The sequence below is a fragment of the Micromys minutus genome (genome assembly GCF_963924665.1).
Source record: "Micromys minutus genome assembly, chromosome: 17".
Lineage (NCBI taxonomy): Eukaryota > Metazoa > Chordata > Mammalia > Rodentia > Muridae > Micromys > Micromys minutus.
In genome coordinates, this window is record NC_137952.1 from 35,600,415 (window position 1) to 35,888,772 (window position 288,358).

The 288,358-nt window shown below is 43.5% G+C and overlaps 8 protein-coding genes and 3 pseudogenes across 15 annotated transcripts; 7 read left to right on the plus strand and 4 right to left on the minus strand.

Moving 5' to 3' along the window:
- Positions 1 to 1,505: 1,505 nt before the first annotated feature.
- Positions 1,506 to 33,935, plus strand: TMEM87B (transmembrane protein 87B; the record flags this gene model as incomplete). 2 transcript variants are annotated; one of them, XM_080931403.1, is made up of 19 exons in its annotated part: positions 1,506 to 1,685; positions 5,500 to 5,560; positions 6,618 to 6,712; positions 6,812 to 6,943; positions 8,426 to 8,476; positions 10,434 to 10,524; positions 10,788 to 10,849; positions 11,051 to 11,234; positions 13,519 to 13,618; positions 17,397 to 17,490; positions 19,204 to 19,289; positions 21,273 to 21,370; positions 21,452 to 21,510; positions 22,647 to 22,750; positions 25,199 to 25,272; positions 26,299 to 26,369; positions 28,647 to 28,699; positions 30,016 to 30,046; positions 31,005 to 33,935. In XM_080931403.1, the coding sequence occupies 19 exons, from the start codon at positions 1,521 to 1,523 to the stop codon at positions 31,062 to 31,064; spliced, it is 1,671 nt and encodes a 556-aa protein (XP_080787529.1). In that variant the 3' UTR covers positions 31,065 to 33,935. The 2 variants fall into 2 exon arrangements, with proteins under 2 accessions (XP_080787529.1, XP_080787528.1); XM_080931402.1 differs by lacking the exon at positions 19,204 to 19,289 and adding an exon at positions 20,758 to 20,829 and having other exon boundaries at positions 1,521 to 1,685; positions 21,262 to 21,370.
- A 9,862-nt stretch (positions 33,936 to 43,797) lies between these two features.
- On the plus strand, positions 43,798 to 78,245 carry FBLN7 (fibulin 7; the record flags this gene model as incomplete). 2 transcript variants are annotated; one of them, XM_080931141.1, is made up of 8 exons in its annotated part: positions 43,798 to 43,872; positions 58,826 to 58,985; positions 61,161 to 61,331; positions 71,620 to 71,745; positions 73,258 to 73,392; positions 74,455 to 74,592; positions 77,040 to 77,178; positions 77,386 to 78,245. In XM_080931141.1, the coding sequence occupies 8 exons, from the start codon at positions 43,798 to 43,800 to the stop codon at positions 77,756 to 77,758; spliced, it is 1,317 nt and encodes a 438-aa protein (XP_080787267.1). In that variant the 3' UTR covers positions 77,759 to 78,245. The 2 variants fall into 2 exon arrangements, with proteins under 2 accessions (XP_080787267.1, XP_080787268.1); XM_080931142.1 differs by lacking the exon at positions 73,258 to 73,392.
- Positions 55,514 to 55,877, minus strand: LOC308431610 (large ribosomal subunit protein eL31-like; annotated as a pseudogene). The gene has a single exon. The product of its transcript is annotated as a large ribosomal subunit protein eL31-like (transcript).
- Positions 78,246 to 98,406: 20,161 nt separating the features above from the next.
- ZC3H8 (zinc finger CCCH-type containing 8) lies at positions 98,407 to 114,110 on the minus strand. The gene is made up of 9 exons (XM_080931287.1): positions 113,981 to 114,110; positions 110,539 to 110,632; positions 107,124 to 107,358; positions 105,190 to 105,323; positions 103,630 to 103,752; positions 102,655 to 102,768; positions 101,726 to 101,833; positions 100,740 to 100,781; positions 98,407 to 98,822 (listed from the first exon to the last, which is right to left on the minus strand). Exons 1-8 carry the CDS (start codon positions 114,055 to 114,057, stop codon positions 100,749 to 100,751), a joined length of 918 nt encoding a protein of 305 aa, XP_080787413.1. The 5' UTR covers positions 114,058 to 114,110; the 3' UTR covers positions 98,407 to 98,822; positions 100,740 to 100,748.
- Positions 114,111 to 119,634: 5,524 nt separating this feature from the next.
- Positions 119,635 to 170,478, plus strand: ZC3H6 (zinc finger CCCH-type containing 6). The gene is made up of 12 exons (XM_080931288.1): positions 119,635 to 119,811; positions 141,059 to 141,239; positions 142,836 to 142,958; positions 147,984 to 148,251; positions 151,992 to 152,128; positions 157,677 to 157,793; positions 158,345 to 158,458; positions 162,694 to 162,801; positions 164,116 to 164,369; positions 165,965 to 166,467; positions 166,785 to 167,015; positions 167,515 to 170,478. The coding sequence occupies exons 1-12, from the start codon at positions 119,780 to 119,782 to the stop codon at positions 168,984 to 168,986; spliced, it is 3,540 nt and encodes a 1,179-aa protein (XP_080787414.1). The 5' UTR covers positions 119,635 to 119,779; the 3' UTR covers positions 168,987 to 170,478.
- On the minus strand, positions 140,175 to 140,631 carry LOC308431528 (large ribosomal subunit protein uL23-like; annotated as a pseudogene). Its single transcript has one exon. The product of its transcript is annotated as a large ribosomal subunit protein uL23-like (transcript).
- LOC308431856 (SAP domain-containing ribonucleoprotein-like) lies at positions 158,992 to 159,626 on the plus strand (annotated as a pseudogene). Its single transcript has one exon. The product of its transcript is annotated as an SAP domain-containing ribonucleoprotein-like (transcript).
- A 6,322-nt stretch (positions 170,479 to 176,800) lies between the features above and the next one.
- On the minus strand, positions 176,801 to 201,543 carry LOC308431762 (uncharacterized protein; the record flags this gene model as incomplete). Its single annotated transcript, XM_080931341.1, has 7 exons — positions 176,801 to 176,989; positions 179,836 to 179,953; positions 182,392 to 182,564; positions 184,840 to 185,001; positions 187,647 to 190,850; positions 191,835 to 192,018; positions 201,332 to 201,543. 7 exons carry the CDS (start codon positions 201,541 to 201,543, stop codon positions 176,801 to 176,803), a joined length of 4,242 nt encoding a protein of 1,413 aa, XP_080787467.1.
- Positions 201,544 to 211,476: 9,933 nt separating this feature from the next.
- On the plus strand, positions 211,477 to 238,323 carry TTL (tubulin tyrosine ligase). Its single transcript, XM_080930858.1, has 7 exons — positions 211,477 to 211,829; positions 214,310 to 214,388; positions 220,856 to 221,088; positions 224,926 to 225,061; positions 225,707 to 225,976; positions 230,977 to 231,120; positions 235,075 to 238,323. The coding sequence occupies exons 1-7, from the start codon at positions 211,673 to 211,675 to the stop codon at positions 235,187 to 235,189; spliced, it is 1,134 nt and encodes a 377-aa protein (XP_080786984.1). The 5' UTR covers positions 211,477 to 211,672; the 3' UTR covers positions 235,190 to 238,323.
- Positions 238,324 to 244,011: 5,688 nt separating this feature from the next.
- Positions 244,012 to 267,123, plus strand: POLR1B (RNA polymerase I subunit B). The gene is made up of 15 exons (XM_080931584.1): positions 244,012 to 244,230; positions 245,694 to 245,861; positions 246,301 to 246,447; positions 247,922 to 248,054; positions 251,042 to 251,178; positions 252,109 to 252,332; positions 252,928 to 253,099; positions 254,491 to 254,662; positions 255,272 to 255,553; positions 256,900 to 257,033; positions 259,110 to 259,280; positions 260,041 to 260,197; positions 263,957 to 264,153; positions 264,626 to 264,879; positions 265,963 to 267,123. Exons 1-15 carry the CDS (start codon positions 244,054 to 244,056, stop codon positions 266,843 to 266,845), a joined length of 3,408 nt encoding a protein of 1,135 aa, XP_080787710.1. The 5' UTR covers positions 244,012 to 244,053; the 3' UTR covers positions 266,846 to 267,123.
- A 3,107-nt stretch (positions 267,124 to 270,230) lies between these two features.
- On the plus strand, positions 270,231 to 274,781 carry CHCHD5 (coiled-coil-helix-coiled-coil-helix domain containing 5). Of its 3 annotated transcripts, none has more exons than XR_013975385.1 (5): positions 270,231 to 270,476; positions 270,802 to 270,942; positions 271,024 to 271,189; positions 272,330 to 272,472; positions 273,454 to 274,781. XR_013975385.1 is itself a non-coding variant. In XM_080931204.1 (5 exons), coding segments are annotated over exons 1-5 (471 nt in total). In that variant the 5' UTR covers positions 270,231 to 270,474; the 3' UTR covers positions 273,478 to 274,781. The 3 variants fall into 3 exon arrangements, 2 of the variants coding, with proteins under 2 accessions (XP_080787330.1, XP_080787331.1); XM_080931204.1 differs by having other exon boundaries at positions 272,335 to 272,472; XM_080931205.1 differs by lacking the exon at positions 272,330 to 272,472.
- Positions 274,782 to 288,358: the final 13,577 nt, after the last annotated feature.

Consider the following 288,358-nt stretch of genomic DNA (forward strand, 5'->3'; position numbering starts at 1 on the left):
TCAATTTCACCGATCTTACCCAGGCAGAGTGCTGTGGATGGAGAAGACAACAAACACAGCCTAGCTAACTCAAGGAAGCGATGCGAGCACCAATCTTCCCCGGAAATGAAATTACCCTAGAATAAGAAACATCTAATTAAAAAAAAATGACTCTTAAGAAATTTAATTACATTTTATTTATGTATTGAGTGGGAGGTATGTGGGGGTTAAAGAACAACATTCCAGAGTCTGTTCCTGGGACCATGTGAATAGTCAGGCTTGGCAGCAAGTGCCTTTAACCTCAGGACCATCTCAATATTCGAATCATTTGTTCTTCAATAAGGTAAAATCCCTGTTTAGTCTATTACTCAGAAATCTATACCTCTGTGAGATGCTTAGTGAGTAGTTAGATATAGTTCTAGCTGATTACTGGTTTCATGGTCTCTGTTAAAGAAAGGCACTCCTTGTAAGTGTGGAATGTTGCTAGCTGGGGAAGGTTTTTGAGGTGACCAGGGCGCTATTAGAACTCTCCAGAGATTCATTCTTCTTGATTTTACTGAACTTAAACGTGTTTGAAAAATAGTTAATTATTTAAAAATAAGTAAATTAGAGATATGAACAGCAACTCCTACTGAAGTTAGCAACTGTAATCTAATCGGGACTAAAAAAGACCTTCAGGAAAGATTCAAATTAATATAAAACATCAAGTTACTAGTGCCACCTACTGGTGAGACCTCACTATTGCTCTTGAAATAATTTTTCCCCCTCGCTAAAGCGAGCGTTTAGTTGGGACAAGTGTTTTGTTTTGTTTTTTGACAAGTCTTGTGCAGCTCACGCTGGTCTTACGCTTGCTACGTCGCTTAGGCTGTCTTTGAATTCCCACGATCCTCCTACCTTTACTTCCCAAGTACTGGGATCTTCATTTCTGCAAAGTTGTAATTAGAGCACCTCATTATCCTCGGGGCCCTGCTCTGCAATACTTTCTAGTTTCCCCGAAGGCCCTGCCTCTTTTTCCTCCCTCTCCCCTCCTAGTCCCTTTCCCCGCCTCCATCTTCCTACACTCAACCTTCCCCTCAAAGCGGCTTCTAGCTCCGCCCAGGTCCGGCCCTTTCAATCTTGTTGCAGTCCCGCCTCCAACTTTGGTTTCGCCTTCCCTCCTCCCGGGAAGGCCCCGCCCCTACCCCCGCCCCGCATCCATAGCCCCTCCCTAATTAAAATCCAGGCCCCGCCCCCACCGCGCGTCCTCATCTCCTCCAGCTCCGCCCCCTCCTTGGGCCGGCGGGGGTTTTTCTCCGGACTTTCATCCCTCCCCTCCACACTTCCTCCGTTCCTTTCAGGCCTGGCCCTGATACCCACATCCAGGTTCGAGTCCACTCCCTCTAACAGCGCCTACCCGCTTCAGCCCAAGAGTCTCACCCTCCGCACTCCGCCCGAGCTCTATTCCTCTCGTGGTCCCGCCCCCTTTAGGGGCGGAGCTGCGCCAGGTGCGGCCCCGGGGCGTGTCCGGGTTCCGGGAGCGCAGGTGCGGCTTCCGTGTCAAGATGGCTGCCGCCTGTCGGTCTGCAGCTTGCCTGCTTCCCGGCCTCCTCTGTCGCCTACCCGCCGGGGCCCAGCTGCTGCGCGTTGCCCTGTGTCTCCTGTGCTGGGTCCCGGCCGCTGTGGACGCAGTCCCTGAGCTCGGGCTTTGGACGAGGACGGTCAATTACGTAAGTGCTTTGTAGCGCTTCTCAGGGCCCTGGCAGTATAGCTCCGCCCGCGGACCAGTCTGGCCTTGGGCATATTCACTGTGGCTCTGTGGGACCCGCAGAGGGTCCTCTGACACGCCTCTGGAGCCTTTTGTCTAGATTGGACTCTGGGAAAGAGCGTCCCCTCCTCTGCCTGACGTAGGCTTCAGGGAAGAGCGGTACCAGTGTGTGCTTAGGACGGCTTCCCTTTCCAAACGTTCTTGCTGTTCATGAGGTTATTCACCTACCTCCCACTGTGGCCTGACATGGTGTGTCTAGATCTTTATTTATTCAGTTCAGAGCCCCAATCTCTGCATTCCCAGCGGCGTTGTTGGGACTGAACACTTTGGCTAGGTTACTGCTAAGGGGGCCACATCAAGGCCACAAGGTTTGTCTAGCCTTTCTGTGAGAGCATACATTGACTGTGCAGTACAGTCATGCATATAGTCATCTCTCCTCTCTCTTTTCTTGGGTTTCTGTATATTCCTTAGCGCTCTTATTATAGTTCAGGACTTATGCGTGTGTCTGTGGGGCGGGGTGTTGGTTTAGGAGTGTTTAAAGGGCGACTCTGGAGGCATGAGTGGATGAAAACTTCCTTAACTGGGCAGGCTATTAGAGAACTTGACGACCTGTATGGTTAAGAGATGCTGTGGGAAGAATGAAGAGACCAAATTCTGGAAAGTCTTGCAAAAGAGACAGGATATTGGGAGGCGGCATGGTCTTGAGTATCTCTAGAGTCAGATGACTCACCCAGATCTGCTTGGGGTGAGTTGAAAGAACGTCCAAGTTCTAAAGATGGCATATTTATATTTCTTCAACCAAAACTACAGAGGACCAAATGCAGGCTGCTTTCTGTTTCCTGGCTCAGTGTATCCATCTTTTTAAGATTCTTCTGAGTAGGGGCTCTGTAGTTTTTGACTGTCATATATGCTTTGGTCAGGCTGAGTTTATTTCCTGTGTAGCTCAGGCTGGTAGTGTCAGTGATCCCCCTCTTTGCAAAAACCAGATGATTATTTATTTTTTCCTTAGAATAAGTTGTCAGAATTTGTCTCTTAGAACAGGGAAATAAGACTTTCATTTATGTTATGAAAATCATCAAAAGAATAAAAGGTTCTTTTAGCTATAAAAATTAGCAAATAGTTTGAGCATCACCATATGCTATTTACTAGATTGGTCATTCCTCTTGCAATTTGAGATACAGTCCTTTCTCTCAAGGAGCTCGCACAATATCGGGGACAATACATTTATGAGTAGATATTTATGTATAGCATATAGCATGCTTGGGATATTATTCAAGCGCCATGGAGCCAGTCTAACTAATTTGTGGAGATGTGTAGTTAGTCTGAAAGATGAATACGTGTTTTTTTTTCCCTAAGGAGTGGAACAGTAGCAGCGTGGGAAGATCTTGGTGTTTGTTGAATGAAGTTCTGAAAGGTGGCGGACTAAGGTCACCATAGGTCTTCCTCACTAGACTTCAGCCTTAAACCCCAGGACTTATAGGGCTGAGAGAGATCATTCAGAAATGAGCTGAGCTCAGACAGCATGTCTCTCTTGAAATTGGTGTGACTTTCCCTCTGAGACCATTTCTAATATCACAGTGACAGATGAAAGTACTAACTCCATGGAAGTCCACCTTAGTGCCAGTGAGTACACTGAGGTTACTTTTAAGAACAAGCGTGTCCCTGGCATGGGTAAAAACCAAAAGCTATGTCTCTGACGTTTTACCAACAACTTGTAGGCAGCTACTCCACTCCAGCAGTTGTCTGTTTTTTTAACTTCTGGGAGGACCCTTGTCAGCCTTGTAAGCTTTTTGAGCTTTAGGTGTCCCTCTTCCCTCAGGAAGGAAAAGTTAAAGCCAGCTATTTTAAAGCAACTGCTATTTGGCTTCAGGTATGGAAACACTGTGGTTCCTAGGCACAGAATTGCCAAGTCTCCTTTTAAGAGAAGCTGGAAGCAAATGTTTATTATGTCACCTAACTCAGACTCTTTTGTTTATTTATATATATATATATATATATATATATATATATATATATATATATATATATATTTATAATGCTCATCATGGGTTTTGGGGTTGAGTAGACTCTGAGATCATCAGTAGTTAGTTTTAGGTGCAGACAGTTAGAGAGGCCATTACAGGGGTTTTGGCAGAACTGCTAATTATTCTGGCTGCCATTTAAGGATAGATTGAAGGCTCAGGTCTGGAGGCAGAAGAACAGCTGAGGTCAAAGCAGCCATGTTGAGGGGCTGCATCCCAGCCACGTCGGTAGGTGTGGAGAGAACTACATGTGGGAAGCATGTGCAATAACTAAGTGTGTGATGGGGGTTGGGATGGAAGTGAAGCTTGGCTGACCGGAGGGCTTCATCTTCACAGCAGATAGTAAAGACTTGGTGGGAACAGAGGAATGCGCCTGCTATTGCTGCTACTGTAGCGTGCAAGTTGAACATATCCACAGGTGTATGGGTGTGGAGGTCAGAGGAGGGATCTGAGCTGCTGAGTTTTATATTCCGGAAACTGGGAGGGGGAAAGAGTGGCCTGTCCTGTTGGAGCTCTGTAATTCCTAACCACTCTTTCATTTAGCATGGTTCCTGCCTGCAGGATTTTTATTCACGGGAAGAACTGTTTGGCTTTAATTATGATTAATGTTGTGAAGCCCAGTGGCTGCTAGAGACGACATAAAGGAGGTTTGGGGACACTGGGGAGCACACCCAAGGCCAGTAGTATATTAAGCAGATTATGTGAGTTACAGACTCCCATCCAGGAAGGAGATTTTGAGCTGGTTCTTGAGGTAAGGAGGAGCTAAGTAAGTGAAGGAAAAACAAGACAGGTGTTTACAGCTTTTAGATTGACTGCTAAGGTGAAACATTGCTGGAGAGGTGAGCAGGCTTTGACTGTGTGGGGTCTCTAGGATTTTGGACTGCTGTAAGTACAGTGAGTGGTAAACAAAAACATTTTGGAGAGAGATGTTACTTGTTGAAAGTACTTCAAGCAGCACTGACCATAGTGGCTAAACCCTTTCTGTCTCGTGTATCACCATGCCCCAACTGAGACTTTTTGAAGTCTTTTTATTCCAGACAAAGCTCACTGTGTGACCCAGGCTGGCCTTGAATTCATGATCCTTAAAAGAAGGGCTATTACTTTTTTTTAAGGTTTATTTATTTATTGTATATTAATTGTATTTAATTAATATGTATTGTATTTAAGTATACTGTCGCTGTCTTCTGACACACCAGAAGAGGGCACTAGATCCCATTACTAATGGTTGTGAGCCACCAAGTGGGTGCTGGGCTTTGAACTCAGGACCTCTGGAAAAGCAGTCAGTGCTCTTAACTGTTGAGCCATCTCTCCAGGGCTATTACTTTGATCTTTACATCAACTTGGGAATAGACACATCAGTAAGATTTTAAGCCATAGATGTGATCAATTTTATATTTTAAAGATTTTTTAAAATTTTTTGTATAGGGGTAGGGAAGAATGTGTACATGAATGCAGGTACTTGTAGAAATCAGAAGTGGGCATCATCTTTCCAGGAGCTGGAGTTGTACTATGGGTACTGGGAACTCAGGCTCTCCACAAGAGCAGTAGGCATTCTTAACCACCCAGCCATCTCTCTAGCCCCAGTTTTATGTTTTAAAATGTCCTGTCTCAAAGACTAAATATGGGGCTTTAAAATAAAATCATCTGCTCTGATAGAATCATAAGGACTAGAGTGCTGTATTTAGAAGATAAAACTGTGTTTAAAAAGTAGAGAAAGTTTTAACTAAGATTTTTCTATATTTGTTTTCACCTTAGAAATCAGGACCTTTGATATTCAGGAAAACTATGTTTAACTCTACTGAAATCAAGTTTTCTGGTAAGTATATTAATATTCAGTTTAGACATATTATAAATGAATATATTAATTTAAACAAATGTCAGATACATTAAGATGAATGTTTTTCTTTTAAACTGGTTCTAACATTTTAGAATTTTATGTCACTTAAGACTTAGTTTGCAAAAAAAACATTTTTTTTTTACTAAAATTTTGTCAGCCTTATCTGTGGGCTTGGTTTGGATTACCATCCTTTAAGATGATACTCAATGATCCTTGCCTCTGGTACTCATCATCCACCACGTTCTACAGAGTTGCTCTTAAATATTTGAGGCTATGTTATAAAAAGATGCTCTGGCTTCTCTGCCCCTTCTCTGATCTCTTGCTCTGGGGAAACCAGCTGTAGTTGCATAAGACAGTCCAATAAGAGCTTTCTCTGACTGTAGACCTAACCCTTTTCAGTCTTAATCACACCACGTAGAACATTAAGCACTTGGTGGTACTTTATGGTATTCAAACTAAAGGTCAGACTGCTTGGTCTGTTTTAACTGTATCTAGGCAATCATCCTTGGTCTGGGCTCACACTTAGACTAGACTTTGAATCTCTCCCCAGCCCCTCTTCACTTGACTAGCTACTGCTTTTTTCCAGGTAACATGCCTTAGCCCTACATCATGTCAGGTGTCCAGTGCCCCTTGACACCCCGTTCTCTCAGGCTTCTAAAAGCGCCCAGTTGTTAACTCCCCCCAACAATATAGTTCATAAAGAGGAATTGTTCTTGTTAACTACTGTGTCCTTTCATGGCACACAGCAGAGGATTCATTAAGCGTGTTTTGGATGAGTAAGTGAATAAAAGAAGCCACAGTTTAACAAACCAGGATACTTAGTTAATTCCAACACTGGACTTATATTTGAATAGTATATTAGTGTAGCTGTTAATATTTAATGAATTTACCTATCTCATTCTGCAGCGATTTAGAGAAAGTAGGTAATGTTTTACTTATGTTACTGTTAAAACAGCCAATTTCAGACAGCATTCTTGAAGGCTCAAGTTTATACTAGACTATAATTAATGTACAATGAAACTCTTTGTCTGGCCAGTGAAGTCATTCAGTTGTTCTGGACCTGTGAAGTTTACCATAGAGTGGCATTTGAAGTATCATACCTGTCACAATGAATACCCTGAGCTGGAGGAGGTAAGTGAAAACAAGTCTTTAGATATGAAGTTGGTTTTTTTCATCACCTAGGAAAAAAGGTGTAGAAGTAAATTATAACTTGAATCTTACCTTGGATAGGAGCTGTCCCAAAAACATGAACTTCATGCTGATGCAGACGTCTGTGCTTACTTCAAAAACATTGACTGTTGGACAACAAAAAGTGAAAACTTAGACTGCAGCAGTGAGTCACAGGCATTTCCTTCATTAAATGTGAGTATCTGCCTGGTTAAAAATCAGTTGTGTTAAAATCAGTTTATTTGTAGTGAATATAATAAACACCAAACTTGAATAATGGTTTGTCAGTATTTTCAGAAAGGAAAATGCTTGTCTTGGTTTTTGCATATGTGCATTAGGATATAAGAAATAAATTGGTATCCTGATGCTTTTTTTTTTTCTTTTCTTTCTTTCTTTTTTTTTTTTTTTTTTTTTTTTTTTTTTGTTTTTCCTTTCTGGAGACAGTCTCTTGTCCTGACTGACCTAGAATTCTATGTAGAAAGGTTGTCCTTGAACTCAGAGATACACCTCCTGCCTCCAGAGGCTGTGGTTAAAGGTGTGCACCATCATGCCTCTGTCTTTTTCCCTTTTCAGCCTTACAAGAGGTTTTTATGGTCTGCCCTTTCCTACTTTATCCCTCATTCTTTCTGACATCCTCAGGTTTCTGCTCCTAGCGTTCTGTCAGATGAGCTGTAATCAAGGTTACCATAACCTCTGTGTTGTTAAGGCCAGTGATCTATTACCCTTACCAAAGGTCTTGCCTTTTCGCTGGCATTTTACAACCTAAACACGCCTTCCTGTTTACGTGTTCTCTCTCCCAGAAAGTGGTGTTATAAATGTTAATAGTCATATCTGGTATCCTGGTGTTTTGGTTGGGTGAGGAGTCGACCTGACCCAGGCTAGAATTATCTAGGAAGAGGAACTACAGCTGAGAAAATGCCTCCATCTTATTGCCTGTGGACAAGTCTGTGTGGTATTTTCTTGATAATAATTAATATGGGAGGGCCATGTTCTCCATGGGAACAGTGGCATAGGACCACTGGGCAGGTGGTTGTGGTTTGTGTAAGAAACAGGCAGAGCAAGCCATGAGAAGAAGCCAGTAAGCAGTTTTCCCTTCATAACTTCAGCTTCAGTCCTGCCTCTGGATTCCTGCCCTGATTTCCCTTAGTGATAGGGTATGACCTGAGAGTTATAAAAATTAATTTTACTTCCCAGGCTGCTTCTGGTCATGGTGTTTATCACAGCAATTAGAAGTCCTAACAAAGTCACATTGGATCATGAATTGTATTATGAATTATTGTAGTTTTCTTTTTCCTGAAAATTCTAAAATGAAAATATCTTTAGTAAAATATTGAAAATTTTTCTAAACAGTTTTTAAAAAGATTTACTTATTATATTTAAGTACACTGTAGCTATCTTCAGACACACCAGAAGAGGGCATCAGATCTCATTACAGATGGTTGTGAGCCACCATGTGGTTGCTGGGAATTGAACTCAGGACCTCTGGAAGAGCAGTCTGTGCTTTTAATCACTGAGCCATCTGTGGTTGCTGGGAATTGAACTCAGGACCTCTGGAAGGGCAGTCAGTGCTCTTAACCACTGAGCCATCTCTCCAGCCCTTTATCTTAATTATTAAAAGCTACTTTTCTCTATGGAAATATGGTAATATAGAATGGTGATTGTTTTACTCTTTTCCAGAATAAAGAACTAACAAATATCAGAAACATTTCAAGCCAGGAAGGACCAATGGTAAGCCCTTTTGTCTTTAAATCCAGTAAGCACGAATTATAGTAAGATTTGGAAAATCGATCTGATGACTACTAAGGGAATAATAGTAACTAAAATTGGGGGAAAAAGGAACTATTTAAACAGTATATTTTCTTTTGTTTCTATGTATTGTAGGCATTATTTCTGCTTTTGTTTAAAAATATTTCTGAAGACTAGCTCTGCAGTTGTTTTGTGTTGTTGTTCTGTTTTGTTTTGAAATGTCAGCCATTTCTCAGTGCACAAGACAGCACAGCAGTGGGCTCCTTCCATCATCAAAGCTGCACAGTGAGAAATGGTGTAGCATTTGGGGGAATTAGTAAGAGGCAAAGACTGAGTAGGTGGTACAGAAGGTTAGGAGGAGCTATGTGCAGGACTGAATTGGGCATGGGAGAGCCTAAATTTAGCTTTTATAGAGTGGCTTTACATTCTTCCTCATTCATTCCGAATAGAAATCTAATAGGAAGACATTCACTGCAGAGGCGGGGACAGAACCTCTCTTTGTAGAGGAGTAGAGAATGAGAGGAGAGAGTGCTCACAGGTGTGGGCTGGCCATGCTGACTGCAGGACCGTTGGAAGAGTCAGTAGCATCATTGTAGGCAGTTTTTAGTGGGTTTTTTTTTTCTTTTGTTTGTTTGTTTGTTTTTTTTTTTTTTTTTTTGTTTTAATTTGTGTGTATGCTACAAGGGTATTGCATACAAATCCCTTGGAGTGGTAGTTATACGTTGTTGTGAGCCACCTGATGTCTGCTCTGGGAACTAAACTCAGGTCTTCTGAGCCATCTCCAGCACCCACCAGACAGCTTTATTTGTTAGTGGAACAGCTGGTAGCAGAGTGACCTAGGACAGCTGAATCACTTAGTCTGTGTGAGTTGGCCCTCAGCACCTGCAGGTTGAATATCCCTGAACACCACATCCATAGATAAAACAGATCAAAAACAATCAAAAGTTAATTCTGTATTGAGCACTTACAGACATTTTCCATGTCATTCCCTAAACAACATGATATAACAACTGTTTGCCTAGCATTTGCATTCTGTTAGCATTAGAAGTGATCTAGTGACGATGTGCAGACTGTGCAAATGCCTTGGCATTTTATATGAAGGACTTGAGCATTCAAGGATTTTGGTACCTTTTGGGGATGGTGCAGGTACTCATCCTGTAGAGACTGAGGAACACTTTTGTAATTATATTTTGTTTTGTGACACCATATTACTGCTGCTCACACTGGCTCAGACTCAAAGCTTCTGGCTAGTCTGACTTATTTTTGACATTATATCCCTTGTCTAACAACTCAACTTTTAAAAAACACTATTTCGTTAAAATTAAATGTTTGGTATTAGAATGGAATATGGGAATTCCATTTTTTTTTTCTTCCCCGAGATAGGTGCCTCTGTGTAGCCCTGGCTGTCCTGGAACTCTTTCTGTAGAGTAGACCAGGCTGGCCTTACAGAGGCCTCATAGTCTGCCTCTGCTTCCCAAGTGCTGGAATTAAAGACATGAGCCACTGCCACCAAGATAGGATTTCACTCTGTGGTCCTGTATAGCCTGGAACTTTGTATAGACCAGGCTGGCTTTGAACCCACAGAGGTTCACTTGCCTCTGCCTCCTGTGTGTTAGGATTAAAGATGTGTGTCACCAAGACCAACTCAGGAAAAAAAAATTGAATGATAATATTAAAGGCAGCATAGAGTGAGAATGCATAGGGTCCTGTGCAGTGTAAGTGGTAGATGACACAGAGGATGAGAACCTTTGTTCCCCTCTCTTGGGCATGGGGGAGTAGGTAAAAAAGAAAATGGCAGCAGTGTCTTCTTTCCATTGCCTGCCATTCCTTCCCTTTGTCTTATCTGTTCAGTTACTAAAACTGTTTAAGTGTGAATTATATAACTATCTCATATACTAATCTGTCTCAAAGAACAAAGATTTACTCTCTCCTATTGCAGGATGTTGTAGCCAGGACCCAGAAAGATGGCTTCCATATCTTCATTGTTTCTATTAAAACAGAGAAAACAGATGCAGTCTGGGATTTAAATGGTATAGTTAACCTCTATTCATACATTATCTGTATTCTGGTTTTTGTCATTAATGTGAATTTCTGTTTAAAGCATAACTTTCAAGGATAGATTTGTTAGTCATACATCTATTTTGAAGACCTAAAACTAATGCTTATCTTAATACTGATACACTTTTTTAATAGACAGGGAGAGATGAGCTTATGTTTAAAATGTTTTTAAAAACATGATTATTAATCAACTCCTGTATTTTTGCCTCTCTTTCTCTATTGCTGCTGTCACTAGTTTCTCTTTCTATGGTGGGGCCTCATGGGTACATCTCTGCATCAGACTGGCCTCTCATGATTGTGAGTATTTCTCCTTGTTTCCAAATGAATTTTTAAGAATTTTAAGAGTTCAGTAGTGATAATTGCTTTGTAGGTAATGCTTTGACATGCCCTCTATTTCTGCTTCCAGGGAGACTAAAAAATGAAGGGTGGGAGAATCAAGAGATGTCTACTTTCTAGAGTTAAAAGGGTCAGAGGCTAATGCTTTTTCTCTTCCTGCAGTTTTACATGGTGATGTGTATTGTTTACATATTATATGGTGTCCTCTGGCTGTTGTGGTCTGCCTGTTACTGGAAAGATATACTAAGAATCCAGTTCTGGATTGCAGCTGTGATTTTCCTAGGAATGCTTGAAAAGGCAGTTTTTTATAGTGAATACCAAAACATCAACAGCACAGGACTGTCAAGTAAGTTTTGACTGTTTCCATGAGTTGTGTGTCGTCTATTCCAGCTAGTGTGAGCGTAGCTGGAGGAAGACCCCTTTCATACATAGGTTTGCAAGTTAAGAGGATGGAAGCCAACAAGAGAATGTCAGGAGCTTGGAAGATAGCTCAGTACTGAAAGCACTTACTAAGGAAGCATGAGGACCTGAGGCAGAGCTACAATACCCACTTTAGAGCCAGGTGTGGCTGGCTGCACAAACACTTATAACCCCAGCACTGTGGGGACCCGTGGAGCTTGCTTGCTAGCAGCCTAGCTGCAGTTCAGTGAGAGACTGTCTCGGGAATAAAGTGAAATGAGGATGTCTTCTGGTGTGTAAGCATGTGCACTCTCCACCCATACACAGACGTTTTTCATCTGAGCTAGTACATGTGTTCGCTTCTTTTTTTTTTCTTCTTTGACAAAAGAAAAGAAAGGCTCATGGGCCCCAGAGAGTAAGATGAGAAGCACCGGAGTCTGTGGTATCTGTAGTCTCTCCTCTCCTCTCCTCTTCACTCTGCAGAAGCTTCATGACCAAAGGAGGCTCTACCATGGTTTGCAAAGGGCTTCCTTGAAGCTGCTTAGGCTGCTGTTACATGTTTCAGATATGTGCCCCAGGCTTGTAGAAGATAGAGTCAAACAGGCTAGAGGTTTGGTCTTAACCACATACTCTGGAAGATTTCAAAGGGGTAAAAATGTCCCTTTGAGTGCAGTTACAAATGATCTTGGCATCGATTATTAACAGACAGTAATACTAGCCAACTCTAGGGGAAAAAAACTGAATTGAAATATACATGAAACCACTTTGGACCCAAGCTGCTATTTATTGAGGCTGGTTGATGGACTCAGAAACTTTCACACTAATTTCTCTCTGTTGGAGAATGTTTGAAATTTCTGAAAATAGAAAGGCTAAAATCATATCTACAGAAGACTAAACAAAGGGCCAACAGGAAGAACTGCATAGTAGAGCTGTTCCTGCTATATATGGGCTTGTGTGTACATGCAGAGAAGTTTGCATATGTGCTCTGAGTCAGTGAAGTTCAGGGCTGGATCCCAGTGGTGGTTGACTTGCCTAGCTTACATAGCTAGGGTTAAACAGAACGTAGCTTGTCGCCTTCCTGTTGTGGAAAGGGTCTCTTACCTAGAGAGAGAAAGGGTGGTATGGACTGAAGCACAGCAAAAACCAGAGATCTGTGAAGAAATGAAGGGAATCCGAGTCCTTCATCTGAGGTGTCACCACACAGGTTAGCAAAGGACCTCTGGGCCACTGTCAGTGTGCTTGGAGAGTCCTGCAAAGGCTATGTTCTGAACAGTGTTGACTTTGCACATGATCCCTGAGTGAAGAGCAGCCACAGACCACAATAGACAAAAAAGCATGTCTGTGTTATGGTAAAACTTGACTTACAGAGAGATGCACGGACAGATTTGGGCCCTTGGCTGTAGTTTACCACTTCCTTTCCTCTGTTTACTGCTACTGACTTCCCACTGCCTACAGTGTCAAGTCTAGACTCCATAGCAGAGTCCCCAGAGCCATGAGTGCTCCTGGTCTCTGTCCTAACTCTTGTCTTGGCATCTGACATTGCACTCTACTGTATATATGCTGTGCTTTTTCCTCCTTTGTGCTTCCCAAGGGCTGTTGTATTTGCCCTTTTCTTCCCCCACGTGTCCACTTAGTCTTTAAATCCTCATTTCCAGACCAATTACATATCCCCCAGATGTGTATTAGGTTGTTCTTTCTCCTAGTCCCAGGTTACTGTGTCACATGCAGCCCTCTTGGTGCTGAGTTGTTTCTGCTTACATGCCCTGGCCAGAGTTCAAAGTCTGTGCAGACACAGATCAAGGTACCTCTTTTACTCTCACAGTCCTTAGTAGGAGCACAGTGAATACTTCCACTTCTTATTGTGGGTTAGGGTTTGAACCCAGGACCTGTCACATTTCTAGGCCAGTACTTTACTAATGTAAGTGTTCTTAAATGAATAAATGATGAAGGCACTAGAAAAAAGAGAACTCCAGAGAGCATGGTGGCTTTTAGATATTTGCTGGACATGAAGAGGGATGTAGCTGGAGGGGAGCTTTGGTAGGTTTCAGGTTGACATAAGAAAACGGCCCAATAGAGTTAGCTGATCAGACCTGGGGTGAGTCTTCAGGAGCTAGTGCCTTCCACTGAGACCCGAAGTATCACTAATGTCAGTATCATTGCACAGTAATTTTTTATAGTCTTAGAAGGCCTTTGAAAATTCACATAATCAATTTTCTTTTCTTGCTCCTCAGCCCAAGGTTTACTGATATTTGCGGAGTTGATATCTGCAGTTAAGAGGACATTGGCTCGCCTGCTTGTGATCATTGTGAGCTTGGGTTATGGAATTGTGAAGTAAGTATTGCTGTGATGGACAGCTCTTGACTCTCTAGTGCTTCAGCTCATATACACCGTAGAACCGGGGACTTGTCAGTTGCAACCTGAAGCCCCAAGGGAAAACTGCAGAAACAATGGTTTAAAAAACTTGCGTGGACTAGCCAGTTTATCTTACCTCCAATGACGCTCCTGACTGAATCTCTGTCGGTGGCCTGAGCATCCGAAGAGCTGAGATAGGCATGTGCACTTTAACTCTTGAGTGTCTGTGTCTTATTATAAAGGTGCAGCAAATCATAGTAACTGGAGACAACCAATTATTTTCCAATGGACATACCATCCTCCTTTGTCCTACAGACCACAAGGTCATGAAGTTCTGGACACTCTGTTCTAACATTAGAACCACTGAGGGTTCCATAAAAGGTCCAGAAACTGAAAGAGTGAAGGCAGGAGGATTGATCACACCATATTGAATCTTCCTTTCTTAGGACCCCATTTACCTCTATCTTGATTTCTGTTTCAACAAGCTTGCAGAAGAGGCTATGGGCTGATAGACCCACACATTGAGTAAGGGATACCTAGGTATGCAAGGAAAGTGGGAGGGCCCAACTTTCAGGGGTTCCACTTGTAATAATGATGGCAATAGCAGGGGTCAGTGCTGTCAGTCATCCAGGTGGCAGCACTGTTACTGTCTGTAATGCAGTCTGGGAGTGGGGGAGTGTGCCTAGTGTTGATCAGTGCTTGGGAGGGCTGTAGCCCACGGGAATACATACCCATGAGTGATCTCTGGTAGGTGAAGGTAGTTACCATCTGGGTCATTCCCATCTGCAGGATTCACTAGTACAGGTACAGTTGACCTACCCAGGGAATCAGGAGGGGTCATGCACTTCCAGAGTAGTCCTCCCACCTGAGACTAACCATAACACTGCGGCAAGGCACAGGCAGCTTTGGAGAGGTGAGAAGAAGGACAGTAACTTCAGCTGACCTCTTTGCACAGTAGTCCAAATGTTTGGCAGGTGTCTTAGTCAGGGTGTCTATTCCTGCACAAACATCATGATCAAGAAGGAAGTTGGGGAGGAAAGGGTTTATTCAGCTTATACTTTCATATCACTGTTCATCACCAAAGGAAGTCAGGACTGGAACTCAAGCAGGTCAGGAAGCAGGAGCTGATGCAGAGGCCATGGAGGGATGTTACTTACTGGCTTGCTTCCCCTGGCTTGCTCAGCCTGCTTTCTTATAGAACCCAGGTCTACCAGCCCAGGGATAGCACCACCCACAATGGGCTGGGCCCTCCCCCCTTGATCACGAGTTGAGAAATTGCCTTACAGCTGGATCTCATGGAGGCAGTTCCTCAACTGAGGCTCCTTTCTCTGTGATAACTCCAGCTTGTGTCAAGTTGACACAAAACCAGCCAGTACAGCAGGTGTTTTAAGTGCATGTCTAAGAATATTTTCAAATTAACATAGGATCACTGGAGAAGCAACATTGATGTTAGCTAATATAAAAATACTAGGAGAAATTTAGGAGCTCTGAAGTGTCTATGTAAAAGCAGAGGTAGAAGAATGGTACTAAGAGTGTGGCTTCAAGGATCTGCATTCCTTATGCCTTTTTGCTGATTTGCATTGTGTTTGAGAGGAGAGCACAGATGTCAGGCTCTTCATGAAGGGGAGACAGTAGTGAAGCTAAAATGAATGATGGAATTGGGTTGACTCTGGGAGCCAGCTGACTTTACAGTGTCTGGTGTTTCATTCACAAGGGCAGTAGAGACTATGGAAACTGCCATCTAAGCCCAGATGCAAACATGGAGACCAAGCTATGGCTTTGAATTACAGATCTTCCTTAACTCTCATAACTGCCACCCCTGTGGTGTAAGGAGGATTCTCACCCCCATAAAGACTAAAAGGTTTCTTTCCATTTAAGCTCCAGTTTCTCACATATCATTGGCTAATTTAACTCATATGTATCCTGGAGTTCTGGTCACTTTTGTAAAATTTTTTGTTCAACTTCACTTCTAATTGAATGGCAGGTGCATACAAACAAGGCTACGCAGGAATTAGCTACGTTGCTTACCTTTGGATGGTGCTGAGAGCCAGCTTGTGATTATTGGCTTTCTAGTAGGAGACCTTTAGTCAGTTTGCTCTGGCTAGTTCTTTCCGTTCTTAAGGCAGGAAGGTAGGCAGGATCTGAGCTTCTCAGCAGCTTAGGTTTCCTGGAGGGTTCTGTTACATATAGCATTCCCAAGGTAACAAGAGTGCTCTTTTCCCTAAATGTGTTGGGTTATTACTAACTATAAAGGTTTTTTTTCCACTAACCTGAAGGGGCCAACACCCTGATCCCCTTTTCCACACCTAACACTTAGCTCCTTACTTTAGGTTTTATTTTAACCTGACTGTCTTAGATATGTTTTCTTCCAGAAGAGGGCATCAGATTTTATTACAGATGGTTATGAGCCACCAGATGGTTGCTGGGAATTGAACTCAAGACCTCTGGAAGAACAATCAGTGCTCTTAACCACTGAGCCATCTCTCCAGTCCCTTAGATAGATTTTTCAAAGCAATTTTTTTCCTTGTAATTGCTCTGAAAAGTGGATTTTGAAAGTATTTTAAAATGTATATGCAATCAATTCTGATTTGTAGGGCCCATCTATATTCAGATTCTTAATGTAAAAGAAAATACATTTTTCCCTACTTGTTTATAAGACTCAAAAATATTTATCTTTTAAGTTTCAAGAATAAAAACTGAATTATGTTATCACCTCTGTGTTATGGTAAATATTAAAAAAGGCTGTGATTGGTTCTTGTGCCCCTCCTGTCCCCGGCTCTCTCTGACGGGTGGTTGTTCCCACGCTAGTTCTGGGGCCATGTGGAACTAACATTTTATCTCAGCGGCTCCACGCTGGCCCTCGAGTACTCTCTGACCCAGGCAGTTTGTGAGCCATTCTAACATGGCACCATGCCACACTGTACCCACTCACAGTTCCCTTGGCAGGTTGTTACCATACCAGGCCCATGCATCCCAGTTCTGTGGTGGGCTTGGTGTGTTCCACCACTGCACCTTCTCTTGAACTCAACTAAGTTGCCACATGAAGAAAAACACCACACAATAGACTCTGGTCGAATTGATGTGATATAATTTGTCCATCTAGACAGCACCAATCATCCTGTGCATACCCATCCCTTATAAAATATTCATAACAACCTGTATCTATTAGACAGAGGCGCACAGAGAGAAATATCCACATCTGCCTCCATGTTTTTCCAGTTTTTTCCCTTGCTCTGGCTCCTCCCTCTCTTTCTAAAACTTTGTTCCCACCCATCCTTCCTTCTCGTTCAATGATAGGCCTCATTTTCTCTTGTACCTGCCTTCCTGCATAAAAACCTCATCTCACACCCCTGCTCTGGGTTCAGTCACAGATCAAAGGGCTCCACTAAGATAGTGCTTTGTGTGGTTTGGAGTTAATAGAAGTTATAACCTCTGTCAGCCCCTAGAAGATGGCAGATCTCTTCCTAGGTTCACCAGCCCGTTCTCCTTACTAAGAAGTAGTACATGATTATGTTCATCCTATTGCTTGAACTTCAAATCCTCTGGCACCTTTGTGGCCAGTCTCACACTGGCACCTGTACGGTTTCAAGTCCTAGAGTGCAGACTGGGTATTCCTGGGCCTGTGATTATGTCCTGTGGAAGAGACTGCCACGTGACTAGGAGTGCCTTCTGTGTATTGACACCTCAGATTCTGCATTCAGACATTCTCTACTTAACGAATGCTCTCTCCCCCGCCTCCCCTTCTTGCTTACTCTAGGCCTCGGTTAGGAACAGTGATGCACCGGGTGATTGGACTGGGGCTGCTTTACTTGATCTTTGCAGCCATCGAAGGTGTCATGAGAGTCGTTGGGGTAAGAGCCACATTAACTCAGTCACCCTTTTTGTTGCTGTGGAATACTATCATACTTTGTCTTTTCTTTTTTCTTTGTTTTTTAAGATGAAAGTGTATGAAAAAGTCCAATCTGAGCTTTTGTTAGATGGAATAAGCTGCTTTTTTCATTCTTGGTAAAGGAAGAGCCCAACAGAGTGCTTCCTAAAATGGCCGATAGTGAAAGTGCCACTGATGATGCCCTTGGAAGTGGTATCCACAAGTGTCTGCTCATCAGGACGACTGTCATGGCCCTTACATCGTTTAAACACAGATTTATCTTTCTTAATCCTAGAAGCTTAGAAGCTGATCAGATGAGCAGGGTAGAAAGTAGATGGGCAGGAAGGGTTTATGCTCTTCACTGGGGTGAGTGCCCTCCTCTCATCAGCTCTAACTTCACTCTGACTGGTCTTGCTGTCTGGGGAGTCAGCAAGTCCCACTGCTGAAGAACCAGAGGAGGTCACGCTCAGGGAAGGCTGATCACGTGGGCAGCAGCACTTTGTCATCTGAGGAAGTGTTGGTATTTTAATCTCTCAGAACTCCGAAGGGGGAAGAAAGGCAAAACAAGCCAACAACTCTATGAAAGAAGCGTGGGTTTTTTGGAATTTCATCGAGGGCCGAGTGCTTAAGGAGCTAGTGTATTTGTCTGATCCAAATACATTTTATCCAAAGCACACTTGAATTCAGTGGGAAGGTCAGATCATTGTGCACAGAGCGGTTAATCTGTGTTGTCAGTAAGTTTACATCACATAATTTTGTTTGGCTCTTAGAGGAGAACATTTTCAACAGTACTAAAAAGCCTTATTCCAGTTGTCTTGATGCATATGCATTGTGTGTTTCAAACCTGTTCTTTTATTCTCTGAACATATTTATTCCTTTGCATAATTATGAATCCTTCCTATATACTCAATATATGTATATATGTATAATTCAGAGGAAATTAATCTTTTCTAAAAAGACTAGGAAAAATACTACCCCACATATAAACACAGTATTATACATTTTAAATTTTACATACTCAGCAGTTAGATACTGGCTATTTTGAAACAAGTGCCTAAATTATAGTTTGTCTCCCTTCCTTTGGTCTCCCACCTTCACTCTGCCTTTTTGCATGAGTGTGTCCCTTCCCTCTCAGGGGAGCTCAGGAACTAGTTTTCCTGATAGTCCCAGCTCCAGGTTTGGAGTGAAGAGGAAGGAGGTTGAAATGGCAGGTCTGGGTGAGACTGGGGCATGGCAAGTATTGTCTCTGTTTCTCTGTGACAGTGAGTCATTAATCTACTCTAAGATCCCTGCAAGTGCCCCACCCAAGACCTTTGGATTTTAAACCAAGAATACCAGAGGGGAGTGTGTGCTCGCCTTGGGGAAGCTTAACCATTGAGCTCAACCATTGAGCTAGTCATGGAGCAGCAAAATTAAGAGCTCCTGGGCAGGTGTAGAGCCTCACAATCACCTGCTTGGAGTGTAGAGCAGATTAATGATTCACAGCTATATTTCTAACATAAAATAAATTGGTAAGAAATTACATTTGTTGTTCCCAAAATAGATGATTTCTATGTGCTAAACACATTCCATCAAGGCATAAAACAGTGCAAAGGTGGAGGTAATAAAAAGCAAAATTGTTTTTCTGTGTCAGATGATACTTTTACACTGCAGTAAGACGTGTATAACTTAGGCTTTCCGTACTTTTATCTTTCAGGGCTCTAAACATTTAGCTGTTGTTTTGACTGACATTGTTTTAGCAGTTATTGACTCCATTTTTGTGTGGTTCATATCCTTTACCATGTCCTTCCAAAACAGTGGTATCATTAAAATCAGACTACTTTTTATTCATAATAATGGTGGAATGAAATTTAATTGTACATTATTGTTTTCTCAATATATGAGTTTAGTTAAAGGTAAGAAACTAATAACTCCCCAGAAAGGGATGTCTTTATTTTCTTGTGAATTTATTAAGTATGTACACCTCAGTGCACACCTCACACAGTGATGCACAGAAAGAATATTGTCTCTGTGTTTACAGAGTCCACACCAGATAGAGATGTAACTTCACTGAAGCAGCATAGCAGAAGAAATTGCCATTTTAGAGTGCTGGTCTGAGAACAGAGGCAGGAGGAAAACTGGCAGAAAAGTAAAGACTTACATGTCCCAGCTCAGTTTTGTGTGTGTGTGTGTGTGTGTGTGTGTGTGTGTGTGTGTGTGTAAATGTGGGGAATCGTGGCAGATGAGGCCATAGGGAAAGATACAATGATGTGGATGGGTCCTGTGTAGCCTCTGCAGTGGCTTCTCGGAGATACTTGTCTTCCTGTGGCAACGGGAACAGATGGGGAATAGACTCTTCTAGAGCTGGAACAGCAGAGCTGAGGTAGAGATGAGGCAATCCCTCCCTTAGCAGTACCTCTGTCCTAATGGCCTGTCCTCTGCCATTGTGCATTTAGAAAGACGCCCAGGCCGCCTCTTTTCCAAAGTGGTTTGTGCTTAAAGTTTTTGAGAAGTCAGGGAATAGATCCTTGCATTAAGCAATTGAGCTTTAGACTTCATCCTGAAAAAAATTTATAGCCAGGTGTGTTAGTACACACCTAAATCCTAGTACTTGGGAGGCAGAGGCAGGTAGATCTCTATAAAGATAATTCAAAGATAGCCAGGACTACATAGAGACTCTATCTCAAAACACACAAACAAAATATGCTGTTTTCTCTTGGAAACTTAAAGATAAGTACTTCAAAGATTTCTTCTTAAATGTCCACAGAGTGACTTACTGGGAAACACTTGGGTAGTAACTGTAATGGAAATGTCTCCTTTGGACAGCGTGGACTTTGTTACTTTCTAGTCCATTGGGGTGGGAAAGTGAGGAAAACAAGATGAAAGGTTTAATTTGCCTAGTGGTTATGAAGAAATCCAGAAATTAAATGATTCTGGATGGTATTGAGTGGAGACCGGAAGTATTGCTATGGCACTTCTTTCCTTTGAACTTGTTTGCAAAGTTTGCTATCAGCTGCTGTTCATTTTTATTACTGTAAAGTGAGAAACGGGTTTCCGGAATGGTTACAGATGACAAGCAGAAGTATACAAGCAGGGGTAGATACAAAATTGATGGTTTTGGATAATGACATTGCTGTTTTTGATTTCAATGAACCTAACACAGAAGCAGTTAATCCTGTAAGAATCTAACGTGCAGATTTAGAGCTTTTTTTATGTCCTCCCCCCCCACCCCTTTTCCTGCTTGGTTATTGTTTTTGCTGTTTTGCTGCAGGCGAATGACTCTGATCTTGTTCTTCTGGCCAGCCTGCCTCTTTCTCTCCTTGACTCGGGCTTGTGCTGGTGGATATCCTTTTTCCTACTGCAGCAGCATGCTGGGCTGGCTCTCTCCACCTTGTGGAACCTGTGCGCTTTTGTCACTGCTTTCCCTTCTGCAGGGGGTGGTGGTAGGGCGAGCCAAACTTGACCTAAACAGTGTCCTGGTAAGTAAAGGGTTAGGCAGTTTCAATTTTGCTTCTGAATTTTTAATCTCTTAGCTTTTACAGAACACTTTTGGACGATTTAACAAGAACAGATTTGTTTTTTCATTTGATATGTTTAAGGGGTATAACATGTTTGCATTTTTGTAGGATCTCACAGTAGGTCCTAATTAGTTGGATTGTGTTACTTTAGAAGCTAGTCTTGCCAGGCCTGGTGATGCACACCTTAATCCCAGCATGCTATGTTTTCTTTTAACTATACTTCACCATTTTCTGTTTTTCCTTAACTGGTTTTTCACATTTTTATAAGTTTGGCACAGACTATGAAGACTCTAAGGCTAAGAAAGAACACAGTGAAATTTTCGTTGTATAGGCATTTTACAAATACGCTCATCTTTGCTGTGCTGGGTAAGCCATCTCTGCCTCTTTCAAAAATAACTCGTTTCAGGAGTGTATGTTCTTTCATAGGTAACTTTCTCTGTCTTTCAGCTTCTATAGTGTTCATGGTGTGGACAACAAAAACCTTCAGGATTGCAAAATGCCAATCAGTAAGTAAAATCTTATGTACTTGTAAGATTTTATACTTACTTACTTAGGTGTTTTAAGATTTAATTAAATTATTGATTAGATAATTAAAGTGGTTAAATTATTAAATAAAGCGTTAAATTAGTTATTTAAATAGTTAGTTTTTAATTATACTGTTTTGTGGAATTTCAATGAGTTTAGTTTGTAAAATAATTTTATTGGGCATTTTTAAAATCTATTTTCTGTAGAATTATCTAAACTTTTGTCTGTTTTAAATAACTCTGAAGCTGGGGGTAGATCTCAGTTGGTAGGATGCTCACCTCATGAGCACAAACCCTAGGTTTAACCTCAGTGTTACATAAACTGGCAGTAGTACAAACCTTTAACTGCAACCCTCAGGAGGCAGAGGAGGCAGGAGGGTCTAAAGCTCAGAGAAACTCGAGCTGTGTTTGACCCTGTCTCACAACTATTTGAACAAATTCCTCTCAAATTTCTTATCCCTTTTCTCTGAACTTCTTTTCCTATATTTTGGAAAAGAATTTTGTACCTCTTTTTCTTTCTTTTTACCTTTTGGTGCTAGAGGTGGTACCCAGCCCTTTGCACATGCTAAGCACATGCTTTACCTCACTGAGCTATGCCCCAAGCCTGGCTTTGTACCTAAATGGGACTAAACTCCGAAGTTTGGTGTGTTGCTTTGGTGTTGCACTCAGCATTGGCTTTGGGGAGATGTCCGGTGCTAACTCTAGCTGGAAGAACACAGTTTTCACTCAGAACCTGGTTCTTGAGATCATAAGGTTGCTCACAAAGTGCATGAAAGTCTCTCTCAAGCTGCTGCAGTGTAAGAGACAATTGAAGAAAAGAAGCTGAACCTTGTGTTTTTTCTGTCTTCTCTTTAATATTATAGGCTTAAAGTACTAAATCTTAGTTTTGATATTTCCTCCCTACATCTTTCTGTTAGTCCTAAAATTTTGTGAAGAACAATATGTATGCTTTTTAGAAACGATGTTTACAACATGTTTCCTTAGACTTGTTTCATGTTTATTCACAAGGAGGGCTTGCTAGCTGGAGAGGTCTCAGTACTACCTCTGTACGGTCTGAATGGACATTTGCACATTAATCAGGAGGCTGATGCTCTTTGTTTGGGTTGTTCTTACTCTAGGACTGGATGGAGCTGTGGGTTGACGATGCATTTTGGAGCTTCCTCTTTTCCCTCATCCTTATTGTGATAATGTTCCTATGGAGGCCATCAGCAAATAACCAGAGGTAGCCCACGTGGGGAAATACAACTTGGAAGTATTTGTTGCCTATCTTCTGTAGTGTTGAAAATTGTAGGACACACATCTCACAGAAAGCATTACAAAATCCAGAATTGTTAAACACAAGACTTTTTTTCTTCAAAGGAAGAAAATTACTGACACTCATTTACCCAGAAAGCTGGAGTAGATGCCTTCCAACATCCTGGTGATCTTTTTGCTAATCTGTGGAGCCAGCTTTTAAATCCCTCAAATCCTGAGCATTGTTTACACCCTTATGAAAGAGGTCTCATGGACTTTGCATCTTCCACAGATGCTTTACTACTTTGCAGAGGAGTTTTGATGTAGCCATTGCTGAGCTCTGTTATGATGAGTGTCATATAAATACCTTAAGGTCAGACTCTGAAAGTTTTGACCCAGAGCCTACTAAAGTAGTGCTGACCAAAGTTTCATTCTTTTCCAAACACCTCACAGCAGGGAACTGCTGGCCTCCATGGTTGTAGAGACCTTGACAGAAAACACAGAGAGAGACCGTTGGGAGTCCTTTGCTTTTAAGCAGTTGTATAGTCAGTCAAGTGAGACAACAGGCATAGTGGATACAAGATAGTGAGAGAGAGGCATTAAGCAGTCCAGGAGGTGGATGATGATCCGGGAAGAGCTGAAATTTACTGTATAGCTTTAAGATTAGAGTTAGCACCCGAAAGACTAGGCTGGGAAAGAATGTACACTTGGGGAGAGTGTGGAAAAGTCATGGTACATAGAAGTCAGGACAGTGTGCTATTCATTAATATAGCAGGTGCAGTATTCTTACCACACACTTAGAAGTGCTTTTGGTTTAGTAGTTTTTCTTCAGAGTTTAGAATATTTGCATAGATTTTTACTGGCTAAGCATCTGAATCTGAGCTCTAGAATGCTCAGAGTCAGAAACTTCTAGAGTACTGGCCTGATGCTCAGATGGTATACAGTTTGGGATTCCAGATATTCAGCCTATTTTGTACTTCAGGAAAGCTGGGCAGGGACAGCAGGACCTGATCTGATGCCGCAGAGATGATTTCAGTTCAGAAAGCTGTACAGTGGTCAGCCCACTTTCTCTTGCACATTTTTCTCCAAGGAGAGAACTATTAAGTTTCTTATGTATTCTCTAGGGGAAATGAAATGAGCATACTAGGAAGTGTATTTCCTTCTGCCTTCAACGAATGGTCATATTAGGCCAGTGTGGTAGCTCAGCTGGTGAAGGCTCTTGCCTTCATGCCTGCAGATCTGAATTCATTACTGGGACCTACATGTTGGAAGTAGAGAAACAACTCCTAAAAGTTATCCTCTGACCTACAGTTGTGTGAGCACATGCATGTACATGCACACACAAATAAATCTAATAAAAATACTTTAAATGACTTGGCATGTTGGGGCACAGCTTTAATCACAAGGGGCAGAAGCAAGTTAGTCTGTGTAAGTTCAAGGCCAGCCTAGGATACATGGTAAGACCTTGTCTTTAAAGGAACTTTTTAAGAAAATAAATAATAAAGATAAAAGTAGTCACATATACTGTTCTTTTAAATATATACTTCTATCTTACACTATGGGTTGACGCATCACAGTAACCAAAGGCTGTTGAGTATTTTGTAATGTGAATGGATATGTGTGTGTGTGTGTGTACATATATATTCCAAAAATATTAGACTTTTTTATTATATTTTTGCTATTATTAACAGTGTTTTCTGGATGCTTTTGGAGGTACTTTTCTAGTGTGCTATGAGGCAAAAATGACCTTTATTTTGAAAGATATGGCCCAAAAGACCTTAGGAAAGATTGTCTTCTCAACATTGTATCACATGTGACATATTTTATATATGATGTATTTAATAATTAAAATAAAAAATTTCTAGAGGATTCTAAGATGTGTTTACTTAAATATAGACTCGTTTGGTGATGATGAAATAAAACACCAGCCCTCTAAACATAATGTTTTTTGTTTGCCTATTAACATTTTCTTTTTGAGGGCTGGAGAAATAGCTCAGTGGTTAAGGCCACTGACTGTTTAACCTCTTGTAGAAGACCTGGGTTTAGCTCTCACTGCCCATGTAGTGACTCAACCTCCTGTAACTCTGGCTCCAGAGCATCTGTTGCCCTTTTCTGGCCTCTGTAGACACCAGGCATGCAATGTGCTTATGCAGGTGACACACCCATGCACATAAATAAACCTTTACATTTCTTCCTTGCTATACTGGACAATATGTCAAAATAAATTCTGTCATCAACAGTGTTTCTGAGAAGATATTTGATCTTAATCACCTTTAATATTACTAATCAAATTAGCACCCTCTTTCATTAGGGAAAACTGTAAAATATGGTGGGCAGGGGATTAGTTATCTTAGTGCAAAAGAAACTTGGACAGTGCAGTTTTTTATATGCAATGACTGGCGGTGGTAAGGTTAAAGGCTCCTTTGTTTTTATTTAGGTATGCCTTCATGCCCTTGATAGACGACTCTGATGACGAAGTCGAGGAATTCATGGTAACATCTGAAAACTTAAGTGCGTGACGTGTGGGGTTTGTGTGTGTGTGTGTGTGTGTGTGTGTGTGTGTGTGTGTTTAATGACTATTGTACATATTTTAACAGAAAGAATCTTTGCTTGAGATGCAGGGTCACATATGACAGTGTAACGGGCAGGTCTGTGGGACTGACTAGCCAGCCAGTTCCTGAAAGAGTAATAGTAATTCATTGTCTGTTCAAAAATTTCCAAGATGTGCGTGCATGCATGTGCATTGGGGTGGTAGTGGTGAACCTAGGGGTTCACACATTCTAGGCAAATGCTCTACCACTGATCCCAAGCCCCCAAAGAAGTCTTATTTTTGGAATACAGTAAATTTTACACATTTTTAAACCCATAAACGTTAAAGTAAATTGAACTGGGGAACGTGTGTGTGCTTGAGCTCCTCCACAGGTGCATTTCAGAGCAGCGAGGTGAAAGCCTGCTTGTGATACACAGTTACCAGAACATGAGCCAGGAGGATGCTGCTCAGGTCAGGGACAGAAAGGCAGCTGCCACATGTTATTACAGATATAGAAGGCAAAATTCTAGACCTCGGGTGCAGAGATAAAAGAGGTTGAGGCAAGGGAAAAAAGCAGGGACAGTAATAGACAACCATTGCTTAAAAGGGACAGAATTCTAGTTAGGCAAGAGGACAAGGCCTAGTGGGTTATATAACAGGGTGACTCTAGTTAGTGATTCATTGTGTGTTCAAGGTAATAGCCTCATCCCCAGTGCAAAGAAATTGTCATTTTGAAGTGACCCTGCTGTGCACTGACACACTGTGTATGTATGTAGGTTGAAATACCACTGTGCCCATATAGTGTTCAGTTGTTGAATATCAATTCAGAAGTCTATTAGCTTTTCCTTTGTTTCATTCTAATTCCTAAAATGGCATATTAAGCTCCTCCCTGGCTAAAGTGTCTACTCCTAACTTGCTTTAAAAGATAATCTTTTTCTTATTAGGGTATTAAGTGTGAAATTATAATTTTCTAATCTTTTATATACCTCTGATGCTTCTCATTGTAGCTGAAGGAATAAAACTAAGAGCCTCAAAAACAGTTTCAAATGGAACAGCTAAACCTACTTCTGATAATTTTGTGAGTATCTGCATTTAGTGGAGTCTTTTTCTAGACTTGAGCATCTGTATCTGCCAGAGTCACAGATCATTCAGGGAGTTTTTTCTAAGGTGTTATTAAATCGGCTGTTTCCACACAGCTGTGCAAGTTCAGGCCCCAGCGGCTGTGCTGCGTTGTCTGCTCTCATCCGTCTGGCTGTGCTTGGCCGGCAGCCTCAGCTTCTCCAGAGCTGCTGTGTCTGAGTCCGTGGCTAGCCAGGGCTCTACCAGGCTCATCCAGACTGAGGCTTTGGCTTGGCAAAAGTCGATGGGGACTTTTAAGCATATCCAAGTCATTTCTTTTGAAGCCGCCTTAGGTACATACAGACCGTAGCCTGCTGGAAAAAGGACTTTATATGTCCCATTCACTTACCAAAGCAACAGGCCTTTTAAAGCCGTGGAAGCAGGAATAAAATGTAAAGTGTAGGGCAGGGATGAATTTTATAGACTATTTTATATATTTTTATGTATGTAAATATTTTGTTTGCATGTATGTATGTGTAACATGTTTGTGCCTGGTGCCCTCTGGACGGAGAGTCCGGAGCCTCCAGAACCAGTTATGCCTGGTTGTGAGCCACCATTTGGATGAACCCAGAGCTCACTGTGCAGATCAGACTTGCTTCGATCTGCCTGCTCTGCCTCCTGAATGCTGGGATTAAAGGCTGCACTGCCACACCTGCCTCAGATGAGCCTTCAAATACCTTCTAGGTGCTGGCTGTTCATAGATGTGATGGTGATGGTGGCTAAGAGTGAAGTGTATACACTGTTGTCTCTGCTGCCTTAGAAGAAAGGACATGTGTAAAAAAGGTCGTGTGTGGGGAAGGCCACAGGGCAGATGCTGTATGACAATACTGTTCTCCGTTGGATTTGACAAATTCTTTATTTTATTTTTGGCAATCTGTAAAATGTATTCTTTGAGTGGTTTCTTGGTAATTTAAAACCTCTAGGGATTTTTGTTTTTGTTTTTTTTCCAACCTGGTATTAGAGCTGAAGGTAGAGCGCCCTAATCTGATCAAAGTCCCCACATCAGCGTAACGCAAGTGGGAAAAGTGCTGTGAAACCTTTTCCATTTACTACATTCTCACAAATACTGTAATTTACCCTCAGCCGCTCATATAGTGTCTGAATTATAAGTGAATTTTATGTTTCAACTTGGATCCTATTTCTGTGCTCTATATCAAATGTGAAATCTCAAACACTTCTGGCCCCAAGTGTTTTCAAAGAGGAAGACTTGTTGTCTCATTAGGTATTGTCCTTTTGGTGATATATATATATATATATATATATATATATTTAAGTTTAATAGTCACAAACACATCAGAGAATTTTTACCCATTCATCTAAGCTAAGTGTTGACTTTTGTTCAGAAATTAGAGGTCTTATTTTTTATTACTAATTTCTACCTGAGAACCACTCACAGAAATGGGCTCCATTGCCTTGTCTTAGTCAGCAAAGTGCTTAGTGCTGCAACTAGACCAACCCAGGTAGCCAGGTACACAGGAAAGAAAAATTGGATTTATTTTACACTGTAATTTCTCCTTTCTAAGTGTAATAATAGAAGTAAAGTTTTATTAAAAAAGAAAAACACCTAGGTACCCCAGCTGATTGGCTTTTGGGGATGGGGTGGGGATGGGGTTGTTTGCTTGTTTGTTAGTTTTGTTTTTTTTTTAAGACAGGGCTTCTGGGCTCAAACGCCCAGAGATCCACCTGCCTCTGCCTCCTGAGTGCTGTGGTCAGAGACTCCACCTGTGCCTGGCCGGATGGCCTTTCTTGCCTCCTTTGGGAATATGAACACAAGCATAACGCTCCATTCATTTCCTTGCTGTGGTAGAGCATTGCCCATTACAGTTTTCTGTTGAAAAAAAGCACAGACTCAAACATTTTTACAATTGCCATAATGAGGGGTAGAAGCAAGAAAATCAAAATAAACCTTTGCTATTTTCCATCTTACAAATCAATTCTACATTTTTATTTTGACTTCTTGGGATACACACATACACACACACACACACACACACACACACACACACACAAAGAATAGTTATGTTCTTAGCTAAACCAAGAAACAGAAAAATCAGTAGTTTTCTGTCTATTTATGGAACATGGCACTTGGTATATGGTACCTATGCCAGGTTCCAGATAGAACAACAACAGACTCCATGCATCTGATGTAAGATTGTAAACTTATAGACATGCTGCCAGAAAGTATGTTCTCAGCTAAGATTTAGCAAAAACTAAATATAAATATTTATTTCTACAGGATGAAGATTTGAAGTGGGTGGAAGAAAATATTCCCTCTTCGTTCACAGATGTGTAAGTATCCGCTGTTCAAGTCTGGACCTCAGGCTCTAGCTTAAGGGGATTTCATTCAGTGTATTTCAGGCCCTGTGTGTGTGTGTGTGTGTGTGTGTGTGTGTATGTGTGTGTGTGTACGTGTGTGTATGTGCATATTTGAGTGTATGAGTGCACATGTGCAAGTGTGTGTGCATGGGTTTGCATGTGTGTGTATATGTTTATGTATATGTGTATATGAATGTATGTATGTAGGACCCTGGTCACTACTGCTTATAGAGCTGAACACAGCCCTGACCCCTTTCTCTGCCTTTCCCTTGTACAGCCATTTGAAGTCACCATGTTGGTGGCATACTTAACCACCAGGCTGTCTCACTAGCCTGGGCTTTGAAGGCTTCAGAAGGAGTCTACATTTTTTATTCCCATCTCTATGTGTCATGTGGGTTTTATTTTATGTGGTAGTTTTTTTTTTTTTTTTTAAATGTATTTGCTTTATTTTTCCCTTAGCTTCAAGATTCTTTATATTTCGTCCCTAAATGTTGGGACATTTAGGTGTGTTTGTGTCTGCCATAGCAGGTAAAGACACTTGCATATAACCCTCTGACTTCCACACCTGTGGTCCAGGCACACACAGCTGCTCACACATACAAAATCAAACACATCTTTAAACGGTTGTTCTCCGTAATAAACACTTTATCTTTGACAACAAGGTACTCATCTCTCCTCATTTGCATAAAAGCATGAAATGTGAGTTTTCTGGTTACATAGTAGATCATCACTCAGATACCCAGCCAGTGGTTAGAAGTCAAACAGTAGCAAAGGGTTAAGAAGTAAGTGGGTGGGGGGTGTGTGTAGTCTGCTGGCTGTCCCATGTGTGATAGACCTGCACTTGTACTGCATGTTTTTATTTAAGTTCAGATTCCTCAAGTAATTCTCTTATCTTTAGACTTAACATTTGTAAAGGAATATACCTTCTGGAAAACACACATCCTAGGTAGATGTCAATGAGGTTTTTAAATAAGTCCACTTATGGAATTGGAAGGTGGAGCACCATCAGTTCCCCAGACCCTGCCCTTCCCAGATGCCCTGCTGCCCCACAGCTCTGATTGAAGCTTCCAGAGACCTCACACTAGTGAGCCTGGGTGCTCCCTTCCAGAGACCTCACACTAGTGAGCCTGGGTGCTCCCTTCCAGAGATCTCACACTAGTGAGCCTGGGTGCTCCCTTCCAGAGACCTCACACTAGTGAGCCTGGGTGCTCCCTTAACCATTGTCCCATTTGGTTTGCATTGAGTCTTGGGCCTTGTTTGAGTGACACTGTCCTTGTCTTTTGTTTCAGAGCTCTCCCAGTGTTAGTGGACTCAGATGAGGTAAACATTCTGTTGCTTATTTCCCTAGAGCTGTTTGCATTTTCACCGTGTATTTCAGAAGCTAATTCTAAAAATGGCTTTTTTGAAGAAATTACCAACTGAGCACTTAGAAGGAGAGAGAGCCAGTTTGAAGTGTGGAGGTTGTGGGCTAAGTTTCACTGCAGGCAAAGAGGCAGGATAAAAGCTGCTTGGTGTAAATGAAGGGAAGAGGCGTTTCATGAGATTTTTCTTTGAAAGGCTTTTTAAAGGGCTTATGTGTTCATTGTTTAGTTTTTGAAAATGTGTAGATAATTTATTGGAATAGTTTCTTTCCAGCTTTACTTACTAAACATGAAATTTAAATATAGGTTTTGGGATGAAAAGTTTATTAGTTTATTATTTATATCTAGACATTTTCGGATAGCCCAAGGCAGGGCACATCTGCAATATATGGACTAAAAGAAAAACGACAAAGCGTTGGCTCGTACAGAGCAGAAGCACTTGTTAGTGGTCCGTGCACATCGTTGGCTGTAGACGATGAGAAGAGCTGGGAGGGCGATGGTTCTGAAGTAGTGTTGTTCCTTTGTAGCAGGGTGGCAGGGAGGATCTACAACCTTCAGGAATGTGCTAGAAGGCTGTTTAGTGGTGCACTGTGTTTGATATACTAAATAACTATGGATTCAGTAACATGAGACATGAGGTCTCTGTTAGCTATAGTTCTGTCTAAGCTACAGAGAACCTAAACTCATCTTCTAGGTAGAAGGAAAAGGAATCGGACCTTTCCAGCCTCTGCTGATAATTGACCTTCTGTATTAGAGAGTGGGGCTTGGGAAGCAGGAGGGGCATGGTATTTATCTGATACTTCTTAAAGTTAGGTCTATTAAAAAGATTAAATAAAATAGTGACTTGTTAGATTAGAACATTTTTATAGGTTCTAGATCTAGCACCAGCATTTGACACCTATCTCTTTTTTTGCCAGGAAATTATGACCAGATCTGAAATAGCTGAAAAAATGTTCTCTTCAGAAAAGATAATGTGATTGGGCCCCAGTGGGTCCAGTGTGCGTGGGAGCTGTCAGGTGATGGGAAAGCCTGGCTCTCGTCAAAACTGACAGCTTCGCTATGATACCTGTTTCACTTCGTTGTCTTGGAGATCTATGTACAGATGAAGAATTCAGGTGTGGGAGGGTCTGCCACCCTCAGAAAGCCATCTTTAAAACTGACTCATAAAGTCAGTTTCGTTGCCATTAAGTTGCCTGATTTGGAAACAATTTAAGAAGTGTTAAAGACGTGTTCAGATGCCTGTTAGGGGCAGCCACATGCATGCCAGGTTGTTTATCTCAGTTTTCTCTGGACAAAACACTGTAGCTGGTGTGCTGGCACACTTCTAGCCATCAAATCTCCATAAATTCAAGGCCAAGCCTGGTCTACATAGTTCTGGACAGCCAGAGAGAGCTACATAGTGAGATCCTGCCTCAACAAACAGAAACCAAAAGAGAAAAGAGAAGAATCTCTGAACATTCCTTCCCTTTGCCTTCGAGATAACATGATTCTCCTGAACGCTAACACGGTGGTGTTCATCTTTTGTAGTGATAATTTTATTCGATTTTTTACACTGAAGTGACAATATTGGAACGCAAGCATGTTCATATATTTAATCTTGCTCCTTTTGTTGGTGTACACAAAGCTCTTGTTTGTAAGTACCACCATGCACTCCACGTCACAAGAGTCTGAGCTCGGGAACACGTGTGCACAAAGAGAGACATCTTCAGGATATGTCCAAAGACTTGCAGGCCACAGGTACACGTGCTGCTGCTACTTCTGCTGTGATCCTGGCCATGTGACTCCCTACAGCACTTTATCCCAGCCCGGGGTGCACTGTTTCCTGTGAGCCCTATAAAGACTTGTGAAGTACCAGTTGGTTACACAAACATCTAACTATACCACGCATCAACATGTAATTAACCAGCTCTCAACCATATTACACCTTGTTGTTAAATTATGTTTATAAACTATGATTAAAAGTTTCTATTCTAATATTTTTGAAACATAGAATGTTCTAGACTTGAAAGGCACTTGAATGTAGAGTGATGAAAATGTGAACGTTTTGCCACTTTCGTGACCAAAGATACCAGGCTGTTGGACATGGAATGTGGTGATGACAGGCAGGGTTTGCATGCCTTCTCTCTGGAGGACTTCTGGCCTGTGGGGTCGAATACCTTGGGATAATTGGGAAAACATGAAAATGACGAGGAAGAGCACTATCCATAGCCTGTGATGATTTTCACTGTGGCACCACAAAACAAACCTTTTTCTTTGAAATGCCTACTTTCTGAGTTTATTTCCTGCGTGCTCGTTTCAAAAGGGTTGGTAGAGATATTTCTATAGTTGTGTGTTCATTTTAGGTTTGTCATAGTCCACCTTCTAACCCAGTTCTTTGAAAACTGGGGGTGTGTTGTGGGGAAGGAGCATTGCAGGGTGTCACTGCATAGCTCAGGCTGAAGTTGGACTTGTGAACCTCTTGCTAAGATTATAGTGCACCACCATGGCCCACTTCACATTTGATCTTAATACCCTGTCCTCACAGCAGGAAGCAGATGACCCTCAGCCCACATGCCTGCACCTGAGTATTTCTGCTGATAGCCAGCAGGAGCTACACACTGCAGCCAGCAGGGTGTGAGTCTGGAGCTGATAGCTGGGACAGGCTTCTGACACCACCTCAGTGGTATTTCTAAGAACCAGGAAAGACAAAGAATGCTGCCTCGGGCACAGCTCCAGGCTGAAATGAGCTCTTTCTTTCCATCCAGAGAAAGTGGACTTCCATCTAAACCCCCTTAGAAGTGTTTTTGCAAGCATGTGTGTGGTGTCTGTTGCATTTAGTGATAACTGCCAGGTGCTAATGTCCAGTGCCCTAAGGTGACTATTTCCTGGGGCCCTTCTTAGCCCCAGCATGTGTCCCTATGCTGTCACTATAGATCACAGGGACTGGGAGCTCCACCCTGGACCACCACACAGCTCCTCAGCCTCCTTCCCTGGCTGCCTCAAGTCTGCAGACAACATTGGGGGACTTTCCATGCACTCAGGTCAGTTTCTGTTCAGGATGCTGTTGGATGGGGCCTATCTTAATTGAGTGCTCTAAGGATAAGGCTACAGTGTGTTCAAGACTTCTGGTAATACAGTTCTTGTTAGATTTTGGGGGCTTATGAAGTTTGTTTGAGGTATTTTTTTCATGATTTGAATTAGGTTAATATTTAAAAATCTGCCCTCAGGGTAGTTACTATATTTCAGGAGATGGAAGTTATAAACTTGGGAGACAATAGGACACTCCCATGTATTTCCTGTTTTTTTTTTTTTTTTTCCTGTGGAGAGTGTCACCCATGTCATGGTACATCATGCTTATACTACTGCTACGATCATGTCAAGAATAACGTGAAGTGTACATACGGGGTCGACTTTATACCCTCGTGAAGGTTGGGGGCTGTTGCCCTGGCTGTCTGTGACTGGAGATGCTGCATTTTGTCTCGTTCTGATATTTGTGTCTCCGTATGATTGACAACATGCAGTAAGCAATAGCAATGCACAGCAGCAAGCCTTACATCAGAAAGGAGCTCATGTAAGAGTCTGAACATGAAACTGTATATAAGTGACAAAAACTAGATTTTTAAGGAAGTGTATGCTATAGGACAGGAACGCAATACTGTATTAAGACGCTTCTTTAGAATTAGGAAAACATTCATTTCTATGGGGAGAAAGTTTAAAGGTTAAACATAGATTGTCTATTTTAAAAACTTAAATTATAATTTGGGAGAAATTTCTTTGGGTATAGAACACAGTGATTTCAAGAACTTTTGTTTGAAATTTTGTATTTTTGTGCCTTAATATTTGTTTTTTAAATAAATTGCTTTCTGACATTTGGAGCTTGTTTCCTGGGATTATGTGTTAGTGCTGCTTCATGAAAATCTGTAGATCTGTGGGCACAGGAGATGGCAGGACATGGAATTCCTTAAGAGAGGTGTAGCTCAAAGTCAGAAAACAGTACAGACTCAGTTGTGATACAGCAGATAAAACAGGGAAGTATTTAAGCCAGGTTAACCTACATGTGCACTCCTGAGTGTGTGTGTTTGTGTGTGTGTGCACACTCGTGTGTGTGTCTCGTCAGCTCTCGGTGATGAAATGAGAGTGTCATTCATGGTGACACCATTTACTCAGTCCAGCAATGGTTAGGACCGTTGATAATGCGAGCTCCCTTGATGTCTTCAAAGATCTCTCAAAATACAGAGCCGGGGTTTTTACACACACTAAAACTAGAGACAGTGAATGGCAGCACCAGACAAAAATAGTGAATTGTGGCTTGTCCACCTCTTATGGAATGGTTGCCGCTTTTGAGTTAAAGTGAAGAATCTGTAACGAGGAGCACATACGTGAGGCGTGAACAAGGGTACATGTGAGACCTTGTTTTCCTGAGGTGCACAGCAAACTGTTGAATGGCCCCCAGCTGTGGTGCCTGTGAGGGTCAGCTACTATGTGATCACAGTTGGGGCCCAGCCCTTCAGAAAATTAAAAGTTAACCATGGTCTGGAAAGATGGCTCAGCAGTTAAGAACACTTGCTCACAACTGTTCTGAACTCTAATCCCAAGGGATCAGATGCTTTCCTCTGGCCTTAGAGTACTATACACCATGTGTATACAATGCACCTGCATGCAAGCAAAACATTCATATAATATATAGGTCTTTTTAAAAATCAGATTTAAAAAATTATCTGGGCCAGGCATAGTGGCACATACCTTTAATCCCAGCATTTGCGATGCAGAGGAAGGAGGATGTCTGTGAGTTTGAGTCCAGCCAGGCCTACTGAGTGAATTCAAGGACAGCCAGGGCTACACAGAAAATCTCTGTCTCAAAAAACAAACAAAAAACAAGAAAGCCAGCAGTTCTGGGTGGGTGAGGTAGGAGGAGCACCTTCCCTGCTCTGTATGGCTCTGGAGGACCCCACAGTTCATTTCCATCTGTAGAAGCAGGACATTGTCTGCATCCAGCCAGCCCAAAGGGCAGAACAGCCTGGAGCTTCAGAGGCTGGCTCCAGAAATGGGGGACTTGGCTTCTGGGTATACTGTCTTATAGTCATATGGCCACCCCAGTCTGCCAGCTAGTCTAGGAAGTGACATCGTATGGGCCTACCACTGCTCTAGTTCTGTAGAAGGCAACTAATTCTAGGTCATTTGGGGCAGTGGACTATGGGAGACTTGAAGCTCTGCCCCTGCTTTTCTGTGTTTTCCTAGTGTTTTCTTTAAAAGGGAAGCACACTAAAAATAAATACATAACATGATAACACCTTAAGAAAAAAAAAATATATCTCCTGGGTGTGGGGGAGCATGTCTTTGGTCTCAGCACTCCTGAGCAGAGGCAGGCGGATCTCAGTAAGTTTAAGGACAACTTGTTCTATATAGAGAGTTGTAGACCAGCCAGAATGACATAGTGAGACCCATCTCGAAAACAACAACAGCCAAGAAAATCCGTGATACCAGAGAAATGAACCAGTGTGGCCTCAGGACGCCAGGCATAAAGTGCATCCTGCTATAAGCAAGTGTAATGTGACTGCTTCAAGGTCAGGCTGGAGCTGTGGTGGGGGAACATGGAAACATCAGAGGGCAAGCCTGGGCTATTTTGGTAGCAATAACGTGGGAGGGTCGGGAGTATTTGTAGGGTTCTGGGCTTTGTTTATTGCTGTACCACCCAAGTTTCTAGGAAGCACATTACTCTAACTTCCTCCTGGGATAAAGATGAGAGTCATAGAGATTAACCAGCTTGCCGAGGGTCACCCTCCTGGTGAAGTAAAGAGGCTTAGGAGCAGGCATTGTCTGAAAGATTGTCCTCAGAGTCCTGGGGATGGGAAGTTTTGTTTACTTGCTAGGCAGATGTGAAGGTAATACAAACAGGGCCTGGTGTGCAGCCTGCATAAAACATCTGAAGTTGATAATGCGATTGAGACTGCAGTGGGGGAAGCCACAGAGACTTGGCTGAGATCACCTCCACCTGAAACATCCGAAGGCCTGTGTACTCATAATGAAAGGAAGTTACCCAGGGCAAAGTTCTCCTACCGCAGGCTAGCCTGAACCTGAATTCAGGTGAAAATAATCTTGACAGTAGTTCCTCAAAATCAGTTTATACACAGGCAAACATATCCAAATTATTCAGCAGGTGGTGCTAAATACCATTTCTGAAGAATTGTTTTCTTGCCTTTAACCAGCTAATAAATACATTTTTTGCTTACTAAATGCCTGCCAATTTGAAGATTAAAAAAAAAAACTTTAAAAAATTAAGCATGCTACATAAAAAATATTTATTTACTTTTGTAGACCGGTTTCTCTTCATAGCCCCAGAGATCCTCTGGCCTCTGCCTCCAAAGTGCTGGGATCAAAGGTATGTGCCACCAGACCTGGTCCATGCTATGGGTTTAAATGTTGACCTAAACGTTTAAGAATAGGTATGAGTTCCTAGATACAACCCTCAGTAACACACACACACGTACACACACACAAAATAATGGAGGAAGGAGTTCTAAAGGGCTGGGTAGCTGGACACAGGTGCTGCGAGGGGAGAAATGGGAAGCAGGCAGAGAGAACTGAGGGGGAAACTGGTGAGAGAGGCCAGTACAAAGGGAGAGCAGGGGTTGGGATTGCCTAGGCCCCAGTCCTCTGCCCTCAGCTCTGAGGAAGCTTTGATCTTGTTGGTCATATGGTCATGGTTGTGGTTTGTGTTTTACGACTGGATAGGACTATTGGATGCTTCTCTCCCTTGGCAGCACGCATGGCTCTAGCCAATGCTATGGAAGCTAGGCTTCAGGAAAGGGTCCCGGGTCAGTCAGGACAGTTTCAACCCCATTTAGACTCCATCTTTAAGTTCTTTGTCTGCCGTATGTGGCTTTTTCAGCAGTGGGGTCTTTTTAGGGAAGGCACCAAGGACAATGGCAGTAACCTATATTGTTTTGTGAGTCTCTTGGACTCTTCTGACCAAAAAAAAAAAAGTGTCCCATGCTTGGGTTTTCATTAGATACTCTGTGACTTTTTTTTTTCAAGTAGGAAGGGAATAAATATTATCACCTCAAGTAAGTAGTGTGGCTTCAACTAAACTCCATGTATATATATGTTAACTATACCTTAAAGATAAAATAATTTCATAGAGCTTCTCAAGACATCCTTAGTGTTATTCATCCTGACTCCTTCATCGTGTCTGGCACATTATAATTTAGGATGTCTTGTTGGCTCTGATAAATGTTTTTATTTTTATATAAATGAGGAATGAAGAGAGGTGGAGAGTCACAGTCCCTGTTGGTACCTACTCAGGTGAGATTCGGCTCAGGCATGTCTGACTCCGAGAATTACATCATCCACTAACTGAGCCCACTTCTCTGCCCCTTCTGTGGGCACTGATACTTCACTGTGGAAAGGCATTTGTGGGTTCTCAAAGCCTCTTTCCCCTTGGCAGACACTGAATGATGCTTGTTCTATAATTATGACACAATGGAATCTGGTTTTTGGTTTTGCTTTTATGTTTTAAACAAGCATTTGTTTTGTAAGATTGGAAGTGGTCCTCTGGGCATGGCCATTAGTTTCTCTGGTCTTTCCTGATGCTGTACGCAGCCAGACAATGTCCTCAGTGTTCTATACAACTGCATGGCTTGCTGACCGACACAATGTGTGAGTATCATGTAGCACCTGGCTCAGGGCCAGGCCTGGAGTTGGCACTTGATAGATATTTGTACAGTGAAGGAATCGGATGAAGTCATGGCTCTCCTGCTGAGTGATCGCCTCCCTCCTCTTGCCCTGTTATCCCTGGTCAGACCAGAATGCCAGGCTTTGTCCCCGAAGGCTTCAGAATAGCTCTTTAGAGGTTATAGTTAGAGTCATAGACAGACGCAGAGCTGTGAATATACCGACAGCAAGACTGGGTCCTGCATTGATCAGGAGAGAAGCACCATGCTGTGGACACCCTAAGGGACCATGAAGGCCCCACACGACAGCCCTGGGATCATGGTGTGATGCCAGGTGGTCAACATAGACTTCTACAGCAAATCTTTCTCTGTTAGCCAGGAGTGGTGGGGTTTCTGTAATCATTGCATGCGCTACCTTGTAAGAGCCTATCAGATAAATAAATAAATAATAAATAAACAAATAACTTACTTAAATGCTGAGGAGATGGTTCATTGAGTAAAATGCTTACCTTATAGTCATCAGGACCCGAGACTGAGCCCCAGAACCCACAGACAAAAAGCCAAGCCCTGGTAGGGTATACTTCTAATCCCAGTGTTGGTGAGGCAGAGACAGGAGGACCAACCAGTTTAGCCTATTTGGCATATCCCAGACCAATAAGAGATCCTGTGTCCAAAGAAAAAAGTGCACAATACTTTAAGAATGACACAGGAGTTTGTCTCTGATCTACACAGACAGAATATTAATAAAAATCAAAGTTCAGTGCTCCTCTTCTGTTTTTGCAGTCTTGCTTTCACCTCCCAAGCGCTGGTGTTATAGGTGAGTGCTTCCAGTGGCTTATGCAGTGCTGGGGCTAGGTGCTTCCAGTGGCTTATGCAGTGCTGGGGCTAGGTGCTTCCAGTGGCTTATGCAGTGCTGGGGCTAGGTGCTTCCAGTGGCTTATACAGTGCTGGGGCTAGGTGCTTCCAGTGGCTTATGCAGTGCTGGGGCTAGGTGCTTCCAGTGGCTTATGCAGTGCTGGGGCTAGGTGCTTCCAGTGGCTTATGCAGTGCTGGGGCTAGGTGCTTCCAGTGGCTTATGCAGTGCTGGGGCTAGGTGCTTCCAGTGGCTTATGCAGTGCTGGGGCTAGGTGCTTCCAGTGGCTTACGCAGTGCTGGGGCTAGGTGCTTCCAGTGGCTTACACAGTGCTGGGGCTAGGTGCTTCCAGTGGCTTATGCAGTGCTGGGGCTAGGTGCTTCCAGTGACTTACGAAGTGCTGGGGATCCAATTCAAGTTTCACTAACATCAGTCAAGAATTCTACCAACTGTGCTACATCCTCAGTCCCTAAAACTATTTTTTCCATTAAAAAAAAAAAAAAAATGAACTATTTGCCCTTGCCCTTAGAGGAGCAGGTGGCTGCTGTGTCACATGTGTGTCAGTAGGTGGCAGAGAGGAGAGAGGCTATGTCTATGCTGTGTTCTAACCTATGAACATGTGAATGATTAGTAGCCTAACATCCCTGAGAAGAGCAGGCCTGAGATGACCACCAGTCCAGTGCCAGGCAGGCCTGGAGACTAGAAGAACCCTGCCTGGGACCTGCTGGCCCAGATCGGGCGTGAGTTGGAGACAGATGACCCTTTCAAGGACCCACTCGGGCAAGCTAGGCAAGAAGTGCTCCCGAGATGACCACCAGACTGGTACCATGGAGCCCCAACAGAGAGCTAGCCAAAGACGACCACTAGTCCAGCACTGAGCCAGTCTGAGGAGGGCCTCATGCCTGAGATGACCCCTGCCTGGTGCCATAAGGCACACACAGGGCATCGCACCCCAGGGACCACTCCTGAGACAATCCCAGACACTCAGAGATCCTGGGCGCCAGTAAGAGGAGCAAGTAAGTGGTGGAGAGACGGAAGGGAAACAGAAACAGAAAGATGTGGGCAAGGTGAAGAACTGGAGACTCAGGCTGAGGGTAGTGAGGAACGAACAGCCTTGGTTATCAGGCACAGTAGTAAGTGCTGTTACCACAATACTGAGCCATTTTGCTGGGCCCATGGTTTATCTCAAGAACCAGCCAGCTCTGTTTCTGTTTGTTTGTTTAAAGAAAAAAACAGTTTACTTACAAACTTTAATTCAGCAAAACTCTGCGTGGGAGAAAGGTCAGTGAGGGGCTATCCACCACTGGGGTGAGTTTTAGGCCATCAGGTTTGGGGAGGGAGGCTGGTGCGAGTAACTGGGGATACCACGTGGTACAATGACCACATGGGGTCATGGCCTATGCTGCCACCGGGAACCACACCTGTCTCTGTGGCCTTGCAACAGCAGGGGTTACTGCTGAAGGCCAGGTGGTCATCCCTGGTCTGGGCTGCTGCCTGGGCGTGAGGGGGGATGTTGATGTCTGAGGGCCATTCAGAATTGCCTTATCCCTTACCTGGGTATCATGGGAGAGCTAGCCCTGGAGGTATGAGAGCAGCCCTCAGTATCTCCAGGTAATCTCCTGAACACAACAGGGAGGAAGCAAAGGGATCAGACAAGCTGATAGGCCCATGTCTAAGCCAGAGGAAAGTCCTAACTGTAGAGCGTATATTCAGAGCCACCTGCTTTTTAGATTTACTTTGTTTTATGTGTATGAGTGCTTTGCCTACACATACGTATGTGCACCATATGTGTACCAGGTACACAGGCCTTTGCACACTGGTGAACAGAGGCCAGAAAAGGATGTTGAGTTCCCTGGAACTGGAGGGAGGGATGGCTGTGAGCCACTGTGTGGGTCCTGGGAACTGAAGCCAGGTCCTCTACAAGAACAGCAAGTGCTCTAAACCGATGAGCATCGCTCCAGCCGCTGGCCACTTTTGACATATCCTTGACAAGTTTTGCTTGTGGGGTATCTGCTCTGGCTACTGCGGATCAGGATAGCTGAAGACAGAGAGAAAGGGATCGGCCAGACCTCAGAAAAGTAATTCAGACGGACCCTGAACACGAATGGGAGTCAGCCATAGGACAAAGGTCACAAATGGAAATTCTCAAATGGGGCAATAGAAAAGCAAAAGTTCCTGTTGAATTTCAGAAATGCTAGGAAAAAAGCAAAACACATCGACGAAACACAGAGGCGTTTGTGCTGTTTCTAGTAAAGCTGTCCTTAGATTCCTAAAAAAAAAGAAAAAAAAAAAGTCCTTAGATTCCTAAAAGTGAAAGGAGGATTAGGTCAAGATAGAATGTTCTGGAAGCACCCTTCTGAGAGGGACATTTGGACGGAAATCTGCATACTCCAGGCTGGTCACCAATCATGCTGAATTAGCCTACCTCGTTACTAGGACCAAATGCCTAGAGGTGAGTGAGAGAGGAAGGGCTTCTTTGGGCTCGTGGATGGAGTCCAGCACAGTGGAAAAGGCTGTAGCTCATCTGGTGTCTGCTTTCCCCTCTTCCTCAGTCCAGGCCCTCAGTCAAGGGGATGGTGCCACCCACATTCAAAGACTGTCTTCTCTCCGAATGAAACCTCTCCAGAGACACCCTTTTTGCCGAGCCTAGGAGGTGTATCTCCTAATCAACTTCAAATCCAGTCAAACTGACAAAGGAGATTAGCTCTCCCCGCCCACCCCCTCCCCCCTTGCATTGCTTCATTCTCTTCCTTTTTGAAATCCGCCATGTCTCAGCTTTATGACTGAGGAAAGGGTAAAAGAGGGAACAGAGGACTTGCTCACAACTGTCCAGCCTCTAGTGTCCAGTATGTAACCAGAACCGCTAAGAGTGTTTGGAAGTTACCATGTAAATACAGGGTAGATTACACGTCAAAATAAATAGCCACTCCAAGCAGAATGAAAGCGTTCATTCACAGGAGAGGCACGCATAGCCAGGAAACTGGTGGCTCTCTCGTAGCCAGCAGACACGTTGGAGACTGACACAGAAACCCACCATCTCTATGGGCTACCCTGGTTTGGCGGCCGTTCTTTGCTCTTTGGCTGGACAGTACCAGGCAGTGTTCTGACTGGGTCTCTCTGCAAGACTTTCAGAGCACAAGGATACAGGCTTTGCTCTGCTGCAGGGGGTGGGAGGAAACAGCTCAGTGGGAGTTGTTGGATAGCCAATGCTTGGGTGGCCGGCAGGTCCCATACCCAGTGCCCCATGCTGCTGCGTACTTTCCAGGAAACTGGCTACAGTCATATTTTGAACTTCTTCCTCAGTACGGTAGTGTTAGGAGATATGGCCTTAGAATGTTTCTAAATTAGATAACTATAGTGTCCTTACAGAAGAGGTCTCATGCTGCTGCTGGTGGCACATGCCTTTAATCCCATCACTTGGGAGGCAGAGGCGGGAGGATCTCTGGATTCAAGGGCAGCCTGGCCTATATAGAGCAAGTTCCAGAACAGCCAGGGCTACACAGAGAAACCCTATCTCAACCCTCCCTCCCCCAGAAGAAGCCTCAGAGATCTCCCTGCCTTTTCCCATAAGTGAGGATGAAGTAAGCTTCACCAGACATCAAATCTGCCAATAGATGCTTTGATCTTGACCTTCTAGCATGCAGAGCTTCAGGGCACACATTTGTATTGTTTGTAATACTGCCTCGTCTGGAGTACTTTGTTATAGTAGCTCTAATGAGCCGAGAGAGAGAGAGAGAGAGAGAGAGAGAGAGAGAGAGAGAGAGAGAGAGAGAGAGAGAGAGAGAGAAGACCCTCCGCTTGCCTTCTCATTCCCATCAAAAGCAGCTCCAGGGCAGGGGCTGTGGGCTTCAGATCCATTCCACACGTAAGAGTGAGCTAGCTTCACAAGACATCCTTGCAGGGAGAGCTAAATTAGGTTTTCCAGGGGTAGAGGCCTGAGGCATCTGGTTTACCCATAGCCTGGGGTGCAGGGACCTCAATTCCATGCCTGGCCACCCCAGTGCTGTTACCTTACCAGACTCTAGCCAGGTTCTGTAGCTGGGCCTTTACTTTAAACCCTTGGAAACAGACCGTAGACTCTTAGTCACTGAGCATGGGAGCACTATTTTTTAAAACTGGCAGAGTTGTCCAATGGGTGACTTAGATTAACTCAGAGCCTTTTAAACTTCCCGCTCTCAGTCCCTTTTCACGGAGAAATATTTCCGCAACCCCAGGAACTCAGGCACATGAATAAGTACCAATCAAACACTTACTGGTAATAAATCATAAATTTGTTTTAAAGTAATTATTTAGTATAAATATAATTTTATTCTTTATTAAAGGTGAAAGGAAATTTGGTATGTTTATTTATTTTTACATGAATTAAATTTTGGCTGAATATTTATATTGAAGAATAGAAAGCATTTTTTTGACATTTTCCCGCCAAATTGATTTGTTATAAATGTCACACGGAGCATACCACTTTACATAAATAAGTAGTACAAAGTAGCAAAAAACCTTGACTTGTACAGTAAAAAAAACCATTTCATTTCATAAGTTAGTCTGAGATCTGAGCCAAGTGTCCTAGGTGTTGAGGGGGGTGTGTCATTCCCATGATGCCCCAGGGCACCTGCCCAGTACCAGTTATGGAGACCAAGTATGCCTTGGATTCATTATATTTGGTTTTGAATTAATTTTTTGTTTCCTGCTTTTACCATTTGCTAAATTCAGTAACTCAGCTCCCATTTTTTAAGAAGATGTGGTCTAACCTGAGCCAAGTTTAAGAGGGCCATCTTTCTGCCACACTAAACCTGTCCTCTGCTGTCCTGGAGAAAGGTGTGGGCTTTGAAGTGGGACAGACCTAAGTTTGGCTCATCAATCAGCCACGTGTAGTTGGCCTAGGTCGCTCCTGGAGGACAGTGGGGACGGCGGGCAGTGGGGTAGCCCAGGGTGGGCACTGGCCACCCTTTGTCGCGAGGCGTCGCACCCGGTCTTTTCCAGAGCAGAGGCTTGGGCGCGCTCCCAGGCGCATTCCAGGCTCCGCAGCCCCTCCTCTCTCGCCTCCGCCACAGGGCTGGCGCCTCCCCGCGTAGTCGGGACAGTCTCGTGCAGGCGGCTGCGGACACTAGTGGCCTTGGTAGCTGCAAGGGACCCTCGCACCGTGGGGACTCGGGGCCGGCCAGAGAAAAGCGACCTGCCTTCCCCACCAGCCAGGCAGTGCGGGGCAAGATGGGGCCGGGCTCTCAGCGCGCGTTGGTCCTTCTCTTGCTGCTCCTCGCCAGCCCTGGAGCGCGGGCTTTCCAGGTCAGTGTCCCCGCAGCCCGTCTTGGGGTCCCGCTTCCGAAGAAGGTAGCGCCTAGGCCAGGGCATGCCACGTTCCACTCCTGTACCGGAGTTGGGACTTGGAGCGGAATCTAGGGCTAGGGTTTGGTTGATGGAGAGAGGAACGGGGTCCCCATCTGTCATCGCAGGCGACCTGGGCTGCTGCAGCCCAGGGGAGAAGTTGGCTCTACGTGGGAAGCCGGGGAAAACTGCCCCGGGACTTCTGAGACATTGGTCTTTTGTGGGTCTCAGAACACCTGGCCGTCCAACTCTGTTAGAGAATGTCCTCGCTTTCCAAACCCAACATTTACGTTTCGAACTGAAATATTCCTGCTGCCACCGAACCCTAACTATTCTCAGAAATCTTAGTGTTCTGAAGAATCCTCAGGTGGTTCTATCCTGAGTACCTGAAGCCTTAGATTTGCAATTACATTTTCTTACACTCTCTTCCTTCCTTCTTTCCTTTTCTTTCCTTTCCTTTCCTTCCCTTCCCTTTCCTTCTTCCTTCCTTCCTTCTTTCCTTTTCTTTCTTCTTTCCTTTTTTTTTTGACATTTATGTGTCCAAATCCCACTGAATTTATTTGATTGGCCAGATTTATTATTGTTGTTGTTGCTATGATTATTAACCATTGGAAACTGATCCTTAAAATTGAGAATGTAAATAAAAATGTATTTTAGAAACTCTGTATTGTCAGGTTCAGGGTCAACCTCCATCAAATGCATTTCAGCAGAGAGAGGCCCTTTACTTCTGTGACAGTCCTGATGGCGGAGCAGCCCACCAGCTTCTCCAACCATGCCGATAGCAGCATAAACAGCTGCAGGATGTGCAGGGAAATTGGGTGCTGAGTGTCAAGATCCTCGCTAGTCGTCTAGGCCTTCTATGAGACCACCCAGTCCGGAGGACGTGATAGAAACTACCTCTCTGGCTGGACTCTGACCTGGTCCTTGTCCACGCCCCGTGTCCTGTGGCTAAGCTGCTGTGTACTGGCAAGCTTGCCCTGGGGCACTGAGAAGTCCCCTGGGGTACACAGCAAGGCTTTCCAAGCCAAGAGAATTTGGTTTAGGTCAGACCGGCTCCTGTTAGTGCAGAAGGTAACGAGTGGGCGTCACAGGAAGTTGCTCAACGGCCAAATGGCAAGGACCCAGCCTGGGGCTACTGTGAGCCCACCCACCGGAGCAGTGGGATCTCCCCAGTTTTGCAGATTACAAAACCAAACCAAACCTTCATTCCATGCCCAATGCCAGAAGCACAGAAGATGCATCTCCACTGGGTTCCTCCATCCCAGGCTACAAAGGGGCAGGGCATGAGAAGAGAGAAATTCCAGAGGCCAATCAGCTCATGATATTGGGTGGGCATCTGCCACATGAGGTTGGGTGGGAAACAGTGAGGTCAGGGCAGCTGGTGAAGGTCCAGAGGCGGCACCGAGCTTGCCTCGGCTTGAACATGTTCCTGCAACACTCAAGATCCAATCCCTGCCCCGCCCTGGCCAGGCTTCTCAGTCCCTTGCTGCCCAGCATAGCCTTCTTTATCCGCAAAACACTTGTGGGTGAAACTTTGTTTCAAAGTTCTAATTAAACTGACCTTCAGCGAATGCTTGGGGCTCCCCCGTCCTCCAGCTCCAGGCTGGGCAAGCAGACAATGAACCACAAGGAAGCCCTGGTGTTACCTTCTTCCTTCTCATCTTCACATCTATGCTCTGAGAATCAGAAACTTGCTGACCCCTGCTCTACAGAGATTGCCTCTCTGCCTCTGTTTTCCTGCTCTGGCTCCCTGAAGGGCAGACCAACATTGGCCTGTGTCAGGCAGGCAGTCTCTTGGCTATGCATGACATGACCCAAGGGACTTCTAGAAATTCTGATGCCAGTCTTACCTCCAAAGGCTTTGGTTTGGTTAGTCCAGGTAGCACCTCAGGTAGGGTTAATGTCCCTAGAAAAGATGCCCGAGACCAAGAGCAATCCCGACTCTCAGAGTCACAATGTGGAGTCAGCTACAACCCAAGAAAGGTTTGGGGTCAGGGGAATTCTCAGTGGACTCAGTACGGGACTGATGTGAACCTCGAGTACCATGGTGTACCTGGAGTCTACCTGACAGTATGGACCCCAAGGGTCTCAGATCCAGTGATGAGACCTGCTGGTAAGCAGTAAGGATGGAAATTTACCCACAGGATCACCTCTTTTCATGGAGGAGATGGGTTAGGATGCGCAAGGGACTTCAGCAGCAGAAGCCAGTGGGCCTCCAAGTGGAGCCAGTGTGAGCTGCTCGGGAGCCCTATCTGGGGTTCCTCTGTGTCTGTAAATGTGCCCACTTTGCTGACCCTTGTGACACCTAAGAGTGACATTATAGGTGTGCATCAGTGTGATGAATGAATGACTTCATGCATGTGTGTGTCTGTGAATTCACAATTGTCTGCATGCGATGAAGGTGTGTGTATGTGTGCATGTGTCAGGGTATATGAGGAAATGGGTGTTAGTATGTGTGTGTGCTGGTACACATGTGTTATTTCATGTGCATATGCACGCATGGTTGTTGTCTTTGTTGTGTGGGTGCCCATGCATGTGTCAAAGTATTTGGGTATTATAGGGTAAGTATTGATGTGCTAGTGAGTATATGTCTGTGTACATATGACAGCACATAACTGTGTTTTCATGTGCACATGTGAAAGCATGGCTATGTGTAATGGTGGTGCTCTAGTTGATATGTGTTGCTGTGTCAAAACACTGCAAAACCAGCACGCACACACACACACACACACACACACACACACACACACACACACTTTTAAAACAAAGCTTTGCATAGATTTTTGCATAATATAAATCTCTTTTCTCCGGTATGAATATGTAGGAGAGGGATTGCTGAATCAAATGGAAAATGACTGCTTACTATTGCAAGGAATTTTCAAACTCTGTTTTATAGCTGCAGTGTCCCGCCTAGGAGAGACTCGGCCGCTCTGCTTCCTCACCAATAGTAACGTTACTAGGGTTTTCACCCCAAATCATCGCAATAGGTGTCTCGTGCGATCGCTGCAAGATCTGTGTTTGTTTTCCCAATGACTGGCAAATGCTGTGGGCTGTTTTCTTGGGTGCTGGTTGCTGAGTGAACAGCTGACTCAAGCGTCCATTCTCGCCATCTTCCGTTGGCTTTTGTTTGTGAAATGGAAGTCATGTGTTTAATGTGTGGGTTCACCTCGGCCTCCCCAGTTGCCTGGACTATAGTCATGAACTGCCATGCCCACAGTGCCCAATGGATTGATTTTATTCTTGTTCAGTTTGGAGCTTTTCTTTTCCTTTTCTTTTTTTCTTTTTCTTTTTCTTTCTTTCTTTTTTTTTTTTTTTTTAAAAAAAACAGATTCTAAATACAAGTGAATTAAAAATGTGTTCTCAGTTTGTAGCTTTTCATAACTGCTTTTTTCCCTTTTTCTTTCAAAGATGAGGTCTCACGTAGCCCAGGCTGGCTTCCAGCTAAGACTGGACTTAAAATCCTACCCATGACTGTGTCCACCTCCCAGGTGCTGAGGTCAGGTGTGCACAGCCACACCCCGCTGGGTGTTTTCTGCAGAACAAAGTTTAATAAAGTCCTATTCATTGGCCAGAATTTTAAGCAATTACATTTAAGAGCCTTTGGCCTAATTTCAAAGCCGAAACATTTTCCTTCTGTTTTCCTCTAAAACGTTCATAGCTTTGCACTTTTTACTATGATCCATTTTGAACTTCCTTTAATAGTGTGAGACTTGTGTGGACGGTCACAGTTTTGCACATGGGTATTAAAATATTCTAATGATATTTATGGAAATGCTACCAAGTTATCATTGAGTTGCCTTAGCAAAGCCAAGCCTCTTGTGAATATGGGATTTTCTGCATCAATCATATACTAGCTTTTATAAAAGATGTATTTATTCACTTTGTGTACACATGTGTGCATGTGTGTGCATGTGTGTGCATGTGTGAGCATGTGTGTGTGTGTATTGCCTCTTTTAGGTTCTTTTTTTTTTTCATTAAAAGTTTTAGAGTGAGGGCTGTCAGATGCTCAGCAGATAGAGGCTTGGGCTGCCAACCCTGACAATGGAACTTTGATCCTTGGTTTTAGGAGGAGAGAAGTAACTCCTAAACATTGGCCTCTGATCTCAGCCACACATGAATGGTGTGTGTAGAAAATGTGCATGTGTACAAATACACACAGAGTATATAAACAAATATAACAACATTTAAAAATTGTTTCAGAATGAGCGCTTCTTAATGTACAAAAACTCTTCGGCAGTTGTGATTGGTATTGTATTATATTTATAGATCAATTTTGGCACAAGGAGCCTTCAAATCTGTAAATACTGTATGCCTTCCCATTTGCTTAGCTATTACTTGATATTTTTTCCATCAGTTTTTTTTTTTTAAACAGAAACTTTGTTTTTGTTCAGCTTGTATCTATTTTAATCTGGGGTCATTTAGAATGCTTTTAATTGGGTTAGAGAGATGGCTCGGTGAGTTGTGTTTACTTTGCAAGTATGACGACAGAAAGTCAGACCCCAAAGTTCGCATAAATACTGGGCAGGCTTGGTGGTTTTCTGGTGGCCTCTGTACACGAGAGGCCATTTGACATTTAAATACAGAACCACCACTACTAGTTCAGAGGAGAGCAGATACCTCATGGTCCAGAAAGCACTGTGTCTACCCAGGAGGCCACTCTGTCTGTCCAAAACACTGTCTCCACAGGCAGGCACTTTCTTCCATGGGTTGCCACAGAGCCAGGGGGTCTGCTGTGGCTTACTGCCTGTCTTGTCTGAAAAAAATACTTCCAGAGTTTCCTGGTATGTTACCCTTCAGCTGAGTCTGTTATGGATGTTACCATGACGACTTCCTTTTGCTCTTTCCAATTAGCCTTCAGCCAGGACATCTCTTTGGAGGCCTGTGCATTCTGGCCCTCTACTTTGGCTTGCTGGGCTTGTGGTCCTGCCTGCTGACCTAAGGACTTGGAGACAGGGCCTGTCTGCTCTCATAAACTTTTTGAGGTCCTGCTCATGCTCCTTCTTGGTTCACCGAGTCAAAACATCTATGATTTCACTTCTTGCCTGACATGCTTTCTTGGACCTGTGTATTGGCCATTTGCCCCACTGAGCATGTCACTGCCAACACATACACTTTAACATTATGAGACGGGGTTCTGTGGCCCATGCTAGTCTCGAACTTGTAACCATCCGGCCTCAGACTTCTTTGTGATAGAATTATGATCTATGAGCGTAAAGGGGCAGCTCATGCTCTGGGAACAAAGGCAGAAGCTGAGTGAGTAGAACTGTCATATCCTTTCATATTCTCTTCCAGAAACTTCCAGGCTCTCAGTAACCCCCTACAACTTAAAATCAGGACAAGAAATCTAAATAAATGAATAAGAAAAGATATAAGATCTTATTATATAACCCTTGGTAGGCCTGGACTTCATTATGTGGACCAGCAAGCCTCTAACTAGAAGTAATCCTCCTTCCTTTGCTTACTGAGTGCTGGGATTATAGGCATGCTCAACTGGACATTTCTTTTTTATTAAGAAAAAAACAGCACCCATAATTTAACAGCACTCAAAGCCACCAGTTTCAGAAAATGGGCTGTACATACATGGGAGTCTCTATCTGTAAAGATATAGTATCCAGAGGGAGCTACTGGGCATGAGACTTGAGTAGCCTATCTTGGGCTAAGGGTGAGCAAGACAGGGAGGCAGGCAGGGATTAATGGTTGGATGGATGGATGGTTGGATGGATGGATGGATGGATGGATGGGTAGATGAATGGATGGATGGATAGATGGATGGATAGATGGATGGATGATGGATGGTAGATGGATGGATGGTTGGATGGGTAGATGGATGGATGGGTAGATGGATGGATGGATGGATGGGTAGATGAATGGATGGATGGATAGATGGATGGATGATGGATGGGTAGATGGATGGATGGATGGATGGGTAGATGAATGGATGGGTAGATGGATGGATGGGTAGATGGATGGATGGATGGATGGTTGGATGGATGGATTGTTGGATGAATGGATGAATGGATGGATGGATGGGTAGATGGATAAATGGATGGATGGATGGATAGATGGATGGATGGGTAAATGGATGGATGGGTAGATGGATGGATGGATGGATGGTTGGATGAATGGATGGATGGATGGATGGGTAGATGGATAAATGGATGGATGGATGGATAGATGGATGGATGGATAGATGGATGGATGGGTAGATGGATGGATGGTTGGATGGGTAGATGGATGGATGGTTGGATGGGTAGATGGATGGATGGATGGGTAGATGGATGGATGGGTAGATGGATGGATGGATGGATGGTTGGATGGATGGATTGTTGGATGAATGGATGAATGGATGGATGGATGGATGGGTAGATGGATAAATGGATGGATGGATGGATAGATGGATGGATGGGTAGATGGATGGATGGATGGATGGATGGTTGGATGGATGGATGGTTGGATGAATGGATGAATGGATGGATAGATGGATGGATGGATGGATGGATGGATGGATGGATGGATGGGTAGATGGATAAATGGATGGATGGATGGATAGATGGATGGATGGGTAGATGGATGGATGGATAGATGGATGGATGGTTGGATGGATGGATGGTTGGATGAATGGATGAATGGATAAATGGATGGATGGATAGATGGATGGATGGTTGGATGGATGGATGGTTGGATGAATGGATGAATGGATGGATAGATAAATGGATGGGTAGATGGATGGATGGTTGGATGGATGGATGGATGGATGGATGGATGAATGGATGGGTAGATGGATGGATGGATGGATGGATGGGTAGATGAATGGATGGGTAGATGGATAGATGGATGGATAGATGAATGGATGGGTAGATGTATGTATGTATGTATGTATGTATGTATGTATGTATGTATGGATGGATGATGGAGGGAACAGGCAGGCAGGCAGAGATGGATAGAGGGAGAGAGGGAGAGAGAAAGTGAAGGAGAAAGGGAGGAAAAAGATTAGTTGTAGAGAAGCAGAGTTATTTAGAATGTAGTGTAAAAGCATTATTAATGTATTGGTGTCACCAGACTGTGCCAGTATTACCCTAGAGCATCTGTCCCTGACAGCCTGGCTTGTCACCAGCACAGACACTGTTCCAAAAGGCAGCAGGACCCAGGTGGTATAGACCCGTGTCCTGTCCTGCTCAGCTTTTTTCCTAACTGGGTAATTTGGGTATGTTTCTGTCCCTGTGACTCAGTTTCCTTCTCTGAATAATGATGACAGCAGATGTTCCTATCTCATGGTACATGGTAAGGAGAAAATGCATAGAAGAGAAGACAGGTGGTGTGTGTTTAGCACATGTCACAGAGAGAATGGACCAGCATGGCTCACAACTTGATGAGTGGTGAAAGAGAAACAGGAGAAACCACTGTTACTGTTTCCATGACTGTTGGAGAAAACAAAAAGAAGGTTTGGGTATGAATATAAAATCCCTAACAGCCAGCAAGGGACTTCAGGCTGTGTGCATGGCTCAGTGGTAGATTCTTGCCTCCAGTGTGTGGATTCCATCCCTGCTAATACACACAGAGAGAACCTCAAAATGCCCTGTGGCTCAGGCCCTCGGAGGGAGACTCCAGCTGCAGGCTTTTGATGGTTCATTTTGTGTCAGCTTAGCTAACTCATGGCTTTCCTATATGTTGCAAGGAGAGTATTATTTAGATGCGATTAACACCACATTAGAGACTTTAATAAAAGAAATGACTCCTTGAAATGGAGTTTTTCTCCTATGCAAACATCAGAGCAAGTTCTTCCAGGCTGCCTTTGAACTAGAGGTACAATAGTGACATGGATCTTACCCCACAGTTAAGTGAGCCAGAGACACCCCCATTTCCTATCTCTCTTTCCCTTTCTTCCTCATGAGTGTGTGTATAGAAATGCAGCTCTCTCTCTTTCTCTCTCTCTCACGTGCGTACACACACACACACACATACATAGACACAGACACACACACACACACATACATAGATACAGACAGATACACACACACACATAGACACAGACAGACACACACACACATAGACACAGACACACACACACACATACATAGACACAGACAGACACACACACACATAGACACAGACAGACACACACACACACATAGACACAGACAGACACACACACACACATAGACACAGACACACACACATTCATAGACACAGACAGACACACGCACATAGACACAGAGACACACACATACGTAGACACAGACAGACAGACACACACACATAGACACAGACAGACACACACAAACACACATGACGTGTACCAAGGCTGGAGATCTGGCCCAGTGTTAAGAGCACTAGCTCCTCTGCAGAGGACCTGGGTTCAGTATCTGGTACCTATATAGTGGCTCACAGACATCTGTAACTCCCGTTCCAAGGGATGTAACTTCCTCTTCTGGCCTCCATAGGCACTGAATGCTTTTTGGAATGCAACACACATACCCACAAAACACCCACACACATCAACTTTAAAAATAAATTACTCTTAACAATAAAAATATGATATATCTCAAATATGCATGTTGTACCTTATTACAACACGCATAATATACACATCCTAGTATATTAACTACGTCTAATTTCTGTTTATTGCGTGTTGCCTGTACTTCTTTGGAGAACCCTTACTAATGACTAATGCAGGGGCTGTAGGCAGCTTTGAGGGTGACTTCTCCAACTTTCTCTGCTTATGCTAGTGTGTGCTCAGTGGAGGGGTTACAGCCCTAGACTTGATCTAAAAGTAAAGCTCTAGAGAGAATGCACACATTTTCCCATGACTCAGTGGTGAGGGCCTTGAGCCTTGGCTGAGCAAGCTCGAGTTGGCAAATGCACTCTGTCCTCTCTGAGACCTAAAGACATCAAAACATCTGTGTTTCCATTAAGAATATGCTGACGCGGCGCATAGCTGTGGCTAAGGAGGAAGCAGGGTTGAGAAGCAGTCCCTTCCAGTCCGAGGGGTCATCTGTGGTCGCCTGAGCACCAAAGCTCTTTTAGTAAGGTAACTCTTGAGGTTGTTACCACGCTAGGACATGCTGTAGAAGTCCCCTCAGCTACACACATCAAAGCCTCAAGGACCTTCCAGCCCTCACCCAACACATCTTGCTCGTGGGATTCTTGACAGTAGGTTCTGGGTCTTGACTTCACTTATCAATTCAGCCCAACAGCAAGAGACCTGGATGGGGTGGGAAGTTCTAGGCCCACTACTACATCTGGGATGAATGGTAGGTAATCTTGGAGTCACACACCATCCACAACTGTGGGCCCCTCAATCAGCTGGTGTGATCAGTGTATAAAACGTTCTTGCAGACTTGTCTCTCCTGCTTGGTTCTTAAAGAAAGGTGAACATGGCAACCGCTGAGGGGCTTTGAGCAAATACTGTGAGAGGAATAACAATGAGAGTATGAATAAGGACCCCCCAAAGAGGATGGGGGAGGTGGGATATTGGGGGGTGGGATTTGCTGGGACGTGTGCGCATGCGAGTGAGAACGCTTGCTCCTGAAAGCCGGGGAGGAGGGGACATCAGGTGTCCTGGTCCCAAACATTCTGTCAGTCATTGAACTTGGAGGGGGGGTGGGGGGGGTGGGGGGGTGGGGCCTCGCTCCAGAGATTCTCCTGTGTTCATTCCCACAACCCCAGGTTGCAGAAGCATTTGCCCATGCCTGGTTTTTTACCCGAGTGCTAGGCAACTATTCTCACCCTCTGAGCCATCTCTCTAGAACCTCGGGCTCTTTTGCGCGGTGCTCAGCAGTGATGTCACGTTCTAGAATCATCTGTGCCTGGGGAGAGCTGACGGTATAACCCCACCCCACTTTTCGTATCTGTCACTTTTGATGTCTGAGTTTGAATTGGGGGACATATTGTCTCTTTCAAGAGCGGTATGACAAGAATGAGAAACCCTAAGCCCGTCACGCCTTTAATTCCAGCCTTTGGGAGGTAGAGGCAGGTAGATCTCTGTGGGTTTTAGGCCAGCCTGGTCTACACAGTGAGTTCCACAACAGCCAGGGTTATACAGAGAAACTCTGTCTCTAAAAAAGGAAAAAAGAAAACAAATATAAACCCAGGCCTTTTTATTCCCTCAGAAATGGAGAATTTCCCTATCTTGGTTTTACCTTAAATGTTATTAAAATAAACACAGGCAATTTTTCTACAGCTTCTTGCCCAGTGGCATAACCCGGGTGTGTAGCCAGATATTTTTGCTTTGTTTTGGTTTTCATTTTTGTTTCTGTGGTGATCGGCCTAATGACCTTGCACATGTTGGTTAAGAGCTGGACCACCATTCTGTCCTTCCAGCCTCAAAAGCCAGTGACAGATACTTCAACCGAGAGGAATCTCTTCAAGAGAAAAATAAAAACCAGTCAAGAAAACAAAGCACCGAGGGGTCCCTACGAACCTATGAGACGGGGGCCCAGACAGAGTGGGTTCCTTTCTCCTTCCTGGGGTGTGGGGCTGCCCTATACCCAGTACACAGACAGCCTTGCTGAATTTTCTCTCCAGAATGGGAGGTCTATTGTGGGAGCCTAGGGTTACCTTGTACAGATGGAGTCTGGAGTCTTCCAGTGAGAGGGACTGGCCTCTTCTCATTGCCTCTGACTCTCAATGTCATGCAGGCTTGGCTCTTTCCCTCAGCAGCTCCTCGGGCGACCTCAGCAAAGGCTGCATTTGTGAAGTGGGAAATGGTCTGTCTCCATGCCTCGGGTGCTCATGTTCTGAGCGGGCAGTGGTGGTGGGTAGGAGAGCCCAGTGAAGAGAAAGGATGGGAAGAGGGGAAAGGAGCGCCTACCCCAGACTAAAGTACACAGAGGGAGGGAAGCAAAGTTGAGAACAGAACTAGACACACGCTGTGTCCACCGATGTGCAAGTAGCAGTACACCCAATGGAAGGAGGGACAGACAGAGAGTTGCATGGAATCTGGTCTGTCCAGATGATAGTGAAGATGTGTGTGTATGGGTGCCCGACTCAGACACAACACAGAGCCGGAAGTTAATGTTGGTGTCTCTTAGTTTGGATTAGTGTTGTGTTTTGAATTAGTTTTCAAGGTGGAGGCTTTCCCTGATCAAGTAAGATGGTAAACACTGTTTCAATTTTTAAATGGGGGACGTTTGGACATGATCCACTCTTCTCCAAAACTCAGGCCTCTTGAGCACTTACCCTGGCTGAACAGGGGTTCCAGTCTCATCTCCCCGTTGTCAAGTGGGCTTAGTTCTGGACTAGGGCAGCAGACTGTGAGCCTGGCTCCCACCAGCTCCATGTCCAATACTTCTGGATCAGAGCGCTGCCCAGTTAGTGGTGGCTGCTGTAAGGAGCCTCAGACATCCTGAAAGGCATTCATTAGCAAGCTCCCGTCTCTCAGCCAGCAGAATAGCACCAGAGATCTTCCTTACACTACCTGAGGCAGGTCTAGCAGGGATGGGTCAGAGAGAGCCTTTCGGCCTTCCTCATCAAGTTATCACAAACCTTTATTATTATTATTATCATCATCATCATCATCATCATCATCATCATCATCATCATCATTATTATCATCATTATTATCATTTTGGCAGTTCTGCACCTTTATTTGACATTCAGCAAGTTAGTTCTCATCCACATTGACCGTCTGTAGCTTTTTGAATGTGGTAACAGGCACATAAATTACCTATGTTTAGTGAATCCTCATCCTCATTACGTTTTCTCGACAAGCGTACTCAGATGCGATATGGAACATTCCTTATTCCCTTGGCCCAGACGGCTTTATGGAGCCTGGTGTCAGTGCGCACATCTGGAGTCTCCATCTCCTTCATGGCAAATTTCCGAATTTCTTTGAGTGGCTGAAGAGCACGCTTCCTGAAGCCCACTCCATGGATGCGCTTGTGAATGTTGATGGTGGATTCTCGGGTCACCACCTCGCTGATGGCAGAACAGCCCTTCCTCTCCATGCCACCCTTTGCAGGAACCATTCGGCCAGGCCCAATCAGGAAAAGAAGGGCGCAAGGAATTGTGGGATGGAAAGTTGCATAGCCGTACAACTTCCGGGTCACAGGGAGGTCTATCACAAACCTTCTTAGTGACCCCCGCCCACTCCCAGGTTCAGGACGGCCTGAGGCTGTTAGGTGTCACCCCAGTGAATGTCGAAGAGAAAGCCTCTAGTGTCAGTGGTCCTTAGGGTCAACACTGAGGTTAGAGAAACCTGCTGCCCCAATGGCCACAGGGCTCTCTGCCCACTTCTTGTCTTGCTTCCACTCCAGGTTCCTATGTGTTTGCCCTTCCCAGCAAAGTCTTTGGAATTGAGAACTCCTGACTTCAACACTGAGCCCTGGTGTGTCCCTTGGCCCAACAAGCTCTCTCCCAGGTGTACTGAGATGACATCTGTGTGATGACAGGGGTGCCTTCCCACTTCCTGTTTCCATTGTCCATTAAACAACTTTTTAAGCATTAAAAAGTCCACTCCAGGGGCTGGAGAGGTGGCTCAGCAGTTAAGAGCACTGACTGCTCTTCCAAATGTCCGGAGTTCAACTCCCAGCAACCACAACTATCTGTAACTGGATCCAATGCCCTCTTCTAGTATGTCTGAAGACAGCAACAGTGTATTCATATAAATAAAAATAAAATTTAAAAAAGTCCACTCCAGGGCTGTTAATTCCTAGTATAAATTCCTGAAAAAGACCTTACCATATAGAGTTAGGTGAGAGTAGATGGGGAAGCTCCTTGGGGAACATTGAAGGTCACAGGTGCCCAGACTTTGCCACTCCCACATTACATGATTTGGGTCCAATGACTTGCCTTTCAGCCTCTGTGTGACAAATAGAAGCTGCCTTCTCCACACATGGCTGCCAGCAGCTGCCGAGGCAGGGAGGCAGCAGTGTCTGAGGAAGAGAAATACGTTTTTGTAAGCGGAAGCACATCCCCAGTGGAGCTGACCCAAGCCTCAAAGACATCCGTTTCCTTTTTAGCACAGGAAGATAGGTGTGGAGCGCAGGTCTGGAGTGGTTGGCCACACAGTGCGAGGCAGGTAAGAACAGGTCACCACTTGAGTGCCCTGGACTTTGTGTGGGAAGGATGGCCAACCGTGGCGGAGGAAGTAGAAAAACAAACTTCTCTTTCCAGAAGTTGCCTTTAGAGCTATGTCTCATCAGGTCCCAGTTATGGTGGAGGCCAAGGAGCCCTGGTAGGTTCACGAATTCCAGGGGCAACTGGGAACTCAATTTTGTCAAAAGCATCCATTGAATCTAGCCCATGAGTTTAGTTATGTGTCTGGTGAACACTCAAAGGTGCCGTGGCCTGGCAGGCTCTCTGGGAGAGTGGCCCACTGTGACCACAGCAGTTCCACTGAGAGGCTGGACACATACCTCAGCTGCCCAGCTGCCTCACTGACTTTTACACATTTCTTTTAATAATAAAACTTATGCTTGGGGCTTGGGGACATAGGAAGATATGAACATCAACCTCTGGCCTCTACATATGTCCACTTGCACACACGTGGCCACATACATGAACATGAACACACTATAATGCACACAACCGATGCTCAGTGAAAAAAATAAAAGGAAACTAAACCATGATCCACACCCCTAAGAATGTGTGTGTGTCATCACAGTGTAGATGTATTGCCTTCCCCTCACCCCTGCACAGAATACAAGCCAGGTCAGACGTATGTTTTGTGACACATAGTTCCCAAATAAAGGAGAATGACCTTAGCCCAGAATTGGTTACCCAAGGCCAAGGTCCTCTCTCCTTCCTGGATATTCCTTGTTTTTGCTCCACCCCCACCCTAGCTCTTTTCTCCTTAGGATTTCTATTTCAAGTGTGTGTGCATGTGTGCACAGGCATCGGTGGAGTGGGGGCACAGTATGTGAGTGTGTAAGTGCAGACCATCTTGGGATGCAGAAGAGGGCATCAGGTCGTCTGGAGCTTACAAACAGCTGCAAGCTGCTTCTTGTGGGTGTTAAATTAAACATGGGTCCTCTGCAGAAACGGAAAGTACCCTTAACCACTGAGCCACCTCTCCCCGATGTGACGGGAAGACAACCTCTCATCATCCAGCAGGATGCCTACGTTGCTTTAAGTCAGATAGTCTTTGCCAATGTTAAGTACAATCACGATTCCCTATGTTTAAAAAGCCCCCAAACTGGCATTGACTGTATCGAATTCTTCTTTATTCTATTTTACCCTTATTTTTGTACAGTTTTAAAGGCCCAGGAAGCACCTGGCATCCCTGCCTGTCCTCTGTGCCCCACTGTTCTCTTGTTTGTCTCGTTCTTGCTTTCTTGTATGTCCAATGGTGAAAGAGAGGAAAAGTTTACCCATCCCGGAACTCAGTGTCTTAGAGTAAGGAGGAAGTTGTGTGTGTGGAGTGACAGGCCAGTCATTATAAGAAACTTTGGCTTCAAATGGTTGCTTTGCCACCCAGTCATTTAGTCACCAAGTCTGTCTTTGTTTTGTTGTGTCTAAGGGTGAAGTGGGGGCATGATGTGTGTACTTGGGCTGTCGCCTCGAGACTTAAGTGAGCAGATGCTGTTGTCCGGGTAGAGCCATGGTCCTCAACCTTCCTAATGCTGTGACCCCTTAATACAGTTCCTCATGTTGTGGTGACCCCAAATCATAAAATTCATTTTGTTGCTACTTCATAAACTGTAATTTTGCTACTGCTACAAATGCAAATATTCGATATGCAGATGGCCTTAAGCAACCTCCGTGAAAGGATTTTTCAACCCCCAAAGGGATCAAGACCCATAGGTTGGGAACCACTGAGGTAGAGTATTTAGAAGAGAGGGGTACCCTGAAGTGGCTGATCTACCAAGGTGTTTTACAGGGCACCAGGGAGTTTGAAGCCCACGGTTCAGACTTCTGCAAGCCCCGAGCATGATGGTAGGATGACATCGGCTGCAATGGTCTCTTCTCTCCCCAGAGCTGTCTCAACAAACAGCAGCTCCTCATGACCATCCGCCAGCTGCAGCAGCTGCTGAAGGGCCAGGAGACCCGCTTCACCGAAGGCATCCGAAACATGAAGAGCCGGCTGACTGCACTGCAGAACACCGTCAACAAAATGACCCCGGATGCACCTCCAGGTGGGTCCCAAATCATCAAGTGAGGGCCTAGAACCTTCCATGAAACTCTCCCCATCCAGTTTGTCCTTCATGCGTGCACATAAGTGTGCGTGTGCGCGCGCGTGTGTGTATAGGAGTGTGTGAGAGAGTGTGTGAATGTGTGTGTAGGTGTGTGTGTATGTGTGTGTATTAAGTTTACTTCTCTCTCCTACATTTGACAGTCACATATTTCCAGTTTTCTAAAATAATTTCTGTATGAGTGTCTGTATGTATGCATATGTGTGTGCATGTGCCCAAGGAGGCCAGGAGAGAGCATTGGATCCCTGGTCCTCTGCAAGAGCAGCAAGCATTCTTAGCCACTGAACCATCCCCACAGCCCTCTGGTTCCGTTTTTACCATACGTAGCTCAAGTTGCTACATAACTTGGCTTCAAACTTACTGTGCAACCAAAGATAATCTTGAACTCCTGATCCCCCCCACACACACACCGAGTCTCCCCAGCGCTGGGACTATGGTTTGCGCCCCTAGGCCTGGTTTTTGTTTTTGTTGTTTCTAGAGAGGCTCTCAACATATCGCTCAGGCTGGCATGGAAGTCACAGTCCTCCCATCACCGCCTCCCAACAGCTATGGTTTGTCACCACACCCAGCCCATTTCCTCTTGCACCTTTTATTCTAGGCTTAATAGCTACATAGGTAGCAACCTATGATCCACAAAATTGTCAAAAACACCCCTCTGCAAGCAAAGGTGCTTGTCAGCGCCCTGTCCTCTCTGGAGGGCAGAGTCAACCCTGCTTCTGGTTTTGGTCCTGTTTTATTTATAGTGCAACAGCCTGTTTTTCAGCCTGGTTTTAAGTTCACAGCCCGGAAGGCTCAGATGCTTCCCACGTCTGCCCTCTGCACAGGCACACCCCTCCACCCTGACCCACCAAGCACGCCACACTTACGATGTTTGTTATTTTCCATGAACAAGCATGGCTCTGGCTTTTCATACCTGAAAGTTCATTCTTCAGTGACTCCACCCAGTTAGGGTGGGAAGAAGGGCTTCGAGGGCAAGTCCCACTTATCTGGGGTATGATGGGGTACCCCTGTTTCCCTCCACTAACGGAGATCTCTAACACTGGAGCATGTCTTCCTGGTGACATCTTTCACACCTTCTAGGTTTAGAGGTGAGTTTCCCCTGGTCTAGGGGCTCAGGTGACAGGAAATGGTGACAACATTGGTTCCTGCACTGTAGCTTTATTTCTTTGGGCCTCCTTTGTTGTGTGAGGTACTATTTCCAGAGGAGGTTTTCATCAGAGGCTCAGTAAATCCCATTTTTTCTTTCTTTCTTTCTTTCTTTCTTTCTTTTTTTCTTTCTTTCTTTCTTCCTTTCTTTCTTTCTTTTTAAGATTTATGGTTTTTTTTTTTTTATTTAATGTATGTGGGTACACTGTAGCTGTCTTCAGACACACCAGAAGAGGGAGCCAGATCCCATTACAGATGCTTGTGAGCCACCATGTTGCTGGGAATTGAACTCAGGACCTCTAGAAGAGCAGTCAGTGCTCTTAACCACTGAGCCATCTCTCCAGCCCGCCATTTCTTTCAGTGGCTCATAGGTTTATAGAACGTACTCTGTGTGCCAAGCACTTAGCTGGGGCTGGGGCTACAGAGAGAGCACAGGCAGAAAACACTGATAATAACTTTGAAGACATGCCTGGATAGACACAGAGGCTAAGAAGAAAGCAAAGTGGGCTGGGGATGGAGATGCATGGTCGCCAAGGCGACTGGGAAGTGGTGGCATTTGAGCGAAGACCTGGAGAGCAGGCAGAAGGAGCTGGCCTGGAGGTAGGTTGAGCCTGTAAGGAGACTTTGGACACCCTGTTGGCTGGAGATAAGAGAAAGCAGAGGCAGGTAAGTGGTCATTTCTAATGATCTCTAAGTGTCTAATCTGACGCTCCGCACCTCACCTTGAGACCCTGCACACACAAGCCTCCGAGTCTCCGAGCCCCATTCTCCTCAGTTTTCACTAGGCTAAGAGCATCTTCTCCTTGTCTCCAAGAACATCGGGAGGTCTCATGAGATGTGGGATTTGGAAAGTCCAGAGCCAGGCCCAGCCTGAAACAGTCATTCAACGCACAGAGAGGTTTTATGAGTGAAGTCCAGGCTTCCATCACAGCCCGGGCCTGCGGCTCCTAATCCCTGTTCTTCTCCTTACAGTTTCCTGCCCAGCTCTGGATGCCCCTCCTAATGGCAAGAAGTTTGGAAGCAAGTACTTAGTGGAGCATGAAGTCCATTTTACCTGCAACCCTGGGTTCCAGCTGGTTGGGCCCAGCAGCGTGGTGTGTCTGGCTAATGGTACCTGGACAGGAAAACAGCCCCACTGCAGAGGTATGACCATTCTGCCCCATCTGCACCATATGACTTGAGTATGCTGGTCAAAGAGCATCCCAGAAACACCGTCTGATTATTTTTTCCAGTTGTGTGTGTGTGTGTGCCTGTCTGTGTTTATGTATAGGTGTCTATGTGTCTATGTATGTGTGTGTACATGTGTGTCTGCACACCCAACCCATTTCCACTTGCACCTTTTATTCTAGGCTTAATAGCTACATAGGTAGCAACCCATGATCCCACAAAATTGTCAAAAACACCCCTCTGCAAGCAAAGGTGCTTTTTAATGCCCTGTCCTCTCCGGAGGGCAGAGCCAACCCTGGTTTTGCTTTTGGTCCTGTTTTTATTTTTTTAGTGCAACAGTCTACATGTGTGTGTGTGAATGTGCTTCTTGTGTTTGAGTTCAGGCGAACACATGGCACAGAGGTCAAAGGATCACCTTAGGTGTCAATGTGTGCCCTCAGTATATCGGAGACAGGATCTCCTGTTATTTGCCACTGTGTACGCCAGGCTAGCTGGTCAGCAAATTTCCAGAGATTATCTCCGATTCTTATCTCATGAAGCCTGCTATGGGAAGGTTCTGTAGATCCAAACTCAGGTTTTTACACTTAAGTGGCAAACATTTCACCCACTGAGCCATTTCCCCACTCCTCTGGTTCTTCAGTTATTCCTCAGCCACAAACCAGGGGAACATGTCAGGTCTGACGAGTCTTCGTCATCATCAGCAGCGTTTTCTCTCTCTTATTTTGTTTTTTGAGGCCCAGCTGGACTAGAACTCTTTGTGTAGAGCAGGCTGTTCTAGAATTCACTGTGTAGACCAAGCTGGCCTTGAACTCAGAGATCTGCCTGCCTCTTCCTCCCGAATGCTGGGAGTAAAGGCATGTGCCACCACTGCCTGGCTTGATTTTGGTCTTTGGTCTTATAAAACCCAGGCTGCCCTTAAACTCATTATGCAGCTGGGAATGGCCTCAAAAGCCTGACCTCCCTGCCTCTACCTCCCACCTTCCAAAGGCAAAGTGTGCATCTGGGGGCCACTACACCTTGTTGGTGATTGGATCTTATCAAGACTGGTTCTTAGAAGCTGAATGTGGTGTTGCACACATTTTAAGTAATTTATTTATTTTATTTTATACGTATGGATGTTTTGCCTGTATGTACCCCTGTGCAGCATGTGCATGCAATACCTTCAGGATCCTGAAGAGGGCATCAGATCCCTTGGAGCTGCAGTTTCAGACAGTTGTTAGCAGTCATGGGTGCTGGAAATGGAACCCGGGACCTCTAGAGGAGCAACTGGTGTGCTCTTAACCACTGAGCCAGCTCTTCATCCCCAGAAAGTGAAACTTTTTTTCCCTTGGTTCTTTGAAAGAGGGTTTCTGTGTGTAGCCCAGGCTGTCCTGGAACTTGCTCTGTAGATCAGGCTGGCCTCAAAGTCACAGAGATCCTCCTACCTCTGCCTCCCAAATGCTGGGATTCAAGATGTACATCTGGGCAGTGCTGGCACATACCTTTAATCCCAGCACTCAGGAAGCAGGGGCAGGCAGATGTCTAAATTAGAGGCCAGCCTGATCTGAGGAATGAGTTTCAGGAACGCCAGGGCTGTACACACAAAACCTGTCTTGAAAGAAGATCGGCTCTAAGTTGGGTTTACTAACTCTCAACTATAATCCTGGCACTTAGGAGGCTGAACTGGGTGGGCTGCTTAGATTATTCTAGACTACAGAGGAAGGTCCTGCTTCAACAACTTAAATTTAAAATAAATGGATCTTATCAATGTCAGGTCTTGGGTTTGCCTCAGCTACAAGGAACTAGAAGACGGGACAGCTGCTCTGCCCTGGAGCTGCTGTCTGCTTAGTAGAGTCTTCGGAAGAAGAAAGTCCTTACCTGTCCTTTGGGTCTAGGCTGGGACTTGGTATGGACAGCCTCGGGAGAGGTCAGCATGAGACTAAAAGGTTTCTCTGTGCTGGGCTTGAGGACAGAACTGTTTGACAGAGAAAAGTGAGGCTTGGCACATGTAACGTATTGCTTTCCAAAAGCCTTTAGACCACAGTTTAAAATAATTCATGGCTATTAGTCATTTTTAGGCATCCATGGGACATCTTCCGTGATTTTAGCTAGGGCTAAAGGGAGCATAAATCTTACACAAATGCAAGAGCAGTGTGAGAGGGGACTGAGCTCATTTGAAATAGGGCCTCTTTATATTGTGCAGGCTGGTCTCAAATCCTCAGTGGGTACTAGGAATCGAACCAACAGCCTCGTGCATGCTAGACCAGAGCTCTGCTACTATGTTACAGTCGATAGCCCTGAGCACTTAGACCTTGAAAACTAAGAGACCTCAGAAAGCACAGCCCCTCTTCAGAAGACTGACAGGAGGAGCCAAGACATACAGCAGCATTCAAGAGTCCCGTGTCTTTCCTGTCTCCTGGAAGGAATGATGGCACAAGGGTTGATTACAGGCGTGAGCTCTCAGACATCATCAGGAACCATCTAGGCAATGAATCTGAACCATGCAAACACACCAGGGAAATGCCAGTGCCTGGTCTTCACCCTGACTCTGAAGGAGTTCCATCCCATTAGACACCTCGTGGATGATCAAGGTGCCACCAGAGGTGTGAACACAAGGGGTTTTCTTTGCATTGCTTTGAGCACTTATAGTCTAAACCTACAGGCTTAGTTGCAGACCCCTGGTAGGTTCTTTCTGTGTCCACTTGGCACCTTCAGGTCTTATTCACGTGGCTGCCTGTGGCCTGACCTGCCTGCCTGTGTTCTGTAGCCTGGACCCCCACATTCAGGTCTCTTACCCTGTGATGGTGTCTTTGTGGTCCACCATGACAGGGCTGGCATGGTCTTCACCTTTTCCCACCTTGTCCCTGGACTGAGTGTCTATGTATCTGTGCGGGAAGTCAGCACTTTTGACTGGAAACCTGAGTCCAAGCCCTGGAACCTACATCGTAGATGGAGAGAACCAACTCCTGGAGATGCTTTCCTCTGACCTTTACAAGCATGCCTGCTAACACACACACACACACACACACACACACACACACACACACAAAGACACACAGAGACAAATAAATGTGTGTTTGTTTGTTTTCTGAGAGGCTGGAGAGAAGCCCAGCAGTTAAGATCTCTCACTTCCTGCCCTTGCATAGGACCTGGGTTCAGTCCTCACATCCCCCCAGTTACTGAGTTTAGATCCCCAGAATCCACATAAGAGTCATACACAGAGGTGTATGCTGGTAACCCCAGCACTGGAGAAGGGAGGGACAGGTTTCAGGAGATCCAACACCCTTTTCTGGTCTCCACAGACAGTGCACACACATGATACACAGACACACACTCAGGCACACACATATATATAACATAAGTGAATAGTTTCTTTCAAAATATTAGGTGATAAAGGACACACAGAACAAAGGCAAAGAGGTATAAGACACCGTGGACCTTTTTTCCCCTCTGGTCAACTCTGTCATATGTATGTATGTATGTATGTATGTATGTATAAATGTTTTTCGTGGTAGATAAGTGAATTCAAAGTTCTTGATATTGAAGTAGCTAGAACCATGAAATAGATAAAGTAATAAAGTAGTTGATAGTGAAGGTGTAAGGACTCGAGTGGAGTTCCATGGCTCTAGAGCGACTTGTCTAACTATAGACGGTCACTGAGATGGGCAGCGTTGGGACATGGCCAGTGTCTGAGTGGCTGCCTCAGGCTAAGCTATGTTATGCTTTATTTGTGAGTTGGTTAGAATAAAGTGATTATGTTTTTTATTAAAAATAATGTTTAAAATGGGATCTTGGATATTTTCCCTGGACGCTTCCCCTGTACTGATGGGACAAAACACTTGTACGTTACAACCCGCTGAGTCAGCATGCTGCTAGGCTCGGCCTCTCCCAGGCTGGCATCCTGTGCCTGCACTGACACCCATGGATGCTGTCTTCAGCCAGAGCCCAACAGAAATGCTGGATGGCTGCTCTTGGACCTTTTCAGGGGACAGTGACAGTCTTGATGAGACTCAGTGTTGCTGGGGTTGTCAGGGTCACATCCTGAGCGCGGGCAGTCTTTACAGCCAACATTTGCCCACCCATCCTTGTAGGCCAACCAAACAGACAAGTCACAGTGAAAAACAGGTTTGTTCATTGTAGCCACACTGCAGAGGGGGACAGAAAAAGGTACAGTGACCACCTCACCACGTCTGTCTCTTGGGTCCCGACATGAACTTGACATTTAAATAGAGAGCAAGAGGTTTGCATAACTGAGCCGCCAAGCCGCTGCCAAGGTGTGGCACAGCCCACTGTCTTTCCATAGTCTCTCCTGGGAAGGTGATGTGACAGGTTGTCAGCCTGTGTGAACCCGTGGGTCTGGAGAGATGACTCAGTGGGTGAAGTGCTCACTTTGCAAGCATGAAGACCTGAGCTTTGAGCCCCACCTAAAAGGAGGGTGTGGTGGTGTGTGCCTGTAACCCCAGCACTGGGAAGTAGAGGGGCAGGTGGGCCACCAGAGCCTGCTGATCAGCTAGTCTAGCTAAACTGATGAACTCTGAGTTTTCAAAAACTAAGGTGGAGGGACTGGAAAGATTGCTCCGTGGTTAAGAGCACTTGCTGCTCTTCTAGAAGACCTGGTTTGATTCCCAGCACCCACATGGTACCTTCGACTGTCTATGTAACTCCAGTTCCAGGGGGTCCAAGGCTCTAATTCTGGAAACAATGGCACTACAGACACACATGATACACAGACAAAACACCATTCACACAAAGTAAACTAAACAGGAATGTGACAGAGAGTACATTCAGTGTTGACCTTTGGTCTCCATTCTGATATGCAATACCACTCCCCACATATACATTAACATATATACATGTATAACACACACACCACACACATACAACAAAGGACTATCTGCACTCTCTTCCTGGGAGACAGGTTCCTCTGGCTAGCATCAAACTTAAGCTTTTTCCTTCCCCCTAGGATAAAATCCTGGGAGAATTCCAATTACTGATGTCCACTGTCTCAGTACTATGACAGCCAAAGGGGTGGGGGTGGCAATTACAGATGTCTTCAGAACATCCCTCCTGCCAAGAAAGTTCCATTAGGCCAGGGCTGGGCAATCTCATGACCATCATTAGAACTGCCCCAGCAGCTGCTGAGTGTGCCCAGTTCAATATCCACATCAGCAGTTCTGTGGCTGTGTGTTGTGACCACTGGGGACAATAATCTTAATTACAGCTGTTTACTTCAAGACACAAAATGTCAGTGCCAGTGAAACTCTTGGCAACATTGTAATAACTGGCCAGGACCCACTGTTCAGTCAACTGATTGGAAAGAGAATGACAAACCCTACTTGGCGGAGAAAGTAAATTATATATAAGGACACTATTAAAGATGCAGTGGGCATCAGAGCTCCGGAAGGCCAGTGGAAAGCAGACATTTGGCTTCCTGAGTTTCCCTTTTCTCTCTGTGAAGGGCAGGAATTGTTTGTTTGTTTGTTTGTTTTTGTTGTTGTTCCTTCTGAGACAGAACCTCATGTAACCTAGGTTGACTTTCAACTCAGTAAGTAGCCAAGAATGACCTTGAACTTCTGATTCTCTGGCCTCTACAATTACACTGAGTTTCTGTGGTCCTACAGAATAAACCCTAAGCTGTTACATGGCAGGCAAGCACTCTGTCAACTGAGTTGGCGTCAGCCCACAGACAAGTATTTTAGGGTGTGCAGTTTTCTGAGCTGGAGAAGTCATAGCCCTTCATTTTGATCCTTTGGCCCCAGGGGCAACCAAAGGAAGTGTTTGAGAAGTAAAACCCTTTGTTGTTTTCTACCATCTTGAGGCACTTTCCCACAGGGGTCATTCATCTGCTTTACTAGGTGATGAAACTGCCAATCATTTTAAACATTTTTTTTTCATTAAGAAAAGGAATCAGGTCAGGTGTGGTGGTGCACATCATTAATCCCAGTACAGGAACAGGCAGATTTCTATGAGGGCAGCCTGGTCTACAGAGTGAGTTCCAGGATAGCCTGAGGTACGTAGTAATACAGAGACCTTATCTTAGTGAAGAAGAAGAAGGAAGGAGGAGGAAGAGAAGATTCCTCTGTAGTGTGGGGGAGATGGCTCAGAGGTCGAGAGAGCACTGGCTGCTCTGGTTCAGTTCCTAGTACCTACAGGGAGGCTCACAACCATCTGTAATTCCAGCTTCAGGAGATCCAGACACTGTACACAGGTGGTGCCTACAAATACATGCAGGCAAGACATCCATACACGTAAAATAAAAATAAACTTTAAAATTAACATATAAAAATGTAGAAGAAAGATCTTATGAACCAAAACTTTTGTAATTTTGACAAAGTTAACTCCTTAATGTCACAAAATATCTAATTATAATAAGAATTTCCCCATTTTCTTATATATTTTTTAACATTATTTGCACTGGAGCCCAGTTTACTACCATATTTTTACCTGGTTGTCCTGTCTCTTACATCTTGGGGAATGTCCCTTGGGTCCTCCTACTGAGGTTCTTTGGTTGATTGTTCAAGAAAAATTCAGGGCTAGTTCTCTAAGCTCACACACTTTTTGAAACAATCTGTTAGAGGGCAGCTTGATTGGGTGCAAAATACTCCCTTCACCTTTAACTCTCTTGATTCTCTTAGATATTTCACATCTGTTCACAGCTGTGGACTACCACACCCAGTTTTAGGCAGTGCTGACTGAGGACCAAGCCCAGATCCTGATGCATGCTAGGCAAGGATTCTACCAACTAAGCCACACCCTTAACCAGGACCTTCAATAGGAAACCTTAGTTCCAGGGAGAGTCTGCCCAATGATCTCCAAAAGTTTCCTGCCAAAGCTGTCAAACTGAACCCAAGTCGAACACAAAGAAAGCCAAGTGCAAATAAGATATGATTGTTCATATAAAAAGGCTATTGAAAGGGTGTAAGGATTGGCTCTGCAGTCCAGAGCACCTATTTATCCTTCAGAGGACCTAGATTTGACTCCCAGAACCCATATGGCAGCTCACAGCTAACACCAGTCCCTGGGGATCTTTCTCGTTTTTCTGGTGAATTGCATTCATGGGGCGCATATACATATATACAGGCAAAGAAAACACTCAAACACATCAGGTCCTAAAATAAACCAAAAAGGATGTTTAGTGTCATTAAGACAGAGCTGAGGAGGTAGGAGGTTGTTTTTGGTACTGGAAAAATAAGGGGAGAGGAAATTTTAGAGGCACGAAGCTGCTGAAGGCACACCAGGAAACTTCATACATGAGAGAAGGGGGGGGGGGCTCCTGTAAAATCCCATGCAAGCTGATGTACAAAATCAAGAATTAAAGATAGAAGCTGAGCGTGATGGTGTATGCCTTTGATCCCAGCACTGGGGAGGCAGAGACAGGCAGATCTCTATGAATTGAGGCCAGCCTGGTCTACAAAGCAAGACCAAGACAGCCAGGGCTCTGTTGCACAAAGAAACTAGGTCTTAAAATACCAGCCAATCAAACAAAATAAACAAACAAAAGTGTGTGTGTGTGTGTGTGTGTGTGTGTGTGAGAGAGAGAGAGAGAGAGAGAGAGAGAGAGAGAGAGAGAGAGAGAGAGAGAGAGAGAGAGAGAGAGATGGGGGGATGTTTTCATGGACAACAAAGAATTGCCAGAAATTACTCACGAAACAGAAAACAAACAAAAAGGGAAAAAAGGAAGCCAATATTTAATAACAAGCCAGCAAAACTTTTTAAAATATAAAGAAAGCAAACCAATGCCCAGGCTAGGAAGATGGCTCAGCAGGGAAAGGCACCAAGCCTGCTGATGGAGCCCTACAACTCACATGGTAGCTGGAAAGACAGGACTTTGAAAGTCTTTCTCCAGCCCCTCTACTCCTGACACGTATGTGTCCCCCACCCCCCAAAAAACACATTAAAATAAAGGTAAAAGAAAAATATTTCAAACAGCAACATACATAGAAGTGAGAAACAAAGTCACTGAGATAACGGAAAATGTGAAACGAGACACAGAGCCCAGAAACAAAGTAGAACAAAAAAGAAAAAGGGGTCATGTGGATGAAGCTGGAGTGGTACACGCTTGTCTGGTGTGCATGAGGCCCCGAGTTCAGTGTCCAGTCACATAAGCCAGGCATGATAGTGCTTGTCTATAACCCTAGAACTCAAGAGACAGAGATAAAGGTTATCCTCGGCTACATATCAAGTTCAAGGCCAGCCTGGGCTACTTGAGACCCTGTCACACACACACACACACATATTCACACACATATACACATGCATACATATATGCATGCATACTTTATTTTTTTAAAAGAAAAAGAGTGTACATATAACAATTTACTTTCACAGCGCAATAAGCACTCACGAGATGGGAGATGGAAACATGGCTGTGCCCAGGCCTTGGTTTGCCAGCCTTTCTCTGCCACTGCCATTGTCCTCTTCAAGTCAAAATGGAATGCCACAGCCTGGGACACGTGTGACTGTGATGATAGCTATCCTTCAGTTAGGATATAGCACTTGCCAGCCTGGGCGCCCGGCCCTTGAGTCTCTCTGACTACTCATCAAGATAAGAAGTGCTGGATGTCAGTCCGGAGCTTGGGAAGAAATGGATATGCTGGGGCACCTGCTCACATCTCTAGCATGCCGATGTCACATCAGCCCCTCCTGAAGGGTCCGGGTGTAAGGCCGCTCTGGAGTCTCCCAAGGTCATATAGGGGCTGTAGGCATGCTGAGAACAAGCCGAGGGAGCTAAATGCTCCCACTTTCTGGTTTCTTTCCATGCCTTCATGGTTTATTGATCTGCCCATTTCAGAGGGGGCAGTGGGCAAAGATAGGGCTGGACCTTGAAAGACCTCGGAATACTGACCTCAGGGAGCCATTTATGTGTGATGCAGCCGCAGACGCATTCCTGGAAATTGATCATCCGAAAATAAGCTGGCTGAAGAAGCTTGTCACCAGACTGAGGTTCCGGAGCAAGGGAAATGGCTCCTTCCCTGGCATAAACAGTGTTTGGACAGCCTGAATCCTTCTGGATGAAATAGAAACTTTGAAATAGTCGCAAGCAGTCTTGAGGGAAGCAAAGTTCCCTTCCAACTGGCCCAGAGTGAGGCTCTGGTTCTCACTGAAAGTGAAGCACCTGCTTCTGGGACACACACAGAAAGGTCACTGTTGGGCCAGAAAGGGGGTGTTCTCAGGTTTCCCTCCCAGACACTGCAGTTAAATCAGAACGATGACAGAGCTTCTCCTGGGTGGAGATGGCTTTTGTATGCATGGGTTTAAATGGGGCTTGGGACATTCATAACAATGAAGGTTTTACAAAATTATCTTTTCCAAAGTAAGACATCTTATAAATATGTTGTAGAAAGGGCTATACACGAGGAACAAATGGACAAATAAAACATGCATGAGCCAAACAGAGAAAAGCCAAACACTCTACCCAGTGGTTTCCTTGTGGGAACAGTACTGAGGATTTGAACCCAGGGCCTTGATCTCAAGTGCTCAACTGCCAAGCTACCCAGTGCTGAGAAAAAAAAAAAAATACTGAACTTTATAATTCATATTCTCTCTGTGTTTGTCTCTCTGTCTCTGTCTCTCTCCTTTTTAATATCTTGGAATTTAGCTCCTGTTTGAAAGATAATCCAGGGCCAGGGATGTGGCTCAGTTGGTAAAATAAGCCTAAGGCCCTGGGTTCTATCCCAGGAAGAAAAGTGGGCGTGGCCATACACACCTGTTAATCCTAGCACTCAGGAGGTGGAAGCAGGCAGGTCCTAAATTCAGTGTCATCTTTGGCTGTACAGAGAGGGAGTTCAAGGCCAACCTGGGATCCACCTTGGAAGATTTGAAGAGCAGAAGGACCTCACTCATAGGCAGATGTCAACACTTGGCAACAGCTGTGGTTATTACAGCCTCATAAGTCATAGCACCATGTTTCCTCATAGAGCACGGCAGTGTTCTGTCCTGCACACAGGGCCTGGGTGGACACAGTGTAAGGCAGGTACTAGAGAAGCAATGGTCTGCCTTTCAGCCTGTCAGTCACCTTGAAGTCCCCACAGGTAGAGGGAGTGACAAGTAGAGAGATAGAAAGCTGGGGTGGTGACAGTGTAGTGGTACATGTCTATACTCAGGAGACTGAGGCAGGAGGATCTCAAATGAGGGTGCCAACCTGAGCATCATAATGAGGCCTAGTTTCAAAACCAAACAAGAACCAAGCCAGACAGGAAGCTGGAGTGGCCCTACAACGTAAGGAAACCTCCATTGTTAGTTTTAGCACTAGAACCTACAATCATGTGTTGGCATCTTTTCCTAGATATCAGTGAATGCTCCAGCCAGCCTTGTCACAATGGTGGGACATGTGTGGAAGGTGTCAACCAGTACAGATGTATCTGTCCTCCAGGAAAAACTGGGAACCGCTGTCAGCATCAGACCCAGGCTGGTATGTGGCCACTGTGGGACTTGGTGAGGACGCTCCCTTGGGGATGGTGAGGATGCTGGTCATAGTCACCAAAGGCAGATGTGGCAGGAACTCTGTGCCTTTTGTAGACTTGAGCTTTTCCTCCCTAGTTCCCAACCAAAGGCTGATCTGCAAACCCTTTCAGCTCCTTCAGTCCTTTCTTTAGCACCTTCATTGGGGTCCCCATGTTCTGATGGTTAGCTGCAAGCATGCTCAGCTGTTTCTGTGTGACTCTGGCAGAGCCCCCAAGGAGGCATCTATATCTGGCTCCTGCCAGTAAGTACTTCTTGGTATCAGCAATAGTGCTTGGGTTTGGTGGCTGCATATGGGGTGGATGCCCAGGTGAGGTAGACTCTGACTCTTTTCTTCAATCCCTGCTCCTCTATTTGACCTTGTATTTCCTCCCATGAGCGTTTTGTTCTCCCTTCTAAGAAGGACTGAGGCATCCACATTTTGGTCTTCCTTCTTTTTGAGCTTCATAAGGTCTGTGAATTTTTTCTTGGATATTCAGAGCTTTCTGGGGCTAGTATCTGTTTATCAGTGAGTGCATACCATGTGTGTTCTTTTGTGATTGGGTTACTTCACGCAAGATGATAGTTTCTAGTTCCATCCGTTTGCCTAGGAATTTCATAAAGTCAGTGTTTCTAATAGCTGAGTAGTACTCCACTGTGTAAATGTACCACAATTTCTGTATCCATTCCTCTGCTGAAGGACATCTGGGTTCTTTCCAGCTCCTGGCTATTATAAACAAGGCTGCTATGAACATGGTGGAGCACGAGTCTTTGTGATATGTTGGAGTGTCTTTTGGGTATATCCCCAGGAGTGAAATAGCTGGGTCCTCAGGTAGTACTATAGGCAATTAATTGTCTGAGGAACCTCCAGACTGATTTCCAGAGTGACTGTACCAGTTTACAATCCCACCAACAGTGGGATTCTTTCTTCACATCTTCATCAGCATCTGCTGTCATCTGAGTTTTTGATCTTAGCTTTAGATCTTAGTTTTTGACTGCTGTGAGGTTGTTTATTTTTATTGTGGTTAGGAAACTAACTTTGAGCTTTAGAAAGATGTGAAAACTGTAGTAATAAAACAACTATGTTGAAGAAATTGAAGAAGCCACAAGCTTATACACACACACACACACACACACACACACACACACACACACAAACGGGGGTGGGAGGGGAGGGAGGGAAGGAGAGAGAGAGAGAAAGAGAGAGAGAAGAAAAAGTGGAGGGTCAGAGTTTTAAACTCTAATGTTCACTGCATTTTGGGCATTGTACAAGATTCTTAAAATGAATCTCAGTCAGACTTGACAATGCAGTATGCCTGGCTGTCCCGCCTTTACATTCCAATCTCGTGGGTCTTTTGGTTTAGGTTAATCCCTTGACATTCCACCCCTGCTGCAGAGTACCCCCTGAGAGACGAGTGGGGGGGGGGCGCGTGGCAGGTGCCTGGGTTGGGCGCTGAGCTCTCTCCCCCCCCACCCCCCGCAGCGGTCGCCGATGTCGCCGGAGACCCCGCCTTCAGCCGCGCGCCCCGCTGCGCGCAGATGGAGCGGGAACAGCACTGCAGCTGCGAGGTGGGATTCCACCTGAGCCGCACCGCGGGCGGCCACAGCGTCTGCCAGGGTAGGCTCGGGCTGCGGGGGAGAGGGACCACGCGCGTGGGAGGAGACCCGAGTCGAGGGGCGGAGCGCGGGGGTGGGACCATAGGGACTTTCTGGGCGTGGTCTCAATGAGACCCGTGATCTGCCTTTTAGGTAAAGGTTGCCAGGATGATCGAAATGGACAGGTAGATGTCAGGGTCTTCTCTTCCTACGGTTGGGCTGTAGGGTGCACCAGGACCCTGAGACGGTATAGACTACAGATGCAGTATTGGGGTTATGCACTCGTCCAGTCCCATCACCGTTTAAACCTGGAGTGATACAGATGTAATCCCAACACTTAGAGGAGATGGAGACAGGAGGACCAGAAGTTCAAGGTCACCTTCTGCTACTTATGGAGTAGGGAAAGAAGAAAAAAGGCAGGAGTGACAGGCTTGTCCTCTGACATAGCCTGCAGCTACATCACCCAAGAGCAGACCTTTGCCCTGTCACCCACATCCCCACCACCACCACCACCACTACCAGACCTCTGGCAAAACCCCTTTTAGTTTGTGGCAAGAGAAAAGCTCAGATTACTTATAGCAGCCAGGGCCATGGATGTAGGCAACAGCCTGCGACTAATTCCCTGGTCTCCTCTCAGTTTAGCTGACTGTAGAGCAGTTCCGCCCTGAGATCTGGTCAGTTGATGCTAAGAAGCTCATTTCACAGCATCAGAAATAAAACACTCCCCACCCCCTTTTAAAGAGGCATCTCAATATACAGGCCAGGCTGGCCTCAGATGGAGACCCCTGCTTCAGCCTCTCAGATGCTGAGATCACAGATCTGCAGCACCCCATGGGCTGCAGGGTTCTCTCTCTGTTTCTCCACAGCTAGAGATGATGAGATCGAAGATAGGTGTCTGAATCTGGTTCTAGTCTCTGAGCCCGGTACCTGACACGATCGCCTGTGTAGAGTTTCCCACTTACACTGAGGTGTTCCTAGAGCTAGGAGAGGGGTCTTCTCAATGCTGTGTCCGGCCACAGCTGCCAACAAATCTAGTTGATGGAGGCTGTGTAGCTCCTGGAATCATGGGCACTTTTGTCCCCAGATGTGAATGAGTGTGAGATCTACGGGCAGGAAGGACGCCCCCGGCTCTGCATGCATGCCTGTGTGAACACCCCTGGCTCCTACCGATGTACCTGCCCGAGTGGATACCGGATCCTGGCCGACGGGAAGAGCTGTGAGGGTGAGTGAGACTGTGTAGAGGCAGGTGGCCATGAGGCTAGAGGTCACCCTCCACACCTGGTCCCCCGCTGCTGCTGTGACCCCTGCTCCCATTCCTGATTCCCATTCAAGAAGGTTAAGAGAATCAAAAACCTGGGTATGTGTTTGATCTTGAAAGCAAAGTTAACAAATGGTGCTTCCAAAAGTCAGGCTACAGAGTCTACACAAATGGGTTGGTCGATCACCCAGTGACTCCTGATCCCATTTGAGTGACATTTCTGGGTAAGATCACTTGCTGTGATTCAGCCAGGCCTGAACCCACAGGCCAGGAAGCCAGCCAGACTCCACTTGATTAGAATCTAAAGGGACCTAGGAGGTTTCATGGCCCTGTGTGTCCACGCACTAGTGCCCTTTCACAGGAAAGGTACTTCACAGGTGCTGTGCACCTCAGCATGGCTTGGCTCCGTAGCCATGACCATGTGAGGTGGCTATCTGAGGACAGCAGAGAAGCAGAGCCACCAGGCCTGACTAGCTATGACTGGAAGGGTTCATTTATCCCTAGAACTGCACCCAGGCTAAAAGAGAGACCACGGCTGCTCAGGCCTCCATTTGCCAAACTCTACCGTAAACAAGAGGGCCTGGGAGCCAAAAGGCCTGGGAGCCTGGGCAGATATTCCAGGCCAGTCAGTCTCCCGGAGTGGACTAGAGGGTGGGTTGTAGGTTAGAAAACAAACAAACAAAAACCAAAACACCTGGCTCAGGTCCTACCTCAGTACTACATACCCATGTGGCTCCCCAGAAAACAGGGCTGAAATTTATCTCTTTCTAATTATGGTTCAGACAGGCACCATTATCAGCAAGGAATGTCTCCAGGCAAAGTGGGAGTAGAAAGTAGCAAGGAGCAGCTGAAAGCTGTGGTCACCATCCTCACCATCAAACTAACCCAGCAGACCCTGGGCACAGTAAAAGGAGGCCTCCTTTTACCACACCATCTCTGAAGACAAATGCTGTCTTAGGGTTTCATTGCTGAAAAGAGACACCATGACCACGGCAACTCTTACTAAGGAAGTATTAAAGAGAGAGATGGCTCCTTAGTGACATCTTGTTGGACTCCAGTGTTAGTGTCAGAGGAGTGGGCAGCTGGCGACTAGAATGAGATGTTTAGATAGCCATCCTCATACCTACCCATCTACACTTCCACCCATCCGCCCATCCACCCATCCATCCATCCATCAACCACTCACCCACCCACCCATCCACCCACCCATCCACCCATCTATCCACCCACCCACCCATCTACCCATCTATCCACCCACCCACCCATCCACCCATCTATCCACCCACCCACCCATCCACCCATCTATCCACCCACCCACCCACCCATCCACCCATCCACCCATTTGTCTACCTTCCACCCATCTATTCACCCACTTGTCTACCTACCCACCCATCCACCCATTCACCCACCCACCCATCTACCTTCCACTCATCCACCCATTCAACCACCACCCACCCATCCATCCACTCATCCACCCATCCACCTACCAACTGCTATTCCCACATCATCCGTTTCACAGCATCCATATATGAACCCCTATTTGGATTACTTGGGCTTGGGAAGAGACACCCTCTAGCTGTGTCAAATGATTGGATGTTTGTAAAGGGCAATGAGTAGAGATGTCTGCTTTCAGTAGGGAATGAGATTAAGGAGGCAGGCTTTCCTAAAGGTTTGAATCTGAGTGTGAGAACAACCATGGGCAAGGAGACGCAAGAGCACTTGGGGTGGAGAAGGAAGCAGGTGACTGGTAAGACACATTTGGTCCTAGCAGAACCCCTGTTACTTGTCACAACCAAGGAGAGAAGGCAGCATCCCAGGAAGGGGGATTCCACCATTGTCCTATAGAACTTCTGAAGGAACTTGATTCCAGATGTTGAAAGAAATTGGAGGGCTGGAGAGATGGCTCAGTGGAGAGAAGATCTCTGCTCTTCCAGAGGTCCTGAGTCCAATTCCCAGCAACCGCATGGTGGCTCACAACCATCTGTAATGGTATCCAATGTCCTCTTCTGGTGTGTCTGAAGACAGTTGCAGTGTACTCACATAAAATAAATAATGTTTTTTTAAAAAAGAAAGAAAGAAAACAGAATTCCTGACAAAGTTCTTGCCTTGAGGGGGCAGATCCGTGGTACTTATAGCCTAATACCTAGCAGAAACCAGTGAGCTCTAGGCTCTGTGACAATGTGGAGAAGTGACTGAGGAACACACCCAAATGTCACCCTCTGGTCTCTGCACACATGCACACTTACATGCATGTCTACTGCGCCTGATACACACAGAGTAAGGGTTGGGCATTTGGAAAATTCACCCCCCTCGGAGTCTCCCACTCCATTGCCTATCAGAGTTTCAAGTGGTTCTACAATCCAGGAAAGTCAGGAAGATTCACAGCTTTCCTTGTATCTCCCGAAATACAGATGTTGATGAGTGTGCGGGCCCACAGCACCTGTGCCCACGGGGAACCACTTGCATCAACACTGGAGGAGGTTTCCAGTGTGTCAACCCTGAGTGTCCTGAGGGCAGCGGCAATATAAGCTACGTGAAGACATCTCCCTTGTGAGTAGATATATCCAGGGCTGCCCACGGCATGGAGGATGGGAAGATGCCTCTCTGAGCTTCCATTTCCCATTTAACTACCAGCTCACATGAAATACAGACATTTTGTTCTCCAAAAGAGATGCCAGAGTCTCTTCAGGAGGGTAGGTAGGGCAGCCCCTCTTGAGTTCTCTCAAGTCTGACTCTCTCCATTTTCCTCTGCTCCAGCCAGTGTGAGAGGAACCCTTGTCCCATGGACAGCAAGCCATGTCGTCACCTGCCCAAGACAATATCCTTCCATTACCTCGCTCTCCCTTCCAACTTGAAGACACCCATCACGCTCTTCCGCATGGCTACAGCCTCGATTCCTGGCCATCCTGGGCCCAACAGCCTGCGCTTTGGGATCGTGGGTGGGAACAGCCGTGGCCACTTCGTAATGCAGCGCTCAGACCGACAGACAGGAGAGCTCATCCTTATACAGACCCTAGAAGGGCCTCAGACTCTGGAAGTAGATGTTGACATGTCAGAATACCTGGAACGCTCCTTCCAGGCCAACCATGTGTCCAAGGTCACCATCTTTGTGTCTCCCTATGACTTCTAAGGATGCCATGGGAGTTGGAAGGCTGGGGTTTGAAAGATGGGCTGAATTCTCTTCCCCAAGGACACACTATGGGCAAGAGCTGTGATGGTCATTTCTTCTCTCTGTCATGTTCCCACCTATGTTGCCTGCTCACTCAGGTTTCTAGAGCAATGCTGTGTTCTGACCCAGGGGCTGGCACAGAAGGGAAGCCACAAACAAATGCTGGTTCCACAATCGCACTACTTTTGTTTTCTGCATTAAGCCCTGCCCCTATCCCTTTAGGAGATAGCACAGAATTTCAAAATGCTATGTGAATGACCATGTGAGTTTGAACCAGCTGAGGTGGGGAAGAAGCTCATGGTGTGTGCTTGAGACAATAGCCAACAGTTCTGCATTGAGGTCACCAAGCCTTTTCCGACTGAGCATGTTCTAGCTCCGTGGATGGTCTAATGCCCCTGTTAGCATGATATTTTACCCTGTGACGTTCTCTTCAGCAAGCTATAGGGGAGCCTAGTAACCCCAAGTGGGTCCTTCTAGACCAAGGAGTCAACATTAAATCATGGATTTTTGTCAGAGTTTCTTCACTTGAGGAAAAAAAAATATGTCTCAAAAACATGACCTAGTTTTATGGCCGTGGAAATAGAGTCTGTTCTCTCTGCCCATGTGACTTCTCCCTAAGTGTGCGAGCACCTTCTAGGAAGGGACAGTCCTCTTTCTGCCCAGCTTGGACATGGGGGATGGAGAGAGTAAGAGAGGCGATGTGTAAGATTGCTCCAAGAATTTCAGTATGGGTTGGTCACATGGGAGACTGGTCAAGATGGCATCTGGCCATGGAATGTTTAGGAGAATACTCAAATTGTCTTTCATTTCATTCTTTAGTTGGAAGAACCAAGAGTTGATGTCTCTCAATGAATGAGTCAGGAAAACTCTGTCTAGAACTGAGAACCAGGTGGGACCATTCCAGTTAAAACTTAAAAGCTAGATGTGTTGAGAGGAGTTTCAACATCCAAATACATGCTAATCTACCAGAACATTGCTTTGTGTATATTTTACTTTAAAATTTATTTCTAGAGGATGGGACAGGGAGACTGAGTTTGAAGGCAGCATGGATGACACAGTAAGACTATGTTTCGAACAAGATGGAGAAGAGGGCTAGAGCTGTAGTCGGAGACTGAGTTTGAAGGCAGCATGGATGACACAGTAAGACTATGTTTCGAACAAGACAGAGAAGAGGGCTAGAGCTGTAGTCCAGTGGGAAGAGTTATTGTCAGGATGCACAAAGCCCCAAGTTCATTTCCTTGCACTGCATAGAGTGGACTGTGGTTGTACATTTCTCAGCTGCACAGCCAGTTTTAGAGTTTGTATCTGGCCTCTTTTGTGAGACAGAGACTGAGAGTCCTCCCAACTCCAGCTGCAGATCTGCCTCTCCAGACTGTTACGTGACTTGTCAAGACAAGTTCCAGAACCTTGTGTCTCTAGACCAGCAGTTCCCAACCTGTGTGTCCACACCCCTTTGTGGGGGTCGAATGATTCTTTCACCAGGATCACCTAAGACCTTCGAAAAACACAGATACGCACATTATGACTCATAACTAGCAAAATTACAGCCATGAAGTAGCAATGAAAATAATGTTATGGTTGGGGGGGTTCACCACAGCATGAGGAACTGTGTTAAAAGCTGGAAGCATTGGGAAGGTTAAGAAACACTTTTCTAGATGGTGACATGATGTATGATATTGACGCTGGTGTCCAGCAGGCCCTATGGTAAGTCGTATTTTTCTCCATCAAAGTCAACATCCAAGCTGCCTCTCACTTAGCAAATCACTCAGCTTCGGTCTCTATGGTACCAAAGTCTGATTGCTTCAGACTCTGTCGTGTGGACTATACTTAGGACCTTCCTCCTGGTCTCTCTATGTCCAAGTCAGCTTCCTGTTACTGTAGCAAAATAGCTGTGACCTTCCACTCATGAGGAGAAAGAGCTTATTTTTTTTTCTTCACAGATAACAGTTTATGATCCGCTGGCTCTCTTGTTTTGGAGCCATGCTAAGGTGACTGACAGGAATCACAGCAAAGCCTGATCACCTCATGGCTGGGAGTAAAGAGCCTAGAAGACCTTGTCTCATACACATCTTTTGGGGTAATACAGATCCAAGCACTGCAAATGCACAACCTGGAATAGTATAGCAAACCCTTTGCGTCATCATCAGCCCCAACCATCAACACCCGCCAATCACCTACTCCCACTCCTCCACATGAAGGAGGTCCTAGACATGATACCATCCGTATTTCATCATGTGTTTCTACAGCATTTCTCTAAAGCATGACCTCAACATTAGCCACATTCAACATCTACAACATTGCTAGTGGGGCCTGCACGATGGCTCAGCAGGTGAGTGATAGTTATTAGGTCTAGCAACCTGACTTCAATCTCCAGGAACTCCATGGCTGGAGGACAAGAATCACCTCCTATAAGTTGTCCTCTGACCCCCACATATATACTGTGGCACACTCTCCTTCCTGTACATATACATATGAATAAATAAATAAACAACTAAATAGTATAATTAAAAAACAGAAAATTGATTATGATGATTCCTCACTACCTCCAGCCATAAAGTCATTGTTTAAATTTCTCTTGAGTGACTTGGGTATTTTTATTGCTGGAATTAGGTCACGTGGTATAATCTATGGATAAGTTTTAATGTGTAGTTCCATAAGTTTTTATGGATCTTTGCATTTCAGCATATATCAGATAACCTGGAGGTTTGTTAGAGGGTAGATAGAATATCAGATTTTTTTTTTTGAGAGAGAGTGTTTCTCTGTGTATCCCTGGTTCTCCTAGAACTAGCTCTGTAGATCAGGCTGGCCTCGAACTTGGAGACCCATATGCCTCTGCCTCCTGAGTGTTAGATTTAAAGGGGTGGACCACCACTGACTACCTTTGGATTGTTTATTCTTGTAGAATTTCTCACACTCTGGGTTTTCTATGTAATCTTTTAATGTGCTTCTCTGTCCTCTCTCTGTCATCCCCCCCCCCCCCAATCTCTCTCTGTCTCTCTCTCATATGCATCTGTAGATCTATTCAGAGATTAATGAGATTTGGATTGGCTTTGTTCTGAAGACTACTTTATTGATAGTGATGAGTTCCTAGCCTCCTTCCCCCCTCTGTCTCTCTGTCTCTGTCTCTCTGTCTCTGTCTCTCTCTCTCTCTCTCTGTCTCTCTCTCTCTCTCTCTCTCTCTCTCTCTCTCTCTCTCTCTCTCTCTCTCTCTCGTTTCATTTGAGGCTAGAGATATGACTTAGCAGTTAGAAACATTTGTTGCCTTTGCAGAGGACCTTGGTTCAGTTCCTAGAACCCATATGGCAGCAACTTCTGTAATTCTAGTTCCAAGGGATCCAACCCCCTCTTCTAATCTCCTCAGGCACTAGGCATACATGTGGTTCACACGCTTGCATGCAAGCCACACACACACACACACACACACACACACACACACACAATGTAAAACACTTTTTTAAAAGAATTTATTTAGGTTGGGTGTGGTGGCGCACATCTTTAGTCCCAGCACTCAGGAGGCAGCAGTTCGAGACCAGCCTGGCTTACACAGTGAGTTCTAGGGTAGCCATGGATACAGAGAAGGACTCTGTTTCTAAACAAAGCAAGAATAATTTTACGTCTTGGAAAATATCTCCCAGAAAAGCACCACCAGTCCTGCTAGTTACATTCCTTTTCTCATGGCTTGTTTTTTGTTTGTGTGTTGTTTACTTTTTTTGTTGTCCTAATGTGTGCTGTCACCAAGCATGAGTGTTGTGTGCTCTGTTTGCTTTTTCAGATCACTTGAAGTAATTCTTCGTCACTATGGCTCAGACTACAGTCAGAACAGCTGTAATTCACCTTGCTACAATTTTTAAATATTTTTTACTCATTTATTTATTTATCTGTTCCTGAGGGAGTGGTGTGTGGCACAGCATAACTGTGGAGAACACCTTGTGGGACTTGGTTCCATCCTTCCACTACGTAGTGGTTTTAGAGGTCAGACTCAGGTCACCAGCCTTGGCAGCAAGTGCCTCTGCCCCCTGAGACATCTCGATGGCCCAAAACTTTTAGCCCTTGTTTGTGGGTTTTGTTTGTTTTTTAGTTTAATTAAATTTAACGTGTGTGTGTGTGTGTGTGTGTGTGTATGTTATCCTTACAGGCACATCTGTATGCCACGAGTGTGCCCAGTGCCCACAGAAGCCCGATCTCGCTATTTCTTTCTTTTTAATAGCCATTTTTTTCCTTTTGTCTTTCCACTTAATATAGCGGGACTGGAGAGATGGCACCAAAATTTTGAGCACTGGCTGCTTTTAAGGAAGTTGTGGATTAGATTCCCAGAAGCACACACGGTGGCTCACAACTGTCTGTAACCCCAGTTCCAGGAGATCCAGCACCCTTTTTTGTGGTACACAGGCATACAAATAGACACACCGCCCATATACACGAAATAAAACAATACTAATATTATTAATATTAATATAAATAAAATTTAAAGTCAGATAATATAACTCAATGAAAGCTGATAGCTGATATTCAATGTGTCCTTTGATCTTTTATCAAAAATAATATTGGTTATGACTCTGCACAGCCATATTCCATAACGACTCTCTACTGTGAGAATTTTCCAGAATTTTCCATGGCTTATTCATCAAGTCCCTTGGGTATGACAGCTAAGGTATCTCCAATCCTTTGCCACTGGAAATGTTACATCAGTGTGTAGCATATTTCTGACTTTGTGTCTTAGATGGCAATGTTCCCTTCGCAAGACACAGGCAACCCTCCACCCCTCCCCTGCGAAAGGCTCTGCATGAAAGCCCCATTCCTGAACTAAGGAGGGCCCCAGCAACACCATTTTCACATCTGCTCACTGAGTAGACCCTGCTTTGGAAACAAAGGCGGGCTCGAGTGGAGGGCTATCCTACAGCCAGCCCATCTGGACCTCTGAGTAGCAGTCAACAGGCACCAGGAAGAAGGGAGCAGCCAGCCAGATTATGAACTATAGAGCAATGAGAAATTAAGTAGAATTTTGGATGAGGTTTTTTTTTTTAAATCACTTTATTTTTAAACTGTAACATGTCCAACAGTAGAAAACACAAAGGAAACTTTGCCAAATCTCAAAATGCCATCCCAGGGCCACAGTCAACCTGACAGGTTTATGGTCTGAGGTTGGATTGGAATGCGAAGCTTCCCATCAGCCACTGACCCAGCTTTGCCAAGCTCTCACCGCAGGGCTGGAAAGATGAACCCCTCAGACTGGACTTGTTCATACAGACACTGCTGGATGTCATCAACCATGTAGAAACTGCATAGACAGCCTGCATATCCACCAAGGACTGGGTCCTGCTCTGGTCATTGGAGATCCAATGGATGACAAGACCACTGGGTTCTGACCTACTGGAGCTTACAGTTAGCACTACAGTGCATGCAGAGACAATAGACGTATACAACTAAAGAGGGACAGGGGCTGCAAAAATTAAAAAAGCCATATAAGATGGCTCACACCTTTAATCCTAGCTCCTGGGAAACCTAGACAGGGTAATGTCACATGTTCAAGGTCAGCCTGGTTCATATAAGTGAGTGCTATGCTAGCCTGGACCACATATAAGACCCTATCACAAAAACAAGAATAACAATTACAAAAAAAAAGAGTAAGAAAATATTACTTTTTCCTAAACCTGCTTCAGCCTTGACTATTCCAACAAACATCAACAGAGCTTTCTATAAATAAGTAAATTAAAACAGTAGAAGAGAGCTGCGAGCATTCAGTAAATGTATACATGCTATATGTAAATACTGCATATCATCCATGCAACCCAAATGTCGCAGACACAGATCATATGGTGACAGTTGGATCACACATCCAGTGTGTTTGGAATTATGGCTCAAAAATCTCTTGCAGGCACAAAGCAGGGTGTAAAACCAGGCCTGTGTGGTCACATCGAGTTCATAAGCACCACGGAAAGGCATTTTGTCTGGATATAGAAAACAATGATGCTAACCAAGGAAGCAGGGGAAATGTACTATGTAAGCTTTGTCTCAGTCAGTTCAAGGCCAGCCTGATCTATAGACCAAGTTCCAGGTCAGCCAGGGCTACACCTTTACTCGAAAAATAAACAAAAAGCCTCTATAAGATCAGTCTGTAGTCAAACTTGTAAAGCATTTTCTTAATTAGTGATTGATTAGAGGGACCAGCCCATTGTGTGTGGTGCCATTCCTGGGCTGGTGGTCCTGGGTTCTATAAAAAAGCAGGCTGAGCAAGCCACGAGGAGCAAGCCAGTAAGCAACACCCCTCCATGGCTTCTGCATCAGCTCCTGCTTCTGGGTCTCTGCCCTGCCTTAATTCCTGACCTGGCTTCCTTCAGTGATGAATTACTATGTGGAAGTGTAAGCTGAATAAACCCTTTCTCCCTGTGCTTTTGGTTAAGGTATTTCAGCATAGTAATAGATAGTTCATAAAACTGATGTGCAAATCAAACATATAAGTCATAAAGAAACATTTTAAGACAACCACTTGATGTTCATGTAATTTACCATCTATTGAAAACTAAAGCAAGTCTGCATAGTAATGAGATGAATGTGCTGAAAACCCAATGTTGCAGAAAATAAAAGTATCTTCAGTGTTTCTCAGAGTTGACTATTTTGATTTTTGTAAGCATCAATGTTGAGAATGCCACTTCATACAAATACATAGTACAGGGTGACAGACAAGTATATTTAGGGCCATTTCAGAAATTATTGGCGATGCTATTCTAACCCCAAGTCATATTATATTTAATACTCCAAAAAAACAAAACTCAAGTTAGTTTTAAAATAAAAATTCACCCAGGAGATGATTCACCCAGGACTCACCACCCAGGCAAGACAACCTGAATTTGGATTCCAAGAAACCAACATAAATACCAGGTGGGCATAAAAACATATCTGTGATTTCAGCCTTGGAAGAGATAACTGGCTAGCAAAACTGGGGTTATAGTTTCTTCCTGTGTTAAACCACCCTGACCAAAGCAATGGTCAGGATTTATTTGGCTTTCATTTTCAGCCCAAGACCCATCATTTAGAGAAGTCAGAGCAGGAACTCAAACAGGGACTTGAAGCGGAAACCGTGGAAGAATTCTGCTTGCTGGTTTATTTTGGCTCATGCTTAACTAGCTCTTTTACAGCCCAGGGCTACCTGACCAGCTGCCATCCACAGTAGGCTAAGCCCTCCTGTGTCAGGTAACCATGGAGACAATCCATACAGACATGCTCACAGGCTCCTCTGATGTGAGCAGTCCTTCAATTGACTCTAGACTGCGTCAAGTTGATGAATAAAGCTAAGTAGGACATATTGGCAAATTGGGCTTGATTGAAAGTCCCTGCCTTAATGAGTAAGGTGGTAGATCAAGCAAGGATGACTCCCAACATCAATCTCGAGCCTCCACATGTACACATACATGGGCACCAACACATACATATGGTCCCACACCTACAAAAATGTGTACAGAGATATATACCACACAAATGAAAAAGGGGGAAAAATAAAAAAAATAATAAAATCAAGCATTCTAGCACAATCCAATCTAAAGATGTACTATGTTGATGTTTTTATGCTAAGAAACCAGGATAGGAAAATATTAAAGGACTTTCTTTCCATAATTAAATCATTATGTTTCTGTGAGGGCAGGAAGTTGTAAAATGACTATAGTCCATAACATTACATATAAATGGTCTCAAATTTGTGCCATGGCATTTTGGGCAACAGCCAGTGCTGTTTTGTGGTGTGCCTCTATGTGCAGGGCAAAGCATGCCCATTGTGTGTTCAGAACCAACTCGCATGAATGAGTCCTGCCAGAAACACCTAGGAATCATTAGTTGTACGACCACAGGGGGTCAGCACCTAGTAGAAGAAGCCTAGAGCTAAGAGCCTTGGGATAGGTGTCCACCTGCTGTAATACTACTTCCTGAGGTGGGAAGACTCCGAGCTTGCAGCTCTGGTTGCCTAAGGGTTAGTTGGTCACTCTTGTGGTTGGTTTGACTCAGTTCAGTCAAAGGCAGACCTACCAAAAGAGATCTACTCTTGGGGTCTCCATGTGACTTAGCTCTTTCAGAGCATGGTGGCCTCAGAATAATTGGACTTCGGACACTATGACTCAGAAGGGACGTTTCCTGGAAGGGTCACAGACAGTTCATGGAGAAGTTGGCCTTGAAATGGTTCTTTTTAGAGTGAATATGATGAGAAACACAGGCCAAGTCCTTCTGATATAAGGATTTGCAACATGACCTAGCAGACTGCCAGTGTTAGCAGAGTCATGGGAATGGAGCTGACTCACAAACATGAGAGCCTGGTTGATGCCAAGTAAGTTTGGGCTGATGAGTGAGACCCTCTCTTAATGAAAACTAAGACCTTGGCCATCTAGTTCCTTATCTCAAGGAAGTTTCTCAGGGACCCTATCGGAGAAAAATGGCTCTATCATATGCCAGAACTCACAGCCACCATTGGTACAATTGCATAATAAGTAGGTTGACTTTCTGTCTCTCTATTCATTGGACACACACTCCGTGTTCAATAAGAATCGCTCTGTCTTCCTAGAAGCAGTAAGATCTTGGAGTGAACCCCCAAATTCTTGCACTGATTAGTGACCCAGCCCCTGCTGATCTCCTGGGTCTCAGACTGGTCCATTGTTCACAATGCGGTTTGTGTGCCCCTGACTGGCAAGCATCTTCCTGTTTCTAGGCCTTTGTATCTGCTGCTTCTTCCCTTAGATCCCCACTGGACTGAGGTTCAAAGTCTACTCAGAGAAAGCTCTCCAGCTGTCCTTGCCAGAGCTGCCCAGCCTTCCAGGCTTTCTCGATCATTCGATCATTTATCTTTTAAGAAGAAATTTTTAGGGTTAAGAATTTTAGTTACTTTAATAAGGGTTCAACCTTCCCTCTAGCCCACTACTAACCAGAGGTAAAAGGTTATTAGGATATGAGGGAAGTGACCTGTTTATAAATAGTTCTTAGAGGTAATCCCAACCTTTATTGTTCTCAGTCCAGTCTACTAGTAAACACCAAACACAAACCAGTGGCTTCAGACCAGTCCACTAGGCAGACACCACACACGAATCAGCAAGGAAGTTCAATCCAGAAGAAATTGTGAGGTTCACCAACCAGCCCAAGTACTTCTGCAGAATACTGTCTAACACACACATAGCCTGGGATTCAATCCCCACACAAGAGAAAAAAAGTGTGTGTGATGAAATTTAACTGGGCATGGTAGCCCACATTTGTAATTCTAGTGCTTAGGAATGAGTTGCCATGAGTTTGAAGCCAGCCTGTATTACAAAATGAGTTCTGGTTATCCTGGGCTACATAATGAAACCTTATCTCCAAGAAAATCCAACCAACCCAAAAAACCCAAAGCACTTATCTCTACTTGAAATTATCATAAATAAAACCTTCTCTACCTTCTGGGGCTGCCCATTCTGTATTCACTTTCCTTTTCTATATTCATTTTTTAAAAAAGGTTATTCATTTACATTATGTATATGAGTAGCTATCTTCAAACACACCAGAAGAGGGCATTAGATCCCATTAAAGATGTTTGTGAATCACCACGTGGTTGCTGGGACTTGAACTCAGGACCCATGGAAGAGCAGTCAGTACTCTTAATCACTGAGCCATCTCTCCAGCCCTTTTTCTACATTCTTAAAGAAAGTATTTGCTTCACACTATCTTCTTTCCTTTTTCTTGCTGTGTTACCTGCCCCTCCACCAATTTGTATGCTGAAGTTGTAATCCTCAGCACACCAGAATGTGATTATATGATGTGATGGTGTCTTAAGTCATTGGAGAAGGTGTTAATCTAATACATCTGCTGCTCATGTAAGGGACTAGAACTTGAACACACACTCAGGGGAGACTGTATATAGATCTAATGAGCCAGATATAAGCCAAAGAGAGGTCTCACAAGAAACTGCCTATAGAGATGATAGCCTAGGCTCCAGAACTATAAAAGAATAACTTTCCGGTTCATCATTATTGTCATTATTAATTACAAAACAAGGTCTCACTGCATAGCTCTGGCTAACCTCAAACTCACTATATAGCACAAGTTGACCTCAAAACCACTGAAATCCACCTTCCTCTGTTTCCCAAGTGTTGGAATTAAAGGTGTGCATCAACATGCTTGATTCAGTTTTTTGTTGCTGCTGTTTTAAAGATAGTGTGTGTGTGTGTGTGTGTGTGTGTGTGTGTGTGTGTGTTTGTATACCTGTGAAATCAAAATATCAAATCTCCCGGAGGTGAGGTGGAATAACAGGTAGACATGAGCTGCCTGACATGGGTGCTGGAAACTGAATTCCAATCTTCTGAAAGAGCAGTAAGTGTTTTCTCTTGGGCTGGAAAAGTGGATCAGTGGTTAAGAGCACTGACTGCTCTCCCAGGGGTTTCAAGTTCAATTCCCAGCAACCACAAGGTGGCTCACAACCATCCGCAATGGGATCAGATGCCCTTTTCTGGGGAGTCTGAAGACATCAACAGTGTATTCATATGCATTAAATGGGTAGATAAGTCTTAAAAAATTTTCAAAACAAAACAAAAAGTGTTCTCTCTTCAGCCCTGATCTTTCTATTGCTTAGCTCCTTGGGTCTATGGTACTTTGTGATGACAGCTATAGCTAACATATGTTTATCATTTCAGCCTCTGTCTCAAAGGAAGAAGACAACTCACCTCCCACTGTTCATACACCAGGCAGAAATATAATGAGTCATTAGCAACAATACCTCAGGCTAGAGCAGCTAGGAGTGAAGGACATTCCTCCTAGACAACTGCTATATCTCTTCAGGGACAGGCTTGGGCTAACTGAAGAACTATTTGTATCATAGCTTGTATATTTAAATGGATGCTCTGCTTCCATGTATGTCTGTATACCACATGGGTGCCCACAGCAGCTAGAAGGTGTCAGATTCGTTGGAACTGGAGTGACAGACAGTTGTGAGCCCATGTGGGTTCACATGAACTCTGGTTCTCTGAAAAAGCAGCCATTTCTCCAGCTGTTGGAAGCAGTTTGTACTGCACCCAAAGATGGTGCCGGCTTCCCACCGATGACTTAGCAAACAGAGCCATTGTCCAGCCCGAGAGATGTAGTGCGCATGTGCCACAGACATCACAGCCTGCTCTCGGGGCATACTAATGAGATACTGGAGGGTGCACCAATCAGGTAGCAACACGAGTCTCCTGGGCATATATAAACAGTGCATTTTCCTTCCACGTGGTCCCCTGCTCAGAGTGCTGTACAATAAAGGTTGTTCGCAGAAGAATCCTGTTGTCGCATGCCATTCCTGCCAGCGGGACGTGGGGCGCTCGACATCCAGCCCCTAAAGGAGTTTCCTTTCTGAATGGCCTTTGTCTTTTCTACCTTTGAGAGGAGCTATCTCATCATAGTTGCAGCTGGAAGCCATCTTTTTTTTGGCAACAAAGGAAGTCTAGAAAAGACAAAATGTTCTAGTGAGTAGCACCAAGAAAGTGGAGATGGGTTCCCAGCAGGAATGGACCCGGAATCCTTTCTCCTCTGGACTCCCAGCTATGTGAGATGATATGGAATGGACAGGGTTTCATATGGAGACCTCATCAAAGTCAAAAGCATCCTTACAGATGGAACCCACTGGAATGCTAGCCCCTACACCTGCCTGCACCATGGATAGGATGATGGATTGGCCACAAAAGAAAAGTTTGTATTTGTAGCTGGCAGTAGGGAATCTGGCCACTTCTGGATCTAATGGTGGGCTGGCCTTCCTGCCCCTGTGTGGTTGGATGTAGTGAGTGAAGGAGAGGTTCAGTGCCTTGAAGATGCTGGGACCCCCAGAGTGCTCACTCTCCTCTTTCATATTGGAACTGGTCCCCAACAGGTCAACTTCCAGAGTTATGCAGATTCACGCAGGGATGGGCATGTTTGTTAAGTCGACTACAGGTACTTGAGCATTGCTATCCAGACAAAAATGGAGGAAATGAACTAAGATGCCTCCTACCACTGACAGAAAGATCACACCATGAGACACAGAAAGTACCCAATTCCTTCTACCTGCATTATAGTTTTTTTTCTTCTTCCTTTAAATTGTAAAACTGGAGCTAGAATGAATTTGAGAAGGTTCTTAAGATCAAGCCCTAGCTTTATCCCAAAGCTTGCCTGGAGGCCATAATAGGCTTGTGCTGAGAGCCAAAGTATCCTACCTAGTGCCATGTTTAGTCCAGATGCCGGACAACACTCTAGTGGACTTCACTTGGAAGCAGGCCTACAGACATAACCAGTTAAAATGAAGTCATCCCACACGGCGGCAGACCCTTAATGCGGTGACTGGTGTTTAAGAGAAAACAGACACAAGGCAGTGAGAGAGATGATGGTCAGATTGGGATTATGCCATGTTAGCCACGCAATACGGAGGACTGCTGGAAACATGCAGAAGCCAGGAAGAAACAAGACAGGATTCTTCCCCGAAGTCTTCAGAGGGAGCACTGCCCTGCTGACTGCTTTCAGGATCACAGCCTTCAGGACTACGAAAGAATAGATTCCTGTTATGGTGGGTGGCCCAGTCTGTGCAACCCAAGTACTTTCTTGGTACTGGTGTTGCTAGGATACTAACCCCAGATCCTCTGCAAACACCAGCCGAGCTGGGGAGGCTCATCCCCATCCTAGGAAACACTGGGTACCACCAATGGCTACCTACATACAACAGCTCTCTACAGTGTCCCTTCCAACTAAGTCATCCTTTTCTTTGCCAAGAATGTGGGAAAAGACGGTGACTTTATTAGTGTGACTGCTGTTAAATTTAGTCAGAGAGGCAAGCCATTTGCCGAGAGTTCAGAGTAGGACATTCATCAGGCCAGTTTCAAACATCACTGAAAGAGACATTGACTAATTTTATATTACTAATGACATAATCCTGCTTACTTCAACAGTAAAAGTTGAAACAAGGGGGCTCCATCATCAGATTTCACAAAGAGATTCACTGAGTTCAGGAATAGGAAGGAATCTAGGTTTTTAATCACAACCCTAAATTAGCCTACAGCCCAGCTTCTCAAACTGCCGTATTGTAGGTTTGCTGGAAACTTCATGCAGCTTTGGGTTGGGACACACAGTCATGCATTTGGCACTGTGCAGGTTTTCCCACCACACTGAGCCCACAAACGATGCCGGAAATACCTGAGCTAAGACAAGGCCAATGTATTTTCTTAAGTTTCCAAGTTTTCTGCTCTCCTAGAAACATCATGGAAACACAACATAAGATGCTTTTAATATGCAATGTTTTCCTATTTACCATTTCTCTGATTACACATATTAAATTATTGTGTTTTTAGATTGCATTGTGCTAGAATGTTTGACTTTAAACACTATTGCTTGAGTTGCTCACTTGAGTCTCATAAGACAAATAATCAGTGAATTGTGGCTTGGGATTAGTAAAAAGAAATTTCAACTATTTCTGAAATGGCCCCAAGCATATTTCTGCTCTTTTGTATTACATTGCATGAATTAAACACATTAGTGATGAACTGAGTCACCAAATGTGCTGGTTTTGTATTAAGAAAAGAAATTACTATCCCCTCATCCTCGGCCCCTTACCCCTCACTTTACTCCCCCACCCTCACCACCCCCTACCCCTGAAATGGGCAAAAAGATACCTTGGTGGCGTTGCTGTTCTTATATCATTCTGGGGTCGAGCAGATGGCAGGCAGTCTGTCCCCTCAAGTGAGCTGGCCCTTCCTCTCACCAGATGTAGTACTTGAGAGAGCAGACCTGCACCTTGCCTGGGTGGCATAGTAGGGCTGTCCTTGTTGAAGGGACAGAGGAAAGCCAGCCCCCAAGGACAGAGTGAGGGAGAGCTGGCCTTGCCCTTCATCTGGCACGAGGCAGTGTGGGTGCAGGGGTGATGCCCTCTCCCTCCACTGTGGTAGCCAGGAGAGCTGACCCTGCCCTCTCGCTGGCTGCAGCACTGGGCTGGGAGGAGTGGGCCCTGAACCTGGCAACACAGTAGAACTTGCCTGATGGCAATGCCACCAGTGAGCCAGCCCCAAGGGTTTGAGAGAAGGAGAGCTGGCCCAGCCCCTCACTGGCTGCAGCACTTAGGAGAGTGGGACCCAGACCTTGACTGGGTAGCATAGTGGAGCTGGCTCTGGAGGTGTGGGTACGTGTGAGCTGACATTGGATGGGCCAGCTGAGCGGTAATGGAGGGCTCAGCCTGGTGGTGCGGACAAAGGAGCTGGCAGGGTGACCAGCTCACCTATTACCCGGCCCCAGATCTGGGGCTCTGATTGGCCCACCCTAAAATCTATATCACCCATAAATGTCTGGGATGTGTAAAAGCTCCAGTTCTGCTGTTCCAAAGCTGCAGGATCTCCTTGTCACAGGGCAGCAACAGGATAACCCAAAGGAGTTCCAATGAGAATCCAATATTGATGGTGTTCTAGAAGCCAAAGATCTCAAACCAGACCAATGACTCACTGAAATGAACATTTTCAAGTGAAGATGTGTGGACAGAGGGGTATACTGTGGGACACACTATGACACACCGCAGCTTCCACAATGAGATGTTTCTATGCCTTTGTGTGTGTGTCCATATGTACATGTGTTTTCCATTAAGGGACTTTATATTTATTGAACAACACAGAAAACATCTCATGGGGTAAAAATGAGATATTTTACCAAAATCTCAAACAGAGTTTTATAAGGGATTAAGTCACTGACCCCCAACTGACTCAGACAACAAATAGTATTACAAACTTCATTGTGTACCATGCCACATGTAAATATTGTGTTCAACATTAGGGTGGATATTCAGTTTATAAAGTTGCTTTCAACCTCTATTGTTGCCACTTTCTGCAGATGGGTGTTAGAGCACAGGTGCATCACAGATGGATGTTACAGCACAGGTGCATCACAAATGTGTGTCAGAATACAGGTGCATCACAGTTGGGTGTCAGAGCACAGCTGCATCACAGGTGTGTGTCAGAGCACAAATGTATCATATTTGGGTGTCAGAGCACAGGTGCATCACAAATGTGTGTCAGAGCACAGGTGCATCACAGTTGGGTGTCAGAGCACAGCTGCATCACAGGTGTGTGTCAGAGCACAAGTGTATCATATTTGGGTGTCAGAGCACAGGTACATCACATTTGGGTGTCAGCACAAGTGCATCACATTTGGGTGTCAGAGCACAGCTGCATCACAGATGGGTGTTGAACACAGGTGCATCACAGATGTGTGTTAGAGCACAGCTGCATTACTCTGGATCAGGGCATAGAAGAGTATGCAATGTAAGATTACAGCTATGCATTAGCTTAGGCTGCAAACGTTAATTACATGGAAAATCCAAGGTGAGTAAGGTTACATTGTTCTCTTAAAAGCAAGTTAAACAGGGTGAGTACACAGTAGGATAGCAGCCTCAAGTCTTATGTGACTTCAAGATGTATTATTAACTATAACTGTGAGGTCCAGCAAAAGTTCTCTTAGAATGTAAGGCATTTTTAAAAATCTCATTGTATCACCATATTACATATTTATGTGAACTGAAGTGGCATTTTCAGTATGGATGGTGATCAGATCAAAATATTAATCAACACTGAAAACTGTGAAAGATGACTTATGTCCTACTCTGTCAAGTAGTCAACCAATACCTAATTCTTGTTATATATGTGCATGTACATGTTTATGTGTATGTACATGTGTGTGATTAACACTGACTATCTTCCTTAATTACATTCCACTTCTTTATTGAGACTTGGTGGTAAACAAGTGCAGGACACCCTATGCTTTCCCAGCACTGGGATAACACAGGTGCATTCCACTATACCTGGCTTATACACAGGTGCATTCTGCCACACCTGGCTTATACACAGGTGCATTCTGCCACACCTGGCTTATATATAGGTGCTGGGGGTAAAATCCAGGCCCTCACACTAGCCATGCAAGCACTTTTCTGACTGAGCCTTCTTCCCAGATCCAATGTCTAATTCTTTATGTAAAAATAAACATATGCATTCATTTTATAGTATGTAAAATTGCTTTCATCTTTAATAAATTATAGATGTACGCATGTGTCAAAGAAAATTCTAAGATTTGTTGTTGGTTTGGTTTTTTTATTTGTTTGTTTTTAGTTATATGTGTGTCTGGGGGGGTGCACATGACATCATAAGGTTGATTTTGCTATAAAAGAGAGATTGCATATAGGGTGGAATTGAGAGCATCTTAACAGGAAGAAGTTAAAGATACTAACAGGGTATTTGAGGGTGGTCTTGGAAGAAAAAAGCCAGAGTTCCAAACTAGAAGGCTGTTGGAGGAGTCAGTGATGTTTGGTTGGCTCTGGGTCAGGTGAGTGTGTGCTTATGAGGTTTGTACTTCTCTTGCTCTGAACAGGCACTGTCTATGGGCATTGTGAGCCCTAGAACAGTGTGCTTTGAAGAACTGTGGCTTCTAATTCAATTCTTAGTTTTCCTCAGCAGCCTCGCTTCTGGTGATCTCTTCTCTCTACCGTGAGGCGAGTGTAGCAAATGAGAGAGCTGAAGAAACTGAGTAGTGGCCTTGCTACCTCATATTGTCTCCCACCAGCACAATGTGTTTAGGGGAGAGCCTCGTGCAGGGATGCCAGAGAGCACCATGCGGGGCCTTCTCAGGTGTGAGGGAGACCACCCTGGGAGCACTGAAGGTCCCACCCTATATGTGCTCCTTCACTAATTGACCTCTCCATGGCAAGGTTTGAACATTACAGACAAATATTTTTATTCTTTCATATTAAAAAAAATGAATATTTTTTATAGTGGAAAGAAAACCCCTTAAAGATACTTAACATTTTCTTGACTCAATGAATACTGAAGTCATACCTTCTCTGGGCCTCTTGAAGGGAATGCAGTCTTGAATGGAGTACACAGCTTTGTTGTCCCTCCTATTCCAGAATATCAAACAGGGCCATTTAACGCAGGGTCCCAGTGGGGTGGAGTGTGAGGAGCAGCTTTGTCTGCTCCACAGACAGTGAGAAACTCAGTGGCACAGCAGACGTGGCTGAGGCCTCAGAGACAGGGGTGTGGCTCAGTAACAAGGTCCGAGAGCACCAAACACGAGATGCCTGTTTATCCAGCTTCCATGCAGCTCCCACATGGCAGTTCCCCTTAGGTGCAGTCTTCTTTTTATAATGTATCCAGGTGTTTTGCCTGTGTGTAGGACTGTGCCATTGGATCCCATGGAACTAGGGTTACAGACAGTTCGAGTTGCCATGTAGGTGCTGGGACTCTAACCTGGGTCCTTTGGAATGACAGCCAGTGATATTCTTAATCACAGAATCATCTCCCCAGACTCCACAGTTATGGAATTCTTCCTAAGATTTAACAAGGCCATGGCTTCATCTTCCCAGCTGAGTATCTTCCCAGGTTTCTCTTTCAGAAAACCGTCCATTGCCTTGGTCTCTGGTGCAGAATGTCTGCGCATCATATTCTAAAAGGATGCTTTTTGCCTGCTGGTCCTTTTTCCTTGTTCATATTTAGCTGTGGGGTGCATTCCAAGGAGTACAACTTTCTAGAACTCCTGGAAGCAAGAACTACTGGGAGCCAGGGAGCCTGGACAAGCTTGTTTCCTGAGGGGCTGCTCACCTCATCCCGTCACCGTTGAAACACAGAACCCTTCACAACTGCATAAGGATAGGCATTCAGTCTCAGCGACAATAAGGAATTCACAGCGACCAAGCTTTCCTTCTCCGTGAACTGCAGTGACTGTTTTAATGTACATTTGGCTAAACTTAGGGTCATTTCTGTTGATTCTAGGTTTACCTAGCTGAGTTCAGCTACATGAGAAAGTTTAAATTGGCTTGCAATCTGGAGACATATGGGAGACTGGAAAGAGCTGGTGTGTCAGCAGACACAGGTCTGGAATCAGAGACTCATTCAGAAAGTCCAAGATTAAGGTCTAGTGTGTATTAATATATGAAAAATCTACTTGCCAAGCAATACAACCCAAGAAATACATATAGAATATTTTTGCATAGGATAGATCTAGGATGTAAAGTATATGTTTATTTAAGAATCATGGGGATTTTAAGACCATTTCTTACTTACAGAGTCTCTTTAAGAGATAATTTTAAAATCTTGGAGCAAAGTATAAAGATCTGAAAGACACAGAAGACAAGAGCTTCCTGCCAACAGTCAAATGCACGCTGGTAACAGTTTACTGTCTCCTGCTTCGGTGTGGGATCGTATTCTTCAGAAAGATGAGCCTAGCTATGCCAGGCAAGGAAGGAGGCTTCTGAGATTAAAGTGTTGAGTATAGCACACAATCAGTCTTCATCCAGAAACATACACTTACACACGCGTGCGCGCGCGCACACACACACACACACACACACACACACACGCATACACATCCATTTCCTTTTCTATTTATTGTATATACATATGTTTTATATATAAACATGTTTATAAACCAGATGTCATCACAGACATCTGAATTTTCTGGTAAGGTCAGATAATACTGAAAAATGAATGAGGCCTTCTATTTCTGGAATGGTAAAAAGGGGGGTTTATAAAACTCTGACTCGTCTTTGAAAGTTTGAGAACCGGTAAAGTGATCAAAATAGTTTTCCAGAATCCTGAAAATGAGCTAATAGCTTTTAAGAATTTGGAGAAAATAGGCTGGAGAGATGGCTCAGTGGCTAAGAGCACCGACTACATTTCTAGAGGTCCTGAGTTCAATTCCCAGCAACCATGTGGTGGCTCACAACCATCTGTAATGGGATCTGATGCTCTCTTCTGGTGTGTCTGAAGACAGCCACAGCACAAATAAATCTTATTTTAAAAAAGAAGAATTTGGAGAGAATGCATTCATGCAAAACAGATGAACTTTGATGAAACGTCTCATATATACTCTAACTCCCCCAAATCCAGCACTTGCTCAGCTATTTTATTTTATTTTATTTTATTACATATATGGGTGTTTGGGCCATCATATGTGTGCTTAATACCCAGAGAAGCCATTGGATACCATGGAACTGTTGTGAGTCACCACGTAGATGAAAACCTTAACTGCTGAGCTTCTCTGTAGCCTTAGACTACTAATTCTCAATGAACCCGTTCTTCTATGATTATGGTTGTAATGATCAGACTTCTCATAGAACACTGTAAAAACCAGACAGATGGGTGTACCTTGATCCAGGCAGATACAACACAGTGAAGGCATGGCTGAAAGGCTACATTAGGAAACAATTCCCTCTCAGGAACATGGTTAGCTGTGGGCAAGGCCAACAGAACAGACTAATTTGGAAGTGGCACAAAGACTAGTGTGAGCATACAGGGCGTATTTCAGACGGTGTCTCTGCCGAACTGACTGAAACAAAGTTAAGAGGTTTCACTGATATGCTTACTTCTTCAAAAGACCTCACTGAAAAGTGAGACAATGACAAACTTCTACTTGACTTCAGCTCCTATAAGCTCTTCTTGCCTTAAGTTAACCATTGGATGGCTCATCTTGAACTACTTCAAGTTTAAAATGATCTTCAGAGAAAATGTAACAATGCTCCTTTGCACAATTTTATTACATAAGAGTTCTCTAACAAATCCTTCGAAAGTGCCAGGTGCCTTCTGCAATTTTTATCTAGCAGCTTCTACTGCAGTCTGGTCATGGCCTTTAGCCACAGCCACGGGGGAGATTAATAGACACACCAGGCAGCTACGGGGCTCTGAACAGAGGCTTACCCTCAGACAACCTCCTGAGCTTCTAGGGATCTAGTATGATATCCTCCTTTCTTAGGTCTGATTGTTGGAGCATGAACAATTTACTTTTGATTTGGTAAGCTCCAATTACAACCAAAATAATCTAGGTTCATATTTCCAACACGATTCAGTGGGGTGCTATTTTTCCTAATAAAACAACAGTGTCATGGTATATTTAGAATCTTATCTAAATTTGGAAAATACTGTTATATGCTGTGTTCAAGACATCCTGAAACATTTATTATGTTTTTTTAAGATTTTGGGGGGTAGAATAGGGGTTATTCCGGAGGAAAAACTGGGAAAGGGGATAACATTTGAAATGTAAATAAAATATTTTTAAAAATCATTTTATGTATATGAGTGCTCTATCTACACATATAACTGCAGGCCAGAAGAGGGCATCAGATCCCAGTATAGATGGCTGTAAGAACAATGTGGTTGCTGGGAATTGAACTCAGGACCTCTGGAAGAGCAGATAGTGCTCTTAACTACTGAGCCATATCTCCAGTTTTTGATCACTGTTTATAAGTCAATGAGAAAGACATTCTTTAAAAAATATTATTTGTGTATGTGTTGCACATACATGTGAGTGCAGAAATACGTGTGTGATGACATACATGTAGAGGTCAGAGGACAGGTTTCTGAAGCTAGTTCCTTCCTTCTACCATGACATCTGGGGATCAAACTGCAGTCAAACTTGCACAGCCCACACTTTTACCCACTGAATACATCTCTCACCAGCCCAAGGTAAATACAAAGGTTAAGAGCATCAAGTATGAAAAGACCATACAAGAGATATTATCACACTTTATTTATAACAGTAATAATTAGAAACAAATATCCACCAGGAAACTGTTTTTTTTTTTTTTTTTTTTTTTTTTTTAAAAAAAAAAGATCATAGAACCACGTTCTATGCTAAACCATAAAGTGGAACTCTGAATTATTGTTAAAAACATTGTGCAAAGTATTTAATGACATGTAGGTGTGACTGATTTATTACCCCACTGTCCCCCAGCAGTTCTGCCATCATCCTTCCTAGTAGTTCTCCCATCCTCACGTAACCCCTCTCTGCCGATTTTGTGCTTGCTCAATCGTAACTCTCAACTGGAAGACACTTCTGCAACCTGGCGCTCCACAGCCCCGCTCTTCAGCATGCACGTGCTCCCTCCTGTCCAGTGCAGGATCATCCCCTCGATGAGCACTAGATCCGCCACTGTGCGTGTGAACGGGAGCTGCACACGACCACGACACAGGAAGGTGCATTAACTGAGGAACCTTATGAACTATTCCAAACCACCCGTCTTCAAAAGTCCTGATCAGGAGTCAATTTGTCCTCTACATGCCTGCAGAAGAAAACAAATGTATCAGCTTGTGAAAATTACCAACGTGATCACCTCTACCCCTCAGAAACATTAATGCAGCAGAAGAAAACAAAATTCAAAATGAGTTAAGTATTCTTCCTGGGGAAAATGGAAGGAACACCTTGAATTTAAATACAAAATATAAAGCAAAACTAAACACAAATCCAGAAAACACAGAAAAGATAAAATGACATAAAGAACAAACCCCAAACTATATTACACCTTTAATCCCAGTACTTGGGGGCAAAAGCAGGGGGATCTATGTGAGTTCTAGGCCAGCCTAGTCTACACAGCCAGTGCCAGGACAGCCAGGACTACAGAGAAAGACTCCACCTCAACCAAAAAAGGAAAAAAAAAAAAAAAAAAATACTATATTGGGCTGGAGAGATGGCTCAGAGGTTAAGAGCACTGACTATTCTTCCAGAGGTCCTGAGTTCAATTCCCAGCATCCACATGATGGCTCACCATCATCTGTACTGAGATCTGATGCCCTCTTCTGGTGTATTTGAAGATGGAGACAGTGTACTCATATAAATAAAATATATATCTTTAAAAAAATACTATATTAACAACAATAGAGTTGAATGGAAATACAACAACTCCTTTATGATCATACTTCAAAGTTCACAGATATAGAGGCTGATGAGTTGGCTCAGCAATGAAAAATCCTTGTTCTTGACTGAGGACGCAGGCTTGCTTCCTACCAACACTGCAGTTCACAACCACACGTAACTCCAGTTCCAGAGGATCTAACATCCTCCTCTGCCCTCTGTGGGCATCAGGCCTGACTGTGGTACAGACATACATTCAAGGAAAACACTTATGCACATTATAAGCAATGCAAAGCGCACAGATATGAAGATAATATTGTTAAGCTGTCACTACTACCAAAGTAATCCACATGCTCAATGGAATCACTGACATTACCATGGGAAAGGGAAGTTTCCTAAAAACTGATATACAGCATCTAAGATCCTGAATATCAAACCAACACTGGAAGACAATAAAGCATGGCAAGACCTGCCTCAAAAAAAAAAAAAAAAAAAAAAAAAAGAAAGACAGTCTACTAAATGGGGACAGATCTGAAATGCTTCACATTTATCACAAAGGAATATTTGAAGCAATGAAAAAGGACAGACAGGTGAATAAAACCTTGGAAAAGACAGTACACCGTATTACACTAACAAGGAACTTGAAGGGCGGATAGATGCCATTTTTACATCCACAAAGTTAAGAGAAAAGCCAAGTACAAAGTATTAACTAGGTTGGAACAGAAATTCTGTAGCTTACAGGAATATACAGTGTTACAAAACACTTCTACTCCCTGGTACAGACCCTGAGTAACTGCTGCAAATTAATACCAAGAAACATTTATAAAGAATTACAGTAAGAGTGTGCATTCAAAAAAGTGAAACTAATTTCAATCTCCATTACTGACACCTAATTATGATACAGTCATAGAATAAAACATTACATAAGGGTAGGTGTGATACTCCACATCTTTAATCCCAGCACTAGGGGGCAAAAACAGGTGGATCTCTGTGAATTCAATGCCAGCAAGTTCCATGCAGAGCAGCCAGCACTACAAAGAGAGATCCTATTCAAAAAACAGACAAAACTAAAGAAAGAATTAAAACACACACACACACACACACACACACACACACACACGGCAGGCAACACCCCCCTAAAAACACCAACAATAACAACAAAAAAAAAAAAAAACAAAAACACAAAAACCACATGACAGGCAAACCCAGACAGAGAAGCAACATATGTACATAATTTTATTGAGGAAAGAAGGGAAAATTACTTTGATATAGAGACAGAAAAACCTCTATTAAGGCTTTTATCCCAATTTCAAGAGATGATTCAAAGAATTAATGTTATCACTTTTACCTTTTTAGTCTATTTACAGGACTTCTTGTCAGGATCCAAAACCTAATACAGAAAAAAGAAACAATATAAAACCCTGTGTGATTTTTTTATTCATTAATACCTACTGGGTACACTGTCCTATCTTATACTTCTTTAAAATGGCTCAAAGAACATCCAACCTAACAGTATTTGGTATTACAAAAAGAAATAAAAAACAAATTTCTCATAAATAAGTATTTGGTTGATTTGTGGTTCCACGGACCTTCCCTCTTTAGAGAGGAATCCCTGCCGAGACACACCTGACTTTCTCATTTCTCTATGCTCAGGGACCTTGGCCACAGGTGACTTTAGGAGAATTTTTTATTTTTACATCTACTTAAATCTAATTTCGGAGAGAGTACTCTCAAGTAATCCATGGGAATAGAATACCAATAACTGTACCTTCACAATAACCTTTCTCATAGACTCAGAACTTCTGAAGACAAGATATCTAACCAGTCTTCAACTTAACTTAAATGTCAGTCATACTCTTGACTTCCCTTCTGCGCTGACATATGTCTCTATTTGCTTTGTCTTGATTGAAAATAGGTATTAAAAGTTGCTAACTAGAGTGAAGAGATGGCCCAGTGATCTGAGTTTGTTCCTAGGGACCCGCATCAGGAGAGAAGCAACCCCCAGAGTCTCTTCTGCCCCAGCCTACACACACACACACACACACACACACACACACACACACACACACACAGACACATATACACAAGTACAAATTTTAAATTGCTGATTTTATTGAGGAGGTTAAGACCATTCTAATTTATACTATCAATGAACATTAATCTTTCTTTCAGCAACAATAAAAATAAAAGTAACTGCTAAACCTAAGTAAACTTAAATTATCATACACTAGCCCACAAGGCTCTCTTCTTAAAGAAAAGTATCTTTTTCAAAAGTCATCCTCTGTCCAAATATGCTGTTTTTACAAAGAAGAACAAGATTACCACTGTACTTACTTTAGCCAATAGTTCCTGTGTTTCGGCAGTCAGCGGGGCATGAGAAAAATTACAGTGATCGCCCTGATAACACTTTGTTCCTGTGTGATAAAACTTGCAAGGGTATTCATGTAGCAAAGTGTTAAGGAAAATAATTTTATCCAACTGCAATGATTCGTTACTAACAACTATTCCCTCTAAATCTTTCCTACCAGTAGAATCAATGAATTTTCTATTTAAAATATGAGACAATAAAAGGTCTCCTGTCAGAAAGACAATCAGTTTTTCTGTCACATATAGTCTCATAATGGGCCACAGGTAAGTTTCACTCACAGATGAAAGGAATGTATTTTAATTACCTTGAGACGTGGTTATTATAAAATGTTCTTTGAGAATGGGGTGAAGTAAACTCAATGACAGCAGCGGGTATTACAGATCTGGTTCCTCTATGTATTAGGTTTGTTAAAGTGGAACCAATCCATATGCCATTATTATCTAGGAAGTGCAGAGTTAAATCTGAGACTTCTATAGTGTATGATTATAGAGAAACAATCTCTGTGTGCCCGATGGTGTTATCACCGTAAATGCTTCTATTTCATGATTTCATAACAAGTATGGCCATTAGAACTAAGGCTACCCTCAGGTTTAGGGAACCTAAAATATCTCTGCTTTTCTATATGAATACAGATCAAATCAGACTCTATCACAGCAGAAATTACATTTTCCTGCATCTGACCAATTCCCTTAAACCTTGCACTACCCATCAAGAGCAGTCCAGACCTATACTTTAAGAGATTTTTCTGAAAGATCCATTTAAAATCGTATACAATATAATCACTCTGATACCCAGCTGAGCTTAAATGAACACCTTTGTTAAAGCTGCAATTGTAGTTTAAAAAGTCCACATCTTTCATGCTGTATGACGAGTTCAGAGTCCTGTGGTAAAGGATATTATGTAAATACAGGCAGTTCTCTCCTTTGGCACAGTATCCTTGTACATAATACTTACACATTTCCTTTTTCTTCTCTATCTCTGCATCGTGATCAAACTTGCACTGGTCTCCCTGGTGTAGGAATAAGTAAAGTTATATCTCACAATTAGACCTTTGCGACTTAACTCTTTTTTTCCTCTCTCTCTTACAACTTTATTTTTAAAAAAGAGGAATACATATACAGATTTTTAAAGGCATTCTGGCATAACACTATATGAATATATTTTGTCAGTACTTAATTCTTTTAGAGGTTTGATAGTATGCATTGAAATCCCACTAGTTACCATAAGCATAAAGTACATGTAGGAGAGAACGTAACATGGAAACAGTTTTCTTGGTGAGTATAGATTAAGTATAATGAACTTTGGATACCAAAAATTGCTACAAGGCTATATTTGTAGCTCTTGGATTATTAGTGATTTAAGGTCCAGGTGTGCCACACTCTGAGAAGGTACTATACATTTTTTTTCCTAAGAAGGACTGAGGCTTTCTTTCTTTCTTTTTTTTTTTTTTTTTTTTTGGCCTTTGTTTTTCTTGAGCTTCATATGGCCTGTGAGTTGTTTCTGGGGTGTTGAGAGCTTTCTGGGGTTAGAATCCAATTATCAGTGACTGCATATTATGTCTGTTGCAACTTAACTCTTACTAAACTTCAAATGAGCAAGTCCAGTAAGAATCCTAACTAGCTAGGATCTAAGTACATGATTTAGTCTGTTGAACTTCTAAAAACGTTTTATTTTTCACATAAAGCATTTTTAATAAATGACCTTTTAAAACATAAAGCACTTCGCTAATTTTCAAACTAAACTTTTTCCAAGAGCAAAGTGCTTTTAAGCCTCCCAGGTATGTTTCAAGACTGTCACACAGAGACAGCAGCTCAAGAACACAGCTGCCATAACTACACTGTAGTGTGTTTTTGCTTACACACTCTCATACCTTAATACACTTCCTTTCAAGGAAGTATTTGCAAACTTGCTTCCCTTTACGTTCCACCGTGTGCTGGTTGATAAAACCTTGACTCATCCTCACGCGCGGCTGCTTCTCTTCAGGTTCGTTAGCCTATGATACAAAAATAAATAAATAGTAAGAGAAAGAGAAAATTATTTCACTGTTTTACAAACTGTTTTAAACTACGTTTGCTACATTAGAATGTCTCTCTACTAGCTGCACATGGTGACTGTCTCAGCATTCCAAGGCTGAAGCGGAGTTCAAGTTCAAGGCCAGCCTGGGCTATACAGTAAGACCCTGGCTCAAAAGAGTGTCTCTTCTAAAAGGGCCTTCAAGAGTTGAACTTTGGTACATCTGTTTATGAATGAATACTCATCAATTTCAGCAGCATTCAAGCACTGAATACCAGCACTGATAAAACTTGGTTATCTTATTGCATTTGTCCTTATTTTGTAAAAACAAATACAAGAAGACTTAAAAAATGAAAACATATTGCTTGTGATAAAAAGAATCTAAAATAGAAAGAGCTTCAGAATTATGGAAACAAAGCTGGGAATCAAAATTAACAAGAAGCAGTGGAACATCTCTAGCTCCAATGATACATTTTTATAGTTTAATATTGAAAAAGAAATAAAATCTTAAAATCTATTTTGGCACTTTAGAAACAAAAACTATTTTTAATGTGCTAACTTGTGACGGAGCTTAGACCATCTGCATGCCTAAGAAGTAAATATGGTTTTAGCAATATGGTAAGTGTAATTAAGGAGCTAATGTGCTTCCTAATCACATGCTTTGCAAGAATATCAAGTTATTAATTTATTAAGACCATAAAAGTCTCAGTTCAAATCTTTGGTTTTAAATGATTCTGCCATGAGAGTCTAAGACAGATTTAAAACTTGCTTTTCATATAGAAGGGCTGTCAATTCTGCATGAAGAATCATTTGAGTTAACACTAAGTCACGGAAGAGAGGTTAGGAAACGAAGTTCAGCCCTGGCTCGGCTGTGTGGGACAGTCAACCATCTGAGCTCTAGGTTCAGATTCTCTACTTGTAAAATATAGGAAAAGGGACTGCTTTTATATAAGTTTATTTCAATCTTTAATATTTGGTATCCCCGCCCCTTTTGATATGGGATCTCACTGTTACCCAGGAGAGTCTTGAACTCCTACTTCCATTCCCAGGCAGTTAGAACCACTAGGCATCCACAACCATGCTCAGGTAACACTTGGTATTTCTAATATTTAGCCTCCCCGAACCATTGACTCTGTGTCTAAGCTGAATGAAAAGCCTGCCATTCAGTTTAAAAGTCTTCAGAGACCAAAGGGCTGCTGCACTAGTAATTGTGGGAAATCACAGAGGCTGGAAATGGGTGCCGGCAGCCAGTGTAAGAGGGAAGGAAGCAGTGGGAGAAGGAAGACCAGAGTCGACGGCAGGTACAGGTCTCCACAGACCCTGCTATGTGGGATGTTCCCACATCACTGAGCACTCCCTAAAGCTGAAGTGAGATATAAACACCCTGAAGGTATCCTCCTACAGACAGCTCTGGTACCTTTTGTTGGAAGCCACTGTTCTTCGGCAAGGCACTTGACCCTTTGTTCCCAGGGCCAGGCCACTTTCGCTTCGTTTTCTTCTGCTTAACTTTCTTGTGACCAGCTTTACACTTTTTATTTTTTTGTTTGGCAGCTAAAAACAAGCAAGTTCATTTTTTAAAATAGCATAAAGGTATGATATCAGTTTAACCTTCAGAAATATGCCTTATAGTAATAGAGGGAAACTGAAGCTCCGTGAAGGAAAGCTGGTGTAACAACAGTGCCCTGACTTTCTAGGAGCTTTGCTATTATGAAGGGGAAAAATAGAGAGAGAGAGAGAGAGAATTCTAACATCCCAATTTCAAATACATTGTTTTTGAAAGGAAGTGTTAGATGAGAGACAAAAGCAAAAGAATTATTTATATCAATCTTGCAAGCCACAGGCCAGAATATTTTGAAGAGATCAGTAACTGACTGATGTAATTAGAATCACCACAGTTTTACAAGAGAAAAGAACTACAGAGATTTAGGATCTCATATAGTATAGATTTTTTTTTCCTTGAAAATATGCATACAGCTGCGGATGGTGGTGCATACTTGCATGCTGTCTAGCTTTTTGTCAACTTGACATGAACTATAATAATCTGCAAAGAGGCACCTCGGTGGTAAGATAACTCCATCAGACAGCCTGCAGACACGTTTGTAGGGCACGTTCTAGGTTAATGACTGGTGTGGAAGGCCCAGCTTACTGTGGGTGATGCCACCCTGCACAGGTGGACCTGCATGGTTTAAGAAAGCAGGCTGAGAAAGCCATGGGGAGCAAGGCAGTGGGCAGCATCCCTCCATGCTCTCTGCCTCGTTTCTTGCTGTGGCTTCTTTCAGTGATGGACCGTTTATTACTCAGAAGGATATAACATGATGCCATCCCTCTCCTCCTCCTCCTCAAGTTGCTGTCATGGTATTTTATCACAGCAATGTACAGCAAACTAGGACAACTGTAAGCCCAGCACTGAGGACGTTGAGGTTGGAGGGTCAGGAGTTCACAGCTAACTTCAGGTACACAGCAAGATTTAGACTACCTGGGCTAGATGAGATCCCATCTCAACATATCACAACCCCTGCCAAAAAAAAAGAAAAAGAAAGAAAAAGAGAAAACATTCCATACACACTAAGTATACCTACAGATGTACTTTGAATAGAAGAAACACTTGCAGGAAAACACAACAAAAATAAATGAAAAGCATTAAGAATCTCATTTATATCACCCCTTTAATTCCAGAACTCAGGAGGCAGAGTCAGGAGGATCTCCGAGTTCGAGGCCAGCCTGGTCTAAAAAGCAAGTTCCAAGACAGGTAGGGCTACACAGAAAAACCTACTCTCAGGGGGGGGGGGGGGGGGAGAAAAGAAAAGAATCGAATGTCACGTGCCTCCATTATCTGTGGCCAAATCCCATTTTAGCAACTTAAAATAATGCATTTTCAATTAAAAATTTTCAAATTAAAAAAAAGTTTAAAGAAATACATTTCTATACTAGGGACATGGTTCTGTGGTGGCATACTTCCTTAATACATAGGAGGCCTGGGTGATCCATCCCCAGCGCTTAAAAATATATGGACACAGCACAGGCAATCATGCAGTCAGTAAAGGGTCATATGAACAGGCACAGCTTATCTTTCACAAATGCAGAAGCCAGGGATTCAGACTTCTGATAGACAGTCTTTGAAAACTCACTACCAGCTGCCCAGTGTCTTCTAGAAAATGAGCATTTATATATATCAAGCAACCAAGTCTCGGGCTGTGTCTCACATCAAGCAAGCTCGTATGTGACATAAAGAACGGAAGTCACCTTCTCATCCTAAGATAAAGATCAGGGGATAAAACACTTGTGCAGATACAGACAACCACGGCAACTTCCGCAGATGGGACTTCAGAGATAGAACAGTGCAGCGCTTACTCTGCTCGGAAGCTTCTGCTCCTGCTTTCTTCACAGATTCCTCAGGAGGCACTGAGGACTGAGCCATGTTTGCCTTTTCTTTGGCTTGTATGTACTGTTGAAGCTCTTTGTCAAAATTGTCTTCTGACTCCTGAGCACATGTCTCATCATCGCTGTATGGTTCATAGTCCTTACTTCTTGACTGTCTACGTGGCAAACTCTTTGGTGATGTTGCAGCGCTTCCAAGGTGCTTGAACTAAGTAAAGATAAAAACTGAAATTTCAAAACTTAAGATATATAAGGAATAATGGCCATTAATTGATCATTGCTGCATTTGTATGATGGATACATGGTTTCATATAGCATTCTCTACACTCTTTTTTAAACACCTTAAGTTTTTGCAAAATTGAAAATGGTCTGGAGAAATGACTAAGTGGTCAGGAGCACATAGTACTACTCTTCCAGAGGACTCAGTTCCCAGTACCATGTCCAACACCTGTAAGTCCAGCTCCAGAAGAACCTGATGCTTCTAGCCTAGAAAAGCAAACCAGCACTCAAGTGCACACACACATGCACACAACTTAAAACATAGTATAAAATTTAAAACACACACACAAAAAACAACCAACCAACCACAAGGAGGCCAAGGAAGAAGGCTCGATTAGACAACTGTCTCCCATGCAGGCATGAGAATAAAAGCTGGGTGTGGTGGCCTCACAGGTGTTCCTAGGAGACAGAACTAGGTGAATGAAAGACAGACAGATCACTGGAGTTCACATCAGTGCACTCAAGGTTCAGAGAGAGACCTGTCTCAAAGTAGAGAACAATCAAGAGACACCCAGCATCAACCTCTGGCCTCTACACGTATGCATATACATGTACATGTATGTATACACACACATACACTGAAAACAAAATTTAAAACAAATCAACTACAATGACTTATTTACCTTCAATGATAATTTGAAGAAAGATTGTGAATTTGCACAAATGTATTTACATGTCTGTAATCTCAATACGAGCGAAGGCAGGAAGATCCAAAGTTCAAGGTGAGGCTCAATTACACAGCTCAAGGCCAACCTGAATTACACAAAATCCTGTCTTAAAAATATTTCTGTAAGCTTTGGTTACTAAGATGTCTGTACTTAGCAGCATGGGTATATTAATTATATAATTATGATAAAATACATATAATGCATTTTAGACATAAAGTTGTTTTGTTTTTTTCATTTTACCAAGACAGGCTCTTGCCATAAAGCTCACCCTAGCCTAAAACTCAGAGCAGGCCTCCCACCCCAACCTCTATAGGAGGAACCACTGCAGCCCTTCCCTTTAGCCACCTGGCTTTATAAAGTAAGCTTTACTGGAAACCACTCGTGCCCATTTTTTTATAACTGTTTCTGCTGTGCTTAGTTGTAACAAGACTACAGCCCACAAAGTCATCAGGTCTACTAAAATGCTTTACAAAGAAGCTGGTCTCCTCCTATCACCAGACTGTGGTGAGGTATAACAGATGTAAGGCTGAAAAGAAAAACTATGGGACACTTGAGGGTTCTGTACACAAAGAGCTTGTCTTACAAGTACAGGACTCGAGTTTAAGCTGTAGAACCCAGGACATAAGAGACAGGAGAATTCTTGGAGCTCACCTGCTAGCAAGACTAGCTCACTTGGTGAGTTCCAGGTAAGAGACACTATCTCAATAAATAATTACACACACACACACACACACACACACACACACCAGACACCAGACACAAAATAAGGTGAATAACAAAAACCCCATAGATTTAAACCTCATCGAAGGAATAGATGTGAAAATCCAGAAGGAAAGATGTGACCAGGTTAAGTAACAGTAAGATTCTGAAAATACAGCTGCAAATGGGGCAAGACTGAGATGTCATGGCATCTTCCTCAGGTGAAGCAACAGCGTCTCTCTCATCCACAGTGTGGGAATAAAAACTACACAAGGGCAACACTGCTCATGAGGGAAGACGCTGCGGCTCCTCTCCCCGGGGGACACAGAGCGCATGTGCAGGATGCAAGTGGAAGAAGTGAGAGCAGTGCTGAAGAAAGCAAGCCCAGAGCCTCCTGACAATCAGACGTCCTGTGTTCAGATAATGACTACTGAGCTGCAACAGAAATGAGGGAGCACACGCTAGATTTAACAATTTTAAACTGTATCCTTAGGGATGACCACACAAGCAGCAAGACTGTAAAGAGCAAGGAAGCGATCAGTAAACGAGTTAGAGCTGCTCATGTCAGGGCTAACAGTAATACTTTGTCTTGACTTGCAGAGCTTACCTGAGTATCCTAAGTTAGTCCTAACCCTACAGATATTTGTATTAGTGACCGAAGAGCCTGGGTTCAAGCAACTCTGCTTGGGGATAACCTGGGTGTCCATCTCTTCATATAACCTTCTTGGAAATTAAGATTTAAGATGCTACCTGCCTATCTGCTGGGGCATAATACAGAGATTATGAACTGCAGGCATGAAGGAGTGAGGCCTGTGGGACTACACCTGTGGGATAATAAACTGCAGTTTCTGGATGTGAGTCTCAGTTCTTTTCCATGGCATCTACACGTGCAAAGGCAGTACTGATGTGGTAGCTCAGAGCCTTTTCAGGATATGAAGGTGCGCCACCTGAATCATCTCTCCTGCATCTTTTTATAAAGCCAATTTGTGCCTTACAAGATTCACTGACAATATGAACATATTCTTATGAAATAAGTTAATATTTACAGCCTCCCCAAAAATCTTTACAAAGAACGAGGAGCAGTTATTGACTTTGTGATGGGCTGAACTCGAGTCTCCCCTGACTCTAAGTTCTTATGCATATGCCTTAATCCATTTCAGAGTACAGCCTATTTGGAAATCAGGCCATGGCAGATGAGGTGAAGATGTTTACCAGAGTCATGGAAAAACCAAAAAGCATCAGAGAGGTCTGGAACAGATCTTTCCTCACACATCCCAGAAAGAACAGCCCTGCCAACACCTTGCTCTCAGACTCAATTCCAGCCCAAGAACTGCAGGATCATGTATTTGCGTTGTTCTGACTGCCATGTTGTGTATGGCAGCCCCAACTCACTAATCTGGGTTTTCAGTCAGTAATCACTAAGGCTGATTGAGCTAGTGAATCAGACCTTAAATTTTACATCTAAGTTGACAGGAAAGAAGCTTTCAAAGAGTATATAGTCCATTTCAGGAGCAGGAAAACTGATCTTGTTACAATACTGGCAATATTCTCCAGACAATACAATATTCTCCATCTGATGGTGTGAGGAGTTCATGTTGAAAGACAAGCAAGTCACTGAAAGATGACTGAGTTTCCCTGACGTAAGTCACCAGGCCCTGCATCTGAACACAGAGGGACAAACAGGACCCCTCACGCTCTCACAGCCACCCAGCCGTCTGTTCGACAGGCCAGCCGAACCGTACCTTCTTGGGAATTTGCTCACAGTTCCGCTTTACTTTCCATTTGACTTTCTCTCTGGGTGCTTCTTCAACTTCAGGACCACCTATTTCATCAACTCTGCAGCAAAAATACCAAATAACACAAAAGGGTTTATTGTACAGCATTAAAAGTCATCACTCGGGTTGTCTTAAATCTGAAATTCAAAGTCTACTCTGAAGACTCTGTAACAATAACATAATAAAAACAGCACCGTGGGCCAGGTATGATGGTGCTGTCCAGTAATCCCAACACCCAGGAAGCAGAGGCCAGCGGATCTCTCTGTGACTTCAAGGCCAGGATAGCATAGTATAACACAGCAAGTTCTAGGCCAGCCAGAGCTACACAGTGAGACTGTCTCAAGATAACAATGATGTTGACCAATAGATGTTAATATGTTTGTGAATAACCTGTAAAACTGAAACTCAGTATTATACAATCTCAATGCTTAAGAAGTAGCGTGTACATACATCACCAGTCATTCTTAGTCCAGTCACTCAATACATGCTAAGTATTCACCACACGCCAGGCTGTGGCTCATGTCACGAGGTACATCACGGAAAAGAACGGGCTGTTCCCCTGCCTTCTGAGAGCTTCCTATCTTCTTGGGAGAAAATTAATACAGGTACACATATAAGGAACACTTAAGTTAGATTTGGGGTTTTCGAAACAAAAGATATGGAAGAGGAGTGTAAAAGAGAAGGGTGTGTCAGGTGCAACGCAGGATGCCTTCAGAGGTTAGAAGACACACAAGCAAACGTGAAGATGAAGAACTCAGGCATGAGAGGTTGACCGTACACAGATACTGTATGAGGTGACTCCTGAGCAGTCTAACATGGTGGTTCTCAACCTGTGGGTCTTTGGGGGGGGGTTGGATGACCCTTTCATAGGGGTCACATATCAGAAATGTACATTATAATTCATAAGAGCAGCAAAATTAGTTATAAAGTAGCAACAACAATAGTTTATTGTTGAGGGTCACCACAACATGAGGAACTGTAGTAAAGGTTCCCAGAACTAGGAAGGTTGAGAACCGCTGTTCTAGCAGAACTCAAAATAAACCCAAGATGAAGGGATAGGAAATATCAGTTGGGAGGGCTGTGCCTTAAACCACGGGCTGTGATTCTACCGTCCCCATCTACTTCTACTAGGAACCGTGATCCTCAGCCCTATCCCATGGCCAGTAAGCCAGCTCCAGCAACACTGAGCTGCCTGTTTCTTCTTTCCCTGTTACTGCAACTTAAAAAAAAAAGAAGAGGTCTCACAACGTAGACCAGGCTGGCTTCAAATTCAGAGATCCACCAGTGACTGCGTCCCCAGTACTGGGATTAAAGTGTGCCCCCATTCCCTATTGCGACTTCTTAATCTTCTTGATTGGCCCCTCATCTTCGCAGCTCTCAACAAAGCCAGTCCTCACCTTTCTTTTTTCTACACTTTCATTCTCGGTGAAGTCTTTCAGTTTTCTGGCTTCTACTACCATCTATATACAGCTAATTCCAATATCCTAGTAGCCAATTCCCTGCCCCTAACAACCCAACAGCCAACTTCCCATTCAACTGATTTACCTGGATACCCACCACCAAAACCACCGTTCAGTAAGACTTTAACTACCTTTTTTACAATACTATTCTTATTATTCCACAAATACTTCCTAACTCCTCACTCAAGTTTACATTTCCCCATGGCTGTCATTATCATCTGAAATACTATGTATCTGTGGCCCATTCTCAATAATATATAATTCATGACCACTAGTATTTTTCTGTATTTTGTTTATTTACTGTTCTATCACCATGGCCTAGTATGATGTATCTTTTGTCAACAGGTTGTTTTAAATAAATGGATATTCCTATCAGGTACAAAGTCACCCCTGTTTCAAGTTGAAGAAATGGCTTAGTAGTTAAGGGCACTGGCTGCTTTTCCAGAGGACCTGGCTTGATTCCCATCGCCTATATGGTGGCTAACAACCACCTCTTCTGGCCTCCAAGGACAATGGACATACCTGATAGAGACAGAACATTCATACATGTAAAATAAAAATAATTTAAACCAAAAAAAGGTTTTAATGCACTGAAAAAAAGTCTACAGGCAAAAATCAAAAGATAAACTGAAAGAAAAATACAGAAATCTAAAGTCTTGGAAAAGACCTAAAGGCAAAGTGAAAAGCAGGTCTGTGAATAAACACATTACTTCCTGACCATTGTTTGCCTAGCTTTTGGTCAATCCAAGTGTCTCTTACATATTTCAGCCAAACTTTACGGGTATACTGTTTAATATACGCTCAAACTGTTAACTCTCTTTTTAAAACTCTTACTCAACTCTCAGACATGTTAAAAATTTCAATTCATTTCTTTTGCTGTTCTTACATGTTATCACCTGCAAGTAATTGGTGTCAATTTCTCCACAGTATCAACAGGACTTAATTTCTATAAGTAATTCTGCTTTAGAAGCTGGGTGAAGAATTCACATGTAATGAAGTAACCCAACCTGAGCACCTTAACCCTACGTCTGTTATTCACTACGCAATGTTGAAGGGTGACTATGCCTCAGTTTCCTCATCTATAAGTCGAGAAAATCACTTCTTAAGGTTGATGTGAGGACTAAAAATTCCACAGTAAGTACACAGTAAAGCTCTTGATGGTAGCCCAATTAGGGTAATAGGTATTTGAGAATGAGCAGTGAAAACACACACACACACACACACACACACTCCCTTCCCCTCGAGACAGGGTTTCCACTATGTAGCTGAGGCTGGCTTGGAACCTGCTATATAGACCAAATAATCCCAGACTCTCAAGATCTGCCCGCCTCTGCCTTTCAAATACTGAGATTAACAGGCCCAGCTCAACACTGGAAATGTATCTTAATGAGGGTGGAAAAAAACTCGTAAAGGATATGAGTCAAGGGTTCCACTGAGGGAAGAGAGAACATAGAAGACAAGGGTTTAGGAGAGATGGGGTTTGAGGGCGCTAATAACTCAAAAAACTAAAAAGTGAATGGGTATCTGCGCAGAAATCCTGCACTCTGCACTAAGTAGAGATTAACAGCATGCTTTTCCAATTTAACAGAAATACTAAGCCGAAATGGTGCTTGCTGCTTTATTCTGGGATTTCTGGTTCAGGATCACTGGCAGGGCAGTCAACTCTCAAGAGCCAGAGGTGCAGGCAGGGCCGCCTCGGGAGTGACAGCAAACACGTTAAGCACACGTGCAAGGAAAGCAGCCGGCCCCTGTGGGCAGATCCAAGGCCAGAGCCTCCTCCCGCCGCCCGGCCACTGCCCTCGCCCGCAGTCCCTACTCCGACTTCCACCCCACTTGCCCTCGCGACCTCCGGTCCCGGCCCACGCGCCAGCCCAGGCTGGTGGGCTTCCAGGAGCGAGGGGGCGGAGCCCAGACGGTGTCCCTGCAAAGGACCAGAACGTGTGGATCACCTTTCCTCGGGGTCGGCGGCCGGTTTTTTGCCGAGGGCCGGATTGGGGGGCTTTGAAAAAAGATTTTCAAAATCCATAACTCAGACGGGGACCGTCCCTCTCCACGCCGAGCAGGTACTGAACAACCACCTGAGCCGGGGCTAAGGAACCTAGAGCCGCGCCAAGGACCGCAGGCTCCGCCCCGCGCACGCGCACGCGCTCGGGCTGCTTGGGCGCGACTCCGCGCAAGACCAGGCCTGCCCTACCACGCACGCGCAGTTCTCACTAGGGCGCTTTCAGTGCCTGCGCTGCGCTGCGCTGCACACGCGCACGCGCAACTCTCTTGACTTGCTATTCCCGTTTGCCTACCATAGTGCCGCAATCAAATACCATCAAAAGTCATCTTTAGGATTCTTTTTTTATGTGTACGAGAGAGAGGGGGAGAGAGAAAGGTCAGCTTTGGCTACATAGGAAGTTGGAGGCCAGCCTGAGGTATATGAAACCCTATCTCAAAACATCACACACGTACTCAAATGAACCAGTACAATAAATGAAGCAACCAGACTCAAAAGGACAGATGTCTACAATATTCTAATTTATAGAGATAGATGCTGAAGAGTGGTTACAGTTTCTGTTCGGGGTGGTGGAAAAATCTGGAAACCAGTAATAGTTGACTGGTGCACAGTTATCTGGGTGTGACTGGCTTGTGTGGTTCAAAATGTCAAGTTTTATGACAGTTTAAAAAGTGAGAGAAAAGGAAGTGCCTGACATGATGAGTGAGTACGACAGCCTCTTGAAGACTTTGCCCCAGCGTTTCTCACCGTTGTGGGAGTCAGGGGTATAAACGGGGGTTGACGCTTTGCATGGGCCCTTGTGATGCCCCGGAAAACCGTTGACTTTCCCTTTCGACCTCAACACAGCTGTCACTGGGATTGGACTATTTGCGGTGGAGGACTGTGTATTACAATGAACAGATAGATATTAAGCGGTTTCTACCGCTAGATGGCGATAGGACCTGCTCCCAACATCAAAAAATCACAGGCTAAGGGGATGGAGAGATGGCTCACAGATTAAGAGCACTGACTGATTCTAGAGGTCCTGAGTTCAATTCCCAGCTACCACAGGATGACTCACAACCATCTCTAATGGTATCCGATTCTGTCTTCTGGTGTGTCTGAAGAGAGCAACAGTGTACTCACATACACAAAATAAATAAATCTAAAACAAACAAAAAATCACAGGCTGAGAAGACAAAGATTGAGGAAGGGCAAAAATAAAAAGATAAATATCTTTTCAAAAAGCCTAAAACTTTGCCAGAATCAACGAAACATATCAATTTATAACTTTATACAGTTGTCGAAGACAACGTACCAGCTGTGGCAAGCCAAAATTACTCTGTAAGAAAACTGGAGGGAGAGGGGCTAGAGGAGAACTGTTCCTAGTCAAAGGGCACTGGATTTAGAGTAATCAATTTCCAAAGCAGGAAGGCTTCTATTAAAGGCTATGACAGTCTTTCATAAATACAGGTTAGGAAGGGAAGACTGGTGGGTGATGGACACCCATTATTGAGTTATCCCAGCCACACAATGAGGTCAAATAAAAAGGTGTCTAGAAAGAAGAACAATTTCTTAGGCAGGGTAGGGGCTAAATAATCTTGTGTTCTATGACAAAACAATAACCACCACTACCACCAGCAACAATGCTGTGCCCCAAGGGCTACTCACCAGCCAACAAACGCATCAAGATCAACTTAGGACAAGGGGACAAAGGGCAGAGGGGGAAAAAAGGTATAAAAATACCAACCATAAGCACATGGCCATTAATAAAAATTATTAGACTAGGAACATGTGTGTGTGTGTGTGTGTGTGTGTGTGTGTGTAACATTGTGTATTGTGTAATGATGCTTTAATCAGTGATAGACTTCGTGACTGACTGGTCCCATAGGCTTAGAATGAAGTTGAAAAACCCTGTCACCTATGTGATGTTGCAGCTGTGGTAGCATCACTGTAGACACATTACTCCTGAGTGGTGATGCTGACATGAAAAATAAGCGATGGTGCAGCTAACTGTACAAAAGCATAGCACGGGCAGTCATGTATGCAACACGGCACTTCAGGATGAGAAGGCCATGCTATGCTCTGAATCAGTAAGACCACATCAAGAACGCAAAAAGCAAATGGAACATAACAGAATCTGTGAGATGCTGCTGAAGTAGGGCTTATAGAAACTTCAGATACTTAAAAACAGAAAAGAAGATTGCAAGTACTAACCCAAGCTGCAGCCTTAAGAAATTAAAAAAAGAAGGCGAGGCATGGTGCATACACCTTTAGCCCCAGCACTTGGGAGGCAGAGGCAAGCAAATCTGTGTGAGTTAGAGAGATTCTATTCTATTCTATAGAGTGAGTTCCAGGTCATCCACTGCTACAAAGAGAAACCTTGTCCCATGTACCCCTGCTACCTCCCTCTGCCCCCCACCAAAAGAAAAAGAAACAAACAGAATGAAAGAAATATTAAAGGATAAAGCTAGTAAAAGTTAACAAAACAAGAATAAAGAAAACCACAAACACTTTGAAAAGTTAATAGAAGCAAAAAATATCTACCAAAACTAAAACAATAAAAGAGGATTTTACTGACTTCACAAACAACACAGAGGTCGTCCAGTCCACAGGACAGCTCTATGCACTTGAACTTTCCAACCACAAACAGTGGGAGCTCCTGGATACTCTGATGCTGCAGGGTTAGATTGGCTCAGTTGTAGAGCACTGTTCAACTCTCCTGAAGCCTCGGTCCAAATATACAGCAAGGGAACAAATAATTCAAAACCTCAGAAACTCTCTGCACTGGAAATAAGAAATCACAAGGCCAAAATGGTTTACTGTGGGTAAATTGTTAAAAAATTACTTCTACGTGCTATATACTTGCATACAGAAAATATAAAAGGGAGCACTCCCAAGTTATATTTATGAGGTCAGCATTAGTAATAAAATTTAAAACCCAACAAATTTATTAAATATATAACATAGTTTTGTCATGTTGCTTCTTGGTTTGTTTTTTTTTGTTTTGTTTAGTTAGTTTTGTTTGAGTTTTTTGTTTGTTTCTAATCTTTTGCTCTTGACTCCCAGATGCAGCCAATGATAGAAGGGCAGAATCTGGAGGGAGGGAGAGATCTCTACATTATCTCTTGCAAAGCCTTGCTTTAGCAATGGCTGCTTACCTTTTAATATTGATTGACTGATTTCCTGCTTTAAGGAATTGAACCAAAGCTTTATACATATTAGACATCCATTCTATACCTATACCCCAAGTCCAAACTTTAAAATTTTTAGTTAAAAAATATTTTTGAGTCAAGGTAAGATAAGGGCATGTAAGGGTTATGTGTCCCTTCCCATGAAGGGACAACCCTGTGTGTCTAATATTCCTGGTTTCTACCTCTGTGCTTCCCACACACTAGTACTGGAAATTTCAGTCCAGGAATAATGAGGGCCTGGAATCCAAGGACTAGACTGGGAAAAACAAACAAACACAAAACACCCAAAGTCTTGGGTTGGAAGTTTAGCTTTTGGTAGAGCATAGGTTAAATGTGTGCAAGGTTCTGGGACAATTTCCAATTCCAAACTATAAGTTTTTTTTTTTTTTTTTTTTAATGAGCCACCTCTGCTCAGGTGGAGAAAAAAAAACAGACTAAGGAGGAAGGCAGGACTTATATAGGATTTTTTAGGGGACGGACCTTTCCAGTTTTCCGGGCTGAGGGTTGTTGGGATTTCAAGTCCAGAGTTTGGGGGAGTTCAGGGATTGGCTAATTTTTCTGTTCAGAGATTTGTGGGGTTTCATGATCAGGGACTGACACTGACTTCTGTGACAAGCTTGGGGATTAGTGAGATTTCCTTTTCAGGAAATTTCCCCCCCTTGTAGGGCAGTTCCTGGTCACTCTCACATCACTGGTTGGGAAGGACTGTTGTAGCCCTTAGAAAATGACCTGTAGGGAGGTTAGGGAAATCTGGGGGGGCTGGGCCTGGCTGCTTTGAGCTCACCAGACTGCAGCTTTCCTGCCTTGAGAGTTTACAAGTATACAAAGTTTACAAATAGAGGACACCATTTTAATAAAAAAGCAATTAACGTTCCCTGCGGCTACAGTTCCAAGTGTGTCAGTATTTTAATTTTGCCTGGAGGCAACATTTTAAAAGTTATTTTTCAAAGAGTAAGCTAATGCCTAGAATTTATTTTGGTGTGCATTTCAACTTTCAAACGAATTTGGAGACAGCAAATACTCAAATGTGTACTGTTCAAAGATTTTCTTTTTAATTAGAAAAAAATTAAATTCAAATCCTAAGTCCCTATTTTAATGTCTAAGCAGAAAATACAGTTGTGAAGAGCAGCTGTTACACCTCAAAAGCCTTTGGTTAAATTCAGCTATTCATCGTCCTTAGTAAAATGGTTCATTAAATGAAGAGGCTTGACATTTTAGTTCCAAAAACTAATATCGCTTTTCTAGATAAAATAGATGTGCCTTTTGAAAGTTTCCTACAAACCCTGGGCCGCCGCCTGAAGAACTATCAGGGTTGAAGTCTTGTCAACAGCTACGTTCAACTAAAAAGCTGACTTTTCTCTTTTCAAATTTATCTAATCGCAATAGCTCTTTGAATGCTCGTAATTTACACATCAGAACACTCAAAAGACAAAAGACATCCGGTATTTAGGAAGATTGGACACTTAAGCTCATCATTTTAATAAAGAAGCAATTAACTTTCCTTCAGAACTAAGTATACATTACTCATCATTTCAAGATTATTTCTGAAGGACACGGACATACAAAAAAATGCAGTCTTGTTCTTACTTAAATACTCGAATGCATTCCACATCTAAGACGCGAATAGACACAAAACCATATTTTAATGACCTCAATAGCTATTTTTAATCGTCAAGTGATGATTGGGTGAATTTAGTATTATCAGAAAAAGTCGCATGCCAAGCAGTCCTCCTTACACTATGAAGACAGATGAAAGGTTTTCTTTTTTACAAAGATAACCTCCCTGAGTTCCTTTGTAGCGCAGTAACGGTGGCGGGGTGGAGGAGGACAGTGTGATGTGACCGGAACTCCAAAGACATAGACGACGAGACTCGCAGGGACATCGAGAAATGGGCACAGAGGGCCTACTGGACACTGCAGGCCTGGCGGGGTGGCCTGCCCCGCCTGATATAACTCGGAGCGCCACCGGACCGCATCCCTGGCTTCGCAGTCACCAGGTTGCTGCCTCCGCAGCAAGGCGGCGTGCCGCAGCGTGCGCATTAAAAGCCCGCCCTTGGAGGTGATTGACATCAGTTTCCTCCAATGGCCAAAGCTCTGAGCCACAGCGGGCTGGGAGAGGGACGCGGCTCGCGGAGGAATCTCACTTGCCCTTTAGTCCCAGGCAAGGTATTGCGGCCGGCGCCATTTTCTGAGCCGCCTGTTTCGGGTGCCGCCATGTTGGTGAGGAGAAATCACCGTTACGGCCACTGTCCAAATCCCCGCGTCGCTGCACGCCGCCCGCCGGCTCCCACGCCTCTGCCTCCGGCGGCGAATACAGACTAGAGCGGCAGCGCCGGCAGCGCGGGGCCGTTGCCCCAGTCTTTGCAGTTAGAGCCCCATCTCTCTGGCGTGGTTGTTAATAGACTGGAAAGTCTGTGTCTGTGTCGCTCACTAGTAACCGTGAGTTTTTACCACTTCGTCACCTGTCGGCGGCGGCCGGGAACAGGTGCCCGCAGGCGGCGCAGGGGTCCTCCCCGCGCCCCGCCGCCGGCCTCCAGACCTGCCCTCCAGCCCCGCCCCGTTCTTGACCAAACATGACAGACTCTGAACATGCAGGGCACGACAGGTCGGGAACCCTTCTTGTCTGTCTTTCTGTCGGATGAGAGGAGGGGTCGGGGCGGCGGGAGCGGGCCGGGGCCGGGCGCCTCCTGCATGACTTAGACGTCTCTGTGTGGCTCCATCGGTTCCGCGACGCGCACCTTCGTCCACCGCTGCTGGCTGCCGGCCGCGGGGGGGAGGCCGACCCGGCCTCGCCCGCCTCCCGGAGCCGGGGTCGCCGCTCGCCGCCCCGCCCCCGCCGGGCACGTGCGAACCCCCCGCCCCCGGCCGGGCTCCGTCGTCGGCGCTGCGCGGGCGGCTGCGGCGACTGCTCGCCCGGCCAGTGACCTGCGTCGGCGGCCCCGTGGGGACCGGGCCCGAAGGCTCAGTAGTAGGCCTTACGGATGTTTGCCTCCTACTCGAGTCCACCTCTGAAAATAAACATGTTTAGTTTTTAGGGGGGAAAGAAAAAAGAAAGAAAAAAAAGCCTCTTTCCCTCCCATCCCCCCACTCCCCAGGCCGTGTGTCTGCCGCAGCCCTGTAGCCCCAGGAAAGTGAAAATGGCAGTTCTCAAATTAAATACGTTAACACAAGTAGACTGCAGATTTTTTTTTTTTTTTTAGCTTTACCTGATTTCCTAGGTGCTAGTTATCATTTGGCCATTTAGCCGAGATTCTGGCTTTTCATTTTTAATTTTGTTGTGCTCTGAGAGGCACGTTCTTGGCGCCATTCAGTGATTTTTTTTTTTTTTTTTTTTGGTGGCGTTTACAGAATATACTCTTTAACTTCAAATTTACATTGATAAACCAAAATTTTAAAGGGCCCAGAGGAGGACTTTTATTAAAACTCCTGGTGCAAAATCTCATTCATCTGATTCCTACTTAGAATATTAACTTGAAGATAGACATCCTCACATTGCTTTGTGTCTCAGAGATACATTGTGTTCTAGTGTGGCCCATAAGACTTACGAATTCCTGAGTAATGTCATATACTTTTGATTAATCATTGCACACACCTTCAGTTCCTAAATACCGAACAAAAATCATTGAAATTTGAAATGCCAAATTATATGGCGGCCTTGAAAGGGATTTAAAAAAAAAAAATCCTAACAACTTCAATACTGTAATAATAATTCTCTAGAAAGGCATTAATCAAGCATGTAACAAGGGTTAGATAGTAAAATGTACTCCTATAAGAGCAGAAGCTTGTACTTGACATTTTTTTTAAAATAATACTTTTTGTGGTTTCAGTGCTATCAAATGGACTCTTGTGTGATAGGCAAGTACTCTGACACTTAGCCCAATGTCACCCTGGTAAAAAAATATTTTTAAAGTGAAGTTCGTAGAATTAACTAATAATGTTGAGAAGGCTATTGACAAGCCAGTGATTTGTTCATGTACTTAAAATATGAAAGGAACTCTATTCTCATTGTTAGTGGCTAGTGTAACTTGAATATGTAGAAATATGTATTTTACATAATAAAAAAAAAACATGTCACCAAGTTTAAAAATCAAAATAATGCTTCTAAAGAACATTGATGTTACGGTTTTCTATTATCCCCCTCCCCCTTTTGAGATGGGGTCTCTTTAGTCTTAGCTGACCTAATGTAGACCAGGCTGTCTAGAACTCAGAAAGGTATGCCTGTCTGCCTACAGAGTTGCACTAAAGGTGTGCACTACAATGCCTGGCTACTATCAGGCTTTTTAAAGAATTTGAGGCCCAGTGTGGCAGTACGTACCTGTAATCCAACACTCGGGCTGAGACAGGGAGGTAGGTTCATGTTGGCCTGCCCTATACAGCAAAACCCTGTCTTTTGTTTTGTTTTGTTTTTTTTTTTTTAAGTAGAATTGGAAGTTTTAAAATATTGACTTGAAGTTAAAATGAAGCTTTAGTTTGAAGGATATAGATTAACAGTTTAGTAGGAGGAACAGATAAGTAGTTTTATTTTAAATTAGATCCAAAAGTATCTCAAGGTAGCTCAGTTTTAACTTACCCAGTGGTAAATTAAAAGGTTACACATATATAACCACATATGTGAGAAGAACTACATCAAGAAACTCTACTGTCCGTATGTGGTGAATTATAATTCCAACACTCTGGAGGCCAAGGGGAATTGCTGTTTGAGCCTGGACTAGAGGAAAGAAGGAAGGAAACCAATAGAGCAGGGGTCTACTGAAATGGCCCTTGGTCCAGGGTTGTAACCAGTTAGCTTTGTGAACTTGAGTTTCTTAGTGGATAAAAGAGATGTTTAAACCTTACCAAAGCAGTGGTTTTCAGTCTGCCCTGGAGTGCTTCTTAAGTGCAGGGCATTCCACTGATATGACTGGGGCTATACATTTTAGAAACTCCCCATGTAATTATAAACCGTTAGGTAAATGTTTCTCAGTCTTATCTAATCAGACCTGTTTTGATACAAAGTGAAAAACAACTTACATAGAAATCTCTAGGTAGGTTTGTGGCTACCTGTATTTTTATAGGTTTCTAGTTGATTCTAAAGAAACTTGGGAGAAAGTAATCTATGGATTTCTAAGTATTCTCTGCTTCTATATTATAAAATTTATAAGGTAATACAAGTTTATATGAATTATGTGAAGAGTATATAAAATTTTGCATAGTCTAGGTATTTTCACAAAGGTTATTTTCAAGCACTTTGGAAAATTAAAATACATATTCAGGAAAATAATGAAATCCCATATTTATAAGTGCTTTGGCTTTATACAAATTAAAATAGAATTTACAGAAGGGAGAACTTCTAAATGTAAATGAGATTCATAAAATGTTTAACTGATTTAAAATTATTTTCTTATACATGTTTTATATGGCGAGTGCTTTGTGTAAATTTGTTTACTTTATTCTGAAATATATATATATTTGAAAAATCATCTTTTGAAAATATCTATTTGGGAGTCAGGTGTTGCTGGTGCACACCACACTGGAAGAAGGAACAGTGGCATGAATATAAGACCAACCTGAGCTATAGAGTAAGACCCTGTCTCACTCTATAAACGCCACCAAAAATCACTGAATGGCACCAAGAACATGCCTCTCAGAGCATAACAAACAATCCCCCAAAACAAACAAAACTACCCAGTTGGTGTACTTTCCTTTAATATTTTCATGACTGGAACAAAAAGTATACTTCATAAGGTATTATTAATCTAATGATGCCTATAGACTTATAGATATGTAGAGTGTTAGTGTTCTTGTGCATAAGTGTGGAGCCTAGTTTTTAAACATAAAGTGGAAAGAATTGAGAAAGTTAAAAGTATAATCCCCTTTCACTCAGCTGTCTTTCATTCCCTTCTTTCAGGCCTAAGTTCACCCATCTAACTTTATCCTTCAGCTGGATATTAACCCAATTAAAAAACAAGTTTGTTATGATGCTTGATATCAAACCTGTGGCCTCATGCATGCAAACTAAAAGCTCTACCTTTGAGCTATGCTCCCAATCCTGCAAGCAATGGCTGAAGCAAATACTAGTTCCTACCTCAGACATGTCTACAGCAGAATGGAAAACATAAATGGAACCCAGTAACTATTAGAGTTTTCTAAACTATGTTAATGGCAAAAAATTACTCAGGGCCTGCACTGGAGGAAAAGATTTTAATATGAACCTAGTATAAGATTTTAGGATTCCTGAAGTTATTTATTTATTTATTACTTGATAGGCTGTATGGATATTTTCCTTGAGTTAGGGGTTATTCTTTGTTCTTTATGAATAATTTTACCTTTTACTTCCATCCCTTTTTGAATTTTTTCCTCTAAAGCAATAATAAGACTCCAGCTACTCATAGTCTCCTAGAGGGTTGAAAATTTGACCAAGAGACTGTACCAGAGTTTGGCCAAGTACCCTCAGAGGCATATGAGTAGAAAGCACAGGGAAATGAAGTGTAGGTTCAGACATAATGAAAGTATTAATGTATAGACACTGGGAACTACTTTGAAAAATGAGGAAAAGTCTGAAATAAACTTAGGGTCAAACCCATCCCTAATGGGGTGTGGAGATCACATCAGAATTTTTAAGCAAGACAGTAGTGATCAGCTGCATAGTGTTGGTATGCTAACTGTGGGCTAGAAAAAGCAGCCTATAGGAAAGTGAGAAGGCTTTTGGCTTGTTTTTGGTAAACATTAAGGATGTAATATTTAATAATTACTGGTCTACACCTGGAGCATGCAACAATATAACATTACTAATATTTTTTGGGAAAGAAATAACATAAAAAGTTAAATATTAGACATGCATTTGAAAGTGAGGTGAGTTCTATGGAATGTTTCTATTTTCAGTAGGGTTATAGGTAACCACTTACTAAAAAAGTAGTATTTGTCAAAGTTATGAAAGGAAAGAGGAGTTCAGATCCAGGATATTTGTGAAAAACAATGGTAGGTAAAAAAGCCAGGACTGGGGAGGATTAAGGGAAGAACAAGGAAGTGGAAGCTGATTGGCCAGAGGGGTTAGTAAGCAAGAGAAGTGCATCCTTTGGTGCTGTCTAGAGCCCTCAAGACATTGTCAGGATCTTGAATTTTCCTCTTTATTGATTTGGAAAGCACTGTGCTATTTGAATAGAGGAAGACTAGGATCATGCTATGGGAAAAGAGGAAAAAGCAACTCCTGCAGTAATAGGTGATATAGCTGTGTTAGGATGTGGTAGAACTAAGTAACATTGTCTGGTGGTTAAAGATGGAGCATAAAAAGGAATGAGCCCAGAGCTAAGCATAGATATCTAGTAATTGTCCAGTAAAGGCTTGATTGTCTGCAGTGATGCAGACACAAAGCAAGAGTCATGAGCTATTTCTTAGTTAATTCTTGGTAGAATTAGAGATGTCTGAGATGTTAGTTGAAATGGTTGAGATCAACTGAGGTATAAGTGTTGTAGACCACAGAGAAAAGAACACAGTGTTTAAAAACCAAGGGAGGAATAAACCTTTCAAGGATGTGAAGATGAAGATCATAGCCCTAAAGGAAAGAAAGAGGCTCAAAAAGTCCTTTAATACACATTATTCTAAATTAAAACCTTTTAGTACTGAATCAAAAGGTTCTGTAAACCGGTGGCCTTCAGCCTGAAAGTTTATAAGTTTGATTAGATGATTTTCCCCCCCTGATTGGAGATTAAACCAACAGCCTTTTACATTCAAGGTATGTGCTCTACCACAGAGTTAATGCCCAGCTTGTTTTGAAATAGCCTTGTTTGAATACATTTAAGATTTGACTTAATGTTTCCTACTCTCTATAGTCTTTTAGCACTACTGCATGTACAGACTTACTACCCAAGATGTGCTCTGTTCCTGTAGGTCACCTGGTTAACATCTTTAGTTGTAGCTGGACTTTGTATTTTCTCTTCTTTCTCTCTCTCCTCTCTCTCTCTCTCTCTCTCTCTCTCTCTCTCTCTCTCTCTCTCTCTCTCTCTCTCTTCTTTTTTCTTCCTTCCTTCTTTCTTTTCTTCCCTTTCTTTCTTTTCTTTCTTTCCTTCCCTTCCCCTTCCTTCCTTCCTTCCTTCCTTCCTTCCTTCCTTCCTTCCTTCCTTCCTTCCTTTCTTTTTTTGAGACAAGGCTTAACTCTATAGCTCTGACTGGCCTGGAACTCACTGTGTAGACCAGTCTGGCCTCAAATTCATAGAGATCAGCCTTGCCTCTGCCTCCCCAGTGTTGTAATTAAAGGCATGGGCTGACAACTAGAGTCTGTAAGCCTTCATTATGTATTAAACCAAGGTTTCCTCCTGGTCAGATGGGCTGCCTACCTCACAGGAATGGCTGATTTTGAATTTACCAGATCAAGCCTTCAGGCCAGGACTGCTAGCATATTGCTTTGTGATTTTTTTTCCAGAGTCACTTTTCAGAGTGACCGTGCATTATCAGTTATTTAGGGTCAGAAGCTGACTCACTTCAGAGCTGTTTAGATTCCAGAATGCCAACATTGTCAATAACATTAATTATTTACTGTGAGAAAATTGGTGTCTTAATTGCTTCATATCAATCATTTAATCTCACAACAACCTAAGAAAAAGGTTTAATTATAGTCTCCCCTTTTAAAGATAAGAAAGAAAATATGAAGGGTTTTGTTGTTTAGTTTGGTTTTGGTTTTTTAAAAACAGAGGTTCTTTGTGTAACCCTGGCTGGAAAATACAAAGATATAAAGTTTTCAGAAGCACTAAGCAAATCAGCAGAAACCTCAGTAATGTAACAACAGAGCTGCACTTTTATCTACATTATCCAGAGAATGTAAATAATGAGAATATCAATTTATTCCTGTGAAAACTAGATGTTTGGATTAGAGAATGTGTTCTCCATATACAATGCTATGTAGAAAACTTAATATAAAGTTACCCAGTGAATAAAAGGGTGATATTAGGGCAAGAGGATTAGTTGTATATGACTGATGGTTTGATGCCATTAGTCTAGAGAAGTGATATTCACATCTCCATAATGTACCTGTCACGTACACACTTGCATAGAGGATATCTACTCCTGGGTACATGGCACTGCCCATGTTTGTCATTGGATTTCTATTTCATTGCTGTCATTGTTGGCAGTCCTTATTTAATCCAGTCCCTCTTTCTCCTAAGAGCAATTCTTTGCAATGCATGCTAATATCTAAAATTTAGTTCTCATTTTTAACTTGGTCCAACTTTATCAGTTATGGTTTAATATTTTGGCTTCATGGTTGGTTTCCTTGCTTCCTTGCTTCCTTTCTTCCTTCCTTCCTTGCTTCCTTGCTTCCTTCCTTCCTTTCTTCCTTTCTTCCTTCCTTCGTTCCTTCCTTCCTTCCTTGCTTCCTTCCTTCCTTGCTTCCTTCTTTCCTACCTTCCTTCCTTCCTTCCTGTTTGGATATTCTTATTCTAAACACACACATACACACACAAGTACATTGGGAAGATGGTTGGGTTTTGGGAGATGTTACTTTCCTGGTGATGTGAATACATATCAGCCAAGATTATCATAATTATGTGACTTTAACAAAAACAGTATCTATCTTGGCAGAATAGGCTTCTACTATAACCTACTTTATATGCTTTATTTTTAATGCTCTGGATTAACATTAATACTAGAGATAGTCATACTGTTTTAATACTTAAACTTTCATTAACCATATGTATATTTTGAGTGAAAAATAAATGACCAAAGCAAGTCCTATGTAGCTTTTAAAGAGTTTTAAGAAAATTATCATTAGAAATATACCATAAAACCACAACACAGCTTTTTTTTTCCTATAAGGTTGACACAAAACAACCTAGATTTGAATTCTAATGATGCTCAAGGTTTTACACAAATCATAGCTTATACTTTATATTTCACTTTGTTTCAGAGTTTAGGAGCAGTCTGTATGGCTGACTAATGAGCATGATCTGTCTGTGGCACTCAGTTTCACTACCCATTCCATTGCTTTAACATTATGGTTGCTCTGGTTTCACATATAGAAATTATTAAATCATAGATAATTCTGTTGTAATTATTTATAAATTCATCATTAATCATCTTTGTCTAAATATTAAGATATTAAAGCTTCCAGTTAATCAGACTAGTTATCTTCATAATACATTTTAAAGAAAGTCAAATCAATTAAGTACAGCCAGCAAAACTGCATTTTTAGCTATAGGAAATAGAAATTCTGGTATTGTGTGAAAGTTTCAGCTTCTTAAGAGAATTAATTGAAAATTCACAAAAATGTAATTCCCCTTATGCTTAAGTTTTTAATTCCTATAGGTAGTTGAGAAATGTCTTAGAACACTTGCACTAATGTGTGGGACTGAGTTCTAGGTTGTGACTTGATTGCTATCTCCTTAAAATATATAATTCTATCTTAAATTTCTTTTTGTATAAGCAAGTCAAGCACAAATGAATGCTCTGTTATCGTAAAAAACACCTTTGAGGTTTAGTTAACGTGTTTTTCACCAAATGCCTCTTTATTTTTTCTGAATGACCAAGTGTGAACAACAATAGTCAGCCAAAGTGGGGACTAAATCCATCATCATCATTGTGATATAAACATAACTCCAGCGTCTGTGGAAAAGTGGGAGCAGTTGCACTTCCTCATTAGAAGTTGTAGTGGTCTCCTTTAAAAGTAGGTCATTATAGTACAGGAAGGCTCTTTCTTTCAGCACTGCTCATTGCTAAATTAGCCCAGTGGTTGATTTGAATGCATACACTAGGGTCATTTTTACTTGAGGTAGTAGGATACCAGACAGTTGGAAGAACTTAGGTTTTTTGTTTTGTTGTTTGCTTATTTGTTTGGTTTTGTGACAGGTTCTCTGTGTAGCCCTGGCTGTCCTAAAACTAACTCAGTAGACCAGGCTGGCCTAGAACTCAGAGATCTGCCTGTTTCTTCCGAATGCTGGAATTAAAGGCTTGTGCTACTACTGCCCATTTAGATCCTGTTTCTTAGAACCTGGTTTTGTATATGTATATACCTACACATATAAAACAAAAACAGTTGTATTAAACAAAACTTTAGATGTTTCCCTATGAAATTTTGAGGTGGCAAAGTCATTATCTAGTGGTTAATTTCTTTTTATACAGAATAGCTTTTATAAATATTATTTGTAATTGTAATGTCTTCTACATTCATTAATATACATTTATATTTCATCTAATTGGTAAATAAGAAAATTTTTTGGGCTGGAGAGATGGCTCAGAGGTTAAGAGCACTGGCTGTTCTTCTAGAAGTCTTGAGTTCATTTCCCAGCAACCACACGGTGGCTCACAACCATCTGTAACGGGATCCAATGCCTTCTTCTGGTATACTCATATAAATAAAATGAATATTTAAAGAAAAAGATTTTTCATCCCAACTTGTACCTAAAACACCTTCTTAATTGAAATACCCAGATATTAACAGCAAATCTAAACAGCATGCATGTTTATATTTAGTTTACTATATTGATTAAAGTGGTAAGCAAGTGATCAGACCGTTTCTGATCTTGTGACTTTCAAGAATATCAGAAATTCCTTGATCAAAGCAGAATTAGAAAAAAAAAAAAAAAAACATCTTAATTGAAAACTTAGGCCAAAATGTAAAGTAAAACATTTTCTTAAACAAATAAAAAAGGATTTCTATCATATCTTCAAATTCTATTAGAACCTCAAATTTGCAGTTAATCTAGCATCAGATGGTGAGTTGAGGTATTGAATGCTCACACAACTAATGACCTTTGGGTGTGTTATTGTATGACAGGCTGTCCACTCTGGTTCATTGTTAGAGCTATCTAACAAAGGTTTCTGGAGAATTTCTGTGTAAAAATGTAGGGAAAATTATTTGATGGAAATTTTCTATCTTTTTCAGTTTGTACTAGAGAGTCTAAATGAACAGAGAAAATGAAAATAAATTAAATCTAGCTTAATTGGATATCTAGTTAACTATAAAAATACTAAAATACATATAAAACTATTAAGTCTCAAAGAAGTTAGTTAGCAAAGTAACTCATAATTTTGATTTTTTTCACATACTATCCTAGTTTTGGTTATTACAAAAATGGTTAAGGCTGGGTGGTAGCGGCTCATGCCTTAATCCCAGTGCTTGGGAGGTAGAGGCAGGTAGATCTCTCTGAAATTGAGGCTAGTCTGGTTTACAACCAAGACTACACGGAAACCCTGTCTCAGAAAATTAAAACCAAACAAAACCCCTAACATTTAAGGAGTGTAACTTGGAAGAATAAAAATAAATTTTCCTAGAATAAAGGCACAGCAGCATTTCCCTCTACTTCCCTCATTTCGTTAGAGATGTAAATTCAAGTATACATTTAAAGGCTTGTTAGGTGGTGGCACAAAACTAATCTCAGAACTCAGCTGACAAAAGAGGATTTCTGTGCATTTGAGACTAAGCAACGTAGCAAGTTCCAGGCCAGCTAGGACTACATAGGTTTAAAAAAAAAAACCCAAAAAATAAAACAGCAATAAAAGAATTCAGAGATGATGGGGTGGGGAGCACTAGGAACAGAATGAATATAATAGCATCTTTGTAGTCCTTGTGCTGTGGTGCAGAGACAGGATGGTCAGCCTAGCCTACTTGATGACCAGTGAGACCCTGTCTCAAAAAGAAAAAGTAAATGGTGTCTGGGGAATGACATTGGAGGTTGTCTTGTGGCCTTCACACACGTGTACACGTGTATGTGCATACCCCATCCTAACATGAACACAGAAAATTCCAAAGTAAATACAAATAAAACTTTGTCAAATAAAAATAAACTTTCATAGGATAATGGTACAGTAGTATGTCCCCCTATTTTCTTTGAAAATTAAATGGGCCAGGGAATTTGGCATTAATAGATACTTTGTTACCCAGAAGCCAATTTTTGGAAACATTGAAAGAACTCTGAATAAAGTGTGTGCCTTGCCTCCCTGTTTTACTGAAGGGTTTTTTTTTTTTTTTTTTTTTTTTTTTTTTTCCTTTTAGTTACTGTGGGTCTTTGTAAACATCCTTATAGTTCTGATGCAACATGCCATCTTCAGTTTTGTTACGGAGAGACTCTGGGAATATAGTCATTCAGACAGACTGCTGCTGAAGTTGTGTAGAATAAAACAGACTCTAAACTTGGTCTGTCCCATCTTCATTGCACCTTACCTGTTCCAGATAATTTTTTCATTATTACTTTCAGAAGGGAAATAGGGGAAATTTCTTGTTACAATCCTTGTACTTAAAGATTTATAATTTCTCCTGACATAATACATTCTATTCAGATATGTATATTTCAGAGAAATCACAACAAATGAAAATAAATAAAAGACAACTCCATAGAATCCTATAACTCAGTCCTTTTTATCATCAGCCCACATATTCTGCTTTGACGGCCCCTATTTCCTGACAAACACTGAAATAACTTGAGGATTGTGTATAACGTGACCTAGTGACACTAAGCTGGCTTCCGTTCAGTGTGTTGCATGCTTTACAGAGAAGTTTTGAATATTTTTGTCTGCAGAGAGCCCTTCCTCTGGCTTTCTCAGACTGTGTCACCTAGCCTGCCCCACTTTATCCTGTGAAGAACACATTTTCATACTTGCTTTACTAAACTCTGCCATGTATTAGAGTAGTTTTATTTATCATGCAATTTTTTCAATTGCCTGGCTCACCCATCACTAGATTAAAAACTTAATGAGGAAGGCTGGGTAAAGTGATTGCCATGGAAGTCTGAGGACCATAGATGGGATCCCAGCATCCAAGAAAATGCTCAGTGGGCTAGCCACCTGCATGTAATAGCTGTGCTTAAGAGGCAGAGACAAAATCCTGAGAGCACACTGACTAATCAAGATTAACTGCATCTGCCAAGCTTTGGATTCATGTCGTATTTTGCCTCAATATTTAAGGAAGTAATTCATGGAAATAGACTCACCCACTCACATGAGTATGCACACATTCCCCAACACACACACACACACACACACACACACACACACACACACACACACACCTTATTTTCTGTTGTAACCCTACTGAGAAGGTACTGAGTGAACATATGTTAAAGAGTCAGAGAGCTTTTTTAAGTTGGAGAGAAAAAAAATGTATATGCTTTTTAAAGAATTGTTGCTCCAGATGTTGAGTATTAACTCCTTAGATTAACTCAGAACATTAGACAGTTTTTATGTTTAGACAAGTTTATTTTTTCTCCCCATTGTAATTGTTTTTACTTATTGAATTTTGGCAGCTTATCCTTGTCAAGTTAGAATATGAGGCTGTAAGCAATAAGCTGTCATACCGGTTTTATGAATACCGCTGAAAGCAGTGTCCATTAACACATTAGTACCTTTTTCTGATCTTAGTCCTCAAAAAAAAAAGTGGCTTACTTGAGCAGCAAATCTGTTTTGTTTTGTTTTGTCTTGGAGGCATTGTTATCTTATGCTTGGTCCTTGTTTTCTGAAGTTCAGGGCTGAATTGGCAGCTAAACTTAATTCTTTTTTTTTAAATCTTATATATTTGTTGCAAATTTCTCTCTCTTGTGGTACTGGCGATTGAACCTGTCATGCTATGCAAATGTTTTACTACTTGGTTATGTTTCCAACCATTAAAAAAATTACTCTAAAATGGGCTAGAGAGATGACTCAATAGCCATAGAAGACCCAGTTTGTTTCCCTGGACCCATATGGCAGGCAGTTCATAATAGCCTGTATGTAGTTCTAGCTCTAGGGGATCTGACACCTCTGACTTCTTTGGGCACCTACACTCATATGCGCATGCATGTGCACACACACACATACACACTCAGAAATAAAAATATCTTTAAAAAGTATTCTAAAAATAAAATGGTTCAACATAATTTAAAGTTTTGGCCAGGCATTGTGGTATACTACTTTGATCCCAGTACTTTGGAAGCAGAGACAGGTAGCAGACCTATGCAAGTTCAAGGCCTGCTTGATCAACAAATCGAACAAGGTCCACGACAGCCAGGGTAGTTGGTTACACGGAAAAACTCTTTTAAAAAATTAAGGTAGGGGTTTGGTTTTGCTACCTTAACGAAGCCATATTCCGATTAACTCTAGTTATGGCAGGCACTGAGTTTGCAAAACTTCTACCTTAGCCTCCCCAGTAACTGGGACTACAAGTCTATACTACCAGGACCAGATAATTAACCTTAGCTCTTAGGCTCAGTGTAAAGTGAGCTGGTTTAGCCTCATCTTAAACTTTGGAATTTTAACTTTTAATTTTGCACATTTTATAGTTTGTTTAATAAAACTTTATAAATGGCCACAATACAAATGCCACTAAAGCTTTGATAAAAGGATTGTAGGTAACAAAGTCCAAATTGGTTCACTTAGAGATTACAAAATTGTCACTTTCTTTGGTTTATTTTGAAAAACCACAAAATTGACTTAACAAGGAGATATGAGATATACACATCAGAACTTGGTTTGAATAGTTTCAACCTCTTTGATCCTCTCTTATATAGATACAGAACAGAAAGTTAGATACCCACTGTTCTGTGAAATAGGACCTTTGTAGGAATTCCGACTGAAAAGCCTTGCTTTGCGTTGACTGGGTTGCAGCAGCACTTTTTGTTTTGTTAAGATTTATTTATTTTATGTGTACACAGTAGCTGTCCTCAGACACACGAGAAGAGGGCATCAGATCCCATTACAGATGGTTGTGAGCCACCAAATGGTTGCTGGAAATTGAACTCAAGACATCTAGAAGAGCAGTCAGTGCTCTTAATCACTGAGCCACCCCTCCAGCCCCATCTTTTGTTTTCCTGTAACTTTTTGATGGCTATTTTCATTTTTTTCTGTATGTTTTTGTTGGAATGTATGTCTGTGTACCATATGTGTACAGTGCTCTCAGAGTCCAAAAGAAGGTGCCAGATCCCCTTGGAACTGAAGCTACAGTTGATTGTTAGCTGCTTATGGGGGTGCTGGGAATGGAACCCCATTCCTTTGGAAGGGCAGTCAGTGCTCTTAACTGATGAGCCACCTCCCTCTTAAAAACAAATTTTTGCATCACAAAAGAAATAGCAGCTTGCAGTCACATAATGTGATTCTTGGAGAGCTGGTATTGGCAAAGTATAAGACAAAAAAAACAGTGGGACTTGGAGAGACAGCACTCACAGTTAGGAGTCCTTGCTGCTCTTATAGAAGACCAGAGTTTGGGTCCCAGCTGGAGTCTAACACCATCTTCTGATTTTCACAGGCATGATTCCAGGTGTACATTTGCACAGATACACATACATAAAGACAACAAAAATTAATAAATTTTAAAAATAACCCAAGCTCTCATATGGAGACACTGAAAGGCATTTAAATGGGAGACTAAAGGAAAATGTCTCCCTCTTTGAGTACAAGTCAGGTGTCAGAATTTGTTCTATGTCTGCTTTTGATAGGCATATTATCTTCTTTTGGTTTGTATACTGGCTGTGTGTGTGTGTGTGTGTGTGTGTGTGTGTGTGTGTGTATGCGTGTGTGTAAACCTGACACAAGCTGGAGTTAGAAAAAGGAACCTTCTTTGAGGCAATGCCTCCATGAGATCCAGCTGTAAGGCATTTTCCCAGTTAGTAATCAAGGGTGGGAAGGCTCATTGTGGGTGGTGCCATCTTTGGGCCTGTAGTCTTGGGTTCTATAAGAAAGCAGGCTGAGCAAACCAGGGGAAGAAGCCAATAAACTTCTTCCATGGCCTCTGCATCAGCTCCTGCTTCCTGCCCTGTGTGAGTCCCTGTAATGACTTCCTTTGGTGATGAACAGTGATGTGAAAGTGAATAAATCTTTTCCTCTCCAACTTGCTTCTTGGTCATGATGTTTGTTCAGGAATAGAAACCCTGGCTAAGACAGGTTGACTATTGATTGGTGTGTGAATATGCTATTGCTGTGTGGATTGACAACAGTAACTCTCCATTGGTAATTTACACAGCAAAATCCACTAGCTGCATTGTAGACAAGAGCCTTAGGGCTCCACTGGTTCCCTGTAAGCACTAGATTTCAGATAGGCTACACAGTTTTCATTTGCATTTTAGTAAGGTTTTAGTTAATAAAGCTTTTCAAGTTATATGATCCCATCCAAAAAGATGTCCTTTCAGATACTCCCAGAAACACAAGGTCTCTGAATTGAGAAGAAAATATTTAAAATGGTCTAATTGTTACACTGAGTTTATATTTAACAATTACTGTTCAAGCTAGGTATTGAGTAAATATGTTACTGACTGGACAAGCAAAATTAACACAAAAAAGAAATTCTCAGTTATTTGTGATATAGAAATACTTTTTACATAAAGTTAAGGGAAGTTTTCAAAAGTTGTCATGGGACTGGAGAATGTTAGGATTTTTGAAAATTCATTATATAGACTATGTCTTTGTACTAAGTTTCATTCTTAAAGGAATATTTGGACTGATTTGGGTTTCAACAGATACCAAGATTGGCTTGAGGAATCAATTAAACAATAAATTTTTTAACGTAAAAATTGCCACTGGGTACTGTAGAAATATTCAGGGGTTAAGAGCATCTTACTGTTCTTCCAGAGGACCTGGTTCAACTTGCATCCATATAACAGCTCACAACTCCAGTTTAAAGGGTCAAACACCCTCCTCTGCTCTCCAAGGGCACCAGACACTACTTGTGCACATACATACATGCAGGCAAAACACTGATACATAAAATTAAATCTTAAATAAAGGTTTTTTAAAATGTTAAATCTTAAATAAAAAATTTTAATCTCTATAGTCAGACATAGTTCAGAAAGTAATAAAGCGGGTTCCTGCAAACTAAATGACTTTGAAAAGGTAAAAGAATATATTAGCTAGAGGATGAGGATGTAGACTTTGAAGGCTGTAGTTGTTCATTAGCAATCTGGTAATTTATAAAAAGACTTAAGACCCATGTGGTGGAAAGAAAGAATGGACCAACTCCTGAAAACTGTCTTCTAACCTCTTTACACTACTAAAAACATGTACAAAGTTGTTTTGTTTCTTTTGTTTGTCTGTTTTTACTAATTTAAGAAAATGAAAGCTAGAGAATATATATATATATATATATATATATATTAATTGAATATAAAGAATATATATTGCTCTTGTAGAGGATCTGTGTTTGGCCTGACATTCCTCTTCTGAACTCACAGAGCCTGCACTGAAAATATGCCCCCACACAGACACACAGAATTAAACAAAGCTAGGCATGGCGGCACACACATTTAATCCTAGCATGGCAGCACACACATTTAATCCTAGCACTCAGGAGGCAGAGGCAGGTAGATCTCTGTGAGTTCAGTGCCTGCCTGTACCACATAATAAGTTCCATGCCAGCCAGCATTACATAGTGAAGCTCTCTTTCAAATAAATAAAAAGATGAACTGTCCAGGATATAAATCTCCAATGTCCAGATACAACAAGGATAATACAATAAGAACTCTGGCCAGGTAGCATAGCCTCAGGATGATTATTCAGTGGTTTTGCTTGAGTGGAGATAACTAACTGGTTTAGGTATGTAATAAAGGGAATTAACCTATGACTTGATCAAGAGTTTGTCTGCATTGAGGCAAAAGGTGAGAGGAGACCCAAACAAGTTATGTGTCAAACGTGCTGACAGACAGAGTCAGTAGAACCAACTTCCTCCATGGAGAGCTGCTTCATGCCATCTGTTCAGCTCCTTGTACTCAGATGACACTGAAACTAAAGGAGCCCAATGGTAAACAGCAGGGGGGTGGGGTGTTGTGAATTTTGTAGCTGAGGAACTGTTTGCATACTGTCCTAAGCAATGTTTCTTAAACCTGAAGCTATACTCTGGGGATCAGGGAAGGTAATCAGCTCTTATTGGACCTCGGAAGGTAGATGAGAAACTGCCTCATAGGAACCTCCAGCAAAACCTGAAGGTGGATGAGAAAGAGCTTTCTGGCATCATCCCCTCCTATGCCTATCTTTCCATATTTTAGGGATCACGGCCATGCTGTTGAGGGTTAGGCTGCCTGTGGTTCAGCCTTTCTTACGTAGTCTGTGCAGTCATGGAAGGTCAGAACCCCAGCACAGAGCAGTGTCCTACCATGCCATTCTGGACAGGGAGAAACGACAGCATGAGCTAATACAACCATGAAAGGAAAATATTGATTAAGTAGAAGTTTCAAATATTGAGAAGATTCACATTGTTGGGGAGGATCCAGGCTCTGTCTCTGCTCCTGCGCTGTAAAGAAACCCCCAGCAGTCACTTGGTACATTTTTTAAAAAGTCTGTTTTGTGGCAGTCAGTAAATGTGTGTATTCATGAGTAATGTTGGTAATGTCCATTAGGAGTGCTTAGCTAGTCTTTTATTTAGGACTTTGTGTTTCTTTTAGAAGATTCTATTTCTGATCTGTAGCTTGTAACAAATGAGCCTTTAAACTAGTGATTGGCAGCCTGTGGGTCGCTACCTCTTTGGGGTCCTACATCAGATATTTACATTATAATTCATAACAGTAGCAAAATTACAGTTATGAAGTAGCAACCAATAGAGTCTTGTGGTTGTCAGGTCACAACATGAAGAACTGGATTAAAGGCTCTCAGAATTGGGAAGGTTGAGAAACACTGCTTTAAACAGTCATCAAATAGACAGAATTGGAGTTAAGGGCAAATGGTTCAGGTTACTTTATCTTAGTAGTAAAAATTTCAGACTGGAGGAAGGTAGAATTATTGAGGCGCAAGTGTCAAGTTATTGGAGTTCATTGCCATGTCTAGGTTGTGAGCATTTAGCTTCAGAATGAGGACATAGGGGGCACCTGAGTCTAATTTACACAACATTCTTTTCCCTTTGTTTCCAATTTAGATATTTAAATATCCCCCTTGATGGGAGTCAGACCCAGAACTTGGCACATTCTGGGAAATTTCTTTATCGTAGTTATATTCCCAGACCTAAGACTTCAAATATAATGAAAAATATTTTAGTTTTAATACACTCTTAGTTAAGATAGAATTTCATCCCCCCTTCCTCTCTATAGCTCCTCTCAGACCCTCTCTCTCCAACCCCTTACCATGCCCACTCTCAAGTCCTTAGATTCTTTTTCTTTGATTATCATTGTCACATATATGTATGTGTATGTGTGCACAAATACTTACACAGCCATTTCTAGAAGACTTGTGGCTCTTACAGTTCTTCCATTCCCTTTCCATCTGCTCTTGCAGAGTATCTGCTGGGTCATAAATTCGGGAGCTGTAGATGTCTCTGTTGGGGCAGAGCTCCCTATGACCCAGTGCCCTCGGCTTATGTGCAGCTGCGGTATCTGTGGTGGCCCCTTTGTCACCTTAAAGAGACGTTCCTTTGATGAGGAATGGCAGCTACACGTACAGGAAAGATGCCAAATACTTTAGCCTTTAAAAGAAAAGTTTACTGAGATACAGTTCAACTTCTTTAAGTGTATATACTGGTTTTAAAGGTATTCATGGCTGCATAACCAGCACCACTATGTAATTTCAGAACATTTTCATCATTCCACAGAGAAACTTTAGGCCTATTGGTAATTTCTTTTTCTTTTTCCCTCTAATCTACCCCATAACCCCTGTTTTTTTTTTTTTTCTTCTGTCCTTGTAGATTTGCCTAAAAGATAAACTCTTAAAGATTGGACAGTTATTTGCCAAGCTTTTATACATGAATATGCCATTTTGTTTGCTGAAAATAATTTTATAATGCTAATTCTTTTATATTAGTAAGAAGTCACCTATGTATTAATTTTTAAAATTATTTTTATTTTTGAGATTATAGTGGAATTACAGTATTTCTCCCTCCCCTTTCCTCCCTGAACCTCTCCCATCATGCTCCCTTTTCTCTGTCAAACCCTTCATTAGTTGTTGCTAATACATGTATATCTATACATATACATTTCTAAATGTAACCACCTCAGTCTGTATAATATTATTCATGCATATGTTTTCAGGGCTGACTATTGGTATTGGATAACTAATTAATTGGAGTGCTCTTCCCTGAGAAAAAATTTCTCCCACACTCAGCATTCCTTAGTTACTGTGGGATGTCTGTTGTTGTTCCTGTTCAGCTCATCTTTAGGCAATCATGTTAGTGAGAATTTATGGAGGAAACATAGTCTCACAGAAACCCCCTGATTCTCTGACTCTTACAGTCTTTCCTCCCTGTTCTGCAATGTCTCTGAGAATTAGAGTCCCATGAAGTCTCTCCTCTTTGCATTATGCTATACATTTGTGGTATGTGTCTACTGATAACTTTTAAAGTACTTGGAAGCAGGTCATAGAAATGAATATCTATATAACCAAACAGAAATCTGCAAATTTTGATCTGTTCCAATGTGAAAGCTGAAATCATAAATAGGCTAAGGGAACAAAGGAAAAAAGCTTGTAGTGACTTCATTAGCTCATTTTTACAGGTACAGAATTTATGCAAATACCTGTAGTCAAAATACCAAATATGAATTATTGGATCTCATGTATACAAATTTTAGTGCTTTAAAGAGCATTAAATTAAATTGCAAAAAATAGTGAAAAGGGATACAAACCCATGGAATTGGGAGGAATATTTTAATGTACACACTGTCAAGTACATAATGTGATACGTTTATATATATATACATATTGTATACACGTGTGCATATGTATATTATAAACATACACACATAATATACACATATACATATGTTATTTATACTTACATGTGGTGATCACAGATCAGTACTCTGTCTATTTCAGCACCCTGAAGTTTCTCAGTGCCACCTTTGGTCACTTATACTCCTTCAAGAGAACTCTTGTGGCTCTTGTCACTACAGATTTTGTCTATTCTAGAAGTGTATGTAGATGGAATGACACAGTACTGTTTTGTGTATCTTTTTCAGTAAACATCGTGTCTGTAAGATTCATGCTGTTTTCTATCAGCAAATTTCTCTTTATTACATAAATCAGTTTATATCTCTGTCCACACATTGATAGAATTCGTGTTTAGTTTTTTCTTAAGTTGTATAAAAAACACTTTTACACTTGATTTTTAATGAATATGTTCACTAATTTTGTTGGGCCAAATAATTCTATGGTTGTTTTCAAGAGCAAAAAAAATTAATTTGAACAGAATAGAGCCAGTGAAACGCTCAGTAGGTGAAGACTGTTGCTATGACGCCCACAACCAAACTGCTATACTGGAACTCATTCTAAAGTGGAAGGACAGAATTGATTCTACAAAGTGATCCTCATATCAACATACATGCTGCAGTGTACACAATCTCCACACACACATCAACAACTATGATAATTAATTATCATTATCATCATTAAAATAGCAGAATGCCAAGCCTGTCTCACAGAAAATTTTAAGTTCATGTAAGTGGAAATACACACCATTTGTCTTAGTTACTTCTCTATTGCTGTGAATAGACACCATAACCAAGGAAACTTATAAAAATAAGCATTTAATTTGGAGCTTGTTTAAAGTTTCAGAGGGTGAGTCCATGACCATTATGGTGGGGAGTATGGCTCTGGAGCAGTAGATGAAAGCTTATATGTTGAGACAACCACAGAGCTGAGAGAGGGGTTGGGGGAGAAGAGAAAAGGGAGAGAGAGAGGAGCTCACTGGGAATGGCATGGCTTTTTAAAACTCAAAGCCACCCTCAGTGACATACTTCCTCCTACAGGGCCACATCTTAATCCTTCCCAAACAGTTCCACTGCTAGCAGGAATTCAAATAATGGAGCCATTATTTTTCAAATGCTACACCGTTTAATTTTGTAATAGAGCTGGGGAAAAGCAATGTTGACCGTTAAGGATGGTATCCTATACTTGCTTTACCTGGGTATTACAACTCAGAGACTCAGGAAGAATAGGTACTACACTAAGGGTAAATCTATGAAAGACAGTCAAATCCTACACTCCTCAAGCAATAAACAAGTGATCAGAACACAGTGTTAAGAGATTGCCTTTGTTTTAAAGCTAATTAAAAATTTAAAGTCTTGTTTTTTTTTTTTTTTATGGTGAAAAAAGGTGCATATTTAGAATTATCCATCTGGACTCCGTTTAGATGATCCCAATCTTGTCAGCAACATGTAGAGCATCACAGTCAGAGCCAAGTGAACATTTACCTCCTTCTCTCCGTCAGGCCTTATCAGGGTATTGACTTTGGCCACATCAGTGTCATAGAGTTTCTTCACGGCCCATTTAATCTGGCACTTGTTGGCCTTGACATCCACAGTGAACAAAGCGTGTTGTTGTCCTCTATCTTTTTCATGGCTGACAGTGGTCAGTGGGAATTTAATGATAGCATAGTGGTCAAGCCTGTTTCTCCTGGGTGCATTCTTCGAGGATATTTTGGCTGGAGCCACAGAGTCTTGGGTTGCCGCAAAGTGGGTGACGTTCAGATCTTCCTTTTGTGGGTGTGGACACCTTTCAGCACTGCCTTCTTAGCTCTCCAGGCCTTTGCTTTGGCTTCAGCTTTAAGAGGGGCAGGAGCTTCCTTCTTGGCTTTTGGTGCCATCTTGTCAAAAAGCAAAGTCTTTTTGTTATTAGAGTATTTCCTTAAATAGTTTAGTTTTCCTTGAAAGACATTTAGTCACTGGTGACCATTATAATAATTCATGATAACATTGTAGTCACTCGCTCACTTTGAGAGAAGCAGTGACTGAATGTCAGTTAGAGGTTGGTGAACTTCTCTTGCTGGGGATGATTTTTAACTTTTAATTAAATTGCTTTTTAATTTTTAGAGGAAGAATTGTAACAGAAACCAAAGACTTTCTTAAAGAGTAAAATATTTATTGGTCCCTTATTTTAAAAAATACCATCCTTTATCTATATGAATACAATTTTAAGTTCTTGTCACATACCTTTTTTATTTTGAAATAATTTATTTGAAATTTGTTTTAGATCTGATATTTAAAGTGTAAAATTTTCATTGTTTTCTACAGAGAAGATGGTGAATTAGAAGATGGAGAAATAGATGATGCAGGATTTGAAGAAACACAAGATCAGGAAGCAAAAGAGAATGAAAAGCAGAAAAATGAGAAAGCCTACAGAAAATCAAGAAAAAAACACAAGAAAGAAAGAGAAAAGAAAAAATCCAAAAGGAGGAAACACGAGAAACATAAGGTTAGTGAAGCTAACATCAGCTTCCCTTTCACTTTGTTGATGGTTTGGTGGCCTGTTTGAGACAGTATCTTGTGTATCCCAGGCTGGCCTTGAAGTCATTATATAGCTGAAGAGGACCTTGAACCGTGATCCTCTGCCTCCTCTTCCCAAGTACAAGGCTGCTGTGTTTGGACAGGGATACTTACAGAGACCCTGTCTTTTTTCTTAAGAGGCATTTTATAATGATAAAAGCTACAATTCAAAAACAATATTAATATTTTTTATCTTATGTATTCTGTTTGGTTTGTCTGTGTAGCCCTGGCTGTACTGAAACTCAAGTTGGCCTTGAACTTGTAGAGATCTGTTTTCCTGGTGCTGAGATTAAAGGCATATGCCACTACACCCTGTTTCATTATTAATATTTTATATTCTCCAAAGTAACAACTGTCATAAAGCAGGAACTGTTAATGACTCTAAGAAGAAATAGAGCACAGTGGTAGTAGACAGGCTAGTATATCTCTCCTAATCCAGAGATATTAATTTAGTAATGACTGAGTAAACTTATCTTGTAATGGCAGTGTGTGTTTCAAACCCTAGCTAACAATGGCTATGTATTTGAAGCGTTTGGCTACATTAACATGAAAAGATTGTTCACCTGTTAAATTAAAGAAAATAGAAAACCAAACTCAAAACATTTAGAAGCAAAGTAGTTTTTCTTCTTTAAAGGAACACTTCATTGAATAGAGGAAAACAGATTCTGCCTTCATAGGAATCTTAAGATTCATTTCATTTAAATAGAATTTTACTTAGTTTATGCTATACTTAGAAATATGTAGACTATACAGATAATAAAAGTCAAACTCACTACTTTTGTTGCCAAGAATATTAAGAACTGCTTAAAGAACTCACAGTAATTATTTTCGCCAGAAGTAGGTGGGTATCTGTGGGCTAGTCTGATGTACACAGAGAATGCCAGGCCAGCCAGGATAATGTAATGAGACCTTGTCTCAAAAATAAAAACAACAAAACACTTATTGATTTTTATATTTGAAATTGCACTATAACTTTAAATTTTCTCTGGTTATTTGCCAGCTATTATCAGCCACTTGGGGTTTCTGTTCATTTGTGTTCAGTTTCATGGGCTGGGTTCATTTCATGTAAGTAATTTACTTTTAGGATTTTTATGCCAATAAATAACTCTGAAGAAACTTTAGACAAAATTAAATGAATGCATATTCTATTTATGTTCTGGGACCCTAATTTGGTTGATAAGAAACCAGTTTTATTTTCTTTACTATTGGCTTAAACTGAACTTCGTGCAGACACCCGTTACCCCAGTTCTGGAGAGGTGTAAATGTGTAGACATCAGAAGATTTTAGAGCCAAGTGATTTGTTTCAATGTTGATGAAAAACATATTTCCATAAAGTCCCTAAGCAAAAGGGAAAATACTTCAGCCTAGAAGAAGTGGTGGCCTTAGAGCAAGAATTTCTCAATGTCATCCAAGAGTCTAAGGGAATAATATGAACTACTGGCAGGCACACTGGCTGAAACAAGCTTATATGGTTATGAACTAACTTCCTTCTCGTGAATGTTATATTTTCTATGTTTCCTTCCAGCATAACTCTCCATCTGGTGATGATAGTTCCGACTACAGCCTGGATTCAGATGTCGAACATATGCAGAGTTCCTATAAGAAAAGAACCAGCTTCTACAGGGATTATGATGTTTCATTTTCTCAGGTATTGCTTTTTTATTGTGATTGAAGATGTATAATATTAAAGATACCTTGTAACTGCGTTTCAATGTATGATTTAGCAGAATTTAGCCATCACCGTGGTCCATCTCCAGAATTTCTTATCCCCCGAAACAGAAATCCTGTACCTTGGAAGCAGTCCTGTTCCTCAGCCCTTTAACTACTATCTTCACTTTCTGTCTACGAATTCTAGGGCCCTCATATCACATGCTATTTGTCCTTTTGGATATGGCTGTTACTCAGCATGTGTTCAGGATTCATTCATGTTGCAGTTGAAACTAAAGTTTCATTCTTTTTAAGACTAAACAGTACTGCATTGTATTTGCTACAAGTTTTCTTATAGGTTTATCTGCTGAGGGTCTCGTGCTTTACTTGCACTTTGGGCTGTTGTAAATAATCTATTATTAAAATCGGTGTAAATTGTCTTTAAAACCTTTCTGCATTTTCTTGGAGCATATGGCTAATAGTGAAATTGTTGGTCGTTCTTTCTAACTTTCTGGGGAACCTCCAGGCTGTTTTTCATAGACTATCATTTTACATCCCCATCAGGAGTGCTGAGGCTGCTTCCCTGTGTCCTTGACAGTGCTTGCTCTTTTCTGTTTTTATTGGCAGTAGGGAGTAAAAAAGGAGTGTCCATGTAACACTCGTAGGTTTGTTTGTTTGTTTTTGGTATTGCATTTTTAAGGTGGAAATTGTAAGTTTAAATTGCATACTTTTTAGAAATAACCTGAAAGTCTGTTTTTCATGTTATTGTGAGTTTGTTGGATACATGCTACAAATTCCCATCTCTCTGAGAATAAAGAATGTATTATATATCATGTTTACTGGAGCTGGTGTTTATGTGGAGCACGTAATAGGCATTTTCGGAGTTGGAAGGCTCTAAGTTCCTGTTCAAGATGCTAGCAGGGTTGGTTTCCAATGGCAGCTATGTGGAAGAGTCTGTGTAGGCCTCCTCTCTCTGGTTTATAGGTGCCTCCTCACACGACCATGCTGCTGTGCACTGCCACCCTTGGTCCCTCTATAAGAATACCAGTCAGATTGTATTAGGGCCTTAGTTTTAAGGCCCCATCTCCAAATGAAGTCACATTCTGAGCTACTAGGAGTTATAACTTCTGCACAGGAATTGGGGAGGGATACACTTCAGTCTGTAGTGCCCCAAAACACTTTATTTAGCATGAAATCAATTTTGGATTGTAAATATATGTGACATTGGCCTCTTTAAATGCAAAACTCAATTGGAATATTTTTTAAATGAACATTTGCTTAACATGCTCTGGGTGCTAACCCCAGCTCTAGAAAAGAAAACAACTAGAAGATAACACTGCCTGTTTCTTTCTTTCTTTTTCTTTTCTTTTTTGGATATTCTCTGTATTTACATTTTAGATATTATCCCCTTTCCCCCAGTCCCACCCACTCCCCTTCCCACTGCCTCCATGAAGATGCTCCCTCTCCCAACTACCTTCTCCTGACTCAGCACCTTAGCATTCCCCTACAGGGGGAAAACAAGCCTTTGCTGGACCAAAGGCCTCTCCCCTGCTATTCTCTGCTGCATATGCTCCTGGGGCCATGGGTCTCTCCATGTGAACTCATTGGTTGGTGTTTTAGTCCCTGGGAGCTGTGGTAGGTTTGGTTAGTTGATAATTTTGTTCTTCCCATGGGGTTGTAGACCCTTTCAACTCCTTCAGTCCTTTTTCTAGCTCCTTCATTGGGATACCCGTGTTCAGTCTGATGGTTAGCTGCAAGCATCCTCAACTGTATCTGCATGACTCTGGCATCCATATCAGGTTCCTGCCATTAAGCACTACTTGGCATCAGCAATAGTGCATGGGTTTAGTGGCTGCATATGGGATGGATCCCCAGGTGAGGCAGTCTCTGGATGATCTTTTCTCTAATCCCTGCTCCTCTATTTGTCCCATAATTTCCTCCCATGAGTGTTTTGTTCTCCCTTCTAAGAAGGACTGAGGCATTCACCTTCTGGTCTTCCTTCTCTTTGAATTCATAAGTTCTGTGAATTGTTTCTTGGGCATTCCAAGTTTTGGGCCTAGCATCTGCTTATAAGTGAGTACATACCATGAGTGTTCTTTTGTGATTGGGTTACCTCACTCAGGATGACAGCTTCAAGTTCCATCCATTTGCTTAGGAATTTCATCAAGTCATTGTTTTTAATAGCTGAGTTGTACTCCATTGTGTAAATGTACCACAATTTCTGTATCCATTCCTATGTTGATGGACATCTGGGTTCTTTCCAGCTTCTGGCTATTATAAAGCCTATTATTATAGGCTGCTATGAACATGGTGGCACATGTGTCCTTGTTAGGTGTTGGAACTTCTTTTAGATATATGCCCAGGAGTGGTATAGCTGGGTCCTCTGGTAGGACTATGTCCAATTTTCTGAGGAACCTCCAGACTGATTTCCAGAGTGGTTGTACCAGCTTACAACCCCACCAACAATGGAGGAGAGTTCCTCTTTCTCCACATCCTCTCCAGCATCTGCTGTCACCTGAGTTTTTGATCTTAGCCATTCTGACTGGTGTGAGGTGGAATCTCAGGGTTGTTTTCATTTGCATTTTGCTGATGACTAGGGATGTTGAACATTTCTTTAGGTGCTTCTCAGCCATTCAATATTTCTCAGTTGAGATTTTTTTGTTTAGTTCTGTTCTTCATTTTTTTAAATAGAGTTATTTGATTCTCTAGAGTCTAACTTCTCAAATTCTTTGTATATGCTGGATACTAGCCCTCCATCAGATGCAGGATTTGCAAAAATCTTTTTCCATTCTGTTGTTTGTTGTTTTGTCCTTTTAACAGTGTCCTTAGACTGAAAGTAGCTTCACAATTTTATGATTTGTCGATTCTTGATCTTAGAGCATAAGCCATTGGTGTTCTGTTTAGGACATTTCCCCCTGTGCCTATGTGTTCTAAGCTCTTCCCCACTTTCTGTCCTATCGGTTTCAGTGTACCTGGTTTTATGTGGAGGTCTTTGGTCCACTTGCACTTGAGCTTTGTACAAGGAGATAAGAAAGGGTCTATTTTCATTCTTCTGCATGCTGTGTGCCAGTTGGACCAACACCATTTGTTGAATAGGCTGTCCTTTTCCATTGAATGCTTGTAGCTCCTTTGTAAAAGATCAAGTGACCTTAGGTGTGTGGGTTCATTTCTGGGTCTTCACTTCTATTCCATTGATCTACCTTTCTGTCTCTGTACCAATACCATGCAGTTTTTATCACAGTTGATCTGTAATATAGTTTGAGATCAGGGATGGTGATTCCCCCGGAAGTTCTTTTATTGTTGGGAATAGCTTTTACTATCCTGGGTTTTTTATTATTCCAAATAAATTTGCAAATTGCTCTTCCTAACTCTATGAAGAATTGAGTTGGAATTTTGATGGGGTTTGCATTGAATCTGTAGATTGCTTTAGGCAAGATGGCCATTTTCACTGCTTGTTTCTTAAATACGTGTATTATATGACCTTGTATGTGCATTGTTGTCTTTTTTAATTTTGATTTTGTTATTTTGTGTGTACATTTGTATACCATGTACATGCAATGCCCCCAGGGGCAAGAAGAGGGCATTGGATCCCCTGGGACTGTAGTTACAGATTGTTATAAGATGCCATCTGGGTGCTAGAGACTGAATACTGGTCCTCTGCAAGAGCAGCAAGTGGCATTAACTGCTAAGCCATCTCTCCAGCCCTATTCTTTTTCTGTGTGTGCACAAATGTATGTGTATTGCAGATGCCTTGGTTGTTAGGGGATTTTCATTGGACCCCCTTGTCCAATAACTCAATTGAGTACAACCCAGGCCCAGTAGTGGAAACTTGTTTAGTGCCAAAAGATGAAAGTTGGGGTTCTGTCTTCTCCATTATTAGAAGATCTCATTAGGATCACCTTCATAGATTTTAGGAAGTTTCCACTGCACTCGCTTTTCATATCATCCTTTAAACAATCCTTAATTCTAGATGTCACTCTGCACATTCCCTCCCTCTCCTCTCCATTGTGTCCCCACCCACCCCCAGTTCACCCCTATTGTGTTCGAACTTTGAATGTTTGAGATATATATGCATATATGTATGTATGTATGTATGTATGTATGTATTTTCTGTATTCTCCCTAAGCTCCTTTACTATTTTCTTTCATTTTTAGAAAGGTCTTTTGTGTTACAGCTCTGAGGGGAAAGGTAACCAGCATCCCAGAGCTAAAGACTATCACAAAGTCACACTGCACAACAAATGTCACACAAGAGGTTTATTGGGAAAGACACACAAGGGTGGCTGCCTCTGCTCAGGGAAGAAGCAGCAAAGGACTAAGTGGGTGGCAGGTTCATGTCTCATTTCTTAGAGGTGGAGCTTTCCAGAGTGCGGGTTTCCAGGGTGCGGGTTTCCAGGGTGGGTGTTTCCAGGGTGGGTGTCTCCAGGGTGGGTGTCTCCAGGGTGCGGGTTTCCAGGGTGCGGGTTTCCAGGGTGGGTGTTTCCAGGGTGGGTGTCTCCAGGGTGGGTGTTTCCAGGGTGCGGGTTTCCAGGGTGGGGATTGGTGGGATTTCAAGCCCTGGGATTGAGCTCAGGCTTTTGATTCTGTAGGTGGAGCTTAGCCACTTGTGTCTGGAGGGGCTGGGATTCACCTTTCGAGCTGATGTAGTGATCTGTGGACAGAGTCTGATTGTTGGAGGTTCTGGAGTCAGAGCCTGGCCATCCTGCCTCAAAGGGCCTATACCTTTTCCTTTGGAAAAGGAATTTATATGTGATGACATGAATTTTAAAATATCTGTGTGCTTATGACTATTGAGATATAGGACATGGAAAATAAGAACTAATAAATAAAAGTATAATGTTTAATAATATAAGTGGTATTTAATGTACTGAATTTAGTATTAAATATAGGCATTTTGAAATGCTAATGTAGTCAGGAATAATTACTGTATTCTATCTTTTATTCTTCCAGCTTTTTTGGGGAAAAGATACTCTGTGTTGCTATCATTAGTTGAACATTTTTGATAATGATTGTCTATTTTTTCCCAGCATAGACATATATCAGGAAGTTACATGACATCAAAGAAGAGTCAACATAACAAAAAATTTAACAGTAAAGAATATGCTGAGTCCAGTTTCTACAGTGATGACTACTTTGGTAACTACAGTGATGACAACTTTGGTAACTATAGTAACCAGGAAGGAGAAGAAGATTTCTCTAGTCAGCTGAAATACTATCGACAATCCCAGGAGTCCTCAGGATCATCATTCTCCAAAGATTCAGGAAAGAGACTGAGAAGTAAAGGAAGCCCACCAGGTGAGTTGAGTCAGTCTGTCTTAGAATGCAAGAGCCATGTAGATTTAAAGTAACTCACGTTTCTTAGCTCCTTTTCAAGATTAGCTCATTCTTATGGTTTCTAAATTCATGTTTCTGTACTGTGTAGACCTTGAGGCTAAACATATGCAAATGTTTCAGTCTGTATGTCTTAATGTTTCAACTAAAAAGGTAATTCTAACATTTTTAGATGTATATAGTTATAATAAAATAAATTTAATGCCAGCACAGTTTTCTGTTATGCTGTTTATTAACTTGTATTTGTGACTGATTAAAGACAGAGTATCAGGAAGCTGCTCTTATTCAGTCTTTAAAATATGGCCGTCATCTTTGCCACGTAAATGTAACATAGGGCCAGGAACATCCTTTAAGAATGAAAATTAGAGTATAATTTTTCCAAAAGATTTATATTTTATGGATATAAGTATTTTGCCTACTTGTATGTGTATGATTACCCTTACAGGCCAAAAGAGAGCTTGGATCCCTAGAATTGAAATTACATATGGCCATGAACCACACTCTGTGTGTTGGGAATAGAACCCTGGTCCTTTGTAAAAGCAGCAAGTGGGTCTTAACCACTAAGCCATCTTTCCAACCCCCAATAAGAATATAATTTAAAGGAAGTCCTACATTTTATCTACTATATTGAGGTGTATGATCCCTTGAGAGACCAGGGCAAGTTGCCAGTTGATAATAGTAAATGAAGAAACTACCACTATAATCTTAATACTTTAGTATTTTGGGTATATATTCTTCATAATTTTTCCAATCTATTTATTTTTTCTATTTATTCATTTGAGATAGTTTCTCTGTGTAACCCTTGCTGTCATGGAATTTGTTCTGTACACCAGGCTAGCCCTGAATTTAGAGCTCTGCCTGCCTCTGCCTCCTGAATACTGGGATCAAAGACATACACCATCATACTCAAATTATATTTTATAATATTTATATTTATGTGTTCTGCCTGCACATATTATGCACCAAATGTGTGCAGTGCCCTTGGAAGCCAAAAAAGGGTATTGGCTCTTCTAGAACTGTATTTTACAGAAGGTTATGAACTACCATGTGGTTGCTAGAAATTGAACCTAAGTTCTCTGGGAAAACAACCAGTGCATATAACCACTGAGCCATCTTTCTAGCCCCCATCATTATTTTTAACAACAACAAAAAAATACATATTTTTATAATTTATTTTTCTTCTTGGCTATGAATAATATGTCAGTTATCCCTGAATTAACAAGTAGCTTTTAACACCCACATTCTATTAAATTAGTAGATGTGCCAATTTATTTAAGCAGATCATTAGACTGGTTTGGTAGGAAGGTAACTATTTGGGAATTGGTTTCACCCACTTTTCTCTCAAATTTTGTGATTGATTCTGAAAAAACTGTGTTATACATATCTCAGAAAGTATCTTGTCAATCATATTTTTACTTAAGAATGAATTATGGGGGCTGGAGAGATGACTCGGTGGTTAAGAGCACTACCTGCTTCTGCAGAGGACCCAGGTTCCATTTCCAGCTCCCACATGGCAGCTCACAACTGTCTGTACCTGCAGTTCCTAGGGGTCCAGTGTCTCTGTTTGACCTTGGAGGGCACCGCACAGTCATGTGGTGCATATGCATACATATGGACATACGCACTCATACAATAAAATGAATAAATCTAATTTTAAAAGATAGGTTTTAAAAGGGGATGGTTGTGTACACCTTTAATCCCAGCATCAGGGAGGCAAAGGCAAGAGAATATCTGTAAATTCAATGCCAGCCTGGTCTATGTAATGAGTTCCAGAACAAACCAAGACTACATAAAGATTCAATGTCAAATCAGAACAAAACAAAAAGAATGAATTGTTAACTGGATGTGGTGGGTTAATCCTTGTAATCCCAGCACTTGGAAAACATAGATGAGAAGATCACTAGGTGCTCTAGGCCAGCCTGGGCTATCACTAGGTGCTCTAGGCCAGCCTGGGCTACAGGATGATACCTAGCCTTAAAGCAAAGACAAATGAATAGAATTAATTATGAAGAACAAATTCCCACAATTTAAAACATACTCATATACATACATTTGAAAAGATGATATACCTATCTTTATAACTGTACATATAAAAGTGCAACATTCTCTAAATTCCTATCAGCACCAATTCTTATATTTTTTTGAGCTAGAAGTTAGTGTGTCCTCTTGTTTTTATTATTTCTTCATTTTTAGATTGCTATTTTTAACTGTGTGTGTGTGTGTGTGTGTGTGTGTGTGTGTGTGTTTGTGTGTATCTGCATGTGGATATGTGCATATGAGTTCAGGTGCCCACAGAGGCTAGAAGACGGTATCAGATTCCCTAGAGCTGGAGTTAAGGATGACCGTGACTTAACTAACATGGGTGTTGGGAACCGAATTCAGGCCTTCTACAAGAGCAGTTTTTCTAGCCCTCTTTGATTTCCTCTAATAAAGTGAAACTTTTCACATACTTATTGTTTATTTCATAGGTCATTAGAAAAGCTTACAAGTTCTGTATAACTGATAAAATATTAAAATTATGTTGTATTGTAATATATTACCTTGTCTGTGTTGTTTGTTTTGAGACAGGGTCTCATTGTGTAATCCTAGCTACCCTGGAACTCATGGTTGTCCTCTTACCTCAGCCTCGCAAGCATTTTAAATTGGACATCTTTTAAGGTGCTTTAGTTTTTGTTGTGCTAGAGATTGAACAGAGGGTCTCATGTGTGGCAGGCAAGCACTCTGGTATGGAACTGTATCCCTGGAGCACCCTTTTAGAGTCTTTTCGGGTGTTGTCAAAAACTGTGTTCCTCCTATCTCAGCCTCTGAAGTGCTAGTATCAAACTCTGTGATGCTAGAAAGACACTTCAAAATAACATTTTCAAAAACAAACAACTAGTGAAGATATATGTGTATATATCTTAGTAGAAATTTGCCTTGCTACAGATAACAATATAGATACAAGTGGTATCTACATCTTTCTCACAATATGAATATAAAGGTTAGTTTTTTTTTTTTTTAACAGAAAGCTTATTAATCATCTTATCCCAGGAGGGTGAGGAGAGAGACAAGAGTGGCTTCTCTAGGCATGGATACTTTTAAGCCTTGTGTCCTGTGTAGCAGACACTTCTGTCTTCCAACCAGGAAGCTGTACTCAAAAGGTGGAGATGGTTTAACTCTCCTACTGGCTCTTAGGGGAAAGAAGGATAATTCATTATAGACTGTTTCTTTAAAAAAAGAAAAAAAAAAAAAAAGACAAGTGTATTAGTCGCTGGTTCAGTGACTGATTGTTCTTCCAGAAGTCATGAGTTCAATTCCCAGTAACCACATGGTGGCTCACAACCATCTATAATGGGATCCAGTGCCCTTTTCTGGTGTGTCTGAAGACAGCTACAGTGTAGTTATATATAATAAATAAATACATCTTGAAAAAAGAAAAAAAACAACTTTCTCCTCCCCCTCCTCATCTTCCTCTTAAAAAAAAAAAAACATAGCTAAGCAATTCAGAGAAAGCAAACTTTAATCAGTATTTCCTTATGATCTCTGCTTCAGTCTCTGCCCACACCCATGTTCCTGCTTTGAGTTCCTGTTCTGACCTTTCCTAATGGTAGATTGCAAGTCTGAGAGGAAATAAAACTTTAAAAATGTATTGGTACTTATAATCTAATAGATGTTAGTTACATTTGCTTTCCTATAATATTTGAAGTACATTTTCACTTTTTTAGGTACTGAATATCGGATTAAGAGTTTTAATGTTAGTCATGGACATCTTTTGCCGAGGAAAATCAGAAGAAAAGAACACTGTGGGGCACGAGTCATTAAAGGGCCTCATGCCTTTTCAGGAATGGATGACTTTCAAGAGGTACTGAGAACTTATGTGTAAGGAGGAAAAGACCTTTTTCATTTTAAATCATTTGATTGCAAGAAAGCATTGTGATTGTAATGCTGTTATCTTAACAAATGAAAATTTTTTAGCTAAGATAAAATGAATATAAATAAAGTTTTCCTATAAAAGATTCTTTCCAATATGTCATGGTATTAGTATATAAATACACATATAAGAGACTTAGAAATTAAATGAGTGTATGTGAAAAACCTCAAAATAACATTGATGTATTCATCAGCAAAACCATATTTCATATTCCTCCTTCACTCTGCTTTCTTTCCCTTGGGACATTTTCCTCAGTGCAGACAGCAGTAACAGGGTGATGGCTCCATGGGCCAAGAAGGAAGGTGGTGTAAGTTAGTTTACTTACCAGAGCTAGAAGCACTGAAAAGGGAAAAGGGCATATAAATGATCAGAAAAAATAAGGCAGATACTTTTTATGTAACATTTACTCAACAAATACATATTAAATTGAGCTGAATTCTAAATATGTGCATTTCAGCATCTCTCCTTGGGAATTGTCTAGTGTATTCTGTTATGGTTCTATCTTTAATTCAGGTAGACAGAGGTAAGGGGGGACTTTTAAATGTTCTCATTACATTTTGTATATGTGTGCTCATGGTGACAGCACACATGGAAGACAGACAATAACTTGCAGAAGTTGGTTTTCTTTCCATAATGTGGGTTTCAGAGGGCCTGGGGTTCGACACAGGAGCCTCTGCCCCAGGCTGTCTCATAGGCTATCCCCGAGTGGACTTAAAAGCAACAGCCTTGAGTAAACTACGTGCTGTAGTTTGAAAGAGTTTGGTTTTGGGGCTGGAGAGATACCTTAGCAGTTAAAAGTTCTACTGCTATTGCTCAGGTCCCAGGGTTAATTCCCAGCACCTACACGGCAGCTCACCACCTATAACTCCAGCTCTAGGGACTCTTCAGCCTCTTCAGGCATCAAGCGCAAGCATGATGTGCATACATACTGTAGCCAAAATACTCATATACATAAAATAAAATAAACATCATTTCATTGCATAAGAAATGAAAATGCTTGTTTTTCTGGTGGCTATTTAGATAATGGGCAGAGGTTTCTTACTATGTAATACTTAGAATATTATTTAAGGCTATATTCACAAATTTGACTACAAATAAAAATACCATAGAAATATTTGAACCCCTTTGCTCATTGCTGTTTTATTTGCTATAGTAAAGAATTGGAATCATCCTGGTTGCCCATCAACAGATGAACGGGTAATGAAGATTTGGAATATATAAAAATTGATATTAGCTTTATCTGAAAAAATTTAATCACAAAATTTTCAGGAAAATAGAAGGTGTAGACTATACAATGTAAAACTATCCCGTAAAATCTCAGGAAAAAAACTGTGTGCTCACCCTCATGTGGAATTTAGCCAATAATATCTACATCTATGAAAACAAATGTGCATTGTGTACAGTAGAGCATGTAGGAAGGAGAGTAAGAAAGGACACATCTAGGGAAGAGGAAGGACTGAGTGCAGGAATGACTTTTCAGTTCACATGTATGTGATAGTGAAAGTGTACAATTCAATTTGAAGCTCCACGGCTTCCCTTTAAGGGGCTAATGCTAACTGTTTAGAACAGTGTTTCTCAACCTCCCCAATGCTGTGACTCTGTAATGCAGTTCCTCATGTTGAAGTCACCCACAACCATAAAATTATTTTTGTTGTTACTTCATAACTGTAAATTTGCTATTGTTATAAATCATAATGTAAACATTTTTTAGAGATAGAGGTTTGCCAAAGGGATCTGACCCACATGTTGAGAACCACTGGTTTAGTTTATTGAGATGTGAAGACTTTGGGTCTGGTTACTTTCAGTGTATATTTTTTCTTATTTTTTATTGGATATATTTATTTATATTTCAAATGTTATTCCCTTTCCAAGATTCCCCTCCATACCCCCTATTTCATCCCCTTTCCCCCTGCTTTTGTAAGGATGTTCACCCACCCACCTACCCCTCCTGCCTCCTTGCCCTGACATTCCCCTACACTGGGGCATCAAGCCTTAGCAGGACCAAAGGCTTCTCCTCCCATTGATGCCCAATAAGGCCATCCTCAGCTGAATGTGCAGCTGGAGCCATGCATGGGTCTGTCCATGTGTACACTTTGGATAGTGGTTTAGTCCCTGGGATCTCTGCTTGGTTTGTATTGTTGTTCTTATGGGATTGCAAACCCCTTCAACGCCTTCAATTCTTTCTCTAACTCCTCCATTAAGGACCCTGTTTTCAGTTCAGTGGTTGGCTGCAAGAATCCGCTTCTGGTTTGTCATGCTCTGGCAGAGCCTCTCAGGTGACAACTATTATCAGGCTCCTGTCAGCATGCACTTCTTGGCCTCAGCAATATTTTCTGGGTTTGGTGACTGTATATGGGCTGGGTCTCCAGGTGGGGCAGTCTCTGGATGGCCTTTGCTTTGGTTTCTGCTCCAAGCTTTGTCTCTGTATTTTCCCCTAAAAATATTTTTGTTTCCCCTTCTAAGAAGGACTGAAGCATCTGTATTTTGTTTTCCTTCTTCTTGAGCTTAATGTGGTCTGTGAATTGTATCTTGGGTATTCCAAGCTTTGGGGCTAATATCCCCTTATCAGTGAGTGCATACCATGGTGTTTTTGAGTGACTGGGTTACCTCACTCAGGATGATATTTTCTAGATCTACCCATTTGCCTAAGAATAACATGTAGTCATTGTTTTTAATAGCTGAGTAGTACTTCATTATGTAAATGTACCACATTTTTCTGTATCTTTTCCTCTGTTGAAGGACATCTGGGTTCTTTCCAGCTTCTAGGTATTATAAATAAGACTGCTATGGACATAGTGGAGCATGTGTCCCTGTTGTATGGTAGAGCATCTTTGGGTATATGCCCAGATTGGTATAGCTGGATTCTCAGGTAGTACTATGTCCATTTTTTTGAGGAACCCTCAGACTCATTTCCAGAGTGGTTGTACCAGGTGTAATTTTTTATTTGCAAATTTTTATAATAAAGTTTAAAAATTAAAAGTTGGGGATGAAGAGATGGCTCAGTGATTAAGAGCATTTGTTTTTGCAGAAGGTTCAATTCCAAGCACCCACATAGTGGCTCATAACCATTCAAAATTCTAGCTCCATGAAATCTAACCCCTTTCCTGATATCTAAAGGCTCCAGACACTGACATGGTATACAGACACTCATACAAGCAAAACAATCATTATAAAAATAAATAAATCTGAAAAATTGTTAATGTCTATGTCCAGATTAATTTGTAAGATTCAGTAATGCCACATTGCCTTGGAGGATGTCAGTCAACATTTTGTGTTTGAAAAGTTGTAAGCAGATTGGGCCTGAAGAATGTTATCCATCATTTTCAGCCCTCCTCCTCTCCTCACCTGCTAATGTGTACCAATCTTCTTCTGTTCAGATAAGAACCTGTTCATTTTCCTACATATAATAGATTTCTAGAATTGCTGCTTTTAAAGTAACCTTCCTTACTTTCTAAGTAACTCTGCTTCTTTCCTAATGCCCAAAAATAATTACTTAGCAAGAAGTGCTTCTTGAAAGCAGATTACTGTTTGTTTTATACTTTAATCTGTAAAATGAAGGTATATGTTACCTTTTGAAGATACCTGTGTGTGCTACCATTTTTAAATGCCTGGGACATAGGCTGTAACCAAAAGTTTATTATTCCATAGGAAAATCAAGATTAAACTGTATTAGCAACTATGTCAGTTAACTGGTTGTAATGAGAGAAACTTTGTGTGTATACAAGCATGTATGTCTGTGTGTATTCATGTATGGTGCACACATGTATGCATGTGAAGTGTTTCTCAGGAGCTGTGCACTTTCTTTGAGACAGGGTATCTCATTTGGCCCGGAGCCTCTTGATTAGGGTTGGCTAGCTGACCAGGGAGCCCCAAGGATCTGCCTGTGTCTACCTCTCCAACAGTAGAATTATAGGCACAAACCACCATGTCTGACTTTTTTACATCAGTTCTGGGGCACAAACCCATGTCCTAATGCTTGTGCCTTGTTCAATTTACTGACTGGGCATCTCTGTAGCTCAGGGTATTTCTTATGATTCCAGGAGCATGCAAGAGCCCATAGGAAAGGGCAAAATAATCAAATTAGAAAGAATGAAGAGTCACTGGATTAATATTATGTTTAAGGGATCGTTCATGCTTGAAAAACATTATTTTATAAAGTTTATGAATTAAAAAATTACATTCAGCCTGCTTCAATGATATATTCTGCCTCCTTATTCCATCAGACACTTAGAGAGGAGTTGAATAGAAAGTGGAAACTACTGAAATAAGAAGGGCTGTGAGGTTTCTTCTTCCCTCCTCCTCCTCCTCCACGCATTCTCTCTCTTACCTTTTAAATTTGAAGATAGCTTGTGACTTCTGTTCTTTCTTTTCATAAGAAAGTGCACAGACACCACAATGTACAAAACCTCCCATCCCACCATCCAGAAACATGTGCTTGTAGTCTTTCTGGATTATTTTTTCTCTTTTTACTACTTCATGTGTTTTCTTCCAGGGTTCTCCTGCCTTCTAACAATGTCTTCTCTGGCTTAGCCCAGCTTCTGTCTCAGTTGTCACCAGCTGTCTTTTCTCGTCACTCTGCTCTGTGATCCTACTCTTCTGTCTCCAGGGACTTCCTCTTTACTACCCCTGAATCTTACCCTCTTCTCTCATCTCAGCCTCTGCTGGCTTTTTATATTCTCTCCTGTTCCCATACTGAAGGCCTTAGGGTCCTTTTAAGGGCAAGGCACACAGAACAAGCACTGATTTGGGAAGACAGATAATTTTAGTCGTTACCTTTGCCTTCACTTATTACTGTAATTGGGTCAAGTTTTTGTTCCATGAAGTACTACATGCATTTCTTGTATCCCAAGGTTGTTTTTCTGTAACATGGTTTCATTATGTCTGTATAATATCCTGCCTCAGCACATCATAGCATTGTTTATTGGTTTTCTAGTTTTGTATATATTCAGTTTTCCAGTTTAAGTGATTTTGCAGTGATTACTGTAAATACATTTTTGTGTCTGCTTCTCTGTTCTTAAACTAATTCTGAAAAGTCAAAATTCTGTATTTAACAGTGATGTAGCTGTTTATTTTTGTGATGTTGGGGATTAATCCCTTGAACCTTGTGCACCACTAGGTGGACTTTGACACGTTGAGCTGTAGCCCTAGTGTCAGGGTGGGCGTTTAAAAGTTTTAAAGTTTATAACATATCTGTCAACAATGCATGAGAGCCTATATTTTATAGTGCCTTTGCCAATCTAAGTACTGTCATGAAATTTAAAGCCTTTTATAATTTTATTTTTAAAATATGATCAAAAGAAAAAATGTTCCCTTGCAGCTAGTAGTAATAATAAACAAGACTACTAAAAGCATGTCTCCCCAGTTAAGTGAGTAGAGTCACTAATCTTGATTACTATTAATAGCCAATTTATCCTGCTTTCCAGATCTCTGTGTCTACTGATATTTCATATCTTACATTCAAGTGAATTTTTTCTTGCAGTACAGCAAACCAGGGAAAAAGTGGAAAGTTATGACTCAGGAGTTTATTAACCAGCACACAGTGGAACACAAAGGAAAACAGATCTGTAAATACTTCCTGGAAGGGAGATGTATTAAGGTAAATGTTAATGTAAAGGGTATGATAGATCATTCTAACTTTCATAGTAATCTTCAGAATTAGTACTTTGGGAGGGGTTTTCCTTTCATTGCTCATAGTTGCAATAATGCTAGGTTTTTTTTTAAATTTTACCTTGCATGAAATTACTATAAGTACAAAGCTCATTTCATTGTATTCTGAGACAGCAACAATTGGTAAAAAACAGGTCTTACTTGACAGATATGTTAACATTGTGACAAATCTGTTGTCCCTTCTGACAATGCAGCATATATCTTCATGGTCTAGCTGATGCATCGTGTCATTATAAGTGACTTACTAATGAGTTTTTGCTAGACATGACATCAAGAGGTTAAATAAATTCCCATGCTACAGCTAAAAATGGTGGGTACTGGTGGGGCACTGGTAGAATCCCAAGGCTACACGCATGTGCGGAGGACTTCAGAGGGGCTATCTGCATTGTTCGTAGAGATAATGACCAGAATCCCACTGTGGAACACATGGAGAGAATATAACTAAATTCTTTCTGCTTTCTTGTTTGTTTGTTTAAACAGGGAGATCATTGTAAATTTAATCATGATGCAGAACTGGAGAAGAAAAAGGAGGTCTGCAAATATTATTTACAGGGATATTGTACCAAAGGAGAGAACTGCATTTACATGCATAATATCCTTTATAGAAATAGTTTAGTAACCAATATACTGATATTTTGTCGTTGTGGTTTTTTAAAAAGTTATAAATACAATCTAGAAATCCTAGCTTAGTTTTAGAGTAAAAGTGGCTCACACATATAACCTAATCTTGGCAGTTGCTGTGCTTTAGATGGGCAGCGTGCCCAGGAAGACAGGAACGTATTTCTTTATCACCCAAGAGAATGGAAAACCTTATTGTGAAAAACCAGAAGCAATAAAGGAAAGGACTAAAAATTTGATGACATGCAGGATTAAATTTTTATAACAAAAACCTACAAACTAAATAAAATATTCAAATACAGGAAAATATTTTATTTTGTAACTTAGAAAGAAGAAATGCCATTGCTGTAAGAATTTTCTAAAGATTAAGAAGACTGTGAGCAGGAGAGAAAGGTAAGTCACAGGAAGAGAATCAACTGATTAAAAATCACATGGAAAGATGCTCTATGTCATTCACAGTAGGAGTAATATAATTAAATAATAAAAGCTACACCAAAAGGCGCAGCAAGATGGTGACCGAGACGGTGGAGCTCCACAAGCTGAAGCTTGCTGAACGAAAGCAAGAATGTCTAGCCCGTGGTTTAGAGACGAAGGGAATAAAACATGATCTTATCAATAGGCTCCAGGCATATCTTGAAGAACATGCTGAAGAAGAAGCAAATGAAGAAGATGTACTAAGAGATGAAACTGAGGAAGAAGAACCAAAGCTAGTAGAACTTCCTGTTAAAGAGGAAGAACCTCTTGAGAAAGCTGCTGATAAGGCATCAGAAAAGAAGGTGGTAAAAATTACATCTGGAATACCTCAGACTGAGAGGATGCAGAAGAGAGCTGAACGAATCAATGTACCTGTAAGCTTGGAGAGGAAGAAGGCTGCTCGGGCGCAAGGTTTGGAATTTCTTCAGTTCCAACAAAAGGTTTATCATCTGACACCAAGCCTATGGTTAACCTGGATAAACTAAAGGAAAGAGCACAGAGATTTGGTTTGAATGTCTCTTCCATCTCTAGAAAGTCTGAGGATGATGAGAAGCTGAAGAAACAGAAGGAGAGATTTGGGATTGTGACAAGTTCAACTGGAACTGGAACCACAGAGGATACAGAGGCAAAGAAAAGGAAAAGAGCAGAGAGTTTTGGGATTGCACAGTGAAAATTGTTTGTGCTTTCTGCCATAGTGGTTTCCATTTCTCAAGTTTTTCTAGGTTTTATATATGCATACACCACAAACACACCACACACACACATACACACACACCCACACACACACTACCACCTACCTGTCTGCCTACATGCACAGTCACGTGCCTCACAGTAAGGAAGCATGTACGTTGGGTACATCCTTGAATTCAGTAGCAGTTTTATTTAACTGCTCTTCTACATTTAAGATTGTTGTGGTTTTTGGTTTTTGGTTTTAATTATTTTTGCTTATTAATTAAAAAAAGAAAAAAAAAGCCACATCAAGATAACAGCCACCAGGTTCTCAGAAGCCTCATTTTTTAGCAAGGCTGAAAGGAGAAAGACACATTGCATCTTCTTGATGGGGAGGTCACAGTGGCACACTTTCCTGTTGTGCTGTTCGTCCTCTAGAAGAGTCTCTGTGCTTTCTAGATGTCTAGGTGCCTAACAGCATAACTCATTTTTTGTTAAAATATGATCTGTCTTAGCCAGGAAAATCCAGATGCATTGTTTTTAATTTTGGTATCATTCTTTAAAAACCCAGATGCCAAATTCTGTTTTTACAAGTTTCTGTTCTGTTCTTAGGGTTTCATGTCACATGTAAATAAATTATTTTATTTCAGTAAATTTTATTATATCTTATTATATGCTGTTGCTGTTTGTTCTGGTTGTTTATGTGTTTTTTTGGTTTTGAGACGGAGTTTCACTGTATTGCCCTGACTGGCCTTTTACTCATGGCATTGCCTAAGGCTGCCTTGAACTCCTTGGCCTTACAGGATTATAAATGTGTGCCACTGTAACTTCTACAATTTTAATTATCCTCAGTAGACCTTAACAGTAATGTTAAGTAATAGTGATTGGGATAGACGTAGTATTCGTCTTAATATGCTTTTTAAATAAAAGAGTATTTTACTAAGATTTTTTAATGTTTAAAAAATGATTTTGAGTGTATTAGTTTTTGTTTTTTGCACTAGGCAGAATTTATCAAATGATTTTCCTCCCTTGAGTTTGTCGTTTTGTTTTTGTTTTGAGTGTTGCTATTGTTGTCCTTTTTTTTTGTCCCTAAGACACTGTGTTGACCTAGAACTCCAGAGAATGTGGGTACCAATCCAGCCCGAACTCAGAGACCCACCTGTCTCTGCCCCCCAGGACTAGGACTAAAGACTTGCACCATCATGCCCAACTTGTCAGACTTCTTTAAAATCATACTACAGTTCCCAAATGCATGTCACCCCAAAATAGTACATTTTCATTACATCTAGATTTTTTTTCTTTAGAAAACTTTCTCTAAAAATTCAAGTAAAATTAGTCTATGGCTTTAACTGTTGTAGGAGCTTCTTGCTTTGTTTTATTTTGTTTATATTTCAAATGTTGCCCTCCTTCCTGGCTCCCTCTCCACAAGTTACCCACCCACTCCCACCTCACCGAGCTAGCATCCCACTTCCCTGGGCCATCAAATTCCTACAGGATTACGCACATCTTTTCCCACTGAGGCCAGATAAGGTGGCCCTCTGTTAAATATGTAGCAGGAACAACAGAGCAGCCCATATTATGCTTTTTGGTTGCTGTCTTAGTGTCTGGGAGCTCTGAGGGGTCCATGTTAGTTGATACTGTTGGGGTTGCAATCCTCTTAAGTCGTGTTTTTTTATTTTTAACATGACTTATCCAAACCTCTTTATTTCCTTAGCAAATATAAAAATTCTTCCTACACAGTTTTTTGTTCTCTATCATATTTAATTATTGGAAAGGAATGGTACCTATCTATTAAAAGACAACAGTATTTTCTATAACTATTGTAACTGTTGTGTTTTAGTACAACTCTTAATCCTCATTGGAAAAGCTTCTGTTTGTAGCAGATGGTGACTAACACAGATACACAGCGAGCCAAGGTGCAGAGAGTGAAACTGGAAGGCTAGGCCTTAGTGGGGCGTGCATGTCCCCTCCCCACCCAAAGCTCCGGGATGTCGGAACAACAAGCAGAGCAGTATTAAGAGCCAAAGGAGACAACTATGAGGAAGCAGTGTTTTCCAAACAGCAGGGCTGCTGCATGTGTTAGCACAGAACAGTTATGACAGCAAGTACAAGATACACTACCTCAAGCCATGGACAAGGAGGTGGACAGGAAGTTCCCCAGCTGAGGAGCATGGACAATTGATGGCAGCTAGGAGAGGAACAGTCAGTTTTCTTTAGAAGTGTTTTTCCTGGTGGGTCAACTATGCTCCAGTAGAAGGTCACAGCCCAAGAACATATGGACAGCACCAAGTAGACTTGATGCTTTTGGTTATTTGGAGGAGGAGCACAGAGTTGAGTGGATAGAGAAGGGAGTGTCTCTGGGGAGAGTTGGAGGAATATTATCAAAACATTCTGAATGGAATTTTCAAAGAACTAATGAAAATGAGTAAAGTAAAAGTGCATAGCTATAAAATAAGAGTTTAATTCTTTGTTTTTCACTATTAAGATGGTGGTCTATAAAAAGTTACTAGGTTTGATTACAAATTTTTCACTACAGTAAATACTAGTAGACTTGTATTAATTGAGCTTTTGTTGTTGTGGTAAGAAGGCTTAAATGAGATATGTTATCAACAATTTTTAAGAAGGCATAACATGTAAATGTTGATTGTAGGTACAATGTTGTATAGCAGATACCTAGAAACTAACCATCTTTTAACAGTTACTCTTTTTAAATGAATGAATGAAAAAGATTAGACCTTGGGCTTTGGATGGTGGGTCAGTAAGGTGCTTGTTGTGGCAGCAGGAGGAAGCTGAGTTCAGCTCTCCAGCACCCATGCACAAGTCGGGTGCAGTGTCGTGTGTGTAACCCTGGTGCTAAGGGATGGGCAGTGACAAATTCCTAGAGTCACTGACCAGCCAGTGTAGCCAGTGAGTAATGAGCTCCAGGCTCTGAGGTTGAAAATGGTAGAGGAAGACACTCGGTGCTGACCTCTGACTGCCACATGCCGCATGCACAGGCAGATACGCACACACAGATCCACACGCATTATCCTTGATTTTACTTGATTTGTTCCTTAATATTTTTATGTGAATTTCCTTGCAAGTTCTATCACAGTGGAGCAAAGTGCTACCAAGGAGACAAGTGTAAGTTTTCTCATGATGATCTGACTGAAGAGACAAAGAAGCTTTTGGACAAAGTGAGTAGTATGTTTACACCACTGATATTTGTTAGATCTTTTCTCATATTTTACCTAACTCAAATCTTATAAAGAGTATTTTATTAACTTGCTAAAAAATGAACTCTTGTAGGTTTTGTCTTATTAATATAGTTTATTGTAAAATAGATTTGTGGGTCTAGGAATTTGAGGATATTTTAATCTGATCCCTATTCTGGCACTTAAAAATTTTACTTTGACTAATACTCCAAACTGTTACAAGGGATCAGGTTTTTCTAGATGCTTGGTCTTTTATCCAAAGATTGGAAATAAGGGCTCTTACAAGGTTACCCAAGTAGCATGATAATTATCTTTGGAGCAGAGGACAGTACAGATTGCAGAGGGTACTTGTCAGGACTGACTGGGCCACAGGAGTGGGATTCAAGAGGATCTGGAGGAATATAGCATGGGTAGTATATTGTTTAAATGTTTTGCCTACATGCATGTATGTGTACCACAGGTATTCCTAGTGTCCTTAGAGGCCAAAAATGTGTCAGATCCCCTGCTGAGTTACTGAGATCTAGTGAGTTACAAATGTTTATGGGCTGCCATGTAAGATGATGGATCCTTAGGAAGAGTAGCCAGTGTCCTTAACTACTGGCCATTGTCCTGCCCTCAGATCTCTATTTTGGTTTAGTTCATATAATAACTTTTTGTTGTTCATGTCTCTTTCCATAGTAAGTTGATTTTAATTATATATACACCAGATTATGCATAAACATAAATAAGATGGTAAAAATTCTCCCTAAAAGTTTCTTGAAAGACAGTTTGCTTTGATTTGCATGTACCTAAAACCAGTTGATGAAGGATCACCCCTTCTATTTTTCATATTAAATATTGAGAATACACTTGATTGTTACTAGGAGTGGAGAAATCTATACTATTGTTCAGAGATGAGTGTATATGTGGCCAAGCAGCTGGGAATCCTAGGGGTTCTGAGGTTGCAAGTTTTTATTTGGAGATGAGTGTGTATGAGTAAAACATGCAGCTAAAGGAGCTAGGGTGCCAAATGCTTCATTATGACAGATAGACAGAGACAGAGACTCTGTCTCTGTGTGTCTGCGATGTGTATCAAAACCAAAAAGGGTTCTAGACTAAATTATCTCCTATGTTTGATTGCTATAAAACCATTCTGAATTTGTTCTATATATTGAAAAGAGTTACCTATTTTCTAATTCATTTAAACTTTAGTGTTAATTTTTTTTTCTTTTTTAACAAAAGTATCATGCTGAGGTTTTTAGTTTTAACTGTGAGGAAGAAAGCTCATTCTGAAGGCTAACCTTTATAATTGTTCAGGTGCTGAATGCTGATGAAGAACTTATAAACGAGGACGAAAGAGAATTAGAAGAACTTAGAAAGCGCGGCATAACTCCTCTCCCCAAACCACCCCCGGGAGTTGGGCTCCTCCCGACCCCATCAGAGCATTTTCCCTTTTCTGATCCTGAAGACGATTTTGAGACAGATCTTTCTGATGATACGAAGAAAATTCCATCTCTTTTTGAAATAGTTGTAAAACCTACTGTGGATTTAGCACATAAAATTGGGAAGAAGTAAGTTAAACCATCAAAATGGCAGCGCTTTCCCCTAAATCATGGGATTAAGATACCAGGGTGTATTCCAAGTCACTTACATGGTTAAACATAGATAGAACAGCAGTTGCTCCATCTCTTTTCTCTTTGTTCTGACCCTTCTTTCCTACCCCAGTGATTTCCTCTGCTGAAGTTTACACAGCTTTAGACTCTTTGCCATATAGTACCAAGGAGCACTGCCAGGGAGGTGGATTTGACATTCCTTCTCCTGGTTATGAGCTTCCACCTTCAAATGGTTCATACTGTCTCCAGTACCTTTGGTTCTAATTGGTTTATGAGGGTATTTCCTCAAAGAATTAGAGGAATGTCTCTGGATAAGCTGCATCCAATTTAAATTTTCTAACCAGGCCACTCCGGCCCTGATTCCATCCCTTAGTGCTTATATACCTAGATCTTCTTCTGCCCAGCAAGGAATCCCACAACCAGTGTGAGCCAGTGAGAGTATTTCAGTTAAAGTTTAGAAGAAAACCAGATGAGGTAGTAAATATGCTTGTAGTGTCAGAACATGGGAGCTATGAAGTGCGCTGGTTAGTTTTTGGTCAACTTGACACAAGCTAGAGTCATCTGGGAACAGGAAACCTTAGAAAAAAGGCCTCCATGGCCTGTGGGCAAGACTGAGGAGCATTTTCTTGATTAATGATTGATGATTAATTAATGATTAATGATCCCACTGAGGGTGATGGCACCCTTTGGCAGGTGGACCTGGGCTGTATAAGAAAGCAGGCAGAGGAAGCTATGGGACAAGCCAATGGTAGGCAGTGTTCCTCCATGGTCTCTGTTTCAGGTCCTGCCTTGAGTTTCTGCCCCATTTCCTTCATGACAGAATGAGCTATAAGATACAGTAAACCTTTTCCTCCCAGGTTGCTTTTGGTTGCACTGTTTATTTCAGCAATAGAAGGCAAACTTGAATAGGAGGCTGAAATAGGAGGATTGTGAGTTTAAGGCCACTCTGGGCTGTATACTGAGACTTTGTTGCAAATTTTAGGATGACAGGAATACCCACCATTTTGCTAATATTATATATCATATTCTAATCAGTAAACTAAGAGAAAGATGTAAATACATCATTACAAATATAGTGGGAGATTCATCACTGGGCAGTTTCAATAAAACCAAAAATGAATTGACAAAACTATTAGATATGATAAATAAATAAGTCAGCAATAAAGGAAGTCAGCAATATTGCCAGCAGTATTGGAAATCATGATTAGAGCTGTATGTTTAGCTCGCAGGATATTAATTTGAATGTAGAGAGTCCATGTATACACAGAAAAAGAGACTCCTAGTGCTGGGATTCAAGGTGACTTTTGTTTATCTTTGCACTTCTTTTCCCAAACAGCTGATGGTGAGCAGCAATTAAGAAAACTATATCTGAAATGAAAGCAGGACACATGTGTTTCTATCTGCCAGTGACATAGAATAATTAATTTCTTAAATACATAGGTTTCCAAATGAACATGAAAGATCATATGTAGGTGGTATCTAGGAATATAACATTTTGTGTCTTCATTTTGAACTGAAGAATGCTGGTTTGTTTGTTTGTTTTGCACCTATAGACCACCAGCATTTTATGACAGTGCCTCACCACCAGGACCACAGTTTGAGGAAAGCAGTCACTGTCCACAGCACATGTACAGTTCTCAGTCAAGCCCAAGTCCGGGATCGAATGTTCCTCAAGGAAGTGACAGTCCTGTGAGACACCCAGGATCCCCTGGACATCACCCATGTGGAGGACCTCCTGGTCCACCAATGCAGGAGAACCCATCTTTGCCACCTGGTTCGTCTGAGGTTGTAGGCCCTCATAGTCAAGCTGGAGGGCTTGTTCATCTGGACACACTTCCAAGTATGGGTGGAACTTATCATTCTCCAGGCTTTCCAAGACATGCGACGAAAGGCCCTAGAGAGAGTCACAGCTCTCCAGCTTCATTGTACCAGCAGATGACTAGTGACATGCCACCCAATGCTGACGCTGAGTGCCTGCATGGCTCGGCTGGATTTTATGGTGATTATTACCCACATCACGCTGCACATGATTTTCAACCATCTGATAACTCTGCTGGTAAGATTACTAATGGAAGCAACTAATTTCTTAAAATACTAAGACTTTCTTTTCATTAAAAGCATGCATTTTTAAGTTAAGTATAACTGATGAAATTGAAACCTTGAAATGTTTTCAGTTTCTTCAAAACTATAGAAATAAAACTTTACCTAACTTTTGAAGCAGTGAAGTTTTTAATAATATTTAAAACAATAGAATTTAAGTTTTAAAAACATTTAATTATGTAACAACTTAGGAATCCAATGTGGTGATTAGGTGGTCCTGTCTCTTACAGTTTGGTGACTTTGTGCTCACGGTGTCTCTTGTGTTGTCAGTAGATGAGATATGGCATGAAGAGGTTACACAGCAGCCTCCTGTTGCTCATGACTTACCTCACCCTGGGAGTGGGCCTGACACCAGCAGCAGCATGACAAGCCACTGCCCTCTGCAGGCCTCAGGGCTCCCTCCTGCAGTGCAGAGAGCTCTTTTCATCCCGTTGGCTCAGAGGTACCAAGAAGACGAAGAACCAACTGGCACCCAGCCTCATAGAGCATCAAGCAAGGAAGAAGGTTTAATAGCTTTGTACCTTTTGATGGGTTAAAATGTGGAAATGAGTTCCTCTGCCCTGTCCATGTCCAGTGGACTTTGTAGCCCTCCCCCTTGTGTTGTATCTGACTGCAGTCATAGGATTCAAACAGAGGTGGCAAAGGTTATGTTTATACATAAGCATAAATAAGATGGTAAATAGAGCAGTCTCCCTAAAACTTTACATGAACAATACAATTTACCTTAACTGTGCATGTGCCTGAAACCAGTTGGTGAAAGATTAGTTCTTCTGTGTTTCATACTTAACACTGAGAATACACCTGAATATAAACATTTAAATTTTATGGTTACTAGAAGTGGGAAAATTGGTACTATTGTTCAAAGGTGAGAGTACATTGTAGCCAAGTAGGTGGGAGTCCCTTTTAGTGATTATACTAAATTCAGAAATAGTATGTGTTTGTAATCTTCATAAAGGTCAAATATGAATACTTTGCTTTTAACCATAAACTTCTCTCTATTTAGATGATACAGTTAACTGGTATTCCAGTAGTGAAGAGGAAGAAGGAAGTGGTGTCAAGTCAATACTGAGGACATTACAGAAACAAACAGGAGCTCTAAGAAGTCAGCAACACCCTCCCACAGAGCTCAGCATTCCTACTGATCCAAGACTTGCTAAAGAGAAAAGGAAAGGAAATCAAGTGGTTGACCCAAGACTTCGGACTGTCCCAAGGCAAGATACTAGAAAGCCACATGAGTCTGTTCCAGTGGATCTTAGACTTGCGTGGGACCCCAGGAAATTAAGAGGGAATGGAGGTGCTCCTGGGGGCTCTTCAGCTAGTGGAGCAAAGTTTGATTTGCGTCACACAAATGCTGGTGCAAATCACAAACCCAAAAGAAGAGATGATGATGATGAAGATACAGAAAGAGAACTGAGAGAAAAGGCCTTCTTAATACCTTTGGATTCTTCACCTGGTATAGTCCTCCAGGATCCAAGGTCACAGTTAAGACAGTTCAGTCATATTAAAATGGACATTATTCTAAACAAACCCAACTTTGCAAAACACATTGTGTGGGCTCCAGAAGACTTACTTCCAGTACCTTTACCTAAACCTGATCCAGTGTCTTCAATCAATTTACCTCTGCCCCCACTTATAGCTGACCAGAGGCTCAATAGATTATGGAATACAAAAAGTGATCATCAAGGTGACCTGTCCCTTGATCCAACATCAGCAGCCAAAGCCAAAATGAGTCTAGCACATAGAGAGGGCTGCTTAGAGCCATCTGGAGACTTATACAGTTCAGGAGGTAAACTAGGAGACCCTAGGCTGCAAAAGAATTTTGATCCTAGGCTTCACAGACTGCCTAACACAGAGTCTCATCAAGTGGCTATAAAGGACTCAAATTCAAGGAGTACCCTGCCCTTAGCCAGATGGAACCCTGCTTTGTCACAGCCTTCAACAGCCGCACCTGTTAATGTTGCTGCTGTGACTCTTCCCCTGTATGCCCCCAGACTCTCTTCAGATGGCATCCCACCAGGAACTTCAAGTTCAGTTCTTAGTGGCATTAGTTTGTATGATCCTAGGGATAAGGGTTCATTGTCTGCAACAGAGCTATCAACCATTTCTTCAGAAGAAAATACAGAGAACCAGAAAAACAGTGGCCTCAAAAATAGTGATAAAAACCAGCCTTCCCCTGGAGAAGTGACCATACCACAGAAAAGTACTGCAGACATGGAAGTCCCTGTTGATGGGCCGGTCGACATGCAGACAGATATTCTCGGGAGTGCCGATAAGGTTCAGGTCCCTGCTGTGCACAGTCTTCCCATTCAGGCCTTAACAGGCTTAATTCGACCTCTGTACAGTGATCCAAGGCAGGCAAGAGAACCAGGACAGGCAAGCCCAACCCCAGATGATGATCCTAGTAAAGAAACAGATGACAAATCTCTAAAAGAGGTTTTTAAGACATTTGATCCAACTGCATCACCATTTTGTTAGCTGTTGTATAATTAAGCTGTTCTCACAGTGTCACAGTTCTCTGCTGTTTTGTAACTTGTTTACCTCTATAGTTTATTTATTTTTTAAATTATAAACATTTTTCAGCTGCTAGTATCAGAACCACATGAACTTATGTCCTCTAAAGTCTGTGGTATTTTATATAATATTTTTATAACTTCAAGAGACTATAGTATAGAAATACATATCATGTTAGCTTTAGTAAAAGTATTTTTATTGTTAAAAGTGAATCATCATGAACTCAACACTCAGCCTGAGTATATGCCAGTTGTCTTTCTTAATTATTGTTTGGGCTAACAATTACCACTTTTATATGGTTGTTTAGTTTAAAACAATATGATATAGTTACTTTTGAGAATCAGTATTTTAACTAGGATCCTTTCTCTCAGCACAAAACTGATTAGTGTGTAACGCCAACTGCTACATAAAATGCAAGGTGAAAACACTTAAAATTAGCTCAGCTCATGTTTAAGGGCATCTCTTTATAGCATTGGCAATACTGTTTGTGTACATTGAAGCACTTGAATGTTGTATCTTTTAAAAGTATTTTATTGTACACTGTATCATAGAAGCTGAAGGAGTATAAATAAAATGCTTTGTTATAGTAAAAAAAAAAATCCAGGTTCTCTAACAGAACTTTTAAAATTTAAGTTTTCACATTTAAATAGTTCTGAGTTTATTGTTGTATCACATTGTGATGTTTATGTATTTCAGTGTTTTGTCTTTAGCAGATAATTTTTATCTCTTTCAAATGATGTAACTGCAATAATTGTGCTCATCATGACTGTGGCAATTTTTAACAGATTTTCAAAGTGAGCCTGTAGTAATTATTATGCTGATAATGTTTTAAATGCCTAGATTCTATATTTTTTCTTGCATAGCAAAAAAATTTAAAAAAAAACCACCCCACTGAGATGGCAGGTGTATTCCACTGTATATGGTTCCAATAAACACCATTTTAGATCTCACGCAACTGATCCTATATCAGGGATCACCTGAGTTTTAATTATTTAATGTCCTCGTAACCCTGACTAGAAACAGTGTTTTATGAAAAGTAACTTATATGCATTCTGTGTAAGCATTGCCGTACAAAGATAGGGCACCTGCTTTATGATGTAACTCAAGCTCAGTGCTGCACTGGTCCCGTCACTTGATCTGCTGGGGTGCAGTAGTGTTTGCAGGGGCGGCTCCAGTAAGTCACTGAGAAGGAGAATCGGCAACAAGGCCAGTCCTTGGTTAGAGAGAGCTCTCAGGGAAGCAATTTTCAGTTCACAACAAGTGTTTTTGTTTCTATTTGTTGTCTAGGCAACAAGGCCAGTCCTTGGTTAGAGCTCTCACGGAAGCAATTTTCACAGTTCACAACAAATGTTTTTGTTTCTATTTGTTGTCTAAAATGGCTCTGGATAACAGGATAGGGTCAAAGATACTGTTTAAAGTCATATAGTTAGAAACCATTTTCTGACTTATTGTCCAAATTAATGTTACTGTTAAATGAAAAGTCAATAAAGTAGATAAAACGAACAGAAAAAAAAGTATTCCAATGTAGTACAATTTTCTCTTTTATCAGAATTTTTTAAAAATCAACAGACTAGCTAAATTTAATTAAAATTGTAACAAAATTTTAGTTCCACTCATTTGTTTATTCTTATTGTTGAATTTAGTAATACTTCTCAAAACACAAGAAGATGATTTGCTTATGAATATAAAACTCTTAATGAAAGCTCTCTTTTTAATAACTTTTAAACCCTACTTTTAAATATTAATTCCAGTGATGGGATATTTGTTTATTCATTTCGTTGTCTTAGTTCCTGTTCTATTGTTGTGAGGAGGTGCCATGACTAGGGCTACTCTTACAAATTCAATTATTTATTTGAGAGCTTGCTTACAATTTTGGAGGTTTAGCCCATTATCAGCTGGTCTGAAGCATGGCTGGAGCCTGGAGAACAGTAAAGAGATACACCATGGTCCACAGGCCAAGAGAGAGAGAGAGTGGGCTTGCTTGGCATGGTCTCTTGAAACCTCAAAGCCCATTCCCAGTGACACACGTCTTCCAACAAGGCCACAGCTCCTAACCCTCCTTCTTCTTCTCAAATAGTGTGACTCTGATGACTAAGCATTCAAATATGTGAGCCTATGGGGGCATTATACAAACCACCACACTCATTCTTGGGAGTCTATTTGCTAGTTTCCTAAAGACTGTTTGACAAGCCAATTTTATCTTATAAACTGATAGTACTGTTTATATGAAAGCAACATTTAAACTAATGCTTTTGACTTGCACAATCATTTGGGATTGAAATATTAGCCTAGGGTATATTGTTCAGAACCTGTCAACACAGAATTATTTAATCCCCCTTTCTAACTTTATCACAAAAATGTAATAAATACCTACTTCTCCCAGTTAGTAAGCTCTTCATTAAAGAAGACTGGTGTATAGTGATTTAAAGAGAACTTTCCTCAAAGGCTTAGATACTTGAATACTTAGTCCCCAGCTGATGCCACTGTTTAGGGAGGTTTAGGAAATGTGGCCTTGCTGGAAGAAGAATATCATTTGTGGCTGGCTTCAAGAGTAACAGTACTTACCTAGTTTCAGTTTACCCATCATTTTATGCTTGTCTTTGAAGATAGGAACTCTCAGTTTCTTGCTTCTGTGACCACGCTTGCCTGTCCCAATGTCTCCCTGCCATGATGGACTCTTACCCTCTGGAACCACAAGCCAAAATAGACCCCTTCTTCTAGATAAGTTATCCTGGTCCTGGACTTCCATCACAGAAACAGAAAAGTAGCTAACACAGTTGTTATTTTTAGAATTCATGGAATCTGGTGTCTTATTATTGCAGTAAAAAGTTGCATCTTATTCTGAGAAGCACGCTTTTACAAAACAGCTTGTATCTGGAAAGACTGAGTAGGCTCCCCCGTTGCAATGCCACTTGGGCGATCATGTTGGGATTCACAACTATTCACTTTGGTGTTGAGTACAGTAAAAAACAGGCCATAAAATTGGAACAGCAGCAGACTGTAAGAATAGATTTGCCAACTATTTTGCTGTATCTTCATCGGGACTTTATTCTGAACTTTGAAAACAAACCAACGTTGAAATAGTTTCACATCTTATGTAATTGACCCCATTTGTGTATGGGACTTCCATGTTTCCCTCTGCACTCCAAACCCCAGAACTGGGCCCCAGTAGAAGGAATCACATTATGTGGTACTGCATGCTTAGGTTTTTTGGCTTTTAACTTTCTAGAACTTGAGACCTTAGCGCTCCTGTTAGTCTGTTTATTTTTAAAGTGGGAGAACAGTTGAATAGATAAGCCTTGCTTAACCACAGGACGGGAAGGGCGGAGAACTTTTGAATAACTCAAAGTTTAGAGACAGTGAATTCACATTTTTGTTCGGATTGATTTCTAAACATTACCTCAGTGTCTAATTTCTTATGTATAAGATATAAATAATTTTGATTGTTCAGAGGTCTGAGGTAGGGAGGGAATTGTTTTTTAAAGTACTTGTAAATACAAATTTGCCTTCTGTATGTAAGTCAGACACAATCTCATGTTCTTATAAGGGTTATTATGCAAAGTTCCAGAATAACCAGGCATGACCTGTGTGTTTTACCAAGGTTACAAAGCTTTAGATGTTCACTGCAATCATAAGAGCAAAAACTGCCTAAGAAGTTTTTTTCAGAGAATTTTAACCCACTAGGTTAGCAAGGGTTTAAATGTTGGCATGTAAGAAACACAGAAGTTTTTACATGATTTGTAGTTTGTCATAATGGTCTGATCTGTCTGCTTTATACAGGATGCATCTTGATGGAAGCCGTGCTCTGTGTCTGCTGAAATAGCATGTGAGGGTGGAGTGGATGGACATCTATTCAGTTATTAAAGCCATTGGTTCTTAGAAACAACAGAGACACTGACTGAGGTGGGCATGTGACCACACTGGTTTATTCATGAGTTGTTCGTGTTATAAATGCAAAGCATGCAAGAAAAAAAATGAATATGTACTACCAGTGCATTAAAAATACTAGCTCTTTAAGTGATCAGTCCCCACACGTCTGACTCGCTATTGATTTGATATAAACAGTTCTTGTTTTCCTTCAGTGCTGGAGATAGAACCAAGAGCCTCAGCATGCCAAGCAAGAGCTGCCACTCTGATGCACTCCCAGCCTTCACTGTGGATTTAAACACCTTTATAAGGATGTTAAGGCTGGGAGGAATAGTGAAGTTTGCATTTTGTTAGTATCTTATCAAAGGGCGTTGGTTGTAATATCTTATAAAGAAATGAACAATCAGAGGCTCAGTGTTTAAACTAACGTCTTTTTCCTAGACCTCCATTGCCGTCATGCCTTGGAGTTGTCAGTGATGCACATTTACATGCTTTTTATGTCAGCATGAAGGAAGGTTTGGCTACCCACTCAGTTCAGGTAAATTGTCACCTACCTTCATTTTACAGTTTTTCCTCCAGGCGCTTGTTGGGTGGCGGGGGGGGGGCAGTTAAAGTAGGATAATGTTTTTATTTCAAGAAATAGTCATTTGGGGACTAGAGAGATGGTTCTGCAGTTGAGAGGACTGGTTGTTGTTTCAGAGGACCTGGGTTCAATTCCCAGCACCCATGTGGCAGCTCACAACTGTCTGTAAGTCCAAGATTTGATAACCTCCAATAAACATGTAGGCAAACATCAATGCACATAAAATTTAGGTAAATGATTTTAAAATGTTTTTAAAAGAAATAGTTATTTGTATATTAACTTGTCGAAATGTAAGACATTTTTACATTGCTCATGCAGTGCTTGCCGCCCCAGCCACCCCACTCAGGCTCAGCATAGATCCAAGGTTCAGGGATCATGTGGACGTGCAGTGCTTGCATAAGACCAGGGTGTCTGGTGGCCCCTGTTCACAAGAGATCTGCTGGAGGAGACAAGATACCTAAACTTGGCAAACTGTTGGCTCTCAGATCCACAAACACCATCTATCTGGACTGAAATACAAGTTATCCCTACACAGGACAAAGTATTTTGTTTGAAGTTTCCAGTGTCATTATTTTATTTCCCCAAATTGTATGTCAAATTTTGGAGAAATTCTGCTTACACTATTTCATTGGGAAGGTTTATACACACCAATTTCCTAGAAAATTAAATTGTTAACTTGTTCAAAGAATACAACCAAGGGTATGTATACCTTGTTGAACTGATCAACTAACTATAACATTAAGAGTTAACAAATCACTTGGAAAAAAGGCCAAATTATGATTTTTTTTAATCTAGTAATTAGTTTTCTAACTGGGATTTCCTGCCATGACACTGTTGCAAGTTTCTGTACTTTTTTGACTGGAATCTCTATTCTCTGAGTTTAATTAGAAGCGTTCCTAGCAGTGTGCATCTGGAAATGTGCCGTTTTGCTCTGATTCCTGCAGTTAAAGAGGAGCCTTGTGCACATACAGGAGTTTCTAAAAGGAGCTCATCCCACGCCTTCCTAAAAAGGGAGGCGCCATTACAGTGCTCTTCAGCAAATGCTTTGTTCAGAGAAAGTATGCCTTAGGTGACTATAGATTAGCAGCATTTAAGGCCACTTCCTGCCTAGATTTCATTCTAGGAAGCCTCTATTACATTAGCTTTCAGGCAAGTCCCTTTCTTTGACATTGTGACATCATGTCATCTACAGACTTTGCAGTGAGTCATGTGAAACCAAGCATGAGGTTAAGCTGATGGTTTCGTTTGAGCTTTAGTCATTGCTGTCCTTGGATGTGTGCAGCATACAGGCTACAGGTTGAGTAAGTCTAGAAGATGTGAATCTGACAGACTGCTAGAAAATGAGCTGCAGGAACTCACCAGGATCAAAATGGGATCTCATTGCAGCAGGAGACGCTCAGCAGCCCTCCAATGTTAGGGAGCATTCTAAGATGGTTTCTGGTTTTCTCCCTAGTCTGTTCTGTGGTCGTGTGCTCATAGCCTTATGGGAGCCTACAAGAGTACTGGATTTAATTGTTGAGAAGTTAATCTAATAATCAGAAACTGCTTTGCTGAGAGCCAGCATGGTCCAGTTCTGCGCCTTTCTTCAGGCTGAGCAGTGCATACAGGCTGCACCTGCATATCCCATTCCACAGCTACAAGATGCTAATTCATTCACTCAAGAATAGTTGAGGGACCGGGAGTTGGCTGAACACTTGCTGTCGAGGTGTGTGTGGATCTGAGTTCCGATCCATGGCACCCGTGTGAAAGACCAGGCAAGCTGTTCCCCACCTCTAGAACTGGCACTGGAGAGGAGACAGGGGGATGGATCTCTGGGGCTCACTGGTCAGCTGGTCTTGCTGAATTGGCATAATGGCTCTGCCATATTCAGTTCCCCGCCATACCTTTCTCCATGCTCAGTTTTCATAGTCCTAGCATCTTTCTTGATGTACCATGGGCCTCAGAGGAGGTGACACAGATGTCCCCTTAGTACCAAGCACTCGTCAGTCACTCCCACACTTTGACCATTGCCCTCTGCTAGAATGGGCTTCTCTGACCAAGGCTAAGGTCTATACTAATAATCTGTGGTGTAAACACAAATACACAGAAGGTAGTTTAACTACAGTGGGCAAAGCATCAGCTGTACAATACCAGATACAAATTCTATCTAGTGGACAGTTCTCAGATCTAGTCAGGAAATGCCTAGTTACTGCCTGAACATTCATGTCATGATTGCACCAGGAGGCAGATCTTGCCAGGAGGTCACTACTGAAGCTCGTAGGATCTGCGAATGACCGTTGATGGCTTTTCTCCCTTCACATTGTGAGTTCTAGCCAGCAGGAGGCTTCCAAGTCAGTTCCAGCCTGGTTCTCTGCGTTCCCCTGTGTGCCACCCTGGTTGTCAGCAATGGTAACTGCCTGAATGGTTTTGGAAACAGCATTGTTGCATTGATACCTTTTATGCCATAGCAGTGGGTCTGTCTTAAGTCCTCACCATTGACTCTTAATTTGTTTCCTCCTTCCCCTAAGGGCTTTCTTCTCCAGCCATTCTTGATCTGTCCAGGTTCAGTTCTGAACTCGCTTTCTACACACTAAAGCCACCCAACAGGATTTCTGCTCTGGTCATAATGAGGTGACAGGGCTTGTGAGTGAGGTAGGAAATAAGAATAGTACAAGAAAATCTTACAAAATCAAAAGATGCCTGTTTAAGATGTTTAATAAAATTAATGAACCACTAGCCTTAATAATGTGGGAGCGAATCGGTGTACAAACTAACCGTATAGAAACTAAAAGATGTAATTATGTACTTGACAGAAAATAGAATAATGCAGAAGTATCATCCACAGCACCATTCAAGTAAGCTCAGTAACTTAAGTTCAGAGCAGTTTTATTCAGAACAGTCAACATTGGAAAGAACCCAAATGTCCAGCCATTGTTGAATGGGTAACTAAGATACAGTATGTCCATAAGATAGGAAGGAATGAAGTGACAATACAAACACTCTTCCAAAATCTATTCGAAGCATGTAAACCAGCCATGGGGGGCGGGGGGGACATGTTACTATTCTACTTATAGGAAGCATCTATTCTAGGCAAATCTATAAAATACAGAAAATAATTAACAGCTACTAGGTCAGGGTTATAGGAGAAGACCACTGGATGGATTTTTCTGGGCATGACTAGAATATTCTAGAACTGCCTTACTTACCAGGAATACTGTCAGGGAAGCTCTGTAAAGTGTGAGCTCTGGCCTCACATGCCTGTGTCTCAGATTTGCCTGCGACGCATGCATGCTACACAGGTTGCCAAAGTCTGCTCAACACAGACCGACTGGGAGACCATTCCTCAGCTTTACAGTGCTTCTTGGACAAGAGCTGCCAAGGCTGGGGGTTTTCTTGTGCTTGTTTTTCTTAAACCCAGCTCATCACAGTCTTCGTTTGAAGCTTCTTGAAGTCGGTGTTGTAATAGTTTCCTCTTCCACTGTGTGCAGAGGGCAGCAACCTCCAGTTCCTCTGGATCTGAGGAAGGCCATCTCAAACCCTGCAAGAGTGAAAGGGTGCTCCAGCTCAGTGCTCGATAGTGACTGAGGATGCTGGCCACGTGATCTCAGGGTCACCCGTTTGGAACTTGCTCTTACAAGGTTCCTGCTAGAGTATTAGGGGCTGCCTTTCTATTAAGACAGCTCTGGTTTTACACCATCACACTATTACGTTTGAAGGCATGTGGAGACTGCCCACCCTGAAAGGAGATGAAAAGTAGAACAAAGGGCTTTATATTCATCCCAGTGAAATGTTCTGAAAACATAGCCAATTCTTATAAATCCGTTCCCAGCAGCTAAGAACACAGGGATTGCTCTTCCTGGGGATCCAGCACCCATACGATGGATGGTTTACAAACACCTCTAACTCCTGTTCCAAGGGATACATGTGGTACACAGACATAAAGACACTATTAGGTGAGGGCTTGGAGCCATGTCTCAGCAGTTAAGAGCGTTGGCTGCTCTTGTACGGTACCTGGGTTAGAATCCCACCACCCACGTGCTCACAGTCATTTGTAACTCCAGTTCTGATGCCCTCTTATGATCTCTGAGGGTAGAGCACACATGTGGTGCACAGATACACCTTCAGGTAAAACATTCATACTACAAAAAAAAAAGCAATTTTTAAAAATTGGGTTAGACTATTAATGCATCATCTATGTTTTTGTTTAGCCTTTTAGACAAGGCCTCATCATTCTGTGTTCCAGTCTAGCCTTCAGCTTCCGATCCTCCTCCCTCAGCCTCCAGACAATGGGATTACATGTGAGTTACCATGTCTGGCAAATGTACTTATGACTTAACTACTTTCAATTTAATGTAGGCTTATGGGGGCATAAATCCGTCATGAATGGAGAGGCGTCCATACAGTAGAGATGTTCCATCCCTTCAGCAGAGGTAGATATGTCCGAAGGATAAACTGCCAGACCTGGGACAGTAATGAAGACAGAGGTGGGCCTCACACAGAAAGGCCTAAGGAATCTTTCTTATTTATTTAATCTGTTTTTGTTTGGGTTTTGTTTTGCTTTGAGACAAGCCCTCATGTAGTCCAGGCTGGCCTCCCATTTGCTGTATACCTAAAGATAATCTTAATCAGATCTGCCAGCTTCCATATCCGGAGTCCTAGTGTTAACCCCCAGAAGAGCTATTCTTTTAGGCATGCAAATACTGTTCATCAGCAGCTGTCATTGAAAATATGGGAAGCCAGAAAAAGTGTCGTTTCCACCCCAATGAGACAAAATCAGGTAATACACAAAACTATGCTGTTTTTAATCTAACAGAGAGCTGAGTTTGAAGTTCTTCAGCCTCGGACGTATTGGAAAGCAGTCATCTCTGAGGAGAGATGGGAAACAGCGCTGATTTGTGTAAGACTCAGCATGGGAGGGAGACAGGGCAGCTATGGAATTGAATGCGAGGACTGAGGAAACATTTTAAAGGGCTCTGGATGTAGCTCAGTAGTAGAGTACCCGTCTAGCATCTTGAGGGCACTGGCTTTGACCTCCAGGCTTGGAAAATAAAATCAACAAATTGCTAACGTCCAAATGTAGATTAGTGTGAGCACAGCACCCATCCACACAGAAGGTTCATGTACACTTAGTGTCTGCTGTCAAGGGCTCCCTGATGCTCTGAGAAAAGCTCAGGCTGTGTCAGGGGACTGAGAGCATCTATCTGAGATGCAGGCCTTGGAGACGAGAGCAACTCCCATCACATAGGCATAATTACTGCCAAAATCTGTCCCTTTATTGAATTAAAGCCTCCAGCCACTGAGGAGATGGCAACCAAATAAACACAGTTAAGGCTAGCAAGCCCAACACCCTCCCTGCAATCTCAGTAATAAAACCCCAGCTCAAGACAATGCCTGACAAGACAGCCTCACCTCCTACACGGGGTGCCTGGAAAACAAGAACATGTATATACATACACACACATACACATGTTATCTACAAATCTACATGTAATGTCATTTTTCCAGTGGAAAGTTATGAGACTTACAAACAAAACTGTCCTAGTCAGAGTTTCTATTCTTGTACAAACATCATGACCAAGAAGCAAGTTGGGGAGGAAAGGGTTTATTCAGCTTACACTTCCACATTGCTGTTCATCACCAAAGGAAGTCAGGACTGGAACTCAAGCAGGTCAGGAAGCAGGAGCTGATGCAGAGGCCATGGAGGGATGTCACTTACTGGCTTGCTTCCCCTGGCTTGCTCAGCCTGCTTTCTTATAGAACCCATGAGTACCAGCCCAGGGATGGCACCACCCACAATGGTCTGGGTCCTCCCCCCTTGATCAGTAGTTGAGAAAATGATCTCATGGAAGCATTTCCTTATCTGAGCCATGTTATCAGAAAAGAAGGTTTAAAAACACCTACAATTAATATATATTTCTGTGACTTTAATTGAAATGTGGGCAAAAATGCATAGGTAAATGACAAATTCTACAAAAGATAAAAAACTATAACAAATAAATAAATGGATCCAGGATTGGTAGTGTATACTTATAATCTCAGAACTCACAAGGCAAAAAATCCGGAGTTAAAGGTCAGACTGAGCTATGTATTGGGTTTGAAGTCAGCAATAGGCCATCTATTTTCTTATCTCAAAAACAAAAACTGTTCAGCTAACTAAACAAAGGGTTGACTACTGGAGACAGAAGACAGCAGTAAAAGCTTCACAGAATGCTGTGGTAGGCTCACCTGCAGATCTGATACAGCTAAAGAAGTAAGATTCAGGTGGGACTAATGGAAATCAAGCAAATAAGCTCACAGGAAGGGAGGAGACTGGTTTAGGAAGTGATAGAGTTGGGAGCTAAGAGAGGTGTCCTTGTGACAGCCTGCTTTTTGTCAGGCACTCACCCGAAGACAGGCAGCTTCCACAGCCCTCACGGTCTTGGAGACAACCTGGAGGAGCTGCTGTGCATTGTCCACAAGGAGCTCTTCAGAGGACTTGCTTCTCGTAAGGGAGGCCTTTACACTGGGGGCGTTTGGAGAGAGAGAAATCTTTATCCCAGGTTAGGAGGCAGTTGCCAATAAATACCAGAATTCACAGTGTAAGCCTTGTATAGAAAGCTAAGATGCTTTGATGAAAATATTAAGAAGAGATTTATGTATATGTGTATGTGTGCATGCGCTCGAACCACAGATCAATGTAAGGTGTTTTCCTCAATTGCTTTCCACTTTTTTGTTTGTTCTTGAGACAGCAGCTCTAGCTGAGCCTGGCACTGCTTACAGGCTTGGCCAGAGCAGCAAGCTGGGGAGAAGTCCTCGTTCACCTCCGCAGCCCTGGGTTATGAGTATGCACCCCCACACCTAGCTTTGAGATGAGTGCTGCGGACCAAGCTCAGCTCCTCCTCATGCATGTGGGGCAAGCACACTGCCAACTGAGTTACCTTTCTATTCCACAGGAAGACTGTTCTAAGGGCTGATACTGGAGGACTGCCTTCTCTAGGGCTCAGCAGTTACCAGAAGTTGTGAACTTACCTGCAGACAGACCTTCCATAGTCAACCATCTGTCCTGCATATGCTTACTTCGCCTGCTCATTTGGCCTTGTGCGATCATTCCCCTGAGAACCACAGGGAATGGTTCTGCCTGTTTCCCCAGCTCCTCCTGCCATTTGACACAGGTAAGTTTTCTTGTGTATCCTCCCTGCTTGGCACTGTCTTATTACTGTTTTTAAAAGATTTATTTATATATGTATAGGCATTTGACCTGCATGTATACACACATGCCACACATGTGCCAATTATCTGGATCTGGAGTTACAGATGTGAGCCACCACGTGGGTGTTGGGAATCAAAGCTGGATCCTCTGGAAGAGCAGCCAGTGCTCTTAACCTCCAAGCCATCCTACAAGTCCTTCTATGACTTCCACTTGTGTTCTCTGGATGTGTGTGTATATATAATAAATTAATAAATGAATGGACAAAAACGTAAAAGATGCACATTGTTTTGCACAATGTTATTTTTATCTTTTACCCATGAGAATGTAATGTAAGAATCGAGCAGCTGTGTGATCCCTTGCTAACAGACTTCCAGATGCTGCATCTAGGGTCGCACATTGGGGAAGTGAGCTTATATCAGAGTGGGTATTGGCACCACCCATCCTGCTCTGAACTCCCTTCCATGCCCCTGCCTGAGACCAGCCTGGCTGTAGGCTCATGCTGTAGAACCTCCCTCCTGTCAGAAAGGTGTAAGAAGAGACTCCCATTTTCTGCCATTTGGGCTCTTATTCCTGTCTTCACAGCCCCTGCCTTGCTGTTGTCTGTCTGTACATGGCATTAAGTAAATCTTGCAGCCTCAAGAAACCATGTCTGTCCTGATGTCCTGTGTCATATCTAAGACCTCTCGCTCACAGTGACAGTAGTTTTAACATACAAGCCTTATTATAGGTAAGACTGTCACCATGAGAACATATTATTAGTCAATATGCCACTGCAGGGTCTAACGGACTCGGTGGAACTAAAACATTTATAATTCTTTCATGATGTATAATGTGTATCAACAGAAGAGCTGTTATGGGAAGGCAGTTAATGGAAATGACTCATCTCCAGGACTGAGGCATATTACACGGCTCAGTCTTTTGGGATGGTGGTGCAAGACCGAGTCTCCTGTAGCCTGAGCCGACCCCAAGCTCATTATGCAACCAAGGATGGCCTTGAACTTCTGCTTCTACCTCTTAAATGCTGGGATTATAGGTGTGCACCGCTACTTCAGTTTATAAATGGGCTAACTTTAGCACATGCTTCCTGCTGGTGTTTTTCCTGTTTTCACCCGTTGTGTGTGTTTGTTGAGATAGGGTCTTGTGTGGCCTGAATAGACTTGAACTTACTGTGGAGCTGAGGCAGACCTTGGACTCCTGATCCTCCTGTCTCTACCTTCAAGTGCTGAGATTATATGGCCCCCATGCCCAGCCTGATTGACTGCTATTAATGTACAGCCCAGGAATCAGTGATAGGAATCCATCTGAGAACTGTGTTGTCAGGTAGTTTTTGTCTTTGTGTGAACATCAGAGTGTACCTCCACAAACCAAGAGGTCTGTGCTGTCATTACATGATTAATCTTATAATTAACCACCATCAAATACAAAGTCGGTCACTGTCCAAAACACCACCGAGCACCATATTTTAAAAAATAGTTGGCTTTTTCATTAGATATGATTAATGTAAAAACATTACATTAATTGTCATGTTTTACACATGGTTATAAAGAAAGGTATCAGTCATTTGTGTAGAAGTCTAACTACCCCTGAAGTGTTGTGAGCACAGTAGTGCTACTGAAGTAAGGGCCCTTGTTCTGAATGGGGGAAGGACCAGTGTCAACTCTTGGATGGTAAATCATTAAACACGTACACATGACTCTCCTTCCATCCCCATTCGTAAAAGCTTAGCTGTTCTCCCCCAAGCTGCTTCCTACCTGGAGATGATGCTGAGCTGGCTGCTCATGGTTTGAATCTGCTCCACCATACACCGAAGCTCCTGGGAGCATCTCTGATCTATGCAGTTCTTGGCAATGATGTAAATGAGTCTGGTGAGGTTTTTTCCAGAAGCTGAGACTTTCCTGGCAGAGGCAATGAGCTGATCTTTGGTCTATATCAAAGATAAAAGTGTTAAAAGTAGGAAAACACTGCCTTCACAAGTTTCTCCTAAGACATCAGGGACAAATTACAATGCTTGCCCGAAGCTCTCTTGGTTCAGCCTACTTCTGCATGGAAGTATACTCATTTTTAGCTTGAGCCCGCATCTCCTGAAACAGCTCTAAGGGCTTTCTTTCTCTTGCATTGGAAAAAAAACCTGACTAAACAAGAAACAATCTCCTTTGTGTGGGGGCTGAGGAAAGTCAGGCAACCCAGCTGCCATTTAGTACCAAAATTTTAGTACTTTTAAGATATTTGTATGGATTCTGCATGGTTCATAGGTCAGCTAAGGACAAAATTTTGCTCCTTGTTTAAGCAGGTGAAAGACAACTGTCTATAAGTTAACTTGATCAATGACCAATTGTAATAAATCTTCATTCATGCCATATGAAAAAGGGCACAAAGAATCTTAAGGATTCCATAACCAACAAGATTTATTGTCTCATTTTAGCTGAAGTTTTGGCTAGAGACATTTTTATGTCTAAACCAGTTACTAGGCTGTCCCCATTTTGAGGAACCAGAAGATGAAGTTACTTATCCTGTTTGATTTTCTCAAATTTTTTTTGCAGCCAAGATCTTCAGGGGGTCTTCTCCTGTCATATCTGATCCATATCACGCTGGGAGAGGTCCAAAACCTTTTCTCCTTTCCTGTCAACACAAATACAGAGCCTCTCTCCCAAAATAGCATGTTCTCGGCCTAGTAACTGAAAATCATTAAAGGTATAGAATAAATTAATAGCATGACCTCTCTCCCAGAGAATTTTTAATATCATAAATATCAAACTTAAAATCAGCTTCATCTTGATAATTAACTCAAAGCAATTAAAGCAATCTAAAAAAATATTATTTGTTGAGATAGTGCTCCTCCACTATCTCCTTTTTTTCTTACATAATTAATTTTTAATATTGAGAGTGAGGCCTAAGTTTCTACTGTCTGGGATAGGTTAGGCCACCTATCTCTTGCTTTTCAACCAATAATTTAAGATCAAAGCCTTGATTATTTATTCTTCTGTATACTTAAGTCCTCCCTTCTGTGGAGATTAATATTTCTGTGGGTACATATGACCACTTCTCTTTATGTAATTTTAATTAACATAAGTCTCTTTATCTGTCTGGGATACGTTTTTTCCACTTATTCCCTGCTCTTTGACCTATAATTTAAGATCAAAAGCCTCAATAAGTTATTTATATATTCATTTAACTTTAATTAAATTCCCTTACTGTATAAGCCTATTTCTAAGCTGTCATACTAAGTTGAACAATCCCAGAATTTCTGTGTAGACCATGTTCAAAAGAATCTGAGTATTTTCCCTGGCATAGACTTTTTCAAATTTCTCTTAATGTATTTTTCTCAATCCTTCTATTCTTTCTCCTTGCCTTTGTTTCCTACATTTGAGATCAAAGGCCTGAATTTCTTTATTCCATGAATACTTAAGAACATTTAAACAATTACCATTATACTCTCTTTTATCCTTAAAAACAATTGAATTAATTTTTATTTTATCCCTATCCTTTGGTGATTTGCTTGGGGGAAGCAGGTAGTATCTACCATCTGGATCTCTGTCTCTGAGCAGCCTGTCTGTCTCTACACAGCAGGGGCTCCCAACACCTCTGAGGCTAAGCTTTCTGAGGCAGCTTGAAACCTTTAGAGGGGCCCAGGATAAATCCCCACCAGTGGCTGTGTTCCTTTACTGGGTGACTTGGCTCAGCTCCTTGAGAAACCAATTCTCCCCTCCTCCTAAATTTATATCATGGTGCATGTGTGTTCCGTTCAGGAATCTCCAATTAGTTTTTAAAAGTGAGTTCTTGCCTACCACGTTGGCACCATCTGTGGTCAATGACTACTTGGACAGCTGAAGTGCTCGGCCATTGAACTAGTCAAGATGTATCAAAATTAGCTGGTATATCTATGACTTTCACTTGTGAATCCAAAGAGTTCCTGGGCATGTGACCCATCAGGAGCCAAAGCAGTTTAACCAATTCACCATTACATTCTGGGTAATGACTGACTCCATTTTACTAATTTTACCACATGCCAAATTTGGCAAAATTATCTTCCCTGTCACAACTGATAAAACTGTAGTAGCCAAAAAGAGGAGGGGAAGAGAGAACGGAGATGAGCTCTACAGAGACGAGAACTGATCAGATCTTCACTGTGGCCTTCCAGCACTGTCTAGGGCTAACAGTGGTGACCAACCACCCACCACCATGACCCAAACACCAAGTACCAGAACTCGCCCTCTCTTCCTCAAGCTCTGAGCCATCAGGAGCACCTCGGTGGCCATCTCTTGTATGATATGGGTGATTTTGTTCTCACTGTCTGCACTGCTGTCCTCTGGAACAGTCTGGTCCATCTGAACGGGAGGCAGAGAGAGACTGTCACTCTGGTGCTGAAAGAAGGCAGTGGGTTCGAGGTATAGAACAACACAGTTCCTAACACTTGGGCGTCTGAACTGCAGTGAGGATGTTAATTCTATCTCTCTCTCTCTCTGTGTGTGTGTGTGTGTGTGTGTGTGTGTTCACACACAAGCACACAAGCAGAGGCCAGTGTTCCGCAGGAGCTGTCTGCTTTGTTTTTTTGAGACAGGACTTGCCATTGTGCTAGAACTCTCTGATCAGGTTATACTAACCAACCAGGGATTTGCCCATTTCTCCTTCCCCTGTGCCAAGATTGCAAGTGTGTATATTTGTGAACCTGGGTTTTTAATCTGGGAATAGAGTTTAAGTTCTAATGCTTGTGCAGAAAGTACTTTATCAACTAAGCCTTCCCCTGGTGCTCTTAATTGGTTTTTAAATCATTTTTAAAGAAAGACACAGGGAATTGGGTGGTGGTGGGCAGAGGCTTTTTCTAGAGAGAACCACTGGCCAACCTGTCAAAAGTTGAGGAGGCAGCATAAGTTAAAGAAGAAGGAGGAGGGGGAGGGGGAGAGGGAGGGAAGGAGGAGGAGGAAAGGGAGGGGAGGAGGGGGGAGGAGGTAAAAGGGAGGAGAAGGGGAAGGGCAGGAGGAGGAGGAGGAAGGGGAGGGGAGGAGAAGGGAGGAAGAGGTTAAAGGGACGGGAGGAGGAAGGGGGAAGGAGGAGGGGGGAAGAGGAGGAGGGGGAGATAATTGATAGTTGTTGACCAAGAATTCATCAGCAGTGACTAAAGACCACAGAGAAGGGACATGGTGGCCTGGAACTAAGAGTGAGTGTGCAGGTGTCAATGAGACTGGCCTCTCTAAGCTCATGTGTTTGAATACTTGGTCCTCAGTTAATGGAACTTGTGGGGAAGGGTGAGGAGGTATGGCCTTGTTGAAGGAGATCTGTATGTGACTAAATGTATCACTTTTGAGGTTTCAGAAGCCCCCACTATTCCCAATGTGTTCTCTGCCTCCTACATGCAGATCAAGAAGTGAACTCTCTGAGGCTTTAACCATCACACCTTCACTCCACCATCATGGACCCTAACCCTCTGAAAACATAAGGCCAATTAAATACTTTTTTTTCCAAACTGAATTGGTCATGATGTCTACCACAGCAATACAAACCCCAACTAATAAGGTGTGGAAACTGGGAAACGGCCTTCTAAACATCTACCAGAGAGTCTGAGCATCTAAATCTAGACATGGCTCCAAGCTTCGTGTTAGAGACTTCAGAAGTGAAGCACTTCCCACTGGCATCCTTTCAGGAGTGAGAATGGGGCTGAAAGAGTGTGTTGTTGTTTTGTTTGCAGAGCTTCTGACCTGAGTGGCTAACTTCACCCTGCCCTGTCACCCTGCCTTATAGCTATGGGAGGTGCTTCTGGTGCATTGACAGAAACAGAAGGCAAGTGAGCGGGTGACTCAGAGTGTGCTGAAGACTATGGAGAACCAGGGGCAATGGAGCCTGCACGCTATTCTTATTTATAAGACTGAGAGAGGAGCAGGCAAGCCCAGAACACTGGGGAATAGCATATCATTCTCCCTGTTACTTTGGTCACAGGGTCCCTTTTGTGGGAGTGACATTTTGGTGAGGAAAAAAAATAAGAAAGGATAATAAGGACAAGGGTAAAGCATGGTGTGGTGTCATCAGTTTTATCTTGGGAAACTCCCTGTAGAGTTGTGGAATATTCTGTGCAGCCGTCCATGGTCATGATGGGGTTAGTCTGAGTGTTTGTGAGAAAACCCCAAGAAAAACAACACAGGAGTCTTGTGACTTTGGTTTTTCCAAAAACACAGAATTGTCCTTAGATTGTGCTTTCTTCTTGCCCCTCAGTGGAATGAGTTTACTTTGAATTACTCATTACAACTGGCTACTGTTATATGTTTTTATGCCTCTATGAAAAAAATATGATTTTGCCACATGCAGTTTGTTCTTGTGATTGTATACGGCTTGAACACATGTGACCTTTCTTAATCCCCAGAGTATAAATTGTCTGATTCTCTATAAATAAACTTGGCTATTGCATGGCTTTGGTTATGTTCAATAGAAATACACAAAATTTTTCAGATACCTTTAGTGGCTAAGTGTCTTGTCTTGTCCCAGAAGGAAGCAGGTGTGTAGGGAGGTATTAACAGACCCAGCATCTTTCTAATAAATCCCTTTCTCCTCTACTATTGTGGTCCTAGTTGTATTCTTGTCCTTTGAGAAGGTGACATCTACAGAGGTCAAAGTGGATAAGCAGCCTGGGTACTGCCATTCAAAGCAAAGTTCAGCCAAAGTGATAAGGGAAAATCCCACTAAAGTGCTGGAAAAGCTTAGGCATGAGTTTTAGGACACAGACGAGATGTTGAAAGGAAGGAAAATATATTTGCATAGATGCATTCATCAGCCCTCTGTAGGACTAGAATGCTGGAGTCTAAATGGTGCCGAGACTTCTCTAAGTTTGTTAAGGGTATGGAAGAGGGAGTTACGGGCCAGAGTGTCTGATCCCCAAGCTTTAGCTTTTATAAGCAGCTTGTTCTGCCTCCTTGTGTGAATTATACAAGTGTGCATCACATCCCTGGAATGTGCTAGTGTCTTCGGTTACTACAATTAGGTCCAGAAGGAGGTAGACGAATGATGCCAAGTAGCCTACCATGCTCATGCCTGTGGTGGTGGTCCTGATGGTGGTTAGCTCATCAGCACAGGTTTCCACTGAGCTTTCTGGGGTGCCTTTGGGAACAGCACCCTGAGAATCCACACTGCCTTCAGAAGTGGTTCCTGATGCACCCTCTTTACAGTGGGGCTGGAGCTGGACAGAATCTTCTTCTAGGGCCTTTGTTTGCATCTCCCCAGGTTTCAAGCATTGGGCCAACAACCTGCAGGCCTCCGAGTGACCACCCTCCAAGGCCTGGAGCTGGGTCATTGCATGGTGGACTTTAGCTGCCCATTCCCACTGAAGCCAGTCCAGCATATGCGACCTCTGTTCCCCTTGGAGCATAGGGGCCATTTTGGCCACTTCCTTAGTGAGCACAAGAATGCTCTCTAAAGACATAAGAAGGTCTTCCTGGAAGGGTTCAGACTCTTGACCTCCTGCTATGATCCTCTGCACAGCTTGGATAGCAGACAACATGCCTTCTATCCTGGTCTGGGAGCTCTTGCCAACAGCATCTTGGAACATATACTCATAGGCTGCGTTGATGCTGGTTAAGTAGTCGGTCAGGGCCTTGGCTCGAAGGCTGAGTTCCAAGCAGAGAAGTTCAAAACGTGTAGAGAGGCTGGGACATGGCTTGGGGGAGGAGACCAAGATGTGTGCCATCTCCAGCAAAGCATCTGTGAGTACATGAACTTCCCCACACAGAAGGGAGATCTCAGCCTTTACCTGTGCATCCCCACACAGATCGCTAGACAGCCTGGCAGCCTCTTGTAACCTTTGAGAAATCTCCGCTGTCTGACCTAACCCTTCCTGCAACCCTTGCTGGTTCTTCACTGCCTGTCGCAGGGGCAGTAGGAACAGACCCTGTCTCCTGCTGAGTCTCTCCATGCACTGCATCAGGTCTTGGACAGCGACTGCCCACAGAAGGCACCCATTGTCAATGCTCTCTTTCCTCAGTGTGGGCTCTTGGAGACCATCAGAGGACAGAACTTGGTCCAACAGTTGTTTAGCATAGATCTTTGTCTTTTCTGATCTGTCTTGTAGCTCTAAAAGCAGTCCTGGGTGCCCTATTGGGTCAGGGCTCTTTTTGCCCAAATTCACAGGGCCACTTTTGGCTGCTATTTGAATCATCAAGGCCAAATCCTGCTGAAGCTCCACAAATGCTGCCATGTTCCCAGGTAATTCAGTCACAAGGCTACGGCAAAACAGTTGTTCACACAGAGGGTACCAGTCACCAGCCCTGGCTACCAAACCCTGCCTGTCTTCCCTGGTCATCTCGGATTGCTGGAAAGCTACTCCCAGAAGCCCGTCACTTCTAGTGTTTGCATCGTGGACTTCCTCCTTGGCTAGATCAAGAATTGAAGGTGCCAGTGTTGAGAATTCTCGTAGCCTTGTCATCTTCTCTGACCCCAGAGTTTCTTCCTGAGCTCGGGTCTCTTGGACTGTATCCACAGTAGAATCATGCTCTGGCCTGTTGGTGCATGGTAAGGTCCCTAACTGGTGATCCTCCTTGTCCACAGCAGTGGCACCTTTGCTAACAGCAGGGAGTGGAGATCCCCACCCAAGTATGCAGGTGCCGGGAACCACTGTGTAGGAAAGTTGTTCTACTGGGAGGAAAGTGTTTGGGCCGCTTTCCCCTAACCCAGGTACCTGCTGGCATCTCATTTCAGAAGCTGCGGAATGCTGAGGGCTGGGGTGGATATAGTAAGACCATCCCTTAGTCGTGTCAAAGCTTTGCACTTGGACTCGAAGTGGACTGAGGATGTCTGGGTGGTTGGTCCCATCCAGCCCCTCGTGGACTTGCTGGGCTGAATAGATGAGGTGCTTTGCCATGGTTAAAAAGACATCTGTGTCCTGAGCACTGTCCCCACCTCTGCTGCCTTCAGCGGCTGCACCCAGGCTCACGGAAGACTGTGCCAGCTGCTGAACCACAACTCTCATCCCATTCCGGAAAATAGGATCAGGGTCTTGACCTACATATCTGCTCATCACTTGCACTATGTGGGTGGCCCTTCCGCGTAAGAGTGCCACAGATCTGGAAAACTCTCTGGACGCTCCGCTCCTCAGAGCCCTCTTGTACAAGTCCAAGTGTTTAGTCATTTCCTGGATGGACAAACTCAGGAATTCTGGAATGTTGAGAACGACATCAAAGCATGCCAGGAGGTGTTCGGATTCCCTGGCCCAGGCCTCAAGCAGGGCCTGCAGGGTAGCTGGGCTCCAGGCCAGGCAAGGTGTTTGGAGACTTTGTGAGAAGAGTTCATTCGCTTTGATCACAAGCCTCTGAAGACCTGCCACCTCAACCTCCACGTCTCTGCCAGTTTGCTGTTGGGGGCAGCAGACCCAAACCAAGTGCGCCACCCGGATCATCTGCTTAGCTTGGTTCTGGAAAGCATAGAGAAGAAGCTGGAGAGTCTCTGCCAAGGCTTCGCTATCACAGCGAGACCTGATCGTGGAAGTCGTCAAGGCGGCCTGGACCAGCCTCTCTAGAGGACTTTGGGTATCTGTAAACGTGTCTAGAATCTGGCGCAGTAACCCGGCACGGACTCCCCGAAAGAGCGCGTCGGTCGCGGCCCGCAGAGCTTCACATTCGGTCCCTGGTCTGGTCAGAGGAAGCCCGTGCACCCCGGGTCGGAGTTGCAGCAGCCTCCGGCAGTGGGACACCAGGTGCATCCTCTCCCGTGGCGTGGAGCAGGCAGCTAGGCGCAGGCAGTGCCACACCACGGCGGCCAGTGGTGCATCTAGTAGCTCACTACGCAGGTGACTAGGCCCGGGCTCCTCCAGGACCCTTCGCAGCTTGCACAGATGGTGCGCCAATGCGCCATTCTGAGCGAGCGCGCTGGGCCCTGCGACGCCAGGCTGCAGCGCATTCAGAAGCTCTTCGAGGCTCTGCCTGGTCAGAGCAAAGACACGGCGCCGTGAGGCCACCAGCTGTTCGTCGTGGGGATGCCCGAGGTGACCGCGGGTGACCGCGAGCAGCGCGGGGACGCAGTACCCTAGACGGTGGCGAGCTCGACCCAAACGCTCGTCCCAGGCCCAGCGCCCGGTCAGGCCGCCCAGTCGGAGCAGCGCAGCCGCCAGGTCAGCGAGCGAGGTGCGCAGCGAGGTGGCGTCCTCGGCCGCCTCCAGCGAATCCAGGCATGTCAGACACCAATTGGCTGCCGGCACGGTCTTCCTCACCGCTGCAGTATCATCAAGGAGCAAGACCTGATGGCGTCGTCACAACAGAAAAGAGAGTTGAAGATAACATTTTTGGAGCCTTGAGGTTTAAGCCTAGGAAACTTTACCTTTTCCGTTCACCTAAATGTAACCAAATACAGGCACTAGGCGAGGTGACTGGACCTGAGAACCCACACTCCAGTCTTAGAGGTTTACAGCTGTAAACCAAAGGTCTAAAGTAGCTGCCTTCACTCCTGGACCGTTCAAGGGCGGATTATTATTTAGACGAGAATGATGGGCTAGAGGGCTGGCTTGTTCTGGAAGCTTTCTTGAGACAGCTTTTGTAGCCTAACTGCCTCTCCTGGACAGCTCTGTCCACTCCCTAACCCTGGGGCAGGTTACCCAAGTCCAAAAGACTTTCTCTCACCCTCCCCCATTGCAACTACTCTCTAACCCGGCCTGTGCAAACACCTACCAATCAGCCACACTCCAGAAGTTCTACAAGGAACAGCAACAAAATATGTCAGTGGTGCACATTTGAACCAAAAGCAATATCCCAGTCTAAAAAGGCATGCTCTGTGGCTGCAGAGATGACTCGGCAGTTAAGAGCACTGACTGCTCTACCAAAGGACCTAGGTTCGAGTCCCAGCATCCACAAAAGGGGCTCACGACTGCCTGTAACTCCAGTTCTAGGGGATCCTACACCCCCTTCTGACCGCCTCTAGTGTTTTACAGATGTAGTGCATAGACACACAGTCGGGCAAATACTCCTATGCATAAAATAAATAATATATCCAAAATAAATTTAAGTTGCATGTTAACGAGGAATGTGGGTCACGATGAAAAATTGAGAGTATTTGGGAAAGGGGGGGGGTGGTTAAACCAGCTCCCATTGCAGCCTCTAATTTAGCCCTGATTAAATTGGTAATCTTGACGAGCACTTGGGCAGGTTTCACAGTTGGGAGTCCCTGTGGGAACTACATGCCCAAGTATGTTCTCTAGCAGTGACCAAGCAGCCAAGGGGAGCCTCACCTTCTTAGTGTTCACCAGGATCTGCTGAGCGGTGGCTACTAGCTCCTCCCAGTGGCCCTGATGCTCCGGCTGCAGGTGAAGCTTCTCCGTTATCAGCAGGATGTTCCTCCCAGAAAGGATCAGAGACTCAGCCACGGGCTTCATTTCCTCCCTAAGCCACTCCTCCTTAGAGTCTCCCGCCAGCCTGGATAGATATTGCACCAAAGAACCACAAGGAAATTCCCATACAAAAAGGAATAGGGCACCAGGGGGCTATTAAAATGAAGTTGACAATTGTGCTTGCCCGCCACAGACTGTTCTCCAAGACACAATGTTGAGTTTAAAAGCAAACAACCTCCTCTCTTCTTTATCCTTTCTTTGGATGATTTAGTTTGGAATTAGAGTTGTCACCTCAATATATTCCTCAGCCTCTACGAACTTGACACTGTTAACTTAAACAGGTTGATGACAGACATCTGGGTGGAGAATTCTGACTCTCAGGTCTTTCTTCTCAACAGTCTGTATACACTGGATTCCAGTGTTTTCTGGCTTCCAGGATTTCAGGTAAGAAACCTGGGGCCATTCTGTCTTAGCTATTAGATAAGATAAAGCCACCATGCTTGGCGAGGTGGGGCTCACCTAAAATCTCAGCTATGTAGGAGGCAGAGGCATGTGTGGGCCACAAAGTGAGTACGAGGCCAGCCGGGACAACTTACTGAGAACTTATTTCAAAGCATGAAGTAAAGCAAGTGTTGTAGTGAACACCTTTGACCCCGGCACTTGGCAGGCAGACACAGGTGGATTTCTGTGAGTTTAAGGCCAGCCTGCTCTACAGAGCAAGTTCCAGGACAGCCAGGGTTACACAGAGAAACCCAGTCTTGAAAAACAAAAACTAAAAAAACCTAAACCAAACCAAAAAAACTAACACACACACACACACACACACACACACACACACACGAGCTGGTGCTATAACCCTGTAATGCATCATTGTCTAGTGGTGTCAGGTTCTAGGTCCAATCCCCAGGGACACATAACTAAAAAGAAAGAATGCTTGCCATTGATATCCATGCCTCGGTCTGTGTGTGCACACGGGAGTCCATTGCTCCTGGATACATGCCTGGTAACAACAGGTATACCTTTAACTTTGAGGGAATATTTTCTAAAGTAGATGTTCCAATCAGCAATGAGAGGGTTCAAGTTTCCACACAGTCTCATCAACACTTGGAATGGTTTTTAATTCTAAACATCCTGAGAGGATGGTCATCATTAAGACGTTCTCCAGAAAAAAGAAAAAAAAAAAGAATTTATTTTAATTAAAATAGAACTGTATCACATCCCCCTTTCCTTCCTACAGCCCCTCCCAGTTTCTCTCCTATCTCCTCAAATTAATAACCTCCTTTCCTATATTATTGTCACATGTATACATATGTGTATGTATATGTACCCACAAATACTTAATTACAACCTCATAAAAATGTATTTGTATACTTTTATGCAAAAATGCTTAAAAATCTGTACATTTATCTTTGTTTTTTAAAACAAAGTTAAAAAAAGAAAAGACGTTCTCCAAGGTCCTCTCAAGCATATCAAATGAGCCTTCTGCAAAGTGCCTGTGTGCAAGACTTGACTCTTGGCATCACACACCAACCCCTTTCCTGTGAAGATGGACCTGTCTGTGGGGATGATTAATGTAACCGGTGCAGGAACAATCCATATTGGCAGCCAGATAGATGCTGGGTGAGTAGGACAGCCTACCTGTAATCCAAGGATTTAGGAGACAAGAGACAGGGGCTTTCCTGGAGCAAGATGTCTGACCAGGGTAGATAAGTCAGCAAGGTTCAGGTGAGAGACCCTGCCTCCGTTTATAGGTGAGAGAGCAGTGGATGAAGATACTCTGGTCTCCATACACATGCACACACATCTGCATATATACCTGTACTTACACACATGCAAACATGTATATATGCATGCATACTCCACACATATACACATGCACAAAAAGGGGAGTGGGGAGAAACTGTGGAAATATTTGGAAGCTTCAGGATGTCTTTACTGGGCTGGTCAGTGCAAGAAAACTCACCACTCAAGTACGCTGCTGCTGATACTGCCAACCCTGATGCTGACACTCACCAAGGCCACACAGCATTTCTAAAACAACAAACTAGAAGCCATTTCCCCAGCCCCGAGTTCATGTTTTTAATGCCTTAGGTTGCAGCAAGGTAACTAATTCAGGATTTCACCCAAAGTTCAGATATTACTAGTCACTCTTGGTGTTGTTACAAATAGTTTGATGTGAATTCACTTCCCCAGCTATTGCTACTTTGTATCCTTTAAACAAAATACCCACTGTGCACCTGTCATTATCCATGTGGGATGTCCTGTGGGTTACAGTTCTCTGTGGAGAAATGACAGTGTGATTCTAGACAAACCCTCCCTAGCAATGCAGCCAGTCAATGGCTGGACACTTTCTACTCTGACAGGCACTCAGAGGTTGTCACACCTCTTCGAATAATGGAAAACCCAGCAGATCCTGTAAGACTATTTCTATTTATGTATGAAAAGATTATTTTTAGGTCAAGCATGACAGCACATGCCTTTGATCCCAGCACCAGGAAGGCAGAGGTGTAGACAGGTCTCTGAGAATTCCAGACTGGCCTGGTTTATACAGTGACTTCCAGGCTAATCAAAACTCCATAATGACACTCTGTCTCAAAAGTTAAAGAAATTGAGAAGAATTAAGTTTTAGAAAGTTTGTGCAGAGTGCAAGCTGCTACTTTTCAGTTCCACTATATATAGAAACATAGACAATATAGAAACATAGACAATATAGAAATATAGTCACTGTTTTCACTGTCACTGAAGCTCTTGGGTTTCAGAAATCAGGGATACCAAGTCACCATGTGAGATGGATATTCTTTTTAAAAAGTGAGTCACAATGTGTAGTTTTCAGTTTCACTGAATCTTGGCCAGACAGGGGACAAGCATTTTACAATAGAAAAACAAAACAAAAACAGAAAGTATAGCTGGAATTGCTGCATGCACTTAGGGTATATACGGAGCCACCATGGAGAGACGCAAGCAAGACCACTGTTAGGCAGTGCCATGTGTTAGCAAGACTCTGCGTGTTTTACATATGGCTTCCATTTTTGTTTTCCTTTTAGACTTTGTCTAAGTAGTTTGAACGAGATTGGCATAGGCTCGTATATTTGAATATTTTAGTTACCAGGGCATGGAAGGATTAGGGGGTGTGGCCTTCTTGGAGTGGGTGTGGCCTCCTTGGAGTGGGTGTGGCCTCCTTGGAGAGGGTGTGGCCTTATTGAAGAGTATGTCACTGAGTGGGCTTTGGGGTTTCAAAAGCCCGTGTGACATTTTCTCTTTGTCTGCTGCTGCCTGAGGATCAGGATGTAATTAAAGCTCTGGCTCCTCCAGCTGCCATTTGCCCCACCATTAGGATGACAGACACTGACTCAGACGCGTGTGTCTCATTAGAGCAGATTTACTTCAGTTTGACATTTTAATGATAGCATGAAAAATATCTTTAAAAGCTGAAAATTTACTTGTTTCATTTTAATTAGTGTGTGTGTGTGTGTGTGTGTGTGTGTGTGCGTGTGTGTCACATTTGAAGGTCATAGGACAACCTGTTAAGAGTCAGCTCAGGGATTGAACTCTGGTCACTGGATGTGTTGCCTGGTTTATGTCGAACAAATTAGAATCAAATGTTAAGTGGGAACAAGAATTGTGGAAAAGCCTCAGTCAGGATTAGCCTGTAGGCAAGCTGTAGGGGCATTTTCTTAATAATGGTCGTATGAGGGCAAAGCCCACTGTGGGCAGTGCCACCCCTGGGCAGGTGGCCCTAGGCTATAGAAGAAAGCAGGTTGAGCAGGTCATGGAGAGCACACTTGTCGCCGCTCCGTAGCTCCTGCCTCTGCGTGGTTTTCCCTGGTGGTAGAGAAACCCTCCCCTCCCCCAGGTTGCTTTAGCTTACAGTGTTTTATCAGAACAACAGGAGTCTAACTGCAGCCTCAAGCTTAGTGACGAGCATTTCTGCCCACTGAGCCATCTCACCAGCCAGGATTTCCTACTGATGAAAAAATGGCTGTTGGTGATTGTATTTTAATCATTCAAGAGTTATCTCTGTTTACCTGCCTGAGCAAAAGATTGCATGTAGCATTGTGTTTGCACGTCGAGATCATAGAAGTACAAAAAAATTAAAGGGTTTGTAACGGGTTGGTAGTCAAAAGACAAATGTTAGTAGTATAAATACTAAAACGGTCTGTGGATACATCTGTAAAACAATCAAGTGTATGTTTGTAATGTGTACATACTATGTGCCCCAGCAAACGCCCATCTGTGTGAGCGTTTCTATTTCATATGGCACGTGATAGAAGTGCCACAGAGAGCTGAGTCTGTGAGCCCCGTCAGCTCTGCTCTGCCTGCAGGATGACGCCAGACAACCGTAAGCACACCTCCACTGGAAAGTGGTTCCTAGTCTCTGGCTGCTCGCCTCTTCTTCTGTTTCATAAAGTCCTCTGAAGGGAAGTTTATTTTGTCCTCTTATGGATTATGCCTCCCATTTTATAGAAATCTATAACCCAGGATCTCAAAGACGCTTTCTTGTAGATCATTTATAAGCTAGAGTTATAGTTAGACTTTTGATTGATTCTGAATTGATTTTTTATGCAGTCCAGCATTTACTTCTACACACAAATGCCAAGTGTTCCAACACTCTCTGTGTCCTTTGCCTTGGGGTGCAACCCATTTGTGTGTTTTTGAATTCCGTTCTTAGACTGGAATAAAGTGTTTGTCCTGGTTTTGATCTGTTTCGTCGACATGATCCTAGGCTTTTATTCTCCTAAACGGAAATTACTAAGCACATTCTCAATTTCACAAGGACATGTTTACTATCTCTAAGAAAGAGAAAAAAATGTGGAAGCCATACATGATGAGATTTCAAGACCCACCATAAAGCCACAATATTGAAGATGGGTGGGCATCTGCGTCACAGACATTTGAAATAAAAGCTGCAAATGGAGACCCGTGCACATAACCTAGTAAATCTGACAAAGGTGCTGAGGCTACTTAGTGAAGAAAGGATGATTCTGGAAGGCCAGGCATCTCCCACCAGAATAGCAGCTGTACTCAAACCAGAGTCTAGATCAGAACGTGACCATGCAAACACAAAATTCCTGGGAGGAAACACACACACACACAAAAAAAATGGGGTTTTGGTTTTGGTTTTGCCTGTCCTTTGGAGCTCAATATGTAGACCAGGCTGGCCTCAAACTCACAGAGATCCTCTGTCTCAGATTTCCTAGTGCCAGCACCAAAGGTGTGCACCACCACTCCTGAGAACGGTTTTCTAGTCATGAATTAGGCAAAACATTTTTAGGCAAAACACTAAAAAACATACTCCAAAGATGAAAGAAAGAAAGAAAGGAAGGAAGAAAGAAAGAAAGAAAGAAAGAAAGAAAGAAAGAAAGAAAGAAAGAAAGAAAGAAATTTTTGTGAAGTTGGATCATCAAAAGAATTTCTGGCTTGTGAAAGACATTATTAAACGAGCAGAGATGGGGCACAGGCTAAGAACATTTGCAAAGATATTGGCTGAACCAAAGAGCTGAATAAGCAAGCACCAAGGGAAGATGTGCAGCTGAAAAATAAAGCAGAGCCTGAGTTTGGTTCCCAGATCACACATCTGGTGTCTCTGTAACTCCAGCCCCAGGGACTCTGGCACCCTCTTCTGGTCTTCCTGGGCAACTGCACTCAAGTGCACATGCAGAGATACACAGTCAAATCTGAGGGGTTGGAGAGAGAGAACCCAAGTACAGGGTTAGTTCTCAGCACTCACATTAGGCAGCTCAGAACCGCCTGTAACCCCACCTCCAGGATCCCGTCATCCTTTTCAGGCCTCTGTGGGCACTGACACATGAACTAAACCTCACACATAATTAAAAGCAATAAAAAAATTAGCTCTTTAAATAAATGAAAATGTTTTATGATTATTAAATTTTAAATCGCAGTAAAGTAACTGCTAGGATAGCTAGATTGAAAGTTCTGATTGTTTTAAGTGCTGAGAAACAGGTGTGAGAGTGAGGGTCTCAGGCAGTACTGTACACAAGGTGTCATATGCTGACAACTTCCTTCAGAAGCATTGTATTTTAATGAACTCTTTGAGAACGTTATACATGTATCTGATGAGTTTGGCTCATATCCTCTCGACTCCTCCCAGATTCATCCATCCACACCCCTGGAAATGTATTAAACAGTTAAGCATGTGTTAGCCACCAGGGTGCACATGACATTGCACACTATCCAGCCCCGGAGTGCTTGCTGTTCACTCAGACCCAGGGTGAATGCAGCTCATCCATGTAGACTGCTTTATGTCCACGCGCCGCACAGACACACACATATCCACAACGTATGCCATATATGTGGACAAGGACACCGGCACGGAACTGAAAACATCTTAGATTAATGTAAGCGAATGTACAATGTACTGGCTCTCACAGAAGCACGCCCGTACACTGGGTGTCATTATAATCTATCATTTCTCTCACTGCTCTCCAGCGTGCTCCCTGCTGCTCCTCCCTCTCCTTCTGACCACTCAAACAGTCCTCCATTCTCCTCCTTTACACACACACACACACACACACACACACACACATATACTTTATTAACTTTTCTCTCCTCCCCTCTCATGATTCCCTTTCTACACACACACACACACACACACACACACACACACATACTTTATTAACTTCTTTTCTCTCCTCCTCCCCTCTCATGATTCCCTTTCTACACACACACACACACACACACACACACACACACACACTTTATTAACTTCTTTTCTCTCCTCCCCTCTCATGATTCCCTTTCTACAGACACACAAACACAGTTTTAGACCAAGGTTTACATATGAGATAAAACATGGTGTTTGTCTCTCTGAGCCTGTCTTTCTTCTCTTTATATAACGATTATCAGTATCTTCCGTTTCCGTGTAAATGTCTCCCTCTCTTTATGAATACATGAATAAAATGTAATTTTATTCCCTACATGTACATCTATCATTTCTCTCCATCTGTCCATCATAAAGACATTATTTAAGGACTGACTTTATGTGCATATGTGTGGGTGAGTGCAGTGTCTGTGGGGTGAGGGTTTGGGAGTCCCTGGACCTAGAATTCCCTGGTTGGTGGTGAAGCAGCTGACATGGGTGCTAGGAACCGAACTGGGTCCTCTAAGAACAGGACTTGCTCTACACTGTGGAACCATCTGTCCAGTACTCTGCAAAGATATCTTTATATGCATTTAAAGAAAGAAATAAAGAAAATGGAGGGGCTGGAGAGATGGCTCAGAGGTTAAGTGCACTGACTGCTTTTCCAGAGGTCCGGAGTTCAATCCCCAACAACCACATGGTGGTTCACAACCATCTGTAATGGGATCTGATGCCCTCTTCTGTTGTGTCTGAAGACAGCAACAGTGTACTTTATACATTAAATAAATAAAATATTAAATGGAAAATGGAGTGGTGTGGGAAGGGAAAAATTAGAGAGAAAAAGAAAATTATCTGGGATAAGTATAGATCCGACTACTTAGAGTGTCTGTCTCTGGACAGCAGGTTTGTGGGTAATTTTTTTCTTTCTTTTGTTCATTCATGATTCTAATGTTCATTATAAGATATGTTCCAAAGCAAGAGGAGACACATTCCTGTGCCGGTCTCTTCTCACATGCTGACGGGCAGCATCTGAGGAGGCAGGTTCTGGTCCCTAGAGAGTTTGCCCGGCAGCAGAAGGCAGGAACTCGACAGCCCAGTATTTAGTGGGGTGTGCTGATTGCCTCCATTTGGCCTTTTCTGAGAACTGCTCAGAGAGCTGCTGCAGAAGCTGGTGGAGGGCTGGAGAGATGGCTCAGCGGCTAAGAGCACTGACTGCTCTTCCAAAGGTCCTGAGTTCAAATCCCAGCAATCACATGCAACGGGATCTGATGCCCTCTTCTGATAGCAACAATGTACTCATATAAAATAAATAAATCTTTTTTAAAAAGCAGCTAGTGGAGCCAAAGTCACATACAGAGGTGAGTTATTGCAGCTCTGGGGGCATTTCCCATGGTCATGAACACTGACGGTTCTCCATACAAATCATTTATCTTGCCAGGAACAGACACTGCAGCAAAGACATTTATATGCCTCTGAACACAAACGACATTTAGCTTCTCTCAAAACTTATCTGTACCTTTTGTGATTAAGAAGTGCATTACCAGAAATTCAGAACCTACAAATAAGTACTGAACTTGTGCAAAATCATTCTGTTAACAAATTTCTACTTCATTTATTTTATGTGTGTGTACAAATGTTGTTATTGCATGGGCTCTGTGTCCATGACTGAGCAGCAAGTACTCTTAACTGCGAAGCTATCTCTCCAGACCCTATACATAAATCATAACAAACAGTTTACTTAACTAGAGTCGCATGATATTTATACCCTGCCCCAACTTCATAGCCTAATCTTGGTTGTCAACTTGATATACTTGGGAGAAGGGACCCGGACTGAAGATAGTCATCATCAGATCTGCCTGTAGACATGTCTGTGGGGACATTTTCTTTATTGATAAGTAACCCAGCCTTCTGTGGGTGATGTCACTCTTGAGCAGGTGGGCGTAGGCTGTCTAAGAGACATTACTGAGCAAGCCAAGGGAGCACCCCAATAGGCAGTATTGCTCTGCAGTTTCTACTTTAGTTCCTGCTTCCAAGTTCCTACCGTGATCATGAATTATAACCTGTTAAGCCAAATCAACTTTTCCTCCCCCCCCCCCCCCCCCCCGGGTTGCTGTAGATAAGTGTTCTATTGAATCGCTAATTTATTTTCACATCTTTTGGCTATGTAGCTGTGAAAAAGGATGGTCCCCAAAGGCCATCCTTTTTTGAGAGCTTAGTCACCAGGGAGAGGCACTATTTGAAAGGATTAGAAGGATTAGAAAGTATAGCTGCTTTGGAGGAAGCCTCTCACTAGGGGTGGGCTTTGAGGCTTCAAAAAGCCCATTCTAAGCGAAGCCTGGACTCTCTCCGTATGGATCAGAATGCAGAACTCTCAGCTTCTCCAGCACCCTGTGTGCCTGCACACTGCCATGCTTCCTGCCATGATAATAACGGACTGAACCTCTGAAACTGTAAGCCAGCCCCAAGTAAATGCTTTTCTTTATCAAAGCTGCCTTGGTCATGGCGTCTCTTCACAGCAATCGAGTAGTGACTAAGACAATAGCCAAAGAAAACCTTAAACTTCTGACCCTCCACAGTCTGCCTCCTGAGCACTAAGATTATATATAGGCTCAGGTTCACATCACCATATCCAGCTCATGCAGCTGTGGGATGAAACCCAGAGCTTCTTATGTGCTCAGAAGTACTCGGTCAGCCGAGCCACATCCACCAGCCCCCAAAGAGTTAAAAACCATGCTCAGGTACTATGTATGTGTCCCACCATCTGTCGGGGTAATGGGCTTGAGCTCCAGGGAGACATCACCTGCTGGCAACGCGCACAAGCTCCTCACTTGCACTGGTCAGTTGCCCTGCCACCGTCTGCAGGGAGGCAAGTGCTTTATTCTGTACATCTTTCCTCTCCACTGAGACGAGCAGATGACAAAGCCGGACAGCCATTGGTGTAATGATTTGTTCCATGGCCCTGTTCTGTATCGTCGGACCAAAGTCACCCCAGAAGGAAGGGTCCATCTTCATAGGTCTGTAAACAGAAGTTAGGAACAGAAACCACTGTAGCTCAGGCTTGCTGGCATACAAAGTTATTTCTCTTGATCCATTGTTCACCTAGTTTTGCCTCCATAAAGGGAGAAATCTAAAATCTGCGAGGGGCCTTATGAATACATGATGTCCTATGTCTTAGCAGAAACATATGGGGAAAGGGGGAAGACGCAATAAGAGAGATCCAGAAGAAGATCTCAGAGTAAGTAATGGACTCGCAAACCACAAAGTACAGTTTGAGAAATGGCTGAAGGCAGTTCCAGTGCTGAGATTCTATAACTGGTTTAGTCTTAGTCCCTCATTCAAAATACTCCCCCAGATGAAGATTCAAAAAGGAAGAATCGGGTAAGACAGATGGCTCGGTGGTGAAGAGCACTTCTTGCTCTTGCAGAAGACCTTAAGTTCAGTTCCCAGCAACCATGAGGCAGCTCACAATCACTTATAACTCTAGTTCAAGGGGATCTGACACACTCTTCTCCAAGTAGCAGGCTCACACACACACATGCATGCTAAAATTTTTAAAAATTAAAATAATCTGAGGAAAATGCATAGGTAAATACAAAAAAATGTTGCTGTGGTGGTTTGGGTGAGAATGGCCCCTAGAGGTCCATTCGTTTGAATGCTTGGTCCCCAGTTGGTCGAACTGTTTGGAAAGAATTAGGAGGTATGGTGCCAGGGGGCCAAGCCCTGCGGTTCTTCTTTCTTGGTTCTCTTTTGAGGTAAACTGAGTGTGACGTCATACACATTTAGTCCTAGACTCGGGAAGCCAAGACACAAGAGCTGCTGTAAGTTCAAGGCCAGCCTAGGCTATGGTTTAATATTCTGTCTCAAAAAAAGTAAAACAAAAATTAAAAATCAGAAATGAAATGGGAAAAAAGTCTCCTTACATACAGCTAAACAGGAACTAAGTTAAGATGAAAGACAAGAATCTGAAGAGTTAAAGTTTACAGAATACAGTGAGAGACATAATAGAAAGAGGGCAACAGTCAGGGCTGGAGAGATGGCTCAGTGGTTAAGCACTGACTGCTGCTCTTCCAGAGGTCCTGAGTTCAAATCCCAGCAACCACATGGCGGCTCACAACCATCTGTAATGGGATCTGATGCCCTCTTCTAGTGTTTCTGAAGACAGCTACAGTGTGCTCATATACATAAATCTTTTTTAAAAATTAAAAAAAAGAAAGCGTAACAGCTTAATTACTTTGAGTAAGGCGTTAGCTATGCAAACTCAAAGCCTTTCCTAGTCTCTGATGAAGTGATCACAATGTTTTTATGGAGACTATTCGCTTGAGAAGAGCTACAGAGCAAAAGCAAACATGAGGGAATTGCCTTCAAGCTCCCCTCGTGATAGTAACAGCTGATGGTAACCTGTCTCAGTTATCTGCTTTCGTTGTTCTGCTCTTTGCATTCATGTGTGTTCGGGGTACAGGAACCCCTGAAACTGTAGATACAGACAGGTGTGAGCTGCCACGTGGTTGCAGCCAGTGCTCTTAACTGCTTAACTACCTCTCCAGCCCTGGTAATCTGGATTTGTATGTGTCAAAACCTCAGGACTTCAGGAAGACCAAAGGACCAGAGGAATGTTCGCACACACAAGGGGTCCTCTGAGGAGATTAATAGCGTTCCCTCTGAACCCATCAATCAGATGGTAAATCCTCTGAGAAGTTTAAACCGGTTATTGTTCCTCAGGCTCTCGGCTGGAGCTTGGGACCCTGAGAGGCTTATTTTAAAGAGCTTTGTGCAGAAACAATGACTTAACCAAATTCTTAAGAAAATGGTTGCATCTAGAGAATATCATCCTGAGTGAGATAACCCAGTCACAAAAGAACAGACATAATATGCAGTCACTGATAGTGGGATGCTAACCCCAGAGGCTCGGACTGCCCCAGAAACAACTCACAGACTGTGTGAAGTTCAAGAAAAAAACAAAACAAAACAAAACAAAACGTCATGCTCAATCCTTACACACCAAGAAAACGTTGACTAATGCCGGGTTACATCCTGTTTTACATGTACTTTTTGCTCATTGTAACTAGTAAGACCTTAATGCAGAGTATCAAACCTTAAAAAAAATTTTTTTTTAAAAAGCCAAGCACTGACACAATTGTACTTGTATACATTTATGCAAAAATGTTTAAATTTTTTCTTTTATCTTTGTTTTTTAAAATAAAGTTTAAAAAAAAGAGCTTTGTGTTTTTATTGAACATAATTTGCACCAATGAGACTCTCTGTCTGTCTCTCTCCTCTCTCTCTCTCTCTCTCTCTCTCTCTCTCTCTCTCTCTCTCTCTCTCTCTCATACACACACACACACACACAGATGGAGGAGGAGGAGGAAGGAATTGAAGAATTCACCGGAAGATGAGTAGAGCTCCGTGCTCCTGGATTGGAAGGATTAGTACTGTGAGATGACAATCCTACCTACAACCGACGGAACAATGCAGTCCGCGTCAAAATCCCAGACATTCTTCTCGGAATCAGGAAAAAAAATCAGAAAGGTAACAGGGAAGCACCAAAGACCCCAAATAACAAAACCAAGTCTAACCAGAAAAAGGATGCAAGAGTCCCCAAGAGACCTGATCTCATATTCCTCTCAGAGCCATGGTAATGAGAGCAGCAAGGCCCTGCACAGACACATAGGCCAATGCCATAGAACAAAAGACACAGGAAACTCTCAGAGCTGCAGCTACCTACTCTTGACGAAAGTGTCAAAACATTAAAGGGCCAGCAAGATGGTTCTGTGGAAAAAGCTCTTGCCTCACAAGCCTGGCCACTGAGTTCCGGTCCTGGCAACCACAGAAAGAGCATCTATAAAATGAGTACCCCTGGGAGATGTCAGGCAGAGAGGCAGGAGCTTTGTAAGGGAACAGGAATGTCGCCAGAAAACCTGGAACAGACTGAGAAGCACAGATAACAACAGTGACCTTGTCTCAGTTCAAGGTGGAAAGGAGAATCGTCATCCAAAAAGCTGTTCTCTATTTACAATGCACCTGCCTCTCCCTCTCCTTCCCAGTTCCCCCCATCCTCCTTTTTCCCTCCCCCTTCCATTTCCCCTTCTCCCCTACCCCTCTCTCCCCAGACATTATAGAATAGAGTTTTATCCAACCATGTAGAAAAATAAAACAGTGCCATTTGCAGGGAAATGGAAGGAACTGGCTATCCCTACATGAACAGAAACAAGTCAGCCTTAGGGAGTGTGAACAAATGATGCGAGCTTCTATAATAGAAACAAGTTAGTCTTAGGGAGTGTGAACAAACGATGCGCACTTCTATAACTGGCCCCCTGGTTTAAACATGAGGGTAAAGGTGCATGTGGTGTAAAAGTAGGAGGGGGTGTAAAAGTAGGAGGGGTGTATGAAGGCTGTGAGAATAAGGAAAAGCATCGATGTCCCCGGCTGACACAGCCTGGGTCTCAGAAGCTTAGTCCAACATCCTGTGGGGCCACTCTGATCCCTTCTCCTCACAACCTAGTTCTATGACAATGGCTGCTGAAGTCACATATCTCCGGCTTTCCAGAGAACGGATCTGATGGATGAGCTATGTTCCTTGGAAAATGACCAGTGACTTGAAAAAGAGCACAGGTAACAGTTCCTTTGCCTCAGGGAGAGAGACGTGTACCATGGAGTCTGTGCTCCATGGCTACTTCTTCCAGACCAGACCACGGCAGACCTGTCTGGCTCCTTCCCCAGCCCCCTCCCATTTCCCCTCCTCCCCTGCTGGCTTTTCCTGAAGGCTGTTCTGTAGACCACTGCCATGTTTTCAAACGTCAGCTGTGAGATCCTTCTGGATGCACAGGATGATGGATGGAGACCAGATGGTTCACCCTGTCCCTGCCCCATTCCTCATAGAAGCCAAGCTATGTGCCGGCAGGTGCTCAAAACCATTTTGAAAGTAGCCAAGAGAACTAAAAACTGAGACCAACTCCCACACATTACTTGAACTCTAAGACTTAGGCAAAGCATTATTATTTACACAAGTTTTGGGGGTTTTGTTTGCTTGCTTGTTTGTTGGCTTTGGTTTTGTTTGGTTTTGTTAGGGTGGGCTGGCAGGCCTGCTTGTGTACCCCGGCCTTCTGAGAACCTTGCCATTCACACAGCTACAGGGGAACAGTATGGACTGCTCACAGACATGGAGATAGGACATGCAGAATCTCGATAAACCTTCTAATGTTCCGAGGGGAGAGGTGGTTGCATCTAGCTCTATGTTGTTAGCATGGTTTTGTTTTTCTTAACCTTAGAAACTCTGGTCTTCTCATTTTTGAACTGGATAGCCCACATTATATTTTCAGCATAAACTCTATTAATGAAATGCTTTAACACATCAAAATGTACTAGAAAATAAACTAGCCTGGATAACAAAGACTTTGACAAGAAAAGAGGATTATGATTTGCGCATAAATCGAAACTGTCCTATAATTCTTTTCTTACTGACGGTCAAAATCATAGCCAACCACAGAACTGGCAGGAGCCTAGAAAAATCTGAACTTTCCCTTACCTTGGTGGGAAGACTCTCCACTCTTCACACAGTGAGACCATCAGTTCCGATCCACCTTGAGAAACACGGGTGGGTTATCAAAGGAACCGGCCTAGTGTCTGCAAACAGCTCCAGACTGTGGGATCTCCCAGCATCTGTTAACCGACACTGCCCCTGACATCACTGGAGGTATCGAGCTGCAACATAACTTATGCATGGCCTTGTGGCAGGGCTGCTGCTTTGTCTCGAGATGAAACCTGGATGAAAGCCCAAGAATACGGCTCCTCTTAACCAACCTGTCCTAACACAACTCAGCTACAGGTCTACAAAATAAATCGGGCTCTGTGCTACTGCAAAGAAATTACGCCCCAGGTTCTTGAAAGTCCGAAGGTGAGTTGCTGAGCAGTTTTGCATGGCTTCTTCTGCCTGGTTTCTTCATAGGTTAATTTTTATATCAGTCTGGTTGGTGAACAGACATCGATCAGGCAGTTGTTTCTGGAGAAGTAAGAAGAGGAACAGAGGTTAAATTAGAGAGAGAATACGTTGAAATGCATGCGTGTGTCCTCTATATCATCTCAGAAAGCAATCTCATAATTTTAAATCTGTCTCTGTGTGTGTGTGTGTGTGTGTGTGTGTGTGTGTCTGTGTGTGTCTGTGTCTGTCTGTCTGTCTGTCTGATAGGGATTCTACGTTGTCATCAGGCTCAGTACTAGAATTACAAGCATGTGCCCCACATTTGTCCTTTTGTCTTGTTTTTAAAGGACAGGATTTTGATCTAAAACTACAGTAGGAGAGCTGGAGAGATGGCTCAGCAGGTAAGAAAACTCGCTGCTCTTGTAGAGGACCTGAGTTCAGTTTCCAGCACCCACATGGCAGCTCATAACTACCTGAAACTCCAGTTAGTAAAGTACTTCCTGTCCCAGCATGGAAACCCTAATTAGGATCTCTAACAGAGAAAAAGCAGGAGCAAGGGCTGGACAGATGGCTCAGTAGTTAAGAACCCTTGTAGCTCTTGTAGATTCCATAAGTTCAGTTCCCAACACCCAAATAATGGCTCACAGCTTTATATATATATATAAGAGCTTTAAATATATATATATATATATATATATATATATATATATATATATATATATATATATATATATTTGGTATGGTTTTTTATTTGCTCCAGGTGGGGTTAATGGCGGTTCACTTTCCCTCACTCTGGATTATTTCTGATCCCACAAGGGGGTCTTCAATGTGGCTGACAGATTCAAAATCTTAACTCTGATTGGCCAGCCCTCATGGTTTTATGATTCTTATCCCTTGCTAAGACTCTATTCTCTTCACCTTTCCCTCCCTCTGTGGTTTTCATCCTGACCCTGCCTATGTCTCTTCTGCTCAGCTATTGGCTGTTGTCATCTTTATTTAACCAATGGTTTTTAATTAAAGAGCAAGGGTCTATTATACATGCAGATTCTCTCATTCCCGAGAGTAACTGGGCCTTGGCGGCCAGTACTTTCCATTACAATAGACATCAAAAGATCAAACCTCAACAACACGTAGCGTGTACAGAACACCACACCTAGCAGGTAGAGAGCACAATTTTCATTAAGAACACATAAAATATTTCTACACACTACAGACCATGTTGCACATCGAATCTCAATAAATAAAGGGTTGGAAGCATGTGAAACACTTTCTATGACCCGTTTAAATTATGGATCAACAACAGAAGAAAATTTAAACACATTGTAGCCGTTTGAATGCGAGCCTCCCCCATTGAATCATATACTTGAATACTTGGTCCCTGGTCAGTGGTGCAGTCCAGGGAGATTGTGGAACCTTTAGGAGGTAGGGCCTTGCTGGAGGAAGTGTGTTGCTGCGGACCGGCTTTGAGCGCTTCCAGTCTCCTATACTTCCTGTTTGCAGTCTGCTTCCTGCTTGCAGTGAAAGACATGATCTCCCAGGTCATTTCTTCTCCCACAGTGCCTGCTGGTTGCTGCAATGTCTCTCCACCATGATGGTCTCTTATCCCTCAGAAAACGTGAACCAAGATACATTTTTCCTTCTATAAGCTGCCTTGGCCAAAGTATTTTTCAATTAATTAAACAATGTATGTATTTACTTTATATCCAGATGGGTCAAAGTGTTTTACCACAGCAACAGAGGAGCAACTAACTCAGACATTATAAATAAACACAATAACCTATGGGCCAAGAAGAAACAACATAGGCATTCCCTGTGGTAGCAAGTATCTATATTTGTATGTGTGTATTAAAAAGTTTGCAGACTTCAACTGTGTCTGAAGCTGGCTTACTTTGAATAAGGAGTGAATGTATTCATCAACAAGATTGTAATATTTATACTTTAAACCATCCAGTCTGTATACCAATAAAGTCATGGAGGTATAAGCTGAAGTAACAACATGCTAGCTCAGGAAGGTACTTTATTTTCTTAACTGGATACAAAAGGTCTATTTACAAGCCTGATTCTACAACTAAACTACTGGCCCTTTAGAAATCTCTTTCTGGGCTGGAGTAATAGCTCTGCTGTTAGGAGCACTGACTGCTCTTCCAGAGGACCTGAGTTCAATTCCCAGCAACCACATGGTGGCTCACATCCATCTCTAATGAGATCTGATGCCCTCTTCTGGTGTGTCTGAAGACAGCTACAGTGTACTTATATATAATAAATAAATAGATAAGACTAAAAAAAAAAAAAAAAAAGAAATCTCTTTCTGCCTGTATCATTCTACCAAGCTAATCTACATTTCTCTTGAGCTCCTCCAAACCTTAGAGCACCATTGCTCTTTCCAAGAAGTTTTTTGACCTGTGTCCTGCACTGTTTCCCTGCTGTTCCTGCAAAGCCCAAAGATAGAATCCTTATCTCCTACCAAGAGCTTCTTCCATAAGGTTCTTCCAAGTCAAAAAAGTCCCATTGCTGTCAAAATTTCTAGCTCCTCCCCTATACCCTTGGCAGGCTGAGCCATGTCACCATCATGGTGGGGATACGCCAAGCCAGGTCAGTAGGGGCCCAACCATCTCACCTTTATGGTTGGGGTAGCTGAAGGCCATCTAGCTGAATTTGTCTCAGGTCATAGAGCAAAGACCACAGTCTTCTTTCTCCTAAGCAACTTCCTAAAAATGGGCATAAACTTTCCATTCTTTAGCATTCTTATCTGTCGAGGCTTTGGGGACACGCCCAAACGACATCTCTACGGGACTCACCATCTGCATCTGGTATCTAGTTAAGCCTTCATATTTTGCTAACAATAGGTTTTCTTTTTACAATAGTCAAAATTTCGCTTTGCCAAACGAATTCCACTTTCTTTCCTATCAAGAACATTAATTTTATTTATTTTCAGTCACGTATGTTCACCATCTAAATGTGATAACTTTGTATTTATGCTGAGTTTATGATATGCCAAGCGTGTGCTGCGAGTGTCACAAGCCATTTAATCCCCACAACCATCTCATTATCCAGCTATAGCTATGTCTTAGGGAATAATTGCTAGAGCTAGGATACTACTTCAGGCTTGGCTGACCTCAGAACTCCCAGAGCCTTTGGCTTTCTGTGATATTGTGTGCGCACAGACACAAGTCCTGACATTGTTACCTTCCGATGAAAGTGGCTCGGAGTCCTGTCATTCTTATTAAAATGTCCCCACTGAACAATATGGTGGCAGCATCTGAGGTTCCCTCTTCCCAGTTGACTTTAGCTTGTGGCGGGTTGACGAGCTAACATCTGGCCAGCTTTCAGTGGCTGCAGCAAGTAGCCAGATAATAAACTCAGAAAGACAAAAGGTTATTCTGCATTTCAGTTTGGGCTGTGACTGGTTGGCTCTGCTGCCCCTGGGCCTGTTGCAAGGTGGTTTCATTGGTAGGAACATATGACAGACCAAAACACACTCACCCAACCATCGGCTGGGGAATAAGAAAGAAGGGGGGCTGGGTTACCAAAAGGTGTATACCGGGAGTGGAGCATGCACGGACTGACCAAAACATACACATCATATGACCAGGACTAATCCAAAGGGGATGGAAAGTCTACGTCTCAGACAGTCACACTTCTGTAACATGACAAGATGGCTCCATGTTCCACGTCATGCATCTAAGTAACGGCAGCTGGAAGAGTTAACGACTTTCCACAGCTCAGCATCCAACTGGGGAGTTTTGTGCTATTCTTCTGTGCCACCACTCACCGTGACAAAAGGAACAAGAGTCGCCCCATTAGCTCAGACCTGATTTCCATTTCTCAATATTACTCTCTCTAGACCTTCAGAAAATGGTGCCCGAGGGGGGAAAGATGAGTTTTGTCACTAAGAAAAAGAAAGATGTTCAAAAGCCAAATTGAACAAAGAAAAATGGTGTTGGGCTGGGGATGTGATTAGCACGCACAAAGCCCTGGGTTCGAGCCCCAGTGTTTAATAAATCCAGGGTGTGCCTATGGTACACGGGCAGAGACGAGGGGGTGAAGGAGGGGGCCTTCACAATGAACTCGGTAGATAAGGAGAACAGGGTGGAGGCCCCAGGAGTTAGGGTCCGCCCACCTGCCTGCCCCACCTCCATCCTGAAAGCTGATTAAAAACGTAAAGCTTGGGTCTGCTGGGGGCATTGTGAGTGGAATGTTGAGATGGTCATAGAACCAAAGTTGATTTCCTCGGGCTATCAGGCAAAGGGACAAAAGAAAAAAAAAATCCTTTAGAGAACAAATCTGCCACCAATCAGAAGGGGAAGCTGAGGTCCTGCAAGTAGCAGGATGCTAATTACAGGACCTGTGAGGAGTCCAGGGCTTCGGGTCCTGTGGTCACCAGGCAGAGTTCAAAAGGAGTCCTCCTTGGCACTGCACTACCTCAGGCTCAGCTCACTGTTTGACAGCCTTCCCCCCAGCCCCCAAACCAACAGCGAGTAGATCTGAAGGGATCTACACAGCTTCACTTGGACACAGAATGGGACCTTAGAACTTTAGTTTTTATTTATCTTGAGACAGGGCTTCATGTAGCCCAAGCTGGCCTCGAACTCACTAAGTACCTGAGGACGATCTTGGATACCCGATCTTCCTTCCTCTACCTAGTGCCGGGATGAGGAGCGTGCTCCATTTTACCGGACCCAGATCTAACCTCGGGCTGGCTAAGCAAGCACTCTACCAACTGAGCTACATCCCTGGCCTGGATCTTTTGTTTCATCCACCCAATCTGATTTTGAACTAGGTGGAAGACCCAGACAGAGGGCGGAAACGGATATTTGCGGGCTATGGCGCAGCTGGAATCATTTCCCTTGTTCTCTCCGCCGCAGATCGCGCTACTCCTGCTGCCACATCTGCGCCCTGTGCCATCGCCAGCGGCCACTCGCTGGGTGGCAGCCGGGGCGGGTCCTGCTCGGGAGCTCCAGCCGCAGGAGCCCGTAGACCTGCCCCGAGAGCCGCGCGGAATCACGGTCGTGGGCGGGGCGCCGGCGGTGGGCGCGGCGTCCGGGTGGCGCTCGCCACTCGGGCGGTGGCGTGGGCGCCCAGGGCGGACACTAGGGTAATCCGGAGGCGCGGCCCGGGAATTAGGCAGACCGCGGGGCAGAGACTGAAGCTGGGGCAGGGTGCAGGCGAAGCCGCTGTGCCTTGGACTACGGCTTGTGGCGGCTGCGGGGCGCGCTGCCCTTCGCCATGTACACCTTCGTGGTGCGCGACGAGAATAGCAGCGTCTACGCCGAGGTCTCCCGGCTGCTGCTGGCCACCGGCTATTGGAAGAGGCTGCGGCGGGACAACCCCAGGTTCAACCTGATGCTGGGCGAGAGGAACCGACTGCCCTTCGGGAGACTAGGTGAGCCTTTCCCTCGTGGCCGCTGCGCTCTTGACTCGGAGAGCCGGCGCTTTTGTTTTTTAAGGTCATTAATCTTCCCGAGGCGCGAGCTCGCCCTAGCAGATCTAAAACGGGTCCAGCCAGACCTAAACCCGTAGCTGGATTCGGAACAGTCTGGGTGCGGTTACCCTATCTGCTGACAGTGACCTATCCCTGCACCCGGGCTGTCGGCCTGGTTCCCTAGCTTCCCTGGGCCCGCAGAAATCATCTTGGAGCTTTCTGCCACCGAGATTCCGCTGTGTGGTGTGGGCGTGGAGGGGGAGTTGTTGAAGGAGGGAGGCTTGTGTCACCCAGAGGCCCAGATGAACGGGCAAGGAATTTGGGGAAAACTCACTGAGTTCCCCAAAGCAGGAGCTTTCAGGGAAGCTGTGGGGTGTGGAGCTGTTCCATCTCAGACCTTTCCTTTAGCTGCACCAAAAGTGTGCATTTGCAACTATGCATCTAGTGATGTTTTCTTGGTGACTTTTGCTCTCCTCATCCACATGGGCGAAGCTGGCTTGGTACCACTCTATCCGCATATTCTCATGTAGGAAGGAACAGCAACTCTCTTTTAAATGACGTAATCTGGAAGTTGTCCTAATGGGTTCAACTAGCATCCTACAGACTTAAACTTGGTCTCATGGTCCCTTCAGTGCATAGTCATCTGGGGAGGGCCCGCCTCTCTCTGGATAGCTGGTTCTTTTACAGAATTTCCCTTAGTGGTGGGATCATTTGTATTCCAAAGACAGAAGGGGAGAGGGCATTGCTACCTTAGAGAACACCCCAGAGACTAGTGTCCCATGTCCTGAAGAGAGGAGGTTTTTCAGAATAGGTGTGGTCAGAGATGGATGAGGCTACACTAAAGCAGTTCCTTTGGAATTAACTGGCTATTGGCAAGCTTGCATAGGGCATTTGGGTGACATCATTCCAAGATATGATGGCTTATGGAATAAAGTATATTTTTTTGGAATATATTATATTCAGGTTTAATCTTACTGAAATAGTTCAGGGATAACTTTTCATTATTACACGAGTTTATACTCTTAACATGGTGGCTTCATGGAGTGGTGGTTAGAAGCCTCAGAAATCGCTGAATCGAAAATGTGCTTGGCTACTGATGTCCTTGTGGTAGCCAAATTCCCCCAGAAGGACTCAGCAAAGAAAATCCCACAAAACCAGTCCCCTGAGTGCAGGAGCCGCTGACTGGTTTCTCCTTACTTTATTGCTTCCCTTCCTGACTTTCTGGCTCCTCTTGACAATTGACAGTGCCTGGTGGTAAGATCTTAGGTAGAACACACCAAAATGCTCGGCCTGGGGATGGGTAGCTGGCCTTGTTGGCATGCTGACAGGTAGAAACCCTTTGGGATTCCAGTCCTGAGAAGGCAATACATACTTAGCAGATGACCGACAGACATTTATTTTTATGGAAAAAAAGACAGATGTATCCTCTAATTAAAATGGTTCTACCCCCTTGCTATCGGGAGTATTCTCTTTTTGTCTAAAGTGGGTTTCATACAACCCAAGGAGAAAGCACAGAGAGAAAGGTTCAGGCCCTGGAAGACTGGGACCGATAGGACGGGAAGGTACCAGGTCAACTGAGACTTGGGCCTGTCATTCCCAGGGAGATTGTATAAACCAGATAATGCCTGAAAGCTCTGATTTGGTTGTGTGCCCTGGCTGGATTAATTATTGTTACCTTTGATATCCAACTCAAAGTCTCTTTTTAAAATCTTTTTGTTGCAAATCATTTTGTTAGGGGTTAAACTTTTTTGAATAAAATGTATTTTTGTTGTATCGTTTTATTCCTAATCATTTATCTATATTTATTTCATGTTATCATTGTGGTGCTTGAACCAAGGAGGGGATGGAACCCAAAGCCCCATATATGCCGAGGATTAACACTACTCTAAGCCTCAAGGGTAGAAGGATAAAAGGATTTCTGTAGTAAGAACGATTGAAATGTCTCCTCGTGAAATAGTGCAAAGAACTTCTCAGGGATTCCGATGGTCTTCCCCACTACCTTCTTTCACTTTTTAGTGGCTTCTAGAAGCTCCTTGAAGTAGACAGTCCATACTCTGCTGCCTTCTTTGATACTTGGAGAACATGAGGTTGGGGAAGGATGTGCGGTTCTATTCAAGTAGTCTTGCTCAACAGATTACAAGCTTCTATGTGTTAAGCCCAGAGAGGACTATGCTAAGGGCTAAGGAGATTTGAGATGGAAAACACTCAGTGCCCTTCTAAGAAAAAAGAAGCCACATCACAGCTACCTGTCAGTATAAATGTTTCAGTATTGAGAGGAAGAGGGACCTTGGAACAGAGAAACAAAGGCACTCCACGTTTGACAACCAGTCTGAGATGAGAGACAGGGAAGCTGGTATGACACATCTGTCCTGCACATTCTGCTGCTGACACTGTCACTCCGCACCTGCTGTTTCCCTTCTGAGTCTCTTCTTTCCTTGTAGGTCACGAGCCCGGCCTGTCGCAGCTGGTGAATTACTACAGAGGGGCGGACAAGCTGTGCCGCAAAGCTTCTTTAGTGAAGTAAGTGTTCCAGAAGACCTCCCTTTCTTTGGTGTTTTATATAAATGGTTTATTAGCTTTCATTCTGAAGCACTTAGGCCAAAATAAGGGATTATTGTAAAGAGAAAAGAAAAAAGTCTTTACTGTTTTAAAACCCACAGATAGCAGGGCTATGGCCTTCTCTAAGTTGCTTTCATTACAGTTTAAGGCGTTGCTGTGTATCTCTCAAAGCCCGGCTGTCTCCTAGGTGAGGAGGCTTCTAGAAGCAAAGCCCGACTCTCAGGAAGAGAGTTCTAGTGTAAGTGATTTCTTGGAAGTTTTTCAAGGCAAACCCATCTGTAGTCAAGGGGGGGGGCGGGGCAAGTTGGGAGCCAAGCAAAGGAGTGGTTTTTAGCTTGCCCCTGGTGTTCTGACACGGATGACAGACACCTCAGAGCTGTCACGTCTTGAAGCAGAGTGACTGAGCATCTGCCACAGTGTCAGTCAGGTGCAGCTTCCACTTTTCCTTGGCATTTGCTCATCTAGCAACTTTAACGTTCTCTCTCATTGTACGGGAAGGGCGGACTGAGGAGTAAGTTGCCAGGCATTTCTGGTCTCTGGAGAAGAATGTGCAGGCCGTCCTCAGAAGACTCCCAAGCAGCTAGGGGGTTCCTGGGATAGTCAGAATGCAACACGGCCATCTCCACCTCCCATCTCTGAGCCCATAGGGCATGGCTAGATCTCACAAGGATGGTACCACAAGGTAGAACTGAATGGTGTACAGTGGCTGTACTGGCTGGTTTTGTGTCAACGTGACACAAGCTGGAGTTATCACAGAGAAAGGAGCCTCCCTTGAGGAAATGCCTCCATGAGATCCAGCTGTAAGGCATTTTCTCAACTAGTGATCAAGGGGGAGGGCCCAGCCCATTGTGGGTGGAGCCATCCCTGGGCTGGTAGACCTGGGTTCTATAAGAAAGCAGGCTGAACAAGCCAGGGGAGAGCAAGCCAGTAAGTGACATCCCTCCATGGCTTCTGCATCATCTCCTGCTTCCTGACCTGCTTGAGTTCTAGTCCTGACTTCCTCTGGTGATGAACAGCAATGTGGAAAGTGTAAGCTGAATGAACCCTTTCCTCCCCAACTTGCTTCTTGGTCGTGATGTTTGTGCAGGAATAGAAACCCTGACTAAGACAGTGACTGAGATCCAGGGTCAACAGCCCGGGGTTATCCTCGGTTCTTTGAAGAAGCCTATTAACGGGAAAATCTCTTCATCCCTCTAAGCCCAGATACCTCCCTTGTAAAGCAATTATGAGGATTAAATCAGGTGACATGTAAGAGTGGATACAGTGCTAGGGCCTGGCACCTCGTGGGTGTGTGTCTGTGCTTTAACGTCTGTGGGTGTAATAGTAGTAACTACCTACTCTCATTGCTTTGATTACTGTCATTTTCAGATGGAAGCTCTCAGTCTTGTCCTTAAGATCAGGGCTAAGTAGGTCTCCTGGGCTCTTGCTCTGTAATTCATAAGCATGTCTGAGTAGTCAAATAGCCTTCCATGTGAAATGCTGTCTCTACTCGCTAGCGCTTCTTTTGGACTTCAGAGGTTGGGGTGCTCCTCGTAGCATCTCTGCTTTTCCTTGGACATGCTGGTGCTAGTATCTTTCCCATTTCTCTGGGATGGGTTTTCATGATTTAGCATCAACTCCTAAAACAAAGTAAAGCTTCCTGAAGTCTTTGTATAATGTGTCCTTTTTGCTTTTAGAATGTAAAGGGCCAGGGCTGGAGAGATGGCTCAGTAGTTGAGTGGACACATACTGTTCTGCCATTGTACCTGTGTTGTCACAGCCGCTCTGACTAACTCCAGGGCATCTGCAGCCTCCTCTGGTCACCGTGGACACCTACACTCATTGGAATGTGAGCATGCCCACACAGACACATGAAGACAAAAGTAGAATTCTGCTTTTGTAAGTAGGAAGCCGAGGATGCTATAAAAAGAGTAGCGGTTTGCATATTTGCATATTCGACAGCTGTAATGAGTCAGAGAATGCCAGGCTAGAGTCATGACCAGTTTTATTACCTTGGACAGCACCACCCTGAATCTTTGATCCACTCTTTGTCACAGAGAATATAATCTGTAATGGCATCTTGAAAATGGTGGCATGACCTGGGCTGGGTGACTGTTGTGACATTAGCAGCAGCTTCCATTGTTCTCCGGGTGTTCCGCAAGGTACTGTAGCAGTTCCAGGAGACGCTGGCTCCCCTTCGCCAGTGTGTGCCTCTGCTCTGGTTGTATATGGGTCAAAGGGCCACTAGAGAGTTAGATGTGTGATCTCCCTCATTCTGTGGGCTAGAAATGACAGGAAGAAAGGACAGGATGTCAAAGGTACAGCATAGAAGCCTATGCGGGCTCAGGAAAGCCCTCTGAGGCATGCCTGGCCATACTGTTCCATTTGTACAGGTTAGAACCTTCTCAGCACGAACTGCCATGGCTCTGGAGTGTATTATTTTATGTCCACTCTAACCATTCCAACTATATGTCATTTCATTATCTTAATATTAGATTTTAAGGGGTATTGAACTTTCAAATTTTTTTAGTTTGTTTAGCTGACATTCACAACATCATCCCAAGAAAACTTTTCTGCATTTTGTTACATGATAAACATATGCAATATCATGATTATTAAGCGTTATGGATTTGGATAACACAAATTATCATACCTGTATGGGTAGGTCATAAAGTTTTTTTCTTCCTTGAGTTGTAAACTTGGCTCATCTGTGTACAATATAAATTTATGTGAGATTTTTGTATAACACTCCCATTTAAAAAACTAAAAAACATTGAATGAAATAATGGCTTTCTGAGTGAAAATAATGACTTGGCAAATATCTTTACTTCAAGAAAATATTAATTGGAATTAATACAGGAAAATGCTTTCATCCAGCAGAGCCCATCGACAAAGGACATTCATTAAATTCCCTGTCTTCTGTTTGATATTTCCCCCCAATGGTTTTCTGAACTGGTGATTCATCATGACATGACATTTGCAAGTGAGTCCTGAGCCGTTTGGGCAGCTGCAGCCATGATCCTTTTTATAGAGTAGGCCTCGGAAAACTGAGAAAGCAAATGTTTCCAGTAGGTACCATATGCTGCAGTGGAGCTTAAAAGGAAACATTAACACCCCGCAAATCTACATTTGAACCCAGCCTTGAAGTTCTGTCAATTGTGACAAAGCACTTTTTACATGGAGACAAAATTCTTTGACAGATACAAAATATTAAAAAGATGCCCTATACCATGAGTTCAACATTGTTTAGGCCAATGGTTCCCAACCTGTAGGTCTGAACCCCTTTGAGGGGCCAGATAGCAGAGATTTACATTACAGTTCATAACAGTAGCAAAATCACAGGAAGGAGAATGATTTTATGTCTGGGAGTCACCACAACATGAGGAACTGGATGAAAAGGTTTCAGCCTTAGGAAGGTTGAGAACCGCTGTTTAGGCTGAACTTTGACAATGTTTTTCCCAGAGTACTAATTGGGCAGCGTCTGCTTATGTCATAACTTATCTAAGGCTAAAGAGAACTTTAACATTTTTCAGTTTGTTCTTAATGTTAGAGTTTGTAGCCAATGGTTATTTGGAGCTTAACTATAGAACCTGAGAAATAATTGTCTTTCTTAGGCTTTACTATTCCCTTGATGAAACCCCATGACCAGAAGCAACTTGGGAAGGAAAGGGCTTATGTGGTTTATGGTTCCATTTAGTAGTTCATCATGGAAGGAACCCAGGGCAGGGACCTGGAGGCAGGAATTAATGCAGAGTCCATGGAGTTGGCCTGCTTACTGACTACTCCTTATGGATTACTAAGCCTGCTTTCTTAAAGAACCTAGGACCACCAACCCAGGGATGACCCGCCCACAATTGACTGGGCCCTCCTACGTCAGTCACTAATTAAGAGGATGCCCTTGGGGATCCTTAAATTGCCTTAAAAGGAAACATAAACTGGAGTTCCAGATGCTTATGAGCCACCATGTGGGTGCTGAGGACTGAACCCAGATCCTCTGTGACATTATGCCTACAAGCCAGTGCGCTCTTAACCACTGAGCCATTTCTCCAGCACCAAATATTTATTTTTTTAAACTAGGAAAATATTTCATCTTAGAGGCCGCTCACGGTGTACGTCGCCAGCTCCGTTCACTGTATAATAAACACATAACATTTCATACATGCACAGAAAAAAAGCACTGCATGAGCTGAATCAATCTGTTGTTCCTTGATAGACCAGCAATGCTTTTGTGTGTGCACTCCTAGAAACGACACCAGGGTGTGACTCGAACGTAGCAATACAATAATGATGAAGAAAGTGCCATCCTGCTAAATCGATAAAGTTGTACTTACTGGGAAAACGTTATTACGGTGCATTGGTTTTCTTATGGTTAAATGTATAGTTTATAGTTTACTTCCCGAGTCTTACTGGCCACTCTTTCAAATGCTCAATGGTTGGATGTGACCCATGATGACCATAAGGGACAGTGGTGCAGAGCTGAACATGCAGGAAAAGCTAAAAGTCTGTTGATTTGTATTTCTTAGTCTCTTTGGGTTGAAGAAACTTTCGAATCCTGTTTGTTGTTTAAATGGTTTTATTAAAATGTATGTGAGAGAGAGAGAGAGAGAGAGAGAGAGAGAGAGAGAATGCAAACGCTCGTGTATGTGCTGACATACATGAACGTGTATACAATGCAAATGCTCATGTATGTGCTGACAATGTGTATACTGAGGCCAGAGACCCTAATTCCGACAACCTCAGGCGTCACTATTCACCTTGTTGTTTTTAAATATGTTTTTGCTGGGTGTGGTGGTGCACGCCTTTGATCTCAGCACTAGGGAGGCAGAGGCAGGTGGATCTCTGAGTTCAAGGACAGCCTGGTCTACAGAATGAGTTCCAGAACAGCCAGGGCTACACAGGGAAACTATGTCTTGGGGGTGGGGTGGGGATTTTTTATTTCTATTTTATTTTATTTTATTTTGAGACAGAAGGCTAAGCTGGCTGACCAGCAAGTCCCAGGGCTCTGTGTGTCTCCCATTTTCCCAGCTCCGAGGTCACAAGTGCACCTCCCAGCACACTGCTTTCCTGGGTTTTGGACATCCCTCATCCTCAGCCTGCACAGCAAGAACTTTACTAGCGGATAAATGATGAATCTTTGTAGGTGAATCTTGATTTAGAACTCACAAGCAGTTCTGTTCTAGACAAAGAGGGATGAATGACAGCTTCAAGGAGGCCCGTGCTTGTCCTGGCTAGACCTCAATGGCTCCAGTTCCTGGGGCTGGGTTTAACATGACAGTTAGGACTTGGGAGTTTGGAGCTTGCATCCTGTCTGGGCCTTGCACGTTTGTGATATAGGAACTTTACATTTCTGTGTCTAAGTTGTTCACTTGTGAGGGTCTTGAACCTCCGGCTCTGGGTGCGATGGGAGAGCTGGTGAGCTGGGAAGCCCTCGTTATGTGTTATTCCCAGGGCCTGGCATTTTCTTCTGTGGTGTTCGCCATTTGGGGAGCAGAAGGCATTCCCCTGAGGTCTACTCCTGTCCTGTGTCCCATGGGAAAGAGTCCTTTATCCTGTCAGGATAAGAGCCTGAGCTAAAATCAAGAAATAAAATACTTGGAGCTGGAGAGATGGCTCAGCAGTTAAGAGCACTGACTGCTGTTCCAAAGGTCATAAGTTCAATTCTCAGCAACCACATGGTAGCTCACAACCATCTGTAATTGGGTCTGATGCCCTCTTCTGGTGTGTCAAGGGCAGTGCGGTTATATACATGAAATAAATCTTACAAACAAAAAGAAATAAAATACTTAAAAATAGTGTTTGGATGATTTGTGTTGAGTAGTTAAGTAGACTAAGAAGTTTCCCCCTAGATTTTTCTCCAACTGGACTAAGATAGTATTTTTTGCTAGTTATTCAAATATTTTCCTCTCTTCTCACTTTTTTTTTCTTTATAGACCAGCCTAGCCTTGTACTCTAGAGATCTACCTGCCTCTGCCTCCCAGTGCTGGGACTAAAGGTATGCTCCCATTTTTTATTTGGATCAACATTGGTTGAAAGATGTCAGTGTAGAGTACACTGAGTTTTTAGAGAAAGACATTTAAAAAAGAGTTAAACTCTGAGTCGTGGATTTTGTTATTTTTGGTGTTTCTTCGTTTGTTTTGAGCCAGGGTCTCTTGTAGTTTATGCTGGTCTCCAGACCTTGAACTTCTCACCCTTCTTCTGTCCCCTCAAATACTAAGATTATAGGCATGCACCACCAAGTCTGGTGTATGTGGTGGTGAGGATAGAACCTTACACTCCCAGCCCACCATCAGCCTTTGAATTAACCAGGACATGGCTTTGGAACCACAGCAGACAGTGTGAGGAAACCTGACTGGGTCTTAGCTTCTGGAAAAGCTTTGGGGGGCACTTGGCCTCTCTGAGCAAGGTGACAGTTCACTGAGGACAGACACTGACCCTCTGTCATCTGCCAGGCTAGTCAAGACCAGTCCAGAGCTGTCTGAGTCCTGCTCATGGTTCCCTGAGTCCTATGTGATTTATCCAACTAACCTCAAGACGCCAGTCGCTCCAGCGCAGAATGGCGTCCAGCTTCCGGTCTGTAACTCCAGGACAGATGAGAGAGAATTCTTCCTGGCTTCTTATAACAGAAAGAAAGAGGACGGGGAGGGCAACGTTTGGATCGCAAAGTCATCGGCTGGTGCCAAAGGTAAGTTGCCGTTGCTGTACTCTGCCACCTGCAGCATCTTCCCTCGAGCTGTTCGGTGGCAGTTTTGATGCTGCCTCTTTTCTTTGTTTTGAGGGTGGGGCATGTAGACAAACACATAGAGGTCAGAGCACATCCTTCAGGGGTTGTTCCACCACGTGGGTCCCGGGGATTGAACTCAGATCGCTAGGCTTGGCAGCCAGCGCCCGGTACCCAGCAAACCATTTTACCAGTCCCTCCTGATGTTCACCGATAATTGACTCCACACAGAATCATGACAAACAGAGGACCATGTCCAGTTTTTATTCTGAGAAAAAAGTTTTTTTTTTTTTTTGAGATGGGTTCTCATGTAGCCTAGGCTGGCTAATGATGGCCTGAAACTCCTGACCAGTTCTGCTGCTCCCGTCCTTCTTTGTGCTAGGATTGCAAGCATGCTCTCCTGTGCTTGGCGTTATCGGGTTCTGGGGATGACATCCCAGGCTTTATGTATGCAAGACCAATCCTCCACCTACTAAACTTGGTCCAGCCTTTAAAGACCTTGTGTCCCCTAATGCGGCCTGAATCACGCTGTAAAAGGCATTTGTAGAAGGCATTACAAATGCAAAGCGTCTGACAGAACTTTGCGTATCTTTTCCAGCTTGTCCACCCAGCCTGCTCCGCCATGTTTCCTACCTAGTGCATGATCCCACCATTTACCCAGGCTCTGGTGCCTCCCATCTCAGGTTTCTCCTCTTCTTTATCACCTTTAAGAAGTACATCCACGTCTTGCCAGGGCTACCTTCAAAATGTGTTCGGAATTAGGTTCTTATGTCTCTAACACTCCCATTCTGGATCAAAGCCGCCGGTCTCTCCAGCCAGTTGCTGCAGTGTGACCCTCAGCCAGCTCCCATCTTGCCAGAGAGAGAGAGTGATGATTTAAAAACGCAAATCTGATTATGGTACTTACTTCCTGATCCATTAGGGTGGCTCTGGAGTCCTGACGGGAGCCCGCCCCATTGGACACTTCCCAGAACCTCTGAAGCCATTCCGTGGCCTTGCTCACTGTGCCGTAGACACAAAGACTGCCTTGAGTCCCTCGGAGTAGATAAATTTGCCTCTGTACCTGGGATGTGTCTCCATCAGCCCAGACAGTGCCTTGTCAAAGAAGGCTCTCCTGGCTAAAATGGCCCCATGCCCGTTACTTTCTGTATCTTTAACCTGCATTGTTAATATCTTCCCAGGACCATATCACAAATCCTGGCCATTCCCACCACACATTAGAAGCCCCACATAAACACAGACTCCATCTTGTTTGCTTCTGTATCTTCCACACATGCATTCAACATATGTGTGGGATAGATGCTCAGAAATGGATACGGTTCATAATATCAACTCAGGCTTAGGCTCCTAATGCAATAACCACAGGTCTCCCTATAACTACTGTCATGCCCTCTTTTCAAAACCATTGTATCTTGGATTTATTTTTTTATGGTTTGGAAGACCATCTGGCCATTGTTAGTCATTTCTGCCCCTGGTCAACACGATACCCCGAGGTCTGGTTTCCCAGGGGATCCTAGAGTTCATCAAATTGGTAACACTAGCAACTCTCAATAAAAGAAAGACAGGGCTAGGATGGCTCATTGGTGTACTTGACACAGCTGAAGTTATCAAAGAAAGGAGTTTCAGCTGAGGAAATGCCTCCATGAGATCCAGCTGTAAGGCATTTTCTCAACTGGCGATCAAAGGGAGAGGGCCCACTGTGGGTGGTGCCATCCCTGGGCTGGTAGACCTGGGTTCTATAAGAGAGCAGGCTGAGCAAGCCAGGGGAAGCAAGCCAGTAAGTAACATCCCTCCATGGCCTCTGCATCAGCTCCTGTCTCCTGACCTGCTTGGGTTCCACTCCTGACTTCCTCTGGTGATGATCAGCAAAGTGGAAGTGTAAGCTGAATAAACCCTTTCCTCCCCAACATGCTTCTTGGTCATGATGTTTGTGCAGGAATAGAAACCCTGACTAAAACATTGGGTAAATGCTATGGAAGCATGAAGATCAGAGGTCAGATTCCCAGAACTCATGTAAAGGCCAGGTGGGCGTGGCAGCTCTCCAGCCATCTTGGTGCGTGGTAACAAGGGCTCCCTGAAGCTAGCTGGGCCAGCTGAAGTGGCACGTTCTGGGTTCAGCCAGAGACCCATGTAAATTATATGAGGTCAAAAAAAGCAAATTGAGAAAGACACCCAGCATCAACCCGAAGCACACACATAGTACATGTGTGCTGACATGCATATGTGTACCCCTATACAGAAACATTCATGCACACATGCATATTGCATGCTTATACACATGCAAAAATATGAGGATAAACACGTCAACAAGTGGTGCTATGTATATATAGTGCATGGTAATAAAAAAAAAAAAAAAAGGTGAGCCCATCCTCTGTCATACATCAAGCCAAGTCTAATTTGTAGTTCACGTAAGTGGTAAAGGTAAATTTGGGCAAGAGGCTGGCAAATAAACTTTGAACATGATACCAGTACCTGTTAATCCATGAGATCAAGGACTGAGAAATTAAAATTTCTCATCAAAATAAAGCTCGCTCCGTGAAACCTCCTTTGAAAACTTGGTGCATCATGAAGACACCAGTGGCCTGTGCCTGGTGATGCTGTTCATAGGAACATGAGGAAGATGCGGTCGGTAGCAACAGCGGGTTTGGAGGGGGTGAGGAGCTGTTGCACCGAGCGACAGAGTCCATGCGCTCAGAGTGAGACCTGGGGGGCCTTTCCATTTTTAATATTTACTGTAACAGGGAGCATGGATGAGGAAGGAAAGAAGGCTGCATAATTTTGGAGGTGGGGTGTGGATGTAGCATGTAGTTTTATGCTCTACCTTCCCTTTGCTCTGGGAGGTGACAGCGCTCCCAGCACCAACCGGCTTCCCTTGAATCCTCGGAGAAAAGACACAGACACAGAGTTGTTCAATTTCAACTTGCCTTCTTGGCACAATTTCTGGGTGCTATGATCTCCCGCCTGGAAAAGCATGACCTTACCAATTTATTATCTCCTTCTTTCCCACCTACCCTAACCTTCAGTGACTTGTCCCATTTAGCCCCTGCCCACCTGTAGTGATGGCTACAGGCCCCAGTTCCTCCCAAGACCTCACATAGCTGCTGCATTCTTCCCCCTCCAAAGCATGGAGAACCCCATTCTCCCTCGTTGTGTCTCTCTGCCTGCCTCCAGGGACCAGGAAGTCCTACCTGTTCCTTCTGCCCAGCAATTGGCCCACATCTGTCTTTAAGTGACAGATCAAAAACCAATTGGGGAACAGGACCCTAGCATCAGAACCGCCCCCTCCAGGGTGATGATGAAATGTTCTAAAAATAGATTCTAATGACAGCTGAGGAACTCTTGAGTATACTAAGAACCATCGAATTGTATGCATTTCAAGGTTGGATATTTTAGTGTGTTATACCTCAATTAAATTGTTTTAGGCCGTGTCACTTGTCATATTGATGGGCTGTTTCCATGCCTTCAGTCTGCTTGCTGCAGGGCATACTGCTTTATGGCGGTGCCTTCACCCTGATTCGCCGGTGTCCTTGCCTTCCTGGCATTCCCGTAGGGCATCGTCTTAGAAGAGAATTTGGTGATCGCAGACCATAATCCTTATTATGGTAGAAGGAGAAAACCAGCTCCTTTGGCCTCCACACAAGCAGTATGGCATATGCCCACAAAATAAATAAATAAATAAGTTAGTCGGAGGAACAAGCCAGTGAAACCCTCTTGTGGAGTTTTCTGTTTGCTCTGGCTTTGGTCAGGAGCTGTCCCTCTTGGAATGAACTGGGCTAGTGTCCATGTTGCTCTTGTTTGCAGGTGAAGGCATCCTCATCTCCCCAGAGGCCTCGGAGCTTCTGGATTTCATAGACAACCAGGGCCAAGTGCACGTGATCCAGAAATACCTCGAGCACCCTCTGCTCCTCGAGCCCGGTCACCGCAAGTTTGACATTCGGTAATGTTCAGCATCTTTTCGCAGTGGTAGGGTCTGGCGAGGTGACAGGACTGGGACCGAGCATTTGCTGAACCTGGCATTTGCCACATTGAGCACAGCTGAGCCTCTCAGCCTTGTTACTGCTTCTTTTAGTTTTCCTGTCTCGAAAACGTTGCTCACGTTATGGGGCTGGCCAAGATACCAGAAGGCAAACGTGGCAAGTGGAGGTGTCATTTGTTAACCTCAAACACATCCATAGCCTAAAGAATTGTCTGTTTTTACAAGAAACGCAAGCCTGTCCTTAGTTATGGCGAAGTACTTCATTTGCCTTGTTATGGTGCTAAGCCATTATGTTGGCTAGCTTATGGTTTGCCTTATATAACTTCAGAATCTTCTCCTTTTCTATACTGTACCATGCCTACAAATAGTCAAGGTGTGTGCCAGGTGGTTGCACACACATTTAATCCCAGCACAGGAGGTGGAGGCAAAGCAGATGTCTTCAAAGGAAGTCTCTAACACAGCCAGGGCCTCACAGCAGGACCCTGTCTCAAAGACAGACAGACAGACAGACAGACAGACACAGATAGATAGATAACAAAAACAAATAAGGTGTGGAGGTTATGTCTAAACCCTGGTGTCTGAATAAGACTGTTCGTTGGCTTGCAGAAGCTGGGTCCTGGTTGACCATCAGTTTAACATCTACCTCTATAGAGAGGGAGTGCTTCGGACTGCCTCGGAACCATATCATGTTGATAATTTCCAAGATAAGACCTGCCATCTGACCAATCACTGCATTCAGAAAGAGTACTCAAAGAACTATGGGAAATACGAAGAAGGGAACGAAATGTTCTTCGACGAGTTCAATCAGTACCTGACAAGCGCTCTGAACATCACCTTAGAAAGTAGCATCTTGCTGCAAATCAAACACATCATAAGGTAAGTTCATTGTGACCTTTCTGGTTTGTGTTTCTTCTTGAGGGAACTTGGGGTGTTTATGCCTTCTAGGGAATTGTCCTCCTTAAGCTAATGTTTGGGCAGAGAACATTTGTAATTTTCCTGTATTTTCACTTTACGGTCTGTAGAATGAATCTGAGAAAACGCCACTTCGTGTCCTCTAGGTTTGATAACTCACATCTCTCTAGTTTACTTGGACAGATTAAATCTTTTTAAAAAATCAACGTTGACTCTGGTCAACCATCTTCTTTATTTCTTATCTTTGTTATCTCCTCCGATCTGTCCTTTGAGACATTCAACTAGTCTTTCTTCTACTAGTTACTTAAGGTGAAAGTCTGGGAAATCAATTTGAGGCCAATACAAAATTATAAACTCATTTAAAAAGTAAAAAAGAAAGAAAGACATACATAACAACAAACCATTCAACATCTCAAGTTTTCTCCTGCTTTCCACAGATTATATGAGGATATATTTGCATTTCTATCATATCAAAATCCTTTTATTTTCCTTAATGCTTACATCCTGCAGTGTGGTCTAAAATATTTTGCTTATTACCCACGTGTTGGTAGATTTTTCATAATTCCATTATGACCATGGCACATTGTGTTGGTCCACTGATTTATCTCTTTTTTTTCAGGTGTGGATATGTGTGGTGTGTGCATCTGTATGTGAGCTCACATGTTGTGTGTGTGTGTGTGTGTGTGTGTGTGCGTGCGCGCACACAGCTTCCTGTGCACGTATGTGAGTTCACATGTGTGCTTGTATGGGTGGAGCCAGCCTGCACCTTATATACTCGGTCTCCCACTTGAACCCAGAGCATACTGACTCATCTGCTGTAGCAAGGTGCTAGCTATAGGAACCCTGTGTGCATAGCTTATATTTAATAGGAACCGTGGATTTGTAGTTTCTGCTCCCGGCTTAGAGTTCATTCCTATGGTCGTTTTTCCTCTTGACTTACTTCTTCGAACAGCCAGGAGTCGTGTATCACAGCCAGCGTTCTTCACTGCAGGTTACAAGAATCTAGTAAGTTTTAGAAAACGAAGTGTAATGCACTGAGGTATGGCTCGGTGAGTTTTGAGTTATTCTCAGACTCAGCCAGCCATAAAACAAATGATGACGTAAGCTATTTACAGTAGGCAGACTCCTTTAACCCAGTACCTGGTAGGCTAAAGCAGCAGGGCTGGAGGGCTCCAGCTAGACTGAGCGATAGCATGAGACCATGCCCCCAAATAAGTAAGTAAATCCAGCATGCCCAGAGTCCTTTTAACTCCATTAAAATAAGGTTCTTCACAAAGGTAACCTTTCCATCTCTATGGCTCCAGAGTCCTGGGTGTGAGTGGAATTGCTTATAGCTCCTGATTTAAGTTCAGCTCCTGTTGACATCGTATTAATCGACAAAGTGGTCGTCTTTTCTTTATTACTGTGTATTATTCCATTGTGTGGCTATTACAAAATGTGTGCCTTCAGCAGATGACAGACATCTGGGTTTTTACGCCTTGTGTTTTATCTTTGTTCATCTTTCGTTTTGTTGTCCTTCTTTTGTTTCTTACGTTTTAGACCTGTGCTTTGTCTGGTAGCCAGAGGGTGGTGAGAATTCCTACACCTAGGAAATAAAATAGGCTGGAGGAAACCCCACTCTAGGAGCCCTTTATTGGGCACTTCTGCGCCCCCTGCTGGCTGTTTCCTGCAGTGCAGGGGTGCTTCTCCTGACCACTGCTCACAGCTTTTCCCTCTAGCCAGCCTCCTGCTGACTCCCACTGTAGTCAAAAAGGGTGCACTGCCTACACTTTCAAATAATGAAAACCCTTTACTGTAGATTATTCATCCTCACCTCCTAGCAGATAAGAAGTGTAATTTTGTATGTCAGATTGCAAAACTTGCCTTTTTTTTTTTATCCCTTTCTCTTGTTTCCCCTTTGACTAAACTTCTGACTTTTAAAAATTATCATAATTTAGGGAGCCGGAGAGAGATGGCTCAGCGGTTAAGATCACTGACTGCTCAACTGCTGCGTTCAGTTTCCAGCAACCACATGGTGGCTCACAACCATCTGTAATCGGTTCCAGTGCCCTCTTCTGATGTGTCTGAAGACAGCTACAGTGTACTCTTATACATAAAATAAACAAAGAATTCCTTTTAGAAAATTATCATATTTTAAATTTATTTTAATCAAAACACTTCTAGATGAGCCGGGTATGATGGTGTGTTTGCTGATCTTGAGGGGCCAGAAACAGGGAGATTGGAGCAGACAAGTGGGCAGATTTACGTCTCCTGCAACAGACAACTGTTCAGTGAATCAGACAATTTACACTTTGAGGGTTGAGAAAAGTCAGAGTCACCTGAACAGAGCGTACAGTCACAAGGGCAGAAGTCGCACGAGAAAAAAACGTGTTTTCCATAGGCATATGAACAAATAGCAGTAGCCAGATGTAATGTATAGTCTAATGTGACCTTACTCCTTCCTGCTATACCCGGGAGAGACAAGGAAACATATTCCAAGAATAATCCCGTTTTGAGTAAAACTGAGGTCACAAGACTCTTGTCTCGTTTTCTTGGTGTTTTCTCACAAGGCCTCAGAATTCTCTTCACATGCGTAAATCCATTCTTGGGCGCCTTTAATCCCAGCACTTGGGAGAAGGAGGCAGATGGACCTCTGAGTTTGAAGCTGGCCTTCTCTACATAGAGAGTTCCAGGCCACCAGGGACATGCAATGAAACTCTATACAGAACAATGACAAAAAAACCTCACTTAAAGTATTTTCATAGAAAAAATGCTTTAAAATGTTTAATAAAGTACCTTTTCTTCCCTCTCCCCTCCCTGATTGTGTGAGGTTTTGTTTCTTTGTTTGTTTTTTTCTTTCTTCCTTCCTTTCTTTCTTTCTTTCTTTCTTTCTTTCTTTCTTTCTGTCTTTCTTTCTTTCTTTCTTTATCAGGCAGAGTTTCTCTGTGTAGTCCTGGCTGACTTGGAACTCACTCTATACACCAAGTTGGCCTCTGTCTCCCTGAGTGCTGTTGGGTTTGTTTTGTTTTGTGTTTTAAATTTTTTTTTATTTGTCTATGTATGCCGTGTGTGTTCAGTTCCTGGCTAAGGCCAGGAAAGGGCATCGAATCTCTGGGAGCCAGAGTTACAGGTGTTTGTAAGCCGCCCCAGTGTGGGTGCTAGGAACTGTACCTGGGTCCTCTAGAGGAGCAAGCACTCTTACCTGCTGAGCCATCTCTCCAGTCTATAGTTTGTTTTGAGATAAATATTTACACAATCCAGACTGTTCTTGAATCCTAGATCCTCCTGCCTCAGCCTCTTCGAGTGCCAGGGTCACAGCTGTGCCATTAGACATGGGTTATTAGCAGGTGTTGGTGCTACAGAATGAAACTGTATAAGAGCACTTTCATACATGCTTATAACATACTATGGTCATACTAACCCATCCCCATTTCCCCATCTTACTAGTCTTTTTAACTCCTAAGTAATATATATGTGTTTATTGGCATCAAGGGTAAAGGATCAACCACATGCTAGTTCATACGAACAATGTTTATTACATTTATTAAATGATGCCTAGACCTGGTTGTGCTAACACACTCTGGATTTGCTGAAAGAGGCGGAGGCAGTGGGATCATGAGTTTGAGGCCAGCCTGGGCTACACATTTAGCTGGGCCTGGTGGCACAGGCCTTTAATCCCAGCACTAGCGAAGCCAGAGGATCTCTGTGAGTTCAAGGCTAGCCTGGTCTATATGTGAGGTCCAGGACAGTCAGGACTACTTAGAGGGCAAGTTGAATATCTTATGTAACTCTCTGAACAGTCTAAAGTCGAGGTAGGAAATAGGTACCATTTCTCCCACCTTTGTAGATAAGGAAACTGAGATTTGTCTAGGAAACACCACATTTGATGGTGTATTGGTATATACATCTATAAGCCTCAGGAGTCATCTGAGGATTGCCACCAAGTTCAAAATAAACCCAGTGAGCTCTAGGCCAGCCAGGGCTATATAACCAGACCCTACCTCAAAAACAACTGTGTCTGAGATTGTGGCCCATTTTTAAACAAGATTGGGTGTGTTCAGGGTGGTGTGGCAATAGACCCAGCCTGTCTTTACACCTCTGTTTCTTCAGATGTTTGAAGTCTCAGTGTTTACTTCTTACTGTGTTATTTAAAATCTTCTAATTAAAAAAATTGGTGCTAAAATGAATTCTGTGATAGATTTCAATACTTAGTTTGAATACTTGTAATCATAAATGTTCCTTTAGTTGGCAGCAGATCTGGAGCTAGCAAGAGAAATCAACGCTGCCCAGAATTATCTTTTTTTAAAGATTTATTTTACATACATGAGTACACTGTCACTATCTTCAGGCACACCAGAAGAGGGCATCAGATCTCATTACAGATGGTTGTGAGCCACCATGTGGTTGCTGGGATTTGAACTCAGGACCTCTGGAAGAGCAGTCAGTGCTCTTAACCGCTGAGCCATCTCTCCAGCCCCATGCCCAGTGTTCTTTCTGCCACTCCTGCTTTACTAAGTGCCAGTCCACTCTTCACGTGGCAAAACACAGGGATGTGGGCTGGCTCAGTTGAAGTCATTTCTGGGCAAGCGTGAGGACCCGAGTCTGCCCCCAGCACCCATGTCTAATAGAGTTCATGCGGTGGCATGGACTCCCAGCACAGGGGAGGCTGAGACAAGCAGATGTCTGGAGCTCACCGGCCATCTGGTAATTCTCATAAACAGTGGTGGCAACAGCTAACACCATCAGCACTGATAAGGAATTCATAGTGACTTGGTGCTGAGCTGTCTCTGGGGTGCTGAGCTAGCAGCTTTGACCTGGAAGAGCAGGATAGAAGGTGGACTCCTAGGGCAACATGTCCTTAATGAGTCATTTGATAAGCAGCCTTCTCTTGAATAATCTGTTGGTCAATTCATCAATCCTATGCACGCTTGGTATAGGGTCTTCCGGCATAGTCTTATATGTTCCTTCCTCCTTCCTCCTCACAGGAGCTGCCTCATGAGTGTGGAGCCCGCCATCAGCACCAAGCACCTCCCTTACCAGAGCTTCCAACTCCTTGGCTTTGACTTCATGGTGGATGAGGAGCTGAAGGTCTGGCTCATTGAGGTCAATGGCGCCCCTGCGTGCGCCCAGTAAGCCTAAACCCTTTGCCTGTGTTGATAACCAGAAGTGGGGTGTGCACCTTGGGTAGTCTGACAGGTTCCAGCGTGGACCCTTTGATGGCTGTCGGGAGAGCACTGTCACAGTGAGTCCTTTGGAAGACATGATCAACGTACCAGCCCTGGCTGGTAGGAGGCTTAGCTGTGGTTTTATGCTACCAGGGTTTCAAATAAAACTGGGCTGGGTATGGTACGTTAGACCTGTAATCTCAGCACTAGTAGAGAGGCTGAGACAGGAGGATCACTGTAGCTTCAAGGTCATCCTGGGTTATACAGTGAGGCCTGTGCCCAGGATGTGTGAATAAGACCCTGCCTCCAAATAACAACAAAAACACCACCACCACCATCACCCTAAACTGCTATCGAAGCCCTGGGACTGTTCACGTGACAAACTGAGTAAGCCAGCCTGTGAGAGAGACTGTGACATCCAAGGGCTTCTCAGGCAGGCGTTAGCACAGTAGAGTCCGAGCTAGGATGTAAGGCAAGAGGGCTCAGACTCCCCCAGAGGCAGTGGGGAGAGCGTTCACGGGGACACGGGGACAATGCTTTGGGCTGTGCTGTTTCTTCCTGCCCCTAATATCAAAGATCCATGGCTCCAGAGTGCTCTGCTCCATCCTCTCCTCCTGACACCTTCTCCTCATCATGCTCCACACCTTCATGGCTGTGGAACACACACGCGTGCGTGCGCACACACACACACACACACTGGTGCACACACACCTTGCTTCCCCCGGTCTTCCTCCGGGAAGTATTCTTAGAAATGATGAGTCCACCTCCTGTCCTGACAGCTCCCTGTGGCAGCTTTGGAGGAGGCCACCTCCCTCTTGCAGAATCTTCTCCCCTCTTTGGCTTCAGACCCTTGTGTACCAGATGGGGCTGATGGGGGGGTGGGATTCAAGCAAGCTGGAGTCTCTCTTCCTCTCCAAGGATCTCAGGTTCTGGTGCTGGGTGGCCTTGGGCCTTCTAATCCACTTCCCCTGTCTACGTTCTTGTTAAACTTCATGATAAAGCCACCAAATTAGTGCATCTTCTGAATTCTAGACCCTTGTCTGCGCCTGCCTTCCCCAGGTCCTATGAGGATGTCCGTGTGTCTAATGGGGCGCACCTACCCCTCATCCTCCTCTTCAGACTTTTCCATGGCTAGGGAAATGGAGGGGCTGCCATCTCCCTCCTAGGGAACTGATAGCTCATTCCATGGGTCCTGTGAACTCTGCCTCCGGCATCCTTGGTCCTCTGTCCCGTTGAGTCTTATACCTTCCTTCACTTGGCAGGGGGCCGGGGGGGGGGAGCTTTTGCAAAGAACTCCTCACTGGAATCTCTATTTCTGCACTGCCCCCATGGAATCCTTCCTTCCCGGAGCAACTCCCTCTTCCCCTGTGCCTCTGCTGCCCAACCAAAGACACCATTCCCTATGACAGCTCTTACCTGCATGGATCTTTGTGCTTCTGTGACCTTCCTGTGGAGTCCCTGTCGCCCTCAGGCCTTCCCTGAAGGAGCTCCAGTTCTCCACCCTGCACTTTAGTATGTCTCTCATTGCATGGGCTGTTATCGAACAGCTGTGTTTTGTTTCCTTCGTGGAATGCTCACACCAGGATGTCTCCAGCTTCGTTTTGTTTTGTGTTTGGTTGGGGTTTTGTTTGTTTGTTTGTTTGTTTCTGTGGCTTTTGAATCTTTGAGCCCAGCTCTGCATCTGCCACACAGTTCTCTGTACATACTCTCTGAATGAGCAAACTGTACTTCCTGGTTAACAGTGTTTTCCACTCACTCGGGCTTTTTCTTTCTTATTATTGTGTGTGCAGGGACACGTGTGTCACGGTTTGTGTGTGAACTTGTCAGAGGGTGACCTTGTGGAGTCAGTTCTCACCTTCCGCCTTTACTTGGGATTTGGAGACTGAGCTCAGGTGGCCACACTTTGTTTACTGAGCCGCCCAACCAGCCCAGCACTCAACTGATTTACAGTGGCTTGGATTTTAGTTAAGTAGAGACATCTTTACACTATTGTCTCTATTAGCTAGAAATGAAATGCTTAAGCACAAAAGATTTCTTTATATTTGGTCCAACCTTATGCCAACCCAGATTCTTCTAGCAACATGGTTTTGATCCAGTGATGTGGGCCTGGTGGTGTGAGACACCTGTGCCACCCTGAGTCTTCCTGTGTCACCAATGATTAAGAGGCGTGTTGGGCTGGCCACCTTGAAAGTGGTCTGTGTATCCTCTCCTTGCTTCAGCTCTCCACATGGGAAATGCTCACACAGTAACTTATGTGCACGGCATATTCTTATAGCTGTGGTTCTCGGTGAACTAACATCTTCACTGAAGGGCTTTGACGCCTCTGTCCCTTCAGCATTAGGAGCTTAAGTAATTTGTCCACCAAACTGTTAAAAATGGAACTAGATGGTGTTGATGGGAGGGGAGAGGCCAGGGAATTTGGGGAGTGGAGAGAGGGTCTAGCCGGACAGGTGAAGGTTAGCCAGCAGTTAGGACTTCCTAAGAGAAAAAATGGAAGCATGGCTTCCTAGGGGCCTTCTAACAGGGTAAAATACAGACCTGGCAGCCTAGCAGATAGGGGTGGGAGAGGAAGTTTTGTGATGGGGGAAGCTGCCAGGTGGACATGTCATTGTACAACAGGGATAAGAATGGTATAAGAGGAACTCTTAGCTGGCCGAGTCGGCATACAGCGACTTGTGGGATTAGAAGGCTAAGTCCTTGGACCTAGGCAGGCTAGTCTGTTCTCCTGTCCTTGGATCTGGGTCCCCAACACTTCCTGAGCAAGTTGTGGGTATATTAGATGTGGGTATTTCCTCACGTCTCTGACTTCTGCCTGCACTAAGGGTCAGTCCCAAGCAGTTGGTTTTGGGGACTTGTGCCCCCATGGAGTCCCATAAGGGAACCCCACACACTGTTCTGAAGAAATGGGAGGGTCCCTCCTTGATGTTCTGCTTTGCAGCCTTGGGTGTTAGAGGTCAGCAACACTGGGGTGAACCCTCCCATGCGCTGATTGGAACCACAGGAAGGAAACAAAGATGAAGGGGTTTTGTTGCCCTTGGGGGAAGTTAAACCCACTGAGCCACACTGCCTTGGGCCTCAGATAGTCTACAACGCTCCATGTTCCAGTTCCATTTCTCCCATGCATCCTGAGTTCTTCTGTCTTGTTGGTATCGGCTACTGCTCCCTTCGTGCTACCCCAACATGTGGCTTTACACAGCCTCCTTCCCTCCCTCCTCCAGACCCTGTCTCCTCCCCCTCCTTCCTCTGCTTCCCCACACTGTTGATTTTTCTGGATGATGCCTGCCCCTGCATGTACTGCCTCACAGACAGGTGAGCTAGGCTCCTGACACTACTGAAATGACCTTCTCTGCTAGTCGTCCGGAGCTTCAACGGACATCATTCGTTGTTCCCATTGAGGCCTTTAAAAATACTCACATACTGCCTTACATGTCTTATCTGTGTGCAGAGCCTCCTCTGGGCACTTTATTCACAGCGGCAAGTTTTTCAAAGGTGGAATTTTTAGAACAGATCATCACTGAAATACACACACACACACCACACACACACACATACACACACAGACACACATACACACCACACACACTACACAAATATACATCACACACATACACTACACACACACATACACATCACACACACACCACACACACCACACACATATACACACACACACCACATACACTACATACACACACAGACACCACACACATAATACACCACACACACCACACACACCACATACACTACATACACACACAGACACCACACACATAATACACCACACACACTACATACACTACATATACACACACCACGCACACACACACACACACACACACACCATACCCAGCTTTGATTTTTTTTTTCTCTTGCACTTTGACGAACTCCCTCAGTAACATGTTTAAAAATGTATTTCAGGAAGCTCTATGCAGAACTGTGCCAGGGCATTGTGGACATAGCCATATCCAGTGTCTTCCCACCCCCGGACACGGAGCAGGTGCCGCAGCAGCCGGCCACGTTCATCAAGCTGTGACAGACCGGAAGGTACAGAGCCACCTTGGGAGACGCGTGGGGTCCTGCTCCAGAGGAACGTGAGATGACAGGACTGTTCCTGACCAAGGCGTGCTGGGGAACAGATGTGCAGGAAGAATGTGTGAAGAGAAGGCGGCTGTGGAAGTGCGGCTGAGCTGACGCAAGCATGGAGAGGAAGAGCCGGATACTTTTCTAAAGGGCTGGAACCAGGGGTTTGTTATGATGTGGTCCGGTCCCTTGAGCAGTTGCTGGTCTTGAGTGGTACTGGGAGGGGAGCCCCTCCTCCCTGGGATGCATCCCAGGGGCCTCTGAGCCATGTCCCACCTGCTGCAGCTTTAGTGCCTTAGTCTGTGCCTCACTGGACACAGACTGGACCTTAGAGCATTTTAGAGGTTGCCACATGTTCTGTGCACATTCCTTCCGCGACACTATGTCCCGCTAAACTCTGGACAAGCATGCAGCACAGTCCGTGCTGTGCCCCGGCCTGTCAGTGAAGGCCTCTTGCTTGTGAGCTCCTGCCAGGGGTCCTGTGGACAGCAAACTGCGTATGCCGCTCACTGCATGTTTTAGAAACAAAAGCAGCAGACCTGATGAATCTGCAAGCACCAAATAAGCATGCGAGAGAGAAAAACAAAAACAAAACCATGATATCTTACTTTACTTAAAGGGATGGGCGGGTGGAAGGGAGTCTCGGAAGCATCTTGAGTCTCGGTTATCTTTGGTTTAACCAGAATTCTGAAGGCAGCTTTGCAGTTTCCTCTTTCCTTTACACCCGCCCCCAGCCCCATCTTTGAACCTCTGTAGCGATCCTTTCTGGAAGTCGGGGAAGGTAGAATCCTTTTCCTCACACTCCTCACAGCTCTCCCCACACCTGTCCTCCATGGCTCTAAGGGCCTTCTGCAGGAGCTGGAAGGCCAGGATCCCTTCCAGAAAGGGCCCTGTCTGCTATGCATGTAGGTGACAAGAGAGACACCCTCTCAGTGAGGGTGTGCCTTGCCTGTGTGAGAAAGAAGTATTTTTGGAGCTCTGCACAGCTTCTCGTAAGTGTCAACAAAAGTGTACCATGAAATGTTGTTTCTGGGTCATGGGTCCATCCGTATTTTATAGGCTTCTTGGGAGCCTGCTTCTGTGGTGGTGGGAAGAGTCATGGATAGTCAGGGTGAGCACGTAAACAGGCTCTTCTGAAGAGTGTCCTGGGACCACAGCAGACTTGGCGAAGCAGCTCTTCTCCCCAGAGCACAGTGTGCCCTTTCCCTGTGTAGCCTTCTTCTTCTTCATCGCATCTACTTGATACTTTCTACAGTCAAGTGAACCGTCTCCACAGAGCTGCTGAAGCACCTCTTCCTCCCAGAGCGAGGCGTGGGAACTTTCGGCGAAGAAAGGAAGGATGAGACTGTGTATTTCGTGCACCGGTGGGTGGCAGGATGTGACAGTGTTTACTGAAGCAAGGAGAGTCCCAACTCATGGGAGCCTGGAGTCAGAGGGCAGAGGTGCCAGGGTTACCTGGGATACGGGTGACAGAGTCAGCACCAAGAGCAAAGTAAAACATTCAATATGAAATCAGTTCTCGGGGCCCAGCAGAGCTGGCAGGGGAGTGCTGGCGAACTCCGAGAAGGCAGCGTGCACACTCACTTAGAAAGTCAGTGGTGGATGGTGGTGCTGGTGCTGGGTCCTTGGCTAGACCAGGAGAGCTGGTGATGGCAGAAGCAGGGAGGTCTGTGTGTGTTCTTGGTGCCAAGCCACAGGGACATTCAAGAGTGTTTAGCCGTCATGGTGTCAGAGCTGAAAAAGAAGAAGTCAGTAAATCTTTGAATCCTGACAGGTTTTGTACTCAGCCTAAAATGAGTTCATACCATCTGTATAAAGGAAGTGAGGAATTCAAAATGGCAAGGGTTGAGCTCCTTCCTCACGTAGCTCCCACCATTTTTACGAATCTACTTCCCACCGAGCAGGAAGACCGGCTCTGAACCATTTCGTGCCATTCCATGGTGTCTGTGGCACACATGGCCATGCCTGGCCTCCCCTTTATTCCTCATGATCAGTCGGTGTAAGTGCTGCCTGTTGCCAGGGGAGGAGGGGTTGTTTGGAGACGCCAGTTTCACCTGTGGCTCTGTCGTTAGACTGCACAATGTCACACAAGCCAAATAACCTCGCTGTGCCTTAGTGTCTCGTTGAGGAGACATTACCTGACCCAGGGACTACCTCAGGGGAGTTTTGTGAGAACACGAGAGAGTAAAGTGGGAAGACTCAAGGGCCATTGGTACCAAGGTTCTCAGCGCCGGCTACATGCTATACTCCCCGTGAAGTTAAAAAGAAGTTGATGACCCTTCCCACCCGTGTCCAGTGGAATCAGAACCTCAGGTAACAATGTGTCTTGAGGTGCTTTGAACCATTACTTCTGGAAGGAGGACAAACACATTATCTTGGGAGAATCACTTAGGATTAGGCTAAAAAAAAAAATCTTTGAAGCAAACAATTCTGTAAGAACAGTCAGATATGTGTATTCATAATATAAGTATTATCCAAGCAGTTTCTCAGCCTGCTTCTCATTCAGAGCATCTGGAAAATCAAACATGATTTCCCCTACCTAAGTAATTTATCAAAAGTACACAGACACGGATCTATACATCTGGTCATATATATTAGAGTTATTCACTGATTCTGGGAGAAAAGCCCCTCCCCTCACACTTGACTTCACTGGCAATTATAAAGTCCATTTTGCCAAGAATACGTAAGTGCCTCTGTGTTGTGAGACAGCGTGGAGCTGGGACGAGCACCAGCTGAGTGTGTTTCAATAGCTCTGTGGGATGACACCCGCACAGGACGTTGGGGAGTGCTGGAAATGGTCATTGAGCCACAGAGCCAGCTGTGGTAGTGCTGTCACCAGGTGTTCTTATGAACAGCTGTGGTTGTCACCAGGTGTTCTTATGAACAGCTGTGGTAGTGCTGTCACCAGGTGTTCTTATGAACAGCTGTGGTTGTGTTCATGGGTGAACTCGGTCCTGTCTCGAGTGTGGCAGGGAGGGGGCCCCGTGAACAAAATGACAAGGTGCCAAAGTGGGTTGCATGTGGGACGTGGGTGCCGTCGTGAGGATTCATGTGGTTGATGTATGTGCCTCTAATCCTGGACACAGAGCCTGCACCTAAGAGGAAATTCCTGAAATAAGGCAACTATATGAATGTTTTAAATGCCTGGAGCATTAAAGATATTTCAAGTGTTTTTGTGTCCTTGGGTTTGGTCACCTTCCGGTGGGGTTGACTAGCCTTTGTCTATCACTGTTTATCTCAGTCCATGATACCATGGTTTTCCTAGAAACAGTAAGAAATATCCTTCCCTCTTCTGAGCCATCTGGGGTCTCTATTGCTTATCCCTTATTATTCCCTAAACTCTGAAAATGGAAACAGATTTCTAAACTCACCTACCATCCAGAGCCAAGTCAGACTATAGTTCCCTAACCAAATGATATCTATTGCAGACGTCAATAGTTTTGGCTGCAGACCCCAGGCTATCCCTTCTCAGTGTCTTGTGCCCCCATCTGAATCATGGCACATTGGTCAGATGGACCAATGCTCATGCCGAAAAGCCATGTATGCTTTCATCTTAGGATAGAAATGAAGGCATTTGCTGAGAACTCCTTGCTAATCATCTGACTCAGGCTGAGTGTTTAGATACCTGTAAATCTCCAGAGGGTGTCCAGACACTTTGTGTACAGACAGCTCCACAAGGTAACTAGTCATTTCTTGGGCTCTGAGGTTATTTGCTTTGAACTCCTGTACATCTGGCCTGCCTCCAGGGGTTACCTGTACCCCATTTCTGTGACTCAGGAGAGCTATCAGGGTGCTGGACTTCACCATGGTCTTTTGGCTTCTGGGACTACGATGAAACTGGGACGGAAAGAGTGGAAGCAGAACAAGTTAAACCAGGAAGCTCACGGCTGTCCCTGGAATATGACTGTTTTCTGGGTTGCTGCATCAACTTGACATCTGGACCAAGTTCCTGATGTTCTTAGTGGTTTTGTGGCACAGAGGATTTTTAGGGGTCCTACCTCTGCCCTTCAGAGAGAGAAGAGCAGGCCTGGGGTTACAGATGTGTCCCATCATACACTTCGTGAATTGCAGCTTCATTACGAAGAAAAGGGAACTTCTGATGGATGATACATGGACCCAGGCTGGGAGAAGTCCTCCGGTGTCATTGAACACTACCCCTCTGGGACTGCTAAGTCTGCCTGGCAGCTTGTCTGCCCAACACTCCATCTTGCTATGGGCTTTGTGTGTTTGTGTCTCTGCCTCCCAAATGCTAGAATTAAAGGCATGTGCCACCACATATTAGCTCATTAGACTTCCTGGTAGTTCTATTAAGCCTCTGCTTCCAGAGATTGTTTTAATCTGATATGACAGAGCTTGCCTAGTGCTTGCCTAGTGCTTGCCAGTGTTCTTGTGAAAAAGTGATAGCAACAATTAGTTTACGTCTCAGCTTCCTAAGGTCACAATAGCTCTTGGAACAAACAGACTGAAAAATGAAAAGCATACAGGCTGTTGCCTGAGATAGTCACAGAAGGTTTTGAAAGACTCCACTCTATTCATGAGAGCATTGAGGTTGCAAACACGTAGGGCTGTGAGTATGACTAGGGAACGCCTCTGAAGTCCCTGTTTTTAATCGCGGATGCTTAGGCTCTATACAACAGAAAGCATCGAGGCAGAATCTTAAAAGACCTGAACAGATATTAAAGTCACCATCACCAAACAGGAATACAGCCCTCAGCAAAAGCGTGAGTGTAGGCATTTAAGGGAATCTTGGCTCAATCATTAGTTGAGCATTTAGCTAATTGGTCAGAAACACATAACAACATAGCCTTCATAGTGATTTTTCAGGCTTATTAACAATAAATCCTAGAGAGAGTAGAGGCTCCTGTTTACAAAATTAATTAAGATTTCCTAATATTCCTAATTTGATACTAATTATGGGGTATGCCTGGCACATGGGTAGAGTCTGGACCCTGTCCCTGGAGAGGCCCGGGGGTATTAGACCTTCTAAACAATACACTTATTTCAACTGAGGGGGCTGAGAATGTGAGACCAGAGAGACTGCCAGTCAGGAGACAGGACTGGGTTTTGAATAAAAGCAAGTGGAAACATTGGAGACAGAAAGTTAACTTAGCACAGTGGAAAATTCACTAGAAGTGATTGGGCATGTTTGACCTGGCTGAAAAGAACTGGTGAATGTGAAGTCAAGTAAGATTTGATGAAGTCAAGTCTGCTGAAGAACAGAGTAACTTAAAAAGAAACAAGCAGTGTTTCATAGACCATGAAGCATGCCAACACGCATGTAGCAGGAACAGTTGAGAGGAGAGGCAAAAGGATAGGAACATACTGGAAGAAACAGGGACCAAGGCACTGAAGAGGCAGCTCAGTGGTTAGACGTGCTTGCTGTTCAATGATGATGTCTGGAGTTCAGATCCCAGCACCCATGCTGGGTAGTTTTAAAATGGTCTGTAACTCCAGTAACAAGGAATCCAACACCTGACCTCTTCAAGCACTTATGCATACACACAAATAAAGAGAGATTTTCTTTAAAAAATAGTGACCAAGATCTACCTTGCTTTATAGAAATGAAGAAACACCATTAAAATGTACCTAAGGGCTGAAAAATAGCTTAGTTGATAAAGTGTGTTCCTTGACACGTTGAGACCCATTTAATACCCAGACTTCACTTAAGGGAAAAAAAAAAAAAAAAAGGCTGGCCTGGTGGCACACAGCTTAGCACTGGGAGGGCAGAGACAGGAAGCTCCCCGGGGCTCATTGGCCAGCCTAACTTAGTGAGTTCTAGGCCATTGAGAGGTCCTGTCTCAAAGGTAGACAGGGCCTGGTGTCCTCCACACATAGGATAAACACATACATGTTCCTGCTCACACCTGTACATACAACATGAAAACACCAAAAGCATCTAAAAGGTCATCAAACTCTCAGAATGGGATAGCCTCCAAAGCAAAGCTGACAGACACCAACAGCTGAGAAAGAATGGTACAGTAAAGACAAGGAGACAGAATCGGTACTTCTAGCCCTCAGGAAAGACTTCAAGGCTGGGCCAGTAATGACCCAGCAGACTGAGGTGCTTGCATACAGACCTGCTGACAGAGGTGTCTGAGCCCTGAATCTCACCAGATGGCAGGGTAGAGCCGAATCCACTGTCTTCCCTTCAACAAGCTTCTACGGTCACATGCTTGTACATACACACACACACACACACACACACACAGAGAGAGAGAGAGAGAGAGAGAGAGAGAGAGAGAGAGAGAGAGAGAGAGAGAGAGAGCTTTTTAAAAAAGACTTTGAAGCGAGCTTGAGGTCCATAGAAGACCCTGTCTACAAAGGGAGTTGGAAGTGGGAGGAACCTGAAGAGAAACCGTGAAGGAATCCACTGTATTTTGTTTCCAAAGCTGCTCAATTACATTGAGAGATACTGATTTTTGATACTAATTAGGGCTCATGCAAAAAAAAGATACAGTCTGTACTAATGTGGAAGAGTTGGAAGTAGAGACATATATCATATAGCTTGAAGAATAGAAGAAAAAAGAATAAGCTGTTCCAGAGACCTACCAGATGCCATTAAGCATATCAACATATGCACAATAGGAGTCCCCATGAAAGGGAGAGAGGTCAAAAGCCAAGAGCAAGATGGCAGGTCAGTCCTACTATAGCAGTAATTTCACTAAATGCAAACAGATTAAACACACCCAATCAAAAGGCGAAAATTGGCAAAATGGATTATTAAAGAAAAGACTCAACTATATAATATCTATAGGAGGCACATTTTAGATAAAAACCATAACTAAGTTAAGAGTGTAAGGATGTAAGAAGACACCGTGTATAAACAGTAACTCAAAGAGAGCTGAAATGGCTACATTAATATTAGACAAAGTCGACTGCAAGAATGTTATTACCGAGAAGGTCATTTTATCACGGTAAAGGACCAGTTCATCGGGAAGAATAAACAGGAATAAACATACACCTAGCAAGAGAACCCAAAGTCCAAAAGCAAAACCCTGACAAAAGTGAATGGAAAAGACAATGCAATAAGATTTGGGAGCCTTGAATATTCCATTTTTGGTAGTGGATGGAACAGCTGTGCAGAAAAGCATGAACGGAACAGAAAACACTCCAAACAATGGAAATCAACAAACATCTACCATCTGTTCCACCCAGATAGTCTGATAATATCCATTCTCCAGTGTATCTGGCCCATGATGTGCTAAGCTATCAAACAAGTCACGGGAGATGGAAGGCAGTGGGACTCCTTCCTAATGCTGTGGTCCTTTAATACAGTCCCTCATGTTATAACCCCCAGCCATAAAACTATTTCCATCAATACTTTATAACTGTAATGTGGCTACTGTTTTTTTTAATGCTTGTATAGGTTTTTTTTCTTTTTCTTTTTAAAGATTTATTTTATGTATATGAGTACACTGTAGCTGTCTTCAGACAGACCAGAAGACAGCACCAGATCCCATTACAGATGGTTGTGAGCCACCATGTGGTTGCTGGGATTTGAACTCCAGACCTCTGAAGGAGCAGCCAGTGCTCTTAACTGCGGAGCCATCTCTCCAGCCATGGCTACTGTCTTAAGTGATAAATATCCACTGTGCAGGATATCTGCCATGTGACCCTGTGAAAGGGGCAAGACTCAGGGTAAGAAGCACTGTTCCACACAGTAGCATTATCCAAGAGGAAGAAAGGACAAGTTGGAGTGCAGGCTCAGTATGTCTTTTTGCAGATGATAAGCATAGAGAAAACCATTAGCAAGAGTCCTAGGTATGATATCGACATATAAAACCCGATTGCATTTCTGAACACTACAAATAAACAATTTGAAATGAAATCAGAAAGCAGTTCTACTTTTATCAACACCAAAAACAATGACTTAGGAATTAACACAGATTTGTTGTTGTTGTTGTTGTTTTGGTGGTGGTGGTGGTGGGAATGCAATGTGTTAGAAAAAACTAAACTAAAAAGAAAGGAAAAAGAGAGAGAAGGCCATGGGTGGTGGCACAGGCCTGTAACCCAGCACTCAGGCAGAGGAGATGGAGTTCCAGGCCAGCCTGATCTACAAAGCAAGTTCTAGGAAAGCCAGGACTACATAGAGAGACCCTGTCTCAAATAACAACAATAATAAAAAATAATACTTATAATAATAAACAAAAGAGTTGAGAGGACAGGTTGGTGCCCAAAATCTGCATTTCAGTTGAAACCAAGACTCCAGAGTCTCCTAAGGTCTGCATCAGGATGTAATAGCAAGCTGTAAAAGGGACTGAAGTGAGCCTTTAAAGAGACTTCTATCAGGTCCTAATTGACTAATTAAGCTAATATGGGTCACAGATGTCACACACCAATGTGGAGTGGGATTTAGTATGTTTTGCGGGATACAAACCACTAAAGCTTAGAGAAGATGCAGATTTGCCTGTCTCTGTGTAGTTTTTTCCTTTCTTTCCTTATTCTTTTTTTTTTTCCTTTCTGTTTGTTTGTTTGTTTGTTTTTGGTGTTTCAAGACAGCTCTGTGTGACTGCCCTGGATGTCCTAGAAATCGTTTTGTAGACCAAGCTAGCCTCGAACTCACAGAGGTTCCCCCTGCCTCCAGATTGCTGGGATTAAAGGTGTCTGGGTGTAGTTTTAACCAGTCCAATCAGGCCATGGTTTAAGTTTCCAGTCGACCCTGGGAAATGGAAGGACCAGGGTGGGGGCGGACAGAACAAGAGGAACTACATTTCCCAGCAGGCCACGGGGTACGGTGGCTGTGAGGCTGCTCCGGCCATTCCTGCCGGCCACAAGTGGAGTCGTAGCTCCGGTTTCCCGTCCGGGGCTGGCAGAAGCATGGAGGTAGATGGCCGGTGGCGAAACCTGCCTAGCGGGCCCAGCCTAAAGCATTTAACCGACCCCTCGTACGCGGTACCTCGGGAGCAGCAAAAGGCCGCGTTGCAGGACCTGACGCGGGCGCACGTGGACTCCTTCAACTACGCGGTGCTGGAGGGGCTGAGCCACGCGGTGCAGGTGAGTGGAGAGTCTTGAGTCCCGGAGCCCTAGGAGCCCTACCCCCGGCCCGAGGGTCCTTGCGGTTGGGGAAGGTGGCCGGGAGGTCACAGTATGACCTCAAATAGAGACGCGAGCTCACCCTGCTTTGCTTTAGGTAGAGAAAACAACTCATAGCCTAATGGTTGGTGTACGGAAACATGTATTTGTGACTTCTGGATTTATATGTGGGTTCAAGCCCTTGTTTGGTTGGACCGTTTCTGGAGACTGTGAAAGGAGAGTGAGGAATTGGTCTATTTGGGACTGTTTTCCGCCCATTCACAGCGCTCACGCCTTTTCACTCCTTCTAAAACTACCTCAGAAGTTTCAAGCTGCAGGCTGCAGCCAGGCACATCCCTCAGTTTGCTTCCCATAGAGTTTTCTTTTGAGGACGGGAGAGCGGGGACGATCCGAGACAGGGTTTCTCTGTGTAGCATTTGTTGTCCTGAAAACCCCGTGGACTAAGGCTGGCCTCGGACTCACAGAGATCTGCCTGCCTCTGCCTCCCGAGTACTGGAATTAAAGGTGTGTATCACCATCGCCCGGATTCTTTCTTTTAAGAATTTGCAAGAGAAAAACTTGCAACCTGTTCTGAGTTGGGCATGTTGAGGAAGATAAAAACTCTGTGGTAGCAGAGTTCCGGTAAGGACGGTGGGGAAGGTCTCTCTCTTTGTTAGTATCTGTAGTCCTGGCACTACGCTCTGAGAGTAAGACACCTCTGGGGTTTAAGTGCTCCTCAGTTTATTGGTTGTGTAGCGGTAGCAGGCACCAGCCCGTAGTCAGTGTCATTCTCTTGAGAACTACTCTAAGATGTAGAGTCAGAAGTACAAGGGAAGTACGACCAATCCAGGTGTTTAGAAAGCTCTGCATTAGATAAGGTTAAGAGAAGAAGATGGTTCATTTCCTCCGGAGGAGGGTAGGTTCAGGGAGAGACATATGTAATAGACACTACCCTGAGGTTTTGTTGCCCAACAACTGTATTGTGAGAATTAGGAATGGAGAGACATTGGAGAGCTTTGACTGTCAGATCGAGACTTGAAAATATAGTGGCCATTTAGAGTTCTTTGAATTGCCAGGCTTCAGTCTGAAGGAATAAAATAGACAAAGCTGAGCATTTAGATCAGAAGAGTTTCCTATACTTGCCCATGAAAAACAGTTCTCCTTGTCTCCCTGTGTGCAGAGGAGGTGGACTCCTGGCTCGGCCTTTTCTGTCTGTAGAGCCTGTTGCAGAATCAGACACATAGCTCGCCATCAAAAAAAAAAGCCCTCAGTGAACACATTGTGATTAAGTGGTTGGCGAAGCTACCAGTTAGGTGAAGCTTTAGGCCCTTGATATTTGCTGCATGGCATGGTCAGTGAGTGGAGACAGGGGGATTTCAGAGAGTCTTAGTGAAAAGTGCAGTGAGAAATGCAAGTAAACTTTAACAGCATGAATTGCCTTTCAGGCCATACCTCCCTTTGAATTTGCTTTCAAAGATGAGCGCATATCTCTTACTATTGTGGATGCTGTCATCAGCCCACCCTCGGTGCCCAAAGGGACCATCTGCAAAGAACTCAACGTTTATCCAGCTGAATGCCGTGGCCGGAGGAGCACCTACCGAGGGAAGCTGACGGTGAGCATTAGTAACAGCAGGCGGCTGTCCCTGCACATTAGGCCTGCCTCCTTAGTGTCACCACTGAAGACATTGTGTCTTCATCTAAACGGATTGAGTGTCATCTGAACCATGAAGTCTATTCCCTGTGGCTTTTTCCTCCTTTTAACATATTCATTTTGGGGCTGGGGAGACCTCAGTGGTTAGGAGCACGCCCTTTTCTTTTAGAGGACCAGGGTTTGGTTCCTAGCACCGTATGGGGGCTCACAGCTGCCAGTAACTCCAATTCCAGCAGATCTAATGCCCTCTTTTGGCTTCCACTGGCACCAGACATACATCTGGTACACAGACATACATGCAGGCAAGACATTCATGCACAAAATAAAAACAAATACATGTAAATTTATTTAAGTATTCTTGCATCTCAAGATTTTTTTTTTTTTTTTTTATTCTCATGTAGGCTGATATCAGCTGGGCCGTGAATGGAGTCCCCAAAGGAATCATTAAACAGTTTCTTGGCTATGTCCCCATCATGGTAAAGTCCAAGCTTTGCAACTTATACAACCTTCCTCCTCGAGTCCTCATTGAGCACCATGAGGAGGCAGAGGTGAGCGCAGGGATCTCGGTTGTGGGGCAGCAGCAGGGGCTGGGACTGGAGGTCAGGAAGCTGCCGGACCATTGTGTCTGTACTGTGCGTGACTCTTACTACAGTCTGTTGAGGCTGTGTGAATAGCAGCCATACATTAAGAATATTGTTTTGGGCAATGTCATAGGAAAAAAATCTTTTCCTTTCCCCATTTCCTCCCTCCATCCCTTTCCCTCTTCCTACTTCTTCCTGAGCATTGAACCCAGGGCCTTTGCATGTGCAAAACTTAAGTCTACCACCAAGCTACACTCCTCACCCCAATTCTCTTATATTGCCTTCCTTTCTTTTCATTTTGGGTGGTGGGATGGGTCTTACTGTGTGGCCTTGGCCGGCCTGAAAGTCACTGTATTGATCAATGAGGCTGTCCTTTAGCTCACAGAGATCCACCTTAACTGGCACCTCAACCCCTCCCCGGGGTTAAAGGTTAAAGGTGTATATCATCAAGCCTGGCTATGTTGTTATTATGGATGGGCAAGGGAGGTGAGGGGTCACTTTAGTCACATGGTATCCTTTGACCATATGTAGAGGTCAGAGGACAACATGTCAGGTGTTGGTTAGAGGTCAGGTCGTCTGGCTCTGCACGTTCCTTCACCTGCTGAGCCATGTTTCTGAATTATACATATTTACATAAATACCAATGGCAGAAGTGTTGTGGGGACTGCCTGTAAAGTTCCCTGAGCTTACTGAGCCATTCCTCTACACTTGTTTGTTTCTTCATCTGCGTAAGGTGGCTCTGGGCTGTTGGGTTGAAGTAAGGAGGATGTGCAAACTCTGCCTGTCCTTAAGGAGACTGTGAAGAAGAGGTGTGGGTTTCTAATCAGGATGTGAGGCTCGGCCACTCTGTATCAGTGTGGGGCTTTGGAGAATTCAAGTCACCCCAACCTCATTTTCCTCTAGTGAAGCAGGCATGCCTGTCATTGGGAGAACTGTGTGCTCCATTCAGAGTGCAGAGGGTGTGCCTGTCTGATAGCAGACTTAGGAAATACTCTTTTCAATCATGAAACGTTTTTCCTGTAGTTACCTAGTCCAGACTTCTGATTAGCAGAGCTTTCATGTAGTCGGCCTCTTTCTTTGTCATTTTTTCCCTTAACGTAAGTACCCAGGAGCCCGTTTGGAAACAAAAGTGGTTGGTATTTTTATGTTTTAGATTTTGGAGTGAGTTTTGTTTGTTTAAATGGTACTGGAAATTGAAATGCTTTGGGACAGAAAGAAAAATTCGAGCCTGTCTAGTTTGCAAGGGATGGCTGTTTTCCTGACACCCTGTTCTCTGTGTCTATTGGATCACACTCATGTAGTTGACAAGTCTTACTCTGGGGCGTGATCTGTTTCCAGAGACCAGGCGTCCCTTTCGCCAGCGTGCACCTCCTCTGAGGGTTGCTCTTCATGTAGCTAGAAATAGCAGTTGTTTAACAGCTGACAACCATGTCTTTGGCAGGAGATGGGCGGTTATTTTATAATCAATGGCATTGAAAAAGTCATCCGCATGTTGATTATGCCTCGGAGGAATTTTCCCATTGCAATGGTGAGGCCAAAATGGAAAAGCAGAGGACTCGGCTACACTCAGTTCGGTGAGTCCAAGTGAACATCGGGATGCTGCTTTAGACAACCTGGAAACCGTGAACAACTATGCAAATATTTGTTATGTTTCCCTTACCTTAGTTTTGTTTTTCCATTAGGCATTTCTGTAAGATTCAGGTTGGGGGTTGGGAGGAAATGTTGGTCAAAGTGTAAACTTTAAGTTACAGGCTAAGTACGTGGGTGGGAAATGGTCCAGTGGGAAAGCGTGAGGAATTTAGTGTGGGTCCCCATCACCCACATTTAAAAACAACACAGAGCTATGGTAGGGCATATCTCTGATCCTAGCACTGGAGAGGAGGGACAGGAGCCCCAGGTTCGGGCTACAGCTAGTTTATCCAAGGTAGAAAGTTCCAGGTTCAGTGAAAGGCCCTATCTCAAAGGGAAGTGGAGAAGATACCTGGATGCCAGTCTCTGGTCTCTGCCTGTGCCTGTATGAGAGAGTAACACCCACACACACGCACGTACTACCTGTGCCTGCATAGGAGAGTAATATCCCCATATATATAGGCACACATGCACACATTATCTGTACCTGTGTGTGGGAGAGTAATGCTACTACACACATGGGCACATACTACCTGTGCCTGTAGGGGAGAGTAATACCCCCCCACATGTGAACACACACATAGTTGTTATAGTCTAGTGCTAGTGTACAACACTGTGACTATAGTTAATAAGACTGTTTTGCTTATTTGAAATTTTAAAATGGAGATTTTTTTTTAGTAGCATTAGTGTGGTAAGATAGCAGGGACTTTTTTTTTAAGATTTATTTATTTTGTGTATGAGTACACTGTAGCTGTCTTTCAGACACACCAGAAGAGGGCATCAGTTCCCATTACAGATGGCTGTGAGCCACCATGTGGTTGCTGGGAATTAAACTCAGGACCTTTAGAAGAACAGTCAGTGCTCTTATGACACTGAGCCATCTCTCCAGCCCCAAAATGGAAATTTTTAAGTGTCTTGATCACACATGTACATACATGCACAGTTGGTAACTATATGTGGTAATTGATGTTTTAAGCAGTTTGGTTGTGGTGATTCCTATGGATGTTTCTCAACTAGTAGGGGTCTGTCCTAATAAATCTGTAGTAAATCGAAAGTATTGTGCATTAAAAAATGCACGTAAAGTTGCTGAAGACATGGCATTTTAAGAGCTTGGAATCTTCAGAGAACCTGAGTTCAGTTCACAGAATCCATGTCAGGCAGCTCTCGTATGCATGTGCGCTCTCGCGCGCTCTCTTTCTCTCTCTCTCTCTCTCTCTCTCTCTCTCTCTCTCTCTCTCTCTCTCTCTCTCTCTATTTTTAGTTAAATAAATGCACTTAGAGCCAGGCATGGTGACACATGCCTTTAATGCCAGCCCTGGGGAGGCAGAGGCAGGTGGATCTCTGAGTTCAGAGCCAGCCTGTTCTACATTATGAGTCCCATGACAGGACCATTAATGCTGCACAATGGACCCTATCTCCATAAAAGAGAGACAGACAGATAGACAGACAGACAAAAGTCATTAGAGGCAGGGACTGGTTTGGTAGTAGGGAGCTTGTCTGACCTGCCGAAGTTTCTGGGTTCATTCTTTGACACCACACACATAGGAATGCACTCAATACACGAATCTGCACACATCATAGCTTAGCTTGCCAAGCCAAATGTGCTCAGAGCAGTTACTAATATCGTAGCGTACACTTTGGAAAAATCACCTGAAACAAAGCCTGTTTTATGAGCAAGTGTTGATCATCTTGTGCTCATACCCAGATTGGCTTTTTGTGCATGAGGCGAGCTATGAAAACGCTGAAGAGTATCTGTTTTTCTCTCATCTCTGGACTGGGTGGGGGCTGTGGCTCACCGCTGCTGTCCAGCATCCCGAGAAAATACACAGCATTGTTAGCCTAGGAACAGGTCTCAGTTCAAAGTGAAATGCAGTTTCTCCTGAATGGGCATGGCTTGTGTAACCGTGGTGAAGCTGAAAGACTTCGAATGGATCGTGGTTGGTTGGCACCATTGTGTGTGTATCAAATCGCTTTACTGTGTATGATAATTTGCTAACTAAGAAAACTTAAGATATACCCAGAAAGTGACTTCATAATCAAAGTCCTTTGTATAATTTTCATCTGGAAGACTTCATATTTATGGTATTGTTTTGGAAGATGAAGGTTAGCCTGACTGAGTACCTGTGGCCAAAATCCTCAGAGGCCCCCGGTTCAGGTCGTCTGGGCACACCCTCAGGGGGACTAGTCTGTTCTAATGATGCCTGGCACGGTGCCTGGCATTGTGAGATAGCATGTGGCATTCTCTATTAAACTTCGACATTTACGTCAAATAATGTGTCTTAACAGTCGAGATAAAAGTCTGTAATTGTTGCCATAGATACAACACATAGGAGAACAGCATCTCAGCACAGCAAAGCATGTAGCCATTGGTCCTTTTGCTTCGTTGATGCAGTGCCTATAAGCCTAAAATCTGAGTTCTGCTCTTCTGCATCAGGATGTTAGATAAGCAACCATGACTGGACCAGTCCCACGGCGCAGTGAGGATAGGAGGTGTGCTTTGCAGGGTAATCCAAGTGTAAGGTGCTATAGGACATGGGCCCTAGCTGATGGGAGATTTGGAAGTTTGGCCAAATTCATAGCTTCATCTGTTTCACAGTATAGCCCTGAAAACATCTGGCAGTGGTTTGTAGACATTTTGATTGCCAGCCTTGGTTAATTTAATCTCTGTTCATTTTTGGTTTTTGTTTGTTTTGTTTCATTTGAAATAGGTTCTCTCTAGGTAGCCCTGGCTGTCCTAGAATTCACCATATAGACCAAACTGGCCTCAAACTTACAGAGATCTGCCTGTGTCTGCCTCCCAAGTACCGGGACTAATGTGCGCTACCATGCTGGGCCTTGGCTCCATCTTAACAGGGGGTTTGGCTTTGGTTATGGTAATAGTCCGAAGAAAAATGAAACACTATTCCCATGTCCTTGCTGTTGCTTTGAATAGGGGTTTCCATACATTGTGTGAGAGAGGAGCATTCTGCTGTCAATATGAACCTTCACTATGTGGAGAACGGCACGGTTATGTTAAACTTTATTTACCGCAAGGAGCTGTTTTTCCTTCCTTTGGGATTTGCACTTAAGGTGAGATGAGATGAATGTTTGTCTTTTGCCGTGAATAGACTAACTGGAAGTAATGTCCTGCACATGGGGTGGCGGGATGGTTTCTCTTTATTAAACATACGTGTACATGCATGTTACCCAAGAATCTTGGTAATCTGAGACTAGAGGTTGCAAGTTCTAAGCAGCTAGGGCAACACACCAAGACTTTGTCTCCTCCAACCTCCCTATCCCACTAAAAGCCAAACCAAACCGTATTGATTAGCCCCTGGTCCATTCTTAAAATCAGTAGCTTGAAATATCAATAAACATTTTCTCTCAGTTTCTGGGGTTGTAGAATTTGGGAGGAGCTTGGTTCCATCGCTACACTGAAGTGTTTGAGGTGCTGTAGGCTGGTGAGATGGCTCCTCCGGGAGAAGCACCTGCCACACAAGACTGACAACACAGTGGAAGAAGAGCTGGCTCCCAAGAGCTTGTCCTCCTCTCCTGTGTGTGCTGTGGCTTGTGTACTCCTACACACATCCTGAAGTAGTGTGATCACTAGGATTGACCATGCTCCCAGGAGCCAGTGCCCAGGTAGCTGGCTCGCCTGGTGGCTGATGGAATAGGGTTGAAGGCAGTCTGTTTATGACCTTACCTTGGGAATCTGGCATCTCCCTTTTCGGTCGTATTTTTCTTGGTGATGTAGGACAGTTCCAATTTATAATGGGAGGAGATGATTTCAGTTTTGAATACCTGATAGGATTATTGGACTTTGGTGTTTGGCTGATGTAAAAATAATTGCTTTATTTCAGAGGGCTGGTTTTGCTTGGGCAGAGAGGATTAGTGCAGCATGTATGTTTGGTTTGGGTTTTGGTGGGGGGCGGGGTTGATTGGTGGCTCAGTGAATTAATTAAATGTTTGGTTATTGTTAAAAGAAAGATTTACTTCAAAAAAATGTTGTTTCTATTTCAGGCACTTGTGAACTTTTCCGATTATCAGATTTTCCAAGAGCTCATCAAAGGCAAAGAGGAGGACTCTTTCTTTAAGAATTCTGTCTCTCAGATGCTGAGGATTGTAATGGAAGAGGGCTGTCATACACAGAAGCAGGTCCTTGACTACCTGGGTAAACACTTCAGAGTAAAGCTCAGTCTTCCTGATTGGTACCCTAATGAGGAAGCTGCCGAGTTTCTGTTTAAGTACGTGTGCTTTGGAGGTGGAAGGGATGGTTTCGGGGTTCATGCCTTGGGAGTGAGCTTGGTGGGAAGGTGGTCCTAGCCAGGAGGGAGGCTTTGCTTTTTGTATTCTGCAATAATTTCAACATTGCAACAGTATCCGAGTAAGACAGTAGTCACTGGAAGTCTCTGGTGCTGGTATTTTGTTATGTTTCCAACACTCACTCTGTCTCTACATAGATACACACTTCCTCTCTGTACCTTGCATATTGTGGGGTCTTATTTCCCTGTAGCAAGGGCTTTGTATTACATGAGCACTGTATTAAAGGAGCATGGTCCAGACCACCGTAGTGGAGCCCAGCAACTGAGATGTGGCCATTGTTGCTGAGAAAATTAAGTCTTACCTTTGAGTGAACCGGAATAGCTCTGTGTGGTTACTTGTTCCCTACCATATTGGTGAGCACAGCTCCAGACTTTTCGGCAATGTTCCACTAAAGTTGCCAGTGAAGGCAGTAAAAAGCAATTTGGGGAATAAGAAATGTTAAGTAAAAACAGACCCCTGGTCGTAGGAAATGGAGCAGAAGAAAGCAGACCTGCTTTAAGGTTGTTTCTTTCTTAGCCAGTGCATCTGCATCCACTTGAAATCCAACACTGACAAGTTTTACCTGCTCTGTCTCATGACCCGGAAGCTCTTTGCTTTAGCCAGAGGAGAGTGCATGGAGGACAATCCTGATAGTCTAGTGAACCAAGAAGTCCTTACCCCTGGGCAGCTCTTCCTGATGTTTCTGAAGGTGAGTCCTTAGGCCACTGTGCCACTGGGGTGGTTGGATGCAGTTTTCTCCATGTTGATAATTCCTAGTGTGACCATTTTATATCCTCTCTTCTTTGTTTAGCACTGAGGGACTTAGTCAAAACTCTAGCTTATACTTGGTCTAGATATCTGTGTGTGTATCTGTGAGGTATGTATGTAATTTATTTCCACATAAAATATGGGGTTCCCAAATAAGAGGCCTTTCCTAAGACTGACTGGTTCTCTTTTTTTTTTCCTTCTTTCCTTCCTTCCTTCCTTCCTTCCTTCCTTCTGTTCTTCCTTTCTTTTTTTCCTTTGGTTTTCAAGACAGGGTTTCTCTGTATAGTTCTGGCTGTCCTGGAATTCGCTCTGGAGACCAGGCTGGCCTCTACCTCCCAAGCACTGGGATTAAGGGTGTGTACCACCACCACCTGGCTGACTCAGTTAAAGGATTTCTTTCTTTGAATCCATTTTTTTTCCTACCAATAAAATTTCATTCCTCATAGCTAAAACCCTTCTATTACAGATACAGCATATTTTCTTTATCTATTCCTCTATTGGACACCTAGGCTGTTCATAGCTTAGCTGCAGTAACATTGATGTGCAAGAATCTTTGTGCCACATTGATTGAAACCCTTTGGGACCACTCGGAGTGTAGACCTGTTTTTAGTATTTTGAAGAACCATCCTGCTAACTTCTTTAATAGCAGAATTCATTCACGTTCCCGGCAGCAGTGGGTCAGAATTTCCTTTTGTCTGGATCTTCTCTGTTGGGTTACTTATCTTCTTGATGACTGCTGTTCTGATTTTTAAGTTCATCTGCTTGTTAAAATTTATTTGCAATACTTTAATAGGTTGTTTGCTTGTTTGTTTTGTGGTTTTGACAAAATCCCTGACAGAAGCTAACATAAGGCAGAGAGGATTTATTTGGGCTCAGTGGCTTTGGGGAATATAACCCGCCACAGGGTTTCTGGATGTAGTGTGGAAACGTGAAATGGGGAGCCAGTTTCTGGGGGCCTAGGGCCACTAGCCAGATTACATCTTCCAGAGGACATGGATGCTGGAAGGAACAGTGTGTGCTCTTGACCACTGAGCATCCTCTCCAGCTCCTGATGTAGATTTCCTTCTGCCATTAGAAATGCCTGAGCTTCAGGTGTACGGTGAAGGACTCTCTCCGGTGTTCTTTGTCACACAGACTCACAGTGGGCCTCTACTAGATGTGTCTGTGCTGTGGGGGTGTGTGGTGAAGGGCTGTTTCTCAGGGGTGAGCTGTAGGTGTGTTGTCACACACACTCACTGTGGGCCACCACTGGACCGTGTGTGTGCTGTGGGGAAGACACAACTTTTGAGATGAAGCATGAACTACCTTAAATTTAACATTTTCTTCCTTTAGGAAAAAATGGAAAATTGGCTAGTGTCTATTAAAATAGCTTTAGATAAGAGGGCTCAGAAGACCAATGTTTCCATAAACAATGAAAGCTTGATGAAGATTTTTAGTATGGGAACAGAGCTAACAAGACCATTTGAATATCTTCTTGCTACTGGGAATCTGCGTTCCAAAACAGGTAACATTAAACAGATAGGCCTTTTTTTTTTAAATCAAATTACCTGCCAGGCAGATATTATATTAATTAAAATATGTTGCTGAGGGGTTTCAGAGTAAGCTCACCCTCACTAAAGTCAGATTTCATGATATGGTAAATTTTAACAAATCTGTGCCACCCTGAAGAGTTCAGCAAGGTGTCTTACTTGTATAATCCAGTGCCAGCAAATAGACACGTTCCCGTGACTCCTGGAAAGCAGGTGACAGGTTAAAAAGTACAGTTAGGATCCAGAAATCTGCTTTTGCTTTTCTGACAGACCCTACTGATGCCGCCTCTCTTGTGCGCCGGCCAGCAAGAGCTTTAACTCCAGTGCTCTCAGAGCAGTCTAACTCAGTTCTTTCCATTCAGCCTGATCCAATACTGCCTATGTTGCAAAAACCTGCTTTTGTGAGTGGTGGGAGACTGGGGATTGAACCCAGGGCCACTCTGATACTACTCTAATGCTCTTAGCACTGAGTTACATCCCCAGCCCCTGAAGTTTTATCATTTAACCAAAACATCAGAAACAAACAGGTTGGGTTTTTTAACAAGAGTTTGCCCTGTTTTGAGTGACTTTTTTTTTAAATTAAGGTCTCGGCTTCCTGCAAGACTCGGGCCTGTGTGTTGTGGCCGACAAGCTGAACTTCATTCGCTATCTCTCCCATTTCCGCTGTGTGCACAGAGGGGCTGACTTTGCCAAGATGAGGACCACCACCGTGCGCAGGCTGCTGCCAGAGTCCTGGGGCTTCCTCTGCCCTGTGCACACTCCAGACGGGGCACCGTGTGGGCTGCTGAACCACCTGACTGCTGTGTGTGAGGTTGTCACCAAGTTTGTGTATACAGCATCTGTTCCAGCCTTGCTCTGTGGTTTAGGTAGGAACAGTGAACGGCCTTGCTGGGTTTACCACTTTGAACAGCGTCAAGTCATGAAGTTACTCTTGCAATTCAGCAGAGGTTTTTCTCTCTGCGTGAGCTGGGCTACGTTCTGAGCCCTCTTGGGCATTCGTTGGAGCTAAAATGAATTCAAAGTCCTCAATGTTATCCTTTTTATAAAATGATGCTATAGAAAGATGGGAGATGGGACCAAGTTAGGTGCCGCTGTGTAAGTTTACGGTCTCTCTCCTGTGTCCTTTTGGACCTTTGCATCTCTCAGTAGAAAACAGTGGTGGTTTGGGGAATTCCATTAAAAAGTAGCTTATCTATGCCATAGATCAGTGACCTTTGCTCGTGGTAATTTACAGCCACCATCTGTGCTTTGGGAAATGTTCTTTTTCTAGGCTTGGTGGTTGAGTGTTTCATATCATTTAGTCCTGGGCTTTTCCAGTTGAGTGTCTTTATTGGAGTGTGTGTGTGTGTGTGTGTGTGTGTGTGTGTGTGTGTGTCCAGTGGATTGAGGTTTATGAAGTGCAGCTGAGAACTCATAAGGGTCATGTGATAGACAGGTGCTTCAGGTAACCAGAAGGACAATGAGTCAAAAGCCAAGAGTTTAAGACATTTTTTACCCAGCTAGAAAGTAACCATTGAAATGGGACTTGAGAGAAAGAGATAAATAAGCTAAGAGTCAGGAGATAGAAATGGAGTAATCTGTCCATCTGCTGACTATAAGGCAAAGAATAATTTTGTTCTATCACTAATATTAAGCCAGGCATAGTGGCACACGCCTGTAACCTCAGCGCGTGGATGGTGGGGGCAGGAGGACCTGAAATTCAAGGTGATCCTTAGCTACATAAGAAGTATGAGGTCAGCCTGGGTTACATGCAACCCTGTCTCAAAGTCCAGAAGGAAGCAAAGAGAAAAGGTTGAAGTAGAGAGTAGATAGTACATCCCACCATGGGGGAGGAGATGGGAAGTCATTTGCTCTGGCTCTGAGGAATAAATAGGTCAGAATAAAAGACTATCCTTGGGGAGCTGGTATGGGTCACACGTGGAGCCCTGAGTTGTAACCTTTGACACTTGGGAAAATACTAGCCGTTTTCATATGGCACTTACGTGTGCAAGTGGTTTTTTTCCTACTCAGCTGTAGCTGGTTCTCATTTGCAGCCCTGTATTGTATTAAATTTACTGTTACTGCCAGTGTTGTCGGCCCATTACTAAACCATACTTCTGGGGGAACTTAGGGCTCAGCACTCTAAGGCTAACCTTGAACTCTGAGCCAGCAGCCCCAAGCTTATCTGGCTGCACTTAGGAACGCCCTGGATTTTTCTGTTGTCCCCTCCCAGGAGTCACTCCTGTTGATGCGGCGCCATGTCGGCCATACAGTGACTGCTACCCTGTCCTGCTGGATGGCGTCATGGTGGGCTGGGTGGATAAAGAGCTTGCTCCTGTAGTTGCGGACACTCTCCGTCGATTTAAGGTGCGTATCAATCTCTGTTCTTGTCTTACTCATCTCCTGAGTTTGGCTTTCAGCCCTTTCCTGGTTGATGAGTTGTCCTGGTGATGGTCCACAGTGGTCAAGCCGTCAGCAAGTGGAAGCCAATTCCAGAAGCGCCTCACTCTTCCCCTGGTGGTATCTTGCCTTGTGCCAGGGGTCAGTGACAGACACGTGACCTATAAGCATTTTTTGGTTACTTATTGCTTATGTAACCAGACTTAATAGGAGTGCCCCCAGTTGGTTACCGTGACTGCCCCCAGTTGTCTGCCCTGGGAGGTGTTAATCTGAACCTCTTAGGTTGGTCACGGGGTAGTTAGTTTTTCAGGGGTAACTTGTGGACCTACCGAGTTTCCACTGCTTCCTTGGTTGTTCTTTGCTAAGTTGCTCGTGACTGTGGTGGTTGTCTGCGCTCACTCTAGCCCACACAGGCCTCGGCCATCTTCCTGGTCAGTGTCCCAGGAAGCTAGGGTTACAAGCCCATACCCCAACCAGTCAGAGTTCTTTATCTCTACTCTTCCTAAGCTTGCTGCCTCTGCTGAGGTCTGTTTTAGTGAGCTGAATGTTTTTATCTTGGTTTTATGAGCCAATGATTTTAACATTTTTCTCTCTGTAGTCTGACTTTTTATTCTGTTCATTATTACCTCTGTGTTACTTTAATTCAGTGGGCACAGGCACACACTCAGACCCAGTGACAGGCACACACTCAGACCCAGTGACCCGAGTTTGATCCCCAGATTGCACAGGGTCACAGCAAAAGAGCTGACTTCCCAGAGACTCCTCTGCTACAGGCTCATGCTCACGGACCTGTACGTGTTCATCCAAGGAATCCATTAGAATCCAAAGGTTGGAGAGATGGCTCCGTGTTTAAGAGCACTGGCTGCTCTTCCACAGGACCTGGGTTCAATTCCCAGAACCCATATGGTGGTTCACGACTGTAGCTCCAGTTTTAGGGGATCCCACTTCTTCCTTTGAACTCCATGGGCACCAGGCACAACATGGTTCATATACAGATATGCAGGCAAACTGCTCATACACATAAAGTAAAATGATTAAATCTAAAACAGCCAAACAAAGAATTCAGTTTGGTCCAGGCCTGGCGGCTCAATCCCACGCAAAGGAAGCTGCGATGGGAATGGCTGTAATTATCAGTTTGTTTTTCATTCTTTCCTCCCTTTCTTGAGCCTTTTGTGTTGTCTGTGTGTTGAGCTTTACCCACTTCACAGACACCAAAGATGTGATGTGGCTGTGTTAACTGAGGTTGAAGACAGCACAGCCAGCCGGTTTCGGGACTCAGTGCAGCCAGGGCTAGAGTGTTATCTTTTAATGTCATTTCCTGGTTCCTCCCTCTGGACAGCCTCCATCCATCTTTACTGGTGATGTGCTCATCTGTGGGTCCCTTAAGCATATGTAGCTTTTAGAATCTTTTTCAAAGTACTGTAGTTTGGGTTTGTATTTCTCCCTTTACTTAGGAATTTCTAAAATAGCTTTATTGTTTAAGATTTCTTTTATGTATGCGTGCAGTGCCTGTGAGGGCCAGAGGAGGGCGCTGTATCTCTGGGAGTGGAGCTGTTGGCAGCTATAAACTACCTGACATGGGTGCTGGGAACTGAACCCTGTTCTCTGTGAGACCAATAAGTGTGTGTGTGTGTGTGTGTGTGTGTGTGTGTGTGTTCACACACACGTCTATTTTGGTATATACATGTGAACACAGTGCTATGTGGCCATCTCTGCAACCCAGTTTTGTTAGTTTTTAGTTTCCAAAAATAGGACCCTTTTCATGTAGTCATTTGAAAGGAAATTCATTAATGCATATTTCAAACATAAGAGAATAAGCTTACCTTAAAAAAAAAAAAAAAAACCTCTTTTGCCATTTGTCATGGGCCGAGTGGCCTCGTATGTGGGGTGAGACCGGATGGACAGCTGTGGCTTCCAGGCACTGGGTTTATTACAGGATGATGCCATTTCTTAGACACTTTTTCTCTCCTGTTCTGCCTGGCTCCTCATAGCAGGGATAAGACATACATTTACTCTTCACTAAACTTGGTTTTGTTAAAACAGGTGTTGAGAGAAAAAAGAATCCCTCCCTGGATGGAGGTGGCCCTGATTCCCATGACAGGAAAACCAAGTTTGTACCCAGGGCTGTTCCTCTTTACCACTCCCTGTAGGCTGGTGAGGCCTGTGCAGAACTTGGAACTGGGCAAAGAAGAGCTCATTGGAACTATGGAGCAGGTAGGTACCGGCTGCAGTGTTGCTTGTGTGGAACGCAGCTTTCAGAGGCTCGGTTATTGCTTGTTAAAGCATTTGGTAGGAAGTTGGATTGACTTTTCTGGCTCGCTTTGCCCAGTTCTAAGTAGTTTTGCTGTCTTGCCATGCTTCCAAGGACCCGAGGGAGGCTTAGTGCCCACATGACTACCCTTCCAAGCTGCCCAGCATTCACAGTTCCTTTGCACTTGGCTCTGTCCCAGTTGGGGAGACGGAGGCATCCCGTTGCCTCAGTCTTGGTCATCACCTACATCTTTGCCATTGCGAAATAGAATTTGTGCCTGCTTTTAAAAACTGAAGCCCGGGTATTGTGTGCATTTTAGTCCCAGCCCTGGGGAGGCAGAGGCAGGCAGATCTGAGTTTCAGGACAGCCTGGTCTATCGAGTAAGTTTCAGGACAGCCAGGGCTACACAGAGAAACTATGCAAAATAAGTGAACGTGTGTCTTCCTCTCCGGCTCTTCACAGTTGTACAGGGTGGATACAGGCTGAAAGCATAGGGGAAAAGCATAGGGGAGCTAGCCCAGGGCGGAGCACAGACTCTGGGTTCTGACTCCAGCACCTTGATAGCAGGGAGTGGGACATCTGTCTGGAACCTCCCCGTGTTCCGGCAGAGCTCTCGTGGTTTGGGTGATTCGAGCAGTCTGCAGCCTTGAGCACCAGGCCCTGGGAATCAGCAAGAGCACCGGTTATTTCATGCCTCTGCCTTCTGTTCTCCCCCTGCTCCAGCTCTTCATGAATGTCGCCATCTTTGAGGATGAGGTCTTTGGTGGAGTTTCCACACACCAGGAGCTCTTCCCTCACAGCCTGCTGAGCGTGATCGCCAACTTTATCCCCTTCTCAGATCATAACCAGAGTCCTCGGAACATGTACCAGTGCCAGATGGGTAAGGGGACTTGGGTGTGGGGTTGGGGGTCAGCACATGTGAGCACAAAAGGCACTTGTAAATGAATTGAAGTGATTTCAAACTTATAGTAAGTTTGAAGAACAGTATGAGGAATGCCTAGTTTGCTTTTCAGGCATAATGGCACCTTCCCCTACACTTCAGTGCATGTCCCCCACTGTTTGGACTTTCTTAGGATATGTATCAAAAGCACCAAGTTTAGCATTAACTTTTTAAAAAGATTTATTTGTTTATTTATTGTATGTATATGAGTATACTCTCGCTGTCTTCAGACACATTAGAAGAGGGTATTACAGATGGTTGTCAGCCACCATGTGGTTGCTGGGAATTGAACTCAGGACCTCTGGAAGAGCATCTTTCACATTAACCACTGAGCCATCTCTCCAGCCCCTAGCATCACTTCTTTGTAGAAAATATCTTATTTTAAATTACACATATGTGTGTCCGTGTATGAGTACTTCATGTATGTGCTGGCATCTGCATAAGCCAGAGGCATTGAGTGCCTCTGGAGCTGGAGTTACAGTCAATTGTGAGCCCTGATGTGAGCACTGAACTTGGTTCCTCTGCAGGAACAGCACACACTCCATATTTTAAATCCTTACTCACTTTGAAGGGATATGGAGAAGCAAAGGCCCGTGTCCAGTTCACTTGTGTTCCGCTAGTGTGTATTTGTCACACTTGATGCAGACGAACTCTTCAGTTTGTGACTTGTACATTTTCAAAGAAAATGGCTTGTTTGTCTGAGATGTTGTGACTTAGGCCATTACAGTGAGGCATGTTCAGTATTCCTGGAGTCTGAGAGCCGCGCCTCAGCATTTGACTCTCTTTACCCCTACGGCCTTCCTTGAGGGGCTTAAAGGCAGTGTCCTCCAGCCTCTGTCAGTCGTTCCAGGATGACAGGTGTGCTTGCCCCACATCGCACCGTGGATCCTTGTGCACAAGTGTTGTTTACTTCGTGGGTGGCTGACTACAGACCCTCTTGTCATTCTTCTGAAGATTTTTCAAAAGGCTTATTTATTTATTTATTTCATGTATATATAAGTACACTGTGGCAGTCTTCAGACACACCAGAAGAGGGCATCAGATCTCATTACAGGTGGTTGTGAGCCACCATGTGGTTGCTGGGATTTGAACTCAGGATCTCTGGAAGAGCAGTCAGTGCTCTTAACTACTGAGCCATCTCTCCAGCCCTCTTCTGAACTTTCTTTTTCACACTCATCTGAAGAAAGTCTTCACAGACTGTATGATCCTGAGTGGACATGTCCTTTTATTTCAGAGAATTACAGTTGCTTCATGGTCTCCTTTTACTCTGTTGCTTCTAAGTAGAAGGCTGGGCTTGCAAAGTACATTTTCCTGTTTAGTGTACTATTCTCCCTCTCCTTAAGACTTGTTCTTAGCAAGATGGTGCACATGTAGCAGTCAGGAGGCAGAGGGAGGCAGATCTCTGAGTTCGAAGCCATCCTGGTGTAAAGAGTGAGTTCCAGGACAGTTGGGGCTGCACAGAGAATCCCTGCCTCAAAAACACCAAACAGGAAAGATTTGTTTTTATTTTTGTTTTCAGGAGATTGGCTGTATGTCTGGATATGATTCCCTTTTGTGTTCTGATAGCATTTACTCATCTTCATTAAAAAAAAATACCTGATGAACTTTGGAACATTTTCAAGGGCTTCTAAAATTGCTTCTTTCTCTTATTTCTCCTCTTTCAAAGACTTAGCAATGCATTTTCATAAATGACCCTGAGGTTATTCACCTTGCTCTGTGGGTGGGTTATGTGTGAGGGTGTGCATAATGGGGCATGAGGGTGGAGGTCAGAGGGCAGCATGAGGGTGGAGGTCAGAGGGCAGGTCAGCATGAGGGTGGAGGTCAGAGGGCAGCATCAGGGTGGAGGTCAGAGGGCAGGTCAGCATGAGGGTGGAGGTCAGAGGGCAGCATGAGGGTGGAGGTCAGAGGGCAGGTCAGCATGAGGGTGGAGGTCAGAGGGCAGCTTTGTGGAGTAGTCTCTCTTCCTACCTTTATGCTGGTTCTGGGAATTGAACTCAAATTATCTTTCAGTCTAGGCCTTCTGTTGTGCTGCGTTGTTTGTTCTTGTTACCAGTGTATGTTTTCTGGGGTTTTGATCTCTATTTACTATGGATATATTTTCCTTTGTATGTTGAGTTTAACATAGTGGGTGATGTGAAGTTACTGTTCCAACATGGGGTGGTCCCAGGATTTCTGTCCACTCACTGAAGTTTTTCTTGACTGTGAGTTATGTTTACAGTTTACTCTATGTCACAGTGTCTTGAGTCATCACTGTGTCAGCTGTGACCACTGACAGCCCTTCACGCTAGGCCCCAGTGGGCCTCTCTGAAGGGGCCGTTGCCTGTCCTGACTGCTGTTGAACCAGGTTCTTAGTCTCAGTTAAGCTACTTGGCTCCGACTCATGAGCCATTCAGTTCCCACCAAAGGTTTCAATTCAGCATATGTGCGGAGTAAAGGCCCTCCCTCTGTCATCATTTTTGAAAAGTGCCCCTTACTTTTCACCTTTCCAGTAGCTGCCATACTGTGAATTCTGTTCCCTGATTCTTCAAAACACTAAACCATGCATTTCCAGTTAAATACTGAGTTTAGTTAGTTAGTTAGTTAGTTAGTTAGTTAGTTAGTTAGTGGTTGCTTTGTTTCAAATCTAATTCCTCTCTGTTTCTGACTACTTCCAGCAAACCCCAGTCCTTGGGCAGTAAGTGGGTGGTGCCGACAAAGCAGTCTAAGGGTGTTATGTTCTATGAAGAGGCACCATGACCACAGCAACTCTTACAAAGAAAGCACTTCATTGGGTCTATCTAAGTCTAGTCTATTCATCAACAGGCTGGGAAGCACGGTGTCACACAGGCAGATATGGTGCTGGGGGAGAAACAGAGCTCTTGATTTACAGGCAGCAGGAAGAGACAGAGCCAGTGGGCCTGGGTTGGGCTTTTGAAATCTCAAAGCCCACCCCCAGTGACACACTTCCTCCAACAAGGCCACACCTACCCCAGCAAGGCTACTGTCCTAATCCTAATCCCTCTCCAGCTGTGCCACTTCTCCAGACTGAGCATTCCAACACGTGGGCCTTGGGGCCACTCCTGTCCAAACCAGCACGTGGAGGAGGGGCTTGTTTGGGCTTCCTGTACCCGGCAGGGGTGCAGTCGTCCTGGCAGGAGATTCAGGGCAGCGGGGCACACGGCATCTGCAGTCAGGAAGGAGCACTGACTCTTGGCACTGACTTTGCTTTCTCCTTTATATTTCGGTCCAGTGTACTTACATATAATAAGTAAATAAATCTCTTCTTTAAAAAATTGTCTTGCTCTGAAAGGATTTCTTGTAAAGGAATGTATAGATGAGCACTCACGTCATGTACTCGGGATTTACACATACTGCCATTTCTGTGTGAGCATCCATACCTGTTCATACGTGTTCTGTACTTGTCAATGTCCTCTGTAGCTCTCAGTGTTGCCGTTATATTACAAATGATGGCATTGTTCTCTGTGTGCTACAAGCATCAGTGAATAGTAAATGCAGTTCTAAACTGTTGGCCTGGTTATTTTCATAGTCTCGGCGTTGATAATCTTGGTGCTTAAAGCTGATGTCAGTCTGATAAGCAGAGCCACCGGTTGCTTGCTTTATCTGTTCTGTGGTGTGCATGTTGCTCTTTCCAGTTTTAGGAAGCATATTGAGAGTTGAGGATTGAAAACAAGATACAAAGACATTGTTTTTTCCCTGTAGGTAAGCAGACCATGGGCTTTCCGCTGCTCACTTACCAAGACCGATCCGATAATAAGCTCTATCGTCTCCAGACCCCTCAGAGCCCTCTAGTGAGACCGTGCATGTATGATTATTATGACATGGACAACTACCCGATCGGGACAAATGCCATTGTAGCTGTGATCTCCTACACTGGCTACGATATGGAGGACGCCATGGTGAGTGTCCTGTAGTCTCTGTGATCCTTCTCTAGTGCTGTTTGTGAGCTTTCTCACTGTGAGATCGCTGAAGGGATGTTTGTGTCCTCGGGCCCTTACTAGTAAATGCATTTGTTCTTTAAATGCTTAGTTCTGAGACGAATCGAGGAAGACACTGAAAGATACCGTGTGTGTGTGTGTGTGTGTGTGTGTGTGTGTGTGTGTGTGTGTGTGTGTCTTCCATATCTGCAGACAAACTATGGGTAAAGGTTGATGTGAGGTTTTGGCATATCCACCCTTTACATTTATCTTTGATTATATCTTAAGCCATTTAAATGAGTCTGGGGCTTGATAGTGTTGGTAATTTGGAAATATAGTTTCAAAATCAAATGCCAGTTCCCTTAAAGCAAATATTAGTATAGCCTTAATTGGTTATATTTTGAAAGTCTCTGCTCTCAGTCTCATAAATTAATTGGATTCTTTGACTCCACAGATTGTGAACAAGGCTTCTTGGGAACGGGGCTTTGCCCATGGAAGTGTCTACAAGTCTGAATTCATAGACCTCTCTGAAAAATATAAGCAAGGGGACGATAGTCTGGTATTTGGGGTCAAACCTGGTGACCCACGGGTTATGCAGAAGTTGGACGATGACGGATTGCCATTTGTAGGAGCAAAACTGGAGTTTGGTGACCCTTACTACAGCTACCTGAACCTTAACACTGGGGAAGGATTCGTGGTTTACTATAAGTAAGTTTGGGAACATGGACTGCTGGTTGGTTAGTTAGTGGAAAGGTATGTCACTGGAAGCCTAGTTGGTCTGGAGGACACTGTGTTGACCAGCCTGGCCCTGAAGTAATGGGTAATCCCTCTGCCTCTTAGGTGATGGGATTATAGGCCTTTGCTGCCACAGTTGGCTTCTGTGCTGGTTTTAATGAGCTGTTTTTTTAGTGAAATTACTGGAGGTCAATGAAGTTGTCTTCTAACAGAAGAAAACAACTAAAATATATATATAGGTAGTAATCTAGTTACCGTTTTAAATCTCTGCTGTGCTAACAAAATAGGTAAGACTGGAAAAATGAAAGAAAATCTCTGTTCTGGGGGCTAGGTCATCCACTAAGGTGAATCCTCCTGGTGGTTCTGCCTTAGTGTCCTCACATGGGGGAAGATGGAAAGGCAGATGGCAGTGGATATCTCAGACCCCTTCTGTGAAACCCCTGTCCATTAATGAAACTCCCTCCTCAGGACTCCGTCCTAAGGGCCTGACTCCTGACACCACAGCAGCAGAGGTGGAGTTGGGAGGGACCTGGTGGTGAACACAGTTGGGTGATATCATTTGTGGTGATTGCAGACATGAGCACTGTGCTGTGTTTGGGGTCTTGCTTTTGTGGTACCTTTCTATGTCATTTCCTTCAAACATGGCGTCTGGGGTGTTTCCTAGCCAAAATAAATGGGTTCTTGGGCCTCTTTTTTAAGATAATTATTTTAGCTGCTTTACAAGATAGCTTCAGTGGACTTGCCTAGGCGTTTTTTTATCTTCTAATATTCTCTCAGAAAAATGTAATTAGTAATCCTGGTCATGAACAACATCTAACATCTATTTGTATTGGTGAGCAGATGTAGGGATGTATTTTACATACACTCTTTATGGAACATTAATCATGTCTATGGGGCTTAAATATTTTTAAGTTCAAGCCAAGCTTAGCTAGGCTGTGTCACACGCAGGCCTCTGTTCCTAAGACATGGGAGACAGAGACAGGGGGATCAGCCAGGGCTGGAGACTCAACAAACAGAACAGCCTGTTTGACCTCTATGTCTTGCATTTTCTTGTAGGAGTAAAGAAAACTGTGTTGTGGACAACATCAAAGTGTGTAGTAATGATACAGGCAGTGGGAAGTTCAAATGTGTCTGCGTCACAATCCGAGTCCCCCGGAACCCAACTATTGGAGATAAGTTTGCCAGCCGTCATGGACAGAAGGGCATCTTGAGCAGATTGTGGCCAGCTGAGGACATGCCTTTCACTGAGAGCGGGATGGTGCCAGACATTCTGTTTAATCCTCATGGGTTTCCCTCCCGTATGACCATAGGCATGTTAATCGAGAGCATGGCTGGGAAGTCTGCAGCTTTGCATGGTCTCTGCCATGATGCTACACCCTTCATCTTCTCGGAGGAGAACTCTGCCCTGGAGTACTTCGGTGACATGTTAAAGGCTGCTGGCTACAACTTCTATGGCACTGAGAGATTGTACAGTGGCATCAGCGGGATGGAGCTGGAAGCTGACATTTTCATTGGTGTGGTTTATTACCAGCGCTTACGCCACATGGTGTCAGACAAATTCCAAGTCAGAACAACTGGAGCCAGGGACAAAGTCACCAACCAGCCCATCGGGGGACGAAACGTCCAGGGTGGGATCCGCTTTGGGGAGATGGAGCGGGATGCTCTGTTGGCACATGGTACATCTTTTCTCCTTCATGACCGGCTCTTCAACTGCTCTGACCGGTCTGTCGCCCACGTATGTGTGAAGTGTGGCAGTTTGCTTTCTCCACTCCTTGAGAAGCCGCCTCCATCTTGGTCTGCAATGCGCAACAGAAAGTACAACTGCACCGTCTGTGGCCGCGGGGACACCATTGACACTGTCTCTGTACCCTATGTTTTCCGCTACTTTGTAGCTGAGCTGGCAGCCATGAACATCAAAGTGAAACTGGACGTCATTTAACTTGAGCCTGGCCATCTGAGCAGGAGAGAGGGACAATATTATGGGTTCACTCTGGGTCTATACAAGAACTTCAGTACGGAAGCCAGGAACAGGCAGCTGAGAATCCAAGGCTTCCGTGCCTCTGTAACCTATGAAGCTAGTTTTGGTACATTCAAAAAAAATTTATGTGCCTTCTTTTAAAAAAATGACTTAATTGAGAGTAGATCGTGCAGGACGCCTTCTTTCTGGGCCCAGGCTCACTGTTCCCTGTTTCAGTAGCAGAGGGTGTCTTGTCATCCAGAGCAGGGCAGCACAATAAACAGAAAATGGAAGCCATATGTGTAATTTATTTCTATATACATGTAAGCTAAACTAAAGCTATTCTGTACATAGTGGGATGGGTGGATTGGAATGTAGGTATGGTCAGTGATGTCATTATCACAGTCGGGGTGATTAACTAGATCTATTGATCGGTGTTGGTCATATGTGCCACAGTAAAAAGAGAAGGTCACCAAGATGCTAAGCCATACATAATTTTCCACAGGAACCAAGAGGCTCAGCCTTCTTGAAAAACTGACCCCAACAAACACATTCCAGTTACTTTTATTCAGTCATTATACAGAAGTAATTTGGTCTGGGAAAGGATCCAGCTACCAGAGTTATTTTGCTTGCCCTTGCTGCCTGAGAGCAGACAGCCACGTAAGTCCCTTTTGATTGTGGCTAGCCATAATCAAAAGTAAGAACTCCAGGTTTGCCAGGAGTGTCCTAGTATCAAGTAAGGTCTGTGCATCTGAAAGCTCTCATGTAGCAGCAAGTGCAGACTTTCAAGGGAAACATTTCTTTAAGGTTCAAACAGTCTCAAAACAATTTCTTAGCCTCTACTTATTAACCCAAACGCAGCAGAGGCTTTGCTGCAACATTTCACTCAAACCAGACAGTAAGGCTTCCTATACATTTCGCTACACATATCTGTCATCTCCAAAGTTTTTTTTGTGTACCTTTAAGTGGTGTGTGTGTGTAAATTGAGGTGTCCTCTTCACAGTTCCAAATGCAGCACAGTTATCAGCTACAAGTGCTAGGCTGCGAGTTTGGCTTTTCTTCTAACTCACAGTGGGATCATGCAGCACCTGTCCCATGTAATTGGCATGTTTCACATAGCATGATGTCCTCAATGGTCAGCCCTGTTTTTTAATAGGGTGGGACTTCCTCCTCCTTTAAGGCTGAATGTATCTGATTAGTGAGTAACTGTATTCGTGTGTTTCTCAGTACTTGCAAGGACTTTGTGTGTGCTTGTGTATAACATTTTACACAGCCATACTGTTCCCTGTTACTGGGTGTTTGAATTTTTCCATAAGGTTGATACTTGCCCTTTGCTATCCGTAGGTCAGCTTTAGACACAGACATCATATTCTCTTTCTCTTCATAATCCTGTAGCCGGGGATACTGTGTAGATATTAGTGTTTTAAGGGTCTTGTTGAGGGTAGGATTCACTATGAAGCCAAAACTGCTGGTGAACTAGTCACCTCCCTGCCCCAGCCTCCAGAGTGTGAGAATCATCAGCATATCGCAAAATACTCAGCTAAATTTTTAAAAATTAACTTTTGATCTTAAATTGTAGATTCTTGGCTAAGAGATTGATGTGACATTAAGACAACCCAAGAGCTTACTCAGATCTGGCCAGTTTTATGTGTTCTTGGGTATAGTTAGTTGCACCGACTATTATCCTCTGTGTAAACTGCTGTTAAGCACAGGCCATGTTACCACACAGCTTGTCCTGTTGTGCCTTCTGTCATTATCTCTTACCTGTCAACATGTTTTCTATAATTTATAGAAATACATGTAAATAGAATCTCATAACCATCATGTTCTGAAATAATTTTTTTTACTTAACAAAATTTCCTTTAAGTTTGTGTGAGTTGCATGTGTTCATTCATGCCTTTGTATTGTTGTATAGTACTCCAAAATATGGGTGAGCTTTTACCATCCACTTTGAAGGACCTTTTGATTGTTTCCCGTTTGGGGCATTAAGAGATAAAGCTTCTCTCTCTGGACAACCACATGTTTGTGTGTAGGTACAAATTTCTAGTATCTGGGACAAACGTTTAAGAAGCAATTGTTGAGTCATAAGATAGCTGATTTTATAACAAATATCGAAGGGGCTGGGGGAATGGTCAAGTAACTAAAGTGCTTGCTAGGCAGGCATAGAGACCTAAGTTTTGGACCTCCAGTAACCTGCATAAGAGGCGTGGCAGGGAACACTTGAAGTATCAGTGCTGGGATAAGGAGACAGGATCCTGGGTGCTCACTGGCGGGCCAGTTCAAGCTCACTGGTGGGCTTCAAGGTTCGGTAAACCCTGCCTCCAAAAACTGTCTTGTGTAAAGCAATAGAGGAAGCCACCTGCCACTGACCTCTGGCCTGCACACGAAGTTGCACTCCTTCACACATATGTATATCATACTCTTGGTCCCTAGTTTCCTTTTCCCTGCTCCCTCTTAGCAGCTGCTGATGTTTACAGTTTGCCTGTCCTGGTGTTTTCTCAGACCAATAACATTGCCCTTGAGCGTCCTAAATGAGTACATCTTAAAATTCTTTAATGAGCTCCCAAAAATGGAACCTCAGTAACAGAAGCCATCTGAGATCTTCATTTCTCCGGTCCGCTTCACGTCAGACCTTATGATTATTTAGTTCTCTCTCTCCATTTGATTCTTAGTGACCCTTTGTCAGAACCACCAAAAGCAACTAGAAGTGTGCAGGTATGTGTGCCATGTTTCCCAAAAGTGAACGTGTCACTGGTGTAAAGGAGGCCATAGCAATCATCCTCGTTTTACAAGTGCATGCTAAGGGGGTTCCCGCTCATTTTCTCTTCTTAGACCTCTCCTTACTAGGTGGCAAAGGAATATTTAGCATTACAGGGAAATAAACTTCCAGGTCTAGCCTTATAACCTGAAGGCAAATATGGAGGGTGCAAACACCATCAAGGGAAATTACAAAGAAATTTTTCTACGATTGCAAGGAGCAAGCAATAAAACCCACTCTTATCCTGCCTTTACCCCCAAAGCCAGGAAAAGGGCATGTCAGAGTGAATAATCGGATGTGAGGTCATTTCTTCCCATCAAGTTGGAGGAGAGTACGCACTGGCTGAAAGCCGATGGTGGCAGCTCAGCCTGAGAGGTCAATCCCCGAGTTCCTAAACTCGGCAGCAGCGGGCACAGCTGCCGCCGCAGCATGTGCAGAGCCACAGTCACGCGGGCCGGTGGCCTCTAACTCCAGCCGGGCAAACGGCAGCGCGAGCAGCTGCAAATTTGACCTACAGGGAACTGGCTCAGGTGCTCAGCTACAGAATCACTGCCTAAGTCCTACTTCCGGTGATCTCTAAGAGCTGCTGCCACTACAAGCCGGAAGTAAATATACCAAAATAGCTGACGAGCCGGAAGTATTTACAGGGGCCGCTTCCTGGATGGGCAGTGAGCCGGAAGGCAAAGCATGGCACTGTCATGAAGGTTGAACCTAAGTGGAATGAGTAGAGGGGACGCTCGGCGACCGGAAGAGTGAGGCCAGGAGGTCTGGGTTGGGCGCCGCCATGACAACCTGATACCGGAAAAGGCGGGTCTCTTCTCCCTGACCGATCGGCGCCTGAACTCGCCTGGAGATGTGAGTTACAACTCCCAGTTACTCTAGATCATGCTTGTCAGGCTGCATGATCCCCAACAGGAAGTGACTGCACTCAAGACTCTGGGGAGATACTGCAAGCCTGCCTCACAATAGCCAGACTTTGTCTTAGGACTTCCACTGTCTCCTGGGAAATCCCACCTTGTTCCACACTGCCCAGGGTTGGGCGCTTATTTCCTCCCCTCATTGGTTGTCCCTATCACAGATCCTTAAAATTCCCAAATCCAGACTGGTCGAATCACATACCAGAATCAGAACTCTGTCTTGCCTACTCTTGTGATTATCTTAAGCTTACCTTGTCCCACAGGCAGGCAGCCCTGGAAGTCACTGCTCGATACTGCAGCCGGGAGCTGGATCAGTATGGCAAATGTGTGGCAGCCAAGCCAGAGTCGTGGCATCGAGATTGTCACCACCTTAAGATGAGCATTGCTCGTTGCACGTCCTCCCAGTGAGTGTAAAACTGGGGGTCAGAGGGTGCCAGGCAGTGGGGTTTGAATGCCTCAGGGTCTAAAATACCCTACTCCTACAGCCCCATCATTCGTCAGATCAGGCAGACCTGTGCTGAGCCGTTTGAAGCCTTCGAGGAGTGTCTTCGCTTGAATGAGGCAGCAGTTGGCAACTGTGCCGAACACATGCGCCGCTTCCTGCAGTGTGCTGAGCGGGTGCAGCCACCAAGTTCACCCACAACTGGAGAGGTAAAGGAGGCTCACTCGATCACGTCTTTTTTCCCTACACTACTCCCTTCGTTTTCTAATTTAAATACCTTCTAGAACTAGCCCCAGCCCCATTCCCATACCTGGCCTTGGCTATGCATCCAGAATTCAAAAAAAACATAGTTCTCTGTCCCCAAGTCGCAGCCTCAGTTTTACTCCACCCTTTACATTCCTCTGCCAGGGCACCTGCCCCAACCTTTCCCTGGCTTGCCTGACCCTCTTGCTTCCATATAATGATCTGAATTCAGGTCATGATAAACCCTCCCTTAAAACTCTCTGGTAGCTTCCGGTTCACACTGGGAACAAAAATCCCTGATTTATCCCTTGTGTTTCTCCCCTTCCTTGACCCTTGCGTCCCCTTCACTGCTTTCCAGCTGTACTGGTGGGGGTGAGGTGGAGGGGTGGGGGAGTACACAGAAAAGGATCTAGTTAGTGTACACAGTACATAAATACACATACAGTCCAAAGTACAAAAATGTTATTGATGGAGCCATTAGGGGAAAGTCTTACAATGCTCTGGGATTGGCAGAAATGGGAGAGTGGGAAGCGCAGCCTGGATCCCAGGTGACCTGCTCCCGCCCTCCACTTTCCACCTTTAGCTCTGTGCTCCATTTTCAGTGGACAGATGTACAGATGCTCAAGAACATATCCGCCTTGCTTCTCCCAGTGATCCCACTGCGTGGACCGTCCTCTCGGGTCCATCTCCCAAAACCTTCCTCTGTCCCCCACTCCCGTTCCCTGGCTTTTAAGCTCCACCAGCTCCCCACATCCCAGGTCACACCCTTGCATCTTATGATTCGGGGAGTTCTTGGCTAAGGGTTAACCTCTTATTTTGTCTGGTATACATTGGCTCTTTGTATAGAACAGGGCGAGCTGAAAGATTTAGGTTATGAGAGCAGAAACTGCCCAGAAGGACTTTTAATTCTCCACAGGAAATGCTCAGGGATGGTTGCATAGTGTCTATACTAATTACTTAGCTTTCTCTCAGGAATATTTCTTTCTTCCAAGTGTCTTTGGCATCTGGACGATAAAGCTCTTACATCCCTGTTTTTGTTTTGTTTTTAACTTTAGCTTATTTCTCATTTTACATGTATCTGTTTTTCCACCGTGTATGTTATGGAGGTCAGGAGAGGGCTTCAGATTCCCTGGAGTTTAGAGTTACCGTGGGTGGTTGTGAGCCACCATCCGCGTGCTGGAGACTGAACCCAGGTTCTCTACAAAAGGAGCGAGTGCTGAGCCATCTCCTGAGCCCCTCTTCCTTCAAGGTTTGTTCTTCCTAGACAAATAACTATCCCCTTCTCAGTCTCCTGTGACCAAATGAGCTTTTAAAAAATGGAAGTTAGGGTAGGGAGGTGGCTTGGCAGATAGACATATGCTGCCAAGTTTGGTAACCCGAGTTCTATCACTGACTCCTACAAGTTGCCCTCTGCTATGCATGCACATCTCCACACAAACATCCCCAACACACATTAGTAAATGTAAGGGTCAAAAACAAAATGGAAATTAGGTCACCTGTCTCCCCTCCTGGTTCGAGGCTTCCTAGTGCACTAGGAAGGGCTAACACCAGTTGCTCCCCTGTTCTGCTCCTTCATCCCTATGACATCACAATGTCGACGTTTCCTTCTAATTGGGAGCGATGAGATCTCGGCCTCCTCTGTTCTCTGATCTTCACATGGAAATGCCCTCATCGGCCATGTGAGATGAAGGCCTTTGTGGGAGAGCTTGGGTTCTGTTGCAACAGTCCAGAAGCTCCCTGTTCCCGCAGACTTCTGCTTTTCGCCCTGATGCGTGGGATTTCCTACCAGCTGATTCTTTGCATGTCTCTCCCTCCCCTCTTGAAAGGAAGTCTCCTAGAGTGAGAGATGTTGGTCCGCTGGTCCCTAGCTCCTCTAACAGTGCTGGCACATGCCTGCAATCCTAGCACTTGGAGGCCGAGCCAGGAAGATTGCCCATGAATTCAAGCTAGCCTCAGTTCCATAAGTGAGTTGTAGATCAGCTGGGGTTACTGGTGAGTTCCAAGCTACCCTGGGCTAGATTAAGACCCCTGCCTCTTGTCCTCCAAGAAAATTACAGAACAGAACAGTACCTTCCGGCTTCATGCTTTGGCTTACCCTGGTCAACTTGTTCTCACGGCAAGTGGCCAAGGTCAGCACCTGGCACCTTTCCCTCCAGACACCCGCTGTGTCTACCTCATTTCCACATCAGATGTCTCTAGGCCGGTAAATGCCAGTATGTTTTCTCCACAGGCACAGCCCCTGCCTGCCTCCTGACAATGCCTTGGACTTTGAGGAAACAGACACGAGAGATTGTCCAGAAGACTGACAAGAGTTTTGGAGTCTGGAGGGCCTGCTGTGGACCTGGCTGTCCTGGACATCAGGGTGCTAAATAAATAAAGACAGAGAACTGGGCTTTGATTCCAGCCTTCAGTATTGAAAGGGGAAGAAGAGATGGGGAAGCTTGCTCATCCACCCCCAGCTTTACTTGGTCTGCCAAGTAAGCCCTCAGGAGGAGCCAGGGTGCTCTTGTTCTAAGCTCAGGAGTAAGGTGACTCACAGCTGTCCCCTGTCCCTGCTGTCTGTACCTTGGAGATGGGCTTCCCTCTCACTCACAGTCAACCAGATTGTTTACGTCTAGGCAGTACTGAAGCTCCGCTTGTAGACCTAACTGGATTCAGACTCAACACCAGCCTCCCTGAGTGCCAGGGTTCTGGGTGTGAACCACCACACCCAGCTGTCTTCCCTTCAGAACTCAAGATGGAGACAACCTGTAACCACACACATGCAGTCAAATCTGCCCTACCTACCCCTTGTGCCCCCAGCCTACATTCACTGCACCTTCGTGCAACTTGAGGGCCCCATCTTGTTAAATATTCTTTAAAAACTGCTGTGGCTTGGAGGCTCCTCCACTAGATTGTTGTTTTGTCTTGAGTCGCAGTCTCCCAGAAGCCATGTCTCAGAACGAGTCACTGCTAGTATAGTCTCAGACTGAATCCAGAAGTAGTGGTAGGGCGTGGGGAAGGGAGACGAGGAGACAACAGCCAATAAAAAGTGCATTACCAGAGTGACAAGATGGGTCTGTGGGTGAGCGTACTTGCCACCACGCCTGAAGATCTGAGTTTGATCCTATGACCCACATACTGAAAATGTCATTTTTAAAAGTGTACTATCAAACTGGTTACTACTGTCAAAAATGAGACCTCTGAGGATGGCTAAAAACCTAGCTACTGCATATAGAAAGTGTACTGGCTGGTTTTGTCTCAACTTGACACAAGCTGGAGTTATCACAGAGAAAGGAGCCTCAGTTGGGGAACTGCCTCCATGAGATCCAGCTGTAAGGCATTTTCTCAACTAGTGATCAAGGAGGGAGGGCCCAGCCCATTGTGGGTGGTGCTATCCCTGGGCTGGTAGACCTGGGTTCTATAAGAAAGCAGCCCGAGCAAGCCAGGGGAAGCAATCCAGTAAGTAACATCCCTCCATGGCCTCTGCATCAGCTCCTGCTTCCTGACCTGCTTGAGTTCCAGTCCTGACTTCCTTTGGTGATGAACAGCAATATGGAAATGTAAGCTGAATAAACCCTTTCCTCCCCAACTTGCTTCTTGGTCATATTTTGTGCAGGAATAGAAACCCTGACTAAGACAGAAAGTTAGTGTATTTACCAGCTCCGTCTGTCGGGAAAGGTCATTGTCACAGGCACTGCGCCTCTGTCCATGTAGATCAGTGTGCTGTCAGAAGAGGACAGCATATGAAGAGTGGTGGCCCGTGAAGATCTGAGTCATTCTACCTTCCTGGTGTTTGTAGGGACAGCTTTTTGGTTGCCCACGGGCTCCCAATATGGTCAGTTCATGAGGAAACAGCCCGATTACAGAGGGAATAAAACCCAGGGGTGGCATTCCAATAAAAGCTTGAAGCCTAAATGTAACTGCTAAGGAACAGAGGCTAGAAGTCAGAGAAGCCTGAGTAGCAAGGTATAAGATGAAAAGGACATTTTATATTGATGGAAGGATATTAAATTTTTTTTTGCCTCAGAAGGTTAGGATTTATTTCTATTCATATTTATGAGATTTTTGTGCAGTAAGGGTACTGTTTGCAGTTGACAAGAATTATTTTTTCCTTTGTGTTTTGAGATATTGATAAAAAGAAGATACTAATCCACATGGTATCCAGGAGAGAGAACCTGTCATAACTTGTCACTTTCCTGTCCAAACACTCTAACTAAAATAATACATTTGTGTGTATATTAAAATCTTAATTTGTACCATGCTAATCAATAGGGTTCCTATTTATGTATGAACTTTCCAGATTGTTAATAACAACCTATCTCTAAGATTTTAATTTCTTTTGAGGCAGCCTCCTGTATCCCGGGCTGGCCTTGGACTTGCTATGTAGCCAAGGAAGACTTGGACTTGTGTTCTCCCTGTCTCTTTCTCCTAAGGGCTGGGATTATAAGAGGGTGTCCCATGCCTAGTTTATGTGGCATTGAAGATCCACCCGAGATTTTGTACACACCAGGCACTCTACCAACTAGTTATGTCCCCAGATCAGCAACAGTCCCTCCTGTAGGCTGACCTGAAGATTTCAGAGATTGCCTTGATCCTCAGATTTTTTTTTTGGTCCAGCAATGCCTTGTATCCATTTCAATTAACTATTGAGATAAGTCTCTCCTCCCTTGAGGTGATTCCAAAAGTAGCCAACCACTTGAGGATTCAAGATTTGTGTTATGGCTTAGAAAACAGCCTGGCCCGTTGAGAGTTTTCTCCGAATATCTACTTCGAAAAAGCGATTTATTGGCTTGGGCATCAAGGTGGAAGTCCTATATAGTCAAAATTGGAGGTGCTGCCAGGCCCTATGTGGGTGTGAGACTAGAGGGAATAGGTCAGAGGGTGAACAGCAGGTCTCCTAGGTCTCCTGAAAATGTTGCCTAGGATTTTACGGCTCTGCTCCTAGCTCATTTTCCTGGGTTGTGGGTTGAACCCTCAGGCTTTGGGGCATGTTTTCAGCACAGCTTGTTTCGTGTGAGTGGGGTTTCTGCTCCGTGCTCTTAACAGTGGAAGGAGAACAAACAAAATGGAGGTCCAGACTATGGCATGCTGGGACTGCAGGGTCCAACACAGTAAAAGGCAGAACCTCACAAGCACCATGCTATTGCCTTTTATTGGCCCAAGCATTCTCGAGACCTCACACATTACATGGAGACTTCACTTCTGGATGACATTTGGCTGTAAAGAATCTGCTTATGTTTAAGCAAACACTTTATGTTGTTCTCTTTAGCTGTGTCTGGTTTGGTCAATTTTATCTTCTCTGGGGATTTATCACATTATCTATGACTTGTGATTGTCATAAATCTGTTGATAATATCCATGTTATCCTGAGGGCCAGAGCATCTGAAGTACAACCACTCCCTTCAGAAGGAATTTTTGGAGGCTGTTCCTTTCTTCCTTTATTAATAGGGACAGGAATATATCAAGTTTATTGACCTTTTCTATAATTTGTCAATCTTCATTTTGGCTTATATTTGTTTGAGACAGGATCTCCTGTGAGCCAGGATGCTACAGTAATGTTGAATTTACTGTGTAGCAAAAACTGACCTTGAACTCCTGATCCTCTTGCCTTGGATTTCAGGTGTGAGCCACCACAGTCGACTTGTACCTTTTTGAGATGAACGTTTCAGGCATTTCCTTTACTAAGATACAAACATTACATTCCTTACAAAGCATATTTTTTGAATCTTTATCTCTATTGGTAATGAATATTTAGAAAAAGAGGTATATTTCTTGATTTCCAAGCATATGGGGATTTTTCTAGTTATCTCCTCTAATTAAATTGGTTCAGTGACATCTTTTACATTTCAGTCTTTTGAAATTTGTCACAGCTTTATGGCTTGGCAGAGGCTCAGTTCTGTTAATGTGCCATATGTGCTTGAATCATAATCTCCTCGTGATACACTTGCTGTCTTAGTTAAGGGATGTGAGGCAGGGATTCAGGAGATGATCCCGGAAAGCCGTGGTAGTGGAACAATGGGAAATGTGACCTGGAAGGGACAGTTCTCACCAAGCAAACTGCCACTGTGGGCAATAGCTTAGTTTTCTGGGGAACTCTGGGAGATAGAACATTCCCACTTAAGGGGTAAGGAAAACCTATCTCCATCATCCCTTTGATTGAGGACCATTTCTTTGAGGACTTTAGCTTTTGTTCCCTGTTACTTCCTGCTGGTCATACTTGCAGATAAAGAGAAGGCTGTCAGTCAACCAAATGTAGCATCCTGGTTATAATACATGAGGTTATATAATCCTCAGCTGCCATGGCCTGGGCCTGTCATAGTGGTTGCAGATGATGCGGCCACCATCATCCTCCTCACTCTCCCTGTCCATCTCTGAGGTCCCCAGTCACTCTGAACCACCATGGCTACCACTGGTAAAAATATTTTTGATAAATCCTTCAAAATCTCTGACACACTTCACAAAGAATGCCAAGTTGCTGTGCTGGGCATGAAGGGTCAGAAATTACTGGGAACAGTGGTGGAGTCAGGTAGCAATGTTGGGGAAGATATGCAGGTGCAGATGTGGCTTTTAAGACAACTGGTTGTTGTTCAGAATTCTAATGAGACAGTGTTCCAGACTGTGGGTGTAAAAAGGTGGGAGACGCCAGCCAGGAAGTGATTCCTGTCTTCAAGTACCTCTATTTTACCTTTGGTGGTTTTTCAAGACAAAGTTTTGTGCTGCTCTTAAATATACCCTGTTGAAAATCATAATCATGGCTGAAGAGATGGCTCAGTGGTTAAGAGCTTTGACTGCTCTCCCAATGGTCCTGAGTTCAAATCCCAGCAACCACATGGTGGCTCACAACCATCTGTAATGAGATCTGATGCCCTTTTCTGGTGTGTCTGAAGACAGCTACAGTGCACTTACATATAATAAATACATAAATAAATCTTAAAAGAAAATCATAATCACTATAATAATGATAGTATTTTTCAGCACTGGCCTCCAATGGACAAGCCAGTTCGTACCGCCAAAACCTTTGGGAGGGCAGAGTGTGGGGGTACACACCTGTAATCCCAGCACTTGACAGACTAAGGAGGAGAATTAAATGTGAGGCCAGCCTGATCTACCTAACAGGCCAGCAGGAACACATAGCAAGACCTTGTCTCAAAAACAAAGCAATAACAAAAAGCTGTTCAGAGGGAATGTGTGCAAATAGAAGCCAGGTTCTTTAAGGAAAATTTGTTTTGAAAGGAAGAATGCTGGCTTCTATTATACAGCAAGATGGTTTTTAAAAGCCATGATGTATTGCGACAATTAAGTCTGAAACTCTTGGGATAAGACACACACTTAAAAAATAATAATCTGAACTTAAAAATTGACTCAATATATAGCCAAGTCTGAGGACCATCATTCTGATAAAATTCCTCAATTTTTACATATATGTGTATGTCTATATATTCTCTTTCCTAGAAATGTAGTCCTAAAGGACATTCAAATGATTCTTGAGTCCATAAACACGTAAAATCTGCAGGGTGGGGGATGTCAGTGAGTATCATGACAAGGCTGGGATCACAGGCATGTACCACCACACTTGGTCAAAGGCCACTTTTGATTGATTTAGAAGCACTTGCCTGTGCTGTATATTTGTGAGAATCAGTCTCCATTTGCAATGCTGTGTGTATTTTGAGCACGTACTCTCTCATAGGGTTCTATATGTTGTGTAGTGTGAGTTCTTTGGCTATTCTCGCACTTCTGATCCATTTGTACGAATATTCCCACTCACCAAACAAGCGTCATCACCACCACTTGGTTTTTGCTTTCAGTGACATCTGGTTCATGATGACATGATCTCCTTAGGGTTTTCATTTCACTACTTAAACCAGGACATTTGCTGTGTTGAACAACTAAGCCATTATTGCCTCTACACAGGATGCAACAGTTGACCCATAGTCAAGAGATGACCTGTTGACACAGAACTCCAAGGTAGAAAGTCACAGCATTCAAAATGGCACCGCAGTGGATGGTTCAGTATTGTGAGCCAGCTATGGTAACTTATGGGAGAGAAGGAATTTCTGGAGTATAACCCCCACTTAAACTTGTATGTTAACCGCCAATCCAGTAACTCCATTCGGATGGGTTAGACTCTGAGGCTTAGAGGATCTTGGTTTTGCTGTGTTCATGGCTGATCTCCTAAACTGGCTCCATGTTCACCCTTCCCTGAGGCAGGCAGATCTATTATTCTTCCAACTGCTCAGACCAAAGACCTCAGGGTCCTCTGGTACCCATCCCCTCTCACACTCAACAATGCACCACCCACAAAGTCTACCTGTAAGCCAACTCCTCATCTTGCCTCCTTGTCATCATATCAGATCAGCCGCCACCATTGCTTTACGCCTTCCACTCCGCTTCTACTGTGCTCTCAACTTCTGTAGATGCCCTTGATGCAGCAGCCAGAGGCCCACTGGCTAAGTCGTAAACCAGAATGTTTATTCCTTCTATGTCTAAAAGCATACAGAGGGAAAGTATGCTCACTGGGCCAGCGAGATGCTCAGAGAGAAAAAGAGCTTGCCAGGCAAGCCTAATGACCTTAGGTAGATCCTCGGAACCCACTGCGGAAGGAGAGAACTGACTCCGAAAGTTGTCCTTCATGATTATTCTGTCTCTCCCTCCTCTCCCTCCCTTTCTTTCTGTTGAACACACACACCACCACTACCACAACAACAACAAACAACCTTAAAGCAGAATCTACAAGCTCTTAAAGCAGTCTCCAAAATCCAACACAAGTGGGTTCCTACTTCTCGTTCCTTTCCACTCTCATGCTCTTCCAAGACCCCAGGCACATGACCTTTTCTCTTAAATACAGCCTAGGAATGTGTTGTATTCCTTGTGTCTTAGTCATCCTGATAAACCCCTAGACACAGTGACCATGGGACTTCGTTTAGTGCCTTGTTTGTTCCTTGGTTACTTTGCTTATGCCTTGGGACTGACCATATTCTTTGTATGTACCTAGAATGATATAAAAGCAGACTAGAAGAAAACAAAACAAAACCCGCTTCAGCCTCAGCTCTGGCTAGAGTCGTGTTATACAGTGTTCTCTAAGTGTCTCTTTCTTTTCAATCTTCACTGACTCCCTTGAGACCCTGTTGACTGACTGAGCTGGCTTGATCAGGAACCGACAGAGGTGGGAGCCCACAGAGGTGGGAGTCCACAGAGGTGGGAGCCCACAGAGGTGGGAGTCCACAGAGGTGGGAGCCCACAGAGGTGGGAGTCCACAGAAGTGGGAGCCCACAGACGTGGGAGCCTACAAAGATGAGAAATTGTTTGCCAGTTTTCCATCTGACAAAGGACTGGGACCCATGATATGCAAAGAACTCAGAAACTACCTATCAAGAAAACAGCCCAATGAAAGAATGAGTAATTTCTGAAAAGACAAAACAAATGGCTAATAAACGTTTTTTAAGTCAGCCTCCTTCTAGCCATTGAGGAAATGCAAGTTAAAATGGCGTCGAGATCCTGTTTCATCCCATGCACTGCTGGTGGGAGTGCAAACGAATAGAGCCACGATGACAACTCACGTGGAGGTTTCTTAAAACTCTACGGTTCGATGAGCCTAAGATACCGCTGTGCCACTGCTGGGCACGTACCCCCGTGTCGATGAGCCTAAGATGCCGCTGTGCCACTGCTGGGCACGTACCCCCGTGTGGATGCGTACGCACGTGCTCGACCCCGTGTGGATGCGCACGCACGTGCTCGACCCCGTGTGGATGCGCACGCACGTGCTCGACCCCGTGTGGATGCGCACGCACGTGCTCGACCATTCGGGATGTTGCTCTACTCACAGAAGGCCAGGAAATGAAATCAAGCCTGTCGGTGATGAATGAATAATGGGAATGTTGTGTACACACACACACACACACACACAATAGGATGTTCCTCAGCATGTAATGAAAGACGAAATTGTGAGATTTTCAGGAGGTGGGTGGAACCTGGGAATGTAATAATTAAGTGTGGTCACCCAGGTGCCTGACATCTGTTCTCCCCTCATAGAAAGAGCCCATGAGAGGGCAAAAGGGAAAAGGTGTTGAGAGGGAGTGGGGCTAGCGGAGGACACAAAAGCGGAGTCTGGAAACACTGGGGTGTGGGAAGGTTTACAGGAGGATGGCGGTGGGGGATGGAGAGAGGTGAACAAAAACTAATGGTGCATGGAAAGTCTTATGGGAAGTCAGTTCAAATATATGACTTTTTCCTTAGGACAGGAGCCAGAACAGGGTGGGAGAAACACTGCTCCCAGAGAGCATGCGTATTTAAGTGGAGGAAAACTAAATAAAACAAAAAAAACAAAACCAGAGTCAGACACAGAATGCAAAAGAACTAAAATGAAAACAGATTCATCTTTATTTCTCTTGATGCTGTTTTCTCCTAACGGTCTCTAACTCATGTGTGAAGCCTGGCTCTCTGCGTTTTACAGCAGAACCGAGGTGCTCTGAGGTGCACACTCATCGTTGCTGTGGCTTGCACTTGGTGAAGTGGTGCTCACATTCACTTTCCTCCAGCCCTCCGATCCTACACTCCACAGAGTGAGCACTGACCTTTGAGTGTGAGCGCATGCGTGTGCACTGTGATCTTTATTCTGAGAGAATGACTTCCTGCTTCCTAAGCTATGCTGCCCTTGATCTTGACCCTCTCTTCTGCCAGATAGGAAGCGAGACAAGAAAACTAAAGTCAAGGTTTTCTACCTGCTTAACAACATTCCGCCTCTTTTGACTTTTCTAATTAGTCGTGAGCATGCACATTTTGTACGTTTTGGTTTTTACATTTTTCTCCAGGAACTGGAGACTTTATCAATGTGTTTTGGTAGTTCCTACTAATATCCTCCAAGTCAACATTCCTTCTGTAGACTATGGTCTCTCAAGCCTTAACGACGTATGAATCTGTATTGTGCACAGGAGAAAACTGTGTGGCGGTTCTTTTCTGGGAAAGACTGGCTTTTCCAGGCTTGTTCTTCCCTGGTGTGGCCAGCTGCTGCCTTCTTGGGCTTTCTTAGGCATCAAAGTTACCACTGGGAACATGTCACTGATGGGGGCATCAGGCAGACCTGTTTGCACTGGACACATTTTTCTCTGATCAGAATCCTTGAGAGACTCTCACTTCATAGAGGGGACCCATTCTGTTAATTGTTAATGTTTGCTTATGGAAGTATTAATAAGTGATACCAAAATGTAATCGCCTCCAAACAAGGTTTGTGCTGTTTCTACAACATGGCAAATCTCAATAAGAGTGAGTCTACCGTTTGTTTGTTTGTTTGTTTATTTGTTTTGAGACAGGGTCTCACAAATCCTAGCCTGGTCTCCAGCTCATCCAGTCTTCACCTTGCAAGTGTCAGGAGTGTAAACCCGTTACCACCAGATTTCTTGCCGAGCTGGGGATCAAACTCAGGCAAACGCTCAATCAACTGAGTCCCTGCTTATTGCTTTTGAATAAGTTAGAGCCATCGTCCCAGCACTAGCCAGTAGCCTTGGAGGGAGAACAAAGACCCACATCAATCAGTTATTGACCTGGTCCCACTACCTTTGTTTGGGAGAAGTGCTTTCTCCTCCCCTGCATTAACTTTAGTTTCTTATCTTTCTATCACTGCCTCTTCAATATCTGTCAGGTTTGGCAAGAAAACCTGAGATTAACTGCCTAGATCTCAAACAGAGGCAGCAGCTCCCAGCTGGGCCCATCGTTCGCAGCCAAGTCCTCAATGCAAACAGAGCCCTCGCACCAACATATCCAATATTCAAAAGTAATACGTTACCAAGCTGCTAAGTGAAACGGGTGTGAACCTCCTGCTGTGATAAATATAATCTCCCATGAACGAAATAAAAAAAAAAAAAAACCATACAGAGCTAAGGCTTTTACATGACAAAAACTCTCAGCTTATTAAGATGTTTACATTTAACACTTGCTGTTCAGCTCTTTGAGATTGTAAATGGATGAATGAGGAATCAGAAAACCCAACAGAACTCAAAACTAATGTCCATTTCATTAAGGCTTTTCCCCTTCACCTCAATAAAACAGCTAAACGTTTTAGGAAATCAAGACTTTCATGTGATTGGTAAAGAAATGAGAAAATGGGTGTTATTAGGAACTGGAAAATAGCCAAGAGCCCACGGTGTTTGTGGTGGCCTATCTGTCTGTGGGGAATAGAGGTAAGAGGGTGCTGCTGCTTTGAAACCAAACTGGTGACGCTTCAAAAATTTAAACCCCGATGAGGAAAGGCTGATGGATGGGCCCTAAACTGCAGTTAGACGGGAGCAAACGCATCGGTGTGCTGGTGCATGGTAATAAAATAGACCGCATTTTAAAAGGGCAGACAGGAAGAGTTTAGAGTTTTTGCTATAGAGCAATGCTAAGTCATTGAAGAGACAGAGATGCTTAACCTTATTTAAATATTCTGCAATGTACATATGTATAAAAACTTCGCATAATACCCTGTTAGTATGTGCAAATTTTATGATTTTTTTTTTACTTTGGAGATTAGTTTAAAAAAATTAAGTTAAAAAGGGAAAATGAACAAAGATACATATTTGTCCTCTATGGGGATTACATAAACTGGCAAAATGTCTGTCCTTGTGAAGGTGATGGGATGGGAGAGAAAGTGAGGACCGGCTGCAGCCAAGGCTGAGCAAGCTGTGCTGTCTGTCCGCCCACTAAGCAGGAGACTGCCTCATGCACTGAGCACAAAATCAATGACCCTGTTGTGGAAGACTCTACTGAATGCCAAGAGTTACTTCCTGTGTGCCATGCAGGGAAGGGCCTCGTCACTGGGGTATCGGCTCCACCGGTCCCTCACGTGCTTAGCCGGATGTACTTGCCATGCCCTTGGCCATCCTTTCTAGCATCAGCCCTGTTGAGTTTCTTTCCCCACCCTTTCTCTGTGTCCTGGTGTTGTTCTGTCCCCCGGAAACTAAGCTACCACATGCCCGCTGTCTGGACCCTCAGTACTTTTGCAGTGGTGTATCTTTTGATATAAAGTCTTAGACATTGCCCAGCAATGGACTGAGAATTGAGATATTCAACCAGCCTGCAATCCCAGCACACAGAGGCAGGAGGACAGCTGCAAGTGTGAGGCTGTATTAGTCGACATAGTTGGTTCAGCTGGGGCTATAGAGCAAAAGCCTCTCTCTCTCTCTCTCTCTCTCTCACACACACACACACACTATAGAACTTTTAGAGTCCCCTCTTGGCTCCTCCTAGGCCATTTGTCTTAGTAAACTAGTTTGGCCACTGGGCCTGACACTTCATTGTGCCACAACTTGGCTAAATTGAACTGCGTTTCCAAGAAGTCTATTGCTCAGTATTGGCCTCTATTGACAGTAGGTTGGACATCAGGGTTGTGTCCATGGCGACGCTGGTGAGAGGAAGGCCATCCTGCTACACTCAAGCACAGATTCCACTGTGACCAGTCTCTCACGCAGCCTTCACGTGGCCTTCACGTGGCAATCCACTTGTCCAAGGGCCCATCCTAGTACTGCCATGGCTCTCTGAAACCTCATTGCTCTCTGTATTTTGGTCATGCACAAGAGTTAAATGGGGTTGTGATTAGAATCATTACCTCTGAATCTTTAAAATCCTCCATGGCATCACCGAAGGGACAGGAACTCACTCCTTCAGAGGGAGGGAATAACTGTGGCATCTCGGTGGAAGAGGTGATGCTTCATATATCACATCATAATAGACCTTATTCATGAGTCAGACAAGAGGTGGAGAGATTCTCCCAGGCAGGCAATATGTTGATGGATTTGCAGTCTCTAAATGTGGCCAGAACGCAATCATGGGATTGATTTGTCCAGTGTTCCTCTTGACCCACTGTTGGAAGGCCTCTGGCCCAAACCCTATTGACCTCCACCAGCTCATCTTTTTCCAGAAGACCATGGATGCACCTTTACTTCTCACTGTGCAAATTTAAGATCCAGAACCCACACACATTTGGCAAAGATGAGCGCTGGGCTGTCAAGATGGCTTCATTGGTAAAGATACTTGCTGCCAACCAACCTTGACAAGTTGAGTTCAATCCCTGGGACTCAGGTAGAAGAAGAGAAACTGACTCCTCTGGGAATGGTTTTGCTCCATGAATGCATGCGAACACGTGCACACATAAATAAACATAGTGAAAGTTTTTAAGATGTATGTGTGCTCATATCTGTGTACGGTATGTACCATGAGTGTATGCACCCAGGAATGCCAGAAGAGGCTGTTGGATCCTGTCGAGCCACCTGATGTGGGGAATGGGTGACCCCTTTGAGTTCAGTACCTTGGATCCTCCGAAAGGACAATGTGTGCTCTTAACTGCTGAGCCATCTCTCCAGCCCCCACCTCTCCCAAACCCACTAAACCAACAAAAACAATAGTAATAAAATAATTTAAAAGATGAGCCTTGATTTCTGTTTTTCCCCTAAGTGCTTTTTTTTCCTTTGTGAGAGGGAGGGTTCTTTAATATCACTGAGACTGCTCATCAGTCAAACAAAGCTAAAATACTCACCAGCCCATTGTGTGCTGCATGAAGACAGACAACAGCATCTCACACTGCTTGGCACGCATCTAAGCAACCATCAATGTGGTCCATTTTCTTTTGAAAAGAGATCACAAACCTTAGTGACTGCTATCCCTTCATCAATATTTTAAGAACTTGCATTCTGTAACGCTCTTGCTTTTCCTAAAATACTTTCAAGTGTTCTACATCACTTAATTATTCATAATGTTTCTTGGAAGTAGGCTGAAGTTATTTATACTAAAGCTCAGAGAATATAAATTACTTGCCCCTTATTTTCAAATGACATTCAGTAGGAATGAATGTGTATTTTAAACACAATGCTGTAGTGTTTAATTTAGCAAATTACTATGTTTCGGTATTGGTGCAGGTGTAGTGCACTGTGCTTAGACAATAGCTACTAAGTAAACTGGGGAAGCATTTCAGGAGAACAAAACAATATAGCTTAAAAGACCTGGGAAAATATTAGCATCTTAACCTTGCAATTTAGTCTAGAAAACCAAATCAGGAAATAAATTTCCATCCTTTCTTGTTTTTCCTTCCCATCCCCTCCCCTCCTTTTCCCTCCCCTCCCCTCCTCTAACCTCCTATCCCCTCCTCTCCCTTCCCCTCTCCTCCTTCCCACCCTTCCATTTCTTTCCTGACAGGCCCAGGCTCACCTTTTACCCATAATCCTCCTGCCTCAGCTTTCCAAGTGCTAGTGTTACAGACATACATTCCCACATCTTGCTCAGGAAAGAGTTTTTAAATCAGTAAAGATTTGGCTACATCTCCGCATATATATCTCTGAAGGATTTACCATAACAGCAAGAAGATATTAACAGTATATTACAGTTGGTCCCACATGTTTATGAGTCTTAAATCCATGGATCCAGGCAGTCATAAAACAAAATAGTTTTTAAGAAACAGTATTTATTGAACACATGTAGATATTTTTCCTGTCATTGTTCCCTAAACAGCACCAAAATATGACATTTATGAAGTAAGCAAAGCACCTGAACTCTGTTGGGCTAACCTGAGCTAAATAAAGGAGCTTCCAGAACATGGAAGGGCACATGGAATGTCAAAGATCCTTTGCATGGAAACAAATTGGGTTCTGTTACCAGAACAGAAGCATCTAAGTATCACAGTACGTTTTGTGTCTTCACTGAAACTGCATACAGTGGGGTCCAGAGACGTTCGTACTCCTAGATTTTATTAAAGATGTGGACTTTGTTGTTTCTAGTCCAGAAATTGAACAATGACCACACAAATGTTTTACTGAGTTGCTTTTTTTTTTAAAGTAAAACAAAACAAGGGTGGGCCACAATCAATTTTCTTTTGACTGACCCAAGTCTGAGTTCTTGATGTACAATGAATGTGGTGCACGTCTGTGATCGAAGCAGTCCGGCAGCTGAGGCAGGAGAATCTTGAGTTTCAGGCCATCATGGGCCGGATATGGAAGTCCTGTCTCTAAAGGACAGAAGACAACAACAAAGAATGAGTCAAGTTCAAATCCGAGGTCAGGGGGACAGAAGACAGAGCCCTGCTATGCCATGTCTGGAAATGAGCCTGTGCCTCCTCATGGCAGTGCCTCCTCATCGTCCCCAGAGAAGTGTTTCTGGCACCCACGTTAGGCAGCTCACCTGTAACTCCAGCTCCGGGGACTCTGATGCCCTTTGTCCGGCCTTTGCAGGTACCTGCAAATATGCAGCGTCTGTGTACAGACACGTACACAACTGAAAATGAAAATAAGTGACACGGTTCTGAAAATTTGGCATCTAAAGTTACTCAGCAGAAAATATTATTAGAAAATAAAAGGTATTGTAAGGCTAGTCGGATGTCTCCGCAGATAAAGACACTCTCTTCAGGTTTTCCTATCAGTGACATTTTTCCACTTTCTCTCTTTGTCTCTCTCTGCTCCCGGCATCCGTTTTACCTGGACAATCTGAGAATAAATAACAGCATCCTGGTTCTTTCCTTTTGATTCAGTGCCAAGTGCCCCAGTGAGGGAGCCCCTGGCATGCACGAGAAACAGAGAGGTGAAGGCTCACAAGGGTGACAATAATGTGTGCTGCTGTTGAACTGGACCTCCTTGTGTGGACCGGAAGGAAGATTCCAGAACAGCAGAGGCAGGTGTCAGTACTAGGAGCTAAGGTGGCCATACTTCCCAGAGTAGACAGCAAACCTGGAGGGGGAACCACGGTTCCCTGACACAGAGGTGTCTGTGATGGCTGATGAGCTACCGAATTCTTTGGGGGAAGAGATAAAAAGGAAGCTGACTAAGTAGCATTTGACTGCATAACCAGAAAAATGAGGAGCAAAGCCAGATGGTATCCACCACAGCGAGAACCTTAAGTCCTCCTGCGCTTTCCACGTCTGTGGCAGTCCTCAGACTCAGATCCCATGAAGAGGAGGGCATCTTGTCTCTCCTCCTCTTCCTCTCCCCCTCCTCCCTTCACCCCACCTCTGTGTGTGTGTTCTGAAACTCCCTATGTAGACCAGCCTGAATTCAAACTCAAAGAGATCCACCAGCCTCTGTCTCCTGAGCCCTGGGATTAAAGGCATGTGCCACCACACCTGGCCCTGATGAGGACTTAAAGGACTCACTAGCTCAGTAGCTGCTCACCAAGTATCAAAGGCTGTATTGGCCTTTTCT

Coding starts and splice junctions, on each gene's coding strand:
- CHCHD5 (XM_080931204.1), top strand. Junction 270,943..271,023: donor GCTCGTTGCACGTCCTCCCA/GTGAGTGTAAAA, acceptor CTACTCCTACAG/CCCCATCATTCGTCAGATCA. Junction 272,473..273,453: donor TGAGCCCCTCTTCCTTCAAG/GTTTGTTCTTCC, acceptor TTTTCTCCACAG/GCACAGCCCCTGCCTGCCTC.
- TTL (XM_080930858.1), top strand. CDS start 211,673: ATGTACACCTTCGTGGTGCGCGACGAGAATAGCAGCGTCTACGCCGAG. Junction 221,089..224,925: donor GTCATCGGCTGGTGCCAAAG/GTAAGTTGCCGT, acceptor TCTTGTTTGCAG/GTGAAGGCATCCTCATCTCC. Junction 231,121..235,074: donor GGCGCCCCTGCGTGCGCCCA/GTAAGCCTAAAC, acceptor AATGTATTTCAG/GAAGCTCTATGCAGAACTGT.
- ZC3H6 (XM_080931288.1), top strand. CDS start 119,780: ATGACAGACTCTGAACATGCAGGGCACGACAG. Junction 119,812..141,058: donor GAACATGCAGGGCACGACAG/GTCGGGAACCCT, acceptor TGTTTTCTACAG/AGAAGATGGTGAATTAGAAG. Junction 167,016..167,514: donor AGCATCAAGCAAGGAAGAAG/GTTTAATAGCTT, acceptor CTCTCTATTTAG/ATGATACAGTTAACTGGTAT.
- ZC3H8 (XM_080931287.1), bottom strand. CDS start 114,057: ATGGATTTTGAAAATCTTTTTTCAAAGCCCCCCAATCCGGCCCTCGGC. Junction 107,359..110,538: donor GTGAGCAAATTCCCAAGAAG/GTACGGTTCGGC, acceptor ATCTTTACTTAG/TTCAAGCACCTTGGAAGCGC. Junction 103,753..105,189: donor ACAGTGGCTTCCAACAAAAG/GTACCAGAGCTG, acceptor TTTGTATCATAG/GCTAACGAACCTGAAGAGAA.
- POLR1B (XM_080931584.1), top strand. CDS start 244,054: ATGGAGGTAGATGGCCGGTGGCGAAACCTGCCTAGCGGGCCCAGCCTA. Junction 251,179..252,108: donor CTTTGGGATTTGCACTTAAG/GTGAGATGAGAT, acceptor TTTCTATTTCAG/GCACTTGTGAACTTTTCCGA. Junction 264,154..264,625: donor ACGATATGGAGGACGCCATG/GTGAGTGTCCTG, acceptor TTGACTCCACAG/ATTGTGAACAAGGCTTCTTG.